The 233,317-nt window shown below is 44.3% G+C and overlaps 1 protein-coding gene and 1 long non-coding RNA gene across 6 annotated transcripts; both read left to right on the forward strand.

Moving 5' to 3' along the window:
- Positions 1-29,225: 29,225 nt before the first annotated feature.
- Positions 29,226-196,764, forward strand: LARS2 (leucyl-tRNA synthetase 2, mitochondrial). 5 transcript variants are annotated; one of them, XM_084988037.1, is made up of 21 exons: positions 29,226-29,833; positions 33,369-33,620; positions 40,053-40,181; positions 61,686-61,777; positions 64,583-64,643; positions 95,330-95,419; positions 104,906-105,049; positions 124,087-124,194; positions 125,431-125,590; positions 138,539-138,643; positions 141,450-141,565; positions 145,103-145,386; positions 149,115-149,213; positions 152,458-152,595; positions 169,335-169,435; positions 172,279-172,461; positions 173,912-174,081; positions 175,713-175,790; positions 177,792-177,903; positions 191,093-191,220; positions 195,405-196,764. In XM_084988037.1, the coding sequence occupies exons 2-21, from the start codon at positions 33,390-33,392 to the stop codon at positions 195,582-195,584; spliced, it is 2,709 nt and encodes a 902-aa protein (XP_084844163.1). In that variant the 5' UTR covers positions 29,226-29,833; positions 33,369-33,389; the 3' UTR covers positions 195,585-196,764. The 5 variants fall into 5 exon arrangements, 2 of the variants coding, with proteins under 2 accessions (XP_084844163.1, XP_020924295.1); XM_021068636.2 differs by having other exon boundaries at positions 29,226-29,328; XR_014822944.1 differs by lacking the exons at positions 172,279-172,461; positions 173,912-174,081; positions 175,713-175,790; ... (1 more) ...; positions 191,093-191,220; positions 195,405-196,764 and adding an exon at positions 171,944-172,019 and having other exon boundaries at positions 29,226-29,328; positions 169,335-170,554.
- LOC146397291 (uncharacterized) lies at positions 75,069-83,285 on the forward strand. Its single transcript, XR_014822955.1, has 3 exons — positions 75,069-75,604; positions 76,553-76,836; positions 78,296-83,285. It is a non-coding gene; the product is annotated as an uncharacterized LOC146397291 (long non-coding RNA).
- Positions 196,765-233,317: the final 36,553 nt, after the last annotated feature.

The following is a 233,317-nucleotide window of genomic DNA, read 5'->3' on the forward strand; positions in this document are numbered from 1 at the left end:
TTTGAGTGTGATTGCAGCGGTGAATATGGTCTGGGGGCTGCTTCTCTGGCTGTTTTTCCTTTGCTGAGGCCTTGTCATCTCCCTTTAGGTGCCCTTGTCTTGTGGCAGCCCCTTCCAGGTTACTCTTTCCCACCTTTAAAAATATTTGTTTATTGAAGTATAGTTGATTTACAATGTTGTGTTAATTTCTTCTGTACAGCAAAGTGACTGTTATACATACATATATTTTTCATATTCTTCGCCATTGTGGTATATCACAGGATATTGAATATAGTACCCTGTGCTATACAGTAGAACTTTGTTCATTATCCATCCTGTATGTGATAGTTTGCCTCTGCTAAGCCCAAACTCCCAGTCTAGCCCTCTTCCACCCCCTCTCCTCCTTGGCAACAACAGGTTTGTTCTCCATGTCTATAAGTCTGTTTCTGTTTTGTAGATAGAGACATGTGTGTCATATTTTAGATTCCACATATAAGTGATATCGTACGGTATTTGTCTTTCTCTTTCTGAATTATCCATCTGGTATGATAATCTCTAGGTCTATCCATGTTGCTGCAGATGGCATTATTTCATTCTTTTTTATGGATGAGTAATAGTCCATTGCATGTTTATTCATATGTATATAGGCCACACCTTCTTTACCCATTCATCTCTCAATGGCATAGAGGTATGTGTATCTTTTTGAATTATAGTTTTGCCTGGTTATGTGCCCAGGAGTGGGATTGCTGTATCATATGGTAACTATGTTTAGTTTTTTGAGGAACCGCCATCCTGTTTTCCATAGTGGCTGCACACATTTACATTCCCACCAACAGTGTAAGAGAGTTTCCTTTGCTCCACACCCTCTCCAGCATTCATTGTTTATAGACTTATTAATGATGGCCACTCTAACTGGTGTAAGATGGTACCTCATTGTAGGTTGATTTGCATTTATCTCATAATTAGTCATGATGAGCATCTTTTTGTGTGCCTGTTAGCTATCTGTTTGTCTTCTTTGGAAAAATGTCAAATAGGTCCTCTGGGAGTTCCCACTGTGGCACAGTAGAAACAAATCTGACAAGTAACCATGAGGTTTCGGGTTTGATCCCTGGCCTCGATCAGTGGGTTAAGGATCCAGCATTGCTGTGAGCTGTGGTGTAAGTCACAGATGCGGCTCAGATCCTGAGTGGCTGTGGCTGTGGCTGTGGCAGTAGTTGTAGTGTAGGCCGGCAGCTGCAGCTCCTATTCAACCCCTAGCCTTGGAACCTCCATATGCCACAGGTGCAGCCCTAAGAAGAAAGAAAAAAAAAAAAAAAAAAAAAAAGGCCTTCTGCCCATTTTTTATTGGGTTGTTGTTGTTATTGAATTGCATGAGCTGTTTGTATATTTTGAAAATTAAGCCCTTCTTGGTCACGTCATTTCAAATATTTTCTCCCAGTTTGTAAGTTGTCTTTTTTTTTAATTAGTGAAAATTGCCTTTGTATTTCCCTACATTCAAACAAGTAAACATTCGTCTGTTTGTTACATTGCAAAGCTTTATGTTTCTAAGCATGTACCAAAACTACATTTCTTTCATTAACTCATCTTCTCATTCACTCATTTGTCAAAATTTTAAAAAATAACTTATATACCTACTATGTGACAGGCACTTTTCTTGGCTTTTGGTATAATGTAATGATATTCAGGTAAAACGCCACCTCTATTCTTCAAGAAATTCCTACTCTGTCAGGCAGGTAGATATAGGCAAATGAGGAGTGATATTAAGAAGAGTTGATTTGAGGTAGTGAGGAAATCCCCTCAGAAGAGATGCAAGCACTGGTCATGATAGATGCCTAGCGTTAAGAGGCAGAGGTGGGGCTGCAGGTGTGGGTAATGAGAAACTCCTTGTAGGAAAGGAGGTCATCTTGCACAAAGGCCATGACCTTGAGGCTGGAAACTGGAGCAGTACTTGAGAGTGACAGGAAATGGCACTGGAAAGCCAGGCAGGGACTTCATTTCTTTTCAGTCTTTTTTTCTCTTTTCTGTTCTGCATCAGTAATTTCCACTAGTCTGTCCTCCACCCTGCTAATTCATTCTTCTGCTGCCTGGATTCTGCTGTTGGTTGCTTTGAATGAATTTTTTATTTCAGTTGTTGTATTTTGCATCTCTGCTTGCTTAAGTTTTAAATCTTGTATTTCTTTGCTCAGTGTTTCCTGTAAATTATCAATCGTTGCCTCCAGTTTATTTCCAATGTCTTGCATCATCTTTAGTATCATCAGTCTAAAGTCTTTTTCCTGGAGGCTGCTAATCTCTAGATCACTTGGCTGTTTTTCTGGGGTTTTTTTGGTTGTTGTTGTTCCCTTATCTGAGTTATAGTTCTCTGCCTTTTCATTTTTATAGGTTTTTGGTGTGGTGTCCTTTCTGCAGACAATAGAGTTGTAGCCTCTCTTACATCTGGCATCTGCCCCCCTTGTGGCTGAAGCTGGTACAGGGGCTTGCTTTAGGCTTCCTGATGGGAGGGACTAGTGCCTGCCCACTGGTAGGTGGAGCTGATTCCTATCCCTCTGGTGGGTGGGGCTTTGTCTCTGGGTGAGATTAGAGGTGACTGTGTGCCTGGGGGTCTTTAGGCAGCCTGTTTACTGATGGGTGGGGCTGTGATTCCACCTGGATTATTGTTTGGCCTGGGGCTTCTCAGCACTGATGGGTGGGGCAAGATTTTCCCCAAATGCCCACCTCTCAAGGGACACAAGCTGATGAATATTCCTGAGAGCTTTGCCTTCAATGTCCTTCCCACAGAATGAGCCACAGTCAGCCCCTGTTTTCCCAGAAGGCCCTCCAAGAACTGCAGTCAGGTCCGACACAGATTCCTATGGAGGCTCTGCTTTGCCCTGGACCCAGTGCACATGAAAGCCTGTGTGTGCCTTTCAAGAATGGGGTCTCCATTTCCCCCAGTCCCACAGAGCTCCTTTGCACAAGCCCCACTGGCCTGCAGTGCCAGATGCTCCGGGGGCTCTTTCTCCCAATGCCAGATCCCCATGTGTGGGGGCCTGAGGTGGGACTCAGAACTCTCACTCCTGTAGGTGAGTCTCTGTGATACAGTTACTTTCCAGTCTGTGGGCTTCCCACCCAGCAGGTATGGGGTTGCTTGTATCGCAGAATCGCCCCCCTCCCTCTTAATGTGCCCTCCTCTTTGTGTTCTGGAGTAGGATCTCTTTTTGAAAGTTTCCAGTCCATTTGGTTGAAAGTTGTTTAGCATTTGGTTGTAATTTTGTTGTTTTTATGAGAGAAGATGAACTCCAGTCCTTCTGTTCTGCCATCTTAATCCTGTCTCTCTCTCATCAGTCTCTCAATTTCACTAAGTCTTCTCCTGCTCTCAGACATCAGTGCTTCTGTTGTCAGTCCTTCAAACGCAGGATGAAATACACCACTGACTTTCCTGCTTCTCCAGCTTGCGGAAGGCAGATCACAGGACTTCTCTACCTCCATAATCGTGGGAGCCAGTTCCCTGTGTCTGGACTCACTATGGCTCAGGTTCTTTATGCTTCCAGGCATTGACTTGAAAACAGAGGGTCAGGTTTGTGAGAGCAGACTTTATTCCAAGGACACAGTTAAGAGTTTTAAGAAGAGAACCAAATTTTTAGTATATAAGATCATCCTGACAGCGAGGTGGAGAATGAATTAGATGTGGGTGATGTTACCCCCCAAACTGGGTTTGCCTCTTGGTGGGTGTTGAGCCAAAAGACACAACCAGGGGGAGTTCCCTTCGTGGCTTAGTGGTTAACCCGACTAGGATCCATGAGGATGCAGGTTCGAACCCTGGCCTCGCTCATTGGGTTAAGGATCCAGTGCTGCTGTGAGCTGTGGTGTAGGTCACAGATGCACCTCGGATCCTACATTGCTGTGGCCATGCCGTAGGACAGCAGCTGCAGGTCTGATTCCACCCCAAGCCTGGGAACCTCCGTATGCTGCCGATGTGGCCCGAAAAAGCAATAAAATAAAATAATTTTTAAAAAATTTTAAAAAGACCCAACCAAACAAAGCTTGGGAGAAAGGAGCATTTATAGCAATGAGTAAGGAGAGGGCTGCCAAGGGTCTTTGCCAAAACAGTGGCTCCCCAGCACTCTGTAAGTTGTCTTTGTTTTGTTTTCGGTTTCCTTTGTTACATAAAAGTTTATAAGTTTGATTAGGTCCCTTTTGTTTATTTTTGCTTTTATTTTTATTTCCTTGGAAGACTGACCTAAGCAAACATTGGTACAGTTTATGTCAGGGAATGTTTTGCCTGTGTTCTCTTCTAGGAGTTTTATGATGTCTTGTCATATATTTAAATCTTTAAGCCATTTTGAGGTTTTTTTGGTGTGTGTATGGGTGAAGGTGTGTTCTAACTTCATTGATTTACATGCAGCTGTCCAGCTTTCCCAGCACCACTGGTAGAAGAGACTCTCTACATTGTATATTTTTGCCTCCTTTGTCTAAGATTAATTGTCCGTAGGTGTGTGGTTTATTTCTGGGCTCTCTCTTCTGTTCCATTGATCCATATGTCTGTTTTTGTGTCAATACCATGCTGTTTTGCTGACAAAACGTCATCTGATTATCTGCAATCTGGGAGGGTTTGTTTTCCTCAGAATTGCTTTGGTAATTCTGGGCCTTTTATGTTTCCATATAAATTTTAGGATTATTTGTTCTACTTCTGAGAAAAATGTCATGGGTAACTTAATAGGGATCACATTAAATCTATAGATTGCTTGAGGTAGTATGACCATTTGAACAATATTAATTCTTCCAATTGAAGAGCATGGGATATCTTTCCATTTCTTTGAATCATCTGCAGTTTCCTTTATTAATGTTTTGTAGTTCTCAGCATATAAATCTTTGACCTCCTTGGCGATGTTTATTCCTAAGTATTACTCTTTCCCACTTTGAGAGGCAGCATTGAGGAGTGGTTAAGCCAACGGAGTCTGGAGCAAATCCTGGTTTCTTCATTTACTCATTTTGATTTCCTTTCCTTTCCCCTCCCCTCCTCTCCACTCCACACCTGCAGCATACAGAAGTTCTCCAGCTGGGGTCAAACCAGAGCTGCATCTGCTGGCCTACACTGCAGCTTGCAGCAGTGGCCCACTGATCGAGGCCAGGGATTGAATCTGCTTGCTCTCATTTACTATTTTGTAACTGTGGACAGGTTCCTTAACCTCTCTCTTCCTTAGTCCCACATTTGTTTAAAATATATATATATAATACCAGCTGAGAGACAGGATTAGATACCATCCATGTAAAGTGATAGAATAGTGACTGATACACAGTATGTGCCCAATAGATGTTGCCTGTTCTATGATGAGGATTCGACTGTTTGCAGCTCCTCCTGGCCTGTAGGCTCTGTCAGTCATTGTAGAACATTCATGAAGGAGCAGTGCTTACCGCATCCAGAGGAAGCTGGTGTGGGGGTGGGGTAGGTATCACCTCAGTCACATTGGACCTGGGGTTGTCCCCATTTTCCCTGCATCCTCTTTTTCATCTTGTCATAAGAATTGATCACCTACTGAATGTGAATTCTTTGCGGGGGTGGGAGTACATACAAAAGTGAGAAAGAGCTGGTCCCTGCCCCTGCCCTCAAGGAACTTAGAAAACCTCTTTGGGATCTTCAGTGATTTTTAAGAGTCTAAAGTGGTTCTGAGATGGAAAAGTTTGAGAACCGCTGAACTTCGAGTATAATGGAAAAACCTCTAAATATGGGAATTGGGTTTTGTCACATGTTGTGTTTCTAATCTCTCTTTTTTTAAAATGATTTTTATTTTTTCCCCCATTGTGTCTAATCTCTTGGCTTCTTCATTTCTTCCTCCGAAGAATGGGAGTGATAATGCTAATTGCTACCCTGGCCACGCCCAGGGTGCTGTGAAAGCCAGTTTGAAGAGTTTAAAGACCCAGGGGTGTTGATTCAAGCAGAAGCTGGGCCCTTTCTGAAGCTCACATTTTACCCTCCAGGGCATCTCACTGACCCCCCTGAAGTGAAGCCCAGAGGGTACCCCACATGCTATCCCAAGCCCTGTCATCTGGCTTCCTAGAATACCTGGGGCCCTTTGGGGATAATTCCCTTATCAAAGCATGAAAAGCAAAACCAGCACATCCAGGTGACTCTGGAAACATTGCTAGAAAATGCAGTAGGGAAGGGATTTGGAGCTCGAAATTTCCAGATCCTTGCCACCTTTCTTTGACTGGCATTGACAGCCTCAAGTGTGTCACTCACCAAGACCAGTCCCAAATGGAGGGCTGTTAAGACTCCAGAACAGCCAAAAGGGGATGCCTCTGCTTGCCCTGCCCTTCCTTCTGTTGTCTCTGACCTCCTCCAGGCTCCATACTTTCCTCCCCAAAGGATAGTGTCATGGTGGTTCCTATGGTTCCCACCCATAGGAACCCCTAGATTGTCTCCCACCAGAACCCCTATCTCCTACCCCATTACCCCAGGGGCCCCAGCCCTAACCTTGGCCACTGACTAGGTGGGGTGAGGAGAGCCCATAAACACTGAAGAGCTTTTCCCAAAGAAGAGCTTCAGAGCTTCCTGGAATGTTTAAATATGTCAACATTAGTAGACTTTTTTTTTTTTTTTTGGTCTTTTTTTTTTTTTTTTTTTTTGTCTTTTTTTGTTGTTGTTGTTGTTGTTGCTATTTCTTGGGCCGCTCCCGCGGCATATGGAGGTTCCCAGGCTAGGGGTTGAATCAGAGCTGTAGCCACCGGCCTACACCAGAGCCACAGCAACGAGGGATCCGAGCCGCGTCTGCAACCTACACCACAGCTCACGGCAACGCCGGATCGTTAACCCACTGAGCAAGGGCAGGGATGGAACCCGCAACCTCATGGTTCCTAGTCAGATTCGTTAACCACTGCGCCACGACGGGAACTCTGGTAGAGACTTTTTAAGTAGAAGAAAATGCCAAAATTAGAGCTGGTCAAAATGCTGAAAAACACTCCATGCCAAACTCAGCAGCCAGCAGGGGGGAGAGGACAGATTCCCCTTAGCAATGCCCTGGCCAGTTAACTCCGCTCCCTGTATTCCCCCCACTGAGCTATAAGCCTTCCCAGTGCCTCTCCCTTGCCCCTGCCCCTTAAGGAAGGCAATTGGCATCTGAGCAAAGGCCTCCAAATGATATCCTGTCAGTTTTTCTGTCCAGTTCAGTACCATTTCCAACAATGACTTTCAAAATGGAAATTTTTTTTTTTTTTGGTCATTTACTTCCAATTTTTGATATTTTAAATCTGTTTTATGGAGTTGTATGATTGTGTTCTAAAAACACTTTAATAGGCTGTTTAACATTTTAATGTAATAAAAACTTTCCCTTTTTGTTTTATTAAGTGCATCTTCTTTTTCCAAAATGGAAATGATTTTTTCAATGTTCGTTTCTTAATTATAAAAGTAAAGCTTCATATAAGAAAAAGTTCAAGAGTGCCTGCTCTGGCACAGTGGGGTCAGCAGCATCTCTGCAGCTCCAGGATGCAGGTTTGATCCCCTTCAATCCCCAGTCCAGCACAGTGGGTTAAAGGATGTGGTATTGCATAGGTTGCAACTGTGGCTAGGATCTGATCCTTGGCCCAGGACTCCATATGTCTCAGGGTGGCCAAAAAAGAAAAAAAAAAAAAAAGTTTAAAATAAGTAAAAGAAAAAAAAAAATCACTTATAATCCCCCCTCTCCAATGCTAACACAACCAGTACCATCATACTGGTGCGTTTTCTTGCAGTCTCTGTCCCTGTAATTGTGTTTTATTTGAATGCTGTGATGCTTGTCTTGGCCTGGTTCCCCAGAATGCAGAGTCTGAGACAAAGGTTTCCATGCAAGTACTTTACTGAGGAGCTTGATTCCGGGGAGCAGGAGTGAGGAATGGGGAGCAAAGCGGGCAAGAACATGTTATGGAATTGGCCACAGCTGAGTGCCCGTGGGTGCTGGCTCCAAGATCACCTGTGAAGCCATAGGAAGACCTTGCATGGGTTGGGGGGGGAAGAGAGAAGCATTTTTCCATTGGTTTCCAGCCCCCATGATCAAAGGCTTTCCCCGTGGGATAACTGCCCCACATTTCTGAGCTACCCTTGCATAGGTGCTGAGTGAATTTCCCCTGGGCCCTAGGCAATGGCATTGACAAAGAAGCCCCAGCATGAGAGGCATAAGCAGAGGACACATAATATCAGGTTGCCCCTGCAAGAATCTGCTGGCATTGACCCAAGACTGATCATCCCACTCTGGGCTGGACTAAGAAATAGGTGGGGCCAAGCAGATCTGAAGAGGTGTCCAATGCAGTCTTTGTGATGCCCATAGAATTTTATCCTTGCTTTTCCCTCTGAACTTTATATATTCTTCATATCATCAATAATTCTCATAATTTTATTGATGTATTGTTGGTTTACAATATTTCAGCAAATGATTCAGTTATATATACATAATATATAATATATACAAATTATTTTCCATGACAGGTTATTACAAGATATTGAATACAGTTCTCTGTGCTATACAGTAAGTCCTTGTTGTTTATCCATTGTATAATAGTGATGTGTATCTTTTAATCCCAAATTCCTAATTTATCTCTCTCCCCCCTTTCTCCTTTGGTAACCATAAGTTTGTACTCTATGTCTGTGAGTTGGTGTCTGTTTTGTAAATAAGTTCATTTTTATCATATTTTAGATTGCACATATAAATGATATATGGTATTTATCTTTGTGTGACTTACTCAGTATGATAATCTCTAGGTTCATCCATGTTGCTGCAAATGGCGTTATTTTGTTCTTTTTAACAGATGAATAATATTCCATTTTATGTAGGTACTGCATCTTAGTCCATTCATCTGTCGATCGACATTTACATTGTTTCCATGTTTTGGCTACAGCTTGTGAATAGTGCTGCAGTGAACATAGGGGTGCATGTGTCTTTTTCAATGAAAGTTTTGTCTGGATATATGCCCAAGAGTGGGATTGCTGGGTCATATGGTACTTCTGTATTTAGTTTTCTGAGGTACCCCCATACCGTTTTCCATAGTGGTTGTACCACTTTACCTTCTCACCAACAGTGAAGGAGGGTTCCCTTTTCTCCACACCCTCTCCAGCATTTGTTATTTGTTGACTTGTTAGTGATGGCCATTCGGACTTGTGTGTGGTGGTACCTCATTGTAGTTTTGATTTGCATTTCTCTAATAATTAGCAATGTTGAGCATCTTTTCATGTGCATGTTGGCCAACTGTATGTCTTCTTTGGAGAAATATCAAATAGGTATTCTGCCCATTTTTTGATTGAGTTGTTTATTTTTTTATATTAAGCTGTTATCAGCTGTTTGAATTTTGGAAATCAATCCTTTATTGGTCACATCATTTGAATATTTTCTCCCATTCTGTAGGTTGTCTTAGTGCTGATAATTTTTAATGGCTGCTTTCTAAGTAGACAGAAGAGTTTAAATTTTAAATATAATCAATTTCTATACATTATGTTATTAGGAAAACAGTGACAACCTAGCCCACTGAGGTGACCTGTGAAGGGTCATTTTATACCTTTGAGGCTTGGAGGGAGTACCATTCCTCAAGTCAAGTAGGTAGTGGGAAGGTGTTGATTTCCTTACTAAATACTTCTGTTTCTATTTTAAATTTGGAGCTATTTGGAATATAGTATTTAGAAAACATGGATGATTGGAAGTCAGGAGGGAAAAAACCCTTACTGAGTTCAGTATTCTCAATAAAAATCTCTTTTCTTCCTTCCTAGTAGCAATACTTTTAGGACTGCTGGGGAACTCTGGATAAAGATGGGTTTAGGATTCCATTTGTCTCTTTGCACTCATCCACTCAACAGTATTCATGGAGCACCTACCATGTGTCAGGTATGGCACCAGGCACTGGGGACCCAGAGACCAAGGAAGATCTCTGTCCTCAGGACACCAGATGATGCAGGATATAAACCTTCAAATGTCACAATGCTGCTGTGATGATAAGCATGAAACACAGGAGGAAAATAACAGGTGTGACATTCATTCATTCACTGACTGTATTTGCTATTTATTGAGGGGAACAAACTGCCCCAACATTTAGCTACCTCAAACAACAATAACTACTGTCACACAGTTTTGCTGGGTCAGGAATTTAGGAGCAGCTTAGCTGGGTGGTTTTGGCTCAAGATGCTAACCAGAGCTGCAGTCCTCTAAAGGCTTGACCAGGACTCAAGGAGATACTTCCAGAATCATTCCCTCACATGGCTTTTGGCAAGAGGTTTTAGTTTCTAGCCGTGTGAACCTGGACTGCTTAAGTGTCTATGACATGGCAGTCCCAGAGCAAGTGATCCTAGACAAGGAGGTTGAAGCCACATTGCCTTTCATGAGCTAGCCTCAGAAATCCCATACCATCACTCTGTCCCACAGGACAATGCTTTTCGGTACAGGAGGGGGACTACTTGAGTCATTATCAGCAAGGGACCACCTTGCAGACTAGCTTCCACATTGCTTTATTGATTCATTTGATTGCCATTTATTAAACACCTGCTGGGAGTCTGGCACTGTGCTCAGAACTGGGGATACCAACATGGTTGGGAATAATTGAGTTCAGGGACAAATTCTTTGTTTAATTTTGTATTCGTAGTGCCTGGAACCCAGAAAATCTCAGTAAAGGCTTATTTACTTGTCCAGAGGAAGCAAAATGTAGTGGTTCAGAGTTGGACTTGTGGAGCCAGTCCTCCTAGGTTCAAATCTGGCCTCCTCCTCTTCAACCTGATGGTTTCCCAATAAATCTGGTTTATGTTGCTTACAATCATGAATCCTCATGCAGGAGTTCCTGTAGTGGCTCAGTGGGTTAAGAATCCAACTAGTATCCATGAGGATGTGGGTTCAATCCCTGGCCTTGCTCAGTGGGTTAAAGGATCCAGTGTTGCTGAAAGCTGCAGTGTAGGTCGCAGATGTGGCTTGGATCCCGGTTGCTGTGGCTGTAGTGTAGGCTAGCAGTTGCAGCTCCAATTGGAACCCTAGTCCAGGAACTTCCATATGCCGTGGGCATGGCCCTAAAAAGACCAAAAAAGAAAAAAAGAATCCTAATGCGTATATGCCCACTAGTTTTTCCACTAATCTCCTTTTATAGTTCAGACTTCACACAGGATCCCACATTGTATTTAAGTGTCATGTCTCCTTTAATCTGAGACAATTTCTCAGTCTTGCCTTGTCTTTAATGATCTCACTACTTGTGAAGAGTACTATGCAGGCATTTTGTAGAATGTCCCTCGGTTTGGGTTTGTCTGAGGTTTTCTCATGGTTTTATTCAGGTAAATGCATTTTTGACAAGAACAGCCAGAATGAGATTGTGAATCGTATCAGGAATGCATGATATCAACATGTCTTATTACTGGTGATGCTGATTTTCAGCACTTGGTTAAGGTGACGGGTGTCTGCTTAGTTTCTGTTTTTTCCTTTGTAGTTAATAATTATCTTGTGGTAGATACTTTGAAACTGTGCGAATACTCTGTTTCTCATTCTTTTTTTTTTTTAATTTTAACTCAATTTTATTACATTTATGATTGTATCATGGTCATCACAAGCCAATTTTATAGCACTGTTTCTCATTCTTTTGTCCCCTAGTTTTAGCATCTGTTGCTGATGTTTTTGGACAACAATAATTATAGTGCTGTTTGCCTATTACTGATTTCATATTTCTATCATTCCTTCTACATTTATTAATTGGAATTATATTGTAAAGAAGAACTGTCCCTTCTTTTTTATTCAAGTATTTATTTATATGATTAGGGACTCATGGATTTTTTTCCTCCCTATGGCTTATAATCCATTACTATGGTTATTTGTTGCTCAGATTATCTCAGTTTTGGCCACTGGGAACTCTCAGAATGGTTTTATATGGTTTATACCACAAAATGGTTTATACCATAGCCACAGCAATGCCAAATCCGAGCCATGTCTGTGACTTACACAAGCTCATGGCAGCACCAGATCCTCAACCCAATGAGCAAGGCCAGGGATTGAACCTGCAACCTCATGGTTCCTAGTGGGATTCGTTTCCACTGCCCCACGATGGGAACTCCTAGAAGTATTTTTTTAACTTTTCTTTTTTATTACAAAAGTAATCTATGCCTGGGTAGAGGGTATATGAGACCTCTATTATTTTTTCAATTTCTTATAAATCTATAATTATTTCAAAGAGAAAGTTTTAAAAAGTAATGTTATGCTCTTTATAAAAAAATCAGTAAATACATAAAAATATAAAAAATTATTATCTTACCTCTTCAACTTAATCATTTTCTGTATTCTGTTATGTTTCTCTCCATTCATTCATTTTATATGGTATCATAACACAGCTGTGGCAGCTCTGAGCACTTACATGCTAGTTCTGTGATGGAGAGAATGCCAGTCAGGGAGACAGGGATTAATAAAACAATAATACTACCAGACCAATATCTGTGTGTCTGTCGTATGCCCTCAGCCTTCCTGGTGCTGGACCACATTTAATCCCTCCCCACCAGCATATGAGGTGGGGTAGGGCAGTGTGGGCAGTAGATCATATGGGGTAATGGAAGGTCTCAGTGTATCGAGTCAGGGAGAAAAGGTACCAGGGTTAGTAGCAACAGGGGAGTTAAAGCTAGTAAATTCAGGAGTTCCCATTGTGGCTCAGTGGGTTAAGAACCTGACTAGTATCCATGAGGATGCAGGTTTGATCCCTGGCCTTGCTCATTGGGTTAAGGATCCAGTGTTGCCTCAAGCTGCAGTGTAGGTTGTAGATGCAGCTTGGATCTGGTGTTACTGTGGCTGTAGGCTGTGATGCAGGCTGGCAGCTGCAGCTCCGATTCAACCCCTAGTGTGGGAGCTTCCATATATGGCAGGTGGGGCCCCCCAAAAACAAACAAATTTAAAAAGCTAGTAAATTCAGGAGAATATACACAGGTCAGGCTGATTTAAGAGAGAGGAAGCAAGGAAAAAAGAGGGGGTGGGGAGAGAGAGATTAAGATGATTAAGATGATTTGAGGGAGAGAGAAAAGAGAAAAACAGAAAATAGAATTTTTACATTCTTGCTTCCAGCAAACAGAGGGCAGCCATGAACTCAGTGGGTGTTTAACCAAACAGGCCTAAGGTCTTGGTCAAGGATGAGCTTCTCGCCTCCACTCTGGGTTGCCCTGACAACCACCTCTTTCTGGTATTGACATTATGGTGATAAAAGGAAGAACAGGCAAATGAAGAAAATAGTCATTAGAGGCAGAACCAGCTGTGGTCTGGCTTGCTTCATCTTGGGAGGGAGTTCACGGGAGGAACCTGGAGGGGCAAAGGGCTCTTAGGCTCTTGCTGCAGATAGAGGCATGAGGGGCAGAGGGAGAAAAGAGCTTCTCTGATCAGGGGTGGGCCTGAGCCCCCAGGCTAGGGACACCTGAGTCTCCTCTCAGAAATTCTGGTGAAGCCATTCCATGTAAATAAAATCGCAGGGTTTGTATATCATCTTTGCTTCCCCCGATCCTTTCACTTAGATGGAAACTCTAGAGCCCAGGTTTAGGAAATGGCAGCCTCTCACTCCTCCAGCAGGGCTCAGAGTCATCAGCCTGGGGTTTACAGCCCTCTCTCCCTTCCTATCACCCAGAAGGGTTGGGACCATCGGAGGAGGGAGAGAGAATGGAAGAGGGAGCCAGTGGGAGTCACTACCTTCTTCTCTTTGCAGATAGGGAAACTGAGGCTGAGACATTTAAGTAACTCACCTATGATCACAAAGCTAATGTGTGTCCAGGATTCAAACCCAGGTCAGATCAAGTCAAAGTATTCGCTGGGTAGTTACCTCACTCTGTGATACAGAGCAGAGGTTCCCAAACTCTAGCTTGCATCAGAATCTCCTGGAGGGCTTGTTAAAACACAGATGGCTGGGCCCCACCTCAGAGTTTCTTTTGTCTTTTGTCTTTTTCTTTTTAATTTTTGCTTTTTAGGGCTTCACATGCAGGATATGGTCCCAGGCAAGGGGTCAGATTGGAGCTACAGCTGCCAGCATACGCCACAGCCATGTCAGATTCTTAACCCATGAGCAAGGACAGGGATCGAACCTCCATCCTCATGGATTCTAGTTGGATTCATTAACCCCTGAGCCTGAAGGGAATGCCCACTTCAGAGTTTCTGAGATGTAGATCTGGGGTGTGACTTGAGAATTTACATTTCTGACAAGTCCCGAGACTTGCTGCTGGGGGTTCAGGGACCACACTTTGAGAACTACTTAAAGAAAGCAAGCCATTTAGCTTTGGGCCTCAGGTGTAGTCTTTGTAAAACAAGGAATAGAACTAGATTTGCAGTCTCAAATTGTGTTCTCAGAACCCTACACTTTTTTTTGAGGTGACTTAACCATGGGCAATGACACAATGGTTGAGAGAGTTCCAATACCCCTTCCTTACATCTAGCAAAGTTGCTCCTTGGGTCTCCTTACATGTTAGGGTTCCACATGAGATTTTATTGGAGAAGAGTTTCTGCTGTTAAACGTAATACCAAGAGTTATAAACTACTGAACTAAAAGATAGTTTGTTTCTGTTATGTATTGCTATGGCTTAAAGCAACAATGATTTTAATACATTGTTGTGGTCCATGCATGTGGGTCAGAAAAAGAATTTTCCACATTCAAAGCAAGGTGAAGAAAAGCCAAGTTTATTGAGGCAAGAGACACTGTTAACATGATGGGCTGATTTCCTGACAGTCAGGGAGAGGTGACCCCGGGGAACATGGTTGTGTCTGTTTTTATAGCACAGAGGCTAAGGAGAGAGAGGAGAAGGCTTACCATACACCTGCTGACCTACTGATTGCAGAAAGATGAGGTCTTCTGATTCACTTGCTGGTTGGTTGGGGGTATGTATTGCCTCTGTAGGGATGGAGTAAGGAGTGGGCACATACCTTTCCTAGTTGGGGGCGGGAAGGAATAGGCTAGGTTTCTGGGGTGGGGAGGTCCTCAGGAACATTGTAATAATTACAGTGAGACAGGTGGGAAGATAAGGTTCTGGTAATTCTTATTTTGCTGGAGACGTTTTGAGTTTTATCTCCTTGGAGAGGCCTTGTCCCACATACATGATTTTGCGGTTTAGGAACCTGGGCTTATCTACCCCTCATGGTGCCCACTAAGGTTACTGAATGCAACTCAGCTGGTGTCCAGCCTGGTCCAGAGGGTCCAAGATGGCTTCACTACCCTGTCTAGAGCTTTGTAGGGAGTGATGAGAAGGCTGGGCTCAGAGTGACTGTTGACTGAAACTCCTACCATGACTTCTTGAGCAGGGTGGTCTCAGGGTAACTGGATTTCACGGCAGTTCACAGAGTCCAGAGCAAGTGCTCCAAGAGACAGAGAGTAGAATGTATCAATCATTTAAGGTCAAGGCCTGGAAACTGGCACAACATTGCTTTGCCATCTGCCATTTTTCAACATGGTCAATAGAATACCCTGTCCCCAGATTCAAGGGGAGGGGACATATACCCCACTTCTCAGTGGGCACAATGTTTTGTGGCTCTCTTTGATCGCATGCTTCTTCCACACCTGAACCTGGTTTTGATGATGAGCTCCCACCCCCACCCCCAACCCTCAAGCCAGATGTGGTAAAAGGATGCAGCTTGGAGGGTGAGTGTATTTTGCATATGGGACAACAGTAAATAACTTTAGGCCTGAGGGTATGTTGTAATAAGCCTTAGAACATCTGCTCTTAACTCCAGTCATCCTGCTGGAGGAAGCCTAGGCAGCCTCACCAAGAAGTCCATATAGAGAAAAACAAGACCTCCCCTCACCTCCATTCCAACAGCCTAGCTGGGCTCCCAGCCCACAGCCAGCACTAACTTGCCAGCTCTGTGAGTGAGCCAGCTAGGAAGATCTGATCCTCCAGCTCCAGTTAAACTTAGCTGATACCATATGTAATAATATGACAACAAATAGGACACTGGATTGGTTCATGTTTTGTGTCACCTTGGCTGGGCCACAGTAGCAGACATTTGGTCAAACATTATTCTGGATGTTTCTCTGAAGGTTTTTTTTTTTTTTTTTTTTTTGGATGAAGTTAACATTTAGATCAGTGGACTTTGAATATGTTGGATTACCCTCCATAGTGTGGGTGGGCGTTGTCTAATCAGTTGAAGGTCTGAGCAGGACAAAGACTGACCTCTCCTGAGCAAGAAGGAATTCTGCAGCAGAACTTGAGTCCTCTGGACTCAAATTGTAACCCTATACTTCATGGAACACTAGGTTGGTTTGTTTGCGCATTTTTTTGGGCCCACACTGTCAACATGTGGAGGATCCCCAGGCTAGGGTAATCTGAGCTGCAGCTGCCAGCCTATGCCACAGCCATAGCAACACCAGATCCGGGGCACATCTGTGACCTACACTGCAGCTCACAGCAATGCTGGATCCTTAACCCACTGAGTGGGACCAGGGACTGAGGCTGCATCCTCATGGGTACTAGTATGGTTCGTTACCACTGAGCCACAAGGAATACCATGGAACAATAGTTTCTGATGACTGTTAATAAGTCCTCAACCATTAAAAAAAAAAAAAATGTTTCCAGAGTTCCCATCGTGGCGCAGTGGTTAACGAATCCGACTAGGAACCATGAGGTTGCGGGTTCGGTCCCTGCCCTTGCTCAGTGGGTTAACGATCCGGCGTTGCCATTAGCTGTGGTGTAGGTTGCAGACGCGGCTCGGATCCTGCATTGCTGTGGCTGTGGTGTAGACCAGTGGCTACAGCTCCGATTGGATCCCTAGCCCGGGAACCTCCATATGCCGCGGGAGCGGCCCAAAGAAATAGCAAAAAGACCAAAAAAAAAAAAAGACCAAAAAAAAAAAAAAAAAAAAAAACTGTTTCCATGGTCAGTTATGTTTGGAGAAACCCTTTGTCAAGCAATGCTTAAAAGTTTCTGTGTTGCAGAGCTTTAATTTGGCCATGAATCTCCTTCTGTATGGCACATCTGGAGCCTTGGAGAGGGCTGATCTGGGTTTATTGTGAGCTTCCTGACAGTGAATCTTTCTTTATTCTATTTTGAAAGTGGGTCACCCTGGTCAATTTGCACTCTTTTAAAGGGTCTCAGTTATAGGCAAAAAGGGGTCTTCTTCATCATTTGTAAAGGGAAAGTGAGGCATCGATTTGCTTTCTTCCCTCAGAGCAGCGCTGCGATTCCATGAGTGTAGACTTCCAGCCTGAGAACTGATGCTCCATCACAGCCTTCCCCCAGCTCCTAAGGCTTCCGCTTTCTGCGAGGGAGTTTGGACCATTCTATCAGATATTCTAGAGCAGAACCAATGAATTATTTATGTGCTTTCTGCTGGCATAGATGCTAATGAGAGGCTACTGCATGTATTAGTGTAATTCCTGGAGATTCATTTTGCTCAGGACCACTGCCTCTGCCTCCTGTGGACCATGATGGGGGCAGGGTATGATGTGGCAAGGAAGCGAAGGTACTGAAGAATTTCCAGCCAGCAATTCATGACTAGAGAAGTCAGAGGACTCCAGAAAGTGCTCTTCTGGCAGCAGACTACCCATCTTGCTAGATCCAGTTTTGGGAACTTGAAGAATGAACATCCAGAGCTGTTTTCCAAACATACAAGCAGGATAGGGCTCAAATCACCTCCTCTAGGATGCCTTTCCTAGAGGCACTACCCACTGCGCCCTTTCTTTCCTCTCTAGAATGAGAGATGTGTCCCCCCCTCAGTGTGCAGAAGTCCCTGTCATAGATGATGGCAGGGTTCTGATGTCTGTCTCTACTGCTAGACCCTGAGAACGTGCATTCAGGGTCTTTCTTCCCTTCCTCCCCAGGACCGAAGGTGCTGCTCAGTAAGAATGCTCAGATATTGATGGGTGGAATTGAATTGTTCATACATGATTAGTTCAATTCTGAAGGAAACGTGGTTATTTTGATAGGGATTAGTCTTTGCCTTTGGATCTGCTGAGCAAATTTAATACGTAAACAAGATTCAGGTGGAGAGATGTTAAGCACTCTTAAAAAAAAATCTTTTCCAAGCACTTTGGCTGCCTCCATTTGATGAACAGTTTGCTACTTTCATATGATTTAGATGCATTTATTCAAGTAAGTTCAATAGGACCAATCTCTATTTGGGACAATTCTCTTAATTCTTGCTGTCTTTTACTGTATGGCCTTAGAAGTCATTTGCTTTCATTTCATCTCCCTTTTTATTAAGGTGTCATTATTCAAGTTTCCCACTCTTTCGAATGGGACTTTGCTCCCCAAATTAAGACAGTAAATATTAGGAAGTAAATCAGTGGTCATGTATCTTACTCCTGCATTGCTTTCATATTGTGATGGACTCCGTCACCGAAGCCATGGGTTAGCTCTTTGCTGCTAACAGTGCCATCAGTGGGCTGGCAGCATTGCATCTCCTGGGAGTCTGTCACAAGTGCAGAATCTCAGGCCCACCCCAGGTTTTCTGACCCCCAGGTGATTCATATGCATATATATGTTTGGGAACAGAGGTTTAACTAACCTGGACAATGATCCTGTCCCATATCTTGGAGATGACATGGGGACTGGACCAGGAGAAGAATATTGCATACATACCTCTTTGCAGTTTGTCAGCACTATGTGGCCTACCCCTTCACAGGATCTACACACTTGGAAAGGTATCTGCCCACACCTTCTAGGAGGAGCAGCCCTACTGACCCTAAGGGAGTGCCATTAACCACTTGATGTGTGTTTGTCCCTCAGTCCTTACAACACATCTGTAAGGTTGGTACCACTCCTATCTCTTTACAGATGAGGAACCTGAAGAGAGGTGAAACAGCTTGCTCGCTGCCACTCAACCTGGCATAGTATCTGGCATGTAACAAGGGTTCTATAATGGAAGGCTCTTAGCATCCTCCTCCTCTTTCTGGGGACAGGGTAGTCCAGATTTAAATGGCTGCAGAAGTCCAACTGACTCATAAACTGCACTGGTGTTACCTGTTTACAAACCCTAAAATGGCCTTTACTAACCTGAACAGCCCGTGACAGTATCTCATTGCCTGCCCCGACCCGAGGCTCCCTATTCCCTGTACTTCTCCTCCTCAATCTCCTCCTCTTTCTCAGCCTCCTCCTCCTCCCTTCTTCCTCTCCCCTCTCCTCCTCTTTTCCTTTCTGGTCTTCCTCCTCTTTCTTCTGTTCCTTCCCCTCTTCCCCCTCTCTTTACTCTTCCTTCTTCTCTCATGGTCAAGAACTTGAACTCAGCACAGCTTCTTTTCTCCCTCCTCCTCCCTCCCTAATTTCACTCTGGGCTACAGGAGGAGAATTTAGCAGATGATGATGGGTTTGTGATTGTTAATGTTTGGCCATCCATTCAAGGCAAAAGGATTTTCAGTCCCCCCTTTTTTCCCCTCCTTTATCCTTTCATCTTCTACCCAGGTGGGAAGGAGGTCATTCAGCATAAGAGCATGGAATCCTGCTATCAAGGCAGCAGATATTAGGAAGAGAAAGGCGGATTTGTCTTAAATATTTTAAAACTCTGTGGGGGAAGGGGAGGGACATGATGGGTTAAAAAAAAAAGACTACAGGGGAGTTCCGTCGTGGCATGAGGTTGCGGTTTCGATCCCTGGCCTTGCTCAGTGGGTTAAGGATCTGGTGGTGCCATGAGCTGTGGTGTAGGTCACAGACGCAGCTCGGATCCCTAGCCTGGGAACCTCCATATGCCACAGGAGCAGCCCTAGAAAAGGCAAAAAGACAAGGAAAAAAAAAAAAAAAAAAAAAACCACAGGGAATGAGGAGGGAGAGGAAAGAGAGAAGACTAGAAAGAAGGAACTGCAGGTGTTCCTCAGACACACAGTCTGCTTGTGTGGAAAGGGGATTAGTGGGAAAAGCATAGACTGTTTGGTGCCATCCTTTCTACTTGGGGTGTTCGGTATTTGTCACCAGCCACTGGAAAGCCACCAGCCACCAGTTCCTTAGCTCCCTCCATATGCCCACACTTAAATTCTCTCCAAACACAGTACCTATACATCACACATTGGGCAGTGTAGGAAACTGAGCCCTGTGCTTTCTCTGTTTGTCTCTTGTACAGCTTGGACTGTAACACACTCAACTAGCCCTTTGAGAATGTTACACAATTTGCTGTCCTCTGTGTACAAAACTACACTGCTGATCAAGGATCAGAAGAGCATAATCATTGGCTTAATTAGTGTGCCATCTACTTGGGAAGAGAAGACATATACACATAAATTCAAGGGCTAATTACCCCTACAAGAATACAAGAGATGCCAAAATACAGTATGACTAAATGCCAAATTAATGGCAGATCTTATTAACAGGGGCTTATTTAAATTGCAGATATTACCTAGAGACGGGCAAGATACATTTCATACATTTGCAAATAAATATATGTAACCCATAGCCCACTCTTAGACTAACAATAACAAATTCTGAATATCTTCAGGTCAAATGTAACTCAATACTGTTTTATACATTCAGTATTTCTTCAAATAGGATTATCTTTCTAGAAGCAATCACAAGGCCTAAGGAGATTTGCAGCAATGGAAAGGATTTTTTTTCTCCCCTATAATGAGCAGATTAAAAGATTAATCCAAAGGTCTGCCTCTGTATCCAAGGATAATTGTGGTGTGAGTCACTCAAAGTAGATTTTTTTCATATATGCCCAAGAATTGTAAGGCGTCTGGGGGTGAAAAAAAAGTATATATACTTTGTACCCTGGAAGGGATGCCAAAACAGGTACTTTTCATATCAGGTGCCTAGGAAAGTATGTACTGATTTTACTCCAGGCCACTCAAGGCCAACACTGCTCTTCCGGAGGACATCGACTCCCATTTTCTTGGTTCCTGACCTCTCTGACACTGGTCTTTTGACCCATCAGTGCTAGATTTATCTTTCAGGCCAGAAGGAACTGTTAAAGAAAAAATTATCCATGGCACTAGTTAAAATGGTGAGGTAGGCTTTATTCAGTGAGACTTTTGCTAGAGGTATAGGGATTACTGCAGTGGGGTTTTGCAGTAGGGGAGAAAGACTGGGCTTAGATCGGAATATAATAAGGAAGAATGGGAATGTATAGCCAAGGAGCAGAGTGAAGGTCAGTGGATGGAAAATTACTAATAGGAAACATCAAGGGTAAGGGGAGAGTCTGGCTAAGCCGACCTAATAGGATTCTTACTAAAAGCAGGCCAGGGTGATCAGACATCATCTGCAGGATGGTGGAGGCTGAGGAACCTAGGGTAGGGGGAATCTGGCTAAACTAACTTAGTGAGATTCTTGCTAAGACTGGGCCATGCAAAGATAGACACTGAAGTCCAAATGTTGAGGCCTAGTTGGGAAGAGGATTCAGAGGCGACTGGCTTCAGGTAGGGCTTGATCTGGTAGGTCCTCCTGGAGCACCAGGACCCAGTTCCTCTTGGTTTGCTGCCTTTAGTCTTAGCAGGCTTGTCCATCTGGTTCTGAGAAGGCTGCTGCAGCTCCCAAAAGTTTGATTTCCACACAGCAGGAAAGAGAATCTGGCTTCTGGTTTTTCTAGCAGATGTCCTGTGCCTCCCTCTGGTTAGTTTGGCTTAGATGATGTATCTACCTCAGCAGTCTCCAAGGTTGGGAGATGGAAGGGTGGATTGGGTTAAACCAGACCTCAGACCTGGGACATGGAGGAAGGGGGGTCATCAAAGTTCACAAGGCTAAATGGCTCTGAGTTAGGACAAGGGTGGTTTTTTATTTTTATTTTTTTGCTTTTTAGGGCCACACCCACATCATATGGAAGTTTCCAGGCTAGGGGTTGAATCGGAGCTATAGCTGCCAGCCTATGCCACAGACACAGCAATGCAGGATCTGAGCCAGCCACGTCTGTGACCTACACCACAGCTCATGGCAATGCTGGATCCTTAACCCATTCAGCAAGGCCAAGGACTGAACCCGCATCCTCATGAATCCTAGTTGGTTTGTTTACCACTGAGCCAGGAAGGGAACTCCAAGGGGTGGTTTTTTAAAAGGCTGTCCAGAAGCAGTGATCAAAAAAAAAAGGGAGAGGAATAGGTAAGGGAAAAAAAAATAGATGATAAGCTGATCTACACCTTAAGTGATTTGATTATCACGGCTGGGACATTTTTATTGAAAAACAATCCATTCAGTAGCAAGAATCTTGCTCTCATCTATATACTGGAAGATTGAAAGTTGCTCCCAGCAGATCTGAATCAATGTCTGAAACATGACAGCTCAGATAAGAATTTACATGGCCGCCCCAGGATTTTGTTTTTTGAAAGGTCACAAAAGCATGGAAATAAATGTCAAGTAGGGAATTATTTATTACTCGTGCACCTCAAGGTCATTTCTAGTGCATTTGCTTTACCTGGTGAGGTAGACAGGGGAAAATTGTCTTGTTTTTACACTAAGGAAAAAAAAATGGTTAATGACATGGAGACACCTATTCCTGGAAATTTCTGACATGTATGCTTTTGCATAAATCAAAAAGAGTGCAGCACGAGGTGCGACAAGTAAGGAAAGTGAACAAAGGGTAGAGAAGTAAAGCTGCAATGATTCAAACAAAATTCAGATGTCAGTGAAGGCTGCAGAGAACTCAGGAAATTGGTCATTACAATTTTTAAAATAGTGCTTGAAAGAATTCAGAACGTCTAGGAGTTCCCGTTGTGGCCCAGCGATAACGAACACAAACACTGCTCGTATTAGATCTGGCGTGGCTGCGACTGTGGTGTAGACTGGGCCGCTGCAGCTCCAATTTGACCCCTCCCCTGGGAACCTCCATATTAAAAAAAAAAAAAATTCAGAATGTTTAAACCTTGGGGTAAGATGAGGTGGGCGGGAGGAGGTGGCATGGGAGGGGCCAGAAGCACCCATTTGAGAGAAGGGTTGAGAAGACAGATCCCGTGAGGGAGGGAGAAAGAGAGGGAGATGGGAGAAGAAGAAGAAAGGGGAGGAGGAGAAAGAGAAAGAGTCGGAAGAAGAGAGGATCACAAAGTGAAAGGCACACACATTAGGCGGGGGCGGGGACACGGGCAGAGAGGGCTAGAGAGAGACTGTGAATGTGAGCGTCTCCCTAGGGTCCAGGAACCTCTGCTCTCCATCCTTGTCCACCCATCATTTCCTGATGTGGGCCTGGCTCTTACAGTGGTTGTGGCTGTGGCTGAATGAAAACCTAGGCACAGGAGGCACCCAAGAAGGATATGGGGAAGCTGGAGGGGGAGTCCTGGGGGAGGGAATTGTGTAAGGGTTTAGGCTGAAGATCAAAAGGCTCTTAGAGGAGATGACTGCATACTGTTGGAAGGAAAGTAAAATTTGCAAGTATCTGCGCTGTCGAAGCCTCTCACAACATGGAGGGAATGGTGGTATAATCTCTGAAACCAGGTTGAGCCTGGAGTTAAAAAAAAAAAAAAAAGTGTTTTTCATTTTTCAACCACAAGAGTCATGCATGTCTGTTGTTGAAAACCTCAGAGACTGAAATATGAAAGCCTACCTCTGGGAGCTCGGCATACCCACCCACCTACCTCACCTTTTCTCTCCTCTTATTCCTTCCACATCCTGCTTTGATTTATCCTTTATCATCTCCACCCCCTTACAAACATGTTTGTGCATTTTCTATTCCTTTTCAAAAAACGCACCCAGAAGGGCTCAACCTTCTGTGACATGTCTGCCTCAGAGACAAATCCTGAATTAAATCAGGAATGACCTTCTACAAAATACCTGACTGGTTCTCTTCAGAAGTGTGAAGGTCATGAGAAACAAAGGGGAGCTATCCCACATGAAGGTGACCAATAAGAAGCAGATTTTAGTGTAGGGGGATCCTGGACTAAGTCCTAGGCCCGGTAATAGAAGGAAACTCTCCCGATGTGATAAGGAGTGCATGAGTTCTCTGCCACTGAGAAAAAAATATCCCAAAACATACCAGTGTTACCGGAAAGATGTTACCAGAATCCAGGTTCTTGTTCACGGAGCTGAAGAATGAACTTCGCCAATGCAAAGGGGGGCAAACAAGCAAAAGCCTTTATTACAGGAAAGCAAATAGCTCCCAGCACAGACACTGGGAGGGGGAGGAAGAGTCCCCCCCACTTCCTATTGTTCTTTGCAGGTTTTTATTTCTTAAGGATGGGATACCAACTTGGGGTCTTGATATCACTTCTTTTTCCCATTGGCCTTGTCCAGTCACCTATATCAGGCCTTATCTAATAGGAGTCTTAGAGATGGATATGCCCCATAAGCTTCATGGCTGCTTTGTTCTTCTTTCCCCTAGACTGGGAGTCACCATTCCTCTCATTCCTTCAAGGGGTGAGTTAGAGATTAAAGTCCACCTAAATGTAAAGCAGATGTATTTTCTATAGAAAACAAGCCCTGGGAGAATGTTACTTCCTATGAACTCCTACGTCATAGACATTAATCAACAACTATATCAAAGAATACATCAAAGCCCGTGTTCCTACACTAACTACCTAAATCATTATTCATCACTCTGCCTCACCAGCTTAAAAGTACACGCATGTACCATCTAAGGCAGCTTCTGAGAGTGGCTTAGCTGGGGTTTTTCTTCAGGGTCTCTCCTGAGGTTTCAGTAAAGCTGTTGGCTGACTGAGGCTGCAGCTCTTAGAAGACTTGTCTGGACTGGAGGAACTGTTTCCAAGCCTACTGCCCTGGCGGCTGGCAGATGATCTCAGTTCCTCACCACGTAGCTTTCTTCACAGGCTTGCTCATGACATACCCCCCACCTCATGCCTCCCACGATGGGAGCTACAGTGTCCTTTCCAACCTTGTAGAAAGTCCCATACCCTTCCTTCTGCTTATTTTCATTTGTCCTACAAACTCAGCCTGGTATAACATGGGGTGGGGGCTACACAAGTGTGTGAAGGGAGGTGGGGTTATTGGTAGTATTGGTGGTATCCCGGAGGTGGGATAACTCAAAGGATATTTACCATAAACTTAAAGCAAGCATTATACTTTAAGGTAGAATATTAGAAGCAACCCCTTTCAAGTGAGTGACCAATGGAATGAGACAAGGATGCCCACTATAATGGCTATTTGCTCTGCTGACTCAAGAGTGAAAGAAGGCTCTCCTCCTCTTTAAGGATGGTTTGTGGTCTCTGGCATGTTTGACCCTGCCCTGCTCTTCAAGTTGAGTCAGTCAAAGAGGACAAATAATGTTCAGCTTCGACTCTAGGGAATTAGGCTCCTTTGACGAGAGGGTGCCATGTAAAGAAACTTTCTGAAAATCTGTAAGTTAGAATGCTAATAACATACAGCTCCTTATAAAGCATGAAATCAAAGATATAGTGAGGGCATCAATTTCTTTATTTAATCATATTCTTAATCTTTTCCTGTATACAAAGTCATAAAAGCTGGATAGTAGGGCAAGTTACCGCACACTTGGTGGCTTAAAACAATACACATTTCTTATAGTTCTGAATGTCAGAAATCCAACAGTTTCATTGGGCCAAAATCAGGTTGTTAACAGAAATGCACTCCCTCTGGAGGTTCTAGGAGAAGATCTGTTTTCTTTCCTTTCCTTTTTAAAATTGTCGTAAAATAATCATAAAATCTACCATGTCAACTTTTTTTTTTTTTTTTTTTGGCTTTTTTTGCTTTTTAGGGCCAAGCTCGTGGCACATGGAGATTCCCAGGCTAGGGGTAGAATCGGAGCTACAGCTGCCAGCCTATGCCACAGCCACAGCAATGTGGGATCCAAGCTGTGTCTGCAACCTACACCACAGATAATGGCAATGCCAATCCCTGACCCACTGAGCAAGGCCAGGGATCGAACCTGCATCCTCCTGGATACTAGTTGGATTCCTTTCCACTGCGCTGTAGTGGAACTACATCTCAACCATTTTTAGGTGTACAGCTCAGTGGCATAACATACACCCATATTGCTATGCTTTATCACCATCATTCATCTCTGGAAATTTATCTTTTCAAACTGACACTTTGTACCCATTAAACTCTTCATTCCCCCTCCTGCAGCCCAAGAAGCCACCATTCTACTTTCTGTCTCTATGAATTTGGTGACTCTAGGTAACTCACACAAGAGGAATCAGAATCCTTGTCCCTTTAGGACTGTTTATTTCACTTAGCATAATGTCTCCAGGGTTCATCCATGTTGTAGCATGTGTCAGAATTTCCTTCCTTTTAAGGCTGAATAATATTCCACTGTATGTATGTACCATATTTTGCTTATCCATTCATCCCTTGTTGGATGCTGGTTTTGCTGCCACTTTTTGGTTATTGTGAATAATCCCTCTATGACATGAGTGTGCAAGTATCTCTTTAAGACCCTGTTCTTAATTATTTGGGGGATCTACCCAGAGATGGAGTTGCTGGGTCATATGGAAGAATCCATATTCTTGTCTTTTTCATCTTCTAGAACTGCATTCCTTGCTTTCCTTTGCTCATGTCCTTTCTTATCTTCGAAACCAGCAGGGAAGCATCTTATTCACTGGCCACTTTGCCTCTCATTCTGTCTCAAATTTCCCTCTGCCTCTCTCTGTGATTGCATTTAGGACCTACCAGGATAATCCAGGATAATCTCATTTTAAGATTTTAATTTAATCACATTGCCAAGTTTCTTTCTTTCTTTCTTTTTCCTAGGGCCACACCCGGGGCACTTGGAGGTTCCCAGGCTAGGCTAGGGGTCAAATTGGAGCTGTAGCCAACAGCCTACACCACAGCCACAGCAATGCCAGATCTTTAACTCACTGAGCAAGGCCAGGGATTAAACCTGTGTCCTCATGGATGTTAGTCAGATTCGTTTCCGCTGAGCCATGACAGTAACTCCTGCCAAGTTTCTTTTGCCATATAAAATAATACAGGTTCCAGGAATTAGGACCTAGATATCTTTGGGGACCATTACTCAGCTGACCACACAAGCTAATAGAAAAAGCAAAAAAATAACATAGAAAACGTTCCTATGCTCATGAAGAGAAAGGCCCATAGAACCCCTCTGTCATTAGAGATCATCACAGGAAATGGTTCGAGACATATTTCTTTCTAGATTTCTTTCCATGCATATACTAACACATGCATTTCATTTATTTCCTTTCCTTTAAAAAAAAAAAAAAAAAACAGGATAACTTTTTACATAGCTCCACAACTGGTCTCTTTAATAATATTTCCTAAGAGTAAAAGAAATTTACTTTCATGCTACTGTTTTCTTTGATGTAAAAATAGCAACTTTCCAGTAAAGCAAGTGAATGCTAAGAAAAATTATATTTGAAACGATCTCCTAGAAATGTCAATGTCAACTTTAATTCATAAGAGATATTTTGAATCAAAATAAAGATAGCGGCTACTTAGAATTTAGCGTTTTGGGTAAATCAGAGAAAGGGCACTCTAGGTATATACTGATACAGCCATGATATCCTTGAAGGTTAAGTAACCTTGTGTGGTATGTTAATGTGAAAGTCAGTTCTTCCATGGTGGCCACTTAAAGGAAGCGTCTGGTTTCAGGAGTAGAGAGATCAGGAGGGGATTGGAATCCTGGCTCTGCTGTCAACTAGCTATGTGACGTCAGGCACGCTATATCCAATCTCTGAGGCCACTATCCTCATCTTTGTAATGAGAGGATTGGCCTGGAAGTTGTCTCAGCGATTAATGATCTTTCACTCTACAGTGTGGGAAGGGCACTATTTTATTTTATCAGGCTAAGGACCTAGTTTTGAATACTAAACCTTTTACAATCAGCCCATTGCATCTGTGGGTTCTACATGAGTGGATTCAACCACAGACGGCAAATATCCACCCCCACCAAAATTCCAGAAAGTTCCCAAAAGCAAAACTTGAATTTCCTAGCAACTATTTACATAGCATTTACATTGTAGTTACAACGATTTGTATAGTGTTTACATTGTATTAGGTATTATAGGTCATCTAGAGATCATTTAAAGTATACAGGAGGATGTGCATATGTTATGTGCAAATATTATACCACTTTAATAAGAGATTTGAGCATCCAAGGATTTTGATATCCTCAAGGGGTCCTGGATCCAATCCCCCTGGGATGCCTAGGAACAAGTGTACTAACTTGCTATGATCTTGAACTGGACAGCTCTTTTGATCCTGAGTTTATCCATCTGTAAAATGAGCAGCTTGCCTGGACTAGAGGGTTCTCAAGATCCTTTCTAATTCTCACATTCTAAAACAGTAACTCTCAAACTTCAGTGTGCCTAAAAATCCCCTAGAGATTTGTTAAAGTGCAGAGTCCAATTCAGCAGGTCTGGGGTGGGCCCTGAGATTCTACTCTCCTAGCAAGTTCCCAAGTGAGGCTGATGCCTGTCTAGAGACCACCGGGAATAACAAAGTATTTGGATTTTAAACTGTCAGGAAAGTTTGATAAAGACTTGGAAATTGGCAAGAGATTGTATGTGGGTGGAGTGCTGGTCTGGGGATTATCTGGTGTTATGGAGTGTGCACATTTACTTGTCTTCTGTTGTTCAGATCTACAGAAATTAAGTATGATTTAGAATATAGAATAATGGGATAAATTTTGTTTGACAGAGATACAGTTGATTTCAGCCTGTAGAAAGAGATAGCTCTAAAAAATTACTTTTTCTTGTCCTACAGGATATCAACCAGTTTTGCACAATTAGCAGATTCTTTTCAGTATTCCTGATTGCCCACACACATATATACATATATTCTTCAAAATTTCCTTTAAACAAGTTTTATGTTTTAAAAAATTATACCTATCAAGTGTTTAATATGACTTATGTATAGGAATAAACACTTTCTAGGGATGGGAAAGTTCCAAGTGGAGTGGGGGGATACATAAACTCTTCTAGGAAAGTGGTTAGTCAGGCATCATGCTCTCGTGACTCCCAGCCCACATAAGGGATGAGAAAAGTACACTTAACTTTCTGTCGTGGCTAGATAATGCCTCTCCCAGAGCTAGACCACATATATGGTGGAAGATTTTTTAACAATCATGTGGCCCATTAAGGTTCAAGAGATTGACAGCCCCTGGACCAAGCACCGTAGAAGGCGGCAGCTATAACAGTCGTTGAACCCTGGCTCCGCGACTCTTCCAGTGGTTTTCACACCACGTCCTTAGGTTATTATAGGACAGTTAAACTGATAGCTTTCACAAGTCTGCTTTTCACAATTGATTGTTAAAAATTTGAGCCCCCGCCACGCCCCAGGTGTTTAGAATTTTTGCTGTCGCCAGCCTCAAACAAAGGTAGGACTGGGCCCAAGGGCGGGGCGTGGGGCCGGGGGGCGGTACCAGTGTCCGAAGAGCAAAACCCTGACTTGACCGCTGAGCAGCGGCCGGGGCCTCAAGGAATGCCGGGAGTCGGGACGGGCAGCACTCCGCCTCCTCCGGCTCCGCCCCCGCCTGTCTGTGTCCGCCGCTATCTATAAAGTTGTTGTTTTGCCAACATGGCGGCGCCCATAGTGCCAGGCCAGAGTGTGTTCACCTAAGGTGGGAACCCAGGCGTAAGGAGCCGCAGGCCAGAGCCTGTGAGCAGGTAAACCCCTCACCGGCGCTTAGTGGGACAAGAGACGAGGCCCGATCTCCTTTACCCCCGGATCGGTAGATTTCGATTTGCTGGGAGCCGAAAAGGAAAGTGCGGGCCGGGTTTGGCATTCTCTGAGCTGTGCAGTTTCCGAATTGAAAAAGTCTCTTGAGATCTAGATCTTCAGATTTTTTGAGCCGCTGATCTTGTTGATAGCTTTGGACCCTTTGCCAGAGAAACGCACGTGCACACATATTTTTGTACTCGGGTTCCTTTCTCCACGCTCCCCTTCCTCACTTCCTCCCTGGGCTGAAGGTTTGGACTCATTAAGGGCCATCCATTGGCTCCTATCGTCTCTGTGACCCACAGATCATTGTCACAGCCTGTTGGGGCTCGAAGGTCCTCAGAAGTCATCTTAGTTTACCCCTTCATCTTAAGAAACTGAAATAATTTCCCCGAGGTCACGCAGTATTTTCGGAGGCACAAAACTTGGTTCCTTTCCTGATTAATTTCCCAGGTACTTTCTCACACTCTTGGGCGCTCGTATTTTTCCCATATGTTCTTTATCTTTGCCTGGCTTTTCCTACTCTTCTCCCAAGTTTCTCTACATATGTGATGGTCATTCAGGGTCCATTTCTCTGTACATATGTGATGGTCATTCGGGGGTCCATTCGGGCTCCTCCCTTGTGGTCACATGCTGCTGCCCCACCATTTTCAAAAAAACTTAACCTTAAGCCGCAAGGTCAGGGCTGACTCTTAAGAGGAGTGGAGTAGTGGGGGTTGATACTTTGGAAGGATATGGAAGGAGAGAAAAGATCCCAAACATCTAGGCAAGGAACTGAATGTGAGAGAGCTAAGGAAGGAAAGCGCCAAGTTGATCCTAATACAAGGCATGAATTATTCCTTTCACATTCATGATATGAGCATGTTTCTCTAATAAAATTGCTGCTCCTTGTTAGGAAGAGGCAGTGCCTATCAAGGTGCTGGTGATGGAGTAGCCCAGAGCTGGGCCTGGGAAGTAAAGGAAGGGAACTGGGCTTCCCATGATTTTCCTATGTGGTAAACTATAACCCTGAGTGTGCTGTATGCTGAGCCTTTCTGAGTCTTGGGGCTCCCCCTAAACAAGGAGTGCAGACTTTTCTTAAAAGATCTTGACACATATTACCAGATTGTTCCCTGGGGAGGTGGACTTGATTTATATTCCCACCAGCAGTGTATAAAAATGCACATTTTTAAAAAATAACAGGGTTTTGCCAATCTGATGAGCAAAATATTTTGGTGTCTCAGCTTACATTTCTTTGATTAATTGTAAAGTCAGTCTTTTTCATGTATTTATTAGTCATTTGTATTTCCTTTTCTCTTTGCCAATTTTTAAAATTAATTTTTTTAAAATTTTTCTCTTCTCATATGTGAACTCTTTATAAAGAAGGATAATCTTTTGTTGCAGCTTTGGCAATTTTCTTTCAGCTTATTGTTTGCTTTCTAATTTTGTTCATGATGTTTTTGATATACAGGTATTTTACATATTTTAGGAAGATTTATTAATATTATCTTACGAATTCTTCTATTGCTTTTATACTCAGGACAGAATACCCTGTACGGAATTAGTAAATGCTCATCTATATTTTTTCTTGTTTTATGTTACTTTAAAAAATTATTTATGTGGGATTTACTCTGGTTTATGGTTTGAGATGGGGCTCTAATTTGAAAATTTCCCCATTTATTGAAAAATCTGTCACCTTCTTATCTACTTGTGCTTTTTCCTTTATGAATTTTAAGTTCTTTTAAATAGCTCAGATCTGTTTCAGGATTCTCTAGTCTATACCATTGGATTAATGTACAGGAAAGGTTATTTTGTAAACCAGGTATTATATAAACATTTTTAGAAAGTTTATTCTTATTGGGTAGACAGAAAATGTTGTTATAAGTTGTCATTTGGTGCAGAGTATAAATTAGAGAGACAGGATTATAATTTTAAGTGAAAGAATGACCTTCTTGTTGCTCATATCGGTAATCTGTCTACACTCTTTGTTATTTCATCTTTCACAATGGCTAACAAGTATTGAAACAAAATTTGGAAGACTACAGTTCAGGGCAATTTTGTATTTTTATAATTTTGTTGTTTCCCATTATTTCTATTCAAGAGGAGTATTCAAAATACTCTCCTCCTGTGTTCTTAGGGAATGCAGTCTAGGAGAGAAATGGCAGGTATCTTATCTGTGTTCCCTCTGCTAACCTTGCATTCTTTGGCTTTTGAAGATATGAAAATTAAAAAAAAAAAAAGTTTTCAGGCCCAAAACAATTGCAATGAAAAAAAAAATACTATAAGAATAAAAACAACAACAACAAAGTTATGAAAATGCTGACTTAGCAAGAGAACCGTAAAACCCATGACTTCTGTGGATAGTTTTGTTTGTTTGGTTTTTAAATTTTTTGGCCATGTTTATTAAATTCTGCATGTGGCACGCAGAATTTCCCAGGCCAGAGATCAAACCTGCACCACACAAGCGACAATTCTGGATGCTTAACCCCATGAGCCACCAGGCAACTCCCTGAATAGTTTTAATTATATAGAAATTCAACCCCTAAAAAGTAAGGCAATTGCCTTAATTGTACAAAATGTCTGTATATTAGGTTGGTCATACTGAATTGCTGGTATTCCACTGTTTTCATATAGTTTACCTTCATATCTGTGTCACATCTATACACTTTAAAACAGCCAAGCTCAAGAGATGGGAAGGTTTCATGGGTTTTTTTGTTTTGGTTTACTTCTGACTCCACCCTCAAAGAAGTAAGAAGTATTGAATATAGTGGGAATTGGTATGTCAAAAACTTGGGCAGAGCAATTTGTAAAATGCCAATGTTGTGATGCCATTTTATGTGTGTGAAACTCACTTGTATAAGCCTATACTGAACCCTCTTGGCAGCATTTGTGAACCAGAACCTTTGCTAAACCGGCCAAATCTTCCTGAATGAGGATGTTTTGAGAGGATCAAGAAAGTCAGCTTAGAGTTTCATCCTTTGTTTCTCTTTGATTTTGAAAGGTCTGTTCTTATCTGTTTCTTCACTATAGCTAATGCTGTTATGTAAGAAGGCAGAAAGTTAAGGCTATTTAGTAATAAATCTTAAATATTTAATAAACTGTCACCTCAGCCTTTTACACAATGGTAAAACATGCAACTTCTTCCATGAGGTCCCATTTCTGGAATTCATCTTTGGTGGAAACCAGTGAAACATTCAAGTTGAATTTTGAATCACAGCTGGATCTGGGTAGGCCCCAGCCTATGAGCTGTATTCCAAGAAACCACAGCACTCATCACTGTTACACGCGTTATTTATTTGTCTGTGTCTTACTTGCTTTTCTCTGTAGTAAATACATGCTATAGAAGAAGGGACTTTGTTTCTGTTCACTACTGTCTCAGCAGTGCCTAGAACAGTGTATGGACCTAGTGGCACTCAATAAATATTTGGTAAATGGATGAAGAACTAAATGAATGAGCAGTCTTCTAAATAATGGTTATTGCCTGGCTCAGCCTACTGAGTATATTTAACTTATGAAGAATGCTAATCATAGTTCAGAGTCTCTGGTCCTCCTGGGAGACCTCCATTCCGCTCTCTTCTGATATATGAGCCTAAGGCCAAGCCCAGATGTGCTTGTAGGTCTTCTGAAGTCTGGGCAATGGGGAGTGAAACCTGTTGGACAGACCCTGGGTTGGCCTACAGGGCAGGAAGGAATGGGGCTCCACTCCCTCCCACAACCAGGCAAGTTGTGAGGTTGTGGCAGGAGCCAGCCCAGGTGGTGGTCTCCATTTGTTCTCTTGCAGCTTTTGTATCTTTGCTCTTTGGGAGCATTGAACACCTTTAATATTTTCCATTAAGAAGCTTGTGTTTTGCTCAACTGCACTTCTAAAGTAGTCTTTTCGGGGAAAGAAATCATTGGAATAGGAGGAAAGCACATGGTCGGGCAGGGAGCACTTTCTGAGCTGAAGGGAAGGACGAGCTTGGGGCTGATCCAGCCGGCTCACACATATGCTCTCTGCCCTCTCTTTCAGGGCTTTCCTACCTTCTGAAGAATGGCTCCTTGGCAGAGACTGAGGTTTTATGCCTTTCTTCTGCAAAGGCAGCTAAATGGTGGGCCAGATGTCATCAACTGGGGAAGAGGAGTGATTCCAGGATGTTCCAGAGGTATTTACAGTGCTACAGGAAAGTGGACCAAAGAGTATACGTTGCAGACAAGAAAGGATGTGGAGAAATGGTGGCATCAACGAATAAAAGAACAGGCCTCCAAAATTTCAGAAGCTGATGTGAGTATTCTAAGAGCTGCTGAAAGGGTAGAGAAGAGGGGCCCAGGGCTTGGACTGGATTCACATAAGTGATTAAATATGTGACCTTGAACCATATGACTGAATCTATCTGTGCTTCAGTTTTCTTATCAAAAATGGGCAGTGTTAATAGTAGTTCCCACCTGCTTCCAAGGATGCTTTTGAGGGAAGAGACAAGGATGGTGCTTAGAGGAGGTTCAGTGTGGTGCATGTACACACAGGGTGGCTGCAGGTGGTGCCACACCAGGCATTCTGGAGTGGCATTATTGAGCAGACTCATCAAGACAGGAGCCACCACAGATGTCAGGTCCATCATGGTCCATTGCTTGGTGGGGCAGCACACAGTCAGATGGGAGACTCTAGGAGAGCCACCTGGGCCCCTCAGCTGTGGGATTTTAAGCTGCATGTTTTGAGAAATACCTGCCCCTCCCTGGCATGACATTGGCCTCCAACCTGTTCTGCTATTCACGGTTTGGAGAGGTACCAGCCTTTCCCTGGTGGGTCCAACCTTGCAGTAGCAGCTGTGTAAGTTAGTGTAGCCTTGGCTTGTGGTCTGTCTGTACCAGCTCAGCAATTTTTTTAAGTACTTGTCTATAGCCAGTTTCCATTGAGTGCTCTGCTGGAGGCCCACTGCTTCTCCAGGAGGCTAGCCTGCTAGAGGTCAGCCTTGAATGTTTTAACCCTTACCCCTCAATGCTGGTCAAAATGACAAATGGAAGATGTGATTTGTTACGTGAAATGCTGAATCTACTCAGAGCACAGCACTATAAAATAGAGTTTTATTAATTCTGACCATCCCTTCATAATAGTTACCAGTCAAATAATACAGATCCTCTCTGTCTAATTAAAAGAGACCAGGCTGAAGGCAAGCAGTTGAGTAAATATATATCTGCAGAAGTCCACACTGCTAGAATGGCCTTTTCCTAATTCTCACTCTTATCAAATTCATTCTTTTTTTTTTTTTTTCTTTGTTTTTTTTTTTAGGGCCACACCTGTGGCATATGGAGGTTCCCAGGCTAGGGGTTGAATCGGAGCTGTAGCCGATGGCCTACACCACAGCCACAACAGTGTGGGATCCAAGCTGTGTCTACAACCTATACCACAGCTCACGGCAACACCAGATCCTTAACCCACTGAGTGAGGCCAAGGATTGAACCTGCCTCCTCCTGGTTACTAGTCAGATTCATTTCCCCTGAACCTTGACGGGAATTCCAGATTCATTCTTTCTGTGAGGTTGATCATTATGAAAACTGGGGGTGGGGAGCTATTTGTGTTAAAGCAAAGGATGGTTTTTGGCATTCATTACAAAGAAGATCTAGTATTGAAAGAGATGGAGTGTGTAACATGTGAAATGATAAAAAGGAAGGCTTGAATGTAACATATAATTATACAATAAAAGCTTGACTTTTACCTCATTAGGAAGTGCAACTTCTTCATGGCAGCATGACCAGACTAATGCAATTAAATGTATTTTGGGAAGCAAACCTTAGGGAGCAGTTTAATTCTGAATGAAGGACATAAAATTAGCTTTTTGCTTTTTTGCTTTTGGTTTAGAGTGTAGGTTAGTGACTTCCGGACATTTTGAAGTTGTAGCTTATTGATCTTGTGACATCACATTCTTAAGCATATGGTTTTCTAAAAAAATTAAATGGATCAAGGGAATTCCCATCATGGCTCAGTGGTAATGAACCCAACTAGTGAACCCATTCTTGAGGATGCAGGTTTGATCCCTGGCCTTGCTCAGTGGGTTAAGGATCCAGTTTGGCCGTGAGCTGTGGTGTAGCTCGCAGATGTGGCTCAGATCCTGAGTTGCTGAGGCTGTTGTGTAGACTGGTAGCTGCAGCTCCAATTAGAGCCCTAGCTTGGGAATTTCCATATGCTGCAGGTTTGGCCCTGAAAAGAAAAAAAAATTAAATGGATCAAAATAAACTGTTTTACCAATTGGGTAAATAGCTTTAGGGACATTGTGGGTGGTCCCGTGGTGGCGTTCTATCAGGGCTTGAATTGGGGAATGGTGAAGCAGGGAGAGCACTGATTGAGGAGCCTAGAGCCTGGGCAATAATACTAGCTCTGCCTCCAAATCATTGTGATCTCAGCAGCACCATTTAACCTCTCTGATCTTCAGATTCCTTGCATTGTTTATTTCACAGAATTGTTTTGAAAATCAGATGAGAAGATATGATTGAGTACATTTTACAAACTGAAGTGTTACATAAATGAAAGATACAAGAGGATAAAAATGGGTGATGTGTCTTTGTCAGGAATGAGAACATGACTAGATGCCGGTAGATTCTCAAGCATCTCTAACCGACCTCGCTCTGATATTAGCTACATTTGAAATTTACTGGAAGGAGTTTCTAGAACTGACTATCTTAGCATCATCATCATAGTCATTGTTAGAAAAAGAACTTCGATTTAATGTGCACTTTACTGTGTCAGGTGCCACCTTTCCACGTATTACCTTTTTAACCCAGAAACAGCCTTGAAGGTGGGTATTATTATCCTCATTTTCAGGGTAAGAAAACTGAGGCTCAGGGGGGAGGTTTGGTAATTTGTCAGGATGCACAACTATCCTGTGTCAGAGCCTAGGATTCACACCCCGACACGTTTGATTCCTGAGCTCATGCTTTCACTGGGAATCTTCTTTTGCCGCACTTTTGATTTATAGATTGTAAACTCAGCCCAGAAATCCCCATAGGGATTTGTCTAAGGTCTCACAGCTAGTGGCAAAGCTCGCTCGCACCAGAATCCAGGCTACAGGCTCCTATTGGGTGGTCCTTCCTGATGGGTGGGACTGGTGCCTGCCCACTGGTAGATGGAGCTGATTCCTACCCCTCTGGTGGGTGGGGCTTTGTCTCTGGGTGAGATCAGAGGTGGTTGTGTGCCTGCGGGGGGGGGGTCGGAGGGGGGGGGTCTTTAGGCAGCCTGTTTACTGATGGGCAGTGCTCAGCAACAGCTTAAGAGCATGATCTATAAAGAGGCGGAAGTTGTCTTTCTCCCGACATCAGAAGCTGACAAAAACAATAGGACCCCCTTATAAAAGCCATCTTTTTCCATCGCTTCCAATCTTAATTTCTTTTAAAGGCTTAAATTCTTACAGTTTTATATAATTATGAAAATTTCCCTTTCAATCAGATTCTTGCTCAATTATAATATAAACTCCCATAATCCCTTATGTCTTTTCCGCCCCCAGAGGACAGAACTCATGTCATTGTCACAGAGGAAAATGACTTAATTCACACAGAAAAGCAAAAGGCAAGGGCAGTCAGTAAACTGAATATGTTTTCTGCAATAAACAAAAATATTCATGAATAGTAAATTAGACTTGTGCTAGCAGAACTTTTCTTTTTTTTTTTTTTTTTTTTTTGTCTTTTTGCCATTTCTAGGGCCGCTCCCGCAGCATATGGAGGTTCCCAGGCTAGGGGTTGAATCGGAGCTGTAGACGCTGGCCTACACCACAGCTCACAGCAACACTGGATCATTAACCCACTGAGCAAGGCCGGCAGTCAAACCCTCAACCTCATGGTTCCTAGTCGGATTCATTAACCACTGAGCCACGACAGGAACTCCTAGCAGAACTTTTCTATATATCTTCTATAAACTCAGTTTTGTAGTTCTGCTTAGCTAGTATGTAACTATCTCTTGATTTTACTGTAAATTTAATCTGTTGGACAGACATACAGAAAGGAGATGTTAATGAAGAAGCTATACGTGGAAAATGTTTGGGGCAAATTGTTAAATAAGCATAATTAAAAAAATATATGTCCCTATAAATAAGAGTTCCTGTGTGGCTCAGTGGGTTAAGAATCTGGCATTGTCACTGCAGTGGCTCAGGTCGCTGCTGTGGCCCAGTTTCAATCCCTGGCCCAGGAACTTCCCCATGCCTTGGGTGCAGCCAAAAACAAAAATAAAACCAAACCAAAAAAATATATATTTATATCTATCTATATCTGTCTACCTACCTACCTATCTATGCCCCTATAGTAAAAACAAGGTGATTATAATGAAAGCATAGATCTAATATAAAAACTTTAAAATGAAAAACTAGGAATAATTTATATCAAATATTTGATTGTTTTTTCAGATCCCAGAGAATTCTGTAACAGCTGTTTTCCCACATCCCTAAAAATTCCCAAAGGAAAGTCAGAAGGCCTAATCCACTGCAATGAGTACGGTTTGAATCGAGTGGATAGTTCACTTATTTCCGGATTCTGCACCAAGTAGCAGAACGAGGTTTTGCACCTCCTTTAAGAGACTTGTTTACAAGCTGAGGAGAGGGTTAAAGAATTTGTGAGTCCCCATTGACTCCTGCATCTCAGATCCTCTCTTAAGCTCCTGGGGTTTTCCTAAGAGTTACAGATCTGCAGTTGCTGATTAAAGTGTGTGATCAGCGTGTTGCTTTCCATCTATTTCTAGAAATCAATAGCAGCTATCACTTCACTATTTCAAATCTCCTAGTTTGCATGTTATCCAGACACCTTACTTAATCGCTTTTCCCTTCTCTTCCTTCAGACCGCTTTACTTACCACTCGGTAATTTCCAGAGTGTGAACAGCCAGAGATAAGTGCCACTCTGGCCTATTTTGCCACATGTTAGCGGTCCTGCTAAAGATTTGTTAAAATTCTTTGCTGAAAGTCATTTAGAGCAGGGCGTCAAATGAAATCTGGAAAGAATCTGATTTCTGGTTTCTGCTCCCCTGATTACAGTTGGCTGTCAGTTATCAGTCACGCAAATACTTAGCAAAAAATACCCCCCTCCCATACATACACATACACAAAAGAATGGTCATGAATATTCTGTTTTGCATTTGTTTTTTGTTTTTTTTGATCAGTTCTTTTTCTTTTTTTTTTTTTTTTCTTTTCCCACTGTACAGCAAGGGGGTCAGGTTATCCTTACATGTATACATTACAATTACAGTTTTTCCCCCACCCTTTCTTCTGTTGCAACATGAGTATCTAAACATAGTTCTCAATGTGTTTTGCATTTGTTTTCACTAATTTTGGAGAAGCCAAGCCTTAAAGAACTCTAGTAGAGCTCTTAGAAGGGAGTAAGGACAGAAAAAAAACCGAAAGCAGAAATAAATAAAACAGTGATGAAATCAGATGGTCCAGACTCAGTAACGAAATAGAAGTAGTTACCTGTTCTCCTCCTTTCTTCAGAGATGCCCCTTCTCCCCAGTGGGAAGAGGTAAGGCTGGCTAGGGGGACCGTTCCTGACACGTGGACAGGATAGGTGAAGCGTCCTGGGAAAAATGCCCTTCGGTAATAAGTGCTGTGCAGAGGCATGTTATCAGGCTTCAGATCGCAAAGGCGGACAAACGTGTATCTAACAGTTATTAAACTCCTGCTGGGGCAGTTGGGAAGGTGGGGGTGGGGTGGGGGAGATAATTAAAACACGGTCCTTGCTCTTGAACAGCAGTTCCTCAGTAAGGAATCAGTTAAATGACAGCCACATTTCCCGTGGAGCCTTCTCCCCTCGTGTGCACAAACTCGTGACAACATTCCCCATTTCACGGTGGAAGAACTAAGGTGCCAGAAGTTGGCGTTCCACGAAGGACCTCCTTCCTGCCCTGTGTTCATTCTCTTCTGATGCATATCCCATTTTTTCTGCGTTTCTCATGATGCAGCTGTGTCTTTGGAGGCCAGAGAGTTACATAATCCTGCCCTGAGGCTGCCTGCAGATCACCCCCTGGGAAACAGCAGCCTGGCGAAGATTTTCTCATTACTTTCCCATTTCAACTTTTTCAGTTCAAAGATAAGCTCACAATACAGCCGAGGAAGCCAGCCCCAGCTCGTACTGCCCAATCCAAGTCTACAGGGAATTTAGGGAGGGGCTCCATTTTTAGAGATGTCGCATCTCTGTGATTCACTATTGTTCCCTGGTATGATATAGACATGTGTCAGAGCTTCATTTGGAAAAAGATATAGTTGTTTAAGATCTAGGTAGCTATTCTAAAAGAGAAGCTTTCCCAAGAGAAAAAGATATAAAAATACACGTGTTGGAGTTCCCATTGTGCCTCGGTGGTAACGAACCTGACTAGCATCCATGAGGATGCGGGTTTGATCCCTGGCCTCACTCAGTGGGTTAAAGATCTGGCGTTGCAGTGGTTGTGGTATAGGCCTGCAGCCACAACTCCAATTCGACCCCTAGCCTGGGAACGTCCATATGCTGCAAATGCGGCCCTAAAAAGTAAACAAAATAAAACAAAAAACACATGGATAATTAGCACTTTGAGGTTGTCTGGCATTATTTTGGACATTCTTTAGGTTAAGCCAGGGCTTTAAATTTTGGTATTTGATAATATTAAATTATGCTATATTTTGGCATATAAAAAGCCAAAATATTATGTGCATAGAGAGTTCCCTCTGAATGCTTAATTAATAGTCCTTGTCATTTTTTGTCATTCTTCCCTAGAAATCGAAGCCCAAGTTTTACGTGCTTTCCATGTTCCCGTATCCCTCCGGCAAGCTGCACATGGGCCACGTGCGTGTGTACACCATCAGTGACACCATTGCACGCTTCCAGAAGATGAGAGGGATGCAGGTAAGGGAAGACACCAGCTAGAACGGCACCTTCCTGCCCTACTATGTTCAGGACAAAGGAAGGAAACCAGTCTTGGTGAAGATTAGGACAGCTTTGAAGACAAACATGAAAAGCACAGGGTTTCCTCTGAAGAGCTGGAAGACATAATAAAGCATCTGGATTAACTGGGGGGCAGCTGGGCCCTGGGTGTCAGACTGGGGATGGAGGCAGGGTGTGGTGTGGTCAAAGGAGGTGACAAGTGTGGGTAATGCATGGTGTCTCCCAGGAGGAGTGCACAGTCCGCTGGGGCTGAAACCCATAAGTAGATAAACATTGTACAGGGGAGTGAATCCAGCGGTACAAGTGAGGACCAGATGCTCTGAGTAGGAGGTGGAGCCACAAGCGTTTTCTCCTTGTATTTGATATTTTCTGTCTTCTCTAATGAGCATGTATTTGTTTTATAATGAAAAAAGTAAAAGTTTTATAACAGAAAATATATGGGGAGTAACAGCTCTGGGGGAGTTGGGAAAGTCTCCTCTAAAGAGAGAACATGTGACGTGAGTCTGGAAGGACAAGGTGAAATGTACTGGGAGAGGGAGAGAAGGCGGCATGTGGCTCAGACCCCTTTACCTGGTAGCCGGTTACTCCAGAGCCTGCACTTTACTCTTTAGCAACACGTCGTCTATCAGATGAGGTGGGAATGATCACTGTAGCTGCTTTAACAGCTTCCCTAGAGAAGTGGGGCCGAAAGGGGGCTGAGAGCATGAACCGATGAACCAGATGGCCAGCATTCAAATATCAGCTATGTGACCTTTAGCTAATGACTGAATTTACCTCTCTGAGACCTAGTTTTATCTCATCTGTAAAATGGGGATAGGATAGAGCCTGCCCATTGGCCTGGTACAAGGATTCAAAGAGGATGACTGTGAAGCACTCAGCACGTACCTGGCACATAAATACATGACCAATAAATATCAGCTTCGCCAGCAGAGAGGGGGAGCCTGCGCCTACCAGCTCCTGAGAACCCACTGTGCACATCTCTGCTCAACTTCATGATGATTATCGGTCACCCTAGCAGCGTGAAATCTGCCATGGTGGGAGCCTTTACATTATGGGAATTAGTAAACCCTACAAATCTGGGCTTTTTCTGCCAGAGAGTCAGTTGTTCAACATTTACTGGCACTCCCACTGGCAGTTGCTATTATTAACCTCTCAGGGCCTGTGTAAAGGGTATCTGTCGCCTCCCAATTCTTTGTAAGGATTTTCTTTTAGAAAGTTAAATGCTGAGTTCCCGTCTTGGCGCAGTGGTTAACGAATCCGACTAGGAACCATGAGGTTGCGGGTTCAGTCCCTGCCCTTGCTCAGTGGGTTAACGATCTGGCGTTGCTGTGAGCTGTGGTGTAGGTCGCAGACGCAGCTCGGATCCTGCGTTGCTGTGGCTCTGGCCTAGGCCGGTGGCTACAGCTCCGATTGGACCCCTAGCCTACGAACCTCCACATACCGCGGGAGCGGCCCAAGAAATAGCAAAAAGACAAAAAAAAAAAAAAAAAAGGAAAAAGAAAGTTAAATGCATCCATTGTCATAATTGGTTTGAAAATTTATGCCGAACTGATGTTGGCAGCAAGAGGTGTTCCTAAAAAGGAAGTCAAGTTACAGTGTCTCCTTGTGACTTGAAGAGTTAATCACTTTTACTGTCAGATTCAGGGATGTGCCTTCCCCAAGCGATGCCTCCCTGGGCTATGCCAGGTGTTATTTTTCCCAGACATTGCTTTCCATCACTTCTGCAGTGTTTATTAGAAAGAGGTGGTGCAGAATGAATTGGCTCTTGGCATGAAGTATAATTCTTTATCTAACTGTAGTTTTTCAATTAGATTTAGCTTTTTTTTTTTTTTTTTTTTTTTTAACTTAAGCCAACTTATTTTGGACAGTTAGTAAGTACACGCCGGTTGCTAAAGATTAAGCTTTTACAGCAAAACTACATTTCTGGTACATTAGCAGATAGGTGGTTGAGGGAGTGTAGGTAGAATTCTGATTCCCCTGGATGGATGAGATGTTACAGAGAAAGCTCAAGGTAGGACTCCAGACTCAAAGGCATTGGGACCCTTGTAGGCAGCCCAGGCCCAAAAGACAAAAGGGAGTCCCTTGCAGTAACTGAAGCCCAAGGTCACGCTGGACCCTGGGATTGGGCAACCTGGGTTTGAACACCATTATACCACTTCCTCACTGGGTGACCCTACACAAGTCATTAAATGTCCTTGAATCCCACTTTTCTCATCTTGGAAATAGGGATAATAACTATTCTTCCCTCCTGGGCCATTGTGCAGGTTAAATGAGATAGTACATGTGTCTGGCACATGTATCCCTTAGTAAGTGGTAGCCATGATTATTATTTATACCAATCTGACTTAACTGTGCAGAATCATTCAGTGCCATTTAATAAATGAATCCGTGCTCTCTTCTGCCGGGGCCTGCTGCACAGAGTTACCTTCTGAGAAGCAGCTTGACTGTAAACCATTACCTGCAATTTGTATTATCTGTCCTGTGACTTGGTTGGTGCCTGAAACCATTATTTAGTTTTGGTATCTTAGTCAGTATGACCAGCAGGCAGCTAGGATTTCCTCTGTTCCTGAGTTTCAGTTGCTTTTATGTTTTTGTTTTTTTGGTCTTTTTGCCTTTTCTAGGGCTGCTTCCTCGGCACATGGAGTTTCCCAGGCTAGGGGTCTAATTAGAGCTGTAGCTGCTGGCCTATGCCACAGCCGCAGCAACTCGGGATCCGAGCTGTGTCTGCAACCTACACCACAGCTCACGGCAACACCGGATCCTTAACCCACTGAGCAAGGCCAGGGACCGAACCTGCAACCTCATGGTTCCTAGTCATATTCGTTAACCACTGTACCACGACGGGAACTCCTCAGTTGCTTTTTTTTAAGATCATAGGCCTTCTTTGGGGTGGGGGGGGTGTCCTCCAGATATTCCTGAAATTAATTTCTTGTTAATTTTCAGGGCCCATATTTAAGTGAGATCCAACCCCAAATAACTGCCAAATACAGTGAAAACTTGTTCTGCTATTTCTGAGCAATAATGGCAAAAGTGAAACAGAAATCTCTGTAATAGTCAATAGTGTGAAAGCCTGTTGGGCTTCCTGTTGTTTTAAAACCCTTCTTTCCCAGTGTCGGGACTAGTCCCAGGGATACAGTGAGATTGGATTCGGGTCAGGTTCAGTGGTCCTTACTCTAAGGAGGGAAGGAATATTGGATCTGGAATATCAATACATCTGACATATGTATTGATTAATTCCTTCAATGCATAGTCCTTGAGCCCCAGCTTTATTCCAAACACTATTCTTTCTGCTGTATTATATAGTAATATAGGAGTCTTAGGTTCAAAATTGGTCAGTAAGCCTAAGAAAAATTTAGTATAGTTTGCCTTTTTCTATAACTTGTTACTTATTGGTTGATTTACTTAAGTCCATCTTTTGTTTCGTTTTGTTTTGCTTTGCCTTTTAGGGCCACACCTGTGGCATATGGAAGTTTCCAGGCTAGGGGTTGAACTGGAGCTGCAGCTGCTGGCCTATGCCATGGCCACTGCAACGAGGGATCCGAGCTGTGTCTGTGACCTACACCACATCTCATGGCAACACCGGATCTTCAACCCACTGAGTGAGGCCAGGGATCGAACCCGCAACCTCATGGAATCTAATCAGGTTCATTTCTGCTGAGCCACAGCGGGATCTCCGATTTGCTCAATTCTTGACTGGAGGTATAGAAATCATTCTAAGGCGCACCAAGAACAGCATATGGGAAATAAAAATGGAGTGACCCGTGTACCAAGTCTGCTCTCTTCTAGGTCACCAGTGACCTCCCTGGATGTGTCTCTGTCCTCCTCTTTCTCACCTCAGTAGCATGTCATACAGTGGACCATTTTCCCGTCCTTGGAAGACTGTTCTCTTGACATGAGACCCTACTTTCCAGGGTTTTCTCCTGTGTTTTGATTTCTTCCTCCCAGCTTACTCCGCAGGGTTTTCCTGCTCTGCTGCATCTTTGCATCTCTAACCAGGTTGGAAAGTTCCCTATTACAGTTAGGCCTTGGAGATACTGCGAGTTCTGTTCCATAGGATTGTAATAAAGCAGATAGCGCAGTAAAGCAAGTCACACGAACTTTTTTGGTTTCTCAGTGCATATATGTTTAGGAGTTCCTGTTGTGGCGCAGTGGAAATGAATCTGACTAGGAACCATGAGGTGGGTTCGCTCCCTGGCCTCGCTCAGCGGGTTAAGGATCTGGCGTTGCTGTGGCTGTGGCATAGGCTGGCGGCTACAGCTCTGATTAGACCCCCTAGCCTGGGAACCTTCATATGCTGCAGGTGTGGCCCTAAATAGCAAAAAAAAAGCAAAAAAAAAAAAAAAAGTATGTTTACATTACACTGTAGTCTCTTGTGTGCAATAGCACAACAGCGTCATCTCTAAAAAAATGTACATACCTTGGAATTCCCATCGTGGTGCAGCAGAGACAAATCCAACTAGGAACCATGAGGTTTCGGGTTCGATCCCTGGCCTTGCTCAGTGGGTTAAGAATCTGGCATTGCAGTGAGCTGTGGTGTAGGTCACAGACACAGCTCAGATCCTGCATTGCTGTGGTTGTGGTATAAGCCAGCAGTTGTAGCTCAGATTGGACCCCTAGCTTGGGAATCTCCATATGTCACAGGTGCAGCTCTAGAAAGACAAAAAAAAAAAAAAAAGGTACATACCTTAATTTAAAAATAATGCTGTTAGAAAAATGCTGCTGATATAGACTTGTTCAATGTAGGATTACCACAAACCATCAGTTTGTAAAATAAAACACCCCATCGTATCTGCCAAGTGCAATAAGGCTAAGTGCAGTAAAATGAGGTTATGCCTGTACTCCTAGTTTGCTGAGAGTTTTTATCATGAGTGGGTATTGATTTTTGTGAAATATTTTTTCTACATCTACTGAGATTATACATGGTTTTTCAACTTTAATCTGTTAATGTAATGTATTATGTTGATTGATTTAAAAAAAAAATGCTAAACCAACCTTGTGTTCCTAGAACAAATTTCATTTGGTCAGGATGTATTTTTTGAATGTCTATATATATTATGTATTCTTTTGTTAATAATTTTTTATAATGTCTTTTTGTTTAACATCAGAGTTATGCTGGCTTATAAAAAAAGTTAGGAAGTGTTCCCATCTTCCCATTTTCTGAAAGCATTATTATTGGTGTTCTTTCTTCCTTTATTGTTCAGTAGCATTCACCAGTGATGGTATCTGACCCTCGAGTTGTCTTTGTGGGAAGTTGTTCTATTTCTTTAATGGTTATAGGGCTATTGAGATCTTCTGTTTGTTTTTTTTTATTTGTTTGTTTGTTTGTTTGTTTTCTTTTCTGTGTCAGTTTTGTTTTGTGTGTTTTGAGGGATTTGTCCACTCTACGTCAGATTCAGTTCTATGCTGCTTTCTCTTTTTCTCTCTGTCCGCTTTCCCTAGGTAGTCTCTACCCCCTGAGCTTAATTAGGATACTTGAAAAAGTTAATAGCATTTCCCACATAGAAGTGCAGAGAACATTATCATAAGTACTCAGACCTGCCATCCTGATGTAATAGATATTACCGTTAATCTTATTAATCTCAGCTTTTTTTTTTTAATGTTACAGATACAGTTGTGCCTCTCCACAATCAGATTCCAATCCTCCAGTTTAAAAATAGCTGGTGTATAACCTTTGCCTTCATGATTTCATGATTTATTCTATATGTTGTTTATGGATATATACCCTTACGTAGAGTATTGTGTGTTTTCCATTTTTTATGAAAGATGTCTTAATATTCTGCATGGTTTTTTTCGCCAGTATTTTGCTTCAAGATTTACTCGTTTTTTTCTAACTGTGTCTCTAGAGTTAGTTCATCTATTAGAAGTGCTGTATCATTGTGACCGTATTTAATTATCCATTTTCACATTGATAGAGTTTTAGGTTGTTTCAGAGTTTTGCTCCAATGGATATCCTTGTCCCTGACTCCTTAGCCTGTGGGAGAAGTGGCATTTCTGGGTCACAGCTTGTGCACAACCTCAGCATGTATATATCTTGCCAAGTTGCTTTCCAAAGTCTTGGTGCCAGCAATGAATGACATTTCTTACTGCCCTGTATCCTTGACGACACTTATCAATGTTAGACTTTTTAATCTTGCTAATTCATTATGTAGGAAATGTCCTCTAATTGTGTTTTTAATTTACATTTTCCTGAGTACCGTCCTAGTGAAGCTGAGATAGTTTCAGGTATTTATTATTCATTTAAGCTTCATCTTCTCTAATTGGCTTTCTCACATTATTTGCCAAGCTCCTCTGGGGTTGTTTGTCTTTTTCATGTTGTTCTATAGGAGTTATTTATGTAGTCGAGATTATTGGATTCTTTGTTAGTTAAATGCAGTGCAAATATCTTCTCCCAGTCTGTAGTTTGTCCTTGCATTTTGTGAGTTTAGCCAGACCACAAATTTGTAATTGGGTTTGAGAGTGGGTGAGAATGATGATTTGGAAAGTTCAAGGTTACTTTTGCTTTGGTTTCCTCCTGTAGTGCAAATAAGTTGTGCATAGGAGAGAAATGAGACAAAAGTGCCAGTACGTCATTGGGGTCCCCCACGTTCTTATTGTAGTTTATAGAGATAAGCTGTGAGTAGTGGGTTAAGGGTCCGGCTCTGCCTCTGTAGTGGTAACACAGGTTCCGTCCCTGGCCTGGCGCAGTGGTTAAGGATCCAGCATTGCTGCAGCTGTGGCGTGGGTCATAAGCATCACAGTTCTCTCGGGGGAAAGCTAAAGTCACAAAGAGCTGGGCAGCCCTTGGGCACACAGGTGGATTACATGTGGACTTGACATGTGGAAGGGGTGATGAATTGGTCAGGAATCTGTGGCTTCAGTCAATGGCTGTGGCTTCCCCACCTTCCTCTTCACAGATTTGTTGCAAAGTTCATGTGAGATGATCTATGAGAAAACTCTTTAAAAACCGTAAAGCAATTTTCTTGTGTAACCCAATTATTAATAGCAATAAGAAGGTAGTCATGAGGTTTGGATATTTAAGCAGGGGCCACTTGAAGCCAGAGATAAATGATTCTCTTTCAGGAATCAGAAAAGGCCACACTGCCAATTGGTTTTTTCTTTAACTCGTACAATGTCTGATGACATATTTAAAGCTTAGTACCATATGGTGATTTTGTTGTGTTTTCATATGTTGTATGCACAGATGGTTAGAAAATAAAATTACCCACCTCCCACTTCAGCGGGTCTTCTCAGCATCTTCTGGGCCAGAAGCAGGACCATTAAAGCCTCACACTTCCAAGTCCCCCTCACCGAGCTGGACATGGACTAATTTGTCTCAGCAGGACACTGCAGGGCACTACCTAAGTAGAGTTTCCTGCTTGGGCCTTTTTGCTTTTCACTGTGGAGAGGGAAGGAAATTTAGGCTATGTGTCTGGCAGCCACATGATCATAGTGCAGTTACCCACAAATATCAGGAAGCAAGAGGAGTTCTTAGTGAGTGAGCCGTAATATACGTTTCATCGCTTTTCACTTGAGCCCCCATCAACAAGTGTTTATGAAGTGCCCAGAGAGGGCATCACATGGCATTTCGTTTTCAAAATTTCAAATCTCCGTAGCATCTGGAAGTAGAGAGTAGATTTCCAGGGCTTATCCTCTCAGATATAATTTGCAAGGGAGAATATTGCTGGTTCAGTATTTTGATTGGAAACTGGCTGATTTATCTGCCTCCGCATTCCCAGAGGAAGGCTTCTGCTTTGGGCCTAGGTCCTGTCACTTGGATTCGTTACACTGAAGTATTCGCTCGATTTTGATCCCCAACCCATAATAACGATGGGTTATTAAACTTGCTAAACAAAATTAAATGTTGTGTTTCTCATTTCTTGGAAATAAAGTGTTGAATCTACTCCAGAGAAACCACAACACTCTCTGAAAATAGCAATTTTTTGAGAAGCAGTAACCATGGTTGCTCTCAATTAGAAACTGAATTGGTTTCAAGTATACAGTTTTGTTTTCTGATGAAAGGGAGAGAAAGCTGGTCATTCCTGGGGAATTGGTACTTCTCTCTCTTTGGGAAGGCAGACAACCAGCTGCCCCGACTTCCTTCCCTTCTATCTCTAAAGTCTTAATTCTACTTGATCTTCCTTCCTCATCTTAGAGGAAGAACTGTGGTACCTTTGCCTGTTCTTTTCTTCCTTCTTAAAAAGGTGTTTTTTAATTGTACATAAAATTCCATATTCTCCTCTTTAAAAAAGGAAAATACAATACAGATAAGGCTGTAGTCCCCTTTGACCACCGTCTCCTCCCCTGGGGCCCTTCGGCACAGTGACCCCTGTCATTTTCCAGTGTCCTTCCCTCTTGAGCTTGAGCTGTATACATAGTCACACATGGCAGTCCTATCCTGTATCCCTTCTCCTAGTCTGCTTGCCATCTATCTTGCCTGCCAACTCTGAGATGCCTGCAGCTCTGCCTGAAGGGAGGCAGGAGGTCCAGTCAGGGAAGAGCCATGGTCATCCAGAGGCTGGCCTTGCCCCAGCTTCCAGGCCTTGCTTCCTGTCCTTCTGGTCCGACCTGCCAAGGCTGTCATCCCTGTGTCTGCCCCTCATCAGTAGCTGGCCCAAACTCCTCTTTGATGTCTTGAATCATAGCAGATTTTGCAGTCCTGCTAGTGTTCCTGTGCTGGTCTTTGGCTAGTTTGCTGTCAGATCCATCCTCTGCTTTGCTTTGTATGGCAGAAGGGCAGACCCCTGCAGGCCACATTTCCCAAGCTCTGGTGTCAGCTGGCCTCTGACTAATTTTGGACAAGAAGAAATTCTGGCAAGATTGTAGGGTAGGAGGAAAGAAGAAACCAGGGGGTTTCTCTCTCTGCTCCTTCATTAATCCAGTTCATTAAATCTGCCTGTTTCAGCTTCTGCAGTTGGGCTCAGCCATTGGGCTCTGGTATCTCTGCTTCATCCCTTTGTTCTTTCAGTCTAGAGATGGGGACAGTGTCCTGCTCATCCTAATTTCTGGGTTGTTATGCTGTCGCCTTGGCTTCTCACTCAATTTAAAATACTTAAGCATGTGTTAGAAGAACAGCTGGAAATGATGGTTTTTCACACCTTGGAAGTTTATTTTGAGGACTTCCAAGTTATACCTGCCAGGAATTTTTCTTGATTCCCTTGTTGCTGAAAACACTCATCCAAGAAGAGGTTAATACCTAAGGAATCAGGAGGGTTCACGTGGCCTTAGAATGTAAATCCAGATGTCAAGTTTTTTGTTTTGTTTCGTTTTTTAGAATAAATTTTCTAGTTGGCATATGTGAGCTATAGGTTGAGTTAATTGTAGAGCTTTGGAAAGCTTAATCCAAGTTATGGTGGTAGAAAAGAATAGGAAGTTTAGAACCAAAAAGGAGAGTTTAGAGTTTCTCTAGTGAATCTTTTGGGTAGAGAATCTTGTTGATGGAGAAATCACAGGCAAGAAAGTGGGCCTTTTATATCTGGAATGGGGTGTTTGATTTGATGATGTACACGAGACCAAGAGGTGAAGGAGGCTGGCAAAGGCAGCACTGACATGGTATCTTTTATATAAATGTGCTGTAACAATTTGACCAGCAATAGAAATATAGAAATAGAAATAGAATCTACTGCCTGGGGGAAGGGGACAGGCTTTGGTATTTTGTAATCTTGTTGTAGGTCTTTACTTTGTTTCCTCTGGACCTTAGTGGGTCATCTTGCAGAAGGCTGAGTTCTGCCCTTGGTTACTGGGCGTCTGGGAAACCCAAGGTATGGAAGTAACTGGATTCTTTCCCGTTTCATAGAAACTTGGCTCACAGGAATGTTGATCCCAGTGGTCCAGCCCATGGTGGAAGGAACTAGCCTGACTTCCCACATTCTGTATTCTAGGGCAGATGTTTGTTTTTTTCTTAATTTTTGATAAGCCTATGAAATATTAACCTTTATGATTTTTCTAACACTATTTTCATAGATTGGGTAACATGTAAGCTAGGAACACCTTTTCATGTTATTTTCCACTGAAAACAAAAATAGAAGTGAATAAGTATATTACATCAATCCTGACTCATTTTTTTGACTGTCTCTGTGTTGACTTTATTTAAAAATATGGTTGGTAACCAAACAGAATGTTAATAGGCAGAAACATTGAACTGGTGCCATTTTGGCAGTTCCATCAAAGAAACCAAGTGGTAATTAAGTTTTCCCCTTTCCCATGGAACATAGTTACACAACAGTTGTATTATTCTGGCAGCAGGCAGCCCTGGGAGAATTAAAGCACAGCTGGAAGCTGTACTCTGGAATTGTCTATGGAAGTATACAGAACTTTCTAGTAATCAAGCATAAATCCCCAATATGGGATTTTCTTTTCTTTTCTTTTTTTTCTTTTCTTTCTTTCTTTTCTTTCTTTCTAAATTTCTTTCAGCTTTTGAAAACTAAAGAGAGAAAAATCTGTAAAGTTTAATAGTTAATACAAGGAAATGTTTTTCATCTATGGGTTAAGCTATACTCAAGAGAAGGCTGTATCCTTAAGGATATCAGGATTCTTGGTTACCAGGGTCTGAAACCCAGCTCAGACCAGTTTAAGCAAAAAACGAGGTTTTGTGTTTTTTGTTTTTTGGTTTTTGGGTTTTTTTTTTTGTCTTTTTGCCATTTCTTGGGCCACTCCTATGGCATATGGAGTTTCCCAGGCTAGGGGTCTAATCGGAGCTGTAGCCACCACCAGCCTACGCCAGAGCCACAGCAATGTGGGATCTGAGCCATGTCTGCAACCTACACCACAGCTCACGGCAATGAAGGATCCTTAACCCACTGAGCAAGGCCAGGGACCGAACCCGAACCTCATGGTTCCTAGTCGGATTCATTAACCACTGCGCCACGACGGGAACTCCATTTTGTGTGTTTTTAACCAATCCTGATGTAACTCACGGAATCAAAGGAGATGTTATAGAACCGGGGCCCACTGGGAACTGGGCCTGGGTCCTTGAAGCACATCAGTATCCCCAGTCTTCTGTCCACCTCCCATTTCTGCTTCTGTCCACACACTAGCCATGTTTTCTCAGACACTGCCACCAGGTATGCCTCTGTGGCCAGAGGGATCGGTTTTGTGCTTAGCCGTCTCACAGCAGGACTATAGGTAGTTGGATGAGAAGCGGATTCCTGGAAGAAGGGGAGGGTGCTGTTTGGAAAGAGGAAGCACTTTGGGTCAGCCCATTTAGCCAGTGGAATAGAGACTTCAGATGCTCTGAAAGGTCTGGCTGGATGGGGTTAAGTCTCAATAGCTTCCTAAAAATGCATGAGATAGATATTCCTGGTGAACTTTAGAATGTTTTTAAAAGACAGGTATATGTGCACACACATACAGACTTACATGTTTTGCACAGATGTCCATGATATGTTACATAAAAAATAAAGAGTCATAAAATAGTGTACAACAGGTTCCATTTCCATAAAAATATACCAGCCAGCTCTACATGCATACGTGTGTCTGTATAGTTGTGTTGAGTGAGGAGAAAGGCGTGGAAGGACGTGAAGACTGGTGTTGTTGTTACATTCAGGAGTCAAGAACAGGAGTCAGGGCCGGGGAAGAGGATCAGCTTTCCTTTATATATCATGTGTTGGGTAAACTCGTATTATGCTCATAATTTGAGAAACATACAGTAAAGGGGAAAAAAAAGAGGAGCCTGTGCAGACTGACCTCAGGAGTATGGATGGGAGAACTGAGAGCTTGGGGGTCATGTAATCTTAGACTGGATGTCCAGGGTGTCACAGACCCAGATTCCCAGGACTGGGAAGCATATCAGGATGGGGTAAACCAGTCTCTCCAGGAGCAGCAGCAAACTGGGAGATCCACAGCACTCTTGTTCACCAAGCCTGTATCCCTTCCAGAAAGCAGACCTGAGTGGACCAGACCCACCACCACCCCTGATGTGGCAAAACCTACTGGGCAGTGGCCTTGCCTAGGGCAGGCAGAGTCAGGGCCCTTTCTGCCCAGTGCACAGAGGGCTGCCTTCTGCTCCAGGGCTGCTCCTGGTCCAGTCAGCTGTGGTAACAGCTGGGCTACTTTCAAAGCACCTGATATGAGCCATTAATTATACAGGGAAGAAGAACTGCTGGGACTCTTTTATGGAAAAAAAGGCCAAGTAGCTGGATGGCCCTTTGAGCCTCATGGTCTGTTCTGTTTGGTTAAGAACTTGCAGTACCTGGCACCAACCTGCTACAGAGGCTCTTGTTGTAAGATACCCTCCCCCCTGCCCCCCCGCCAGGGATGTATGTAGATGAGGACATATGTGAGGTCAGGGTGTCTCCCTGCCTGTTGTCAGAGAGTCACCATAATGAATGTGGCCAAAGAAAACATGGACTGAGATCCTGACAAGGGAACTGGTGATAGGCGATGTTGTGAGGTGCTAAAGATCAAGCAGATGACAGCAGCTGTCCCTGCAGCCAGTCCTGCCATTTACTGAGTGCCTATACTGTGCTGGGTGCACCACACAGCACAACATGTAATTCTCAGCAGTTCATGAGGCTGCCTTCCATCGCGGTTGATAGTTGAGGTTCAGCGTGAGTGATGTGCCTCAGGTCTCACGGCCCACTTCCAGTAAAGGCAGGTTAGGGTTTTGGAGCCTCCCCTTCAAACCACTCAGCCTCCTGTGGAGTGAGCCTTTGTTGGTGTTTCCCACTCATTAACCAAAGGGCTTAGAGGGGCTCTGATTTTTTAGAGAGCGGTGTTTGTTCCTGAGGTGGAATTATTCCATCAGAACTAAAACCCAATTAAAAAATCATAGGAGTTTCCATTGTGGCGCAGGGAAAATGAATCCGACTAGGAGCCATGAGGTTATAGGTTCAATCCCTGGCCTCACTCAGTGGGTTAAGTATCCTGCATTGCCGTGAGCTGTGATGTAGGCCCCTAGCCCAGAAGCCGCCATATGCCACAGGTGTGGCCCTAAAAAGCCAAAAAAAAAAAAAAAAAAAATCATAATGTGCAGAATGGAAGGATGACTTTGAGGCAAGTAGCTTCTACCACTGGAAAGGCCATGCCCATTCTCTGACTGCTGCCTACTAAGAGGGGCTCTGGAGAAAACAGATCTGGAGGCTGGGGTTAGAGCCTGAGTCCAGTTTTGGACACTTTGAATTGTAGGTGCTTATGGATGGGTGGTAATAGTTTGCATTTCAGAGAGTCCTTGGGTGAGACAGAAAGATGGGGGGAAGGGGAGAGGATAAAAAACACACATAGAGGTAATATGATCCCAATTTTTAAAAAGTGGATGTAAATTTACTGAATTTAAGACTGGTGTATATGGCTATATGGTAGAATTATGGATGTTTGATTTTCTTCTGAATATTTTTCACTATATACCAACTTATATATAGTGAACATGTATTCAATAATCAAGGGAAAAGTTGTTTCCAAAAGGAAACAAAACCTGTTTCGTTAGTGGTAAATGTCCCATTGTGATATATGTGAGTGATGAGGTGGTACCAGCAAGTGCATCTGAGGATTCATCATGATCCAAGTAGATGTGTGTGAACAGAAGCTTAGATTCAGACAAACCCAGCCCATGGCAGCTGACAGACAGACAAAGGAGCTTGCTAGGACATAAGAAGGCCAGCTGGAAAGGGGTGTTTTCTAGAAATACTGAAACCTTCTCAGGCCATCCTCACCCACAGGGAGGCTTCAGAAATCTGGCTTTGGGAGAAGCTGTGTTTCTGGCATGGTGGTTGAGGTCAATATCAGAGAAGGGTAGGGGGGCTGAGTTTTCAACACAGGTATCCTTCCTTTTTTGTTTTTTGTTTTTTTGTTTTGTTTTGTTTTGTTTTTTGTTTTTTGCTTTTTAGGGCCACACCGAGGCACATAGGAGTTCCTGGGCTAGGGGTCAAATCGGAGCAACAAGTACTGGCCTGCACCACAGCCACAGCAACACTGGATCTCTGATCCACCGAGTGAGGCCAGGGATCGAACCTGAATCCTCATGGATGCTAGTCAGATTTGTTTCCGCTGCACCACAACAGGAATTCCCAGGTGTCCTTCCTGACAGTGAATAGAGAGCCTGGCCTTCTGAGGTTGTTTCTTGATGCCACAGCATGTGTTTTAAACTAGTGTCCCCATTCCCAGCATATAAGTTAGGTTGAGAGAACTTATTATTGAAGCTGCCAGCTGAGCTCTGACTAGTCATCCATTTGCAGAAATGAATGCCTTACTGGCCTATCCTGGCTTGAAGTCAGTGCTTCTGGTGTGACCCAGCTAGGCTGCATATTCTTTCTGAGCCATGGTTGCTTAGATGGTCAAATAAAGGGCTGAGGGGAGATGGGATTAAGATGGCGGAATAGAAGGACTGGAGCTCAACTTTGCTCCTAAAGACAACAAAATTTACAACCAAAAGCTGAGCAATCTTCAACCAAATGGACCAAAAACTTTCAAAAATATATCCTACTCCAGAAGACAAAGAGAAGGCCACATCAAGAGGTAGGAGGGAGCGATTATGTGATATAAGAAACCCCATACCTCCTGGATGGGAAGCCACACAGACTGGAAAGTAACTGTTTCACAGAGACTCACCTATAGGAGTGAGAGTTCTGAGCCCTACAACAAACTCCCACATGTGGGGATCTGGCACTGGGAGAAAGTACCCCTGGAGCATCTGGCATTGAAGGCCAGTGGAGCTTGTGTGCAGGAGCTCCACAGGACTGGGGGAAACAGAGAACCCATTCTTAAAAGGTACACACAGACTTTCAAGTGCACTGGGTCCCAGGGCAAAGCAAAGTCTCCATAGGAATCTGGGTCAAACCTGACTGCAGTTCTTGGTGGATCTTCTGGGAAAATGGGTGAATGTGGCTTGTTGTGGGAGAAGGACATTGGAAGCAATATTCAGCAGCTGCCTTTCTCTGGAGGTGACCATTTGGGGAAAATATGGCCCCACCCATCAGTGCTGAGAAGCTCCAGGGCAAACAACAGTCCAGGTGGGATCAGTAAACCCCCAGGCACACAACCACCTCTAATCCCATCCAGAGACAAAGCCCCACCCACCAGAGGGATAGGAATCAGCTCCACCTACCAGTGGGCAGGCACCAGTCCCTCCCATCGGGAAGCCTAGAGCAAGTCCCTGTACCAACTTCAGCCACAAGGGGGCAGACACCAGAAATAAGAGAGGCTACAACTCTATTATCTGTAAAGGGTCACCATACCAAAAACCTATAAAAAGGAAAAGACAGAGAACTATAACTCAGATGAGGGAGAAAGAAAAAACCCCAGAAAATCAGCTAAGTGGTGAGGAGATTCTCAGCCTCCAGGAAAAAGACTTTAGACTGTTGATGCTGAAGATGATACAAGACATTAGAAATAAACTGGAGGCAAAGATGGATAACTTACAGGAAACACTGAGCAAAGACATACAAGATATAAAACTTAAACAAGAAGAGATGCAAAATACAATAACCAAAATAAAAAATTCATTTGAAGCAGCCAGCAGCAGAATCCAGGAGGCAGAAGAACAAATAAGTGAGGTGGAGGACAGATTAGTGGAATTTAGGGATGCAGAACAGAAAAGAGAATAAAGAGAAAACATTGGGACAATGTTAAATGCACCAACATCCATATTATAGGGGTGCCAGAAGGAGAAGAGAGAGAGAAGGGGACAGAAAAAATATTCCAAGAGATAATATGTGAAAATTTCCCTAACATGGGAAGGAGCCACTCACTCAAATCCAGGATGCACAACGAGCACCATATAAAATAAACCCAAGGAGGAATACCTGGAGACACATATTAATCAAACTGACCAAAATTAAAGACAAAAAATATTGAAAGCAGCTAGGGAAAAGAAACACATAACACACAAGGGCACCCCAATAAGGTTATTGGCCAATTTTTCAGCAGAAACTCTGCAGGCCAGAAGGAAGTGGCATGATATACTTAACGTGATGAAAGGAAAAAGCCTCCAACCAAGATTCCTTTACCCAACAAGGCTCTCATTCAGATTCGAAGGAGAAATCAAAAGCTTCACAGATAAGCAAAAGCTAAGAGAATTCAGCAACATTAAACCAGCTTTACAACAAATACTAAAGGAACTTCTCTAGACAGAAAAGAAAAGGCCACAACCAGAAACAAAAATACCACAAATGGCAAGGCTCACCAGTAAAGGTATATGCACAGTAAAGATATGAAATCATCCATGCACAATTATGCCACCAAAATCAGAAATCTTTAGAAGAGGAGGATATAAATGCAGGGCACTGGAGATGCATTTGCAGTTAAGAGACCAACAACTTAAATCAATCTCATGTATATATATATATATATATACACCCTTATATCAAAACTTAAGAATAACTGCACACTAAAAATCTACAATTGATACACACACAAATAAGAAAAATCAACTCAAATACAACACTAAAGATAGTCATCAAACCACAAGAAGAAAGAGAAGAAGGAAAGAAAAAAGAGCAACAAAAACAAATCCAAAGCAATTAATAAAATGGCAATAAGAACATACATATCAATAATTACCTTAAGTGTTAATGGACTAAACGCCCCAACCAAAAGACATAGACTGGCTGAATGGGTACAAAAACAAGACCCATATATATGCTGTCTTCAAGAGGCCCACTTTACTTCTAGGAACACATACAAATCAAAAGTGAGAGGATGGAATAAAATATTCCATGCAAATGAGAATCAAAAGAAAGCTGGAGTAGCAATACTCATATCAGACAAAATAGACTTTAAAATGAAGAATGTTTTAAGGGACAAGGAAGGGCACTACATAATGATCAAAGGATCAATCCAAGAAGAAGATGTAACAACTTTAAATATCTACGCACCCAACATAGCTTCACCACAATGTATAAGGCAACTGCTAACGACCTTAAAAGGACAAATCGACAATAACACAATCATAGTGGGGGACTTTAACACCCCACTTACAGCACTGGACAGATCATCCAGACAGAAAATCAGTAAGGAAACACAGGTCCCAAATGAAGCATTAGACTAGATGTACTTAATAGATATTTATAGGCCATTCCATCCAAAAGCAGCAGAATAACATTCTTCTCAAGTGCACATGGAACATTCCCTAAGATTGATCACATCCTGGACTACAAATCAAGCCTCGGTAACTTTAAGAGAATTGAAATCATATCAAGCATCTTTTCTGACCACAATGCTGTATGACTGGAAATCAACAACAAGAAAAAAACTGCAAAAAGCACAAACACGTGGAGACTCAACAACATGCTACTAAACAACCAATGGATCACTGAAGACATCAAAGAGGAAATTTAAAAAAATACCTAGAACCAAATGACAACAAAGATACAACACTCCAAAACCTATGGGATGCAGCAAAAAACTGTTCTAAGAGGAAAGTTTATAGCAATGCAAGCCCATCTCAGGAAACAAGAAAAAGCGCAAATAAACAAGCTAACTTTACATCTCAAGCAGCTCGAGAGAGAAGAACAGACAAGACCTAAAGTTAGTAGAAGGAAAGAAATCATAAAGATCAGAGCAGAAATCAATGAAATAGAAATCAAGAAAACCACAGAAAAGATCAATGAAACAAAAAGCTGGTTCTTTGAAAAGATCAACAAAACTGATAAACCCTTAGCCAGACTTACCAAGAAAAAAAGAGAGAGGACTCAATTCAATAAAATTGAAATGAAAAAGGAGAAGTAACAACGAACATCACAAAAATACAAAGGATCATAAGAGACTACTATATGCAACTATATGCCAATAAAATGGAAAACCTAGAAGAAATGGACAAATTCTGAGAAAAGTACAATCTTCCAAGACTAAACCAAGATGAAATAGAAAAGATGAACAGACCAATCACAAGTACTGAAGTTGAAACTGTATTAAAAAACTTCCAACAAACAAAAATCCAGGACCAGATGGCTTCACGGGCAAATTCTATCAACATTTAGAGAAGAGCTAACACCTATCCTTCTGAAACTATTCGAGAAAATTGCAGAGGAAGAGATACTTCCAAACTCATTCTGTGAGGCCACCATCACCCTGATACCAAAGCCAGACAAAGATACCACAAAAAAAGAAAATTACAGGCCGATTTCACTGATGAACATAGATGCAAAATCCTCAACAAAATACTAGCAAACTGCATCCAACAATACATTAAAAGGATTGTACATCATGATCAAGTGGGATTTTTCCGAGGGATGCCAGGATTCTTCAATATCCGCAAATCAATCAGTGTCTGCAATCAATCAATATCTGCAAACAATCAATCACCACATTAACAAACTGAAGAATAAAAACCATATGATCCTCTCAATAGATGCAGAAAAAGCCTTTGACAAAACCCAACACCAATTTCTGATAACAACCCTTCAGAAAGTGGGCATAGAGGGAACCTACCTCAACATAATAAAGGCGATATATGACAAACCCACAGCTAGCATCATGGTGAAAAGCTGAAAGAATTCCTGCTAAGATCAGGAACAAGACAAGGATGTCCGCTCTCATCACTACTGTTCAACACAGTTTTGGAAGTCCTAGCCATGGCAATCAGAGAAGTAAAAGAAATAAAAGAAATCCAAACTGGAAAGGAAGAAGTAAAACTATCACTATTTGCAGATGACATGATACTATACCTAGAGAATCCTAAAGACTCTACCAGAAAACTATTAGAGCTCATCCATGAATTTGGCAAAGTCGCAGGATTCAAAATGAATACACAGAAATCAAGGGCATTTCTATATACTAACAATGAAAGATCAGAAATTAGGGAAGCAATCCTGTTTACCATCACATCCAAAAGAATAAAATACTTACGAATAAACCTACCTAAAGAGACAAAAGACCTGTACTCTGAAAACTGTAAGACACTGATGAAAGAAATCAAAGATGACACAAATAGATGGAAAGACATACCATGCTCATGGATTGGAAGAGTCAATATTATTGAAATTACTATACTACCCAAGGCAATCTACAGATTCAATACAATCCCTATCAAATTACCAAGGACATTTTTACAGAACTCGAAGAAAATATTTTAAAGTTTCTTTGGAAGCACAAAACACCCAGAATAGCCAAAGACATCCTGAAAAAGAAAAATGGAGCTAGAGGAATCAGGCTCCCTGACTTAAGACTATACTACAAAGCAACAGTCATCAAAACTGTATGATACTGGCACAAAGACAGAAATGTAGATCAGTGGAACAGGATAGGAAGCCCAGAATTAAACCCATGCACCTACAGCCAACTAATCTATGAAAAAAGAGGCAAGAATATACAATGGAGAAAAGACAGTATGCTCAATAAGTGGTGCTGGAAAAACTGGACAGCCACAAGTAAAAGAATGAAATCAGAACACTCCCTAACACCATACACAAAAAGAAACTCAAAATGGATTAAAGACCTGGATATAAGACCAGATACTATAAAACTTAGAGGAAAACATAAGCCAAACACTCTCCAACATAAACGACAGCAACATCTTCTCAGATCCGTCTCTTAATGACAGTGAAAACAAAAATAAACAAATGAGACTTAAACTTAAAAGTTTCTGCACAGCAAAGGAAACCCTAAACAAAATGAAAAGACAGCCCACAGAATGGGAGAAAATCTTTGCAAATGAATCGACTGACAAGGGCTTAATCTTCAAAATTTATAAACACCTTCTGCAGCTGCATACCAAAAAAAACAAACACCCCCATCAAAAAATGAGCAGAAGGATTTCCCGTCGTGGTGCAGTGGTTAACGAATCTGACTAGGAACCATGAGGTTGCGCGTTCGATCCCTGGCCATGCTCAGTGGGTTAAGGATCCAGCATTGCCGTGAGCTGTGGTGTAGGTTGCAGATGCGGCTCGGATCCTGCGTTGCTGTTGCTCTGGTGTAGACTGGTGGCTGCAGCTCCGATTAGACCCCTAGCCTGGGAACCTCCATATGCCGCGGGAGTGGCCCAAGAAATGGCAAAAAGAAAAAAAAAAGAGCATAAGCTCTATACAGACAATTCTCCAAAGAAGACATACAGATGGCCAAAAAACACATGAAAAGATGCTCAACATCACTCATTATTAGAAAAATGCAAATCAAAACCACCTTATACCAGCCAGAACGGCCATCATCAAAACGTCTACCAACAATAAGTGCTGGAGAGGGTGTGGAGTAAAAGGAACCCCATTACACTGTTGGTGGGACTGTAAATTGGTGCAACCACTGTGGAAAACAGTATGGAGATTCCTCAGAAAACTAAAAAGAGAACTACTATTTGATCCAGCAGTCCCACTGCTGGGCATCTATCCAGAGAAAACCATGACTGGCAAAGACACATGTACTCCGATGTTCATTGCAGCACTATTTTTAATAGCCAAGACATGGAAACAACCTAAATGTCCATCGACAGAGGAGTAGATCAAGAAGATGTGGTACATATACACAATGGAATGTTACTCAGCCATTAAAAGGAACGAAATACCGGCATTTTTAGCAACATGGATGGATCTAGAAATGATCATGCTAAGTCAAGTCATACAGACAATGGACACCAACATCAAATGCTTTCACTGACATGTGGAATCTAAGAAAAGGACACAATGAACTTCTTTGCAGAACAGATACTGACTCATAGACTTTGAAAAACTTAACGGTTTCCAAAGGAGATAGTTTGGGAGGTAGGGGGATGTGCTGGGGATGTGGGATGGAAATCCTATAAAACTGGATTGTGATGATCATTGTACAACAACAAATGTAATAAATTCATTGAATAATAAATAAATAAATAAAGGGTTAAGGGCAGAGGATCTATCTCAGACTTCTTGAGCTCTAAGATCCTAGGCTGCCCTGTTCTTTGGGAAATGGAAATGTCTCATAGGAAGTGATTCAGATTGGCTTATTGTATCCTTGAAAGGTGACTAGCGTGACTGAAGAGGTCAATTTAATTTTAGAGTTCCCACTATGGCATAGTGGGTTAAGGATCCAGCATTTCCACAGCTGTGGCATAGGCTGCTGCTGCAGCTCAGATTCAGTCCTATAGGCCTGGGAACTTCCATGTGCCACAGGTGCAGCCAAAAAAAAATTTTTTTTTTGATTTAATATAATGAATTTAAGTTTAAATTTCTATAACCACAGGCGGCTAGTGGCTAGCTACCCTATAGGACACCACAGCTTCTTAACTGCAAAATACTAACATGGGGTGAGCACTCTGAATGCCTTTGTACATTTTTATATAGGCCTATTTCTGAAATTGAAAGAAACTTTTTTAAAATTTCAGAACAAAAAACAGTTCGGGTTCATTACAGACAATACAGACAAGAAGAAAGTACAAAGTAGTCACGAAAACACCTACTCAGAGATAACTGCTCTTGGCACCTTCTAAATTCTCTCCTGTGCTTACGTTGTAGGTAGCCAGCTGGCTTTCGCAAGCATAGTTTGAAATCATCCAGGAAGGGATAGAATGCGTGCTCATTGCCCAGAAGAGAAGACTGATAAACACTTTAGCAATCTGCCATGGCTGATGTTTTTTTTTCTGGGTGCCAGGTCATCAATCCCATGGGATGGGATGCCTTTGGTTTGCCTGCCGAAAATGCTGCAATTGAGAGGAATCTACATCCGGAAAGTTGGACGCAAAGGTATGTGTTCACAAACATTTGCATACAGAACCCTTAAACAATTTCTTAACCTGTGCCTGGATATAGAAAGCAAAGCGTGCAAAGCTCTGCAGTCTTCCCAGCAACAAACAGGATTGCCTGTATTGGTGTTTGCCTTTTTTATGCAGACTTTAATAACTATAGTTATTCCCTCTTTTACAGATAAATAAACTGAGGCACAGAGAGGTTGAGTAATTTATTCAAGGTGATTAGCTAACAAGAAGGAAAGGCAGGATCTGTACCTATGTGGCCCGATTCAGGGGCTGTCTTCTTCATGGCTATGCTCTAGTGAAGGAGCAGACAAATTCTTTCTGTAAAGAGCCAGATGGTTAATGTTCTCAGCTCTGTGAGCCATATGGTCTGTCACAACTACTCAATTCTGCCACTGTATCATGACAGCAACCATGAACAATATATAAACAAATGGATGTGGCTATTCCAATAAAACTTTATTTACAAAATCAGCCAGGACCAAATTTGGTCCATGGAATTTGCCAAACCCTGGCCTAGCTTACGTCAACTTTATGCCATATCTGACCCGTTTTATTTGAATTATCACTTCCTCCTTTTTCCATCAATCCCTTTCATCTGCAGTTAACCTTAATTGGAAAAGTAGAAACTAGGGATTAGGAAGAAAAAAGAGATGCGGAAGGTGCAGTAGATATTTCTTTTTACAATGTATCCTTGGGCAAGATAAAGCAAAGGGAGGTGAAAGACACTGAGGAGAGAGTAGAACTGCCTGCCCTTTATACCTCTGAGGGGTGGGTGAGGAAGGGCTTTGTGAAAGGGCTGAGTGTGAGCCCAGAACGTTTGGCTGCATTCTGGTATAAGGTCCGCAAGGCTTTATCAGGAGAGAGAGGGCAGGGCACTGCTGCTCCGAAGATACATGGAAGCCTGAGGCATAGGTGGGACTTGGGGCGGGGCGGCGGGGGGGGGGGGGGGGGGGGGGGGGTCTGTTCCCCTCGGAGAAAGCCACACCCAGAATAGACTGGCCATATGTTTCCTCGGTGAATATCTAAGTTCCTCTTGTTTTGGGATGATGAAGTTGAAAAATTAACAAAATTTGCCGAAAAAATTACAATTTAGAATTTGGATATGGCTCAAACTATGGTCAAGAAGATGAGACCTGTAGAAATTTAATAAATGTCATCCTTTCCTCCTCCTTTTTCCTTCCAATTGCAAATACTCATAAGGAAGAATTACTTTATAAATAACAAAGCATCAAAATGAACACACAAATGACTCTCCAAACCCTCTTCGTTGTTTCTTAGATAAGAATAACTAAGATTAAAGATTACTGTCTTAGTTAGCTGCTGTAACAAAAATATAGTCTGGGTGGCTTATAACCAGCAGAGTTTTATCTCTCACAGTTGTTGAGGCTGGAAAGCCCAAGATCAGGGCACCTGCAGATTTGGTGTCTGACGAGGACCCGCTTCTTCGTTCACAGACAACCGTCTCCCCTCAGTGTCTTGACTTGGTGGAAGGAGCAAGTAAAGGCACTAAGCCAATTACCCCCCCATAGGTGCCATCTCAAACTACCAGCATGGGGGAGATTAGGTTTTAACAGGGGGATTTGAGGAGGACGGATACAGTCTATAGCAAGCATTTTTCTGAACAATACTTAACAGAGGCCTGGAAGTAGAATAAGCTGTTGTTAGCTAAGCAGAGATCACCTGTCGAATTTCATGGTTTTTTCATATTTTCAGTCTGCTTGACCTGAAAGAGAACACAGTAGAAATGAATTAATCCTTTTTATCTAAATAGAAAAAAAGAGGACCTAAATATTGTCATATTAAGTGAGGTAAGTCCAAGAAAGATACATATCTTATGATATCACTGATGTGCGGAATCTAAAATATGACACAAATGAACTTATTTACAAAACAGAAACAGACTCACAGGCATAGAAAACAAATTTATGGTTACCATCGGGGATGGTGGCAGGGGAGCGGGCTGGGCCTAGGGTGGAGAAGAGATAAATTAACATAGATATGCTACTATATATAAAATAATAATAATAAAATTATATATAAATTATTATAAATAATAATGAAATAATAAATAAATAAACAATAAGGACACCCTGTATAGCCCAGGGAACTACATTCAATATCTTATAATAACCTATAGTGGGAAAGAACCTGAAAAAAAAATGTGTGTAACTGAATCACTTTGCTATACACCTGAAACTAACACAATGTTGTAAATTAGCTATATTTCAATTTTTTTAATGGTTAAAAAGTTAAAAATTTTCAAAAACTAAAAGAAAAAAATTTTTCTCATTTCATATTATATAAAAGCCAATTAATTCACTTCTCTTCCTCTTTTCCAATTGATGGAGAGTTTTAGGTTTTGATGGACAAAGCACTGTATGATTTCCTTTGGATTTCTGCAATTTGTACGTTAAGGTTTTTCTTTTCAGTTGCTTTTCAGTTTGTGAATGCTTGGCTTAAATTTGTACAGAATACAGACATGCAGATGGACTAGGAGTGCACAAATCAAACGGATTGCCTTTCTCAATGGGCAGGGAAAGTCCCAGTCCTCGGGGCCAAAGACTGTTGAAGTTTCTAGTGGATTCTGTAAGGGACCCAAGAATAGGTGTCTCCTACTATGCAGATATTTTCATTGATTCTTAGTGATTAAATTTTCTTGCCAGGGCAAAACAACACTTAAATCCCTTTGGAATAATCTAGACTTTTCCAGTCTCCCATTCACATTCTGAAAGTGTAGTTTGTTTATGGCTTTTCCTGTGTCTAAAATCCAAACTCTCTTTCCTTTGTTTTACAGTAATATCAGACACATGAGGAAGCAGCTTGATCGACTAGGTCTGTGTTTTAGCTGGGATAGGGTGAGTCACCTTTTCCCTGAAGGTTTTTGTTTTAACCAGGGTCCTGACTGATTGGCATGGAGGTCGGGTGGGAGGGGGGTGGCCTTACAACATCTGACTTCTCTTTGGGTTGGGAGGAGGACAAGGAGGGCGGCCCAAGCAGAAGGGAGATATTAGCACTCCACAAATAAAAAAGTATCCCCAGTGGATAATTTGCCTGCACACAAGTAATTTTCTGAGGGATTAAGCTAAGAGAGTTAACTTCTTATTTAACTTCACAGTTGGCTGTGATTTATGTGTAGCAAAAGCTTTGTACAAGGATTTCTCCTGTTTTCAGCAGTAGTTTATTTATTTATTTATTTATTTTGTCTTCTCCAGGGCCGCACCTGTGGCATATGGAGGTTCCCAGGCGAGGGGTCTAATCGGAGCTGTAGCCGCCGGCCTACACCACAGCCATAGCAACGCCAGATCTAAGCCACATCTGCAGCCTACACCACAGCTCACGGCAACGCCAGATCCTTAATCCACTGAGAAAGGCCAGGGATCGAACACACAACCTCATGTTCCTACTCAGATTTGTTAACCCCTGAGCCACAATGGGAACTCCATTAGTTTAAATAGACTGTTGGTATCTATGTAAAAGTGTTTAAATATCAATCCATGTGGTTCCTTTGGGTGGTTAGCTGTAGGTTGATGGATCATTTAGCTATCTTTTATTCCAAAATCAGAATCGAGGCTCATAAGAAACAGCCTTTTGGCATAAAATGCTCTCAAACTGTGTATTAAACCCCTGGAGAATTCCAGAGCTGGGAGGCGTTCAGTGAAGACCACTTGGGTTAGGAACACACTAAATATGGCTGAGCCCTTCCGAGCTCTGGCCAAAGACCACCCTTAGACACTGATGAGTAGTATTAGGTAAGGTGAAGCCCTGCTTGTTCTTTCCACCAAGGGCCCTTCCAATGTCGTGACCCCTCTTAGCATCCTATTTACTCCTCAAGATGCTTTTCATTGCTGGGCTGGTCAAGTTCAATTTCACATCCTTTTACTCATAAGGAAGCACCTGGAACAAATCCAAATGAGATCTCCTTCTCCCCCCTCCCCCACACAATTTCTTAAATGATTGAGATTTTAAGAATACAGTCAAAAAGGGCAGAAGTCAGACACAGTTCAACGGTTCCTGCTTTTTCTTCTCTTCCTTCCTTCCTTCCCTCCCCCAACTCCCCTCCCTCTCTCTCTCTCTTCCTTCCTTTCTTTCTCTTCTTTTGATAAGGTTAGGGGCTGAATCAAGTTCTTATTGCAGTATTGATGCCATTTTTACCACTACCTTGCAAGGTCACCAAGGTGTGGTTTGATGGAGGTGTGAAAAAGTCCTGGTACCTGGGTCAGGTTGTCCTGAGGTGCCTGTGGGGAGTGGCTGATAGAGAATGAAATGCATTCTAGCGAGGAGAGAATTGAGTAATGCCCCAGCTCTCCAGAGGTGCAATGGTAGAGTCCTAGAGGGCAGAGATGGGCTTGTTAACCCTCTAGGATTAGAACTAGCCTAGTCCTGCATAGGAACCATAAATAGTTCAAAAAATGAATGGTTTATTTTCTTGATTACCATAGGAGATTAGAAAATGCAGAAAAACATGAAGTCCATATGTCATTGTGGTTAATTTAATGTCCTTGGTTACAGTTCCTTGTAGTCTTTTACTCTGACATTATAAAGATGTATGTAATTTACTTTTGCAAAGTTTAATTCATAATGCACATTTTTCATCTTGCTTTTTTTAACCTGCTGTTAATGACTATTTCATTTTATTAAATACTCTTTGAAAAAGTTGCTTTTTGTAGGTGTATATGTTTTCATCTTATGAAGACATCATCATTTATGTAACTTATTCCTTACTATGATACATTTAGGTAGATTTTAGTGTTTCTCTGTTATAAAATACATGTTCTCAATCCCTCCTTAAAAAATCTGAAGTCCAGAAAGCTCTAAAAAAGGAAAGTTTTTTTCACAACTCATTTGACTGCAAATTCTGCCCTGAACTGATGTTTATCTCACTTAGAATGAATACTCATGTATTTTACTCTAAGAATAGTAATATAATTGATTACTGATTACCAAGTACCGGCCTAGATCTAGTTGGATAAATAGACTATTAACTTTTAATATCCCCATGGGCCTTAATTCCAAAGCACAATTTGACTGCCAGCATTTCAGATAATGGGTCTGAAGGGTTGTAGATTAATATCACTACTTCTGCTATTGCTAATAGTTACTGAGCAATTCCCACGGGCCAAGTACCCATAATTCCCTCTTCAGATCTCTAAAACCTCTAAAACGTGGGTACTTTTATTGACGTCATTTAATTGCTGGTCACCCGAGTGTCAGGACTGGGCTGCTCCACTGGCCAGTTTATGACTGTCGTGCTCACCCCTGCCCCCAATGCTTGGAGCAGAAATTTTAGAACACATTATATTTCCTTAATATGAATTCTCAAAAAGCCATGAACAAGTTTAGAGCTTATGGTACTTGAATTTAAAGATACTTAAAGGTACAATTTGTCTGTATTACTTTGCTATTGCCAAATTATCCTTCATAAAGGTTCTACAAATTTACACTCTCAAGTTATTATATAGTTGTTTTCATCTGTAATCCTTATTATTAGTGATCAAGTTTTTTTCATGCAGTTAATGAATGTTTGAATTGGGGATGTGTGAATATGTACGATCTGATCATGTCTTTTGCACATATTGGAAGGGGATGTTTGTCCTTTGCATAATGATTTTCATTTTGTTACAAATAGTTTCCCTTAGTGCGTTGTTTGCCTTGCATTTTGTTTGTAGTGGGATTGTTGCTAGCACACAGATATATACTTTGAGATAGATAAGTACATTTATATTTTCTCTCTAATCTTGTTTAATTTTTGCATTTAACTCAATCAGAATTATTTTAGTATATAAGATAAGGAATTCCTACTTTTTCTAAATAATCGTTTCTGTTTTTTATTTTTAGTCATTTCCTCATTGATTTAAAAAGCTACCTTTATTATAACCATCTTCTTTTATGCTGTTACACACCAAGTTCGATTTCTGTTCATTTGATACATTTCTATGTCATTACTGTACTATTTTTAATTATAATTGCTTTATAATTGGATTTAATACCTGGCAAAAGAGGTTTCCTCTTATTTTCTGGTATTAACAGTGCTATCCCTACTGTCTTGTGTTTCTATTTCCCTGATGTATTTTTATCCTTTATTTGTTGAATTCTCTCTTTTTTTTTTTTTTTTTTTGTCTTTTTGTTTTTTTGCCTTTTCTAGGGTTGCTCCCATGGCATATGGATTCCCAGGCTAGGGGTCGAATCAGAGCTGTAGCCGCCGGCCTACGCCAGAGCCACAGCAATGCAGGATCCGAGCCGCGTCTGTGGCCTACACCACAGCTCACGGCAATGTGTTGAATTCTTTAGGTGCATCATTTGTAGATACAGTTAATTTAAAAAATTAAAAGATAGACAAAGCATATGGGGGAAACCTTTTAGCTAAGCTAGAATCTTTGTCTTTAACAGCGAAGTGTAAGGTATTTGTATTTACTTTTATAACTAGTATATCAGTTCTTTTTTTATTCTGCTAAAAGGTAGCTTTAACGGTTTTTTAAAACTATGTGTTTAGTAGTAACATAAAAATAAAACAGTATGTATTTTTGCTTCCCATGTAAGATAAGGAGACTAGCTAGAAGTTATATTTTCCACTTTTTTTTTTTTTTCTTTCTCTTTTTAAGGCTGTACCTGCCTTAAAGTTCCCAGGCTAGGGTCAAATGGGAGCTGTAGCTGCCAGCCTACGCCACAGCCACATCAATGCCAAATCCAAGCTGTGTCTGCGACCTACACCGCAGCTCATGGCAACTCCAGATCCTCAACCCACTGATCAAGGCCTGGGATCAAACCCGCATCCTCATGAATACTAGTCAGGTTCATTACTGCTGGGCCACAATGGTATCATTTTCCACTTTCTAAATCTATTTTTTAGAAGTTTTTTGGGAATATTCTGAGATTTTAGGTCTAATTTCTTCTTCTTATATTTTTTCTGGTCAGATGTCATTTCTTAAACATAGATCTTTGCTTTTGGTTTTAAAGTCAATATTCACAATGGTTACCTAAACTGAGTGATCCTTAACTAGTTTCAGTGTTCAGCAGACCTCTTAGAGCTTGATTGTCCATTTTTAGAATTTAGATTTGTGAAGAAAATTTTAGATTTTTTTTTTTTTTTTTTGTCTTTTTGCCATTTCTTGGGCCGCTCCCGCAGCATACAGAGGTTCCCAGGCTAGGGGTCGAATCAGAGCTGTAGCCACTGGCCTACGCCAGAGCCACAGCAACGCGGGATCCGAGCCGCGTCTGCAACCTACACCACAGCTCACGGCAACGCCGGATCGTTAACCCACTGAGCAAGGGCAGGGACCGAACCCGCAACCTCATGGTTCCTAGTCGGATTCGTTAACCACTGTGCCACTACGGGAACTCCTAGATTTTTTTTTTTAGTCCTTGCTTTAAATCTTCTAACGTTACATGTTATTTTCATAACGCAGAATGGTTTTCGTTGCTTTCACCTATGACCAGCAATTTATTGAGGGTATTGAAGTCTTTTTTCTTTCAGATATCTTTAGTAGACCTTGATCCTTGATCTGCTATCTTAAAAAACAAACAACTACAGGAGTTCCTATCGTGGCTCCATGGTTAACAAACCTGACTAATATCCATGAGGATGAGGGTTCGATCCCTGGCCTCTCAGTGGGTTAAGGATCCGGCATTGCCGTGAGCTGTGCTGTAGGTCACAGAGGTGGCCTAGATCCCACGTTGCTGTGGCTGTGGTGTGGGCCAGCAGCTGTAGCTCCGATTCAACTCCCTAGCCTGGGAACCTCCATATGCCTCAGATGTGGCCCTAAAAATACAAAAAAAACCCAAAAACCGACAGAGTTGCAGGAAGTTGCACTATGGACCCTTCACCCACCTTCCCCCATTGATGATTACATTTCGTATAACTACAATATAACATCAAAGGTAGGAAGTTAACACTGAACATTACCATTAACTAGAGTACACATCCTACTCGGATTTCACCAGTTTTTATATGCACACACTGTGCATGTATTATATGCATATTTAATATGCATATATTATTTATATGCATACACTGTGTGTGTGTGTGTGTGTGTGTGTGTGTGTGTGTGTACCAGTAGTTAGTTCTGTGCAATTTAATCACATATGTAGATTTATGGAACCATCACCACCTGACCCACTGGCCTCTGATGGAGAAGCCTAAGGGCAGCCCAGATCATCTCTTTGTAATAGAGTGATCTTTCTACCCTCATTTTCATGCTTGTTAGCTTCCTTCTGTCAGTACCTTTGCCATTTAAAATTTTCATCGGAGTGTAGCTCAGTGTCCATCCTTTCACTTTAATTTTGCCTGGTGCTCGATGACCACTTTTGGTTGCAGCCCAGGTCTTTCCTCCTGGCACTTCTCTGGGCTCTCTTTCTCACAGATTCCCCAAGTGGGCTCTGTTCACCATCCTCCATTGTTTTCACCATCTCTCTCCTGATTTTGGTCCCTTTGTTCTTCTCTCTCTTTTGGGAGAATTTCTCGCGTTTGCTTTCCACATCACTGATTCGGTTTCTATTGAATCAGGGCTGCTTCATATGTTTTCTAATGCAGATAGTGATTTTGCTATGATGTTTTAGGTTAATTTTTGGTTTTTTTCATCTCATTCAGTTTCCATTTTCTTTTTTAAGCCTCTTGGCCAGGTGCTTTTTTTCTTTTTTTAATTATTTTGCTATCTTATCTCATTTCACAGAACATACATATTCAGAAATTTTCCTGAGAATTTAGGTCTTGAAAAATTGCTTTTGCTTCTTATAATGAATCTTTTTACAAGTTTGGAATGCATGTTCTTGTTTGTTTCAGAATCTTTTCATGGAACCTTATACATTTTTTCCCCTGTTTTTCCTGAGTGAGATAGACTAGTGTATCACTTAAGAGATCCATCAACCTGAGGGCAGCAGAGTGGAAGCTCTGTCATGGTTTCTGCCTCACTTATTTCTTTTGGGGTTTGGGGAACCTACTGCTCCTGGTGCATCTTTCTCTTTGGTCTGATCTTTACCCAGGTGTGAGGTGTGGCGTCACAGATACCCTAGACCATGACTGCCACCTGAGCCACCACAGCCAGAGGTATGGGGTTTATGGGCTTTCCACCTGCTCCATAGCCAACTGTCCTCTCTGGACTTGCCCTTTCAAATAAGGGGGTTCCAGAGCCCTGCTTCTCAAGAACCCAGTCAGTCCTTAAGAGAGGGGGGTGCTGTTTGTCTTATGGTATTTTGCTTCAACCTGGTCCCATCTGCCAAAATTCCTTGATGTTTCTGCATGTCAGTGGCACCTCTGTTGTTCCTGGTATTGGTGCAGACCCCTCAACCCCCATCTTTATATTCATTTTAATGGGAGTTACAGAAACAAGTTTATATATGTATTCTTGGGCTCTCTTGCCCATAAATCTACCAGTGCTTTTTGATAAAACCTTTATAATCTGTTAGGTCATACAGAGTGGCAAAGTGAAGAAGTAGAGGAATAGTTTATTTAATTGATGAGGAAAATCTGTGTCCTTTGCAAATAACATTACTAAAATCTCATAATAACTGGATAATTAAGCAGATGGCTAGCTGAGAATTAATAAAATATTTTAAAAATAAGATGACTCAGAAATGTTCTCTTCCTCCCCCAGATGGAGAAAGCGAACTTGAAAACCTGGGGCACGGCCTCATTCTTCCTGCCTTTACCGGGATGGGAATCCCTGTAGGAACGATCCAGCTCTGGATCGGCATTCTCATCTTTCTTACATAAAAGGCTTAATTTCTCTGAGTTTAAAAAAAAAAAAAAAAGAAGATGCATTTCTGGAATTAAAGCATTTCTGGTGAGCCAGAATGATAATCAAATGATGTCTTTTAACTCAGCACGGTGTTTCACTTTTGCAGATATTATTCCCCAAACAGCTAGTGTAATCTTGAGATGGAAAGTAAGAAAATGAAAGTGGAATTTGAATAGCTGAACATCTACTAAGGGAAGAGTAAAGAGGAGATAAAATTCCAAACTGTGCAATGAGAGAGAAAAGATGTATATTTTGTTGAGCACTTACTTTGTGGAATTAATTGGTAGCCTTTCTGGAGAGGTTGTGACCTGCATTCTATTCTCATGGGTTCAGGTTATGGCCTTGGCGATCATGCACTGGTCCTAGGGGATGGCCCTGTGAGTTCCTTGTGACAGTGACACAGCTTTGGAGTTGTGTGGAATGGTCCACTGGGGCAGGCGTGTCTCTGACTTTGACCTCTGCCCCCTCACCAGTGCTCTGGTGCCTAAGCTGGTTCTAGACCAGACCTTGGCTATGAATCTTGGTTGGAGTAGACACTGGAGCCTGGTTTATACCAAGAATCATTTGGTTAATTGTTTGGGAACAGTCCCTAGGAGTTCCATTCAAAACCAGCCAAGTGTATGAAGGAAAAAAAAGTCCAAACCAGATAGGATTCAAAGCAATGCCTGTGGAATCTGCCAAAGCAGGGCTTCATTTGTTGTTTATGGTGCATACTGAGCAGTCCCCAAACACTCATACTCCAGTGTAAACTCAAAGCAGGACAGAATGGAAATATATTCCAGGCCAGGGAAAAATGATACTTGGATTAACTTCTCTCCTTTACTAGAGTCGTCAAGAGTTGCCACTTGGTTGAATTTCTTCATTGTGGCAATCTTAGGAGTTTTTATATGCACTCATTCTCATTAGATTTTTATTTCCTGTGTTTGATTTCCTTCTCATGTTTTTACATTAGTCTTTTTTCCTTCTTTTTTTTTTTTTTTTTTTTTTTTTTGGCTGCATCTGAGACGTGCAGAGTTTCCTGGGCTAGGGATCAAACTGATGCCACAGCAGCTACCCGAGCCACTGCAGTGACAAGGCCAGGTTCCTAATGTGCTGCATCACAAGAGAACTCCCGGAGTTCCCGTCGTGGCGCAGTGGTTAACGAATCTGACTAGGAACCATGAGGTTGCGGGTTCGGTCCCTGCCCTTGCTCAGTGGGTTAACGATCCGGTGTTGCCGTGAGCTGTGGTGTAGGTTGCAGACGCGGCTCGGATCCCGCGTTGCTGTGGCTCTGGCGTAGGCCGGTGGCTGCAGCTCCGATTCAACCCCTAGCCTGGGAACCTCCATATGCCGCGGGAGCGGCCCAAGAAATAGCAACAACAACAACAACAAAAGACAAAAAGACAAAAAAAAAAAACCAAAAAAAACTCCCTACATTCATCTTCTGATGCCCAGTAATAATACTGATGACTTGCCCATCAGTCCCTGTGGGGCCAGGCAAACACAGGGAATTACTGCCCCCAAGACAGTCGTCCACCTAAACAAACTCAAAATGGCCCTGGCCTGTTCCTCGAAGGCTGTGTGGGCTAGAGGGATGGGGAGTGTGGTTATCTTAGAGCAGTGGATGAGGCACATCTGAACTGTGCTCTGTTAAAATTTTTATCTGGACAGGCTTTTGTGATGTTGAGCTTTTCCACATCTTACCCATCAATCTACATAACGTTTGGGGGCTACTGAGGTGTTTGTAGCACCTCCACCATGTACACAGATCTCTACTTCCATTTATCTCTCTTTCCCTGCATCTTTCTGCCCTCTCACTGTTCTCTTTCCATTCCCTTGTTGTCTCACATCCATTTTCCTTGATTCACCTACTTGTCTTTTCCTCTCATCTTGACTCTCCTGCCTCTTTTTTTTTTTCTTTTTCTTTTTTTCTTTTGGAAAATTTTCAATTTAAACTAGAAAATTGAGAATGGTATAGGGAACTCCCAAATACTCCTCACCCGGCTTCATCAGTTGCTATTACATGACCAACCTTACTTGCTCTATACCCCTCTGCTCTGAATTATTTTGCATCAAGCCCCGGACATCACAAAACCTCATCTGTAGAGTTCAGTATGTATGGCTAGAAGATGAAGTCTCACTCTTTCCTCCCCTACCCTTCTTGCCTGCCTGCCTTCCTGCCTTCTTCACAATTCCATTATCATACCTAAAACAATTAATGATAAAATCGTGGAATACCAGTCATTTTGTAGATTTCCCTGGTTGTCTTGTCATTGTCTCTTTATACCGTAGGTTTGTTAGCCTGTTCTTCTGCTGGTCTTTGTTAACCTTTTTGTTTGCTACTCTCATGTCATTATCATGGTTTGGAAACAGTACCCTCTTTTCATCCAAAACATGCAAGCTCTTTGGACCATACCCGCACAAGTTTCTTTTCCAAGACAGCGTGATTTGTATGATTACAAAGTGAAAATTATTGTTGCTTCAAGGCCCTTATTTCCTTGGAATTTTATTTACATAGAAGATAGGCATATGGTAGGAAGGATTAAATTCCAAGAAATGATGAGGGTGCCAGGATAATGGAAAGATTCATTTTTAACACTTTTTCTTTTAAAAGAATTTAAAGAATAGCTTAAAACAAAAAGAATTCCGGGCAAGTGAATGCCTAAAAACATGGTCAGGAAGATTTCCATTGTGAGAGCTCAGAGCTGTGGTTGCCTTGACAACATGTCCCAGGCCCTCGAAGTGTTTGACTCTCCGAGTCCTCTTTCAAGTCCTTACAGAGATGAAGCAGTTTGTCTGATAGGTCTCTGGCTCTAAATTACTTGCTTTCCTTCAGAATCAGAAAATTAACCTTTTTTTGGAGGTTTTCCCTTTAGTTGGGAGGGAGGAGGCTCTACCTTTGTTTTAGCTGAAATATATTGGCAGCTTATCTCTGGTGCTTTCATTTAAGGGAAGACTGGTGCTGGTGCATAAGGTTCAAAACTTTAGTCAGAACTTTATGATCAGAAACTATGTCTCAGGAGTTCCCGTCGTGGCGCAGTGGTTAACGAATCCGACTAGGAACCATGAGGTTGCGGGTTCGGTCCCTGCCCTTGCTCAGTGGGTTAACGATCCGGCGTTGCCGTGAGCTGTGGTGTAGGTTGCAGACACGGCTCGGATCCCGCGTTGCTGTGGCTCTGGCGTAGGCCGGTGGCTACAGCTCCGATTCAACCCCTAGCCTGGGAACCTCCATATGCCGCGGGAGCGGCCAAAAGAAATAGCAAAAAGACAAAAAAAAAAAAAGAAAGAAACTATGTCTCATAGTGAATACCTAGCACACGCACAGCTGGCCTCATTCACAGCTGTGCAAGCTCAGTATTTACCAGCCTAAAGCATAGAGGTTAGTCTTTTGTTGTCGCAGTCAGAATAATGTTCTTGGACTTTTCAGCCCCAACTAAAGGCGGAGTTCTCTTGGGACAGCTTAGTAAATGTGGCTTTTCTTTTTTTTTTCTTTTTTCTTTTTCTTTTCTTTTTTTTTTTTTTTGCTATTTCTTGGGCCGTTCCCTCGGCCTATGGAGATTCGCAGGCTAAGGGTCGAATCGGAGCTGTAGCCACCGGCCTACGCCAGAGCCACAGCAACGCTGGATCCTTAACCCACTGAGCAAGGCCAGGGACCGAACCCGCAACCTCATGGTTCCTAGTTGGATTCGTTAACCACTGTGCCACGACGGGAACTCCAAGGCTTTTCAAAGAAGTAGTTTGTTTTACCCACAGTTCTCACTGGTGGTCATGAGCCCTATCAGGGGTGCACACTCTGGCTAATGGGAATAGAATTTCCCAAATTAGTGCTTGTTAAGTGCTTCTAGAAGATGGGATCTTGGATGCTCATCCCTGAGGCTTGGATTTTGGTCATAGGTCTTGCCATTCACACGTGGTGGGCATGGTCTCGTGCCCTTCTGAGCTTCAACTTCTTATGGTTATTGAAGAGATTAGATCACTAGTCAAATACTTTAGAAAATAAGCATGCGAAACTTCTCTCCCCTGGCTGAATCAGGTCTCAGGATCAGTTCTGCACAATAGCCAGTAGAAGCTTTTTTTTTTTCTTTTGTCTTTTTAGGGGCACATCTGTGGCATATGGAAGTTCCCAGGCTAGGGGTCAAATCAGAGCTGCAGCTGTTGGCCTACACCATGGCCACAGTAATGTGGGATCCAAGCCACATCTGCATCCTACACCATAGCTCACAGCAACGCTGGATCCTTAACCCCCTGAGTGAGGCCAGGGATCAAACCTGCATCCTCATGGATATTGGTCAGGTTCATTACCACTGAGCCACAATAGGAACTCCACCAGTAGACCCTTTGACAGAGCAGGTGCCTGTGGGTGTATGACACAAGGTGCTCTGAGCATGTTGGGAAGCAATATCCAAAAGGTATTGAAGACAAAGTTGTTACTCCATGAAAATAATGAAGATTATGGATGTGTGTACCTATACCAGTGGTTCTTGAACAGTAGTGAGTATCAGAATCACCAAGAGGGCTTATTAAACACAGATTTCTGGGCCCCACCCCCAGTGTTTCTGATGCAGTGGGTCTGTGGTTTTGTTTTTCTGTTCAGAAGAAAGATCTTAAGAATGATCGTGTTCCCAAACCCTATTAGGTAGGAATCAAAATGCAGGCCTCCCATCAGTTCTTTCTGACATAAGGTAAAGCATAAGTGAATAATAAAAACAAATTTTTTAAAAATAGGCAATGTTTCTGCAAGTTCAAGATTATTTTTAAAACTTCCTTCATTGTGAAATATTAGATTATGAATAGGCTGGAGCATAAAACATGTATGGAAAGCTTAATACATTATTGGAATGTATAGCCACCACCTGGCTGAAGAAATAAAACCTTAGAGTTCCCGTCCTGGTGCAGCAGAAACAAAGCCAACTAGGAACTATGAGGTTGCGGGTTCAATCCCTGGCATCGCTCAGTGGGTTAAGGATCTAGCATTGCTGTGAGCTGTGGTGTAGGTTGCAGACATGGCTTGGATCTGGATCTGGCATTGCTGTGGCTGTGGCTTAGGCTGATAGCTGTAGCTCTGATTAGACCTTTAGCCTGGGAACCTCTATATGCTGCGTGTAGGGCCCTAAAAAGGCCAAAGAAAAAGAAAAAAAGAAATATAACCTTGTGGTGCCCAGAAGCTCTCTGTGTGCCCTTTTGTAATCACAGCTCCATCTCTCCCCATTACCGCTGCCATCAGGAACCACTCAGACTGACATTTACGATTATCACTGCCTTATTTTCAGTCCAGTTTTCCCACCTACATGTGTTTTTTATAGTTACATAAATGGACTCAGATAGTGTGTGTTCTTTTGTGCCTAACTTCTTTAACTCAACATTTGTTTCTCTAAAGTTTCATTATAACATTTTTTCCCCATCATTCAGAACAGTTGAAAAAATAGTGCAGTGAACATTCACTTGCCTTTCACCTAGATTCAACAGTTGTTTACATTTTGCCATATCTGCTTCATAGTGTGGACATGGTGGCCATTTGTCCCTAAGTAAGTTGGCATTTATGTCCGAAGGTTTAAGATGTCCTCCTGCATTACCGCAATACCATTCGACAGCTAATAAAATTAATAGTAATTCCATGTTACTTAATATCCAGTCCACATGTGAATTTCCCAGTTGTCTCATGAATGTCTTTTATAGCTGTTTTTATCCTAGTCAAGTCTCCTATATTGCTGTTCTACTGCAATCACAACGAATTACCACAAACTTAGCATCTTAAAACAACACAAATTTGTTATCTCACAGTTTCAGTAGATCAGAAATTCGGGTGAGAATAACTGGGTCCTTTGCCTGGAGTCAGTGTTTTGGCAGAGCTGTGTTGCTTACTGGATGCTTTGGGGAAAATCCGCTTCCTCCCTCATTCTAAGTGTTGGCTGCATATCATTCCTTCATGCTTGTAGGAGTCGGTCCTCATTTCTTTGCTGGCTGTCCTCCAGCGACCAGTCTTTGCTTCTTAGAGCCTGCCTGCTTTCCATGCTTTCCACATTGAGACAGTGTTAGGTCCCACAGGTTAAAGGCTTAGTGCTACAAGACTTTCCTTCTCCCCCTACTTTTTATGCCAATCATTTAAGTCTAGTTGTTACCAGTGCTTCTGATCAACTGGCTGTAAGTCAGAGGTTTCCACAGCCCCTCCTTGATTAACTTGCTAGAGGGGATTCAGGAAGTTCACATAATTCAGGAAAACAGTCTACTTTCTAGATGACTGATTTATTCTAAAGGAAATCAAAGGATACAGATCAAGAAGTACATAGGATGAGGGTCCAGAAGGGCCCTCAGTAGAACTTCCTGCATGTTACCATCCCAGAGGCTTATGAGTTTTTATAGGAATTCCTGTGGTGGCACAGTGGTAACGAACCCGACTAGTATCTATGAGGATGCGGGTTCATTCCCTGTCCTTGCTCAGTGGGTTAAAGATCCAGTGTTGCCATTAGCTGCAGTGTAGGTAGCAGATGCAGCTCAGATCCCAAGTTGCTGTAGCTGTGGCGTAGGCTGGCAGCCATAGCATCGACTGCACACCTAGGCTGGGAACTTCCATATGCCATGGTGTGGCCCTAAAAAAACAAACAAAAAATGTTTTTCCAGCAATTTGGTGGGTGTGACTGAAAGTCCTAGCCCTCTAACCACTTGATCTTTCTGATGACCAGCCCCATCCTGAGGCTGACTAGGAACCCCCACCCTAAATCAACTCATTAGCATAAGGTTGGGTTGGGTTGGGTTGCTCAAAGAAACTTCAGTCAGGAAGTTCTAATGATTTTGGAGAGCTTTGTGCCAAAAATGGGGACAAAATTCAAATATATTTCTCATATGACAGATTTTAATTCCTGAGGTTTGTTTTAGGACCCAAGATTTGATTTGTCTTGGTGTCTTAAGAATAAAATGTGTATTCTGCTGTTGTTGGGTGTAGTGTTGTATAAATGTGAGTTAGATGCTGTTGGATGATGTTGAAATCTATTTCCTATCTATACTATGAGTTGTTTCAGGAAGTTACTGAAGTCTTCAACTGTAATTATGGATTTTTCCATTCCCCTTTCATTTTTACCAGTTCTTGCTTTATGTGTTTTACAGTTCCGCTGTTTGGAACTGTAAATACATTTAGGATTGCAATGTCTTCTTGGTGATTTACCTTTTGATCATTACATAATGTCTCTCTCTGTCCCTCGTGATTTTCTTTGCTCTGATTTCTACTTTATAATGTTTTACTTTGAAGTATATGAAATATATATGAAGTACATTTTACTTTGAAGTATGCATGAAACATATGGATAATATAACCACTCCTCTTAGTCTGCTTTATCTTTATTAATATAGCCTCTCTTCCCTTTTTTTGACTTTTGCTTGGTATATCTTCTTTCATCCTTTTACTTTCAATTGACCTGTATCATTATGTTTGAAATCAATTCTGTTTAAACAGAATATATTTGGTTTATGCTGGTTTTTAAAAAATATATTCTGTCAAACTTTGGTGTATTTAGATAATTTACATTTAATGTAATTATTGGTATGTTAAGCCATAATTCTTCCACTTTATTTACTTTCTGGTTTCTTCTGTTTTTGTTCATTTGTTTCTCTGTTTTTTCTTCCTGCCTTTCTGTGAATCACTTGAACTGTTTTTAAAGTTCCGTATAGATTTATCTAGAGTATTTATCATTATATTCCTTTTTTGTTGTTGCATTAGGTATTACATTACATATATAATGTGTCACAGTCTGCTGGTAAGGTTGTTTTATCAGTTTGAAGTGTAGAAACCTTGCTTTACATGCCTTTACTCTTCGCCCCGCCTTGTAATATATTCAGAAAACTCGAGAAAAAGTCTCTTGTATTTACCCCTGTATTTGCTTTTTTTCTTTGTTCTTTCTTCATTCCTGATGTTTTGAGATTACCTCTTTTGTCATTTTCTTTCTGCCTAGAGAACTTCCATTAGCTATTCTTTTTTTTTTTTTTTTGTCTTTTCTAGGGCCGCTCCCTCAACATATGGAGGTTTCCAGGCGAGGGGTCTAATCGGAGCTGTGGCCACCAGCCTATGGCACAGCCACAGCCACAGCAACACGGGATCTGAGCCACGTCTGCAACCTACACCACAGCTCATGGCAATGCCAGATCCTTAACCCACTGAGCAAGGTGAGGGATCGAACCCGCCACCTCATGGTTCCTAGTCGGATTCGTTAACCACTGCGCCACAACAGGAACTCCTCCATTAGCTATTCTTTTAGGGCACACTTGCTCATGACAACTTCTCAGTTTTTCTTCATCTGAGAATGCCTTGATTTCCCCTTTATTCTTGAAAGATAACTGCATTGGGTATACAATTCTAGGTTGACGGCTCTTTTCTTTTAGCACTTGAAAAACCTACCTCTTCTTTCTGGCCTCTGTGGGTTTTTTTGTTTGTTTGTTTGTTTCTTTTTGTTTTTGTTTTTGCTTTGTCTTTTTTGCTATTTCTTGGGCCTCTGCCTCGGCATATGGAGGTTCCCAGGCTAGGGGTTGAATCGGAGCTGTAGCCACCCGCCTACACCAGAGCCACAGCAACTCGGGATCCGAGCCATGTCTGCAACCTACACCACAGCTCACAGCAACGCTGGATCATTAACCCACTGAGCAAGGGCAGGAACCGAACCCGCAACCTCATGGTTCGTTAACCACTGCGCCACGACGGGAACTCTGCCTCTGTGGTTTTTGATCAGAAACCTGATATTTTTGAAATTATTTTCTCACTGTAGGTAAGACATTGTTTCTCTTTGGCTGTTTTCAAGATGTTTTCTTTGTCTTTAGTTTTCAGAAGTTTGATTACAATGTGTTTTGGAGCGGATTTCTTTAGGTTTATCTTGCTTGAGGGTTTACTCAGCTTCTTGAATATGAAGGCTTACATTGCTGTTCCAAGTCTGAAAACGTGTAAGCCATTATTTCTTCAAATACTTTTCCGTTCTACTCTCTTTTCTCTTCTAGTGACATGAATGTGAACTCTTTCATTATAGTCCCACATGCCTTGAGGCTTTGTTCATTTTTTTCTATTTTCTTTTTTGTTCAAATTGGGTAAGTTCTATTGTTCTGTCTTCAGGTTCACTGAATCTTTTTCCTCCATTCCCTCCATTTCTGCTGGTGGACCCAAACATTTAATTTTTTGTTTCAATTATTGTTATTTTTTTAATGGCCACACCCAGGCCAGGGAATCCAAGCTGCAGGTTGCAGCTGCAGCAATGCCAGATCCTTTAACACACTGCCCTGGGCCAGGGATCAGAGTTGTGCCTCTGCAGCAACCTTAGCTGCTGCAGTCAAATTCTTAACCCACTGAGCCACAGCAGGGGCTTTTGTTTCAGTTATTTTGTTTTTTAGTTCTAAAATCTCCATTTCATTTTTACAACTTCTCTTTCTTCGTAGAAGACTTCCTGGTAATTTCTCACTGAAGCATTTTTATGACTGCTTTAAAACTCTTGTCAAATAATTTTAACATTCTGGTTATCATGGCGTTGGCATAAGTTGATTGTCTTTTCTCATTCATTTTGAGATTTTTCTAGTTTTTGGTATGGCTAATAATTTTCTACTGAAACCTGGAAAATTAGGGGATTTTTTTAAGACTCTGAATCTTATTTAAACCTCTTATTTTAGCAGTTCTCCTCTAATACTGGTTTAGTCGGTATAGGAGACACCTTCTTTTTATTTCCAAGTGGACATGGGAGTCTAGGATCTGCATGTAGCCCATCACTGACTCTCCAGGAAAGGAAGACCTCCTTGTTACTGCTAGGTCACCTTGATACTGCTCCTTACTGTGCCTTCAGTGATATCACTGTGACTAGAAAGAGGCACCTTATGACTGTCCATGTGGACACTTCTGACATCATGAACAAGTGTTTGTTACTGCTGAGCAGAGATGAGTTCCCTGACTTTCCATTTGAACTCCCCAGTGCTGTCCCATCAGGGAGAGAGAGAGAGAGAGAGACTCCTCCTTACTGCTTGTGGAAGTAGAAGTCCAGCCCTTTTCTGTGGTCTCCACTGACACCACCAAGGGGGTTGGTTGTTCTTTAGAGTCCAGTAGGGGTAGGAAAGTTCTGACTCTCCACTCAACCTCCTCTGACACCACTCTGATGCAGAGAGAGATTGGAGTGCTTTGTTGTTGCCTCCTGAGGTTGTTAAGTCTAGACTCTTCATTAACTTCTTGCTGGTTGGGGTAGGGCTGTCATTTTTTTTCTGTGGTGTTGACTGGAGTAGAACAGTTATTATGTAAGTTCTCTGTCATACTAGGCTATCCCTTTTCATGTCCTCTGGCTAAAGAAAGCAGTCTTTTTTTTTTTTTTTTTTCTTTTCTGTCCCTCCCTTCTTTTCTTTTCTTTTCTTTTCTTTTCTTTTCTTTTCTTTTCTTTTCTTTTCTTTTCTTTTCTTTTCTTTTTCTTTCTTTCTTTCTTTCTTTCTTTCTTTCTTTCTTTCTTTCTTTCTTTCTTTCTTTCTTTCTTTCTCTCTCTCTCTCTCTCTCTCTCTCTCTCTCTCTCTGGCTTTCTTTTCTCCTTTTCTCTCTCTCTTTTGTCTTTACTCCTTGGCATTTCTGGCTTCATTAACTCTGGTTTGGGGACTTAGGAGGCAAAAAGAAAATCCATGGAACTCGCCACTTTGTCATTCTTTGGGGGCCAAGTTTCCTAATTAGTCTGCCTTCTCTTCTCAATTTATTGAAGTCTTATATTTGTTTTATACATATAATGTTCAGGGGTTTTAGTTGTACCTAGTGGAGGGAACAGGGGAAAGCGCCATTGATTTCATCTTCCTAGAAGAAGATGGCATGTATAGTTTTAAATTCCCCCTTCTTGTGAGATTCTGGTCTGTACTTCCTCACCCCTAGTCTTTCCCTTAAGCCTCATTGGACTAAAAGATCTTCAAAATACTTTTCTATGCTTTTTTCTAAGTTTATAGTGTAATTTCTTGGCCTGTGCCTTATATGAAATCTTTCAAGCTATGATGGGTTTCTCCTACTCATTCCTCATGGAGCTTGCAGGCAGCAGAACAGCTCATTTGGGGCTATCACTGTTTGCATCCATGGAACTGATGAATTGCTATTTCCTCTTCCTGTGGACCCATGTCCGTGCCTAACAAATATTCAGGGAACCTGGAAAACTCACGTTTCAAAAATATCATTCAGGCGACTTTGCTCTATTGATCCTGAAATTTTCAAGAATGTTGCAGATAAAATTAATGTTCTTTTCCTTCCAGAAAAATGGAACAATTGTAGAGTGCTAGTTTTGCTTGGATAGTGGAAATACTGGCATCTGCCCAAGTAAACTGATAGCAAATTACAACTCAAACCCATTCATCTCATCTGTGGTTTAATGGTGAATTTTCTGTCCCCAGCTGTCTTGTTAGAAAAGCTGTCTATATTGTTGGCCTGCCTTGGTGAAATTCTTGTCAGCTGGCAAAGAACAATTACCAAGAAATTCAGCAAATTGTTGCTTCTTGTCCAATTATGGATAGTTCACAGAATCTTGCATAGTTTGTAGCAGGAGACAGCTTTTGGGTTACCATAAAAATGACAATGCTCAAAAAATAATGGTCAAGAAAATAGCAAAAAGAGGAACTTACTCATCAAGCTCAGAAAGATAGGGTGAGTTGTCTTTAAAACTGTAGAGACCGTGATTTTCCTTCCATTAAGACTCATTCTCTAAATTGGCTTCAAGAGCACGTAGAACATGAACCTTTCAAATTACTTGAAAATTTAGCTGTAGCCCTAGATTTGAAAAACAAGACCTTTAAGAATAAAATGCACGCTCTATAAAAGCAGTGTGTCTAGCATTTGTCATTTTCAATTTTCATTAAATGCTCATTTTCAGTCTAAAGTTACTCCTGAGATGAAGAAACATAATTACATAAAAATGAGTTCTTAGACAAATGTTAGGCTCATGATTAATTAATTACCCTGATATTAACACCTGTTCCCTCAGCTCTGCAAAAAAAGGAGAACAGGGAAGGTAGAGGAGGCCAGAGGCAGAAATTCAGCAAAGATGGAATTTAACAGATGGTTGAAGGAAGAGGGATGAGAAGACAGGGCCAAACGGACAGTGAGGCTGCAGTCCTGGGGAATAACAAATAGTTTAGGAAGGAGGAAGCAGGGCCATGTGGTCTGGGCTGGGCCTGTTGATGACAGAGAGATGTTGGAAAAGATGCAGATGAGATGGAATAGAGCAGAACCCAGAGAGGTGGGAAGGGTGGTTCTAGGGCCTGGATACCTCTGGGAGTTAAGGTTGGGAATGGATTGCCTCTTTTCTCTCAGACACAGATGGGAATGACTGGGGCAGGAGTGGGGAAGACAGTTCACAGAAATTGTGTAAGAGAAGAGAGACTGTCAACAGGCTTAGTGTAGGTGGATTTGACTTCATGCCACCTGATCCAGTGCTGATCAGTAAAAGTCTGGAATAACCCAGTGAGTAATGAACAAATGGAGCCCCGAGGTGGGTGGGAATTCCCTTTTTTCTGTTCTCTGTGCCTCCATTGTCTATGACTGTAGCTAGTTACCGAGTGTCCCGGCATAACGACTAAGTAATAGTAGACTCTTAGGGGATGTTTTCTCACTGGTGGATTAAATGGGGAGAAACACAGAATTCTGAACTAGTGTTATTCCAGGGAGCTGCGAAACCAATCTCCAATGTGTCTGCTTTTGAAAAGCCATCATTTGTTTTTGATGATGTAGAAGTTGCCAGTGGAGAGAAATGTGGTTCTTCATTTGCCTGTAGAGGTTTGAAGGTTCTGCATACAGGTTTCTTAGAACACTTTGTTCTGTATGAATTGGGGTGACATTTCTCATGTGAACCTACATTTGACAACATTTAATATGAATAAGCCAGACTGGTTCTGAGAACAAAGACATTCTGCTCTTTTAGAAAACCTGTTATATTTAAGAAAATTTGCAAGGACTCTGCCTCAAAGCTTTAATTTGTTTCTAAAGTGTAGTGACACTGACATCCTGAATTTTGATATTTTCTTGCTTTAATGAAGATTTATTGAGCACCTGCTGTGCATGCATACTGGGCCAGACAGTGTTGGAAAGCCTGGCTCACCATTTTCAGACCCCTTCATCCTTACATCAGTTATAGCATCCTAGTTTCCAGATGAGAAAGCGAGGCCCAAAGAGTTGAGTCAGGGTTACCAGTGAGTCCACAGCAGAGCCATGGATTTAGTCCAGGACTCAGACCCTGATCTTCAGCCCGAGTCCCTTTCGCTCCTTCCACCCACTGTCCTTCTCTTGCTCTCAGTTGCTGACAGTCTATTTAGGAAGGTGAACAAGACTCGGGGACTTAAATAATGAGCCAAAAATCTGTGTTAGGTCCTAAAAGATGGAGATGTACTTGGCATTTAAGACTCAGCCAGGGAGTTCCTTGGTGGCTCACCAGTTAAGGATCTGGTGTTGTCACTGCTGTGGCACACGTTCGATCCCTGACCTGGGAACTTGAGCATGCTGCAGGCGTGGCCAAAAAAAAAAAAAAAAAGACTTATCCAGGCAAGAGCGTGGACAGTGAGCCTCCCTATCATTCCCTTGTGTCCCAGGCGGCAGGCTAATTCCACACCCACACTGTGAGGAAGGGGCCTGGTGATTCTTAGATACCCTTGGGCCCCTGACATCACCATCCTTCTCTTATCTGTGTGCTAAGCATTTGCCAGGTACATATATCAACATTTTCTCATTTAAACTTAGTATCCATCCCAGGATTTGGTCCAATTATTGCCCCCTTTTATAAATGTATTAGTTGTCTTATTTGCTGCAAATAAATTGTCCCAAATCATAGTAGCTTAAATCAATAAGCATTTATTGTTTCACCACTTCTATGGAATAGGAATCCAGGTGTGGTATAGTTGAATCCTCTGCCACAAGGCCTTGTAAGGTTTCCATCAAGGCTGAGGCTGAGGTCTCATTTGAAGGCTTATTTTGGGTAAGATCTGTTTCCAAGGTCACTCATGTGGTTTGAAGGCTGGTACCATGCAATTGTTGGCTGAAGCCTCTCTTAGTTCCTTGCCGTATAAACCTCTTCATAGGGCAGCTTGCAGCTGGCGACTAGCTTTCTTCAGAGCAAGGAGAGAGTGACACAGAAAGAGAATGCCCAAGACAGGTCCACAGTCCCTTTTTAACCTAATCTTGGAAGTGACATCCCATTACTTACTAGAAGCAGGTGTCTAGGTCCAGCCCACACTCGAAGGAAGGGGTCAACATAAGGGTGAGAATATACCGGGAGGCAAGGATCGTGGAGGTCCACCTTAGAGGCCCCCTGCCACAACTTAGGGTGAAAATGAGGTACATGTAGGGATAAGTCACTTGCTTAGCATCACATGGCCCCTACCTGGGATCTGAGCCCTAACCTCCTGATTCCCTGTCACTGTACCCCCCCCCCCCCCAACTTGCCTGCATTACTTACAGGTCCACTTGGCCCTTTGCACTCTTTTTTTTTTTTTTTTTTTTTTCGGTTTTTGTTTTTTTGTTTTTTTAGGACTGCACCCACTGCATATGAAAAACTCCAGGCTAGGGGTTGAATTGGAGCTGCAGCTGCCGGCCTACACTACAGCCACAGCAACTCAGGATCCTTAACCCTCTGATTGAGGCTAGTGATTGAACCGGCATCCTCCTGAATATTAATGGGATTCATTTCTCCTGTGCCACGATGGGAACTCTCACCCTTTACACTCTTACAATAGCAACTCAGAAGGGGGGTAGTTCAGCCTGAGCCTCTTACCCAGGGACTGTGGACAGTCACTCCTCCTCCCTCATTGTATTCCCCTGTGGTTCTGCATTTAGCTCAGATCCTTCTCTTTGGAGCCTGGGTCATCAGAATTGGTTATGTGGATACATACTAAGGCTAGTCCGGAGGCCTTGAAGGTGGCTGTGTGCGTGCCCCTCCATGGTGACTCCAGGACATTTGTCTTTAGAGGGCCATCTCTAATCCCTTTAAACTCTCCTGGGTGGATCTTGAGGTACATATTCCAGGTACATTAGAAAGCTCCTCACCAGGTCAGGGGTCTTATCATTGTAGACTCAGCTCTTTGGTTTTCTTCTTCCTTTGAATCTAAACATTTTCAAGGACTGTAAAGCCATTGGCTAATTCCCAGAGTAATACATAGTAACTGTACAGCATCAGTGAAGCTCAGAAAACTGTTTATCATTTTATGAAAATCACCCATGATCATCAATGTCATCCTGAGGCAACCCAATATTTGTTTATATGTTGGCATTTTTTTTTTTTCTAGTAATCTGTTCTTTTTTTTTTTTTTTTTTTTTTTTTTTGTCTTTTTATGGCTGCACCTGCAGCATGTGGAAGTTCCCAGGCCAGGGATTAAATCTGAGCTGTAGCTGTGACTTACATTGCAGCTGCAGCAATGCCAGGGCAAGGGATCAAACCTGTGCCTCCACAGCGACCCAAGCTGCTACAGTCAGATTTTTTTTTTTTTTTTTTTTTTTTTTTTTTTTTTTGACTTTATAGGGCTGTACCCAGTTCCCAAGCTAGGGGTTGAATCAGAGTTGCAGCTGCCAGCCTACACCACAGCCACAGCATTGCTGGATCCCAGCCACATCTGTGACCCACACCACAGCTCACAGAAACACCGGATCCTTAACCCACTGCACCACAGTGGGAACTTTTTCTCTAGTATTCTTATCATTTTTCCATTACATAATTGAAACAATAAATGTATTCCATTTTGTATCAAATATCATGTTCCCTTATAGAAAAATTTTTATAGTATTTATGTAAGACAGAGATACAGTTTTTAAACCGTTTCATTTGTTCTAGCTTTAGTGCAAATTCTACAAATATTCAACAGAGAGAAAACTATGTAAACAGTTATAATACCAGTTTAACTGTATGTAGTATGTGTTTGGCTCATGTATCTTTCCCTGCTTGAAAAGATCCAGCCTGGAAGGCTTAAAAAGACGGGCTGACCCGTGTTTGGATCCTAATTTTGCCTCCTACTGGCCAGATGACCTTAAATAAGTTACTTTGGGTCTCAGTTCTATGAAAGGTAAAATGATTTATTCATTCAACAGCCATTTATTTTATTTTATGTTATTTTTTTGTCTTTTTAGGGCCGCACTTGGGGCATATGGAGGTTCCCAGGCTAGGGGTCTAATCGGAGCTGTAGCTGCCAGCCTACACCACAGCCACAGCCATGCAGGATGCGAGCCATGTCTGCGACCTGCACCACAGCTCACGGCAACACCAGATCCTTAACCCACTGAGCGAGGCCAGGGATCAAACCTGCAACCTCATGGTTCCTAGTCAGATTTGTTTCCATTGCACCACGACGGGAACTCCTCAACAGCCATTTATTAAACATCTGTTGTACCAGGTACTGTTCGAGGCTCTTAGAATATATCACTAGGAAGAAAAAAAGACAAAAACTTTTTCTTTCATGGAGGAACCTTGCAGTTCATTGGGGGTTGCGAGGAGGGGAGACAGGCAACAAACATAATAAATAATTAAATAATAGGCTATGTTAGGAGGTCATGAGTGCTATGGAAAGAAAAAAAGGTGGAACAGAGTAAGGGGGTCAAGAGGGCTGGGGTGAATTACAATTTTAAACAGGGAGGTCAGGTCCACATTTGATAACTAATAACTGACTGCTGGCCTCACAAGAACTGAGATGTTTCTAATCTGCCAAAACGGGCCCCCAAATTGGTTAGCACCTGGTATGTTTCTGCTATTATTATTATTACTGCTGTTGTTCCTAAAAGAATATTCCTGTGGTATTCCTTTATCTCAGAGTGTTCCAGCCCCTCCCTTCCTTCTGAGCCCCTTGGAGCGTGTGTCTGAGTCAGGCTGGGCTGAACGTCCCAAGGGGCTGTTTCACTACCTGATGCCCCCTGAGCCCAGAGATCTGGTTCCCGTCTTGCTTCCGCCACCCCAGGGCTGGGCAGCTTTTCAGGCCACCTGGGATTTGGGGCAGGAGAGGAGAAGAGAGAGAGAAGAGCACTTTGGGAGCAAGTGTGTCCTGTTAGTTGCTAGTTAAGACTCCAGGGCAGGGCTCTGCTGAGCAGCTGGCCTGAGCAGCCGGCCCCCAATCTCTACGCCCCCTCCTGCCTGAGGATCCTTTAGGAGCTTCTGACTGAGGAGTTAGCCGTCTTCCTCCCTCCTCTTCCTGTGAAGCCCCAGGGGAGGGCCAGGCCACTCTTGTTCATTTTCTGCAGCTTCCCTTCCAGAACCATGTCTCCTCTGGGAAGAAAGATGAGCTGTCAGACAGCCTGGTAGTTTCAAAGAGCTGATCACTGAGCACACGTAGTTACAATCAAGTTTCTGTATCTGTTAGATGGAGGTGGGCTCAAAATGGTTCTTTCTTATGATTTTCTTAGGTTTGTTTTGTGAAAATGGAGAGTGAGGATTGACTTTAAGTACTAGGAGAGTCTGGGTGGGGCGGTGGTTAGAAATCTCACGTGGGCTTAATTGAGCTCTTAGCTCCCCTCAGAGCCTGATTCATTCAGTTCTGTGAAGACACAGGGCAGGGCAGGACTCTGTCACTCATGCGGTTTTTGGGAGGGAGATGTATTTGGGAAGAACCTCTTTGTGGTGGTTCTCAGTCCTGCAGCATGTGAAATTTCTGGGGCTGGGGTGAGACTAGGGCATCAGTAATCTTTAAAGCTCCATTCCAAGGTGCAACCAAGTTTGAGAGCCAGTGCTAAGTTTAGAGGACTTAGTGAGGGAGGGGGGCCGCCATACATGTCCTATGCTGGCAGATTTTTCTCCAGCGCCTCCTGCTCCCTTCTTCCAACACAGCAGGTGCACAGAGCTGTGGACTGAAACCTTGAACCATCACCAACGAGGAACATCTGATGCAGCATGTATATTTATTCCTAAGCTGTACAATATGAGTCCTGAGGCTGCTTTAGCCTTTAAGCTGGGCTGTGCTTTCAGAACCCCTCCCCTTCAGAATTAGAGAACCTGGGAAGCAATAAAAGGCAAGGCCATTACAGTACATTTTCTTTTGATCTGTTGCATTAAAGAGCAAATGACAGAAATGCACAGAGTAGGTACGTGAGTACCCACCTCTCTCCTCTGTTTCCAGGATTGGTTGTGTTGGAGGCCAGAGGCTCACAGTGAGACTGAGGAGAGGGGGAGGCGATGCCTTGTCGCTGGGAACTGATGCACAGTGGCTGCTCACCTTCCTTCCTGTGTTTATTTTCTGGTATTCAGGGCCATCAAACTCGATAAACATATTGCCTCGGGTTTTGTTTGTTTCATTTTCTTAAATCCTAATAGCTAACCTAAATACTGTAAGCTTGCAATGCCAGTTACATGCACAGTGGTTTTGAGTGACATTAGAGGTTCTGTGATCTGGGACCAAACACCATCAAAAGTCCAGTGGAGCCAGGTAACAAAGACCCAACTAAATCCTGCCAGAGCAGAGGGGGGTGGGGGGTAGGAGGTGACCCGTTTGGCACTCCCTGTGGCATGTGCTGCCCCCAGAGGTGACTGGGAGCAGCCCTGTGTGGATTCTCTGTCAGGGTTCTTTGGTCTGTATCTGTTTAGTCAGAAAGCCAGTATTTGGTAAAGGATGGTGATGGCAAGCTCATCTGACCCTGTCTGTTCCTCCCCCTTTCACCCTGTCATAGCAGCCTAGTGAGAGGTGCCAGCCACTTCTGTGAGGGGTGTGGAGATGGCCCAGCCTCCTCCCAAAACACACTGAGTCAAGCCAAGGGAAGTAGCAGCATCAATCCCTCTTATGTGCCTGGCATGAGCTCTGCACACGTTGCCAAATTGGTCCTTATAGCCCCTCAGACGGACCTTGTCACCCCTCTCTTCTGGATGGGGCCTCAACACTAATGATGGTACAAGGACCTGAACGCAGGTGGCCCAAAGTAGGTTGTCTTTCCCTTGGATCACTATCTCATGCATGCTCTTTTCCTGGAGCAAGGAGTGTCAGTCAGCCTGAGGACACCTCAGTGATGTACACAGCAGGTAACCGACTGCTGTGACTCTTCCTTTGCAGAACAACACCGTTTTCTGTCAAGGACAGTCGGGGAGGCCTCTGCAGCTCAGCCTCCTTGGGCTTCGTCATTGCCGAGTCACTGTGGGCAGGCAGGTGGCAAGTCTGCTTGGTTAGCAGTCTGAGCAGTCACTGAGGTGTGGGTGACAGGCCTCAGAGGATGCTGTTTTGATCCCCACTTATGTTCTGAGGGGGTGTCACCTTCTCTGTCAGACTCTGAGTGTGGCTGTGGATGTGCAAAATATTTCTAATGCTAAAAACTCAGCATTGTTGAATATAAAATTGCAGTGTGGAGGAATGAGTCTGGTTGAGATCCCAGATGCGTAAATTTGGTCTCTTGGCAGCTAGATTGTGCTTTCTAGGGCTCAGGGGTTATAAAAGTTGACATCTTTATATAGATCTATGTGGAGTGTGGCCCAGTTGCAGTTGCTTTTGGAGCTATAACTTTGAATTACCTTTTTGTTTTAAAAACAAGGATGCATTCACTTAGGTGTCAGCTTATTTGGAAAGCAGGGCAAAGGAAGGCACAGGGAAGGAAAGGGGCTTGGGAACAGAGTGAACAGCCCTCTTTTGGCTTCCCTGGTGGTCTCGCTGAGCAGTCTTGCCAAGATGGTACCCTCCTATAACCTGGGGACAGGAATCCCCACCCCACTGACATAGGCGCCCCCTTGCAGTACAGGCAGGCCTGGGCCTAGACATTTGGGTGCTGTAGATCGGGTGCCAGTGCATGATCTTTAAACATTTCTTCGTTCAACAACTCTCTCATGGGTGAGGATTTAAACCAATGTTATATCATGAAAAACTGTATGCCTCTCTAACTTCAAAATCGGAAATTTATTACATGAATTTATGACAGGGGATTTTACAAGTCAGACAACTACTTGGAGGCATACTAAATGATTTAAAATTCAGATGGTAAAGTCAGTCACTCATTCCCAGTGAGCAGCATTATGCAGGCAGAGCAGCTTCAGACCTTGTCTGCCGCACCCAGACTTGCCAGGTCTCCCCTCTGTCGGTCTCAGAGTTAGCAGAAGGGCCGGTGGCTGCCCTGTGCAGCATCCCACTTGCACTGCTCAATGTGTTCAACGGAGATGGGGTCATGCCAGCTGGAGAAGGGAAACCTGAGGTGATTTTCTCTGTTTCTCCTTTTCCCAAGGACCTTTCATTGCTTTTTATGGAATATCTTTCAGAGAATTGCTTGGACTCATTCCCCCTCATCTGTCTGTCTGTGGTTGCAGACTCAAACTAAAAAGGTTGAAACCCTTAGCATGGGGTTTCTTCCCTTGGCATTATTGACATTTAGCAGCTGAATAATTTTTTGTTCTAGGAGCTATCTTGTGCACTGTAGGGTTTTAGCAGTATCCCTTGCCTCCACCCACTAGTGCCCATAGCACTTCCCTCCCCTTGTGCCCCCCCTCGCCCCGCCCAAGTTACTCCAAACTGAATGTCTCCAGTCATTATCCAGGGAGCAGAAGTTTCCCCATCGAGAATCCCTGCTTTAGAAAAAGGAGGGAAGGGCTCGTGACATCTTCATGGGTGCTGAAACCCCGGAAGACCTTTGTCCTCAGGGCTGGGTTTTAAATAAGTAGTTCCCAAAATGTGAAAAGGAAGTCTCAATTTCTAGCCAGTCAACTACAGTTAAAGCTTTTAGGCAATTTAATTTCAGAAAGATATCTTTGATGATTTTTATTGAGTTGAGGCATTAGAAGCCTGGAAATAGCTGTTAGGGTTTTTGAGTGTGTGTGTGTGTGTGTGTGTGTGTGTGTGTGTGTGTGTGTGTGTGTTTTAATTAGCAAATTATGGAGTTCCCGTCATGGCTCAGTAGTTAAACAAACCCAACTAGCATCCATGAGGATGCAGGTTCGATCCCTGGCCTCGCTTAGTGGGTTAAAGGATCTGGCATAGCCATGAGCTGTGGTGTAGGTTGCAGACGTGTCTCAGATCCTGTGTTGCTCTGGCTGTGGTATAGACCAGCAGCTACAGCTCTGATTGAACCCCTAGCCTGGGAACCTCCATATACTGCAGGTGCGACCCTAAAAAAAAGAAAAGGAAAAAAAAAAAAGGCAAATTGGGGAGGTTCCAGAAAGCTTCTATAACTTTTTCAGGAAATGCATTTCTGACAGGGTCCCGCCCCAGCCGTGTTCATGGCTCTCTGGAGACTGGACGCCTGCTCTGGCCTTTCTTCATCAAGCGGGCAGTACTGAGGACTAGGCTGGGCCTTGAGCACAGCAGATGGAAATGGATGGGCAGGGCCAGAAGTTCCCATCCTCAAGATACCCCCAGCCTCCTCCAGACAGGAGACTCCAACCCTTTAGCAGGGGGAGCAGTGCAAGTGAGGTAAACACGTTGCCAAGCACAGCTGTGGGGATTGGAGTGACAGTCCTGGGGCTCTGGTTTTCAAGTTGTCTTTTTTTAGCAGCTAATGTTACTTTTTCTTCAAATGACATGTGCAGAAGCACAACAGAAATAAAACAGGCCGGACCCAAGTTTGAAGGCAGGGGAATGAAGGGGGCCTGGACCCCCCACTCCTCACCTTACCTTAGAGCTGGCACTTCCAAAGCCAATGTACTTTGCATCACACATCTGACTGAAAGTAGGCTAATGCTCAGTTGGATAACTTATCTTTTTTTCCCCCTGACTAGATCTATCATCTTTTTTCTATTTTGGATAAAAGTGATTTTCAAAACCCCAAACCTAAATGAAGATTACCTTGCTGTTCCATTACTATGCAATTTTTACTCTCAATCTATGGAAACAGATTCAGGGGCTGAGAAAATATATATGTATATATACATATGTACACATTCATTAGGAGTATTTTGATATTTTGTTTTGAAAGACGTAAATATACAGCACAATAGAGAAAAGAGCCCAACCCCTAGATTTAGCAGTTGTCATTATTTTGTCATATTTGCTTCACCTTTTTCTTTAGACCTCTAAAGGATAAGAATTTTGAAAATATGTCTACACTAACAAGGTCTGGGAATATTTCCACCACATTCCTCTTATCTCTACCGCATTCCCTTCTCCATGTCATCTTGTGGACTGGTGTGATTTGAAATGAGTTTATGAAACCTCCATGAGGGATACAAATTTAAATGAACATGCAGGCATTCCTCCATCTATTTAGTTTACTGTTCATCCAGCACCAACTTGGGGTGCCTTAATGTGCCAGGACCCGAGCGTACATGATGAGCAAAATGAAATAGACCAAATAGAGCCCCTGCCCTGAGTTTTGTTAGAAATGGAAGCTCTTAAGTTGCTTGTCTGTGCCAGGGTCACGGTGGGGTGGGTGGGGGGTGGGGTGGCTGTTGAGGAAGAGATGATGGGATGAGGATGAGTTTGGAGGTTTGGGGGAGCAAGCCTTCCCACAGGGTGCTGGTCTGATTATTGTGTTGGTAAAGCGCCTTGTGTACAGTGCCCTATGGACTTGATGTCTGTGGAGCCTTGAGAGCTGGAGTAGGCTGTGTGTGTGCGTGGCTCAGAAATCCTGGCCCTGGCATTGGCAGGGGACAGCTATGGTGTGGGCAAAGCTGTTAGACTGGCTGGTTATGTGCTCCCTGCCTTGCAGGGGTGAGTGGAGCCCATGATCAGAGTTTATTTGTTTTCTAATAGCTATTACCAAACTATTTTTACAAAAGAGCATGTAAAAGGACCCAGGAACCTTACATCAGAAATATCACCCACTGGGGGCAGTAGGAATTTACCTGCTACCTTGCTCAGTTCCTGCCACACTTGCCCTCCTGTTGTGGGCTTTAAACTCTCTCCTCAGTTACTCATCTGAGGAAAGACTGAGTTTTTTGCACTTTTGACAGAAGTAGGCCCTTTGTCAATAGTCAAGTACGAACAGAACCGTTTAGAATGTCTCCTGCCCTACATCCATTTTTTCGTTTTTTGTTTTGGTTTTTTTTTTTTTTTTTTGGCCATGCCCATGGCATGCAGAAGTTCCCAGGCCGGGGATTGAATCCACGCCACAGCAGTGACCCAAGCCATAACAGTGACAATACCTGACCCTTTAACCACTAGGCCACCAAGGAACTCCTTGCTATTCATTGAACTGAAAGAAGAGCACTTGAAACAGTGTGACAGTGTAGAGGTGCATACTGACCTCATTAGCTGCAAACCTCAGTGGTTAATTAACTAATTAAATCTTATTGGCTGGATAATTAATAATCTGATTTTAAAGACTCTATAGCACATGTGTTTTCAGGACAGAAATATTGGGAACATTCAATTTAGGCTTCGAAATACAAGCCAGGTGATTTCTCACTCAGTTTAATATTTGATAATGTTTTTAATAGGCCTTCCTAAGTAGACTACAGCTTGATTCACATAATGGGATAAATGGCATATAATGAGTCTAAAAGAGGTACCAGGCCCCGGGTATATATAGAAACACAGGTTTGTTTTCAAGTGAAGATCCTACTGAAGCAGGCAAATATTCCTCTTGAATTTTGTGATTGCTTCCAGAATTTATTTACTACATTTGCAAATTGGCTTCATAGACCCCCAAATATGTCTATGCTGACAAAAATGGTAATACCCAATTTTGCACAATGTAATTCACCTGTTACTTGCATGGGTGCAACAGGGGGTGGCTGGAGCTGTGCAGAACACTCAAGTTGAGTTTCTCATCATTAAACATGATCTGGGAAAGGTGAAGGTGACATTTCAATAACAACTCTCTTCCCAGAATCAATTGCTTCTTCCCTTATTTTACGAATTGGTAAAATGATTATAGATTGATAAATATCTTTGCAGTATGATTGCTTTTCAAAGTTGAATTGCAAACCCAATGCATACTTTGGGAGGAGGAATGTTGGCAATGGTCCAGATACATGATTTCTCTCCTTCTTTGGCAGGAAATAACCACGTGTTTACCAGATTACTATAGATGGACTCAGTATCTCTTTATTAAACTCTATGAAGCTGGACTGGCCTATCAAAAGGAGGTAAGATAAAGTTAGCTATGCCTTAAAAATTCTGTAAACCTTCTCCATCTTCTTAGAAGACATCATTATAAAATAAGAAGTAAAATAAACCCACAGTAGCAGTGAAAATGGAAACAACTTCTCATTCATGCACTGAATCACAGCAGGCCCAGGGAGTGGCTAAGAGTGATAATGTCTTCCTTGCTGGGTCTTGGGAAGAGAGAGGTAAGATTTAGAGAACTATAATCACAGTGCCCATACTTAGTGTCCTCGCAAGTAATGGAATGCTTCTTATAACAGGAGCTCAGTAATAGTGGATGAGCCTTCAATGGTGGGAGAGAAAGAGTCTCATCACATAGCCTAGAACCACACTGTCCAGTATAACGATAGCCATTAGCTGCGTGTGCTTGTTGAATCTTAAGTTTAAAGTAATTAAGATTAAATAATATTAAAAATTCAGGTCCTCAGTCACACCACATTCAGGTGCTAGTAGCTAGCGTTGTACAACACACATGTAGAACGTTCCCATCGTAAGAGAATCTGCTTTCACATAAGAGAAGTACTAGTCAGGTCTAGAAGATTCTGAAGTATCGAGTAGAAAACTCGTACCTTTATGTTTGGGATGTTCTCTTTTTTTTTTGGCTGCACCCTGGCATAAGGAAATACCCAGCCCAGGGATAGAACTCACACCATAGCAGTGACCCAAGCTGCTGCAGTGTCAACAATGGATCCTTAGCCCACTGTGCCACAAGAGCACTCTGAGATGTTCTCTTTTGACCAGAGGGATTTAATGACATAGAATTGTGTTTACTACTCTGTGGATTACATCACACTGCTTCGTCTTATAAAGACGAGTACTTGTATTAATCATTGTTTTTCTAGAAAGAAAAGGGAGTTTCCACTGTGGCTCAGTGGGTTAAGAACATGACACAGTGTCTGTGAGGATGCAGGTTTGTTGCCTGACCTTGCTCAGTGGGCTAAGGATCTGGCATTGGATCTGTGCAGCATAGGTCACAGATGCGGCTTGGATCTGGCGTGGCTGTGGCTGTGATGTGGACCGGCAGCTGCAGCTCTGATTTGACCCCAGCCCAGGAACTTCCATATGCCCCAGGTTGCGACACCACAGCCACAGCAACATAGGATCTGAGCCGCATATGCGACCTACACCACAGCTGACGGCAATGCCGGATCCTTAACCCACTGAGCAAGGCCAGGCATTGAACCTGTGTCCTCATGGATGCTAGTTGGGTTTGTTGACTGCTGAGCCACAATGGGAACTCCTGAAGTAGTATAATTTTATTATTTAAAATTATAATGTTAAATATTAGAATAACTGATGGACAGAACCTCCTAAAGTGGAGGAGTATTTTAATAAACATTTCAGACAATTATGAGCATTCTCCTTTGATACTATACCAAAACTCAACAAGTGATGGGTTCTGAAAGGTCAGTTGCAAGGTTGAAGCTAAACATCAATGAACTATTTGACCTCTATTATATTAAAATGTGTTGTTTTATTTTGTATGGTGAATGGATGTTTTACCCGCACATTATTATTATAATAAAAATAGTTTTGAGCTGCAGACCCCTTGCAGGGGGTCTCAGGGACCCTAGAGGTTTATGTACCACACCATGAGAACTGTTGTACAAAGTATACCAACCCTACCCCACTCTCATCTCTTAATTAAGGATATTAAAATGTTGGTTGTTTAAAATATTATGTCGTTAATTTGGGTTTTTTTTTTGTTTTTCTGTTTTTTATTTATTTTTATTTTTTTGCTTTTTAGGGCCACACCTGCGGCATGTGGAAGTTCCCAGGCTAGGGGTCAAGTCAGCCACAGCCACAACAATGCCAGACCCGACTGTATCTGCAACCTACACCCAGCTCACGGCAATGCCAGATTCCCGACCCATTGAGCGAGGCTAGAGATCAAACCCGCATCCTTATGAATCCTAGTTGGGTTCATTAATCGAATTCCCAAGTTTGGTTTTTTTGCTTTTGTGTTTTTTGTCTTACTGTCTTTTCTAGGGCCACATCCACAGCATACGGAGGTTCCCAGGCTAGGGGTCTAATCAAAGCTGTAGCCGCTGACCTATGCCACAGCCACAGCAATGCAGGATCTGAGCTGAGTCTGCAGCCTACACTAGCTCACAGCAACGGCAGATCTTGAACCCACTGAGCAAGGCCAGGGATCGAACCCACAACCTCATGGTTCCTAGTCAGATTCGTTAACCACTGAGCCACAACAGGGACTCCCAGTTTGGGTTGTTTTTTTTAAAGAAAGTATTCAGTCCCCATTAACATTTGGGATGAATTTAGAGTGAGAACTTTATAAAACTGAATCACACTAATATTCAACAACTGTAAATCCTCCTGGGTCAATTTTCTTTCAGGACAGGAACAGCTATGGTTCAGTTTTAACAGAACCATAGCTGTTCCTGTCCTGAAAGACAGAAGTACCTGTCCAAAGTCCTAACTACAACAGACCTTTTATGTTGTTAAATTATAATTTTCAAAAGTTAAAAATATGACTCCCATACAAATACAAAATGAACATGTATAAAAGATTTTATTCAATTCATTGGTGAGAGAACCAGTTATATGTTAAGACTGGTTTGAGTGAGATTTCACAAAAAGGCAATGTATAGAGCCAAGGGTATGCTGAAATGAATTTGCTCATAGAACCAAAACTGCTTAATATACCACAAGGCATAAACTTACTTTTCCGGACCGTCTGTGAGACACAAGTGATTTGTGTTGTCATTGCATGGGAACTGTTCGCATCACTCTCAGACAAAAAGCATCTGCGTTGCTATGAGTTTCCTACAAACTCAAGAATTTCTCTCTTCTTGCACCCTGGCAAGGTTGTAAAGTAACTTAATAGTGAATAGGGAGTCAAACAAAGGTACACATCTCAAGAAAATCAGATAGTCCTTGAGGGATGTAGGTGTGCTAGCCAGTCCCAGTGTACACTAAAGGGACACCTACCAATCTCTTTTTCCCATTTCTAAGTTTTGGGTAATTTTTCTTAACAGTGTTTTTCAATATTCAGAAGCGAAAGGGTAGGAAGAGGATTGGTAGGAAAAATCATCAGGTTCCCCTCCAATCAGCAGATTGGGTGCAAATCTAGCAGCATGACAGAGACACCTTCTCAGAGGGGTGTCCCTTGCTCCAGTTGGATCATAATTACATCCAAAAGGAGTTTCCACACTGGAATCACCCATGGGTCCAGGCAGAGGGAGTGAGATACTGTGAGCTACATTATGTATTCCAAGTGACAGTAAGAAAGACAAACAAAAATCAAAGTTATAAGACATGAAAAGGCTGTGGCAAAGCAGGGAGTATCCTGCAGATCAAACATAGAAAAGAGTGAATGACTCTTTAAAGAGTCTCAGCAGTTGTACACTGCATCATTATTAGCTGATGTTGCCTATCCTCAGTTGTGTGGTTACTGTTCATATGCAGGGGATATGAAATGATGTAACATGTTAATGTAATAGTGTTGACGTTCCTTGCATGGAGCCCTTAGCTGGGCTGGGTAGTATTCCCTCATGGGACACCTGATTTTCTTGTATCTATTTATTGTACACTTAAGCTGACTTTTTTAATATATTGAGTATTTATTGTAATATTCCATCACAGGACGCTTGCTTCTCTGTCTCTGCTCTGGGTCTATTCATGCCGCTTCGGTTCTAAGCACATCAAACCAAGATAGGAAGCTTAACCTCATCACTGTTGGGTTGGATCCAAAGCCAATCAGTCACATGCAGCATCTGAGCAGCTGAACTTTTCTAAAGATGGAAGGGGTGCCAGGGGAACCCCCCCCCTCCCCCATGCTCAGGCACAGCCGTGCTGCTGGCTCCAGATGGTTCTGTTCCCAGTTGTTCCCAATCATTGTGACACTCCTCCCTCTCTCCGCCTGTGCCGTGCAGGCCCCTGGGGAATGTGGTCCACTTTTCCCTCTGAATACTTCTCTCCTGGGAACAGCCTGTATTCATTTCTTACTGCTGCTGCTGTAACAAATTACCACAAATTGGGTCGCTTAAGACAACATAAATTTATTGTCTTGCAGTTCTGGGGATCAGAGGTCCATGAAATGGGTCTCATTGGGATTAAAAATCAAGATGTTGGCCGAGCTGTCTTCTTTCTGGAGGCGCTAGAGGAAAATCTGTTTCCTTGCCTTGTCCAGCTTCTGCAGGCTGCTTCCATTTCTTGACTTTGGACCTCTCTCCATCTTCAAAGCCAGATCAAAGCCTCTTGAAATCTCTCTGACCTGTGCTTCCATCACATCTCTCTCTCTGACTCTGACTCTTTTTTAGAGCTTTTGTCATTATTTTGGGCCTATCTGGTTACCTCCCCATCTCAGAATCCTTCACTTCATGCTATGTAGGTAACATTCTCTGGTTGCCAGTAACGTGGGCATCCCGGTTTTGGGTGACATAGGACGTGGATATCTTTGGGATGCGATTGTTCTCCCCACTCCATAGGTTGTTATAAGGATTAAACAGGTGGATGATTGCGGAGAGGCTGGGTCAGTGCCTGGCACAGAGTACAGTGCTCAATAAATGCCCCCCTGATTGTGCCTGCAATTACCCAGAATCACTAGGATATTTAAATTGGAAAAATAGAAAGTTAAAAAATCCTGAGGCTTCTTGGCTAATATTAAAACAGTCTGACTATGGGAAAGTATTATAGAAAAACAATGTAGATTATTTCATGGGTTTTCACTTAGAAAGATAGTGTTTTTATTGCTAGTTGTTGACTAAAATATTTTTGGTGTGTTAATTTTAAGTCATTATTAAATGATATGATCTTAAGCAAGAATCATAAATACAGTACACATATGCACACTTGGTGCATTGTTTGAAGATCAGAGTCAGCTCTAGTGCAAGCTATTTTTTCCAGGTAAATCTCCTTTTATTGGATAGCCATTTTCAAATTAAGCTTAGAACATAAAATATATTGATATCAGTTAGGATTCTATTTCTGGGGTTTATTTCAAAATGTAAACTTTTGAAATTAACATTAGAAAGTTAATTTACTTTAGAAAGACTATATATAGCATACTTTGTAAAGCATATTTAGCCAAAATTAATCACATAGTAATACTTTTCCTCTAACAGCGTTGTCATAACTTATTTTTTTTTTAATAGAAGACAGTCTTAATCCTTAAATTCACCTGGCTATAAACTGTATAAATGGACGTTTGGGGAAAGTATCTTAGCAGAGCATTATGAAACAAAACTAGAGTGTTTGAATCTTTTGTTTGTAACAAGCACTGTCCATTAAAACATTCATTTCCGTTGCAAAAAGGAGCTATCTGTTCTTGCTCTCACAAAACAAAAATATTTCAATCCAAAAATATGAATATAGAGAGCTGTACCTTCATTTCACCTCTCTGGTTTAAAGAAAACAAAAATGATTCCGAGGATGTAGTTGGCAGAGAGAAGAGTGATGCTGTGGTCTACTTGGACATTCTGGGGAACTGTGGAGAGCCACCTAATCTACATGTTTGACTTTGCTATCTCCATGAGTTCAGTGGCAGATGCTGGTAGTGCTGATTCACCCTTCTAAGGTAGAGTTGCAGCGTGGCCTCATTTTCAGGAAACACACTTAAAGAAACATGGTGCACTAGCAGGCAGCCTCTCCCAGTCCGCCCCCTGGTGGCTTTGGGAGGTGGTGGCCTTGGGAACCTTCCACCCTCCCATTCTGGACTCAGTCCAAATTCAGGCCCATTCTGGATGGAATGGAGCAAGATCGATTTTGAGAATTAGATCCTTTAATAAGATCTGTGTGGTTTTCCTTAATTAAGTGTGCTTTTGTCAAGAAAAAAGCTAATAGACCTTGAGAAAATCAATACCCTAGAACATATATTTTACCAGCCTCCTGAAAGCTAAAGCTGCATGACAGGAGACTCAGAAAGGGTCTTCCGTCATATAAAAGCAAAGATTGAGGAGAAAGAAGCCAGGAAAATGATGGAGGACAGCCAAAGGCCTGAAGAGTGATGCTTTGGCCAGGAGACAAAAGCACGCTAATGGGAGATGTGTTCTAGAAGGGACTGGCACCCTGTGTAAAAGGTGAGGCCCAGGGAGAAAAGAGGAAGGAGGGTCTCAGGAGAGAGCAGGACCTCCAGATGAGAAAGGGTGAGGTTTGGAACAGGAGGCCTGCTGGGACAGTGGGTACCATGGCTGCTGTGGTGCAGAAAGGAGAGCTGATAAACTCAAAATTGGGGTGATTTTGCCTTGAGAATCCCCAGGGCACCCCATCATAACTCACACCTCTAAAAGCCTAACCGCCAAGAAAGGGGAAGGAGGCAAAAATATCGGGGCACCCACCGTCACTGTGCAGAATTGATCCTGTGAACATGGCAGAGTTGTGTTTAGAATTGTGTTGTGCTGTGCATTTCTAAAACACTTCCTGAGCATCTCACAAGTCACTCTTAATCCTGGTGTTTAACCCTTGATCAACTGGGGAAGTTCTCTTATTTGGAATGGCTCGTCTGTGATGTTGCTAGATAACTGGTGTGAAGGAAACGGGGCAAAACTGACTAGAGTTCAGTGTTCTTGCAAGTGTTTTAGTGATTTCAGGTTGATTTCAAAATACAGAGAGAGGCTGTATTTCACAGTTAAGATAGGGAACTCTAAGAAGCATGGAGTTGGCTTTAGGAGGTGATAAAAACATAATCAATCAGGGAAGTGACTACAGTCAGTAAAGTTGTCCAGAAACCATGCTCTACGTAGCAAGTACTGTGCTTGCTTAAAAATCAGGACGTCCATCAAAGTAGGTGTTCAGATGTGAAAATCCAGGGATGCTGGATGAGGGAAGACCGACCGTGGCTTGAAGGGAAGCTGTAGGATAGTGGCCATTATATAACAGAGGAGACCTGGAAGAGGGAGTTTGAAGCAATTCTGGGGCTTCAAGAGGCTGCACCTGCTGTACTTCCTGGACCCCATAGGCCCTGCATTTTTACCACCCTGTGGAAAGGCTGTCTGAGTCCCGTAGCTCTGTGCCTGAGGGGGGATCGCAGTCCTGGGAAGAAGCCCAAGTGGGTTCTCACAATGATGCATCTTGGATTTGAGACTTTATTTCCTTTGTGTTTTTCCTGTCCCTCCAAGACTTTCAATGGAGAAAAATTGCTTTTGTGTATCGCTTTTATTTGTCTTTCGTTCAACATCAGGGTTTTATTATAACGTGTAAACCTCTTAGGAGCACATCTCCCTATTGCATTTTGTAACCTAGAGTCTGAGAGATGCCAGGACGTGTGGGGAATGTTGATAAGAAAATAAAGCCCTATTTGTTTTTGCAGTCTGCAATGCTGGATGTTTGTTTCTCCATGTCATCTGAGGGCAGGAGGCAGGGGTGAAGGCATATAGGACTTTTCTTCTCCCTTTCATATTTTATATCCTTTTAGTTCTGCATGGGTTTTTTTGGGGGGTTGGTAGGGGGAGTGCCTCTCGAAAGAGCTGTCCTGGTTAATAAACAATACTTGGCTTTTCTTTTTATCTTTTATTTTAACTGGTACCCTTCCCCCAATACAGGCAATGAAAATAGATAAATAAGTCACTACTGGTTTATTCACCACAAGTTTTGAGGTCTAAGGTAATTTGTCCTGTATTTTGTCTCTTTATGTTTATGGATTCACGGACCTGGGGGCCCTAGAATGAGGGGCAGGGAATCATTCAATGCATGTCTTTCCCACGCCACCGCTAGGCTTCACAGGCTTAAATTTTTCAGTGGATGTACTACATTTTAGTTGTAAAACCACCCATGGATGGGTTAGATTCTACCCACTCCTGCTTTTTAATGTAACTTTTAGAGAGGTCTCTGGATCAGTCAGGGTCCCAGCAGGAAATAGAGGGCCTACCTGAAAGCAGTCATTGAAGAGAATATCATGAAAAGACTCTTTCTGTGCAGAGTTTAGGGAAACACACAAGGGACCATCAAGCACTGGGCACTGGCAACGGAAGGAGTTTTTGCCACCCAAGGTGGCAGGGGTGACACTGGGGAGCCCTTACTGGAACTGGGATAGTGGTAGCAGGAGCGATAGGCAAGGCCTGCCCAGTAGGGGCTGTGGCCCAACTGGGAAGAGGCCAGGGTGTCTCTCACTGGTTGAACCCAGCCAGAGGGCAGGGTCCTGGTTAATGTAGGCACAGGGGCAGCTTTCCAGGGTATAGAACAGGTGGGAAGAGATTTGGGAGATAAAGGACAATATTCAGCACAACCTTTTGTTAGAATTTCTTATTAAAAATTTTTAAAACAATATGTATTTTACTGCCCAAACTCATCTTTTGGTACTAAGTTGTACCTAAACATAAAGGAATAAATGTAGATCCAGAGGTCTTTATTTTAAATAAAGGTAAAAATGATTTAGAACTCTATGGAGAGGAGTTCCTGTCATAGTGCAGCAGAAACAAATCCCACTAGGAACCATGAGGTTGCAGGTTCGATCCCTGGCCTCGCTCACTAGGTTAAGGATCTGGCGTTGCCGTGAGCTGTGGTGTAGGTTGCAGACGCGGCTCAGATCTGAGTTGCTGTGACTGTGGTGTAGGCCAGCAGCTATAGCTCCGATTCAACCCCTAGCCTGGGAACCTCCATATGCAGTCCTAAAAAGCACACACACACACACACAAAAGTACTCTACAGAGAGAAACATCATCATGGTAGAGACCACAGGTTCTGTCAGCCAAATAAATCTATGGAGGTAGATCTCAGAATATTATTACCTTTACATGTTGATTGGGAGAAGGCATAACAGATTTTTCTGGGAGTGTTGGGAATGTTCTATGTTTTGTTATAAGTGATGGTAAAAATTGATTGAGCTGCGCACCTTAGATTTCTCCACATTACTCCATGTATATTGTACCTTAATTTAAACGGAAGTCTTTGAAAATTGCAAAAATGTTTACAGTTCCTAGAGACCTGAGTTCCTACCTTGTCTGTGTCACTTATTGACTGTGTGACCTTAGGCAAGTTATTTAATGTCTCTGTTCCTTAAGTCCCTCCTCTGCACGATGGGGATAATATTCTTAGTGCAAAAGATGGTTGTGAGGATTAGAAAAGCCAACCTTAGTAAAGCACTTAGCATGGCATCTAACCCATGGCAGTCACTCAGTAAGTGTTAGCTGTTTATATTAAAATAAATATACTTGTTTCCCCTACAGTAACCCAGTTCTGCTAAGTTCTAGGTACCACTATTTCTTCTTTTCCTCTGCTTACTAAAATTTCCAACCACCAATGCAAGCAGATACCAAACTTGAGTTAGGCACATGATTACAGCTTTCCTTTCCAAACCTGTTCTAAAAAGATGAAAGCCCAGAGGTAGTTCATGTTCTTTTTTACAGCTTGCTTGTGATCTCCTTGCCAAGCGATGCTCCAGGGAGAGGCCCTCAAGTCTCAGAGCAGAGATACTGCCTCTGCAGACCTTTCCTCACATGTAAGGAACTTCAATGTGATCCTATTCAGTATGCTCACCAGACTGCACCATTTTGTCTTATGAATTATAACAGGCATTGGTTAACTGGGACCCAGTGGATCAAACAGTGCTTGCCAACGAGCAGGTGGATGAACATGGCTGTTCGTGGCGTTCTGGAGCAAAGGTGGAACAGAAGTACCTCAGACAGTGGTTTATTAAGACAACTGCTTATGCAAAGGTGAGTGTCAGCCTGGACACATAATGCATACATGTCGGCAGACAACACCAAGGTCTTTCTGGGTATTGGAGAGTCTCACTGTTGGGGGTAAACTCTAGGAAGAGCTGTTAGAGCCATGGGTGCACAGACAGGAACCACGTGAGCCTCAGGGTCACTCACTTAGAGGATGTTGGGTTTGGGTCCTTTGGTTGGAAATCAAGAATAGCACCTGGCTGTCATTTAAGCCCTTGTTTGCTGATCTTTCGACACATCGTGTTTTACTGCCGTAGAGGCCAAAAGACATTCATCTTTATCTGCAATTATATCAGCATAAAGCTAGAAAGGAAATATGTATCCTTACCTATGTAGTTCTAATAAAGACCTCCAGAAAGATAGAACGATGTTTCAAAGTGTCCACTCACTAAAAGGAGTGAAGAGATGGCAGTCTCCATGAGGGAAGGCCAGGATGAAAGTGAATGAAGCCAGGAACCAAAGCTTTGGACTTTGACTTTTTTTTTTAGTCACATCTGTAGGTGTATAATGATCATCACAATCCAGTTTCACAGGATTTCCATCCCACAACCCCAGCACATCCTCCCACCCCCCAAACTGTCTCCTCTGGAGACCATAAGTTTTTCAAAGTCTGTGAGTCAGCATCTGTTCTGCAAAGAAATTCAGTCTGTCCTTTTTTCAGATTCCACATGTCAGTGAAAGCATTTGATGTTGGTGTCTCATTGTATGGCTGACTTCACTTAGCATGATCATTTCTAGATCCATCCATGTTGCTAAAAATGCCGGTATTTCGTTCCTTTTAATGGCTGAATAATATTCCATTGTGTATATGTACCACATCTTCTTGATCCACTCCTCTGTCGATGGACATTTAGGTTGTTTCCATGTCTTGGCTATTGAAAATAGTGCTGCAATGAACATCAGAGTACATATGTCTTTGTGAGTCGTGGTTTTCTCTGGGTAGATGCCCAGGAGTGGGATTGCTGGATCAAATGGTAGTTCTCTTTTTAGTTTTCTGAGGAATCTCCATACTGTTTTCCACAGTGGTTGCACCAATTTACAGTCCCACCAACAGTGTAATGGGGTTCCTTTTACTCCACACCCTCTCCAGCACTTATTGTTGGTAGACGTTTTGATGATGGCCGTTCTGACTGGTGTAAGGTGGTACCTCATAGTGGTTTTGATTTGCATTTCTCTAATAGTGAGTGATGTTGAACATCTTTTCATGTGTTTTTTGGCCATCTGTATGGACTTTGACTCTTGTTGTGTCTCTGGTTAACTGTGTAAGCTAGTGTGAGTCCCTGCACCTCCGTTTCCTTGTCAGTGAAAGGTCCCCAAGTAATCTTTAAGGTGCCTCTGCTTCTTCATGTTTTTAGGAATTCAAGATAAAACCGACCATTGAAAGGGGGATCTTGCTTATTAAGTCACCACTAGACTGAGCAAAATAACCTGTTCTGGGTATGCCAGAACCAGTCTGTACAAGATAGTCTTTGAGCTTACCAAGTTTCAGGAATTGAGCCAGAGAGAAGTGATCAGAGCAAATCAGGGACATTTCCTGTGGCATTTTGATGATCTCTGTGTTAGCCTAAGACTGGAAGGAGGCAGGATCTGAAAAGGTAAAGACACCATGAAAGTCTGCTGATGGTGTGTCATGGAAGTTGTTACTCTGTGGTCGTCACCGTAAGGAGAGTTGTACCTTCCATGATAGCCCATGGGTTTTTCCGTCAGAGATGCAGTACTCGACTGAAATGGACTTTGGGTTGGATCCCATACTGTACTTCTTATATGCAAAGAAAGCACAAAGTTATAATTAACTTCTGATCACTACAAAACTTTGCTGAGTTAGAACTGGAGTACACCAACTCAGAATACCAATGCCATATGGTTATATGACCTCTAGTTCTCTCACTCAAAAGACATGCTTTAAATGAGACGGTTTTCCCATTTCCATTTATTCAGAATGTAGCAGAGAATGGCATATGGATTTGGAAGACTACTCATTAGAACTTGTTAACATGGTACCTTGCTCCTTTTAAGCACACTGGTAGTTTTGAGAGCCCAAATGAGAAGAAAGCTGAGGACACTGTTTTCTGTAATACCCTAGGCAGCGGGAGCCCCTCCCTGCTGACAGTTAGGGTCCACTGCATTCCTGGGAGGGTTGCCAGGTCACCTCAAGGACCTGTCAGATAACTCTGTAATAGGCATTGGTGGAAAGGCCACCTAATTAGCTCTTTTGTTTTGACCTTAACCTCTAACTGGAAATGTAATAACCTAACTGAGTGGCATTATTCTTTAAACTGTCAGCTGTGAATTTTCAACTGTTCAGTAGAAATGTTTAGTTACCATGGTGACTTGCCTGGTTCTTGCCGAACTCCAATACAGAATTATTGAAAAATCTACCTTTGGAGGTCAGTGCTAGGTTTGCCCTGAAAACCAGAAGAGGGAGTGGCATGGGAGTGGTAGGGGTGGGCAGAAATCTATGTTCACTGCAGGACTTTGGCTGAGGGCCATACCTGCACAAAGTGAAGCTCCACAAGGCCTAATAGAAAGTGATTGCTATGGGATTGAGAGGAGAACAGAGATATCAGAGGGCTGCACAGTCTCTGAGACCTTGGAGTTATGGCCTAGCCAAAAGTATGTAGTTGAGACCCCAAAAAAGGCTATGTATTACAGGTGTGGATGATACCCTAGGACCAAGGACAAAATCAAAATAGACTCATCTCAATAAAAAAATTAAAGTAAGCATGACAAATTCAAAAGGAACTTTCAGAACAAAACTCAACACCTTTAAAGGCAAACAACATAATCTAGACTTGATGCAAGATTAATTTCATCTGTGATGTCCAACATATAATAAAAAATTCTTAGACATGCAAAGAATCAGGAAATTGTGAGTCATAATAAAGGAGGGGAAAAGGGGCCAGCCCAATAGAAATAGATCCTGAGATAGTCCCAGTGTTGGAATTGGGAGATAAAGACAGAGACATCTATTATATAAATGGTCCGGAACTTAAAGGAAAAGATGTTCATAATGAATGAACAGATGGGTAAACAGGGGAAATGGGAACTGTTTAAAAAAAAAAAAAACTGGAACTCTAGAACAGTAAAGTACAACATCTGAAATGGAAAATGTATTGTTTGGGCTGCAGAGGGATGAGAAAGGGTTAAGTAGGCCATAGAGCCGTAGGAGAACCTCCTCCCCCCATATAGAACATAATAAGTAGTAGCCCTAAAACAGAAATGTAAATGACAAGGTTTAGAAGCTGAAATGACATTAGAGCTGAAACTCAGACAGCCAAGAGGAGAGACTCAGGATAGGGCTGGAGGAGCTTAAGAGGTGGTTAGGGCCCAGATCAGGCAACACCATTTAAATCTTAAGAAATGTATACTTTATCATGGGGGCCACAAGAAACCATTAAAGGATTATAAGGGAGGAAATGACATGGTTACATTTGTATTTTTCTAAATTCACTGTGGAAAGGGCAAGTATGAATGTAGAGAGACCAGTTAGACAGCTATTCCAAAGGTGCAGGTATGCATAACTTGGGCTTAGGTGTTAGTGGAAAGAAATGGGTAGGTTAGAAAAATATTTAGACGATGAAATCTGTTGAACTTAGTGATATTAGATGAGAGTGTGTACAAGATAAAAAGACCCTAACTTGGACACTAAGTGAATGATCAAGGTACTTCCTGGGATAGGGAGTCCTGGAAGAGACACTGTCCTGACCCTAAAGTGGCCATGAGTCATTTGAGTAGAGATGTACAAATAATGATGCTTGGATAAATGGGTCCAAAACATCAAAGAAGATCAAGTGAGACAGTATATCTACTTTAAAACCTGGTATGGCAGTAATAGTGTTGAATTAGTGGTGAGGTCCTTTTTTATAGATAAGGATGAGATAGTGAATCAGTAATGCTTTTAGCTGCCAAGTAACTAAAAACTCAAAGTTATGGTGGCCTAACAAATGAGAGGTTACTTTTCCCACATAAGAAGTCCTAGTTGTTGGGACCAAACTGGGATAGGGCTCTGCATTGACATCTCCATGGTTCTCATGGCCTTTCCTGCCCATCTACTCATGGTTGCAAGATGGCTGCTGCAGCTCCCGACATCACATTTCCAGTCAAGACAGAAAGAAGCAGTAGAGGCAGTGTGAGTGACTGGAAAGCAAGAATTTTCCACAAACCCCCAGCAAAATTCACTGATGTTCTCTTAGCCCCAATTGTGTCCTGTGACTACCTCCAGCTTCAAGGGAGACTAGGAAAGTAGTCTCACAATTTTTGGCTTCTGCAGTCAAGGCGGTTGGAGGAAGAGGATGAGGAATGGATGCTGGGATGGCCAGTGAGCTGGGCCTGCCACAGCTATCTTTAGAGCTCTGGATTTACATTTGGTTTCGCAGCCTGTGAGCTGCCTCTGTGATGTACAGCTGGTGGTCTGCTTGGGAGCATGGCTGTGGAGGAGCCCTCCTTTCATTCACTTAGCTTCCAAATTATAAAGATGATGCCTGATGTGAAAATTACAGGGAACTCGGAAATATAAAAATCCTTTATTAAGGCCGTTCTGTGATGTATTTGATTTTTCTCCCTTTACCCCCCACCCAGTCTTCCTAGGATTGTTTGCTTTATGAAACGTTAAAAGTGATTTCAGCCACTTATTCTGTGAAAAAGAAAACTGGCAGGAGGAGTATCTGAGGAACATGAATAATCTTGGCGGAGATGTGTGGGAGGATTCTTGTGGGCAGCACTGTGGCCTGAGAGCAAGGGGAGGAGGGCAGATTGGAGACTCACACACAGAAGGCAAAAGGGATCCAGAGCCTGATGGAATGAATGCTTCGCTTCCTGTCTGCAGGGTGACAATTGGAAGGCGAGACAAATAGAGAGACAGCTTTCCACTTGAACTTTCCTAATAGATTTGAGGTTTCGATTTGTGTGTTGCCTCTTTGCAGGCCCTCAGCCACTGGGGCCCTATACATGGGCTCCGCTTTGGCGTTTAGATGATGGGGCTTAGACAGCCCTGACACAAAATTGGGGCCTGTGTTTTCTCAGCTTTCTGGAGTTACCTGGCAACTGCTGGAATATGAACCAAGTCTGTGATCACCTCCCCCTTCCTCCCTGCTTGCCCTGATCTGATCAGTTCTCAGGCTTTTACTTACACCATCTTATTGAACCTTCACGTTACTCCTTGCAGGGTAGGGCCACCTGTTATCCCCATTTTCCTGATAAGGAAACGGAGGCACACACTGGTCTTAAGTAACAGTGCTGGGATTCAAATCTGGGTGCTTGACCTCTCACCCCACTGTCCCACTTCTCAGGTAGTCTGAGTCCAGTCTTTCTCTCCCCAGATGTTATTAAGTGCCTGGCCCACGTGCTAAGACTACAGATGAGAAAAGCTGGTGTCCCTGCTCTTTGGGAGCTTGGAGGCTAGTGCAGGAGCCAGTCACAGACATGAGAGGTCACAGCCTTTGGGACCACTGTCACACTGCAGGAGGGTGAGAGGAGGCAAGGACAAGCCCCCAGCTCTGCCCAAGTGGTCTGAGGCGGTATCATGAGGAGGATCGAGATGAAAGAGGAGAGGTGCACAGTGTCTGCAAGAGAGCACTTTGTTGCCTTCTAGGCATGCAGGAGACTTCACGCTTTACAAGTACTTCCAAGTAGAATTTCTGCTGTCATGAAGCGGACAGTGAGGCCTTGTGAAATCAAGAGGGATGGCAGGTCATCAGCCCACATTTCCCTGCCCCTTGTGCTTCTCCTCTCCAGATTGCAAGTGGAGTTTGCAGGCAAAGTAAAAGTGCCTTTACCAGAATGCACTGGTCCTATTGGACCCTGCAAAGAGTGAAAATCTGGTGTTGGAGAGGCAAGGAGGTGAGGGAAGGGAGTGAGGTTCATGACAGGAGCTCTTTGGGAAAGTGAAGGAGGAGGCTGGAGCAGAAAGACAGCCCTAGAGGAACAGTAGTACAAGAGTCTAGTCTCTGGAGTTCCTGCTGTGGCTCAGTGGGTTAAGAATTCGACTGCAGGAACTTGGGTTGCTGTGGAGGTGTGAGTTTGATCCCTAACCCAGCATAGTGGGTTAAAGCATCCAGCGTTACTGCAGCTGTGGCTCGAATTCAGTCCCTGGCCCAGGAACTTTCATATGCGAAGAGTGCAGCCATTTAAAACAACAACAATACCAAAAAGAAACTAAAATAAATAAATAAGAGTCTAGTCCCCAACATGTGTCCCTGGTTGCTTACAACTCCCCTGAACTCTGGAATGGGGACCCTTGGGCGCCCTGGCTCTGATCCTGAGGCCCTGAGTTGCTTGAGAAAGCATTTGGCTGTCTCCTGGAAAGGGGGCTGTTGTACAGCACTCTGCTCCTGCCCTCAGATCCTCCCCCAGCCCCAGAGCAGCAGCCAGATCCCAGGTGATGTGGGAAACATCTCCTCACAGCAGCATCCGGTCACCCAGTGCTCTCAGAAAACTTTGCAAAAGGACTGATCAGTGAGTGAGGTTTGGTGACTTGCTCTCCCCCCCCCCCATCCAAAGACCCTTGGCCCCAATGTTGCCTCATGTATTCAGCCTGGGCCTTCGCATGGTGTGCATGTGCACAGATTAGATGCTGGCTGAGGAAGCAAAGCTTCTGAGAACCAAGAGGAACAAGTGAGAAACCTTTAACAAGCTGTCAGCTTCTCTGCAAGGCCATTGGGATAAAAAGCTGTGAGGACACAGACTAGGGCCAGATTTAACGATGCTATTGCTGAGGTTTATCTACTCTGAGGGTTTTCCCTTAAAAGCCCAGTGATTGCATTTACCCCCACCATGCTTCTCGGTGGTCAGTCCAGGCTGAGGGTGGCCTTGTTCCTCCCTCCTTGTGAAAAACAGTTTATCAGCCTCTGAGCGGTAGGGGGCAGAGCCCACATGGCCCCAGACCCTAGGACTCTCAGACCAGCTCAGACCCCCTTGGAGCCAGCTTCCTGCCATTCTCCCCCAAGCCTCACTGCCTCTTTTTTGGAAATAGCAGACTCTGCTCCCATCGCCAGGATCTGGCTTTAACTCCCTGTCTCACAAAGCTAACTAATTGTTAAATTCTGCTCCTTCTTACATAATATCTCATACTTCTTCTGTTCTCTGTTTAACCTGCTTCTCCAGGGTGGCGGGGAGTAGACAGGGGTGGGAGGGGGACAGAAGCAAAAGGAAAGTCAGTGATTTGAGGCTGAGAGTCCCCTGGCACTTTGCAGGCAAGCAGGAAGCTGCCTGTGCTGGATCAGGAGACACCTGGAGCCCCAGCCAAGGGAACAGGCTCCTTAATGTCAGCGGGGGGTGACGGTGAGACCGCTCGGGGAAGGCTTCAGGCTGCCTCTGAGCAGACCTTAGGGGCAACTTCCGCCTGGAAGAGGTCACCAGAGGTGGTACAGGGCTGGGTCTCAGCTCTGGACTTGAAAACCCATGGTATTTCTTGACAGTACAGGCAATTAGATTTCCTCTCCCCTAATTGGGGTGCCTTCCTGCCTGCCTCCAGACTGACCCCCACCGATACCTAATGACTACTGTTATGTGGCCTGTATTAGGTCCAGTCTCTAGGACTGCCTTATTTCCTTACCCCTGGGTTCTTGCCCACATCCTGTCCCTCCCATCAGGGAGCCCTACCTGCCCACCCACTCCAGCGCATGTGAGAATGAACGAGAACTTCTGAAGAAAGGGAATGCACAGTCTCCAGGTTGGCACACATGCTTTGCAAGCAGGAAGGTTTCCTTTGTTATTTTTGTTTCCAAGCTGGAAGGAATAATTGCAAGGGGGAAACGGGAGAAAAATTAATAATGTATTTTTTACGGCATGTTAACAATGAAATACATTATCAATTTGACTTGGAAAAAAACGAAGACAGAAGTAAACCTCTGTCTTGCCCTTAAACCCCAAGTAGCCTTTCTAAGCTTCTGGTCAGGTCCTCTTGGAGCGTAAAGGCCTCCTACCTTCTCAGGGTGTTAGCCTGAACTCCGTGGGTGGAAAGAGATTGTTTAGCACCTGGTTGTGGCAGTCCCTGGGTGTGTTGGGGAGGGCTGTGTCACCAGTGAACCCCTTTAGCTTAGGGAGTCATTTGAGTTTTAACACTACAAGAAACCTAGGGGAACATTGTGTAGGTTCCCCCACTTCAGGCTCCTTCCCTGTGCTTTCCAATCCCTGCCCTCACCTGAAAAAGCCAACAAAGCCCCTCACACCTGCCTTTACTGCTGCTGGAAATTATAAAATCGATGTGATGTCTGAAAACAAAAGGATAGGGTGTTGCTGTGTTGTAAGCAGCCCACATCCTCCCCTCCCCCTGCCCCCCCGAGGGGCTGGTGGCCCACTTGAGGTGCCCCTGAAACTTACTGACAGAGCCCATTCCTCATTTTATAACTGAGCCTAGAAAAGCCAGAACCCTGCTTGGGTCAGTTTACCTGCCCTTGAGCACAAGTTCCCAAAAAACCAAGCATTTCCAGCAACCACATGCAGAGGGCAGGTGGTCGGTTGGTTGGTCAGAAGGCAGGCAGTTGCAGGAAGGCAGGGAATTAGCAAGTGAGGAAATGTGATAGGTACAGGGAGAGGGTGAAAATAGCCGGGGAACAGAAAGTGCAGTGATTGGAGGTTTTCTCATTTGTTCTTGATGGAATCGGCCTGTTGGCCTCCGAGCTGGAGCAGTGTCATGTTTATGTCATTATCCTCTACTCCGATGCCCTTTGCTCACCCCAGGGCCTCCTGAACGCAGCTGCCAGGAGAACGGTGAGACTGATCCAGTGGCTGAAGGAAGCAAACAGTCATTAGCAGATACCTACGTATCCGTATTATATAGTTCCATTTTTTTTTTCAAAAGAAGTGTTTTCGTATAGAAAGGGACAGTTTTCCACAGAATCTTTCCATTTCTCTCTGTATTTTGCTTACTATTATTCCAGGGTAGCTGTTTCTAAATGTTAGATTGGCTCAAAATGAGATTTCATCCTTTCTAGAATTGTAATAAGTCGTGAACCTGTGAAATGCAAACTCTAGTGGTTTAAAAGGAGTATATTAATATGATTACCAAAGCAGAAACAATGGGGGGAGGGACAGCTTGGGAAGTTGGGATTGGCATATACACATATTGTATACAAAATTGATCAGTAACAAGGACTTGATATATAGCTCAGGGAAATCTATTCAGTGCTCTGTGATAGCCTATATGGGGAAAGACTCTGCAAAATAATGTATATGTATATGTGTGTGTGCGTATATGTGGCTGATTCACTTTGCTATACACCGGAAACTAACACCGTAAATCACCCATACTCCAATAAAATATATAAAACATATATATATATATATGTGCATATGTGTTACAGAAAAAAAGTATATTAACAGCATGATCTTAAAAACTAGTTTACAAGTACACACACTCATATTGTGTTTTATCAGTTCTTACAGATGATTGGTTTTAAATTTTATGCTCCACTAAGAATGAAAAGTGCTGTCAATCAAAGATAGCATTGATTGTAAGACATGCCCCCGTTTCAGAATTTGTGGGGAAAATGTGCAACTTAGAAGAAGGAATATAAATAGGATGGAAGGATATAGAACAAATATTAATAGTGATCTCCTTGGGTGCTTAAGTTGATTTTGGATAACTCTTATTTTTTTCTTCATCTTTTTCTCTTTTCCAGATTTTCCATAATGATTATTGTTAATTTTGATAATCGTAAGACACCAAGCCTGAGAGCAGGATTATGTCAGCATTTATTTACACATCTTCTTTAGACCTGAATGTCTTGGAAAGGGATGGTCTTATGTTCTTGCAACTTTTAAATTTATAGGCGGGCTTCCAACCTGAAGGTAATTGAGCAGAATGTCCCCTGGGACTGCTGTCCCCGTTTCTTTTTTCTTGATTAGACCAGTAAAAGCTTTTAGTCTTGCTCCCAAGACTCCTCTTTCCCAGAATAAAACCCGCTTTTCAGGCAGGGGTAGCTTGGTGCCACAGATTGGGCTGTGTGACAGGTCCTGTTTGCAGTGTAGCGATTTAACTTCTTCCCCGCCCGTGGGGCACAGTTGCAGTCTCTCTTTTGTCCTATGGAGCCAGGGGCAGTGAGGTGACATGGGTGCCCTCAGGGAATCAGAAGCTGTCTCATCAGACAGCTGGCTTTGTCACTGAGAGAGTTTGTCCTCTGTCATCTGCATTCTTAGGAGTGTGGTGGTGACATTTCAGAACCTGTAGTCACCATCTCTCGGAAGTTAGTGGAATTTAAATCATTTTGTTGCTGAAAAAGTGGGTTACTGGAGTCAGAAAGGAAAAAAAAACAACAAAGGCGGATATGTGGCCTGAGTTAATACACAAATAAGAAGAGATTAGCCAGTCTGGCTGGCACCACAGCTTCCTGGTGTCCTTCACCACATCCTTTGTCACAGGGCCGGCACACGGGGTCATCCCGCTGCTCATCCCCAGAGAGTCCTTCCTTCTTTCCAGTTCTTCAGAAGCCATTTAATAGCACTGGGCCTGCTCCTCCTTTTCACGTGGCTCTGAGATACACACTTGATATAAGCCCAGGCTGCTCGGTGCCTCCTTTTCTTTTGCACACCTTGTTGCCAAGTCATACGTCATCTGCAGGGTGCCTTACATAGAGCTGATTATTTCCTTTCTGAGTTAAAAGCACCTGTGGAATTGAGACCCTTGGATAGCACAACTGTATTGGTAAATAAATGTTTTTCATGGAGACGGCACAACAAATGGATTTTGCTAAAAATACATAGCACATTTCAGAAGAGAGGTTAAAGTAGGTCCATCAGAGCAAGTAAACAAGGTAACCACCAGGTCAGAGCCTTTTCATGTATAATCTTCATGCCAGAGTCAAAGCCGAAGAGGGAGACTAGGATATGAGAGTTTATTCCTCTAGAATATTCCGGAGGGGACATCTCGATATTTTTTAAACATTTTCTTACTGCCTTCATAATTGATCTTCCTTTATCGCAACTCAAATATATACTGTGTCTTTGGAGTAACTGCATTGAAATGATTCCAAAAACAGAAAGTATAAAGAAATCTTGACAACAGTAAGTTTTAGGAAAAATATGGACAAGTTATGATTCAAAAATAATTGCCAATCAGATCACACTGATTCAGAAGTAGGCTAAGTGTTAAGCTTTTAAAAAGTGTCCCTTTTAATTACATCTCATTAAATTCATCTTTAGCTCTCAAGGTTCTGGTTTCTCAACTGTCACCTTAGTAGCTAATAAATCCACTTGTTTTTAAAAGGTCTATATTTCTCAGTTTACATAGACTTTTTTTTTTTCTTACCAAGTCTTTAAAAATGTGATATGTTTTTAAAACCACGTCTTCTAGAATTCTGATTTATGGTACTGTTGCACCTTGTTCTTCATGCTTTTATAGCTCACGTCCTATCTTCTGTGAAGAAGTATCGATTTATTCCCGGCATTATTTTTGCTTCTTTGAAGAAAGAGTAAGGTTAGCCATGTTATATCTAATCCTCCTTTTATCCCCAGCTTTTGTAGTTTTGATCTTCGTCTTTCTTATTCCTGATTCTATTTTGTATTACTCAAGCCTTTTCAATTGGATGTCTCCGTCAGCCCATCTCCTAACGTCCATGCCCTTAAACTTGGGCTCATGCTAAGACTCATTCATGTACAATGCTGTCTCAGCTTCTGAAAGCATCTTCATTCATGCAGTGTATCTATGGAGCAATGGTGGCTGTCCTTCCTTTCTGACTTATCCTAGCAAAATGATTATAAGGCCCCTTTGTAAATCACAATGTTTTATATATGCTAAAGGGTAACTCCAGGAAAACTTTACAATTTGACTTTAGATGAGTATTAAGTACAGTAATTATTTGTACAAATTGAACGAGGAGTCCATTCACATTGTTAATTTCTAGGTTTTGCAAATGGAAGTTGTCTCTTTTTTTTTTTTTTAATTTACAGAAAGATACCTCAAAACTGACCATGTTCACCCCCAGAACAGTCAGATCTGGATAATTCAGTATTTGGGGTCTGCTGTTGTCTTGATCGAGTGAGACATTTTTTCATTAATTAAATGAGGGGTGCTGAATAAATTAATGGTTTCCAAATTGTGCCCAAGCCTTGAAAGTTGATGAAGAGGGGTTAGAAGAGAGAGCAGGGCATCTCCTAAAATAGGTCAGCTTTCAACTCTCAGATATCAGGGCCCCTCAGATTTTATTTGAAAAGGAGTTTGGTAGCACTTTAGTAAAGAGTCTCAAAACCCTGCTATTTCTGCATGTTTGGGATTCTATAAACCAGTAAGATTTCTATAAATTGAAGTTGGCCAGGGGAGGAAGAGAGGCACTGCCAACTCTTTGGCAAATTTAAGGACATGAAATGAGATAGATACCCTCCACTGTGACTGTATGTGCAACACCGCAAAACAGACGTAATCTCAGAAAACCTTCAAACAAACAAATAAAAACCCTTCTTTACATTGAACAGCTGTAGCGCTGTATGTTCTTGTTCTGGTGGAGACTCGATGGGGCCAGCCTGGGGAGAAGGGAGCTTGTTGGAGGCTGTTAGGCAGGTGCTTTCTGGAGCCCAGTTCATCAAAAATTATTCTTGAATAATGATTTTATTTTACAAGATGGACTAAAAAGGGCTTGCTATGTTGTTCTCAAGATGTTGGTTTCATTTGGTTTCTTTTTTTTTTTTCATTTCTTTTGATTTTTTAAAAATATTCATAGCTTTGTAAAGGTTTTTAAGCAGGTGGCCTTTTTTTCTGCCATAATTAGCATATCAAAACATTCACATTTCATTCTGTTTGAACCTTTTGTTCTCCCCAAGATCTGAATATTTTAAGCAGAGCACCTCCCTAAGAAGTATTCCCGCCTTGACAGTTCAATCTAGAAGAAAAACACAATGAGAGCCGGGGGCTCAGTAATGCAGGGGAAGGGAGGGGCTCTTGTGGGTCAGAAACAGAACCTGTCAACTCTGAATTTTCTGTGGCAGGAGAGGATAGAGTGGGAGATGGAGCTAATCTTCAGATCACGTGATGTAGATTGTATCTGATGGGAAAGACATCAGATCCTGTGAGACAACCTGTAGGTTTGCCTGGAAGTTAAACGGAATCTCATTGTTCCTTGGAATGGAAAGACCGTAGGTCACTCACAGAGTTCCTCATGCCCTACTTATGTGCTTGTTGGCATCTTTGACCCCTTAAATCAGACAAGCTTTCTAAATATATAATTGTATCAGAAGATTGATTAATAGTTTGTTAACATTATGTTTTATTGTTATATTACTATATAATTCATATATTGAAGATTTTACACTTTTGCTCCAATGATATCAAGACAATGCAGTTTCAGCTAATATAGATATGCATCGGGATGTTGAAGCGGTTTAAATCCATTATTAGTTAGGAAACTTGGTTGAAACAAAGTTATTCTTGGTTAACTTAAGCCAAAAGGAATTGATCCAAACAGAATCAAGTTCCTCACAGCTGGATGGGAAAGCCAGAGGTCCAGGCCTAGGTTGGAATCAGGGAGAACAAGGGCACAGCTGAGATCTTGTCCCAAGAACCGTCTGGTTAAGCCATTGCTGCCATTGGCAGCAGCATCTCCAGCCTCTCAATTCTGGTGTGGCTTTTAAACCAGTCGACCCTGGGAGTTCCCTGGTGGCTCAGTGGGTTAAGAACCCAGCTTTGTGGCTGCTGTGGCTTGGATTGCTGCTGTGGCTCAGGTTCAGTCCCTGACCCTGGAATTTCTATATTCCGTGGTCACAGCCAAACAGATAAATAAATATATAACTAAACAAACTAGTTGTCCCTGTGCCTTTGGGTCACCCCTCAGTGTTCCAAAACTGTACTCAGCCTATGACTGCTTACACTGTTTAGCTTTGATAGGGAATGAGAGTGGGGTGCGAAAAATACCCCCTTTCAAGCGTGGTAGTGGGGTCCTCCCACTCACCCATCTTGCAGGTCCCCCCCCAACCCCCACCCCTCAAGAAGTGCTGGGCAGCCTAAACCACAGAAGTTCACTTTGCCCCCGGGGAGAAAGGGAGGTGCACTGTCGTTAAATGAGAGCTGAGTAGGGAACTAAGAGACCTGAGTTTTGGCCCCCCTCCAATTAGCTAAATGATACTGAGTAGAATTGGTAAACCTCTGGGAGTAAGCCTCTGTGTCCTCAGCTGTAAAAACAGGACTTTAGTTGACAACCCCAACCCTATGACTTTTTAACCAGTCTTCTTCCAGGAAAAAAATAAAAATATAAATAGGATCATAGAAGCAGGCAGATTTCTAATAAGTGTCTCTTTTAACACAGAGAATGGTAAGCTGAAACTATCTGAAATGTGGGTGTGGGAAAGCTGGATTTAAGTACGCCTGCGGGAAAGGAGTCCTTGCATAGTAGGGTACAGGAGTGAGTAGGGACTTGGGCATCTGCTGCCCCTTGCTGCCAGTGCTCTTTCACAGTTCCACCCCCTACTTGTGGGGTGACTTAGAGGAAACTTCTGAGACCTGTTTTCTCAGCTGTGAGGTGGAAATAACACTCCTTGACGTGTGCTGTTGTGAAGGTAAAGCGAAGCAACGCACGTACAAGCACCTGGTCTGAAGGAAGCACTCCACAAAGGTTATTGCTTCCGTCCCTAGATGCTGGGAATCTGGGTCTGTGGTCTGGTCTCTGAGTCTCTTGCTTGAGTGGAGGGAATTAAATGGGAATTTAGTGAGCATTTGCCCAGTTCAAGGCACAGCCCTAGGCCCCTTGTGGGATTTAAAGAAAAGCCAGAGAGAGGGTTTGCAGTTGAATCAGCATTCACAGGCCAGCATTCCCTATGCTTCACTCTCTGGGAGCTGTGTGGGGTAGGAGTTGTGATCTGTGTAATACCAGATGTAGGAGTAAGGTTTGGTTTGTTTTTACATTTTTATTATAAAAGGAAATGCAGATAACTGTATAAAACACATGTATAGCTTATTGAATTAGTTTAAAGCAGCTACCCTTGTAGGTCAAGGTTTTGAATTTTGCCAGCACTCCAGAAGCCCTGCACGTGCCCCATCTCAGTGCATGTGCCTCCCAAGCCCCCAAAGTAGCCACTGTCCTGACCTCTGGAATGGTCACAGCCTCACATGTCTCTACATTTTATCACCCAAACATGCCTCCCTTTTAAATTTGATAATGTCTTTTAAGCATCTTAATCGACAGGTTTCCCTCTTTATCCCTGCCCTTTTCTTACACTTGATCTGTTAAAGGACCTGAGCTGTTTGGCCCAGAGTTTCCTGGGTCTTGGTGAGTGTCCATTCATGGGGCAGTTCATGTCCCTGTGTCCTCTGAACTTCCTGGCACCTTTCATTATGCCAAACACGGCATCTTCTCCCAGGGAGCTCAGGAGCCATTTTGCAACTGAAGTTAATGGGAACAAGGAAACTTCCTAATTGAGATCCTGCATGCCGTCTTCTGATGTCCAAAGCAACTGGTTTCTTTTGAAAGAATTTCTAGAGGAAAGCCTTATTTTAGATGAAGTTTACATTGCAGGTCTTAACCAGCTGACTCATTTTCATTCCCTCATGCATCTTTAGGATAGCATAGCAAAGACATTATACCAAATCTGCCGGGCTAGCTCCCTTGAACCTCTGGGTTATGCTAAAATCACTCAACTGCTTAAGTCTGTCCTATCAGTAACAGAAACTCCTTGTTTCTGATATTCATTTTGTAGCCTTCTTAAACTGTTATATGCATCCAAAGCTCTGCAAATCGATATTCCATTTATGTCAGCCGGGAAAGGAGAATATGGAGGAGCTGTTGTTTATCTGAAAGCCTTTGGGAGCAGGTCTTTCAATCAAGTAAACATTCTCCTTAGCTGGGTATGTTCGTGTCTGCCTTTATGTATGTGGTTAGTTTCCAAGGAATTGATAACCAACTAAATGCACATAAACTACATATGGAATGTATTTTAACTCTTCTTCAATGTGAAGGTCTTACTTTGCCTGACAGCCACCACTCTGACACCCCTGACACCCCAAAAGTCACTTTAAAAAAATCTGTTTCAAATAAATAAATAAGTAAATCTGTGCAACTTTTTTTTTTTTTTTTTAACTTTTCTAGCTTTCTCGTAGAGTAAAAAGCTTGCAGACTTGTGATCATGAGATTGAGTCCTCTTGAGATCCCTGCCTGAGGGAGAGAAGGAAAGGGACACCAGTGAAACTGAAAGGCCACCAGGGGGCTCTGGCCCCTATTGGCTGTTCCCTGTGAGGACAAGGCCACCTGTCCACGGTCAGTAGTGTGGCCACTGGGACAGGTTTATTGAAACCAAAGCCTTGGCTCATCCAGATTCTCAGAGGTAGGCTTCCTCTTCATTTTAAGCAGGGAAAGGAGTTGGTCTCTACCTGAATTACCTCGGCAGGCCCATTTCTCATTTATGCATTTTTTTCACTTGTTCAAAATAACCTATTATATATCAGAAACTGTAGGTGTTGAGTTTACAGTGGTGAACAGAGTTCTCAGGGGGCTTCTAATCCAGAGAAGGAGCCATCCCTAGGAGATGGGCCAAGCATTCCTAATAGAATGCAGTTTCATCAACATCATGAAGTGTAGGTCATGCTGAATTATCAAGTTTCAATAGTTACTTAAAATGTTTCTGAATCTTCGTTAACAGCTACTTGGTTTTTGTGGATCTCCTTTCCAAACGACCAGGGAGACTTTAAAATACCCACAGTTTCTAGTTGATGACATTTCCTTATAAAATGCACTTTCATCTTACTTGAGTAATGGTTCGCAAACCCTAACCCTGGGATCATTTTGTCCAGCTGGGTGGATGGGTCTCTGCTTATGAAGCTTATAAGCTTATGCTGAGTGTCACGTGACTAGCCTAAGTTCATCAGTAGTAGAAAGAAAAGGGACCTGCCTTCCCTGTGCCTTAGTGCGATGTCGTGTTGAAAGAACAGCTTGAGCTCTTCGCTGAGGCTTTCAGTGCTCTCCTTTCCCTTTTCGCACACATAGGTATGGGTTCTGTTTCTATACTAGCATAGTTCTGGTCCCTCTTTCCTTTGATGACCCTCAAAATTGACAGCCCCTTGTCACTCTAGTCGCTTCTTTTCCCTCCTTTCTTTTCTTTTTGGAGCTTTTCTTTCCTTATCCACCCACTTCCTATGACTCTCCTTCTCCTCTGTGCTCTGCCCCCACCCCTGCCCCAGCTCTTTTATATCTCTCCCTATTTTTCACTCTATTCTTTTTCTTCCCTATCTTCCCACTGTTTTTCTTTTCCCTTGATTCATCTCCACGACCCATGTCCCATCTTATTTATGCTAATAGCAGTTGGTACCGCATTTTATCAGTGACCCAACTAATAGCAGCAGGCTTAGGTGTGCTTTATTTAAACTTCATGTTAGGGACTGTGGCACATTCTGCTTTGTGTATGCCCAGAGCCTAGATGAGGTCCTGGTGTGGAGGAGTGAGGCCTAAATATATCCCTGGAGAGTAAACAAATGAGTGAACACATTGCTGGTCAACTTGATGGTGTCCATAATCCACAACAAATGCCTCAGAAGAAATTTCTGGATCTTAAAGCTTCCCCAGTAAATGAGAGTGGATGGATAGTTAGCTGACAAGTATAGAAAATGCTTGGTGGTGTTTATCACACAGTGGACAGAGAGACTGTGGGCGGAAAGAATGCGGCTTGTAAGTCTGGGTTTTAGTCCTGGCTCATCCTTTCCTACAGCCGTGTGTGAGAAAGCTATAACCTTTCTCAGCACAGCTTCATTGATCTGAAAGTGAGCTACCTTGCCCAGAGGGTGAGAAGAGATGTGTGTAAAAAGCACCTTATGAATTACAAAACACTATGCAAATAAAGCATCTTCATGTTGCCTGTATTAATCATAATATGATTAGGAATTTAAAACTCTTATTATAAATATTTGATTTACCCTTAAACTTATTTGTTGAAAGACTAGGTCTCATCATCAAATAAAGGATGGGATGTGCTTAAGGCCGTAGAGAGTGATTTATCAAAGAGCCTCCCTTTTATAGGAATTTAATTAGACAAATAAAGATGAAAATAAATGTGTGCTTCTAATAGCAAAGGTGACCCAAACCAAGGTGATGATTTCCCTTATGCTAATTTGTGTTTTTAAGGTAAATTTATAATGTCTTATATATGATACAGCTGATTTGTAGACCATACACACCCGTGAACAGTTTGTCTTAGAGATTCAAAATTCGTAAACTTGAACTTCTTTTTTTTTTAGGGTTCCAGACTGTGGGGGGAGAATGCACTAACCCCATCCATCAAAGATGTTACCCAAGGGGGAGGGGGGAGGGAGTGGGAATGACTGGGAGTTTGGGGGTAGTAGATGCAGACTGTTACATTTAGCATGGATAAGCAATGAGGTCCTGCTGTAGAGCACAAGGAACTATATCCAATCTCTTGTGAGGGAACATGATGGAATATGAGAAAAACAATGTGTGTGTGTGTGTGTGTGTGTGTGTAAGATTGGGTCACTTTGCTGGACGGCAGAAGTTGGCACAACATTATAAATCAACTATACTTAAAAAAAAAAAAAAAAGTTGGCGTTCCCGTCATGGCGCAGCAGAAACGAATCCAACGAGGAACCATGAGGTTGTGGGTTCGATCCCTGCCCTCGCTCAGTGGGTTAAGGATCCGTCATTGCTGTGACCTGTGGTGTAGGTCATAGACGCAGCTCAGATCTGGTGTTGCTGTGGCTCTGCAGCAACAGCTCTGATTAGACCCCCAGCCCAGGAATATCCATATGCCGTGGGTGCGGCCCTCAAAAGACAAAAGAGAAAAATAAATTAAAAAAAAAAAAAGTTAAAAAAAAAAAAAGATGTTAACCATGGTCTTTCCTTGCTTTTTTCCTTCCCTCTGTGAAACCTTGGCTGCCTCAGACTAGGGACATCAATGAGACCCATCTTCCTGAATTGAGTCAGGATGAGTGCAACTGTGTAACCTCTGCTGGACCCCTCCAATTGGCAAGTGAAGGAGAAAAGGGCTAAATCCTGGGCCTTCTTCAGTGTCCCCACTTCTCCCGGCTTAGCAAGCCCCAGATCCCTTGCTTTCCCTGAAGGAAGCCATGTGTCTACCTCTCCTTTCTCCTTTCTTCCCTACAGGCCATGCAGGACACGCTAGCAGACCTTCCAGAATGGTACGGAATAAAAGGCATGCAGGCACACTGGATCGGGGACTGTGTGGGCTGTCACCTGGACTTTGCGTTAAAGGTGGGCAAGCCAGAGTGTCCCCAGCAATCGGTGCTCACAAATCCCTTTCTGCATTTTTAGAACTCTTCCAAGAGACTAGCAATTTGAGACTCCATCGCAGTGCTGCCCAGTAGGAAGATACTAAGAGTCACCTACCTTTCTAGTAGCCACATTTTTTTAAGTGCAAAGAAACAGGTGGAGTTAATTTTAAGGACATATTTCATTTAACCCATTATATCCCAAAATTTTCGTTTCAAGGTGTGATCACATTGAGGGAGTTCCCTGGTGGCCTAGTGGATTCGGCATTGTCACTGCTGTGGCACGGATTCAACCCCTCACCCAGGAACTTCTGCATGCCATGGGTTCAGCCAAAAAAAAAAGAGATGTGATCACGTCTAAGGCCCTTGTTTCTGAGCACCTTGGCCCATATATGTGGAATGTCTTTTCTATATATTCTCTCCACTGCCATATATTTCATTATGAAAATGTTTCTAGTTCTACTCTCAAAGCCACCTGAGAATGAGAAATCTTAGGAGGGAACACGCTCAATCCTGCAGGTGCAGGGCCATGTGGCTGTGCCTCTGTGGCCCCCTACCTGGCCCCATAGGTTCACTAACTGCTACTCAGTCCACATGTGAACTTTAGTTCTAGGCCTGGGCACTTCCTGAATCATTGGTGTTCTGTAAACACATTAAATCTGAAGGAAGGAGCGTCTGGGCTCCCTGTGCCTGTGACATAGTCGGCATTCAGCTGGTGCCTGTGGCATGCTTCTTCCTTGAAGGGTGTTTAACCTACCCTTTTGAGGTCAGCTCAGGCTATTATTTCCTCTTCAAAACAGAATTAGCTTAAATGAATGTTTTTCTAATTAGAAAAGTGGACGCCTTTATTCATAACTATACCTTAATTCCTAGAGGAAGGTGTAGCTCCTTTCTCAGGACAGATTAACATTGACATTTATTATTGATTCGTGGACAAGGAGCCCGGGCCTGGGGGGGAGGCGTCCTTCTGCGTGCGCATGCTTTGATCACCTTTGATTTGGGGCCCCCAGGTGCTCCTGGTAGTGGGCCCTGAGGAGCCCTTCTGAAAGAGGAGCTGCAGCCCTCTGCTCTCCTGTCCTTTCTGCCCCTGCTAGGGATGTTGGGGCTGTGGTCTGAAGCTGTACTCACTATTTGGGCTTGAGGAGGGGATGTGGCTGGGGAGCACAGCAGCCCAGAGAAAGGGCTGAGAAATGCAATGACTCTGTTTCCTGCCTGCCAGGTTGATGGGCAAGTCACAGAAGAAGAGCTGAGTGCCTACACAGCCACCCCTGAGGCCATTTATGGCACCTCCCATGTGGCCATCTCACCCAGCCACAGACTCCTACACGGGTGCAGCTCCCTGAAGGAAGTCTTCCAGAAGGCTCTGGTCCCTGGCAGAGGTGAGTTGGCAAGTTGAGGTTAGGATGGGGACATTCTGCCTCATGTTTCCTGGAGTTCACCAGGCCTTTCACTTATGTTGTCTTGTGTGGTCTGTTCTTCCCCTTGGCCTGACTTTTTGTGTTTTCATTTTAAAACGTGGAGATAAAAAAGAGCTTTGAAAAATGTTAAGTTACCCCCTGATTTCACTTTGAGTACTAGTTCATCTCCTTCTTGAGTTTCTGAGTAAAAGCTCAACTCTTTCCCTTCAAAGATAAAATAGATTTAATGCCCTTTTCTGATAAGAATAGAATCTTCTGGTTAATTTATAATTTTTTTTTTTTTTTTTTTTTTTTTTTTTGTCTTTTTGTCTTTTTTGTTGTTGTTGTTGTTGCTATTTCTTGGGCCGCTCCCACGGCATATGGAGGTTCCCAGGATAGGGGTCGAATCGGAGCTGTAGCCATGGGCCTACGCCAGAGCCACAGCAACTCGGGATCCGAGCCGCGTCTGCAACCTACACCACAGCTCACGGCAACGCCGGATCGTTAACCCACTGAGCAAGGGCAGGGACCGAACCCGCAACCTCATGGTTCCTAGTCGGATTCGTTAACCACTGCGCCACGACGGGAACTCCATATAATTTTATCATCATATAAAACTATGCTTGCAGGGACAGGAAAGAAGCTAGTGAGAATTAGAGGAAATATTTTCAATAACCTAATTTTCTTATCTTGAAGAATTCACACAGTGATCTGAGCAGACAAGCAGAGTCGTGCTCAATACAGGTCTTTAAGGAGTGAGCCGAGCTGACTTGGAGTTGGCATCACAAGTGTTGGTCAGTGGGCATTGGGAAGTGCCTCTGCATTAGGCAGGATTCTGGGGTTGCAAGCGAGAGAATCCATCTTTGGGTAACCCGGAGAAAAAGGGGAACATGATGGAAGGCTGTGGGGAAGAAGCAGCCTAGAAAAGGACTTGGACCCGGCGGCCATGGGGCTTTGGCAGCAGGAACTATTAGTCGGTCTTTTGAGCGCCACTGACTGAGTGAATCTACTTTCACCGCAGCCCCAGTGCCAGGGCACTTGGTTTAAGATTCCTGTTGCAGAGAAAGGTATCCAATTGGTATCCCTGGGGACCATGGCCTTTTTTTTTTTTTTTTTTTTCTTGGCCAAGGGAAGGCCAGGCACCTCCCTTAGACCACTAAGACTGTCACTGCTGAGGAGGAGGTAGTTCTCTAAAACCAATTCAGAAGATCTTACTAGAGCAAGGGGACGGGGTCCTGGGCAGGCAGTTAGAAGTAGGTCTCCAGAGAAATGTAAGTATTTCTATAAAAATCTCAGCCCACTTTCTCATTTCATAGACTCTAAACTTCAATCCCAACACAGTCTGAATTACTGGAGGTCTCTCTAAAGTTATTTGAATGATAAAGATTTTTGAGGGTGGTATAAAAAAATACATTTTTATTGCTATTCTTAAAATAGCCAGAAGGAAAGATTTCCTGATCAGCTTGGAAAGTTAATGTCATCCCAGCGTAGCCTAAGACCTCTACTTATTTACTTACAACATTCATGTTCAGGCCAGTTCATACTCATTGAGAGCCTGCTACCCACTGAGCACTCGGGGATACAGAGATGGCCATGCCCAGTCCTGCCTCCTGGGGTCGCAGCGGAGGAGAGCTAGATGCTCTGGCACAGACATTTCCTTGCTTGTATCTCTTGTTGTTATATATTGAAATAGAGAACAGACTCTTGAGTGAAGATTTCAGTGTGAGCTCATGAAGTCCAGTATAAATTTCCCTCTTTCAGTTTTATTTTCCACTTCTTCCTAAGAAAAACTGGATTATTTTCAACTATTTAAAGGGAAAACTCATCATTTTTACTCTCACAGGCATTTTGAGGTTCCTTGAGGGCTATGGTAGATGAATAATATCTAAAATTGAAAAACTGAAAAAGGTAAACATCTAGCCCTTAGACTTCTGTCCCCCTATGATTAATTTGGGGATACAAAATGAGGTAATTTCAAGAGTTCCCATCATGGCTCAGCAGAAACGAATCTGTCTGGCATCCATGAGGCGCAGGTTCAGTCCCTGGCCTCGCTCAGTGGGCTAAGGATCCGGCATTGCCATGAGCTGTGGTGTAGGTTGCAGACGTGGCTCAGATCCTGCAGTGCTGTGCCTGTGGTGTAGGCTGTGGTGTCAGCTCCATTTCGATCCCTAGCCTGAGTACCTCCATATGCCCCTGGTGCGGCCCTAAAAAGACTGGAAAAAAAAGGTAATTTCTGTAGAGGATTAATGAGCTAATAAGTTATAAGTTATAAAAAAGTAACTCCTGGAGTTCCCGTCATGGCGCAGTGGTTAACGAATCTGACTAGGAACCATGAGGTTGCGGGTTCAATCCCTGGCCTTGCTCAGTGGGTTAACCATCCGGCGTTGCTGTGAGCTGTGGTGTTGGTCACAGATGCAGCTCAGATCCCGCATTGCTGTGGCTGTGGTGTAAGCCGGTGGCTACAGCTCCAATTCGACCCCTAGCCTGGGAACCTCCATATGCCGCGAGAGCTGCCCAAGAAAATGGAAAAAAGACAAAAAAATAAATAAATAAAATAAAATAAGAAACAAATGTAAAAAAAAAAAAAAAAAGGAACTCCTGACATGAAAAATAATATATAAATCCAAAACATTTCCATATGGAAGAAATTAAATTATTTCAGCATATGCAGAAAGCAACGTTTTCAAGATCACTTGGTTGTCAGCACCTCTAACTTGGCCTGGTCCTTTCATTTTGGTTACTGAATGGCTCATTCACTTTGTTCTCCCCTCATTTTAATCTCTGAAATAATTCCAGATGGAACGTTACACTTGCCTCTAAATTTCCCAACTCTAATTTTCAGAGTGGAAATGTTCTTTCTGCAGATGTCAGTTTATTCAAAGTCTCTAGATTAAATTGCATGTCAGGTCTCTGGATTCTGACATGTGGCATCAGTCACCTAAAGCCAGTACAGTGCTTTGAGTGTAATGCAGTTTTCCCAAAAGGTGAATTAAAATTGCAGTGTGAATATGGATTTATGCTTCCTTTGGCCTTGGAGGTCACATTTTAAGCCTGAACATTATATCGCTAGTGTCATTTACCAGAGCACACTGGCTCAAATCAGGCAGGCAGCTTGGTTTTCTCTCAAATGTCCAGTTTTGAGGGCAGTTAATATTAAAGCAGTGACCGCCAAAAGTCATGGCAGCACACACTCGTGACTGAATTTATCACTTGCAGGAGTTTAAATGCTCAAACATGAGTTCCTGCATTCGCTAGGTTGATTTCTGTATATCAGCTCCTGAGTTGGCACAGGATGGCCAAGATCCATCCTGTGACTTAAAAGAAGGTCGCTGCACCTTTGTTAGTTTTCTCAGCAGTGCAGGCAGTGGGGCTCTCAGACAGGGTGGCGTGAAGGGCCTGGTGGGCACAGAAGGAGCCCCGAGGGGCTCTGAGGAGGAGGGTGACACAGGTGGACAGGGAGATGCTTGAGTAGCAGAGTGGGGGCAGAACTGGCTTTCCCCATGGGTTAGGGTAAGAGATGGTAAAGCCCCTCCAACAGCAAGTGTCAGCATGGCTTGGAAGGCTTCTGGGACGACTCCCTGATTTCTGGCCTGGCCGAGGGGGTTGCCGATGTTACTCACAGAATGTACTGTTTCTCGCTCAGCATCCTATAATTGGCACAGATTAAGAGAGCAGAAAGTAAGGTCCTTCTCTCTAGAGTTCTTGAAATTGAGTGTATTTCCATAATCATTGACGTTGCCTCCTTTTCTCAGCTGACTGCCTCTGACTTAAGTCATGTTATGTAAGCTCTGACTTGAGAGGAACCAGAAACCATAAAAAGCATCAATCGGGAAATATTGTCAAGAGTTCTAGAAGCCTGTTCTGTCTTTTCTTGGAGTCTTTTCTTACATTTCTAATATTAAAATATTCAAACCCCAGGGCTTTGAAACCACACATTTCAGCTCTGACTCACCAATGGTCTACACAATGCATTTTTTGCCTAAAGGGTAAATGAGGTCTCCCGAATGGGTGACTTAGGTTCCCTGTTGTTATTGACACATTTCAGAGAAGAGCCTCATCTCCCTGGAAGCCCCAGAACACTGAATAATTAATTGCTCCCTATTGTCTTGCCCCTGCCTCCATAGACTCAGCATGGGGGGAGGGGGAGAAGTGGGAGGGTGGGCAGGGGGAGACAAGGAACAGAGTCCTGTGAGTAATAAGATTTGTTCTTGCACCAAACTGTTCCTCTTAGCCTCTTTTCAGCATGTGTTAATAGATGCTATGTGGAGGATGCTTCCGTGCTCAGATAAACTGATTAATAAAGCAAAAATAAATAGGTTTCTTTGCTTCTGGACTTTTTCGTACCTGCGCTGTGCCGACATGCACTGCGACTGTCTGCGAGGGGATGTCATGCAGCTCTCCTCACGCTGGACCAGGGGACCCTCTTTCCACAGAGCATCCCTGGGACCTAGCTGCAAGGAGCACTGCTTTGCTGAGCACTGACCGAAAGCCTTTGGTCTGGCTTTCCAGAGGGCGTAAAAGACCTGCCTTCTTTGCAGTGGGGGCCCTGAAAGCAGAGGGCAGCTCCTTGCCTGGAATGTTTCCTTTGTAATTACTAATCATTAAATTAGTAATCCTTTGTATTTTCTAAAGTGTTCAGCTGTGACCTAACCCCTGTGTAAACTGCTTCAGTTCCCCGGGATTTCTCCTCGGCTTCCTGCTTCACATCACTGGCACAGGACTGCCAAGAAAGGTGGAGAACACCAGGCCTGGTCAGGAACTTCTTGTAGATTTTGACCAGGTATAGCATGCAAATTGCTCCATTGCATTCATTACAAATCTCTTCATATTTAAATTCAGAGATTAGATTTATTTTTTTTCCTAATTGAAAAATGGTCGTAATGGACCTTTTATGTGGGAGAATGGAAAAAAAAATCCAACCCTTTAATGCAGTACTTTTTTGGGGGTATTTTTCTTGTAATGACTTTATCAAGATATAATGCAGATACCATAAAATTCACCCATTTAAAGTGTACAATTCACTGATGTTTAGTATATCCTCAGAGTTTACAACCATCACCACTGTCAATTTAGGACATTTTCATCATCTCCTAAAGAAACTCCCTACCCTCTAGCAGTCACCCTCATTCCTTCTATTTTCTCCAACCCCAGGGAACCACTAATCTACTTTATTTCTCTGTAGATTTGCCTCTTCTGGACACTTCATATAAATAGACTCTTATGAGATTTGTCCTTTTATGACTGGCTTCTTTCACTTAGTAAAAAGTGAAAAAGTTTTCAAGGTTCTTCCATGTTGTAGCATGTATCAGTACTTCAGTCCTTTCTATTTTAGAATAATATTCCATTGTATACACCACATTTTATTTATCCATTCATCAATTGATGGACAATTTTTTCTTTTTTTGGTCTTTTCAGGGCCACACCTGTGGCACATGGAGGTTCCCAGACTAGGGGTCTAATCGGAGCTGCATCTGCCAGCCTACGCCACAGCCACAGCAATGCCAGATCCTTAACCCCCTGAGTGAGGCCAGGGATCAAACCTGCAACCTCTTGGTTCCTAGTCGGGTTCGTTAATCACTGAGCTGCAACAGGAACTCCAATGATGGACATTTTGGTTGTGTCCGCTTTTGCTAGCTGCTATGCACTTCCGTACAGATTTCTGAGTGGATGTATGTTTTTATTTCCTTGTGTATATATCGAGGAGTAGAATTATCAGGGCATATGGTAACTGTGTTTTTAACTGGCTGAGGACCTATCAGACTGTTTTTCAAAGGAGTTGCTCTATTTTATATTCACAGCAGTGAATGAAGGCTCCAATTTCTTCACGTCTTTGCCAGCACTTGTTATTGTCTGTCTCTTAGATTATGGTTACACTGGTGGGTATGAAGCATTATTTCACTGTGGTTTGTGTTTTGTCTTTTTAACTGTACCCACAGCATGTGAAAGTTCCTGGGCCAGGGATTGAACCTGTGCCATAGCAGTGACAGTGCATCAAAGCAATGACAGTACTGGATCCTTAACCTACAGAGCCACAAGGGAACTCTTCATTGTGGTTTTGATTTGCAGTTACCTGATGGCCAGTAGTGTTGAGCATCTTTTCATGCTCTTATTGGCCATTTGTATGTCTTCTTTTGAGAACTAGCCATTCAGATCATCTGCTCATTTTTTAAAATGAGTTGTCTTTTTATTACTGAATTTTAAACATGCTTTATACTAGATACAAGCTTCTTATCAGCTACAAAAATATTCTCTAATTCTTTTCACTTTTTTTTTTCTTTTATAAATTTTTTTTTTTTTTTTTTTTTTTTTTTTTTTTTTTTGTCTTTTTGCTATTTCTTAGGCCGCTCCCACAGCATATGGAGGTTCCCAGGCTAGGGGTCTAATCGGAGCTGTAGCCACCGGCCTACGCCAGAGCCAGAGCAGCGCGGGATCCGAGCCGCGTCTGCAACCTACACCACAGCTCACAGCAACGCCGGATCCTTAACCCACTGAGCAAGGCCAGGGATCAAACCCACAACCTCATGGTTCCCAATCGGATTCGTTAACCATTGCGCCACAACGGGAACTCCAAAATAGAGTCTTTTTTTTTTTTTTTTTTTTCTTTTTGCTATTTCTTTGGGCCGCTCCTGCGGCATATGGAGGTTCCCAGGCTAGGGGTTGAATCGGGGCTGTAGCCACCGGCCTACACCAAAGCCACAGCAACGCAGGATCCGAGCCGCGTCTGCAACCTAACACCACAGCTCAAGGCAACGCCGGATCGTTAACCCACTGAGCAAGGGCAGGGACCGAACCTGCAACCTCATGGTTCCTAGTCGGATTCGTTAACCACTGCGCCATGACGGGAACTCCCTTTTCACTTTCTTGATGGTGTCCTTTGAAGCATGGAAGTTTTAAATTTTGATGAAGTCCAGTTTATTTTTTCTTTTGTTGTTTTTGCTTTCAGTGTCATATCTAAGAAACCATTGCCTACTCAAAGATCACAAAGATTTACTCCTATGTTTTCTCCTAAGACTTTGATAGTTTTAGATCTTACATTTAAGTCTTTAATCCATTTTTAACTAAATATAATTCTCATGTATGGCAAAGGTAGGGGTTCAACTTCATTCTATTGCATGTGGTCATTTGGGTTTTACACTCATGTTCCCACACACATATCTTAAAAATCAGATTGCTTCTGTCTTTATTTTTTGGTCTTTACTCCATATGATATCAGAAAATATTAACTTCCTTTTTATACAGGCTCCACACTTGTTTTTTAATCCATATGTAATATTCTGTAACTCAATGTGCCATAATATCCTAAATCTTCACTATCACATTGGACATTTGGTCTTTTTATGGAGATAGCTACTGTAAGGATTTATGTGCCCATAGCTTTGCCTCTGTAGAATTACTTATTACCTCCTTAAAAGACATCCCCAAGAGTGAGGTTTTTTTTTAGTCAAAGATTATGAATCCTTTTCCAGCTCTTTTCATATGTTGCTTTTATTGGTTCCTGAACGGTCTGTATCCATTTAGCATGCTATATCCAGTGATATGTGAATTTCAGTGCAACTTCACAAACAGAGATGGTGCCCATCTAAAAGATTTTCCTAACTTATCAAGTAATAATACCTCAAGATTACTTTTATTTCCATCTCTCTTTTAAAAAAATAATTTCTTTGGGGTTTTTTTGTTGTTGTTGTTTTGATTTGATTTGATTTTTGTCTTTTTAGGACTGCACCCACAGCACCTGGAAGTTCCCAGGCTAGGCGTTGAATCAGAGGAGCAGCTGCCAGCCCACACCACAGCATAGCAACACCAGATCCAAGCCGCGTCTGTGACCTACACCACAGCTCGTGGCAATGCCGGATCCATAACCCACTGAGCAGGGTCAGGGATCGAACCCGAATCCTCATGGATACTAATGGGTTTGTTAGTGCTAAGCTACAGGGGGAAGCTCCTTAATTAGTGTTTTTAAACTCCAAGTGATATATGTATATTACATGAAATTTCTGAGAGTACTAACAACAATAACAGTAGCCTCCTTACCCATCCACTTTTTTTTTTTTTTGACTTTTTACTTTTTTTTATTTATTTTTTTTTTATAATTTTTTTATTTTCCCACTGTACAGCAAGGGGGTCAGGTTATCCTTACATGTATACATTACAATTACATTTTTTCCCCACCCTTTGTTCTGTTGCAACATGAGTATCTAGACAAAGTTCTCAATGCTATTCAGCAGGATCTCCTTGTAAATCTATTCTAAGTTGTGTCTGATAAGCCCAAGTTCCCAATCCCTCCCGCTCCCTCCCCCTCCCATCAGGCAGCCACCAGTCTCTTCTCCAAGTCCATGATTTTCTTTTCTGAGGAGATGTTCATTTGTGCTGGATATTAGATTCCAGTTATAAGTGATATCATATGGTATTTGTCTTTGTCTTTCTGGCTCATTTCACTCAGTATGAGGTTCTCTAGTTCCATCCATGTTGCTGCAAATGGCATTATGTCATCCTTTTTATGGCTGAGTAGTATTCCATTGTGTACATATACCACATCCTCCGAATCCAATCATCTGTCGATGGACATTTGGGTTGTTTCCATGTCCTGGCTATTGTGAATAGTGCTGCAATGAACATGCGGGTGCACATGTCTCTTTTAAGTAGAGTTTTGTCCGGATAGATGCCCAAGAGTGGGATTGCAGGGTCATATGGAAGTTCTATGTATAGATTTCTAAGGTATCTCCAAACTGTTCTCCATAGTGGCTGTACCAGTTTACATTCCCACCAGCAGTGCAGGAGGGTTCCCTTTTCTCCACAGCCCCTCCAGCACTTGTTATTTGTGGACTTATTAATGATGGCCATTCTGACTGGTGTGAGGTGGTATCTCATGGTAGTTTTGATTTGCATTTCTCTTATAACCAGCGATGTTGAGCATTTTTTCATGTGTTTGCTGGCCATCTGTATATCTTCTTTGGAGAAATGTCTATTCAGGTCTTTTGCCCATTTTTCCATTGATTGATTGGCTTTTTTGCTGTTGAGTTGTATAAGTTGTTTATATATTCTAGAGATTAAGCCCTTGTCGGTTGCATCATTTGAAACTATTTTCTCCCATTCTGTAAGTTGTCTTTTTGTTTTCTTTTTGGTTTCCTTTGCTGTGCAAAAGCTTTTCAGTTTGATGAGGTCCCATGGGTTTATTTTTGCTCTAATTTCTATTGCTTTGGGAGACTGACCTGAGAAAATATTCATGATGTTGATGTCAGAGAGTGTTTTGCCTGTGTTTTCTTCTAGGAGTTTGATGGTGTCCTGTCGTATATTTAAGTCTTTCAGCCATTTGGCGTTTATTTTTGTGCATGGTGTGAGGGTGTGTTCTAGTTTCATTGCTTTGCATGCAGCTGTCCAGGTTTCCCAGCAATGCTTGCTGAATAGACTTTCTTTTTCCCATTTTATGTTCTTGCCTCCCTTGTCAAAGATTAATTGACCATAGGTGTCAGGGTTTGTTTCCGGGTTCTCTTCTGTTCCATTGGTCTGTCTGTCTGTTTTGATACCAGTACCACACTGTTTTGATGACTGTGGCTTTGTAGTATTTCTTGAAGTCTGGGAGAGTGATGCCTCCTGCTTGGTTTTTGTTTCTCAGGATTGCTTTGGCGATTCTGGGTCTTTTGTGGTTCCATATAAATGTTTGGATAGTTTGTTCTAGTTCTGTGAAAAATGTCATGGGTAATCTGATAGGGATTGCATTGAATCTGTAGATTGCTTTGGGTAGTATGGCCATTTTTACAATATTGATTTTCGCAATCCAGGAACATGGAATATCTTTCCATTTCTTTACATCTTCTTTGATTTCTTTGATTAAAGTTTTATAATTTTCGGCATATGGGTCCTTTACCTCCTTGGTCAGGTGTATTCCGAGGTATTTGATTTTGTGAGGTGCAATTTTAAAAGGTATCGTATTTTTGTATTCCTTTTCTAATATTTCATTGCTGGTATACAGAAATGCAACTGACTTCTGAATGTTAATCTTATATCCTGCTACTTTGCTGAATTTATTAATCAGTTCAAGGAGTTTTGGGGTTGAGTCCTTAGGGTTTTCTATGTATAGTATCATGTCACCTGCATACAGTGACAGTTTTGTGTCTTCTCTTCCTATATGGATGCCTTTTATTTCTTTTGTTTGTCTAATTGCTGTGGCTAGGACTTCCAAAACTATGTTGAAGAGCAGTGGTGAGAGTGGGCATCCCTGTCTTGTTCCAGATTTGAGTGAGAAGGCTTTCAGTTTTTCCCCATTGAGTATTATATTTGCTGTGGGTTTATCATAAATGGCTTTGATTATATTCAGGAATGTTCCCTCTATACCCACTTTGGCGAGGGTCTTGATCATGAATGGATGTTGAACTTTGTCAAATGCTTTTTCTGTGTCTATTGAGATGATCATATGATTTTTGACTTTTTTTTTTTTGTTAATGTGGTGTATGATGCTGATTGATTTGCGTATGTTGAACCATCCTTGTGAACCTGGGATGAACCCAACCTGGTCATGGTGTATAATTTTTTTGATATGTTGTTGGATTCGGTTGGCTAAGATTTTGTTGAGAATTTTTGCATCTATATTCATCAATGATATTGGACGATAGTTTTCTTTTTTGGTGGTATCTCTGTCTGGTTTTGGAATGAGGGTGATGGTGGCATCATAGAATGTCTTTTACCCATCCGCTTTTAGTTGTTTTGGGAACGTGTTACTTAGGTTATAAGCTTGGTGGCTGCGAAAGAGTCCTAGGAAAACAGTGACTAAAAAGACAAATTTATTTCTTGCCCATGTGAAATGCAAAGTGGGTATGTCAAGTCTGCTTTGTGAGGTGGTTAGGGTCAAGGCCCCTTCTGTCTTCTTGATCTGCCCTTTTAGGGCGCTGCCCTTATCCCTGTGTTCTAAGATGTTCTACATTTCATTTGCCTTGCAGATGAAGGGAAAGAAGGGCAGCTCCTTTGCTTTGAGAGCATGACCTAGAATTTGCTTCTCCACTTACCCCATGATCACACGCAGTGCAAAGGAGTCTGCCCTTAGCTATGCAGTCATGTGTCCAACTAAACATTCTGTTGGTCAGTCAGAAGGAGAGACAGATATGGAGTCAACTGGCAGTGTGTACCACGGGCTCTTTCTCTGGTACAGACCTCCGTGTGTCTGTCATATGCCTACACTGCTTTGTCTCTCTGTTCACTTGTTCTAGACACTGCCTAATGACTTTTATTCTTACTCCACCACACCTCACCATCATCCGTCCACCTAAGAACACACCATAATTTCAGAATTTGCAAATGTACACCTCTTCTTTGAGAAGGGACCACATGGAAGAAATATGGGTTTATTTATTTGTGGAATAAATAAATATGGGTCTCCACTTTGAGAGTGTCAACACTTGGGGAGCTCCAGCAGCAGGTGTCCACAGCCCTGGTACCAGGGTGCTGGCTGAACCTCTTCTCTGGAGATTCATTGGGTTGCATATCACTCTGTCCCCACCATACTCTGTCCTGTGCTTCCTGACACCCAAAGTGCAAGAAGATCAGAGCCGGCTTCAGAGCCTGTCTTTACTTCTTTGAAAAATAAATCTTAATTCCTAGGCTTATTTTAACTTGGGGTTTGAATATATATATATGCCTCACTTGCAGCATGAAGTTCCCAGGCCAGGGATTGAACCCACACCACAGCAGTGTCACTACCAGATCCTTAACCACCAGGCTACCAGGGAACTCCATGGAACTCCATATAGAACATATTTTAAATAGTTATTTAAGTCTTAGAACATGGCCAGTGTAAATAGTAATAGTTCATAAGTTATAACCGTTGTTAATTGCTTATGTTGCAAAAGCTCAAATGGACTCACTAATTGTTTACCACCTCTCATTCCTTCTTCCTTTGAGACTTTATTGGGGTCTCCATTGCCAATCCTACATGTATTCGGTGAAGATTCATATATGTATGGCTGCAGTAGTTGTAACAGGCTTCGTTTAAGATGACACACCACATGATTTCAAATTAAGTGTTTGATTATGCCACATAAATATTGGTCATATCTGAGCCAACTATACTATGATTACATTTGCCTTTTTATGTAACTGTTTTTCCCAAAGTTCACGATGTCCTCATTTTTTTCATTGAAATTCTTTGAATTTCTAACTAAGTCTTCCCACACTCTCCCAGAAGTTCTTTAAAACTCCTCTCAAATCTTCTCCATATTCCACCCATCAGATAATCTGTCAGTTTCCTTTTTTTTTCCTAAAATGCTTCCTGGTCCCTCTGTCCTGCTCAGATCTGACGTGGTCTCTCTCCAGGCTTCTGCTAACATCTGTCATTCTATGACTCCTCTTCTCTGCTCTGCAGATGTCCTTACCCCCTTTCCTTTGTTGGATCCTGTTTCCTGGATCCCATGTCTGTCCTTTTTTGATTCACTCAGTTTTTCTGGACCACATCCTCCACTATCTCCTTAGAAATGGTACATGGGAAGGAACCGTTTTGTCCTTGTATGTCTGGAAATTTCCTCTCTGCCCAGTCATTTTCTGCTCTCCTCTCCACTTCCATCTTTAAGTGTTATGGTTTAGAATTGCAGTTATCTCCTAGTTGCACCGTAGGTTGTTTCTCATTCTGCTCTATACTTGAGGTATTTTTCAAAAGGAAAAGGGCGTGGTGAGAATGTCTTTCCTCCACCATCTAGAAAGTAAAAATGCCATTTTCACTTTTTGGTTAGGAACAGAAATGAATACTTTCATGTGTTTGTTTAATCCTGTGTTTCTTCACTGGTGTGAATTATCTGTTAATACCTTCAAAGAAAAAATTCCATGATAATTAGCACCAAACACAGACGGCCTAAAGCTTATTTCTCTCACTTGTCTCCTCTGGGATTCAGATGGTGTCAGAGTCCCGACTGCCTGGCGTCCACAGTTGTCTGCTCTCATTTTCAGATTGCCTCACACCCGTGATGGCTGTGAACATGCTCACCCAGCAGGAGGTCCCTGTCATCATCTTGGCCAAAGCTGACTTTGAGGGCTCTCTGGATGCAAAAATAGGTAAGTAGCCATTAAAATATAATCGGGATAATGTATTTAGCAGGTTTAAGATCAAAATAGTCGCCTAGGGAGTTCCCGTCATGGCGCAGTGGTTAACGAATCCGACTAGGAACCATGAGGTTGCGGGTTCGGTCCCTGCCCTTGCTCAGTGGGTTAACGATCCGGCGTTGCCGTGAGCTGTGGTGTAGGTTGCAGACGCGGCTCGGATCCCGCGCTGCTCTGGCTCTGGCGTAGGCCGGGGGCTACAGCTCCGATTCAACCCCTAGCCTGGGAACCTCCATATGCCGCGGGAGCGGCCCAAGAAATAGCAACAACAACAACAACAACAAAAAAAGACAAAAAGACAAAAAAAAAAAAAAATAGTCGCCTAGAAGAGCTGACTGTAGATTCCATGATCTGTTTTGCCTCTTTGTAAAAATGAATGCCCCTTCACTTCATCAGCCCTTATTGAAAAACCACATTTTGAAAACTTGGCAAGTATTGACCCTTGCTGGTTGCTTCTGAGAATAATAATAAAAAAAAAAAAGTTCTGGTCCACAGATTTTGCCAGTAGAGCTAGTTGAGACTTGCACATATGATGTGGGGAACAACACAATTCAGATGAAAAGCCAATTTCAGAACTTGTAGAACCAACAGCAACTGCTGAGATGGGGGTTCAGAGTAGACATAAACCATGTGGGCCGGGTTTTGGTGAAATCTTTGTGGGGGAGGTGAACTTGAGCTGTGCAGGAAAGGGAAACACAGTAACATCAAAGACTTACTTAGAGCTGTAAATTGGATATCGTTGGCAGCCTTACTCATTCCTAAGAGTTCTGAGCTCCTGACACCAACAGGAAGTCTAGCATTGAACCAGAGAATGAGACCTAGTCACACACCCGTCCAAAACGCTGTGTCCAAGACGTGCCATTTGGGGTAGAACCAAGTGTCTCTCTTTACAATTTTCCTACTGGAGATTCCAACCAGTCTCTACAGTGCTAAAACCTGCAGAGGAAGTTATTTCCACACAGAGAAGAAATAGCATGGCTCATCAAAATCATGTTTTTTCCTCACAATTCTCAGATCCGTTTCTGACAAAGTGGTTTGCAAAACATCAACAGAGAAAACAGATATTAAGCCATTCCGGTCATTCTCTTCTGACAATTTAAACCTAAGAAGTATGTTGCCTAAAGGAAATAATTCTCTCTGTTACTTTGATGCCTTTTTTTTTGATAGGTAAAATTCATTCATACAGCCAGCCAAGATAAACAATAAAGGAAGCTCTTAGGGATATGGCTTTCTCTTTCTTTTGGCATTTTGAGTCAAAGTCCTGACACACTATTCTGAAGGGAAAGGAAAGTTTGTGATTTTCTTGGATGTGCATGGGAAATCATTTTCCTGTGGTCTTGATTTCCCACAATTCTGTAATTAACATTTCCTAAGTTCCAGGCCCTTGCCCTCCAGGAAGAGCAGAAACAGAAGTAAACGAGATCAAGTGGTGTCTTTACCGTCTCACCTGCTTGTTAGAAATAGTTCACATTCTGCTGAGTCCCACATGACCGACACAGTGGCCCAGGGCGTTCTTTATGTGGTCCCATAAATTCTGTGTTCACAGCATCTCCATTCAGAGATCGCTCAAATTACTCCAAACCACACACTTTGGGAATGTCGTAAATGGCTTTTTTCCCTTCTCGACCATGAACACGTTTCAGCCATCTGTACTGCTTACCATTTGTCCTCACCTTCCATGTCCTTCAAGACCATTCTCAAGTTTATTCTCCTCATTAGATGCTTTTCATCAATAATCTCAGCTAGAACGACACAGAACTTTCTGTCATACCATGGCACTTTCCATCTTACCCAGGAGCTTTCAAACGTGTCTCCCAAATGTTAAATCACCCTTTCAGGGGCATGTTCCAGAGAGGTTGTTGATGGAAATCTGACATAAGCATTTTGTGCATTACTCTTAGTGTTATCTCTCAGTTGCCACATGATGTGTTGTGTCCATCACCAAGTGTGACAGTCGACCTTACAGCAGAAGTTCTCAACCAGGCATGATTTGGCCACCGGGCAACATCTGGCAATTTTAGGAACATTTTTGTCTGTCACACAGGTTGGGAGGGAGGTGCGGGGAGGACTCCAGGTAGAGACCTGGGATGCTGTTCAACATCCAACAACACGCAGAATTTATCAGTGGGGCTCAGCTTGAGAAACCCTGGCTCACAGAACCAACAACCAGAAAACTCTCTTTTTATGAAAAGCTGAAGCTGAACCAGCCGGCGTTGTGCTCCAGATGAGTGATTTACTTACGTTCAACTCCATCTCCTCAAGGGTGTATGCGGGTTGAAGAATAAATGTGTATTCACTCGCCAGCTTTCCACTTCCTGACTGAATGGATTTTCCTAGGGCACTAGGAGATGCTAGAGGACTCAGCCTGTGTCTCAAGGGGATGCCACTTCCCTCTGTCACTGAGGGGATTCAAAGAGAAACTTCCCCAGATGCTTGTCATTTACTTTTTAAGCAACCGAAGCACCCCCAAACTGTATGTTTTGGAATTACAACTATTTTTTTTTTATACATAAGCTAAGCAAAGGAAAAGGACTCACAGGAAGGAATCTCCATATGACAAGCTCTTATGTTAGGGTGGTGAGTTTCTCCAAGACTGGGTCTCCATTTTCCCAGTGAATATGATGTGGTTTTATAAAATTTTTGTAACTAAAAAAGATAGAGTTTCCCATTAGAAGCTTCAGCGGGATGTCAGTACTGTCAGTTATGTTGTGACTTGGGCATTTGCCAAGGAGACTGTTTGCTTTTCTCTCCCTCTGAACAGGAATCCCCAGCACCAGCTCAGAGGATACCGTCTTAGCCCAATCCCTGGGCCTGTCCTACTCTGAAGTCATCGAGACCTCGCCAGATGGCACAGAGAGACTGAGCAACTCTGCCGAGGTCGGTGCCCATGGCCTAGGCCTAAGAACTTACTACTAAGGTCATAACCTTGACATGAGTTTCATGAGATGTTTTCCCTGGGGTGCAAGTGACAACCTGCCATTCCTTTACCACCTAATGGTCTTGCAGCCTCATTTCTTAACCTATGAAAACAAAATAATATTCTTTTTCAAGAACTATAAGCTTATCAACTCCAAGTTGAACCCAATCCTAGAATTATATGGTTATCGAAGTAATTAAACTTTATTTGGGGAATCTTCTGCTTGAGAAAAAGGACCCCTTCCAGGGAAACGGATTCCTTGTGATAGATGATCAAAACTGGCTTTCCCTTTTAAAGACCTCTGTTCTCCACAGATTACTGATTTATCCCCACACTAAAGTTTAACTCATTTTTAGAAATCAGTAGAGAAGTTTGAGTCTTGTTTTTTAGGTCAAAGTTGTTTCTTGCTAGGTGGTATTAGGCTCCATTACTGAACTAAGCCAGAAATTATGATGGGATAGGGAAGGTGATGGGAGGGGGAAATTATGATGGGAGAGGGAGGTCAAACCTGGGCACACACCAGAATCACTGGGTGAGCTTATTAAAACACAGTCTGCCTGGCCCCCTGCTGGAAGATTCTGCTTCAGGAGTCCCAGGTGGGACCCAAGAATTTGTATTTCTAACAAATCTCCAGGTGATGCCACGGCTGCTGCTCATCCCAGAACCACATTTTGAGAATCACTGATTTAGAATCTTGCTACCAGAAGTCTGGTCTCTGGACCAGTAGCATGGGCATCACCTCTAAATGTAGACTCTCAGACCCCACCCTAGTCTAAGAAGATCCCTAAGTGATGCGTATGCATGTTAAAGTTTGAGAGTTCTGGTTTAGCGCACTCTTTCTTCAACTCAGCTGCCCTTTGGAAACATCTGGAAAGTTTTTTTTAAAAAAATGCTGATGCTTGGAGTTCCCATCATGGCTCAGTGGAAACGAATCAGACTAGGAACCATGAGGTTTCTGGTTCGATCTCTGGCCTCGCTCAGTGGGTTAGGGATACGGTATTGCCGTGAGCTGTGGTGTAGGTTGCAGATGAGGCTCAGATCCCGCGTTCCTGTGGCTGAGGTGGAGGCCGGCGGCAACAGCTCCGATTTGACCCCTAGATTGGGGACCTCCATATGCCATGGGTGTGGCCCTAAAAAAGACAAAAGGCACACACACACAAAAAAATACTGATGCTTTAATATAACAATTTAATATAATGCTAATTTTTAAAGAAAAATTGAAATGTAATAGATAAAACTAGTAAAGATGAAAGCCATAAAATTGGGATAAAGTATAGAATAAATTTCCTATTTGTCTCAGCATATTTTCCATTCCACTTCTCCAGTGGGAGTCACTTAATCTGTTTCTTAAGATCCATGTTATAATAATCTGTGTGAATGTAATTGTGTGTAAATGTATGTATTTTATTCTGTAAAAAAAATAAAAATAAAAATAAATTAAGGCATCCTCAAAAAAAAAAAAAAAATACTGATGCTTGAGTCCCACCCCAGATATTCTGATTGAATGGTTGGGGGTGGGGAGGACAGAGACTAGACATCAAGAGTAGTCAGAGCTCCCCAAGGTGATGCTAACATGCAGCAAGGGCTGGGAATGCCTGGCTTAACATGGCGATTGCAGCCTGGCCACCTCTCAGACCCTGAGAGACGCTTACTGGCCCCACCCTGGCTGGACCTGATTCAGTTAGACCTGAAGATCCAGGTTTTTCAGTTTTGGGACTTCCAGGCTATAGGATATTATGTACATGAAGAATAAGGGAATGGCCAGGTTTTTTTCCTCTATCAGGAGTGGCAATATTTTCTGGCCTCATGTTTGTGCCTTTACTTCTTATAAATTATATCCCAAACTACGAGTCATGCTTTAAGATACTGAAGCTTAAAGCTTTTTTAAGATTATATTTGAGCAGGCTTCTTGCATGTGCAGCAGGGCCAAGCCATGGTGCCCATAAAAGGAGCCCCAGTTAACCCTCTGCAGGGCAAGAAAGAGGACAGCCATGGCCAAAATTAGGTTTCTGAAATGGCCAGGAAAATGCCCCCTCTCCTTAGGATAGGATTAAGCATTAATTACCTTCTCTGGCTCCTTTCAAGTAACTTCAGGTGGTCTGTTGAATCCTCTGGTGGCCCTAGACTGACAAGGAAAAAGGAATTTTTCCAATGTCTGGAAGGAGAATGGATGTTGAAAGGCTTTATGAGCTTCTGGAATGTGAAACAGTGATGCATGGAGAAGATAGCTTTTTAAGAGAGCTTGTGACCACTCACACCATAATCGTATAATAGTGGGAATGTGGGACTATGGAAGTGCCCTCCCAGAGTGTACATGGTTCCTTGGTAGAGAGCCTCGTACTTCACAAGACACTTCATACAATTAATGAAAAGGCTTTTGGAGTTCCCGTCGTGGCTCAGTAGTTAATGAATCTGACTAGGAACCATGAGGTTGCAGGTTCCATCCCTGGCCTCGCTCACTGGGTTAAGGATCTGGCATTGCCGTGAGCTGTGGTGTAGGTTGCAGACACGGCTCGGCTCGGATCCCGCGTTGCTGTGGCTGTGTGTAGGCTGGCGGCCACAGCTCTGATTGGACCCCTAGCCTGGGAACCTCCATATGCCATGGGTGCGGCCCTGGAAAAGCCACAAAAAAAAAAAGAAAGAAAGAAAGAAAAGGCCTTTGATCAACAGATCTGTACTTTCCTATTTCTTTATGCCTCATGGCTGTAAGCTCCTTGAGGACAAGGGGCAGATCAGATTTATCTTCATGCTCCCAGTGCCTAGCACAAGCCTGGGTCACAGTAGGTGTGACATCTGCATTGAACCGCTTTGAGGGTACCCACATGCCCCATTTTGCAAGCCGCACTGTCCCAGTTCTCGTTCGTCTGGTTCTCTGAAAAGCACCCAGTGACAGAGAATTTCTCTTTTTCACTGACAGCATTCGCCCTGCTGACTCTATCACAAGGGAGCATTTAAATACAAAAGATGTGATTCTGGTCCTTCAAGCTGCAGCCTCAGTTTGTTCCCCTGTCTGCACTGATTCCTTCTGCTCTAGAATAACATTGAATTTTCCTTTTCTGGATGTTTTCCCACCAACAGGGGAGTTGTCATTAAAAATACCTATCATGCAGTTGTTCCCTGGCAGCTGAATGTGGATACGTACCCACCTCTCTCTGTAGGTGCGGCAGGGCTGAGGCGATAAGAAGAGCCACAAACCAGGGCCCACAGTACTCTGTGAGGCCCCCCTGAGAAGTATTGATTTCTTTTCAAATCAGAAGAAAAAAGTGACCTCTTGGGGTCAAAAATTATATTCGGTTTTATTCAACAGTCATAAAATATGTTTTACTCCTCTTGTAAGGAAGAAAGGGCCACAAAGGCAACAGCAGCCAGGGCCCAGCAGAGAGGCATGATGTGGCCCTGCACAGACCACACGGGAACGGCAATCCAGGGTGACAACATGGGCACGGCAGCTCATTCCTGTCTAGGGAGGAATGTGACCTCTTTCCTTTCCCTGTCAGTTCACAGGTATGAACAGACTGGATGCATTTCTGGCCCTGACTCAGAAAGCCCGGAGGAAGAGAGTGGGCGGAGACGTGACAAGCGATAAACTGAAGGACTGGCTGATCTCGAGGCAGCGGTACTGGGGCACTCCCATCCCCATGGTCCACTGCCCGGCCTGCGGGCCGGTGCCTGTGCCTCTGGACGACTTGCCGGTGACCTTGCCCAGCATCACCTCTTTCACCGGAAAGGGAGGCTCCCCACTGGCCTCAGCTTCGGAGTGGGTGAACTGCTCCTGCCCTAGGTAAGGAACCACGTATCTGCCAGCTGTGGCCGTGTCTGTGGTCCCAGCACTCTACTGGAGTGTCCACTTCCTCCTCCCTCCTGCTGCTCCTCTCCTCCTGGACATCCACCAGGCTGGAAAGGAGAGCGTAGGTCTTCTGTGACCTTTGAGAGAAAGGGCCGGGTTCTGGAGCCCAGCCCCTACAATGGGCACCTTCTCCTCTCTTCTGAGCTGGTGGAAGCAACAATGTCAATTCATATCTGATCCAACTGATGAAAAAGCTACACATTTGCATCATCGCTTTGGTTTTGTTTGTTTGTTTGTTTGTTTGTTTGTTTTTAGGGCCACACCCGTGGCATTTAGAGGTTCCCAGGCTAGCGGTTGAATCAGAGCTACAGCTGCCAGCCTATGCCACAGGCACAGCAACACAGGATCCGAGCCTCATCTGTGACTTACACCACAGCTCAGGGCAACGCTGGATCCTTAACCTGCTGAGCGAGGCCAGGGATCAAACCTGCGACCTCATGGTTCCTAGTCAGATTCGTTTCCACTGCACCACCATGGGAACTCCTGAATCATTGCTTTGGAAAAGACCACTTTCCTCCATTTTATATTCCAAAGAGCTTCTCAGAGATGAGAGAAAACGCCGTAGTATTTCCCACACAGCGACTGTGATGACAGTGGAGATTTTGTCACAAGTAGCAGAGCAGTAGCTACGGCGACGAATCTGCTCAGAGTCTCATTCTTCATTGTACTGGAACATGCCATATTTTCTTTCTTCTCATTGTGCAAGAGGGATTGTGTTGGCCTGTCAATTCACTGGCATGCCTCAGATGTGATTTTTAAGATACCATGCCAGTTGATTAAACAAATAAGTAACAGATACCAAGCTATAATATTTCCCTTCTTCCTTCTATGGAAAAGCTGTTTTTCACTGTCTTATAGATCATGATGAAGCTGCATGCAGATAATTTAGTCCTCTGTGAGTACAGAGCTGAGTAACTGGATCAGTAATTAGGTAACCACGTAGTGCAAGCTCATGGCTAGGGAGTCAGACACTAGTGGCTTCAAGTCCTGGCCCTGCCGCTTCACTAGCTGTGTGGTCTTGGGAAAATCACTCAAAACTCTCTGAGCTTTGATTCCCTTATCGGGAGCTAAAATAACACCCTTGAAGGGCTGTTCAGAAGATGAGAATCACCATGTGTAACCCTGCACAGTGACACCTGGCAGACATTCTGTTAACTAAACATGACAGTGCCATCCTGCCTGGCACTGCCAACAGTCCACCAAGGTCCTCACCACGAGGCTCTGAGATTTGAGATAGGGCTTGTAGGCAGGAACATGGGAAGCTCTGGGCCATTGTAAGATAGAGGAGAAAATAGCACACCCTTGCTGTCATTAAGCAGTGACAAAGGGCGTCCCTGCCGGAGATGTTGGTGGCCTTCAGCTGGCCAGTTGCAGCAGCCCAAGGCCTTGGTGGTGGGGATAAGGTTTCTACCTTGGCCCAAGGTTCCTAGAGGGCAGAGCTCAGGCCTTGGTCTCGGTCAAGGCTCCCTGATAATTCTAATGAGCACGGAGGGCTGAGAGCCACTGAGCCTATGTGACCAAGCAGGGTAGCACAGAGGTAAGGATCCCGGGCACCAGGGTCCAACAGAGGCGAGTCCCTTACCCTGGAGCTCCAAGATCTTGGGCAGTTTCTTAACCTCTCTGAACCCTAGTAACGCGTCTGCTAAGTGGAGACATGAGTAGGATCTAATCCCCGTGGTTACTGGGGATTAAACGAGATAATGCATGTGAAGCAGCTGGCTCAGTGCCTAACCTGATGTTAGTATTATTACTCTTGGAGCTAATATTGATAATAATGTTGTCACCGTCACCATCATCTGTCCCTTTCACTTACCAAGTAGCCTCTTCTGTGTAATGCAGCTTTTAGTGTCAGCAGTAACGTCTGTTGGTTGTCTTCAAGTCCAGCATGACCACTGAAAAGAAAATCAGCGTGGCAAGTTTAGCCAGGTTAAGTCCTTTTATCATTTGCATCCTGCATTTTCCTCCTAACCTGTTCAGGTGCACGAATTTATCTTCTAATTATTTCCCAAAATAGTATGTGTTTTGGATGACTGCTCTCCAAATAAAAAGACCTAGCTTGAATTTGGAGATGCACTGTTGAGATCAGAGTCTTACAGCAGCCCTGGGTGGTAGGAAATAGGATTAGGGTTTCCTTGGGTCTCTCTGATAAGCTCCTGCCCAAGGACCACCACTGTTCCTAGTGGGAGGCCCCCTGATTGAAATGCAGGAGGCCCCTGGGAGTCGAGAGCCCCACCAGACTGAGCTCCAGTGCTCTCTGCTCAGCCACTTCCATTTAATAATCAGGAGGTGGTAGGAAGTGGCTGTTTCCTCTGGTAACATTTGGAGAGCCAGTCAGAACTGCTTCACAGATGCAACATATGAAAGCAACCCTTTTATTTTTAAATGAAAAAGAGACTCAGTGCCTTTCATGCTAAATTAGCAGAAGGTTCATCAGTTCCTCTTGGGGCTCCTTATCCCACTCAAATTCTCCAAGAACCCACTAGGACTTATGCTTGCCCAAAGGGTGGCATTTGGAAGGGTGGCTGGTCCCACTTCCGTTCCTCAGAAGGGAGAGCTTGGAGTCTGAGCTGTGTTCTCCTGCTGTGGCTTCTCGGCCACAAAGGGTCCCTGCTAATAGCTATTGATAGCTGGATCACCCCATCCACTGTTGATCCATGCCTCAAGGGGTCTTCAGGGGAGCCAAGCACCCTCCTTGGCCAGGCGTGGCTAAGGGTATCCTCTCCTGGCTTCCTAGTTGTGGCCTCTGGCTCCAATCCCACAGGCCCATCACCCTACCAGTATGTCTCAAAACTGGTTCAGCAGTTGGGCCCTTATTGAACCTTAGTCCTCCCCAGGCGTCAGCATTCCTAGGATGAGGATTGCATTTTCTTGTGAACCTTTCACACACCAAGCATCTCCCTTCATTCATTTCCTTGAACAGTAGGGCTAATTTCACTCTTCTGTAAGGAACCATCCTTTAGGTAGTGCTAGAGAGGGGCTTCTGATCAGCAGTGTTGGCCTATTTCTGGGCTATAGGTACCTCTGCCAGGAGCTCATTTCAAACTACTAACGTGGCATCACTTGTCCCGGGGTTGCAAAGAGGCCCCAGCAGTTGATTCTCACAAAGCTGGTATGAGTTGGCTCCAATACAGCTCTGCTTTTGGGCCCCCAAGGGGTGACTTATCTTCCTAAGGTGGTGGAATTCCACTTCCTCACACAAGAGTTAGAACTGGAAAAAACCCAAATTCATTTTTCAGCCCAATATCTCACTACATTTGGTTTTCAACTTCTCTTCATAAACTGATCTGCCTCATAAGCATCTTACAGCAGGCATTGGCTGAAGGCAGTCTTGACAAGCCTAAAATAGAAGTTAATGTGCAAAAGAGACCAAGATTCCTGTCTTGTCCTTTGAGGGTGTTAAATTTTCTACCACGTTAAACTCAGATAAATAGAGAAAAGGGCTTTTAATTGTTGAAGATTTACATTTTTATTCTGTGAGTTTCTTTAAAGCATCATGTACTCTACAGTACAAAAAGTCAGTTCCCTAAATTGTCTTTTTCATGATGTGGCATTGTTCTTATGACATTTTACATTCATACTAGTTCATAGCATTCTCAGAAGCTGGTGGAAAATGCATTAATATTTAAAAAGAAACCAATGGATGAACTTCATTTATTTCTTAGGTGCAAGGGAGCAGCCACAAGAGAGACAGACACGATGGATACCTTTGTTGATTCTGCTTGGTACTACTTCAGATACACCGACCCTCAGAACACTCAGAGGTAAAGAATGCCCCGCTGAATGCACGAGCATGTGTCAGTCCAGGTCTTCCATGAAGCCAACAGCGAGGTGGAATTCAATGGGCAAGAGGTTTCTTGGGGGAAGTGCCTCTTTGGAATAAAGAGATGAGGGAGCAGGCATCTTGGAAGAGCCCTTGATTGAGATGCAGGTCTGACACCTGTGAAAGGAGACAGTGAAGGCAGAAGGATTGGGTAGGAAGAGCCTCAGACCCCAGTGCAGCTTGAGAAAGGTTCACTGGAAGCTCTAAGCCCAGCTTGTCACTAGAGTGTCCCAAGTTGGGAGGCCTCTCTGCTCTGTCACCTCTGGGAGAGCGTGAGCTGTCATGAACACCCAGTGGATCCAAAGACAGAACTGCTGGAAGCTGTGGGTCAGCTGTGCTTCTTGAAATTGTCTCTTGTAGGCAGTGTATTCTGTTATTAAATTAGATTCTTCACTGCCAGGTGAATCGCAGGTATAGGAAGGGTCAAAGACAAAAAAAGGTAGGACATGCTCGTGTCATACCCTCCCTGGCCCTGTGGTGAACCACACTCACACAGCCGTAAGGACAGAATGTTATTTACTTAACTGAAAACAATGATGTAACTGTACAGGGAGGGCAGGAGGCAGAGCGCGAGAGAGGGCTGAGAAGCATGACTTCTTAGCACGTACAGTTGCTAGATAATTTCCAAATTTGATAAATGGACAAAGAGTATAAACACATTGTTTTAGTAATCGCCAGAAAAGACATCTGAAAGAATTAGAAGTGACCAAGGGCCAGGTGGGGGCCCGGGGGAAGGTTAGTACAGGAAAGGGGGCTGGAGACCACAGTTTTAAATTGCACGTCTTTTATTACCACCTGATTTTTTTTTTCAGCTATGCGCATATGCTTCTTTGACAAAACAAATAAAGGAAAGAGAGCAAGCAGTAGGTAGACAAGTAAAGAGAAAATGAGGACAAAAGAAAACTGTGCTTCAAAGATGTTGCCAGCTTGCTCTTGTCCGTGGGAGAACAATTATTCTGAAACCCCATGGTCCCTGTATAAAAATGCCTCCATTTTCTTCCTTGGCTGTAAGATAATACATTTCCAGGGAGACAGGTGCCCCTGCCCACCTGGCAGCACTGCGATTCTGTGATTTGAGTTCAGGCTGTGCAGAAATGAGTGGGATCCAGAGTAAATAGCAGGCGGCAGAGGCAGAAAGGATGTGCGAGGTACCTGCTCCTGTGGGAAGCTAGCAGGGCGGCCCCGCTAACCCACAGAGGGGCCCCTCTTCTGGGTCTTCCTTCTAGAAAGGGCTTTTGGGGGGCACATTCCATTTAGGAAGAGCAGGCTTAGAATGCAGGGGGAATCCAGCCAGCCGCCTCTCAGAACACTTCAAGGGGAAACCTTCTTACAGATGACAACTGTCTTAGTGATGGGGCCCTTGACTAGCAAGAGATCCACCCTGCAACCTTCACAGCCCTCAGTTTGGGAACACCTTATATCACAGCATTTCCCTCATAAAACACTATAAAGAGTTTCCGCACAGGCTTGCATTCTCACGAGGTGGCTTCCAGGGTAGATTATAGATCTGGATTATAGCTACTTTTTTTTTTGTCTTTTGTCTTTTTAGGGCCACACCCAAGGCATATGGAGGTTCCCAGGCTAGGGGTCTAATCGGAGCTATAGCTGCCAGCCTATAGCACAGCCGCAGCAACACCAGATCCTTCACCCAGTGAGCGAGGCCAGGGATCGAACCCTCAACCTCATGGTTCCAGACTATAGCTACATTCAACATCTTACTCCTCAGTTTCTTTCAGACTTGCTTTCAGGCCAAGTACCATCCTCGACTTCCCTTGCTTTTCTATCACCTGAATGAGCTTCTAGATTTTTCTGGGGAGCCATTTTTCATGAAGAAACGTTATTTAAAATTTTACCAGGAGTTCCCGTCGTGGCGCAGTGGTTAATGAATCCGACTAGGAACCATGAGGTTGCGGGTTCGGTCCCTGCCCTTGCTCAGTGGGTTAAGGATCCGGCGTTGCCGTGAGCTGTGGTGTAGGTTGCAGACGCGGCTCGGATCCCGCATTGCTGTGGCTCTGGCGTAGGCCGGTGGCTACAGCTCTGATTCAACCCCTAGCCTGGGAACCTCCATATGCCGTGGAAGTGGCCCAAGAAATAGCAAAAAGACAAAAAACAAAACAAAACAAAACAAATCAAAAAAATTTTACCAGGATTCTGGCATAGTGACTGGAGAAGAGAAAACGAAGCTGCATTAAGATGCAGACACATGGTGTTTGGCCAGGCCCACCTGCTGGTGCCTGACTCCTGCTTCTAGCCTGAGCTGGAGCCAGTCCCGTCCATTCTGGGGGAAAGTGTGCCTTGAGGTGTGGGGAAGACTCACAAATATGTGAAGCTATGGAGTGCAGATCCCCTGCAGGCAAAGGCTTATTACTTCATTGGATAATCTCAAGAGAGACCTTTACCTTGGGAATGAAGAAGTCGGTCCCCAGTACACACTGCTTCTGTCACCTCCCACCACATACACACACACACACACACACGCGCGCGCTCCATCGAGAAAAATGGAGTGGCATTGCTTTTCCTCCCTAGCATCCATTAGGCCTGGGGAATGATGGTTCCAGTGAAGAAGCCTTTCATTTAGGACCTGTATTGACCAAAATGTGTCTGTTAGGTGAGGGAGAGTTGCGCTGTCTTACAATAATTATTCTAAGTATGCTCACTGCATTCAGGAGGCATATACAGGCTCTATCTCTCTGCATTTTAAGGCTACTTAAAAAAATAAGATTGAATTTCTGTTCTAAAATGAACATTCGGTGTCTGCGTGAGAATCTCTGTGGTAAATGCCATATTGCCCTCTATTGGTAAGAACTCAAAAATCTCATTTGTCTCGGGGAGTAAAAATGAAGATAAATCCAGATATTCAAATATGCATTATATGGAAATACCTTTTTTGCTGATGTGTTTTTCTTTTTTCTTGTCCTCACTCTTATGTGAAAATCACATTTGCTAAAATATGTCAATAATGGCTTCTGAAACAGTTTTTATAAATTTCATAAATTAACAGTGACCTGATCTGACTTTTTTCTCCTTTTGCTATATAAACTTCCCTCTTACTATATTTGAAAAAGAAAATCACTATTTTTCTCTAACAATTTATTTCAGGGCATATGCAAATTATACTCAGTCTGTGTAATCTATGCAATGTGATGAAGCAGGTTTTTACAAGTGACCCTCTCTCTTCCCCCCAGCCCTTTCAGCACAGCGTTGGCAGATTACTGGATGCCTGTGGATTTGTATATCGGAGGGAAAGAGCATGCCGTCATGCACTTGTTCTATGCGCGATTCTTTAGTCATTTTTGCCACGATCAAAAAATGGTCAAACACAGGTGAGCATTTGCACGGCTTTGCAGAAAGAATTCAATTCCCTGAACAGCAACTAAAAGTGGGTGTTGTTTCTTCTGAAGCAGTGTGCGTATATACACAGAAGAACTGTATTTTTCAAGTACCCTTTAGAGGTCATTGTCAGCCTTAACCACTGGAGGTCCATTTCCAAGGCTTTGTCAGTTCTAGCCCAGAGTGTTTGCCTAGGATCTTCCCTTCAGCTCTTCTCTGATTAGCTGAGTTAAGTAATTGAAATTCTTGCTTCTGAGGCAGAAAGGAGCAGTTCATAATGTTCTATAGTTTTTTATAGCTTATCATGTGAGGTCATGCTTATCATCTGGCCCCTCTGTGTAAGCTCTGTTTCTAAGCTTGACTGATCCTGCCTTGATCTATCCCTGATAAAAGTATATAATAGATTAAAAGCTAGGGAATCACATTGTAAATCCATTGATAAATTCTTTTCCTGTTGGTCTACATTACCCCATTATGTTGCGGAAGATGTGTGCATGTATGCTTTTTTCCTATGAAATATATCATATATATGTCATATAAATATGCCATTGTATAATATATTTTTTAATTTATTTTTTAGGTTTTTATTTCTTCCATTATAGTTGATTTACATTGTTCTATCAATTTCTGCTGTACAGTAAAGTGACCCAGTCATACGTATATAATATATATATATATACACACATTCTTTTTCTCACATTATCCTCCATCATGTTTCATCACAAGTGACTAGATATAGTCACTGTGTATAATATATATTTAATGTATTATACAGTTTAAAAAATAAAAAGAACATCCATACACCCCCTCCTCAGATTAGGAAATAGAGTATTACAGACCCCTTGATATCTAGGGTGCCGCTCCCCGATGAAATCATCCCTCTTGCTGCACCACCACCCCTCCCCCCAGATAACCCTCTCCAGAATCTTGAATTGTTCATTTTCTTGCTTTTCTTAAACTTAATACTTCTTTATATATTTTTAAACAATATGTGTTGTTTATTTCCACTTGAACTTTATATAAGTAGAATCATATTCCTCGTGTTCTCTCTTGCTTCCCTGGCTCAGCATCTTTGGGAGTTCCTCCATGTTGCTGCATGGAGTTGCTTCCTGTCTTCCTGCATCTAGTGTTCCATTAAATGAGTGGAATTTCTAACACTGAGCTCAGTTTCTGTGTTCATACCACCATTAATGGTCCTTGGGCTACTTGGTGCAATTATGAACAAAACTGCTTTGAGCATCCTCGCACATGTTTCCTGACATACACGTGCCAGCAGTCCTTTGGGGTGCAACCTGGGGTAGGGTTGCTGAATGATAGGGTACACACAGGTTCAGCCTTGCTAAGGAATGCCAGGCTGTTTTCCAAATTGGTTATATAAACCTGCACTCGCACCAGCAGAGGTGAGGGTTCCTATCACTCTACATCTTCGTCATTACAACATACAGTACAGCCATCCCTGCAAATCCGAGGCGGGTGGGAGCCAGCACCCACCACAGATACCAAAATCTGCAGATGCTCAAGTTCTGTAGTCAGCCTTCCATATCTGTTGGTTCCATATCCATGGATTCAACCAACCGTGGATCGTAAACACAGAAGGCTGACTGTATTATCCACCATTTAAAATTTTGTCAAACTTTTTTCATTATGTAATGAATCACTTTGTGAGTTAAATTTGAATATAATGACGCTGCTTACTTAACGAAAATTAGGATATTTTCATTTTTTGTTTTTATTTTTTTGTCTTTTCTAGGGCCGCACCTGCGGCATATGGAGGTTCCCAAGCTAGGGGTCCAATCGGAGCTATAGCCGCCGGCCTACACCACGGCCACAGCAACTCGGATCTGAGCCATGTCTGCGACCTATACCACACCTTACAGCAACACCAGATCCTTAACCCACGGAGCAAGGCCAGGGATAGAACCCGCAACCTCATGGTTCCTGGTCAGATTCATTAACCACTGAACCATGATGGGAGCTCCTTAGGATGTTTTTAATATGTTTACGGACCTATGTTTCCTCTTCCATTAAATATCTATTTGTGTCCTTTGCCCTTATCTCTTCTGAATTGTCTTTTATTGATTTCAGCTATATGTATTGCAATATTTTTTACTAGTTCTTAGCTTATTTATGGTCTCTTTGATGAACAGAAACTTTAAATTTAACATAGTAAATTTTATAATCTTTTCCGTTATGGCTTTGCTTTTAGTGTCTTAGTACCTTTAATGGAATAGTCTATCTGTTTGCCTACTGATTGGTGGTGCCCTCTCTATTATAAATCAAGTTTTATGGAGTTCCCGTCGTGGCGCAGTGGTTAACGAATCCGACTAGGAGGTTGCGGGTTCGGTCCCTGCCCTTGCTCAGTGGGTTAATGATCCGGCGTTGCCGTGAGCTGTGGTGTAGGTTGCAGACGCGGCTCGGATCCCGCGTTGCTGTGGCTCTGGCGTAGGCTGGTGGCTGCAGCTCCGATTCGGCCCCTAGCCTGGGAACCTCCATATGCCGCGGAAGCGGCCCAAGAAATAGCAACAACAACAACAAAAAGACAAAAGACAAAAAGACAAAAAAATAAAAAATAAAAAAAATAAATCAAGTTTTATATATATGCAATGGTACATTTATGGTCTTTATTCCATCCATTGGTCTGTTTGCTTTTTGCTTTGCCAGTTATTTACTGTCATTATTTTCATTTTACAAGTGTTAATATCCAGTGAGAGAAGTCCTACTTTGTTCTTTGTCTTTAGGTGTATCTTGGCTATAATTGGGCCTTTGTCCTTCCATGTGCATTTAAGACTCAGCTTGTTAAATTCCACAAAACTATCTGTTGGATTTAAATGGAATTGCATTGAATCTATAGTTTTCTCGCTCTTGTTTCACCTCTGACCTTAACATCTGAAATAATTAATGCTGAGCCCTATTGTGGCTCAGCGGTAATGAACCTGACTAACATCCATGAGGATGGGGATCCAATCCCTGGCCTCGCTCAACAGGTTAAGGATCCGGCGTTGCCATGAGCTGTGGTGTAGGTCACAGACGTGGCTCGGATCCCCCGTTGCTGTGGCAGCTACAGCTCTGATTTGACCCCTACCCTGGGAACTTCCGTATGCCAAGGGTGCAGCCCTAAAATAATCATAATCATAATCATAATAAATGAAATAATTCCCCTTCTATCTGAAATATATGTTTAGAATATGTTCTCCAGTGAAGCTCTGTTAGTTCTTTTGTCTGAAAATACATTTATTTTTGCCTCATTTCTTAGAGTTTGCCGGCTCAGTGATACATTTAAAATGTTTTGGGTTTTTGTTTTTGTTTTTTTTTAATATTTATGTGTCCTTTTCTCTGGTTTTTTATCAGGTCAGCAATTCAGACTTTCTTGTCTGCCATACTGCCTGGAGCATAACTAGAATTTTTTTTCAGTTCTTGTTGTATTTTAGTTTTTTTAATACAGTGTCCTCTAGAATATTATTTAATTATAGAGAAGAAAAAGAAAAAAAGTATGTGACTATCTCCCTCTCCAGATACCTCATATTAACAAAAAAATAAAAATAATAAAAGAGTAATACATGCCTAAGATTTTAAAAATTTTGGGGGGAGTTCCCGTCATGGCTCAGCAATAACCAACTCAACTAGTATCCATGAGGACGTGGTTCAATTCCTGGCCTCGCTCAGTGGGCTAAGGATCCAGCATTGCCTCGAGCTGTGGTGTAGGTCACAGATGCGGCTCAGATCCTGTGTTGCTGTGGCTGTGATGTAGCCCAGCAACTATAGCTCCAATTCAGCCCTAGTCTGGGAACTTCCTTATGCCACGGGTGCAGCCCTAAAAAGACCAAAAAAAAAAATTTTTTTTTTTTGGCCATGCCCTAGGCTTGCAGAAGTCCCAGCCCAGGGATTGAACACATGCTGCTACAGCAGCTATTCAAGCCACACCAGTGACAACACTAGATCCTTAATGCACTGAGCCACCAAGGAGCTCCTTAACTTAAAATTTTTAAATGAATATTGAAATCTCCCTGCCTGCTCCCCACCCTTTACCCTTTTCCTTAACTCATTAAAAGTTTCTTTTAATTTCTTCCAGAAAAATATTTTACGTATCTCCATATTTCTATTGATATATTCATTTTAAAATGTTACATATATATAATGTATACGTATATATACATATGTATATATATGTATGTCTTTTGCTTTTTTTATTTAATAATATATCTGGGTGCTCCTTCCACAATCAGCATACAAATCTCCCATTCCTTTTAATTTATGCATAGTATTCCATCATATGGATACACCATCATTTATTTAAGCAGTTACCTATTTTTGCAATTGCTATTACAAAAAAAAAAAAGGGGGGCCAGCAACCCTCTATATTCTTGGCAGCTATTCAGGGTCATATCTATAAGGCTTAAATCCAGACACTGGAAAATGCTGAGTCAAAGAATGTGTGTTTTTAAAATTTTGATAAATCAAAAAAAAAAAAAATACATTGCCTAAATAAATTCTGTAATGCAGACTAAAAGCCAGTTTCTTTAAAATGAGGCACAATGAAAGCTCCCTCCCTTCACCCCACCCTCAGATCTTCTCCCTCACTCTGTGCATGCACAGCAGATAAAAAGTCTTCTGTACAGAAAACCAATTTAAGGTATAAATTAAGTGCTTAACATAATTTTCTTCTCATTGGTCCCAGGGACTTTCATGTATAAAAATAAACTGACCTGCATCAGAAGGACACTAACTATATTAATAGCAGTAGTCTTCAGGTAAATAAATTATAGCCATCCCTCAATATCCAGGGATGAATGGTTCCAGGACCCCCTGTGGGTACCAAATGGGATGGTCCAGTCCCTTGTGAAAAATGATGTCTGTGTGCATATAACCCAGACACACCTTCCCATACACTTTAAATCATCTATAGATTACTTATAATACCTAATACAATATATATGCTATGAAAATAGCTTTGAATACAATGTAAATGGTATGTAAAATAGTTGCCCATAAGTGGCAAATTCAAATTTTGCTTTTGGGAACTTTCTGAAATTTTTTTTTTTTGCTGAGTATTTTTAAAAAATATTTTATTGAGATACAGTTGATGTGCAAATATTGTGTTTCAGGTGTGCAACGTAGTGATTCACAATTTTTAAAGGTTGTACTCCATTTATAGTTATTATAAAATATTGGCTATATTCCCTGTGCCGTACAGTATATCCTCATACCTTATTTTATACCTAATAGTTCGTGCCTTTTAATCCCTCTTCCTATCTTGCCCCTTCCGCCTTCCCTTTCTCCTCTGATACTAGTTTGTTCTCTATCTCTGTGAGTCCACTTCTTCTTTGTTGTATTCATTAGTTTGTTGTATTTTCTGAATTTCGCATATGTGATGTCATATAATATTTGTCTTTGCCAGACTTATTTCACTTAGCATAATGCCCTCCATGCCCATCCATGTTGCTGCAAATGGTAAAATTTTATTCCTTTTTATGGCTGAGTAGTATTCCAGTGTGTGTGTGTGTGTGTGTGTGTGTGTGTGTGTGTGTGTATGTTCTTCAAAGGAAATGTTCTCCTTGATATAGGGAGAGATGGATAGAGGTTAAGTTCAAAGACCAAATACAACATGAGAAATATTTCCTTCCCATGCAGATGTAGAAACAAAGACCATGAATGATTTCTGACTCCTTAACAGTAGGACACATTTCTCAGTTTTGGGATAATTATTTGTCAAGGTAATGAACAAGTTATTAAATTATTCAATGGCCAACTATTTTAAGGAATAGGATGGCCCCAGCTACTTTTCTGATTTCTTTACAGTGTTTTAAAACTAGTTAAGGAGAAAAATGGTTTTGTAGGATTTTGATAAAGTTTTAAAATACAGTTTTAGATATGACTTGTTTCTATTCAAAATTAATTTCTAGGAGTTTCCATCGTGGCACTGCAGAAATGATTCTGACTAGGAACCATGAGGTTGCAGGATCGATCCCTGGCCTCACTCAGTGGGTTAAGGATCCAGCGTTGCCGTGAGCTGTGGTGTAGATCACAGACCCGGCTCAGATCTGGTGTTGCTGCGGCTGTGGTGTAGACCAGCAGCTGTAGCTCCAATTCAACCCCTGGCCTGGGAACCTCCATGTGCCATGGGTGCGGCCCTAAAAAGCAAAACAAACAACAACAAAAAAACCCAACAAAATTAATTTCTAATTTTCAAAGTCTTGAGGTACACCTGAAATTTGCCTTACCGTCAACTTTAAGGGACAGCTGTATGGTATAAATGGAAATATACCTATGTGATATATCTTTGTAATTCTTGACAAGATGGTAAGATCCTCTTCGATGCTCTTACCCTCTCTCTTCCCCAGAAAAGAGGGAAATTTATTTTAAGGACTCAGAAGTCTAACCTTTTTGAAGAAGGTGCAAAAGAAAGTCATCTTATCTCTGTTTCTCTGTACACTTGTCAGAGTTACTTCTGTTAAATCACATCCAGGTGACAAGAGCCTCTGAAAACTCTTTTCTGAGCATTATACCTCTTTATAGAAGGTGTTTTGGTAAACCAGTCAGCCTCACATGAGAGGAGAATCACCCACTTTCTGTGATGAGTAATTCAGAACTCTGATTCAAATTTTTGAAAGCCTCCAAACAATTTTATCAAGCTGGCCTAGGAGGAAATTTTGAGATCTGTCAACCACATGTGTATTTCTCTTTATTTTTTAGCTGTTTTTTCTCAAATGCGTATATTCAAGATTTCATGTCTATTTCTTTTTTCTTTTTTTGGCCACAACCATGGCATATGAAAGTTCCCAGGCCAGAGATCCAATACAATCTGCAGCTGTGGCCTACGCCATAGCCGTGGCCATGCTGTATCCTTAACCCACTGTGCCATAGTGAGCACTCCCAAAATTTCATGTCTATTGCTATATTCCTTTTTATTAGCATTGTCAGTTCTGGAGGAATTTGAGCCTACGACTGTTCCACTTTTGTTTTCATTTCTCAGTGCTTTGGCTATTGTCTCAGGTAGAACTTCTGGAATGAGAGTCCAGAGACCTCCATCCTGTGCTCACTTGGGCCTGTAATTAGCACTGTGGACAAGAGACCTGACTGACCCCTTTGGTTCTTAGTGGCCTCATGAGTTAGGGATTCAGTCACCTCTGAACACGCTTTTCACTCTATGATTCTGGTTAAATGTCTTCAAATATAAAAAGTAAAGGTTTATGTGGATCTAATAACCTTTCCTAATTCCTAAAAGAGTCCTGGCCCTTTCTTTCATCCCTTGCACATTTAGGTCTATAGTTTGGACTTTGAGAAGGTCTCTTTACCATTTACAAGCAGCTGTTCTCTAAATTGGGTGTGCCACACATGCAACAGCGGGGCCCTTTATTATGTGTCTGAAACACCAGGTTAATGATTAAGCTGGAATTGATGTCAGTGGGAAATTTGAAATAGAAGAAATATAAGTGATCAAGAAACATACTGTGAAATGTTTCTCTCACTGGCAGCAAAAGAAATACCACATGAATAGCAGTGCAGTACCATTTTCCATATCCTGATGAGAACAGCTCTCATATACTACAAGGCAACTGGGAATAACTTTTATGAAAAGCATTTTGGCAATATATATGGATAATGTTACAAAAATGTTATACTATGGACACACTAATTGCATTTCTAGAGATCTGTCTTAAGGAAGTAATCAGAAACACAAATTTATCCACCGAAGTGTTTGTGTATCATTTCAAATAGCTAAAAATTTGGGTACAACCTAAGTGCCCCCAAATGCCGAGAAAGGGCAAAGAATATGCCATCTCTATGGAGGGCTCTGGTACAACCCTTTAAAATCGTATTACAAAGAATGTTGACTAACAGAGAGAAAGACTTCTGAAGTAATGAGAAATGAACAAAGCAAGATAGAAAATTGTAGGTACAGTTTATCTCTGTCTTTATATGTTCATGCACACTGGTACACATACAGACAGCCAGAGAAAAGACTAGAAAATAATAAGTCAGCTCGTTAACACTGGTTTTCTCTGGATGATGAGCTTATTGATGATTTTATTGTTTTTTAATGCACTTCCTATTTTTACCAGACGTTTCAGAATGGTTATGTAACTTTACAACAGAAGGTAAAACGAAGTCATTACAGTTTATATTCTGAAGCAGAGAAGTGCGCTCGGCCTCGCGGTGTGATTTGAGGGTCTGGGGTCAGTCGGCACCAGCCACGGCTGGTTGTCAGCACAGGGCTAGAAGCCACAGCTGGCACACGTGGTTGGGGGGAGGTGTCTCAGCTCATCTCTGCTGCACTGAGGTCAGGAGCCTTCTCTCTTGCTTTGTGAGAGATAGCTGTAACTCAGCGTCTTGTCACTTTTTATTCTTGCTCTTTCATATAGCTCAGACACTAAATTCCCTGAATCGCCATTCTCCCTGCAGTTTGCAGTCGCAAAGAGTGGGGTGGTGTCTGAGGCTGCTGCTCCTGTGCTAACAGCCACCTGCTGAACGCTGAGAACTCCGCAGTCTCGTCCATGGTCTCTGGAGCTCTCTGCTGTTTCTCTGTGCACACCAGAAACAGCGCTGTTGGGAAAAGGCAGCGTAAGAGAAGAGAAACTTTACTTGAGTCTCGCCATATTAATAAGACTTCCTTCCGTGCCCCTGACTGGCTGCTAGAAAACAGAAATGGTGATATTTCAAAAAGAGCCAGGGCTTGATACTTAGAAACTGGCTAATTACGTGAACATGATGCTCCTAGACACAGGGCAAGGATGCAGAGCAAGGTGAACTTAGTCTGAAAAGTCCAAGTTAGAGACTGTTTCTAGAGCTGCATGGATTTTTGTTCTGTTCTTTCCAGATCTGCATAGTAGTGCCTGACCAGGCAGAAGAGTTGGGAGCAGGCTAGCCAGGGCTTCCTAAGTAGGCAACTGTTATCTGCAGGGGCTGGTTAGGGCTCTGATGAATCCTGAGATTCTTTTAGCCACATCTTGGTTAATATATTCCTGTATGCAGTGATTTTTATAAGGGTGCTTGAAAAAGCCAGTCAGTATATGTTCTGAAATTCCTTGTTTATCCTAGTAATTAGTAACCTCCTCCCTCCCTCCTGTCTTCCTATCCACCGTCCTTCCCTTCCTTCTTTGCTCCCTTCCTTCCTTGGAAAAAGAGGCCTTTCAGTGACCAGCAGGTATTAATTGTTGTAATTTCTGAATTAGCACAGTCCAAATGTTTTATCAAAGAAACACTGAAGAGTCTATGACTTTTCCTTTTTTTTAGTTTTTTTTTTTTTTTTTTGGTCTTTTTGCTATTTCTTGGGCTGCTCCCGCGGCATATGGAGATTCCCAGGCTAGGGGTCCAATCGGAGCTGTAGCCACCGGCCTACACCAGGGCCACAGCAACGCGGGATCCGAGCCGCGTCTGCAACCTACACCACAGCTCACGGCAACGCCGGATCGTTAACCCACTGAGCAAGGGCAGGGACCGAACCCGCAACCTCATGGTTCCTAGTCGGATTCGTTAACCACTGTGCCACGACGGGAACTCCTTTAGTTTTTTTTTTGACCATACCCACAGCACATGGAAGTTCCTGGACCAGGGACGGAACCCACGCCACAGCAGCAACCCCAGCCACTGTGGTGATGACCACCATCCCTGACTTTTCATCATTCCGCTTGTTTATAGCTGTGCTACAGTGCGAACAAACGTAATCCATCCCTTGGGGTGGTAATGAAGGAGTAAGAAGAAAGCTGACTCAGAAAAGAGCACACATCTGTATTCATGAACGTAAAACCACCTAGGCCTTCCTCAAGGCAGAAATCCTGCAGAACTCCTCTACCTTTACTGGTGTCATAGTCAGAAGGGGCTTGCTGGTGGTTTGGAATTGCAGATTTTTCTTATTCTTGTAGCCCTCCCTGCTATACGCAGTCATTATGAGGAATGAATAACTCAGTTGCTTGTGCACGTTTGTTCCCACGTACCAATTGTTGAGTGAATGAATGAATGATTCAACAAATGGCAAATGTACTAACTACACTGTTGTGAATCTGAATATTAACCTTGGCAACGTGGCATGATCTCTGCTGCAGCAGGACTGGGCTCCGTGTCCAGCAGGGCCCTTGCTGTCCCCTTGTGCCTCGTCCCCAGACACTGCTCATTTCCTGTCACACTTCATGGCTCCCCCTGGTGGGGTCGTGGTGATTTATGAGCACGTCTTGAGCCTCCTGTTTTATGGTGAGCTCTTTGATTAATTGCAGAGGGCTCTGTACCCAGGTGTCGCTCAATTCCAAGTGTGACTGCTCCTCATTCAGGGCTAAAATACACCTGAGAGCAGACAGAATGAGAACCAGCTCCCCGGAGTCCCAGGGAGAGTGGAGGGAGAATCACTGGGCAGTGAGCAGCTTTCTGGGAGCTGGGAAGCACCCCTCCCGCTGTAGAGTTTCTCTACCACACTCCCGAGCAAGCGCTCTCCCACTCTCATTGCCTCGCTCCTGCTGATCTTCCCAAGAGCATGAAGTAGATAGAGTTTGAAATTACTGAGTGCGCCTCTCTCTGCACAGAGGTCTCACCCCAACTAGAAGTCATGGCACCCAGTGCCCGCCTTCATCCCCCTTTCTTCCTTCCTCTCTTGTCCTCTTCACATTGACCCCCCTTCTGCCACTGGCAGGTTTATTTATCCATTCATGGAAACAGACTTGGCCTAGCTCAGGCCAGTTGGCATTAATTGAGCATCTGCTCTGAACTAGGCACTGGGAAGGGTCTAAAAGGATTTTCCTCCCCCTCCTCCTCTTCCTTCCACTCAGGAGGAAGACAGGCAGCAGAGTAACTCACCTGCATACACAGTAGCATTTAATGTCTTCCAGATGCAGTTACAGGCACCACACCAGACACACCAATAAGGAAGGAGCAGCCAATTCTGACCAGGAGGGCTCAAGACGCCTTCCCAGTGGAGGTGACATTTGAGTTGAGCCTGGAAGGAGTAGAGGGTTTTTCTTTTTTGAGGCAGTTCCTATTATCTGTCCATTTTGTTTTTGTTTTATTTTTTTATTACTCAATGAATTTATTACATTTGTAGTTGTACAATGATCATCACAGTCTAATTTTATAGAATTTCCATCCCACAAGCTGAAAGGAGTAGAGTTTTGACAAATGGGCAGTTTCGATAACACCAGGAAACAGTGTGAGTGAGGACGTAGACGTGTCTGTGGGCACCATGTAAGAAGGAACAAAGGAAGCGAAAAAGGAGGGAGAGAGGTCCTTGCTGGCCAGGCCAGGCAGTTGGACTTGATGTGGCAGGAGTTGATCCTCAGATCTGACTGAACTCTCTCTTCCTCCCCCCATCCCAGCTCTGTGAGTGGCCGGGCATTGGTTTGCTTCAAGGCTAGCAGATAGACTGGCTCCCAGAGGGCGGGGATTGCTTTGCCCACCGCAACATCCCAGTGCCTGGCTCAGTGCCGGACACATAGTACGTACTTGTAAATACCTGCTGAATAAAGAAATTTCACGTGGTAACTCTGCTTTATGAGAACATGGTGCCAGGAACTCTGAGGCAGTCTGAGTCCACCGGGAAGTGCTGCCGTGAATCAGCTATTGGAGGTGGGGTGGGGGCTATCAGGGGCCCCAGGACAGTCAGGCCAACTCTCTCCTTCCATCCCTGCAGTATTGCAGCCCTGGGAGGAGGCAGCCCAGGTGACCTTCAGCTCTTGAGTTATGTGGTTGCTAACTTTCAGAGATTAAGACTTATTCATTTAACTAGCAGGCCTTGTTTTGAGTGTCATGCTATTTCAAACGGAACATCTGCCATTCTGAGGAAGGCCCAAGCCTCCAGTGTGGATGCTTCCCCAAGGTCCCTCATTCCAAAGGAGAAGTGGCTCTGCAACAGGCCATGAGCTGATTCATGGCATTAGCAGCCAAGCTGGTGGGGCTCCTGATGGGGAGATGGTGCCTGGAAGTGGGAAGAGAGGGGCTTTAGGAGGTGGGTCACATTCTGGTCATTGACCTGGGTCCTGGTTACACAGGTATGTTTATGTTGTGGAAAGTCATCAAGTTTTACCCCTAGGATTTATATGCTTTTTCGTGTGTTTTACTTTATTTAAGAGTTGACTTTAAAAGAGAGAGAAAAAGGGAAAGACTTATAAAAGATGAGGCCTGAGGTGTGCAGCCTTAAGCAGAAAACCTGGAATTTGGGTCAAATTCCTGCAGGTTGCAATTCTGCCAATTCCCAGAAGGGGGCAGCAGTGTGCCACTTAATAAAGTGCGTGGATGGAAGCAAGATTCCATATTACTGCCCTTGCCCCTTCTGGAGGCTTTAACGCTACTGATTCTGATCATCATTCTGGTCTTTAACTTCGGGACCCAGACTATTCCCTCCCTACACCTATCCCAAAGACATCTTTTTTATTTCTCTTAAGAGTGACCAAAGATGTACTCCCAGTGAGAGAGGAGAGGAAACACCTCAAAAACTGGTGCAAGGACACTGGAGCCTAAGATGATAATAGCAAATTCATCCTCCTGGCACAAAGCACAGCAGGGACAAGGTTACAATTTGCCCCTTTTGTGTTAAGCAGCAACATGTAAAATTATTTGAGGAAGATTACTAAAAGACAAACTAGTGCTCAAAAGCATAAAGTCGAGCCCACTGATGCCCAGAGAAGGTGCCCCTGGGGGCTGGGGGAGGCATTCCTCCCATGTAGAACATTCGCTCACTTTGTTTTGTATTCAGTTTCTTCTGCCCAAAAAAAGGTGCCATGTGATTTTCCACTTCTGGGTTTGTGTGTGTGTGTGTGTGTGTGTGTGTGTGTCTTTTTAGGGCTGCACCCATGGCATATAAAGGTTCCCAGGCTAGGGCTCAAATCGGAGCTGTAGCTGCCAGCCTACACCACAGCCACAGCAGCGCCAGATCCGAGCCATGTCTGCACCCTATGTCACAGCTCACGGCAACGCCGGATCCCTAACCCACCGAGCGAGGCCAGGGATCGAACTTGCGTCCTCATGGATCCTAGTCAGATTCATATCTGCTGAGCCATGATGAGAACTCTTCCCCTTCTGTTTTAAAACTGCATTGTGAAGTTCCTGTTGTGGCAAGGTGGAAATGAATCCGAGATCTATGAGGACGTGAGTTTGATCCCTGGCCTCTGCTCAGTGGGTCCAGGATCCAGCGTTCCCGTGAGCTGTGGTGTAGGTTGCAGACGCAGCTCAGATCTGGCATTGCTGTGGTTGCAGTGTAGGCCAGCAGCTGTAGCTCTGATTCGATCCCTAGCCTGGGAACTTCCACATGCCGCAGGTGTAGCCCTAAAAGGCAAAAAAAACAAACCAAACAAAACAAAAACTGCATTGTGTTGTTTCTGTAGTGAGGTTAAAATCCAGGTGCCACCTCAAACTGGATGGAAAGCAAAGGTGGCTTCAGGAGCCGGCACCCCAAAACATTCGTGTCTTCCTCCTTCCGCCCCACCATCCGTCTGTTCATTCACATTTGTTCATCCATCTGTATGGTAAACATGTTTCAAGATCCTTTTGTCCATTGGGTACAGTGCTAAGTGCTGAGGACAGAGAGAAGGACAAGAGAATAGGATGGATGGGTATTTATGTTGTTATGTTGGATCACAACGCAGCCTGGTCATGCTCTTCACACAGGCTGTGCTGGACACAGCAGGGCTCAAAGGAGGGTCCTGAGCTGTGTGAAGGGGACTTCATGCAGGGACCAGTGACAGCCACCAAAGAAGGGAATGGCTGAGCTCTGTGGTGGAGGGGAACCCAGGCTGAGGTGGGCGTTCCTGCTGAGTCCTAGGGACCGTGGCATGTTCTGGGAACGGTGAGAGGTCCATGTGACCTCCAAGGACAAGGGCATTTAGGGGTTAGGGGAGAGGCCAGGAAGGTAGGCAGGACTGACAGTACAGAGAACTCCATGCTCCCTGTGTGGGTCCATTTCCCTGAGCTTCCTGAGGAAGAGATAGATCTGGGCCCTTGGGCATCAGCACCCCAACCTGCCCAGGACACAGCTTGTGTGGCCCAGAGACCAAGTTTCCTGGTGCTGCCTCTGCCGGTGTTCCTAAAAAATGGGATCACAGACATGCCCTGCTCAGGATGCTCCCAGGTTAAAATACAGTGTGAGATCCAAGTGAGTTGTGGTTTTAAATCATTTTTCACATCTTTCAGTCACTCACATTTTCTGGGAATCATGCTGGGACATGGCACAAAAGGATGTCATTCTGCCAGTTGTGACATTGCTGGTAGAATGTCTTGGAGGTGGAAGGAAGGCAGTTGTATGATTCAAACAAACTTATTATTAAGATCGATTTTAGAGCCAGAGCAGTGGAGTGACTGTTTTTGAACACAGGCACATGTGGAATTTCTTTCAAATTAACACAGTACCATGCTGGACAGGCCCAGTGACACTGAGTAATTTAGTGAGGTTTCAGAAATATGTTCTCTATCTCCATTTGATGTTTTTTGTTTTGTCTTATTAGGGCCACACCAGTGGTGGTGGCATATGGAGGTTTCCAGGCTAGGGGTCCAATCAGAGCTACAACTGCTGGCCTATGCCACAGCCACAACAAGGCCAGATCCAAGCTGCATCTGCGACCTACACCACAGCTCACTGCAACACCGCATACTTAACCCACTGACCGAGGCCCGGGATCAAACCTTCGTCCTCTTGGATCCTCGTCAGATTCATTTCCACTAAGCCATGACAGGAATTCCTCCATTTGATGTTAATATTTGGGTCTTTTCCATCTTGGAAAATATATCTCCACACACATACCACCAAACTCACACGTGCACACATGCACGCGCACGCACGTGTGCACGGACACACACACACACACACCGTCATAACAAGATTTTAAAACATGAAGGCCAGGCATTCCCATCGTGGCTCAGTGGTTAATGAAGCTGACTAGGAACCATGAGGTTGCAGGTTCGATCCCTGGCCTTGCTCAGTGGGTCAAGGATCCAGCGTTGCCATGAGCTGTGGTGTAGGTCCCAGACATGGCTCGGGTCCTGAGTTGCTGTGGCTGTGGTGTACGCCGGCGGCTACAGCTCCAATTCGACCCCTAGCCTGGGAACCTCCATATGCTAAGGGAGTGGCCCTGGAAAAGACAAAAAAAATATATGTATATTTTTATACATAAATATATACATATGCCAGGAATCCAAGCTGACCTTCATCTCTTCCTCCATCTATCTCTTTGTTCCACTCCACCCTCTGAATCCACTAGAAAGTTTCCTTTCAACCACTTCTGTCCACACAACCGCTGTGACAGGGCTGCACAATGCACAGGTCAAGGGCCTGTCCAAAGGCCTTGCTCTGTATCAGGATTCATCTAAATTAGCCTCGCCTGTGAAATGAGGTCCTGTGCAATTAACAAAGCCACTCCGTCCTCCTCCATCACTAGAGCTGGGTTTGTGGCCTGCTTGGCCTCCCTGAGGTTATTGGGCTTTTGAGTCTCTAAATAAAAGCGTAAGTGAGCTTGAAGCACCCAAGCATTTGTACATTGGGAGGTGCATCGTGCTGGGGTGATGTTGATGAGAACGTCAACACATCCCCAGACTCAGACGTCCCTCCCTGCCTTATAGTATGAAATACGGACACCCGCTTTCAGCCTCCGCCTCCACCTCCAATAACAATTTCAAATATGAAATAAAGTAATTTCAGTACGAGGCTCAACTGCTGCTTGTACTCTTAAGAGAAAACGTTTGTATTTCACTGCGCAGCCAGTAAGGGTGTGACTAACACTACCTTGTGAAAAAACAGGCACTATAAATAAGTTATCATCCACCCATATGTAAAACACTAGGTAGCTGTTTGAAAATGAAACAGACCTGCATCGACTAATAGTAACGGCCTTGTCAGAGGGGAATGGGCCTAGGAAGGTGGGGCATGGGTGGGGAATTTGAACAGAAAAGGTGCATTCATGTATAGTTTGTATGATTTAAACATTTTAAAGTGAATGTAAGCAGGCTCTGTATAAAATTTAAGGGAAGAGTAATCTTGAACAAAACCCCAATGTAAACCTTTCTGTGTCCTCTTGAGCCCTTCCTTACACCAGGCCCAACATCACTGACATTTGTGTGGTCGTTTAAAATTTACAAGTATTTTCAGTCATTTCATTTCATCCTCCCAGCAACATTTTGAGGTAGGTTTTCATTTTATTTTGTTTGTCTTTTTTTAGGGTTGTACCCACAGCATATGGAACTTCCCAGGCTAGGGGTCAAATTGGAGATGCAACTGCTGGCCTACACCACAGACACAGCAACATGGGATCTGAACCGCATCTGCGACCTACCCCACAGCTCACAGAAATGCCGGATCCTTACCCACTGAGCAGGGCCAGTGATTGAACCCTCATCCTCGTGGGTACTACTCAGATTTGTTTCCACTGCATCACAGTGGGAACTCCAAGGCATGTTTTTATCATCCCCATTTTACAGATGAATGGACTGATGCTCAGTGCAAGTAAGTGACTTGCCTTGGCTCATGAAAGTCATTAAGAAGCAGAATAGAGATTCAGATCCAGGCCTTCCAGACCTGAGACCTGGTATTCTTTCTACTTCGCCGCATTGGAAAGTAGTTAATCTCTGCCGATTTGGCTTAACTTTCTTATCGTTTATGTGTAAGAGGCCACTTATTCAAGTTGGGTTTATAAGTGGCATTTGTCCACCTGTCTGTTTTTATGAAGGACGGTTATCTCTACCCAGCAGCTGGTAAGGTTCGTACTGCTGTTTTCCAGATGCTTTGAATTCCTACCCCAGTTTTCTTTTCCTCTTAATCTTTCCTCAGAGAGCCTTTTCATAAGCTGCTGGCCCAAGGCCTTATCAAGGGGCAGACATTCCGCCTACCATCTGGACAGTATCTCCAGCGAGAAGAAGTGGATCTCACAGGTGAGAATGGCCCTCTCATCCCAGCCAGGTGATCACAGAGAACTGAGCAGTGGGCGCTGCCGAGCCCAGGCTGAGCTGCCAGGGAACCCAGGGGAGCGCTCCTTTAGCCTCATGGTCTCAAGGCCTCAGCTTGCTGTGGGCAGCTCCTGAGGCTCCCAGCCCCTTCTCATCTAGCTCAAGTGTCATTTCAGCTTCTGGAAGGGTAACATAGAGTCAGCACTGGGTCATCTGCTGTCCTAGCCTGCATTTGGTAGCCCATCTAGGCGGGTGTTTCAGAACCTCAGGGGACCACCACCACACTACTGCTCCCACAGTGCCCAGAGCGCCCCCTGGTGGAATACCTCCCCCTGACTCCCTGGGCTTCCCTCTTCCAGCTTTTCCTTTCACCCTGTGTTTTCACTCATCCTCAGAGAATTTCCGGTGACAGGAAGAGGGTGTATCACGTACACTTAGAATACACATAAATGACGTGTTAGAAAATTAAGAGGCAGCTGTGAGAAACTATGGCCATTAAACATAGAATCACCAGTGCGTAATGAATTTAAGTAAACCCACCAACTCCTTAAATGGTAGACAGCCTCCCAAGCCAATCACTAGAAGGAAGGGTTGGTGGGAGCAGTCAATGGAATTGCCTAATTAAAGCAGTCATTTTACCAGAGCGTGAAACGGAAGGTCCATGGGAGGAAACGGAGCTGGAGAAGCAGAATTTGGCAGTGTTTCTCCAACACAGAAAAGTGGGAAAGGAGCTAAATTCAGCGGCCATGTAACTCGCAACTGCTAGTGAAGTGCTGTCTGTCTGTCATGGGCAGGGCTGCCCTGTACAGCTGTGCAGTTTGTGCACTGCACAAAGGTAGCCAGCCAAGGGGGTGAGCAGGGCCTAAAATCCAGACACTCGCCAGACCACACACCTCAGGGCCACATCTGCCAAGAGAGGGCACCTTTTTCTAATGTCTCAGCTTCTCTGCCCAGAAAGATACCTTTTTCCTAATTTTCACAGCAGTGTTGTTAAGGTTAGTCACAGCCCAGCCTTGGGGTGTCGGCTAGAGGGGGCAGTGGTTCCCTGGGCCTCACCACAGCCGGGATAAAACATCTGGGACGTCAGTCTCCCTTGGCTCAGACGTCATGGGGCCAGGCCATGTCGTGAGCATCTTTTCCCTTCCCACGCAGACTTGCCCCTGGGGGAGGATACGTGCTTGGATCAGCAAGGGCAGGCATCCATCTGCTTGGTGGGGAGGCTCTCAGGATGTGTGGAGCTGGCTTGTAGGTGTATACGCCGGGCCTCTGGGAGTTTGGTTTCTCTTGGAGTCGGGAAATATTTAGCTGGAAAGAACAGAAATGCACCTAAAAGTGGCTTTTGCACCAGAATAAGGGACATCAGCTGTAGGAAATATGGCATGTAGGAGGCCGCCAGGCCACCCCTCTCCTCTCTCTTTCTCAAGCCTCTAGTTCCTTTTCCAGCACCTGTCAATTCTTCCGCTCTGTTCTCCTTCCTCTGCCAGGCCTGGATTCTGCTCTCCCCAATTTCAGTTTACACAGTGATCTTGGGCAGCCGCAGGGCCAAGTCTTGCCCTTTCTCTTTAGGACCTTCTGGTTCCAGTGCCGAACAGCACGGAAACAGTTTCTGCCTCTTAGTTCCAGTTCCTGAGACAGAGGCTTAGCCTCATCAAACATCCCTCCTGGTCCAACCGCTGGAGCGCAACAACACAGTCACTTCATCCGAACACGGCCATGGGGGGCCTCCATCAGCACCATCTGGACCAGGGGTGTGGGTGGGAAGGAGACGGAGAACAGGGCTCTGCAAAGGGACACCACACTTACCGTGGGCCCTGATGGTGACTTTAGCATGGACAGGAACACCTAACCTCCAGGTGAAGTGACCTCTCAGGTGCTTTGCTGCTCCGAGACCCTGATGGGTCAGCTGCCAGCTTCCAGGGGAGACCCTGAATGTGTAAAGGAAAGAGCAGTATGCCAGCCTTTCTTATTCTCTTCTACTTATCTTTTTTGTATATGAGTAATTTCCTTTTTATAAAGAGGGAAATCACTGTCTTATTTTGAAATTGAGAAGAAGATGGCACAGGCTGTCGTACATGTCATATATATTCATGAAAGATTTATGTTTTGCTGTTTTGTTTTCCTTCAGGGCCGCACACACGGCATATGGAAGTTCCCAGGCTAGGGGAAGCTGTAGCCAACGGCTTATGCCACAGCCACAACAACATCAAATCTGAGCCATCTCTGCAACCTGCACCACAGCTCACGGCAACACTGGATCCTTAACCCACTGAGCAAGGCCAGGGATCGAATTTGCATCATCATGGAGTTCCCATTGTGGCACCGTGGTTAACGAATCCAACTAGGAACCATGAGGTTGTGGGTTGGATCCCTGGCCTTGCTTAGTGGGTTAAGGATCCGGCGTTGCTGTGAGCTGTGGTGTAGGTTGCAGATGCGGCTCGGATCCCGCGTGGCTGTGGTGTAGGCCGGCGGCTACATCTCTGATTAGACCCCTAGCCTGGGAACCTCCATATGCTGCAGGAAGTGGCCCTAGAAAATGCAAAAAATAAAATTAAAAAAAACAAAAAAAAAACTGCATCATCATGGATGCTAGTCATATTCGTTTCCGCTGAGCCACGACAGGAACTCCTATTCATGAAAGATTCGTGATGGCAGGTGGGCCTCGTTTATTAAAAACAAAACATTTTTATGATCTACAGCAAGAGAACAGGCATGTTAAGTGAATTAGTGGAATTCTCCAAATGGACATTTTAAATTGTTCACACAGTATTTTCTTATTGAGTATATTGTTACAGAACCAATTCCTGCTGATGCATTGTTCCGGTGTCTAGGTTCTGTTCCTGTTCACGTGAAGACAAGGGAGAAATTAGAGGTGACGTGGGAGAAGATGAGCAAATCCAAGCACAATGGGGTGGACCCCGAAGACGTCGTGGAGCAGTATGGCATCGACACCATCCGGCTGTACCTCCTTTTTGCCGCCCCTCCTGAGAAGGACATCTTGTGGGACGTGAAGAGTAAGGCACCTTCCTCCTCTGGAATCCCCTTCAGGTGCCAGGGAGGTCGGGGCAGGAAATGTCTTTGCGAAAGACGGTAGTAGAAGGTTCTAGGAATCAGCTCCTCGAAGCAAGGAGCAGTTTGCCCAGCGTCCTGTGCCATTGCTGGACCAGTGTTCTGGGGTGCAGTGAGCCTCAGCCCACAGGGCAGCTCGCTGGGATTGCAGTTACCCAGTCCTTGCCCCCACCCTGCCGACCCAGCCCCAGGATGGGGCCCCTGAGCTCACCCTGTGCAGGTCGGTGGTGTTCTCAGGCAGCATCTACAAGGATCCCCCACTTTGAGAACGTTTCCCTGAACCAGACTGGCTCTCAGGGTACTCCTAGACACTGTGGTCCACTGTGGTCCATGTTTTACCCTGAAAGGTTTTTTCTGAAAGAGTGTCATTGCCCCTCACGAATCCAGAGACCCTCACATGTGATCTAGTCCTCGTGTTACCTGTGACCTCTTCAGTCACCCACAGCAGCCTCCAGAGTCCCCCCTCAAGGGAGATTCATTCCCTCCAAAGGTGTTTAGATCTCAGTAGCGGGAGGGAAAGTAATCTCAGATGTCTGGACCTAGACTGCGCTGTCCAGCAGCAGGTCAGTTCTCCGACCAGTCTGCCCCAGGTGCGCTATGAGAAGGTGCCTGTGTCACCATGTAGTTCAACATACCGTTTCTGGGGGGGAGTGTGGTCTGGACCAGTGGTCACAGATGCCAGCTCTGGAGGTCGAGTCCCCAGGGACACTCAGAGGTAGGTTCAGTCTCCCCACCCCTTCCTGTGGGACCAGCGCCAGGAATCTGTTTCCAACAGACCTTCCAGAAGGTCCTGCTGGGCATCCAGGCTTGAGAAGGTCTAGTCCAGTGGCTCGAATGTAAAAGACCTGACTAAGTGATCTAGCCACGTGACCCAAGGCCCCAGGCAAAGCCCTTGAGCTTCTCCAGGAGAGATGAGCAGCTGGATTTAACAAACATGTCTGAAATATGTGATACACACAGAGCTGGCAAGGACAGGGATCATGGTAAAACACCTCACACTGTGCAGCAGTGTGGCGCTGAGCATGGTCTGCGGTTCACCACTGCCACCGCATGTTACCTGTCCACGTGAGATGGGGGAGCCTGTCTGCAAGCGCACAGCAAGCTTTCCTAATTAAGGAGGCAATGACCTGAGGCACATCTGGGCCCAAGCTTCTGAGCTCCTTGTCAGCCATCCTGTGTTCTGGGTGTCCAGGGCTCTAGGAAATGATAGAGTCAGTCCTGGTCTAGGTTCTCAGACTCTGCAAACCAGGGGGACCCTTCACCCTGCCCTTGGAGAGACCCATCAGGGCACAATGAAGTGTCTTACTCACAGGTGCTTTGTCGCTTAGATGGGACCAAACCCATTATTCTCACGTGTCTCTCTTTCTCTCCCTCATTCATGGACGTGACGCTCAGCTGACGCTCTCCCCGGGGTGCTGAGGTGGCAGCAGCGTCTGTGGGCCTTGGCAACGCGATTTATCGAGGCCAGGATTTCCGAGAAGGTTCCCAGGCCTCAGCTGTTGAGTAACAAGGAGAAAGCGGAGGCCAAGAAGCTGTGGGAGTACAAGAACTCGGTCATCTCTCAGGTCAGAGACCAACCAGGGGACACTGGTTGATCTGTAAATGAGCCCTTATGATCCATGTGGTCCACGCTACCTCAGAGTGGGCACAGTGGGTCTTCCTCCTTCCCACTCACTATGATTAACTGACCTCACTGCTCTGGGAATTTCACCAAGGTGGAGCAACAGTGCAGATACAGATTCTAATGCAAAGAGATGCTCGCAGGACATGGCTCCCTCTAATGATGATCTGATTTATCCATCCCAGATCTCAGGAAGCTGCTCACTCTCCTTGTTGCAATATTTAACACATCCAGATAGAGAACCAAATTTAATATCACACTGATGACACCCTATATATGTTGTAAAAACAGACACAGAATTTTAGAGTTGAAAGGGGCATGAAAAGACTCTTCATTAGCTTCCTTATGTTATAGAAAGGGACAGAACTGAGGCACCGAGAGGTTAAGTGTCCTGTGAAAGTCACACAGCTAGTGAGGAACTGAGCAGAGAGTTCCCTGATATTCAGCTACTTTGTTACACGGTATTTGTGTGAGTTAATTTTTGCAAATAGATGAATCGTTCGTTTCACCTTCTTAGAGAATCATATATTGTTATCTAAATCATTTTGAAAGATTCTTCCTTGGTAGCATCCTTTAAAATTTTTCACCTAGAAGTCTGCCATAATACATGACATTCACCTTTTTAAGAACTACGTGGGAAAATGTCATGTCTTTGAAAGAAAATCTGAAGCTATTTTTTAATGCGTACCACATACCCCATATACTCCTTAGGCAGAATTTTCTTTTTTATAAGATGTGCTGATGCAAACTTATAGTCAGCCAAGGTCATTTCTCTGGACTCTGATAACTGATGACATTGAAGGAACAGGGCTTTTCCTCTGGCTTGTGTAGCTACAGTGGGCCTGCATGCAGCGTGGTCTCATTTGGTGACACATCTTCATCTTTATTCCTGTCCTCTGTACTCTAGTGCAGAGAAACAGAGCTCTCAGAATTGAATTTAGTGATCTGAATGATGCCTGAATAATTGTTTCCACACCGCATATTTTCTCTCTGGATTTGGCAAATTTCTCCATTCTGTCAGATAATAGAATTGGGTTATTTCCACAAGTTGGAAACTCTTGACATCTTAAGGATGTGTTGTTTTTCTATTTCCTTGCCCATGGTCGGGACTGAAAAGCCCACAAACAGGAAGAAGCTGACACATCACATTTGTGTTCTCATGTTGACTCCATATTTGAACATTAAGACTGACCTTATCCCATATCCCAGTAGTTTCACTGTGAATTAAAGTCACGTAACCACGGGAAGCAACACTCTTTACCCCATCTGTTTACTATGGTTTCGGTGTTTGCTCATCAGGGAGTCCTGCCTCCTAGTCAGGTGATTTCTTAGGCACCTACTCCAGGGACCAACACTATCCCGGATGTGGGGGAAGAGGAACAGTCTTGAGTAGTGGAAACATCGACTTGGATTTTTTAAATCTTTGTGCCAAGGAAACAGATAGTAGATATATTTATAAATGTCTTTGATTGCACACATTTTGTTCCACTTTTTTTGATAATCCAGTTTTTTTTTTTTTTTGGTGTGGAAAACTTAAAGGAAATTCAAAGTGAATAGTTCTACTCTTACCAATAGGTGACCGCCCATTTCACAGAGGACTTATCACTGAATTCTGTGATTTCTCATCTGATGGGACTCAGCAGTGCCCTCTCGGTAAGTGGCCCCTCTGTGCTCATTGGCTGGTAGCCAAGGAGGGAGGGCGAGGTGACCTGCAGGGTCCGAGTTGGGGACTGAGAACAGCAGCACGGCGTCACCTCCTCAGTGTGACTCTGTTATCTGAAAGAAGCATTTTTCCATAGTCACAACCTAGTGTTTCAGCTGAGTGTTCTTCAAGATTGTCTGGTTCACCCCACCACCCCCTTACTCCCCTATATTTTGCAGATGAGGACACTGAGGCCCAGAGAAGGGAGTTAGATGACATGTCTGGTGGATGAGTGGCAAGGCCAGGACCAGACTTGGGCCTCCCTCTGGCTGTGCTCTTTTCTTCCTTGCTCCATCTGCTTGATTTCCTGAATCACTTGGCATCCCCCCCTTGGCATCAGTAACTGCTTACTGTTGTTTCATCCAAGGGGATCAGATTTGTTCTCACCGAAAACAGAAATCAGCCTTTTCTGTATAGAATCATCTTCTCACTACCTGTGACTATCATTTTTCTTGCCACATAAAGAACCTGTCCATAAATGGAACCTAGACAAGCGATTAGCTGTTTGGACAACAAAAAGCAAAAATCATGAATTAAAACTATTAACAAAGCTTTCTCCGAACTTTCAAAGGTGTCAGTAGAAATTTAGAGTTACATAAAGCTTCGTATTTTCAGTATAGCAAAACATGCCATCTTAAAAGATAGATAGATAAAGACTGGGGAAAACGTTTTAACATGTCAGATAAAAGGTTAATAGCCTCAATATATAAAGAACTCTCACATATTAATATGAAAACACCTCACCTAAAAATGGTCAGAGGGTCTGAAAAGGTAAACATTCACAGAAGATGAGATGGAAATAGCCAGTAAGCTTAAAGGAAAAAAAAAATCTGTCTCACTGATTATTATGTTAACAAACAGAACATAAAATGAAACCAAAATTTTTGTCACAGGGTATTATGAATATGTACCGAATAGGCTGGTTGTTATCACGACGTCTCAGGAGGCCTTGAGAACCACCGGCCTCTGTGAAATCCTGTCAGTATCATTCCTCCTGCAGCCGCCTCAGCACTACCCATAGCTCCCTTCTGCCCACTCTTTGATTGCACCCCAAGCTCCCTCCCTGCAACACCCTTGATTCATTTGTCCGTTTCCTCCCCAGTTGACCATGAGCTCCTTGAGGGCAGAGACCATACCCTTCTGGATGTTTTATCCCTGAAGTTTGGGGTATGGTGGGTGCCCTGTCAGTTGAATGGAGGTGACTGGATTACCCAATTGGTCACACCTCAGGAGAACACTGAGTGTTTACAGGAACTGCCAGAGCTGCTTAAGAGAAGGGGAACCCCTCAGATCCCTGCCAGGGCCAAGAGGACCCGTGTCCTAGCGGTTCCATATTACGGAACCATTGAGCAAATGCTGTGCTTCCCCCAGTCCTGCACACACAGGAAACCTAGCAGAGTGGTTAAGAGTTTGACTCTGAGCTAGGACCGACCTGGATTCTTATCTGGACTCCATCACTTGATTAACTATGTACCCAGAGGCAGATGACTCTCCCTCTCTGTAACCCTTAGCCGTCTCACCTGTCAAACGGGGTAGCAGTACTGCCCTCAGAGGGTAGTAAGAGCTAAATGAGTTAGCATCAGACTGAGGGCAGGTCAGTTCTCAGTTAACTCTAATGTATCTGTTGTTGCTGCTCTAATTATTTTTAATGATATGATTTGGAGTTCCCTGGTGGCACAGCAGGTTAAGGATCCAGTGTTATCACTGCAGTGGCTCAGGTCATTGCTGTGCCACAGGTTCGATCCCTGGCCCGGGAACTTCCACATGCCATGGGTGCAGCCCCCCCCCCCCCAAAAAAAGTATAATTAAATGGAAAAGATTCTTTGCCCAGAGCAAAAGTTGTAGTAAAGAGGGTTTCTTCCTACCTACTTGTGTCTCTGGACCGCAGAGTGTTCACGGCCTTTCTTGTACGTCTCAGTGTTTTTACCTCACTGTTCTTTTCTCTTCTTCAGCAAGCATCTCAGAGAGTTGTTCTCCACAGCCCTGAGTTTGAGGATGCTCTGTGTGCGCTGATGGTGATGGCTGCTCCCATGGCCCCTCACATAACCTCGGAGCTCTGGGCAGGTAGGTGAGGGAGGCCTTGCTTGACCAGTTACCGCTGACCAGCGTATGCTCCAGCCTCTTGTTGCACATTATTTGGGACTCAGATGCCCTTGGCCATGGGGTCCAGCATTTGGCATCTGCACTCCGGATCTCTCTGCGGAAATGGGAGGGAAGTGAGCAGATGCCATGCAGGAGGACTTGCTGGCTGTGCGGGCTGGTTCTCCAGGCCTCGTGTTCAGAGGTCTCCTGTGACTCCTGTGGATGTTGTGGAGGGGCTTGAAGGAGACAGGCAGCCAAAGATGCTGTATTAACATCATGCTTTTATCCGGGGGCCTCTGAGAAGTAGCAGACCTCACAGCAACCTCCCCAAACATCTCAGCCAAAGGCCCTGGGGTGTCACATGGGCCACACAGTTCATGAAAAGAGTACTGTTGACCCCTAACTCTACAAAGAAGTCACCAAAGAGAGGTTCACTGTAAAGCCTTTTAAAGAGTAAAAAAAGTAAGGTGAAAAGACAGGGAGTTGCAGGAAGGAAGTGATGACATTCGTGCTGCTAAGGGTGGAGGGAGAAAAGCTGTCTTTACTGGCTCAAGTGAGGAGAAAGCACTTGTTGGATGTGTGAGTCTTTGAAGAATTCCTTGAGCCCCCAGAATGTTGGCCCACATCTCTCGTGTCTCCATTGTATCCCCCAGACCCTGGTGTATCCCAGGAAGATGGAGCATTTAGTTCCTTTTACTTTTAAGCTAAGATGAGATGGTTATTTTTCCAGTGTCCCCTTTTTACAGCACCAGCAAGTATCTCTGTCAAAACCAAAGTGTTTTTGGAGTTCTCTGGTGGCCTAGCAGTTAATAAGGATCCAGTGTTGTCACTTTGGTGGCTCAGGTCACTGCTGTGGGGCAGGTTTGATCCCTGGCCTAGGAACTTCTGCATGCTACAGCTGCAGCCCCCCACCCCCTAAAAAGGTATGTGTTTTTCATCCTTTGAGGAAGAGGAGGACCTATTCACAATGCTTCTGTTGTAAAGCCATGAGTTCAATTTGGATTTTATCCTTTCGGGTCTGAAGCCTCTTTAAAATGTTCAGCCAGGTGTTCCTACTGTGGTGCAGTGGGTTCAGAATCTGACTGTAGGAATTCCCGTTGTGACTCAGTGGAAACAAATCTAGAAGCATCCTTGAGGACGAGGTTTGATCCCTGGCCTCAACCAGTGGGTTAAGGATCCCGCGTTGCTGTGAGCTGTGGTGTAGGTTGCAAAAGCGGCTTGGATCTGGCATTGTTATGAATGTGGTGTAGGCTGGCAGCTACAGCTCCAGTTGGTTCCCTAGCCTGGGAACTTCCATATGCCATGGGTGTGGCCCTAAAACAGAGACCAAAAAAAGTAGAATCCAACTGCAGTGGCTCAGGTCATTGTGGAAACATGGATTCAATCCCTGTCCCAGTGCAGTGGGTTAAAAAATCCAGCATTACTGCAGCTGCAGCTCAGATTCAATCCCTGGCCCAGGAACTCCATGTGCCTTGGTGCAGCTATTTAAAAAAAAAAATTAAAAAAAAAAAGTTCAGCCAAATGGTGACATTTATGCAATAGTGTGATTTTCCAATCCATTTCTTTGTTTATGTACCATATCTATAGTTTCTGGCTTTAAACGTTGACCCAGAAAATGGAAAGGGCATCATCAGAAATGTTCACCTCAGGAGCTAATCCTAAAAATTGTCTAAAGGCTCTGAAGTTACCCATGGATGTGTTCTGCGTTCCTTGCAAGGTTGAATCAAGGTCCGGTTTGCTTTCTAATGGGAAAGGTCTGTGGTATGATTCCCAAAAGATCCTGCTTTAATGTATTCTGATTGAGCAAAGTGTATTTTGTGGTGTCTTCCATCACTTTCTGGGCCTTGACACTTAGCCTTTTCTTTTTTTCCTTTTTTTTTTTTTTTTTTAGTTAATTTATTTATTTATTTTTGTCTTTTTGTCTTTTTAGGGCCGCACCTGCGGCATATGGAGGTTTCCAGGCTAGGGGTCTAATCGGAGCTCCAGCTGCCAGCCTACGCCACAGCCACAGCCATGCCAGATCCTTAACCCACTGAGCAAGGCCAGGGACCAAACCCACAACCACATGGTTCCTAGTCGGATTCATTTCTGCTGTGCCACAACGGGAACTCCACTTCGCCTTTTCTAACCAAGTTTTTGCCTCTCCCAGCCCCTCCAGTGGATGGATTCATTGGTAGAGGTTGGAGAGGCCTGGGCTCTGTGCGCCCAGGATGAATCTGACTTCTTTCATGAATGCTCCTCTTTCCGTTGTGGGATGTAAGAGGTCCTTAGAACAGCATGGAGCTCTGAACGTGATCAAAGCTTTGAAACTGCCTACCAGTCAGTGTCAGGGCTCCCTTAGGAGGGACTGCAGTTTGAAGTGACAGTGAGCTAGATCAGCCGATTAGGAGAGGGAGCAGGGTGGTAATTAGAAGGACTTCAGGAAGGTTGAACAGAGTTCTGAGGGTGAAGGCATGGGAGGTAAGGAAAGATAAGACGAACCAAAACGTGACAGAAGACAGCTTTTGAAATTTCTCATGTTTACATTAGTTCCAGCTGGAGAATTTTTAGGGAGGCAGTTTTCAACTCTGAATTGTGATTAGAAGCTTCTTCATGCCAAATAAAGACAGCAGGCCATGGGGACAGTCCAAATTTTCTTTCCTTTTTGTTCTAAGGAACTCCTCAAATATGCAATTTTGTTCATATCAGAAATTCTCCAAGGGAGTTCCCGTCATGACTCAGTGGTTAACGAATCCGACTAGGAACCATGAGATTGCGGGTTCGATCCCTGGCCTCTCTTAGTGGATTAAGGATCCAGCATTGCCATGAGCTGTGGTGCAGGTTGCAGACACAGCTCGGATCCTCAGTTGCTGTGGCTTCAGCATAGGCTAGCGGCTACAGCTCCGATTCGACCCCTAGCCTGGGAACCTCCATATGCCACAGGTGTGGCCCTAGAAAAAACAAAAAGAAAAAAAAAAAAGAAAGAAAGAAATTCCCCAAAATGGCCACCATAATTCCAAATTGTACTCAGTGAAATTGATGCCAGTTAAAGAGCCATGCACAAGGGTTATTGTAGTGAGAAAATGTAAAAAAAATCAGACACTCAGCCTGAATGAGGCACAGCTTCAGGTTGAAAAGATCCTTGAGAACTGCAGCACCTCCATTCGTTTATGCTCTGTCCTTAGCATCTTGGGGCTTGTCAGAGCCCAGCCATCACTTAGCAGGGCTGGATGAAACCTCCTGATTCCAGGCAGACAAAACCAACATTAAAGCAGTTCTCAGGAGCACAGAACAAGACTGAGGAAGAAGTCCTTGTAATGGTTTGAAATGGTGACTTGAACAGAGTTTGTCCACAGGCCAGCATTCTGAGGGCAACTAACCAGCAGCTCAGCCCTGGGCCCCTGGCATCAGTGTCAGAGCCTAGTGTGGCCTTTCTGGACCAACTCAGACACTCGGTCAGAATGTAAAGCAGCAGTTCCAGCATCTTTGCTTTCCACGGAACTTAGGTTGGTTTCCCCAAAAAAATTTATCTCTGCAGATTTCTAGTTTAAAAACAAGATAGACTTGTAAACATTTTGGTTTTTTAAATTTATAAACATTTTTAATGACTACATTAATTGTCCATGTGCACAATGATGTCAGCAACCCGTCCACTCATGTGTCTCTCACTCCATAAACAGTCCACCATGGACAGATGTGTGCATAAGTCTTTGTTCCTGCCTCAAATGATTTCCTCAAAGTGGAATAGACAGGGTGTATTTAAGACTCTTGAGGAGTCCCTTGGTCGCTCAGTGGGTTAAGGATCCAGCATTGTCACTGCTATGGCTCAGGTTGCTGCTGAGGCCCAGGAACTTCAACGTGCCATGGGCACAACCAAAAAAACAAAAACGTCTTTTTTTTTTTTGGTCTTTTAAGGGCTGCACCCACAGCATATGGAGGTTCCCAGGCTAGGGATCAAATCGGAGTGGTAGCTGCTGGCCCATGTCACAGCCACAGCAGTGCAGGATCCCAGCTGTGTCTGTGACCTACACCGCAGCTCATGGCAACACCAGATCCTTAACTCACTCAGCGAGGCCAGGGATCAAACCTGCATCCTCAGAGTTCTTGTCGTGGCTCAGGGGTTAACGAATCTGACTAGTATCCATGAGGACACAGGCTCAATCCCTGACCTTGCTCATTGGATTAAGGATCCAGTGTTGCCATGAGCTGTGGTGTGGTTTGCACATGTGGCTCGGATCTGGCATTGCTTGGCTCTGGCGTAGGCTGGCGGCTACAGCTCTGATTGAACCCCTAGCCTGGGAACCTCCATGTGCCACAAGTACAGCCCTAAAAAGACAAAAAAAAACCCAAAAACTGAGTCCTCATGGATGCCAGTCAGATTCGTTTCTGCTGAGCCACAATGGAAACTCTTGACATGTAATTTTTTATATTTATTTACTTCCTTCTTCTCTACCCAGTTTCCCCACCAATCTCTTGTCCTTTGTTTAAGGGGTAGAATCCACTTGGATTTTCTAGGAGTCTGCGATCCACAAATAAAGATGAGTGTTCTCCTTCTTTCTAATAGTTATTCTTATTCCTTTGTGTTTATTTACTTCTTTAATATACTGCTCAGAAAACCGTGTGCAGTGTTAAAGAATACTGGCCACAGCCCATCTTGTCTCATTTCCAGGAACATTTCCCTGTTAGGTTTGGGTTGACTGTTGGTTTAGGATAGACATCCCCTGTCCTATTAAGGAAGTGGCCTTCTATCTCTGTTTACCAGAACGCATCTTAAGAACGAGAGCTATATTTTACTTAATATTCATTCTTCAATTGTTGAAGTGATGTATCCTTCGCTGTTCATTTTCCCCTTTGCCCTGTTGATACAACTTAAATCCAGTTAATTGATTGCCTGATGGGCTATTGTGGGATAAATTTATCTTGACCATGGAGTAGTAAGCCTTTAACATACTATTAAATTCTATTTGCTAGTTGTTTTTTTAATTTAGAATTTTGCAGTTATTCTTAGAGACCAGTTTTTTTGCCCTATGCATTGTTAGGTTTGGGAATAAGGGTTTCACTGACTTCAAATGAATTGAGTTGCTTCTGTGCTTTAGAACCCACTCTACAGGAGGAGACACTCACCCATTCTTTGCTGAGTAGACAATGCCCTGAAGGCAGGATGGTATTAGGCCCTGCCAGGCCGATTGTATTCGATTGTGCAGCCTTTCATTATCTCCTTGGACAGGAAACAGGCCTTTTTGATTTGGCATTGGTAATCACATTAAGTCTTTTAAATGGCACACTGTTAATTCTTTCCCCGTCTTCCTTATTATATAACAAAGTTTATCTCATTTGTAATAAAGGTACTCACTCTCATCCTAGAATAGGCACATCTCTCCTTTTTTTCATCCTTCACCCCACATTATCTGTCTGCCCCCTTCATTTCATTTCTCCCAGGGAAATCTCCCTCCTCATGTGCCCCTCCAGTCTGTGTGTTGGGGGGCTGGGGTTTGGGGGGTGGCAGATAGGGTCAGCTCTCTTCACAGCCCTGTCCCTGTCCAGCCGGTCTTGCCATATAAGTATACCCTGTGGCCTCACCCCCTGCCAGGCTGTCCTTCAGTTGGGTGACAAGATCTCCAGCAGGACATACACTATAGCAATATGATGGAAACTAGCCCACTTCAACCTTTGCTCTGTGATTTTTTTCCCCCACGCAGCAGGGCTGGGGCTTCTGTGAGCTGTGTTATCATACGAAGTGGGTTTCGATTGAATCTTAGTTTTGCTAGCATGTCTCATTCAGCCATTTGGTAAACATTCACCAAGCTTGTATTTTGTGCCAGGCTCTGTTCTAGGCGTTGGTGGGAAAGCTGGGGAGGGCAGTCTGAGCAGCGGGCATTGTAGTCTGTGTTCATTCACTTGAGAAGGCCATCCCTCAGGCTTTACAAATCCACAGCAACTTTTTTTTTTTTTTTAATTCAGAGAAGCAATGGGAAGCCTTTGTCTCCTGGCTCCACACGTGTGTGTGTGTGTGTGTGTGTGTGTGTGTCGCCTCTGAACAAGCAGCAGGGCCCTAATCAGGTGAGGTGTCTGACGCACGAGGCAGGTCGCTCTGGTCATTAATTCACAGGTCTTGGTCAGATGCCCTCTGGAGACACTGAGGACATGGCCTCTTCCTGCCCCTCCCAGCAGCGGGTAAGGGCCAGTGTCACAAAGTGTTGAAAGTCCTTTGCAGACAGTGCACTGCGTTGGGGGGTGTGTGATTACTGTCATCTCACAGTTCTGATTACCCTTGTTCCAAGGCTTTGGGACAGTTCTTCCACACATTTGGTTTATTCCAGAAAGCATAGCTTTCACATAGCTATGGTTTCATTCCTGTGTCTCCGAGAGATAACCTCGCAGTGACTATAACGGGAATGTGGGCAGTGAGGGCAGGCTGCTTGGACATTACCAATTCCCCGAGTTCCCAGAGAAGTAGGTTTTCATAGACGAAACCCTCCCCAAAGGGCAGCAGAAGCGAGATCTGTCTTCCAGGGGCAATCTGGGATCCAGGCTGTTGCTCTGGATAAAAGGAAACATTTAGAAAAGCTCAAAGCACTTGAAGCCTAATGTCCTTTACCAGTCACCTAAAGAGTCAAGGGAGACCTTTGGTAGGAAACAGAACCAGGGTCCTGGCAGTGTGCACATTTTAACAGGATGAGGAAATCTTTTCTTCCTTCCTGAAGCTTCGGATCTGAGAAGGTCAAGACACCACATCTGCATTTACAAAGTTATCTTTTGTTTACCATAGTAGAATATTGTCCTATCCATGAGGGTGTTAGGGAAATTTTGCATATTTGGAGTCACTGATACTGTTTCCAGACGAAGGACACAAGGTTTCCTTTGTTGGTGGACCGTGAAAAGGCAGAAAATCACTAAACAAGGAGTTCCTTGGTGGTACTCTGGTTAAAGGTCTAACTTCATCATCGTCAAAAATGACCTTTCTAAGGGGTAAGAGCTTGGGTGGATCTCAAGGGGATTATGCTGAGTGGAAAGGAAAAAAAAAAAAAAAAGAAAAGCCAGTCTCAAAAGGCTATATACTCTACGATTCCATTTATACCACATTCTTGCAAAAACAAAATTATAGAGATGGAAAACGCATTAGTGGTTGCCGGGACTTAGGGACAGGGCGGAAGGGGTGGTAGCCGTAAAAGAGGCGCACAAGGGAGCCTTGTGGTGGAACAGTTCTGTCTTCACAGTGGCAGTGGTTACAGGAAGCCGCACGTGTACACATCAGAGCTTCTAAAACCAATGAAATCTGAACTAGCTCTAGGGATCGTACCAATGTCCGCTTCCTGGTTTCGATACTCTGCTGTAGCTCTGCCAGATGTTACCGTTGGGCGAGGCTGGGGGATGGGTGCCAGGACTCTTGTGCATTTCTTTGCAACCTCCTGCGCATCTGTAATTATTTCGAAATTGTTTGTTTGTTTGAAATTACCTCTCTAATCCTCCAGGTCTAGAGTGTTCAGATTCTGGTTTAGGAATATAAGTAGATGATGAGAGAGGAAGGAAAGAAGGAATTTATTTCTAGTTATGGCAAGTTTTACTAGACACATGCTACACACACGCAACTGACCAGATGCAGTCACTCATCCCACCAGTGTGTGAGATGCCCATATCTCCTGCCTGGCTCAGCAGAGCAGCACAAAATGCCAGGAGCTCGTGGTGACAGAGTGAGTCTGTCGTCCTAAGTGCCCAAGGAGCATGACCTCGCCTCTACACAAGCCCAGCTTCCAAAGAAAAATGCGTGGAGCCAGCTACAGAAAATAACTCCACCCTCCACCCTACTTCTCTGAGCTTCTTAAAACAAAAACCTAGATTTTTCATTGAAAAATACATCTATATCCACATTGTTACCAAGGCTGTGCTCCAAATTCCCTCCCACCCTTGCCCTTATGTCAGTTTCTCTCTTCAACTACCCACTGCCAGTTTGATAGCTGATTTGACAGAATTCTATGCACTTAGGTGAAATGTTTCTCTCTCACTGTTTTTTGTTTGTTTGTTTGTTTGTTTTTTGTTTTTTGCTTTTTAGGGCCGCAGCCGAGGCATATGGAGTTTCCCAGGCTAGGGGTCAAATCGAAGCTACAGCTGCCGGCCAACACCACAGCCACGGTAACACAGGATCTGAGCCACATCTATGACATACAGTACAGCTACGCCAACGCCAGATCCTTAACCCACTGAGCGAGGCCAGGGATCGAACCTGCAACCTCATGGTCCCTAGTTGGATTTGTTTCCATTGCACCATGACGGGAACTCCCTCTCTCACCATATTGATGTGGGAGTAGTTCTAGATCAACACTCACAGGTCAACCCTGTTCTTTTTTAACAGCTAGATGGTGTCCCATCCTAGCAATGTTCCATAAGTTTTGTGGGGTTTTTTGTTTTGTTTTATTTTTTGGTCTTTTTTTGTTTTTCTTAGGGCTGCGCCTGCGGTACGTGGAGGTTCCCAGGCTAGGGGTCGAATCGGAGCTGTAGCCGCCGGCCTACACCACAGTAGTACAGGATCTGAGCCTCGTCTTTGACCTACATCACAGCTCACGGCAAGGCCGGATCCTTAACCCACTGAGCGAGGCCAGGGATCAAACCCGAGTCCTCATGGATGCTAGTCGGGTGCATTAACCACTGAGCCCTGAGAGGAACTCCATTTTTTTTCTTTTTTTTTTTTTTCGTAAGTTATTAAACAGTCATCCACTGATGGACATTTGAGTGATTTCCCCTCTTGTGCTATTTGTGTGCGTGGGTGCACATGCTGCTTTGCGATTAGCCTCTTGTCCATAATACACGTTATTTAAAATGTGTCGATGAGATCTCCATTTCTGTTTCTCTGCCCATTTTTACAGTTGAACAGGGATTTTTCTATTTGTTTTTGTCTCAGGCTTCTTCCTCTCATCTTCAAATCATCCATCAGCACTTTAATTGTGAGGAGGGTCACAGCCCAGCAACATTTTACCTTCCTTAAGTTTCTGAAGTCACTTACAGTCTTGAAGTATCAGTCTACCACCATAGATCCATTTTTCTTCGTAAAAATGGCTGTAAAATATCGTAACTATAATGTTTTGCTGTGCATGTATGCTGTCTTCATTAATTTCAACAAAACTGCAAGTCTATAAATCATCTGGAAGTGTGTGATACAAGGGACAGTAAGCCATCTGCTGATGTTCAGACGGTTTTATACACGAATGTGTACGCCCTCTCAGTGTTGTTATTTCAAAATAATGTCAGTGGAACCTTTTGGTAGGTAAAGGCTTGGGTGAAGTGCCTTGCTTCCTGTCCATTTCCTTGGAATTCCCAGGGTTAGATGAGGCATGGTGGAGATCAGACACCCCAGAGTCCCCAGGACTTCCCCTGTGTGCGTATGAAGGTGGGGTGGGGTGCGGGCCCTCCTGAAGATGGACCTCAAGAGGCCTGCCGTCCACAGATGCCACAACTACCCCAGCACTCGCTCCGGGTACCATGGTGACGTGGTGGCCTTGTCAGCTCTCTGAGCAGGAGAGGAGGCTTGTCTCAGTTATTTCACGGGAAGGTCGGCAACAACAGCTCTCCAGAGGAGGGGAAGGAAGGGGGTGGGCCATGCATGGTGGCCTTGTGTGCCAGGGCCTTGCCCCTTCCCAGCCTCTTCAGACTTTTTCCACGTGCTTCCCAAAGGCCAGCTCTCTACCTGACCTGTGTCACGTAAAAAAAAAAAAAAAAAAAAGACCATTGTATTTGCCATGCAAATGTTAGGTATTTGTACTTCCCTAAAAAGAGCAGGGAGGCCAAAACGCTACGCAGATCCTGGGGTAGTGAGTTTCTGTTCCTCCCCGCTGAGCAGGATGGCCCCACTCCCATCTATATGGAAACGCTGGCGGGGGCCCAGGCCGCTATAAATAAGCATCCTGACTGCTCCAGGAAGGCTGGGCTTCCTCATTTTTTTAAAGTGGAATTTGTAACAGCTTCTGCCCAGCACATTTGTGTCCAAGGTCCTTTCATCTCCCAGGCATCCTGTACAACTGCCATACGGAGGTTTTGGAACGGTTCCCACTGCAGCTGGGTCACAGGACAAGCCATGCTGGCCCAGCCTGCTCAAATAAAGAAATGATTATCTCCCTCCTGCGACCTCTGTCTTGTATTTAAATATGAGACTTAATAGGATCCCTTCTGAGGAATAAGCAGGAAGCTCCTTTCTGCTTCTGCCAAAAGACACATCTGTTAGGAATGGAGTAGGTTCTTCAGAAGCACAGGAATCGCAGGGCACAAGAGCCAGCAGGGCCCCAGGAATACGTCTTTTTTGCCACTCGATTCTCAGACCCCAATGGGTCTTCCCTTCCCTCAGATTGACTGGCAACACAGGGTTACAAGGGTGCCAGGTAGTGAAACAGGAAAAATTACAACAAATCTGTGATGCCTGCACAAGAACCAAGACAGAGGTCAGCAGAATAAGATGGACCAGTGCCACTCAGAGTGGTCCGCAGACCAGAGGCTGGTCTGGGAAGTTCTCTCACAATCTAGGACAAGATAAGGAGCTTATATTTAGCATGTGCATCAGCTCTGCCCCTCAGCACACGTTCGAATTGGACTGACCATGTCGCAAGACTTTCTCATTGAAGGAAGCAGTGTGTTGATTCACATTCTGGCCTCTTCCTCACCGCATTGCAGACAGGCATTTTGAGTGTCTTTGTAGTAGTGAATAGTCATGAAACCACCCCTCGTCTAAAATAGACAAGAAAAGAAAATATATTATAAAAGAAAAATCACAACCCAGTAGAGAAAAGAGGAGGTTTATTCAACAGACTGGGCTTAGAAAATTGACCATGATTTTTTTCTTTTTTTTTGGTTCTTTTTAGGGCTGCACCTGTGGCACATGGAAGTTCCCAGGCTAGGGGTTGAGTCAGAGCTGCAGCTGCCGGCCTACACCCCAGCCACAGCAACTTGGGATCTGAGCCACGTCGATGACCGACACCACAGTTCATGGCAACACCAGATCCTTAACCCACCGAGCAAGGCCAGGGATCCAACCCACAGCCTCATGGTTTCTAGTCAGATTCATAACCCACTGAGCCACAGCAGGAACTCCAACTGTATATTTTTTTAATAAGTTTTTTCACATTATACAGAAAATACATTTTGGATAGATAATATAAATTATGAATAAATAGAGAAAAAAATGAAATCTTTCAAAGAAACCAGAGCACAAATATTGAACTAATATCACATATTAGTTGATTGGCTTTATTATTAAATAGCTTTTTTATGTTACTCTTTTTTCAATTTAGTTTTTGTTTTATCTTGGAGTATAGTTGATGAACAATGTTGTGTTAGTTGCAAGTGTTCAGCAAAGTGAATCAGTTGTGCATACACACACATCCATTCTTTTTCAGATTCGTTTCCCGTATAGGTTACTACGGAATATTGCGTATAGTTCCGTGTGCTATACAGGAGGTCCTTGTTGATTACTTATTTTATATATAGTAATGTGTATACGTTAATCCCAAACTCTATTTATCCCTTCCACCTTATACATCTTTTCACATTACAAAGGTAATAAATATTTCTTGTAGAAAAACCTGTAAATTTTTTTCTAAAAGAAAGACTCCCCTAAACATGTACCTCCCAGGGATAATCACTGCTGCTTTCTGATTCATTTCTTTTCAAATTTTTATCTCTTTATATAAATATTTACTAAATCTGGGGCCATATTGTATATACTACTGTATATTGTGCTTTTAGTTTAAATATAGGAAAAAAGAGAATCCAAAACTATATCTACTGCATGATCCTGGTGGTGGTTTGGTTTGGTTTTGTGGGGTTGGTTTACACGTACAAATATTTATTAAATACATTGCATTACTATCTTTCAAAATTAAAAGTTTAAGGAGTTCCCTGGTAGCTAAGTGGGTTAAGGATCTGGTGTCATCACTGCTGTAACTCAGGTCACTGCTGTGGTACAGGTTTGATTCCCTGGCCTGGGAACTACCACATGCTGCAGGCACAGGGGGAAAAAAAATGCTATCCATGTGAACATTATTTTCTTCTTTGTATTTTGACCTTTTGCAATTTTTCTGCAGTGAACATATGTTACTTTCATCATCAAGGAAAATAAAACATTGTCATTCACAGCCCAGTGTTTGGGACTGGCATTGGTGGGATTCATTCCCTTTCTCCCAGACTCAGCCTCAGACCATCCCCTTAGCCATGGGTCCATCCCTTAAGTGCGTCTTCCAGTCTCAAGGCTAATAATAAGGGGGAGGGGTGTAAGGGCCACCCCCCCACACCAGCCCCGGAAAGGCCATTCACAGCATGTGGGCAGTGCACCTGCCATGACACTGCTCTCAGCATGGACACACATTCACTTGCCCACTGAGGGCCTGCCTCTGGGGGGATGCACACTACTAGTGCCCAAGGATCTGTTTTTCTGCTCTGTGTATTTCCTGTACATTTGGGGGCATTGCTTGTACTCCTGAGATCAACAGAGGCTTGGAAATCAAACTTGCCTTGGTAGGAAGTCCTGGTTGAAGTCCCAGAGCACTGACAATTGGCCCTGAGCAGCCCCAGGTGCCCAGCCTCCTCTGCTTTGGGGGCTGCAGTGCAAAGCACTGTGGGAAATGAGACTTGAGACGATTTGATCCACCCTGAGCCAACGACAGCTCTTTCCAATTTGGTGATGGCAGGAGCCCCTCTCGAGAGGAAGTTTAGCAGAAAAGTTGAGCTCCCTCTGAGTAGGTCTTGAAGGAGCACCGTGCTGTTCTCAGCATGTTGGCTCTGGTGATAATGAGTAAAAGGACTGGGTGGGAGGCCCTCTCAGACCACAAGTATTCCTGGGCCAGTAAGAAAGCAAATTCAGCTTGTTACTTTGGGATCTGCTCTCGGGAGCACAAAGGATTCCTTCATCTGCAGAGACCAAGTAAAATCAGCAGCCTTGCTTTTCCAGTGCACACTTTAGAACTGTGTCCATTCATCTCTCTGGCTCTGGGTATTGTTTGAAAAGAAAAAGAAAAGAAAGCTACCTGTAAACTGGGCTGATAAGCCAGGTCAAAGAAAGTGGGGGCACCTGGTAGGTGTGGACAGCCCTGGTGCAGCATCCCGGTGCCTCAGGCAGCTCTAAGCCAGGCTTTGTTGTCCAGGCAAATGCTTTGTGTCCTGCCCTCGTGAGCCTCAGGTGTGCTCGATGACTCTCTGTGCCTTGGCATTGCAGGTCTGGCGCTGGTGCCCAGGAAGCTATGTCCCCACTATGCCTGGGATGCCGACGTGCTGCTTCAGGCCTGGCCAGCCGTGGACCCGCAGTTCCTCCAGCAGCCTGACGTTGTGCAGATGGCAGTTCTGGTGAGTGTCTCCCGCAGCCCCCAGAGCCAAGGTGGACCTGCCACACATACAGCTGGGTTTGGAGGTTTCTCACCTAGCCTCTGTAGCCCACCTAGCTCTCTCGGCCTAACGGTCCAGCCTGACTTCCTTTGCCAGCACCTTCAGTTTTGAGGTCACCACATACCAAAAGCTTGTGAGCAGAAAACTTGTGGCCCTCAAAGGACGAGAGATGGGGAAAAGTCAACCTGTCCTGCCTTATTGGCTCCCTTTCCAACTACGTTTAAATCTAAGTTTCATTCAGCCACTCTTGGCTCTTGGAGGTGGGGAAGGTGATGGGAGGAGATGGGTAAGGAACTCTTCACTCTGCAAAATGGATTTCAGAAAGGCTACATCGTATTTCTTTTTTTGGTAAATTGGGACATCTTAAATACATAAACTGAGCAACTGTTTAGACCTTTAACACAGCAGATAACTCTTACAGTTTATCTGTAAGGGTTTTTTTGGTTTGGTTTGGTTTGGTTTTTTTGGGTAGGGTTTTTGTTTTGTTTTGTTTGTCTTTTGTCCTTTTAGGGCAGCATCTGCTGCCGGCCTACGCCAGAGCCACAGCAACGCAGGATCCAAGCCATGTCTGCAGCCTACACCACAGCTCATGGCAACACCGGATCCTTAACCCACTGAGCGAGGCCAGGGATCGAACCTGCAGCCTTGTGGTCCCTAGTCAGATTCGTTTCTGCTGCACCAAGATGAGAACTCCTGGTAGGGTTTTTTTTTTTTTTTTTTTTTTTTTTGCTGCACCTGCAGCATATGGAAGTTCCTGGGCATGGAGCAAGTCTGAGCTGCAGCTGCTACCTAAACCACAGCTACGGCAACACCAGATCCTTAATCCACTGAGCCGAGCCAGGGATTGAACCCATGCCTTTAGCAGCAACCAGAGCATTACAGAGACAATGCTGGATCCTTAACCTGCTCTGCCACAGCAGGAACTCCATTTGTGTGGGGGGTTTTTTAAATATATTTAATTTGTTTAATCTGAGACCCATTATGAAGAATCTCTTAAGTGTGCTATATGGCTGAAGAGGGAAAGCCAACTGGGGGCAGACCTTTTAGTCACATGGGCCGGCTAATTTACATTCCAAGCTTAGTTTAACTCCCATCACTCTTTAAAGTCCCGCACAGCTGCGCCATCTCCACGCCACCGCCCTGGCGCTTAGTTCCTCACTGTCCCCAGAGGGAGGAGGTGGGGCTATCCGGCTAAGCTTCTTCCCAAAATCCTCAAAACCAAAACCAGCCTGTGACACAGAGAGGCGATTTCTCTAACTTAAGTAATGTTTCTAAGAAAGCACTATCTCGTGTACCTGTGAGAACCCATCTTCAGCACAACTGAGAAGTGCCGACCTGAGACTGTCAAGTTTTCATCCGTGGAATGCCTCTCTGTTTTAAATTATCACTGCAGAAAAGAAACACAGTTTTGATAATTGGGAAAGTAATTTCAGATTATCAGTGAAATGAAAATCCAGGATTTAAAATGTGTGTAGGACTCCCTGGGAGTACACCCACCTGAGAACCTCCAGGTCGGGCGCCGTGTAATTCAGTTCAGCTGTACCCCGGGGGCTCTGCGCCCAGAGGCACCACCTCATCTTCATGGAGCCCAGCACCCGGGAGGGACGGTCTGGGGAGGCTCACATGTTGCCACACACACAAGGAGTTTGTGTAGCCTCGAGGTTGAGATGTAAGAGCTTGGGAGTTGGACCCACCTCAGTTTTGCAAAATACTTAATTTCTCTAAGACTCAGTTTCCTCAGCAAATGGAGGTAAATGCAGGGCCCGCCGCCCCTGGTTGTTGAAAGAATCCGATGGGATAATGCCAGAAGGTACTCCACTTGCTTCTGGACACACTAATGACACAACCCACTCACACACAGTGAGCACCAACTAAGAGATAGGCACTGTCCTTAGAACTTTCCAGACACTAATTCATTAGCCCCACACAGCAGCCCCTGAGGCAGGCCCAGCTGTTTTTCCATTTCACAGATGAGTCAGATGTGCACTTAACCCTATCTTGCAGGTGAGGAGACAGCGGCAGAACAGGGTCTAATAACTCACTTGGTAAATGGTAATTGCTGCTAGCATCACATCACTGCTTCTGGCCATTGGGGGACTGGAAAAGGCATCGTGAGGAAAAGGACTCAGACCTTGGCTTTAAAGAGGAGCAGTAGAAGCAGAGGAAGCCCTCACGGGACCATGGGCTGTGGAGGGTCTGAGCAGAGGCGGGGCAGCGCTGGGGAGAAGGCTGGCCTCCATCCCCAAGGATTGGGGGCTGCAGGGCAGAGGGTGGGTCCATGGGGTCATCCTGTCTCCACTGCTTGCTGGAGTGGGGCCTTGGGCAAGTGGCTTCACTGCCGCCCCTCAGCTTCCCGTTATGTTAAATGGGGGTGGAATGGCTGTGACCTACCTCACAGGCTTGTGGTGGGATAAACAGGTTCACTCAGGTGAATTGTGGAGTACGGCGCCTGGCAGGCGAGAGCTCAGACAACTTGAGCTTTTACTGTCACTAGCTGTTATGGGGCTTCCCTCCTGCGGAGGAGCAGCAGCACTCGTAGCCAGGGGCCTGCCAGGCAGCTGTGGGAAAAGTCCAAGAGGTCAGTGCTGAGGCCTAGTGATGAAGTGGAGGTGGCAAAGCTGGAAGGGCAGAAGCCACCAGATGTGGACTGAGACCCGTTCAAACTCAAGTCACTACTCTTTGTGGTGATGTCTGTTTGCCTCGTACCCAGTGATCTGGGCTGATGCAGCCTATAAAAATACCACTGAATTCTACATAAATCCGAAAGATGAAGTGGGTGATTAAAGGATCCTTGATAATACACTTCGGTTGAAACTTCAGAAGGGATGTCTAGAAATCTTTCATAATATGATGACTTTATTTTCCAAGTTAAAAACTGGAGCTTTAGGGAGTTCCCTCTGTGATGCAGTGGGTTAATGATCCAGCTTGTCTCTGTGGGGGCACATTTGATTCCTGGCTTGGCACAGTAGGTTAAGGATTTGGCATTGCTGCAGCCGCGGCATAGGTCACAGCTCTGGCTTAGACTTGATTCCTAACCTGGAAATTTCCATATGCAGCGGGGGTGGCCAAAAAAGGAAAAAAACAAAAACAATAGGAGCTTGGAGTTAACATCATGTCTCAGTGGTTAACAAACCCGACTAGCATCCATGAGGACACGGGTTAGTTCCCTGGCCTCACCCACTGGGTTAAGGATCTGGCGTTGCCATGAGATGTGGTGTAGATTGCAGATGTGGCTCGGATCCTGCATTGCTGTGGCTGTGATGTAGATTGGCAGCTGTAGTTCCGATTGGACCCCAGCCTGGGAACCTCCATATGCTGCGGGTGCGCCCTTAAAAGGACAAAAAAAGCCAAAAAATAAAAAATTTTTAAAAATATATTTTTAAAAAGCAACCACGGGAGCTTTTGTAAAAGAAATATAACCTTCCTTGTGGGAGCAGTGGAGTGGAGGATTTGAAGCATGGCTGTTCAGAAGCCGTCTGGTTCACCTGTCCCTTTCCTCGGTAGCAGTATCAGTTCATATTTGATGTGAGGTTTATCCTTATTGAACTAATATTTGGTGAATTCCACTGACTTCTGGAACTATACTGACCCATTTTAGGCAAGAGTTGTGTGTGATGTGGGTGATTTCCAGGCCATCACACTTGAGCGCCCCCTTCTGGAGCCAGGCGTCAGAGAAGGAGGTTGCCCGCATTCCCCAGAAGGTAGTCCACTCGAGACTTAGGTAAATCCTAGGTCTGACACCCTCTGTAGCCAGATCTAAACTTGATTTGATCCCCAGCAACAGAGTAATCCCTCTCCCCCCCACCCCCCACCCCCCCAACCCCCCGATACAGCCTGTCATGTCATGCTGAGGATTTTTGCCATAATTTCCACCACGGCTACGATGGGGCAGCGCTCAGGAAACGCAAGGTGGCGCCCACTCCCTCTCCCTCTCTGAAGTGCTTAGGTGTCAGTCCTACCCATCTAATTGTACCTGTTCTTTCAGGAAGCTGGGTGCTGCCTTTTCCTTCTCCCTTTCCGTACCGCCTCCCCACACAGGAGGCAGCAACACCTTTTGCAGGCAGTTGGTGTTGCGTACTGTTGTTGGGTTGCCTGCCACTCTCAAGACTTTCCTCATTGTTTGTCCTGGCTTTTCACTTTGTCAGATCAACAACAAAGCCTGCGGCAAAATCCCCGTGCCCCAGCAAGTCGCCCAGGACCAGGACAAAGTCTATGAACTGGTTCTCCAAAGTGAACTGGGTATCAAGCTCTTACAGGGGCGAAGCATCAAGAAGGCCTTCCTGTCCCCCAGAACTGCCCTCATCAACTTCCTGGTGCAGGAGTGACTACAGGGATGTTGCAGCTGCCACAGGACTCTGAGCTCCTCCTCCAGGTCTGGGAGGAAGAGAAGGAGCCTGGGACCCATGGGCAGAGAAAGGCCCAGTGTCTTGAATGTCTGCTTTCCTACTCTGAAAGGCTGGCATCAACAGGGTACCTCTGCAGTATGACCTGGTGCAGGGGTGAGGGTGGGTATGGGCAGGGGAGAAATAGGAGTGAGGGGGGATGGGGCAGCCTGCACCTCCCCGCACTATTGCAGGGTGGAGGAAGCCACCAGTGATGCGACTGGGTGGGAGCAGAAAGAAGAGAAGTAAGTCCGGATGAGCAAGATGCAGACTGGGAGCTTCTGGACCCTGGAAATGGCACAGCTTTAGGCTCGCAAGCCTAGAGTGAGGAAGCACCAGGGCTCAGGAGCAGCGTGGCAGGCACTGTCCAGCGGGTGGCAGAACTTTGACATCATGGTGGATGGTCTCCCACCTTCAGGCTACGTGGAAAAACTGTTTGGGTCCTGTCCAAATATCCCCATGTGGAGTGGACGCTGGGATCTTCCGAATTTGCTCAGAAGCAAAAGGCAAATGGGGCTAGCCCTGCAACCAACTCCCACACCTCAGCCCTGATATCTGGGCGAAACACGGCTTCCCACTGTGAATGTCTCCCTGGCAGCCCTTCCTAACCAATCCCTCAGGGTGTAAAATGTAGCAGAACCAAGCTGGTTCCAGTCTCAGAAGGAACCAACCTCGGTGCCTGCCACAGCCCAGCAGGGGTCTGTTCATGTGCACCCCAGATGGCAATGCCGCCGTGATGGTGGCCCCCCAGAGCCCATCATTAGGAAGAGCAAGCCCAGGCAGAGGGGTGGGACTGATGCCACCCAGGCATCGCCTTCTGTGTCCAGGCCATGGCAGTCTGGCTGCCAGGGAGACAGCTGGGACTGGACCTATGTCATGTATATTAGGGTGAACCTATGGTTTTGTGGAGTCAGCAGTCAGGTGCTCTTACCAGAACTGGCTTAAGACCGGTTACTATGAATGAGGGGAGGAGGAGGAGAATCTGGCCGTATTGTGATGCTGAAAATCTGTATTTGTTCTCTGATGCCTTCTTCTGAAGTAGCCTCAGATGTGGTCCCCTGCAGTTCAGCAGTTAACAGATGACTTTTTTTTTTTTTTAATGTAATAAAATGTTTGTCATGTATGACTTTGGGCCATGTGTGATCCTGGAATAGCCACCATATTTCAATTCCAGAGTTAATCAGGAACAGATCGAGGTATTCTGTCATCATCAGAAGCACTGGCTGTGTGTCTGACTCCACGTGTTATATCATAAAGTGGGGTGTATGGGGAACTTGCAGAACATGTTCCTGACTCAGGAACATGAGCAACAGCAACCAGTCCCTTGGCTCAAACTTAATCTCTGCCCGGTCTCCATGCCTAGAAATCCTGGTTTAATTGACCTGAGGTACACTTGGGCCTCAGGGAACCTTAAAAGCTCCCCGGTTGATTCTAATGGTAGCATAGTTGGAGAGCCCCTGGATTAATTGATACATTTGAACCATAATGTCTAACTGGACCTTTCTCTCCCTAACCTTCAGCTTAACTGGGATTACTTCCGTCTAGGACTAAAACACGATGTGGAAGAGTTGGGAAAGACTAGCACCAGAAGGGAAAGCAGGGGCCAGAACTCTTGAGCAGGTATTTAAGGCATTCGCAGGGCTGACTTGAGTGAGCACAGTCCCATTCCATGTACTGGCCAATGTGGATTAAACACAAGCACGCTGACGAGGATATTTGTACAGGGAAGGAGTGAGTGTTTTTGCTTCATTGTCTTGTTTATTCCGAAGGTAAGCTTTGTGGCCTTGAGCCTGTCCTGTCCGCAAGATGAGGGGCAAGATGAGGGCCGGGAGCCCTTTATCTGCACATAATCTCGCCAGAGCAGAGCATCAATAAAGCCTCAAGGCCACTGGATTGACCAGCATGGCTTTGAAGAACTTTTTCTCCAAGAGGATAAAACCTTCAAAACAAAAGTTCATTGGAACCACTAAGAGATAGTTGCTGTAATGGAACAATTGAACAGAAAAATGTGATCCCTGGGGTGGGGAATGATCTCAGTCCTTTATTAACTTCTTCATTAGGTCAAAAACTGGATTCAGCAAGTTCACTTGGCATGATGTCATTTAATTTCCACTAAAACCCTAGAGGGAAGGAACTATTCTGTCATAAATATGAGGAAACCCAGGTTCTGAGGTTCAATAATTTGCTCAGTTTCCACAGCTAATAAGCAGTAGAATCAGATCCGAACCCAGGTCTTCTGGGCTCCACATCCCCTTATGCCACCCACTGTGTCTTCAGTCCCTTCACCCAGTTGCCCATCTTGCGTGTTGTACCATGGTCGGGAAAATTGTGATGTTGCCCAAAGCTGGCATTTTGAGCGGCGTCCGGCCGGGGCTCCCCTTCTATGAATTCCTCACACCTGTAGAGCCAGGAAATCTCAGAAGTGCCCTACATGCAGGTGCAGGGGGTGGATAAGGCCAAGAGCTCAGTGTTGGTTCTGTAGGGCTGGGGGCGAAGATGGTGGAAGACTGGGCTCACGGGTGACTTCAGGGTTATTTCCATTGGGGAAATGAGTGAAGAGAGTTTGTGCACAGGAAAGTCATGCCCCTGAAACCCTGCAGCAAATGTCACCACAGCATGAGCCAACTGTTAAATGAAATTGACCCCAAAGACCGTAGAAGAGGAAGAGAATCAGGAAACAGCACAGCCACGCTTCATCCCAATGTAAAGACACACCTTCAGAAAACTGGTTAAGAAAACTAGGGTATAGCCAATCAATAGATGAGGCAGCTGGCAAAAGATCGTTTTTTAAAATCATGTAATGTGGAAATTTTCTCACGATAAAGCAATATACACAATGTGATCCTAGCCGTATATGTGTGTGTGTGTGTGTGTGTGTGTGTGTGTGTTTATATATGTGTTTATATTTTTATATATATATATATTTATATATATATATATATTTTTTTTTTAATTCCAACCCTTACAAAGAAAGGAGGAAATTTGCCCACAGATCTTTGGTGGTGAGTGCTACAGATTATTTTTTTCCTTCTGTTTACTTTTTTGCATTTTCTAACTTTTATTGGCTGTGCAATTTCAAAAATGGGAAAAACCCTCAAAATCTGCAATCTTGTGAAGATCTAAATGAGCTAAGGACCTGTCCCCCTTGATTTCACTTTCTTTCCCTCCTACTCAGGGTATCTAGCTGCCTATGGGAATATGCCCCAGCAGGGAGGTGCCCCTTCTGTTGTGTAAAGTGGAATCCAGAGAAGAAAAAGCATCCCTAGGAAGCTCTTGCTTGCACAGTCACTCAGGGCACGTAGGTGTAAGAGGCTCCCTCTCATCTCTCAGTCTGATCTTGCCACCTGAGGACAGAAGAACAGAAAGTAACCTTCCCTTCGTGGCACTCTGCTCTTCTTAGTGGACAAAGCAACATGGCAACCAAGAGCACGCACTCTGGAGTCTGCCAGACCTATGTTCTGTGACTCTGGGACTAAGTGGCCATGTCATTTAAAACCTCATGACATCGCAAGCCATGGAACCACTCTAAACCTTTGTTTCCTCCACTGTAAAACAGGAGTAAGAAGAATACCCTGAGGATAAAGTGAGGTCATGTGTGTAAAGCACATGACACATAATGAGCTCGCAGTAAATGGGAACTGTTTGTAATAATCAGTCTTTCCTGAGTAAGAATAGGTCATGTCAAGAATGGGATTATCTTTGATCCAAAAGAAAGGAACATTTAGGAAAAAATGATCCCAGGTGCAAATGTCAATCTTGGCCATCCTAGGCCTGTGGAGGAAAAAAGAGATTTAATGAGTAAACTTGAAGGATTTTGATCCTGTTGGCAGAAACTGCCCTATTATATGGTGTTTTCAGTTCATGCCCTGAAATCTTAGGATTATCTACTCCCCATGTTTGGATTCCATGCCTCCTCCTGGTTAGTTTCCAGGAGCCCCATCTGAGTGACAGTGATTTCTCTTTGGTGCTGAAGACCCTCTTTTCTTTAAGCGGTGGCCCGAGGTCATGAAAGCTTGACAAAGGTCCAGGAAGCTCTTCAACCTCCTTTCTACTCTTTTGGCTCATCCACATCTGCCCCAGGATACATGGGAAGGAATGGATCAAGGGATGAAAAGCCAAGAGATGCAAACTAGGTGTGTGCCCAGCTCGAGCCCTCTGTTCAAGTCCTGCTTGGCCTGGCCCCCCTGTGGTGCCTAGTGAAGGTTTCCCTGAGTAGCCTCTGCATCTGTCCCAGAGCAGCCAGTATTGGAGGAGGAGCTTGATGTTTGCTAGAGGGGCTTCTTCTTCTTTTTTTTTTTGCTTTTTTTCTTTAGGGCTGTTCCTATGGCATATGGAGGTTCCCAGGCTAGGGGTCGAGTGGGAGCTGCAGCTGCTGGTCTACACCACAGCCACAGCAACTCAGGATCCAAGCTACATCTGTGACCTACACCACAGCTCACAGCAATGCCAGATCCTTAACCCCTGAGTGAGGCCAGGGATCAAACCCACATCCTCATGGATACTAATCAGGTTCGTTACTGCTAAGCCATAGTGGGAACTCCCTAGAGGGGCTTCTTGACTGAATGCAGTGGCCATGATGCTTGTCACCTCTACTGCTTTGGGTTGGGGTTTACTGATTGATGGCCCAAGGCTGCTGGGAGCAGACGGCCCAGTGGTATGAGCTGGAGGAGGTTTGGCACCCCTTGGAAAAGTCCACCAGGGACCCTTGCAAGCCATGCATGGCCCAGGGGCATCTTGGCAGTCCAGTGCTCGGACAAGGTGGCCTCCAACCAAAAGCTGAGCATCAGAATTTGGGTTTGGTTTTTATTTCCTGGTGGTTTGATTCCTGAACTGAGCCCAAGTCGGGGTCATGAGGCCACTAGTGCACATGGACATGCAGCAGCATGCAACCAGGCTGACAGCATTTGTTCAGGGCCAGAATTGGCCATTACACAAGCCAAAGAGAGCATGGTTCCTGCACCAGCTGCCCTGACCTCCACCGCCATCTGCCCTCTCGATCTTTTTCCTCCTAGGAGGAAAGAGAGGGGGCAGGCAAGCCTACAGGGTCATTCTGGGCACCAGGCACCGTGCAAGGAGCCTTGCTGCTGCTCTTAAATCCTCACATCTAGGCTACATACAAAGTGGGAATCATGACCCACATCCTATGAAGGAAACTGAAGCCTAGGGAAGTGGAGCGAATTACCTGAGTCACGCCACTGATAACTGCTCAAGTCAAGATTCAGCCCCAGGGAGTTCCCGTCATGACACAGTGGAAGTGAACCTGACCAGTGTCCATGAGGACACAGGTTTGATACCTGGCCTCGCTCAGCGGGTTGCTCTGAGCTGTGGTGTAGGTCACAGACACAGCTCGGATCCCAACTTGCTGTGGCGGTGGTGTAGCAGATACAGCTCCCATTCAGCCCCTAGCATGGGAATCTCCATGTGCCGTGCGTGAGGCCCTAAAAAGCAAAAAAAAAGATTCAGCCTCAGGTCTGCCTTTTTGTTCACAGCTCATGCTTTCTCTGCAGCTCCAGCCTGCCTCCAGGAGGGAAGAAGTGGGGTGTTCCGGAAGGAAACAGAGCTTGTTCTCATTCTTTCGGTCCCAGGAATTCTGAACTGGGAGGCCGGCAAGTATGTGGCTTCGCAGACTGGAGCCCCATACTCATGACTCATGTCCCCACAGACCCCCCTTGAGGAAGGAGCTGGGCTTCTGTACCCTGAATCTGTCCATCACTGACTGTGGGCCAACCTGGGGTGGAGGGGGCAGTTAGTAACTTGCTGGACATCTTGGGATGAAGGGACCCCAGTGGCTCAGAGAAAGTTTCTGGAGAGGGGCACAGCCAAGCCATCAGCAACCTGCAAGTGCCGAAGCTGGGGATGGGCACTACGGCCTGTGAGGAGGACCTGGGTGGAGCCCCTGAGGCGACCCCACAAGGAGAGAAGGTAAGGGCCCAAGCCTGAAAAGCAGCAAGTCTGCGGGTGAAGAAAGGCCCTAGATGGAAGCAGAGTGCCAGGAGATGGGCACAGATGCAGGATGGAGTCGGGGCGAGCTGAGCTGCCTGGGCCTGCCTTTATGCCCCAGGGCTGGGTGGCTCAGGCAGTGCCGCTGCGTTCAAAGCAGTGGGTGAGACCAAACCGGAAGGTGTTATCCCCCTTTCGCAGATGACAGAACTGTAGCTCATGCCGGCAGTGACTATCTAGAGGCCCTACAGTAAGTAAGTGGTAAGTGTCTTGACCCCCATTCTGTGCTCATTCCCCTCAGGGGACCCTGCCCCCACCCCGAAGGAAAAGCCCAGTGCTACCGCCTGGCAAATCTGAGCTCAGGAGGTGGATGTTCTTAATTGTGGAAGGCATTGGGGTAGACAAAATGAGAAGAGTTTGCTCTCCCCTTTCGTCTTGTGAGAAGAGCAAGCAGAAAACGTCTGTTCCATGGGCTGAGTCCCTGTCTGATGCTCAGAGGGTGCAAGGCCAAAGGCACTAATCCAAGCTGATGAGTCTGGAGATCGGAATCTGGGGTGACCAACATTGAGCAGGGGGAATCCCCCAAGGTGGGTGGGTGGTGACAGTGCTGGCCAGGAGCCTCGAGCCTGGAGCGGCTGGACAAAGGCCAATCCCGTGGGCAGCAGCCTTGGATCCAAGGGTGGGGCCAAGTATCGTCCAGAATGGCTGACTTCACCCCAGGTCTCCAACTTGTCTGCCCACATGAGCGAGGGGACACAGGATAACGAGGCCCTGGGGGGAGGTGGTGGCCAGCCTGATAGAGTCATGGGCCTGGAACCCAACACTCATGACTCACTTCCCTATGCCTTAAGCCCTGAACTTGGCTTCCAGTTCTTGTCTGGCCTCTGGAAGAACGGGCCTGTCCCGGAACCCAGTATGCAGGAGCCACGGCCTGAGATGTCCCAACAGCAGCATTTACAACATTTGCCACTTACTGAGGACTGGCTGTGTGCCAGGCCCTGTTCCAAGAGCCTTACCACAAAAGGGGCCCTGCTCAGGACCACATGAGAGGATGGCAGAGCCGAGATTCCCACCCTGCTCCACCGTGTTGTTTCCCAAAGGCCTTGATGCAAACGCTGAAATGCCTGGGTTTCCTAGGAATGAGGAAAATCCATGGAAGGGGATGGGGAGACCTGGCCTGGGCCTGTGTTCACAGCAAGACCTCCCTGGGCCCGCAGCACCCCGGACAAGCGTCTTCCCCAGAATGTCCTTTCCTCCCACCGCAGACGAACCTCATCTGGGGTTAGTCACGGGTGCCTCACCCTGGTCCCACCCAGAGGGGAACTTGCCGGCCACACCTGCTGCAGCTGCACCCTCCCAGGCTGCCCTCAGAACCCAGCGGAGAACCAGGCCTGGGTAAGCATCCCCCTTCCTCAGACACTGTGAGGTGGGGGCAGTGTGGAGTGGGTGGAGTGGACACAGGGGGTCAACAGGGGAGATGAGGCCACCGAGAAGGTGACATCACTCAAAGGTGACATCACTCACTGGGCCTAGAATGTCATTCATCAGGGAAAAGGCAACTAACTCCCAGAAGAAACAGGGCCTGGGTGGCCCAGTGAGGCTTTGTGAGGGGGGCTCCCGAGGGTTCAGGGGCAGGACACAAGGCAGCCGATGCTCGGAAATAGGCTGAGAAATAGGAACCTAAGCCAGATGTCACCAAATAGCTCCATTATTGGTTGTCAGATAACATCTGAGTCTCCAGAAAATATGTTAGCTTTCTAGTAATAGTTCAGTTGACTTTTATTATGGCCTGATTGTTCATGTCTCCCTAAAATTCATATGTTAAAACCGAACTCCCCAATGTAATGGTGTCAGCACGCGGGGCTCTGGAGGTAACCAGGACCAGACGAGGCCATGAGCTGCAGCCCCCGTGGATGGGATCAGTGTCCTCGGGAGAGTCACAAGAGCTTGATTCCCTCTCTGCATTCCTCCATGTGGACACAGAAGGGGGTCCGCACCAGAACCCAACCCAGCTGGAACCGGATCTTGGACTTCAGCCTCCAGAACAGTGAGAAATAGATTTCTGTTGTTTAACAGCCTCCCGTTCTACAGTACTTTATTATAGCAGCTGGAACAAAGACAGCTACTAACATCTTTGTCATCAGAAAACATCTTCAAAAAAAAAAAAAAAAGGAGTTCCCGTCGTGTCCCAGTGGTTAACGAATCCAACTAGGAACCATGAGGTTGCGGGTTCGGTCCCTGGCCTTGCTCAGTGGGTTAAGGGTCCAGCGTTGCCGTGAGCTGTGGTGTAGGTTGCAGACGTGGCTCGGATCCTGCGTTGCTGTGGCTCTAGTGTAGTCTGGTGGCTACGCCTCCGATTAGACCCCTAGCCTGGGAACCTCCAAACACGGCGGGAGCGGCCCAAGAAATAGCAAAAAGAAAAAAAAAAAAAAAAACATCTTAAGAGCCAGTTCCCTTCTGGGCTGTGACTTACACCACAGCTCACAGCAACACCAGATCCCTGGCCCCCGGAGTGAGGCCATGGATCAAACCCACATCCTCATGGATCTTGGTCGGGGGTGTTAACTGCTGAGCCACAACAAGAACTCCCCAGAAACATTTAGAAAAGATTTTCAGAAAAATTAAGGTAATGGATAGACAGAATTTTTGCAATATGACGTTTTCTTCGATTACTTTTTCATGAATTTGGTGCCTTCTATGACACTCCTATTTATAGCGATTAAGTATACAACAGTGACAGGAATAGCTGTTTCAGCTTTTTCTTAAACATAGTTTTGTGGATGTGATTTTATACTATTAACGTAAAGTTGTCCTTTTCTTTTAGAAAAAAAAAACACTGCTAACTTGTTTGTTGGAATTAGATCCAATATTTCATGTTTTTCTGAAAAAAATGCTTAATATTCTGAGAACAGAAGCACTGTTTGCATTGATTAGCTGCTTGAACAAAGTTTAGGACTTCTCTGTTGCCATTAAGGCTAAATAATAGAAACAGGGTACTGCTTCCCCAAAGATAACTAATATGCAAAATCATCTCTAAGATAATGATATTAACACCTTTTAAAATAAAAATCAATCATGCAAGAAAAAAAAAAAAACAGTCACTTCCATTTTTCGTGAATGAGGTGGACCTCTCAGTTAATGATCTGCCAACTGATAAGGAGACTCTAACAGATAAATCCCCAAACCTCAGCAGGCTCACGTGGCAAACAATTTCTCATTCCCCTAAGCCTAAGCCTCTGGAGAAGGGAGCAGGGGAGGGACTCTGTTCCCGTCTGTGCCCGAGGTGGAGGGACCAGGCTGATGGAGGCTCCACCACTTCACCTCTTGGCTCTGAAGGTTTCCCTGGACACTGATATCCAGCCTGAAGACACGAGGAGAGAGAACTGGAATTTCATAAGGGAGGTTGTTAAGGGCCGGGTCTGGAAGGGGCATCCATCACTTCTGCCTTGGCCACTTTCTCTTGGCCTCAGGGCACTGGGAAATGTGGTCCCCGCTGGGCAGGCCCTTTCTCAGCAACAACTCTGCATAAGGGAAGGGGGACCCAACTCTTGGGTGGGCAGCTAGCTGCCTCCCCACCCTAAAAAAATCTATTGTTTGTCAACTCTTGGTTGTCAGTGTAAATCTTAGTTATCTTCTAAATATCTCAGTGGTCTGCTGATACCCAGGTTTACCGTATCTCCTGAGTGACAGACATTTTACCTTCTAAATCTGTGAAAGCTGCCAACTGTGGCTGTGAAGTAGCCTGCAGTCAGACTCCATCGCCTGCTGCAACCAGCCCTGCCCTCTGTCCTAGACGCCAGGCCTTGCGCCAAAAACATGAAATCACAGGCCTGCTTTGTGCCGCTTAATAAATGGCCAGTTTTCACTCCAAAGCTCTGTTTATTGGTCTCTGGTTCTCCCCACTCTCCTTCCTCCAGGAGATTCGCACATTGGTTGGTGGAGACAGTTCAGGGTGTTTCGCTGGTTTGGAGGGTGTGGGGCATTTTAAAAGGGAGAGAAAGGCAGGTTTCCCACATGCCCTGCAGGAAACCTGGGAAATTCTTCAGATTCCTGTTTCTGAAGGGTCGGAGCTGTTTATTCAGGGTGGAAACGTGACACAGCCCTAAATGCTTCACCAGTTTTGATCCTGGAGACTGACAGCCCACCCCACCCCCACCTCAACACACATGCACACCCCTCAAACACACCACATATGCACACACCACCTTAACACACACACACACACACACACATACCCCACCTCAATAAGCAGCCCACACACTACACACATACCAGACACACCACATACACATACATCCCCCACCTCTGCTTCCCCCTCCCCGCGTTTGTATACATACCATGCACACAGCCTACAACACACACTACACATAACACACATACACATTACACCACACACACACCCACAGCCAAAGGCCTGCTTTAGGGGAGGAAGCAAGTAATTCATTTTTGCCTAACAGAGGACAAGCCTCACAGCCAGGTGACTGGGAGTATTATGGGGAGAGCAGGTTAGGCTTGAGGATTAATCCAAGTCACAGCCATCAGTCAGGGAAGGGCCTGAGGCTGGGGCCAAGGTGGATAGCTACACAGGGAGTTCCCCATCGTCGCCTGTGCTCAGGTGACACCATCTCCCCTCCTCTGACAGTACCTCCCCATGGTGGGCGTCGTCTGCATTGTAATAACCATGAGGAGCCTACTGTGTACTGAGCAGTCACTTTGTGCAGAGACTGAGCTGGGCAGGTGGCAGGACAGAGGGAGGACCCTGGAACTCAGCGTGGCTGGAGTCCCAGCTCTGCCAGTACTGACCCTGAGCTTGGTGGGTGGCTTAACCTCCCTGAGCCTTCATTTCTTCCCCTGGGGGTGGGGTGGGGAGGATAACAGTTCCAACCTGGGCGTTGTGAGGATTTGATGAGTTCATGTACCTAAGAAGGCTGAGGACTTAGCCAGTGTTCTTAAGGTTAAAGGCTTTATCCCATTTAATCCTCAGAGAAGAGCTGGGAGGAGGTTAACGAGGAGGGCCCTGCTTACAGACCTGTTGCTGTCGGTGAACCCGAGATCACCAGCTGGTGAGTGTCCGGAGGTGGGCACCCCTGGGTTCTGTTTCACAATCTGGGTGCTGATGGCAGAGTTTATGAGAATTAATTGTGCTGTACATTTAATGCATATGTGTTTTCTGAATCTATGTTTCCTCAAATGTTAACTTAAAAAAAAAAAATCTAAGCTACAAGCCCATAGAGTACAACACAGGGAATATACCCAATATTTTGTAATAACTAGAAATGGAGTATAACCTTTAAAAAGTATGAGTCATTAGAAGTTTCCTGGTGGCCTAGCGGTTAAAGGATCTGAGGGATTGACAGGATCATCAATGCTGTGACTCAGGTGGCATGGGTTCAATCCGCACGCCGCGGGCAAAGGCAAAAAGAAGTTAGAATTCACTATATTGTTCACGTGTGACTTACATAATATTGTACCTCAACTCTACTTCAAGGAAAAAAGAGTCTACGTAGCACTGAATATTAAAAGCCAAAAAGCCAATCACGACCCACCCAGCAGGGCCCTGGGCCAGCCTCCCGCTCAGAGGCCCCGCCTCTGCGCGGCCCCACCCACTCCGCAGGGATGACGCCCACCAGGAGAGGCGGGGTCATGAGCTGGGCTCTGGGGCACAGTAAGTGCTTAGCGTGTGACAATCCCTTTCTCTTTCCCTTTTCTCCATTTTCCTGGCCTGATAGGGGCCCTGCAGGAGGGAGCAGAGGAGAGGAGGGGTCAGAGACCTGACCTTGATTTCCCCTCCTGCAGCCCTCCCTTTCCCTGCGGCCACGCACGACTGTGGTCACAGGTGGGGCAGGTGTTCCCAAAGGTGAGCTGAGGCACAGCCTGGGGGCTGGGGCAGGGGTCAGAGATCTGGGCTGGCATCTGCCTGGGATAGGGACAAACATGAGCCATGGAGGTCAGGAAGAGGCAGGGGGCAAAGAGGGCTTCACTTCCCAGATCCCATCTGGTTTTTATCAAGGTGCTGATCTTTCCCCAAGACCCAAGACCCGGGGCAGTGCAAGAGCCAGGAATGTGAGTTGGAGGCTGCTCTTCCCACCCCCACACTCTACCCGTATATCTGTATCTGTACCTGTGCCTCTCCTCCTCAGGAACAGATTCCAGGTGAGAACAGAGAACATCAGGTCACCCTGCCCCCCAACACACACACCTCTCTCCACGCTCCTCCAAGCTCAATCTACCCCTGAAACTAGCTTCTTTGCTGTCCGTCAGCCACACTGGGCACACTCCTGCCTCATGACAGACTTGTGGTCTCTGGGCCAAGAAATCTCCTCCCTATTCCCCTTTTGACTCGGCAGGTTAAGAACCCGACATAGTCTCCATGACGATGCAGGTTCAATCCCTGGCCCTGCTCAGTGGGTTAAGGGTCTGGTGTTGCCATGAGCTGTGGTGTAGGTCGCAGATGTGTCTCAGATCCAGCATTGCTATGGCTGTGGTGTAGGCCACAGCTGCAGCTCTGACTTAATCCCTAACCTGGGAACCTCCATATGCTGCGGGCATGGCCCTAAAAAGCAAAACAAACAACAACAAAAAAGAAAGCTCCTTCCCAGATGGCTCATTCTCTCACCTCGTTTTGGTCTCCACTCCCATGAGATCTTCCCTGACCATCCTGTACAAAATACCACCCCCCTCCTGGCATCCCCCCACTTCTAGCAAATAAGGACATAGTTTACAAATTTATTTTATCATTTGTCTCTCCCTCCAGAAAGTCAGAATCTTGAGGGCAGGGACTTGTGCAGCCTTATTTTATTTACTTACAGCAGTTTTACTCTCTGTAGTGTCACACACCCAGAATACCATCAGGCACACAGTAGCTGCTCAATAAATAAGTGTGCTCAGTGACCTCGAGTGACCTGTTAAACCCAGCAGAAGTTTCCGCATCCTTAATTACAAAACTGATGCAGGGATGCCAGTTGGTGGGTGAGATGCACTGGGAGGAAACACTGTTGAATATAGTCTGAGGCTACTTTGTAAACTGGAAACTGCAGAGCAGCCCTAAGGGACCATCTGGAGGTTTCTCTGCTGGGGGAACAGGACAGCAATTTGGTGGTTTCCTACTCAGACTTTCAGGTAAGACTTCAGTTCTGGCTCCTCTTACCTGGGCTGTCACAGAATCATTGTTGAGGGTACGTCATGGGATGTAATTGGAACACATCAGTCTCTTGCAAGTATAGCTTGTATGTGTTTTTTTTTTTTTTTTTTTTTTGTCTTTTGTCGTTGTTGTTGTTGTTGTTGTTGTTGCTATTTCTTGGGCCGCTCCCGTGGCATATGGAGGTTCCCAGGCTAGGGGTTGAATCGGAGCTGGAGCCGCCAGCCTACGCCAGAGCCACAGCAACGCGGGATCCGAGCCACGTCTGCAACCTACACCACAGCTCACGGCAACGCCGGATCGTTAACCCACTGAGCAAGGGCAGGGACCGAACCCGCAACCTCATGGTTCCTAGTCGGATTCGTTAACCACTGCGCCACGACGGGAACTCCTTGTATGTGTTTTAAAGCCTTGATTGTCAAGAGCTGAGCCAACCCCTAGGACTGGAAGCCCTCAGGGAGCAAAGGCCACAGGGAGACCTGAGACACCAGTGAGGAGCTGCTGGAGGGAGCATTGTGGGTTATTCTAAGGCTGGAAAGGAGAGGTGAGGGAGCAAAACGTGATGCAGTAATTGGGGCCCAGCGCTCCCAGGCCTTACCTTAGATGTTACTCCCCTGCAGGAATGAAAAGGAACTAGGGCTTCTATTTACCATAAGGCTGTGGCCAGAGCTCACGGGAATGAGGTGGGGGGGCAGGTGCGGGACAGCCAGCCCTTTAGACCATAAAGAGCCTGTTGCTGTTTTGATGGTTGGGGACCCTGGCTGTGGATCACAGTGACCATCTCTGAGCCAGAACCCAAAACCACTGGACAGTGGATAATGCAAGACTGGAAAACAGTGACCCCTGGGCCAGGTCTGGCACACCACCTGTTTTTATAAAGTTTTATTGCAACACTGCTATGCTCAATTATGGATTTTCTGTGGCTGTTTTTGTACAGAGTTCAGTAGTTGTGATGGGGATTCTATGGCTCATGAAGCCTAAGATATAATCTGGTCCCACACGGAGAGAGCTTGTTGAACCTCAGAAGGATGGGAGGAGCTTTGGACTTGGGTTTATTTCCGATGCACCTGTTTCCTATGCGCCGCCCTCAAGTAAAGCTTTAGCCTCTCCAAACCTCAGCTTTTTACCTGTGAAATTGTGGTCATGCTCATTATACCCATGTGTCATGAATATTGAATAGATGACATATTTATGACATATCCTAGTTTTATTTTTCATGGGTGTTTTAGCTATTACAACACGCAACCTTAACTGATAACAGTCTCCTTAATGTTTTTGTTGTACCACATCGCAATAGACAAATTGGACTGTTCTCAAGACAGTGTTGCCTTCTGTCCTATTGTCAAATTATTGTCAAATGATGAGCTATTGTCACATTACTTCTATGTTATAAATCTCACACAAATTGCTTATTACTTTTGCTTTTAAAATAAAACAATAGTCTTTTATATTTACCCAGATAGCATTTCTTATATTCTGCATTCTTCCTACAGCTTTGGCCTTCAATCTGGGATAACTTCCCATTGGCTGAAAGTGTTTCTTTTTGCTTTTTAGGGCCACACCTGCAGCATATATGGAAGTTCCCATGCTAGGGATTGAATCGGAGCTACAGCTGCTGGCCTGTGCCACAGTCACAGCAACACAGGATCCAAGCCAAATCTGTGACCTACCTACACCACAGCTCACAGCAATGCCAGATCCTTAACCCACTGAACGAGGCCAGGGATTGAACCCACAACCTCACGGTTACTAGTCAGATTCATTTCTGCTGTGCCACAGTGGGAACTCACTCTTTAATGTTTCTTATAGCACTTCTACTGGCAGTAAACTCTCTCAAGTTTTCTCAGCTTTTGTTTGTCTGAAAAAAAAAAATTCCTTATACTTTATAAATGTCTTGGTGATACTTGGTTCTTTCAACATTTTAGATGCAATTCCATCCATTTCTAGCTTTCATTGTTGTTGATGGAAATCAGTGATCATTCTTTTTGTTGTTCCATTGACTATGTCCTCTTCCTTTGGCTAACTTTTAAGGTTTTCTCTTTAACTCTGCATTTCAGTAGTTTGATTAGGATATCCCTAGATGTTTTCTTTGGCTTGGGGCTTCATGAGAGTCATGGATCTGTGAGTTATCTTTCAAAAAATTTGGAAAATTCTCAGCCATTAGATCTTCAAATAATTCTTCTGCCCTATTTTTTTCTTCCTCTCTTTCTGATATGTCACTTACATTTATGGCAGACCATTCATACCGTCTTGCAGCCTTCTGATTCTCTGTTCTTTTTTTCTTTTCATTCTAGTTGCATGCAGTTGTAAGAAATAATACCAACAGATCCTGTACCATATACCCAGTTTCCCCCAATAATAACATCTTGCACAACTTTAGGACAATATCACAACCAGGATAAAGAAATTAATACAACCCACCGATCCTATTCAGATTTCCTCCGTTTTACTTGTACTGATCTGGTGTATATGTGTGCATGTGTTTAGGCCAATGAAATCTGATCACAAAGGTAGGTTCTTGTGTCCCCCATCACAGTCAAGATACCAGACAGTTCCATCACTATAAGGGTTACTCATATTGCCCTTTTATAACCCCACCTCCCTACCCCATCCCCACCCCATCCCTAACCCCTGACAGCAGCTAATCTGTTCTCCATCTCTCTAATTTTGTCATTTTAGGACGGTTAATGTTACATAAATAGAATCATATGGTATGTAACCTCTGGGGGTAACTTTTTTTTTTAACTCAGCACAATTCCCTTGACATGCATCCAAGTTTTTACATTTATCAATCATTTGTTCCTTTTTATTGCTGAGATGCATTCCATGGTATACTCATACTATCTGAAGTTTTCAATTTGGGGCTATTACCAATAAAGCTGCTATGAACATTCATGTACAGGCTTTTGTGTGAACATAAGTTTTTATTTCTCTGGGACAGATGCCCAAGGGTGCAATTCCTGGGCCATATGGTAACGGTGTATTTAGTGGCATGTTTTTGAATTGACTGATTCTTTCTTGTCCTATGTCTAGTCTGCTGTAAACTTATATAATGAATTCTTCATTCAGACACTCTATACTTAATTTTTTTCCATTCTTTAATGTTTTCATTTTTCTATTGAATTAGTCCATTTTTTCCTATATTTGCCTCTCTGTTTACATAAATTCTTTTTTTTTTCCCATCTTTTGTATTTTTAGGGCTGCACCCTCAGCATATGGAAGTTCCCAGGCTAGGGGTCTAATCAGAGCTGCAGCTGCCGGCCACAGCCACAGCCACAGCAATGCCAGATCCAAGCCACGTCTGTGACCTACACCACAGCTCACGGCAACACTGCATCCTTAATGCACTGAGTGAGGCCAGGGATAGAACCCACAACCTCATGGTTCCTAGTTGGATTCATTTCTGCTAAGCCACAACAGGAACTCCTACATAAATTCTTTAACATATTTAAAGTTACTTTAAAAACCTTGTCTGCCAATCCCCTTGTCTGTAAGTCTGCTTCTGCTATTTTTCTTTTTTCTTAAAGAATCACATTTTCCTGCTTCCCCACAAGTCTTATAAATTTTTTTTAAGTGTATGCCAGACATGGATATAAAAGCACAGTAGAGGGAGTTCCCATTGTGGCTCAGGAGGTTAAGAACCCAACTAGTATATATAAGAATATGGGTTTGAACCCTGGCCTCGCTCAGTGGATTAAGGATCCAGCATTGCTGTGAGCTGTGTAGGTCACAGATGCGGCTCGGATCTGGCGCTGCTATGGCTGTGGTGTAGGCCTGCAGCTGTAGCTCCAATTTGACTCCTAGCCTGGGAACTTCCATATGCCATGGGTGCAGCCCTGAAAAGCAAAAGAAAAAAAAAGAAAAAAGCACAGTAGAGAATGAGATGGATAATATCCCCCCACCACCACCACCACCAGGAACTGATTTGTGCTCCATCAGAAAGTGAGCGGCTGATCTCTTCTCCTGCTCAGGAGTTGAACTCTCTGGGGGCTCAGTCATGACTTTGGAAGTTTCATTTCACTTAGTTTCGAGTCTTGAATGGATATCAGGCCCCTTTCTCCAGCAGAGACGGTCTCTGAACAGGGGCTAAGGAGATCTGACAACACGGAATGTCATCCCCAGGAAGACTGCTGGATTCCTAAAGAACAGTCTTCTTTACCAGGCCAACCATGGGTCACCCATACGGCTTCCTTCTAAGAAGCCGTCCCAGAACCTCTAGGCTATGTTAGAGTTCTGCCACTACCACCACCACACACCCCTTCCTTCTGGCCTTTACCACATTGATTTGGAATGACCTGGGCCTTGATTCTCTCTTGCCCCCTCTCTCTGCCCTCACCATATAGGCTCCTTAAGAACATGGATTGTGTCTCATCCCTCTCTGTTACCCATCAACAGACAGTAGTTCTGAACTGGGCCAAAAGCTAACACAATGTACACACAGATGCAGATATATATACAATCTTTTTTTTAATATTTCCACTATGTAATATCCTTTTTTAAATAATTTAGTTTTCTTATTACTCAACAAATTTATTACATTTATAATTGTACAATGATCATCACAATCCAATTTTATAGGATTTCCATCCCACAACCCCAGCACATCCCCCCACCCTCTGAACTATCTCCTTTGGAAACCATAAGTTTTTCAAATTCTGTGAGTCAGTATCTGTTCTGCAAAGAAGTTCATTGTGTCCTTTTTTCAGATTCCACATGTCAGTGAAAGCATTTGATATTGGTGCCTCATTGTCTGACTGACTTCACTTAGCATGATAATTTCTAGGTCTGTCCATGTTGCTAAAAATGCCAGTATTCCATTCCTTTTAATGGCTGAGTAATATTCCATTGTGTATATGTACCACATCTTCTTTATCCACTCCTCTGTTTTTTGTTTTGTTTTGTTTTGTTTTTGTTTTTGTCTTTTTGCTATTTCTTTGGGCCGCTCCCACAGCATATGGAGGTTCCCAGGCTAGGGGTCAAATCGGAGCTGTTGCCACTGGCCTACACCACAGCCACAGCAACGCGGGATCCGAGCCGCGTCTGCGACCTAAGCCACAGCTCACGGCAACGCCGGATCGTTAACCCACTGAGCAAGGGCAGGGACCGAACCCACAACCTCATGGTTCCTAGTCGAATTTGTTAACCACTGCGCCACGACGGGAACTCCCACTCCTCTGTTGATACACACTTCTTTTTTTTTTTTTCTTTTCTTTTCTTTTCTTTTTTTTTTCTTGCCTGTTGGGGCCGTACCTGCAGCATATGGAAACTCCCAGGCTAGAGCTATATCTGCCAGTCTACACCACAGCCACAGCAACACCAGATCCGAGCTGTGTCAGCAACCTACACCATAGCTCACGGCAATGCCAGATCCTTAACCCACTGAGCGAGGCCAGGGATCAAACCCTCATCATCAGGATACTACTCGGGTTCATTTCCACTGAGCCATGACAGGAACTCCCTAATGATTATTTTTGAATGAACGAACAAGTTTCTGGAGGACTGTATTAGTAGGGGTAGTGGGTCAGCATGGCATTTAGAACATTTTTTTAATTTATTTTATTGAAGTATAGTTGATGTACAATGTTAGGTTAATTTCTGCTGTCAAACAAAGTTACATATATTTCTTTTTCATTGTGGTTTATTATAGGATATAGAATATAGTTCCTTGTGCTAGACAGTAGGACCTTGTTGTTTTTCTATTTTATATATAGTAGTTTGCATCTGCTAATTCCAAACTCCTGATCCACCCCTCCCCCACCTCCTCTTGCCCTTGGCAATCAAAGTCTGTTCTCTATGTCTGTGAATCTGTTTTTGCTTCATAGATAAGTTCATATGTGTCACATTTTAGATTCCACTTACCAATGATATTATATGGTATTTGTCTTTATCTTTCTGGCTTACTCCACTTAGTATGATAATCTCTAGGTCTCCCCATGTTGCTGCAAATGGCATTTTTTTCATTCTTTTCTATGGCTGATTAGTATGTATCCATTCATCTGTCAATTGGCATTTTGGATGCTCCCATGTATTCCCTTTTGTGAACTGTCCTGCTATGAATATGGGGTGCATGTGTCTTTGCAAATTATGGTTTCATCTGGATATATGCCCAGAAGTGCGGTTGAAGGATCACATGGCAACTCTATGTTTTATTTTTTGAGGAGCCTCTGTACTATTTTCCATCATGGCTGCACCAATTCACATTTCCACCAACAGTGTAGGAGGGCTCCCTTTTCTCCACACCCTTTCCACCATTTGTTACTTGTATACTTTTTAATGATGCCCTTTAAATGATGGCCATTAATGAGGTGGTACCTCGTTGTAGTTTTGACTTGCATTCCTCTAATAATTAATGATATTGATCAACTTTTTTTTTTTTTTTGGCTTTTTAGGGCCGCATTAGCAGCATATGGAGGTTCCCAGGCTAGGGGTCAAATTGGAGCTGTAGCCACCATCCTATGCCAGAGCCACAGCAACGTGGGATCTGAGCCATGTCTGCAACCTACACCATAGCTCACGGCAATGCTGGATCCTTAACCCACTGAGGAAGGCCAGGGATCGAACCCACCACCTCACGGTTCCTAGTCAGATTCGTTTCCACTGCGCCATGAAGGGTACTCCTGAGTTTGTTTGTTTGTTTGTTTGTTTGTTTTTGCTTTTTATAGCTGCACCTGTGGCATATGGAAGTTCCCAGGCTAGGGGTCGAATCAGGACTACAGCTGCCAGCCACAGCCACAGCCACAGCCACAGCAACACGGGATCTGAGCTATGTCTGTGACCTACACCACAGCTCATGGCAATGCCGGATCCCCTACCCACTGAGCAAAGCCAGGGGTCAAACCTGCATCCTCATGGATACTAGTCAGATTCATTTCCACTGCGCCCCAACTCCTCTGCGCTTCGGAACTCCTCTTAAAGCCATTTGAGTTTATTTTTGTGTATGGTGTGAGGGTGTGTAGAACAGGGCTTTGCACTGGGTCTGCAACCAAGCCCAGAGCAGAGAGGGCCTTGCTCAGTACACCAGCCCTTCTGAAGGGTGCCGCTCTATTGGGCAGCTACCAAAAGGAGACAACAAAGTGATCAAAGGCAGGGAAACCAAGCCTGACCTTGGTCGGCAGGTTTTGAGGGTGGTTGCTATGGGAGGATAAGCATGTTTGGAGCATTTTACAGATATCTAGATGGAATAAGGAATTCCCTTGAGGGAGAAAAAGAGATTTAGGCACTATCTTGCCACCATGGGGGACTGGATGAGAGTAGCAGTGAACTGCAGGTGACCCAGAGATGGCCTTCCTCGCCTCTTCACTGACCAATAGCACAGCCACCCCTACTCAGTTTCACTGTGCAAACTTGTTTTCAGCAACATTCCATCAATACACATGCCAGAGTCATATGCTGAACATGATGAAAATGAGGGTGGAGGGGCCATCCATTCTGCAGGAAAAAGATGGTCCCCAGGTTTGATGATGGGTCCCAGAGAGTGGTTATGAGTCCCCTGACATAGGAGACCAAAGAAGATGCAGCAAGATGCTGTCCAAGTGAGATGCTAATAAGCTCTTGGGGGGAGGTTATGGGGACTAATGGGAGATCTCTGGATTCAGCAGGGAGTGGGAGTCTGTCAGGTGAAAACTAGAAGGTAGGGTGATGCCAGCAGAGGGGAGAGCCTGTGCAAATGCTAAGCGGCAGGAAAGTACTCAGTATGTTTGAGGAACTGAAAGCCGGGAGTGACCAGGTTGTAGTGAGGGCAAGGGACCATGAAGAGGTGGGTAGGGGTGTGCTTAGCCATGTTAAGAACTCTAGATTTATTTGAGGTTTCTGCTGTTTGCAATTCAAGAATGCTGGAGTACTGGAGTTCCCTTGTGGCACAGAGGAAATGAATCTAACTAGGAAACATGAGGTTGTGGGTTCGATCCCTGGCCTTGCTCAGTGGATTAAGGATCCAGTGTTTCCGTGAACTATGGTGTAGGTTGCAGACACGGCTTGGATCCCATGTTGCTGTGGTTGTGGCATAGGCTGGTGACTGTAACTCTGATTTGACCCCTAGCCTGGAACTTCCATATGTCACAAATGTGGCCCTAAAAAGCAAAAAAAAAAAAAATTGCTGGATTACCCTGGTGGCCTAGTGGTTAAGGATACGGCGTTGTTGCTGCTCTGGCGCAGGTTTGCAGAGTTTGATCCCTGACACAAGAAATTCTGTATGCGTATAGTCGTGGCCAAAAAAAAAAAAGAGAGAGAGAATGCTGACTGCAGTGGATATTAGTTGAAAAAAAAAAGAGTGAGTGGGTGAATTAATACATATTACCAAGGAAAAAGGTGAGAGGAACACAGACATAAAAACAAAGAGCCAAATGGGACAGTGAGACCTTCCACTGAGACCAGAGAGGCGGCAAATTCCTTTCCCAGGCAGCACCATGGGGACTGGGTTGTTCCCGGCTGCAGGGGAAGACTTCACTTCCCCAGGGTCCAGGCCTGCTTCTGCCATGTCACCTGAGCCGGGACTACCACCAACTGTGACCCACACAGGAGAGCAGCTTCTCACCCTCCCACCTTCTTCCCAGGTTCCCGCTGTCTGTACAGGGAAGAGACACCCACACACATAGAGCAGCAAGCCTCTGAGATCAAGGGCAGCCCTGAGAAGGAGAGCCATAGAATGTTCCTCTCTGAACACTGTCCCCACATAAGCGAGCTCCAGGTCTGTGGAGGTCCACATTTGCAGAGCCGCCCTCCAGACCCGAGGCTCACAAAGCCAACTTCAAGGTTAGGAAGCTTTACTGTGAAGGGCAGAAGAGTGGCTTCTCCAACCTCTGCTTTTTTTCCTTTTCCTCTCAATTTGGAATCCAGATGTGGGCCTGTTTTTTCCATACAGACTTGGTGTGAGGTCTGTATGCACACACGTGAAGGAGGGGTGGAAGGCTGCATTTGCAGCAAGGGGACCAACCCACTGCTGCCCGGGAAATGACACCACTTCATTATGGCCTTTCATCCGGGACTGCTCTCTATTCCCCGTTTTAAAATTCACTCATGAGCATGACCACCTGGGGTCAAAGTTTAACTGGGAGTGTTTCTCACTCATTTAGAATAAACCCAGAATAAGCAGTGAGGTCCTACTGTATATAGCACAGGGAACTATCCAATCTCTTAATTTTTATTTATTTATTTATTTTTGTCTTTTTGCCATTTCTTGGGCCGCTCCCACGGCATATGGAGGTTCCCAGGCTAGGGGTCCAGTTGGAGCTGTAGCCACCGGCCTACACCAGAGCCACAGCAACGCGGGATCCGAGCTGCGTCTGCAACCTAAGCCACAGCTCACGGCAACGCCGGATCGTTAACCCACTGAGCAAGGGCAGGGATCGAACCCTCAACCTCGTGGTTCCTAGTTGGATTCGTTAACCACTGTGCCACGACAGGAACTCCCCAATCTCTTAAGATAGAACATCTCTGAAGATAATATGAGAAAAAGAATGTATGTATATATGTATGACTGGATCACTTTACTGTGCAGCAGAAATTGATACAACATTGTAAACCAACTATAATAAAATTTTTTTTTAAGTAGAATAAACCCAGAACCCCAATAAGCCTAGGAGGCTGCCCCCTCTCTAAGCTGGGGCCCCTCCCCCGACTGAACTCAGGGCCACACCCTCTTTCAGTTCCTGGAAGAGCACTGCCCCGCCCACCCAGATGCCAAGCCAGCCTTGCTCGAGTTCCTCCCGTGGGTCTCCTCCTCACTTAAACATCACGGGCTCCTCACAGGGTCCTCCCTGACTATCCCCTTCCTCACCCAAGCCTTGTCCCTCCTGCTTGACTGCACTCACAGGAACGTGTTCTTTGCCTTCCCCAACACTTTTTATAATTTATAATTCTCCATCCATTTGTGTAACTGCTCCGTGTGCATCTGTCTCCTCTTAGCCAACGGGGGCCGCAAGCACACCTGCTTTATTCCTGAGGCTTACCCAATACTTAGCACAGGGCCAAGTACTGAGTAGGTACCAGTAAATGTTTGTTGAATGAATGAATGAACTGTTATTATAGTGCTTTTCCCAGTCTGCCTCACTGCAGGATTCTGAGTGTTTGTGAAGTGGAGCTGGTTGAGCAGAGATCTGAGGAACTGTCATGTGCCCCTTCCCTGCTGCCCCCCAAGTCAGTTTCCTGGGGTTGCCAGCACAGAGTACCACTAAACAACAGATGGTTGGAGTCACTGCTGTGGCACAGCGGCTTCAGAATCCAGCTTCAGTGGCTCAGGTTGCTGCGGACGTGTGAGTTTGATCCCAGCCCAACACAGGGTTGATGTTGTCACAGATGTGGCTTGGATTCAATCCCTGACCCAGGAACTTCCATATGCTAAACACACACACACACACACACACACACACACACCCCAGACACTTATTCTTTCATAGGGAACTTCCATATGCTAAACACACACACACACACACACACACACACCCCAGACACTTATTCTTTCATAGTTCTGGAGATCAGAAGTCCAAAATCAGGGTGCTGGCAGGACCGTGCTCATCCTGAAGGCTGTAGGAAAGAATCTTTTCTTGCTTCTTCCTAGCGTCTGGTGGTGGCCAGCAACCTTGACACTCCTAGGCTTGTAGCTACGTCACTGCAGTCTCTGCCTCTGTCTTCCTCTGGGTCTCTGCATCCCTCCTCTTCTTATAGGGACACCAGTCCTGTCGGATGTAGAGCCCAGCCTACTCGAGCATGACATCATCTTAACTTATGACACTTGCCATGTCCCTCTTTCCAAATAATGTCACAGATTCCGAGGTTCCAGCAAAGATGTGAGTTTAGAGAGGGGAGGGGAGGAACACCATTCACCCTGGTACACGTCTTCAGCCTCCTTTGCTGTCTGATCTGATTTCCCTAACCTCCTGCCTGGGCTCCTCTGGCTGCCATCCCCCCACCTCTGCTTGAGAAGGGGGCTGATAAACTGTCCTTGGCAAGATGTAAGCGGCAATAGGACTTTACACCCTGCTTAGAAAAGGTGGTGATTTCTTGGTAAATGATAAAATGACCCTGTTACCCCACCCTCCCTTCCTGCCCCCTCCCCCCTCTCCCTTTCCTCTTCTCTAATCTTCTGACACCCAGAATCCCTGGTTCATGTCCCAACCGCCCTTTAAATTTTTCACTGTGAAGTCACATGTCCCCTCACTTTTTTTTTTTTTTTTTTTTTGCTTTTTAGGGCTGCACCTGTGGCATATGGAAGTTCCTAAGGTAGGGACTGAATCAGAGCTGTAGCCACCGGCCCATGCCACAGCCACAGCCACAGCCACAGCCACACTAGATCCGACCCGTGTCTGCAACCTACACCACAGCTCATGGCAATACCGGATCCTTAACCCACTGAGTGAGGCCAGGGATCAAACCTGCAACCTCATGGTTCCTAGTCAGATTCATTTCCGCTGCAGCATGACAGGAACTCCTCCCCTCACTCTTGAACTTGGGCAGGGTCTGCTCATGGAAGTGCCCATCTTGGGGACACGCAGTGACTTGGGTAGATGTGGGTTAAGATGAGCCAGGGCTCAGTGTCAGCACTCTGCAGCAGGTACCACAAAGGCATGGGGATGCCATGTATACCTCTCACGAGGAGCTCTGTGTCTCTTCAGAAGGGGACAGAGGGATGACCGCAATTACAGACAGGCTTTGGCATAAGACTATGCATAAGACTGACCTTGCCCTCCAGACAATGAACACGGGCACTGTTTGCTGCACTCCCTTCAATTTCTGGAAGCTCTGGGTGTGTTAATTTGGGTACCAAGATGAGATCTGACATGTAACAGAATCCTGGAGAAAACACCTGTGCAGGAGGATAGGGAGAAAGATGCAGGAGGTTGGGGGCCCCTCAGATGGAGCTGCAGGTTGACCTCTGGGGAAGCAGAGAAGGAAGGAAGGTCTCCCTCAGGCCAGAGTCACCTATCAGAGGAGCCCCACATCTCCCAGGAACAGGCCTGCCTTGGCATCTGCCCCTACCAAGCTCAGCCAGCGGCCAGTGGGAGGTATGGGCTCAGCACACCTGGGTTCAGAGCCTAGCATCCAGGGCCCCAGGCAGTGGTGCCTCCGTGGTAGGAGATTGGAGGGCCTGCCAGTGGGGCACCAGGGCCGGCAGTCCTCCTAATGCCTTCCATCAGCTTGGCCCCTCTCAGCAGAAGAAGCCTGGGGTCTGGGGGAATCCCACCTGCGTTAGATCACAAGTGGGTGGAGGTTGCCAGAGGGAAGTAGCCATCTCCCCAGGCCTCCCCACTTGCCTTGGGTAAAAGGCACCCAGGACAAACAGCCTGCAGCAATGGGAGTTTCCATGAGGCATTCTCACATCAGTGAGGACTGAAGGTCTTCAAAGGAACTCAAACCATGAAATCATTTTCAACACAAAAGGCCCATTTATTTTGACAAGAAAGAAAATAGTGGCTCCCAGCAGCTCTCAGATGTGGCCGGTGCCCTGTAGATGCCTCCAGTCTTCTGGTCTGTCCACACTGCTCAGAGGGCGTGGAGCACAGCTTTGCCACTTTTGGGGGTTGCTTTTTTACAGGTTTAGAGGATTGTGAGCATTTTTTTTTCTCATTATTTCCCAACTTGAGTTCCTAATTTGGTTGTGCCCAATTGACATAGCTGTGGCTTCAGACCTATATTTTTAGCTCCTAAACCACTGAGGCTTAAAGAAAGGGAGGAGAGTGGGCGTGAAGGCGTCAGCAGATGTGAAATCAGGCAGACAGAAATAAACAGGGCATTCTTCCTCCCTGTCTGTGGGGCTCACGTTCTCTGAGTGGCAGGGCACTTCTCCTCCCAGGTGGCAGATGGGGCGCGGCTTCACACCAAGTCGTCAGTTCACGGTTCCTCTTACAGCTTCTAGGGTGTTCCTCAGGCTGCCCCCAGGCAGCCCTCATAGCTCATGCCCCAACCATGCTGGTTAATGAAAATGTCACAGGCACTTTTTTCTTTTTCATGTTGCTCTACAAACGTAGCACAAATGTCCCCAAGTCTTCTGGCCTTTTAGAGTCACCCCCTTCCTTATTACCCAGACGAATTACATCCAGCCCCCATTTCTGTGAGGCTCTGCACAGCAGCTGCCTGCCAGTGACCTCTGAGGGTCAAACCCACAGATAGGGATCCACCCCCCTCTTGATGTCACACACTCTTCTTCCTGGCCGCTCTGCCTCGGCCTTATTTCCCGGCTCTTCCCTCTCTTTGAAGTCTTCAGGACTTGGTCCTGGGCCTTTTGTTTTCTAGCTACACCCACTGCCCAGGTGAGCTTATGTGGGTTCATGGCTTCAAACACCAAAGACGCCAAATCTAACATCCAGCCAGACCCCTCTTCTGTCTGGCCACTTGGCTGGTATTTTTGCCTCCCCTCTTGACTTTTCCCTCCATCCCTGTTTCATGCCAAGCCTGGTTCCTTTCAACAAATGATCCATCACCCATCACCCAACCATCCACTTGCTTGAATGGGAAACTTAGGAATTCACCTTGATTCTCCCCATTTCTTCATCTCCCCCATCTCTGTCCACAGTCTCTGCCTGCTCCACCTGCCCGGTGTCTCAAGTCTGTTCACTGTTTTCTGGCTCCAGGGCCATCTCCCTGATATCAGCCCCATCTCTGGATCAGTACTGCCGCAGCCTCCTCTCCTCTTGCCCTTCTCCTGACCCCTACCTTTGTACCAACCCCACTCCCAAGTGTATCCTTTTTTTTTTTTTTTTTTTTTTTGGCTGTGCCTATGGCATGAGGAAATTCCCAGACCAAGGATCAAACCCATGCCACAGCAGTGACCTGAGCCATAGCAGTGACAATGCCAGATCCTTAACCGCTAGGCCACCAGGAAATTCCTGTCGCATATTTTAAATATTTACATTTAAATAAACAGTACATTTAACATGCTCAAACACACACAAAACTTCCACACTTATGCCTGAATACAGCATTTTTCTTCTTCTTTTTTCTTTAATGAATTCCTTGTACACAATATGGGCAACATGGCTGGTAAAGGGACAGAGGTGTGAAGCTGTGATAAACGTTTTCCAGTTTCATTCTTGTTGGTGTTACCCTGTTTGCCTCCACTTGAAGACAGTGACAAAGTGTAAACCTGGGCCCCTGTGTGAAGGGCCCCCTGGGACACCCTCATGGGAAACAAATTATCTTCTCCTTCTGTTCAGCCTGGTTTTTCTCAGGTGGACCACAGACTCAATGGTTTAATTTTTAGCTGTCTTTCTTTTATCAATACAAACTGTAACCTATTTATTCCAAAGTATTTTTTTTTTTTTTTTTGTCTCTTTAGGGCCACACCAGCAGCATATAGAGGTTCCCAGGCTAGGGGTCGAATTGGAGCTGTAGCCCCCAGCCTACACCACAGCCACAGCAACACGGTATCCTTAACCCACCGAGTGAGACCAGGGATCAAACCTGCGTCCTCATGGATGCTAGTTGGGTTTGTTAATGGCTGAGCCACGATGGGAACTCCTTATACTTTTGCTTGTTTCTAAACTTTATAAAAATAGTCTCTTGCTAGGAGTAGTTTTCTGAGACCCTAGGCTGCATCAATAATAATACAGAGAAGTGTGTTTCGTAAAATGTGTGAATGGCGTATTTTTTCCCCCACTTGACCATCAGTGGACTTTGGGACTGTTTCTGGGATTCTGCGCTTGCTAACAATACTGCTGTGAAAAGTCAGAGCTGCATCACTCTGAGCTTGGCTGCAGGAGGGGATGAGCTGGGGTGAGATTTACGTGCCTGCTCCCACATGGTCCTGCCTTTATGTCCCCAGCTGTGGAGGAGAGCCTTCCTGACTCCACCTCCTCAGTAACACTTGGTTTCATCAGGTTTTGTGACTGGTGTCCATTCAATGGGGTGTTCGGTAAGCAGCTTTTTCTTGCTAGGTGCCAGTCCCAAAGGTGGGGCTGGGTTTAATTCAGTGACGTGATTGATCTGGGACATATTTACGTCCAGGTGAGGAGGCTGGATTTGCAAAGGTATTGTTGGGCTGGGTCTTTGTGTCCACAGCCCTCAGTGGATTGGATGCTGCCTACCACATTGGGAAGGACAAGCTACTTTACTGAGTTCACTGATTCAAGGGCTAATTTCATCCAGAAATACCCCTCACAGAAATAATGTTAAATTTGGGCAGCCTGTGGTCAGTCAACACATAAAATGAATCCTTACTCTGTGTCATTCCCTTTCATACATGAAAAATGAAATCAGCAAAATGAATCTATGCTTTTGGAAGTCAGAAGAATGGTTGCCCTTGGCAAGGTGGTGACTGGGCAAGGACACGAGGGGACTTCTAGGGTGTGGGTCATGTTTTATTTCTTCATCTAGATCTATGTTACATGAGGATGTTTGATTCATGACAATGCCATCATGCTGTATTCTTTCTATATGTCCTAGTTCTATCAAAAGTTTGAAAAGGAAGGATGGGCACAAAGATAATTGTTTCAACAAATGGTGCTAGAACAGTTGGACTTCCACGTGCAAAAATAAAATGAACCTATTCACAGATGTTACACTTTTCACAAAAATTAACTTGAACTATAGACCTAAATGTAAAATGCAAAACTATGAAACTCCTAGAAGATAATACAGGAGAAAGTCCAGATGATATTGTGTGTGGTGACAGATTTTTAGATAAAATACCAAAGGTACAATCCATGAAAGAAATAACGGAGAAGTTAGGCTTCTTTATTTTTTTATTTTTTGTCTTTTTAGGGCCACACCTGTGGTATATGGAACTTCCCAGGCTAGGGGTCGAATCAGAGCTGCAACTGCCAGCCTACACCACAGCCATAGCATTGCAGGAGCTGAGCCGCATCTGCCACCTACCCTGCAGCTTACTGCAACACTGGATCCTTAATAGAATGAGCAAAGCCAGGGATCAAATCTGCGTCCTCATGGATACTAGTCAGGCTCATTACCACTGAGCCACAACAGGAACTCTGAGGCTAGACTTCTTTAAAATTAAAAACTCTTGCTCTGCAAAAGACAATGTCAAGAGAGTGAGAAGACAAGCCAGACTGGGAGAAAATATTTGCAAAAGACACATCCAATAGGCACTCCTGTTGTGGCTCAGCAGGTTAAGAACCCAACATAGTGTCCATGAGGATGTGAGTTCGATCCTTGGCCTCACTCAGTGGGTTAAGGATCCTGCATTGCCTCAAGCTGTGACATAGGTCACAGACACAACTCAAACCTGGCATTGCTGTGTCTATGGCGAAGGCTAGCAGCTGTAGCTCCAATCTGACTCCTAGCCTGGGAACTTTCATATGATGTAGGTATGGCCCCAAAAAAGGGGGGAAAAAAAGACGCATCCAATAAAGGACTGTCATCCAAAATATAAAAAGATCTTTTAAAACTCAGCAATAGGGAGTCCCCATTGTGGTTCAGCAGGTTAAGGACCAAACATGGTCTCTGTGAGAATACAGCTTCAATCCAAGGGCTCAGTTAGTGGGTTAAGGAACCAGCATTGCTGCAGGTTGTGGTGTAAGTTGCAGAATTGGCTTGGATCCAGCTTTGCTGTGGCTGTGGTATAGGCCTCAGATAGGGGCCCCAATTCAACCCCTAGCTCAGGAACTCCCATATGCCACAGGTGTGGCCATAAAAGGAGAAAAAAAAAAAAACTCAAAATAATAGGAAAAGAACAAACCAATTTAAAGATGGGCAAAAGGCCTAAACAAATACCCTACCAAGAAGTTATACAGATGGCAAGTAAACATATGATAAGATGCTCAACATCATATGTCACCAGGGAAATACAAATTAAGACAACAACAAGATACTACCACACCTATAAGAAAGGCCAAAATCCAAAACACTGACAAGATCAAATGCTGGTAGGAATGTGGAGCAGCAGGAACTCTCTTTCACTGCTGGTGGGAATGCAAAATAATCAGCTACTTTGGAAGACAGTCTGGCACTTTCTTACCAAACAAAACATACTCTTATTTCCAATCCAGCAGTCTCCCTTCTTCATATTTAATCAAAGGAATTGAAGACTTACATCCCCACAAACCTGTACACGGATGTTCATAGCAGCTTTATTCTTAATTACCAGCACTTAGCGGCAACCAAGATATCCTTCCTTCAGTGAATGACTAAATAAACTGTGGTACATCCAGACACTGGAGTATTATTCAGTGCTAACAGGAAATAAGCCATCAAGCTATCTGGGACCTTGGGAGATCAGTTGTTGTCAGGATCTAGGGGAGAGTGAGGGATGCACAGAAGCACAGAGGCTTTTTCGGACACGATGCTATAATGGTAGATACACATCATTTTATGTTTGTGCAAACCCACAGAATGTACAACATCAAGAGTGAACCCTTCGACTTCGGGTGATACTAATGTGTTAATGTAAGTCCGCAGATTGAAACACATACACCACCCTGGGGCAGGCTGTTGATGGTGGAGAAGGCTGTGTGTGTGGAGGGTCAGGGGCTATAGGGGAAATCTCTGTGTTTTCCACTTAATATTGCTACGAAACAAAAAAACATACTTTTGAGTACATAAAAGTACACTTTGCACTCAATTAAAAACTACTCTAAAAGCAGTTTATGAATTTTTTTTAAAAGTACACATGGCTAGTATCTTCAGACTGCACTCCGTGGAGGTCTATTCCTAGGTGGGAAATTCATGGGTTCACAAACTTGGGTGCAGACGGGACCTCAGATGTCACTCAGAAATCACTCAAGGCGGAGAGCAGACATCCAGGGATCAAATCCCAACTCATCTACTTACCAGCTGTGTGTCCTTGGGCAATTTCCTTAACCTCTGTGAGCCTCTGTTCCTTCATCTATAAAATGGAAGTAGTAATTGGATTAGAGTTCCTATTGTGGCACAGAGGGTTACAAACCTGACTAATATCCATGAAGTTGTGGGTTCGATCCCTGGCTGGCTCAGTGGGTAAGGACCTGGTGTTGCCACAGCTGTGGCTTAGGTTGCAGGTGCAGCCTGGATCTGGCATCACTGTCGCTGTGGTGTAGGCCAACAGCTGCAGCTCAGATTCACCCCCTAGCCTGGGAACTTCCATATGCTGCACCTGCAGCCATAAAAAAGGAAAAAAAAAAAATGGGATTGATCTCAGAGAGCTGTGGTGAGGATTAAATGAGATAATTTATGGCACACTCTTAGCTGGTGCTCCATAAATATCAGCTCTTCTTATCAGCATTATTATTCAGTATAATGTCCATTCGTTCATTGATTCAATAACACCTAATGAAGCAGCATGCAAGGTCCAGGGTGAACAAGGCGTACAGGCTAGTCCAGCCTTTCACTGGACACACAGTGGTGTTGGAAACAGAAGACACGGTTCCCATCCGGGCTGTGCAGGCAGGCAAGCACCCACTGATTCACATACCCTGGAAGCAGCTTCAGTAACCAAGAGATGACTCAGATGATTTTGTTATGAGAGGTGGTGTGACACAGAGCGGGGCTGCCTGGGTTTCGATCCCAGATGCACCACCTCCTAGCTGTGGAATTTCAGGCAGGTTCCTTATCTTCTCTGTGCCTCTGTCTCCTCATCTGTAAAAAGGAGCGGATAATAGAACCTATCTCGGGAGCTGGTGGGAGGATTCAACACTGTAACATACGTGGTGTCGAGAGTGATGCTGGGCAAGGAATGGGCTCTATGGTGTGTTAATAATCATTGTGCTTGTTAGGACTCATCAACGGTTCTAAGCCTGACCCCCAGGAGAAGGTAACCAGCAGAAGGTGAGGCAGATCTAGCTTGGTGTCAGTGGCGAAATCTGGGCAGCGTAGGGGAGTTCTCAAGAATCTGCCTGCCTTGTAGGTGTTTATCCCATGGCTCCACTTGCACAGGTGTGCTAGGGGTTAGAAGTCATCCATGGGCCCAGAACATGCAGTAGCCAAAGCCTGGAAACAGACTAGATGTCTGCGAATAGAGGACTGCTTAAGAAATCCATGACTCACCCCTAGGAAGAAATACTAGCCCTCTCAAAGAATGAGGCGGCTGCATGTGAAATGGTATGAAATTGTTTCCAAGAGTATTGTTAAATGCAAAAAGCAAGGGTCAGCACACTTTTACTTTCTGTGTCGGAAAAAAAAAAAAGAAAGAAAAAAGTTGTGCATGCCTGTGTACTTTGGTAATGTGATGGTTGGTTGTCTCTGGCTGGCTGGGGCTCACGGGCAGGAGGGACTCCTTTTCTCCCTGTGTGCTTATTTGCACTTTTTGAATTTTAAGCCCTCTGCATGTATGACTTATTAAAGAAAAAAAAGAGTAAGTGGAGGTTGGTGCCAATTCAAAAATCAGCACTCCAGTTCATTGTGTCTTGTTAAACATATTTTGCAGCTCTCTGAGCAGATGGCCCCCGGAGGGATTGGCCCAGGGCCAGGGGGCAGCCTCCCTCCGCTCTGGGGGTGTGGGGAGCCACGTGGGGCCCTGTGGCCAGGCACATGCATCCCGCTGGGTCTTCCTGTGTGGCAGAAGGCCCAGGGTGTGGGACTGGGATGGGTAAAGAGCAGGTCCTAGCAGCCTGGCAGGGGCTGCATTCACAGGGCAAGGTCATGGTCCTAAGATCTGGGTCTGGCCTGGGCAGCTTTCCAGGGCAGACAGTCATGAGACAAAGGCTCGTTAGAAGCACTAGGAAAGGGCCTTCATCGCAGCTCCTGCTCTCCGTTCACGGGACCATTCCACAGTGTGACTTGGGGCAGAGCAGCCCGAGATTCAGGAAACAGACTTGGAAGGGCCGGGGTTTCCTGGCCTGCTTGAGGCATCAGTGGGATGGAAAGAGCCCAAAGGAACCTGGGTTCTTAATTCTTCATCCATCTGCCCAGCTGAAATACAAAGCTTCTTTTCAGAGCTCTCCCCGAAGTAGCCCTCTAGCTTTGGGACACACACAGCATTGTGTGCAGGGACATTCTCCGTAGCCAAGCAAAAGTGACAGAAAGGCCCTTTCAGTGAACTGCAAAATAAGCAGGGCTCTGTCCGAAGACAGGGGCCCTTTGCCTCCCGGGCCCCCTGGTAATTCATAGGCTGTCTGAGCACACCGTTTACTGCCTACAGTCTATTGGATGAGGGTTTTTCAAATGCTATTTAGTCAACAATTCTTCATACACACTTATATAAAAAGCATATATGTATGCATGCAAACAGATATTCTTAAGTCCAATTTCCTTTATATTTTCAAACACACACACATAAAATTCTATGTAGTCATGTTCTTGACTAACTAGATATGTATATGACATACCAAGTAGATCAAATACTTGGTACAAGGTGATCAAACAAGATCTGCAGGTTTGCCATGACACACGAAGTTACAAGAGTAATAATACAGCCTCCTTTCCTTGTTTCTCCTAATCTGGGCCACCGTTAAGTCCAATTAATTTTTTCCACCTATACTCCTGATGTGACTATTTTCTGATGTGACTCATGAATTCATTTAGCAAAAGCATTTGGGGGCCCTACCATGTGCCAGGCACTGTTCTGGGTTCCTGGGGGTATAGCAATGGGCAAAATGGGCAAAGATCCATGGCCTCGTGAAAGTTTGCAAGAGACAGCCGTTCTGTTTGCTGTGGTGGCAGATAGGGCCGAGGATGGAGAGAGGGGTGTCCAGACTTCCCAGGGAAGTGACTGTTAAGTGGAGTTCTGAGGACTGCAATGAGGAAGTCTCGGAGGTATCTGGGGAGCGGGTTCTAGGCAGAAGAAATGGCAAATCCCTTGCCCACTCTGGTTGCATTGCACTCATTTGGCAAAAGCCAGCTGTTTTGAGACCCAACCCTCCACCTACTCCACACCCACATCTGTGCAGCTAGGCCTGGGCTGCAGAGAACCATGTACTGCTGGCTCGCCGCCTTGTGATTCAGGCCCAGGATCTCGGGTGGGGGTGGAGAGCTCAGGGAGGCCTCCTGCTTCCATCAGCAAGGCTTCTCCAGCCCATTCACTCTCTCATTCCCCTAAACAGTCAGTTCCCAGCAGAAGTCCCCCCGCTCCTTGCCTCCTATTCCACTGAGAAAATTAATCAGAAGAGCTGCCTCCCTCTCCAAGATGTCAACACCTCATACACTTACCCATCAGATTGTTTGCCTTATCACCATGGAAGAAAAGTGCAGTGGGGTCCAGCCCCACTCTGCTCCTCAGGCATGCCACTCCCCAAATCCTCTTCTCTTTCACCGCAGCATTTGCCCTCCCCCCAACCCTCACCTCAGCATAGAAACAGGCAGTACCATCTCCTATATATACATATATATCTTTGTGTTCCAGTCGTGGCGTGGTGGAAATGAATCCGACTAGGAACCATGAGATTGTGGGTTCGATCCCTGGCATCACTCAGTGGGTTAAGGACCCAGCGTTGCCATGAGCTGTGGTGTAGGTCGCAGACATGGCTCAGATCCAGCGTTGCTGTAGCTGTGGTGTAGGCCGGCAGCTGTAGCTCTGATTCAACCCCTAGCCTCCATATGCCACAAGTGCGGCCCTAAAAAGAAAAAAAAAAAAAAAATTCTAAAACTGTCTCTTAATGACACTTAACCCAACAAAACTCTTGGGAGGAGTTGTTCAGATGGCTGGCTGTCTCCTTTCATTCACTCTTCTTGGCTCAGGTGTCACTTTCTCGGCAAGACCTTCCCGACCATTGTACTGGAAACAGAATCCACTTCTTCTGGCCTCTTCCCCGCTTCCTTTTCCTCCATAGCTCTCAATACACTCTATAAGGCATGGATCTGTTTCATTTATTGTCCACTCTCCCACCCCCGCCCCATACTGGAACATAAATCTAAATAGGACAGGGATGTCATGTCCCCAGCACCTGGAAAAGGGCTCAGGGCATCTGAGGTGTCCAGGAATGTTTGTTCAGTGCATGAGTGAATACATGGTAAGGGCTGAGCCAGGAGCAGCGGGCAAGTCACTGTGGCCAAAGCTACGTAAGCAGCTGGGAGAGGGGGAAGTTGGGGGATCAGGGTGGCATGGCGGATCAAGGGGAGTGCTTTTCTCTAAGTTTGGAACAGATGCTGCTGGAGGGTTTGGAGGTGGGGAGGGACATGATCTGACTGACGTTTTTGAAACTCTGGGCAGGGCATGTTGAAAATTCCACATTTGACGAGTGTGTTCATGGGCAGGCAATTTTTATATCCTCGTGCTCATAAAAATAGACCTTAAGGAACATAGACGTAAAGAAAAGTTCTGTGTTGACTACAGCTTCTGATAGAAAGGCAGGGCACTGCCTCAAAATGGCTTTACTGGTAAAACAGAATGCAGGACATTTCTCACTCAGAAGGGAACATGATGCAACAAAGCATTATTCCTAAACACTTAAACAAAACCATCCACGCTCTGCCTACTTATTGATAAAAAAATATTTAGCTCTTCAGTATTTTGCTTTTTAAACAACTGGCGTGCAAGTATCAACACAGTTTTTGAGGTAGTAATCAACAGACATTTCTGAGCATATGGTACAGGCAAAACTGGGCTATTCTGAATAACCACAGCAGGGATTCTAAATGTTGAGCAAAGAATTTGAAAGCATCTCTGCCCCTTAGGTATTTAATAGCAGCGGTAAAACACCTGGTAGCCTCCTGATCGCCTCTAGCATTTCTTTTTTTTTTTTAATTTGTCAAATGATTTTTATTTTTTTCCATTATAGCTGGTTTACAGTGTTCTGTCAGTTTTCTACTGTACAGCAAGGTGACCCGGTTACCCATACATGTATACATTCTTTTTTCTCACATTATCACGCTCCATCATAAGTGACATAGTTCCCAGTGCTACACAGCAGGATCTCATTGCATCTAGCATTTCTAAGTACCTTTTCCTGGTTATGTGGTCCAATGCTCATAGGATGCCATCTTTTTTTTTTTTTAGCTTCTTAGGGCCGCACCTGCGGCATATGGAGGTTCCCAGGCTAGGGGTCAAATTGGAGCTACAGCTGCCGGCCTACGCCACAGCCACAGCAACACAGGATCCTTAACCCACTGAGTGAGGCTAGGGATCAAACCCACAACCTCATGGTTCCTAGTCGGATTCGTCTCTACTGCGCCATGACGGGAACTCCCTAGGATGCCATCTTTATAAGCTGTTTTGTGAAGGTATAAGGGACTTCACTGACTAAAAGGGGACAAGATAGTCTGGTCAGGAAATAAATGGATTTTGGGCTTAGGTATATGTATTCAGTTGGTGGAGATGGTGCAGCTGCTTCTAAAATTGCAGTGAGAGTGGGGAGTAAAGTCCACAGCTTCTGAGCACTCCAGACAACCAAAATGGGGGCGGGGACAGGAGGGAACCAAGGATTATGGGCCCAGGCAGCTGCCAAGGTAAAATGAAAAGAGAAGTCTGATTCAGAGAGGTGCTGGCTGGTGTCTGTGGCTCCTGTATCAGGGTCTCAGCTGTTATAACTCAGCACCCAGGGAGCTGGCTGTGGGCTTGCTAGACTTTGCACAGGGGAGAGATGTGTGTTGCCAGTGCTTTATCAGTGCCATCTCCAATACTGGAGGTCAGGCAAAGTGAGCCAAAGCCTTCCACCTCGATAGATGTTCTCACCCCTCTGGGTACCAACGGTCACTGCCACAATGCTTTGAGGAAGCTCAGGACTCTAGACCAGGGATTCTCAAGTGGGGTCCCTGACTCAGCAGTGTCAGTATCACCTGGGAATTTGTTAGAGATGCAGATTCTTCAGCTCCAGGCCAGAACTACTGAATCAGAAACTAGGAGTATGGAGTTCCTGTCTTGGCTCAGTGGAAGCGAATCTGACTGGCATCCATGAGGACGCAGGTTCGATCCCTGGCCTCGCTCAGTGGGTTAAGGATCTGGTGTTGCCATAAGCTGTGGTGTAGGTGGCAAACACGACTCGGATCCTGAGTTGCTGTAGCTGTGGTATAGGCTGGCAGCTACAACTCCGATTTGACCCTTAGCCTGGGAACTTCCGTATGCCATGGGTGCAGCCCTAAAATGACCCTCCCCCAGAAAAAAAAAGAAAGTAGTAGGTCCCAGCAACCAGTGTTGAATAAGCTCCCTAAGGAATTCTGATATGTGTGTTAAGTTTAAGAACCACTGATATACACCAGTTCCAGGTGCTGCTGGTGCTGCTGGTTCTAGGACCATACTTTGAGAACCATTGCTTTAGAAATCTCTCAGTAAGCAAATCACTCAGTTTAATAAGTAAAATCCAGTTATTAAATAACACATATTACTGAATATCTAAGGGCTGTTTACTAATGATTACCTCTGAACAAGGGGATTGTGGGAAATTTTTAAAAATTGATGTATCTCTGAATTGCTCAGAGTTGATTTTATAAACAGGTATTACTTTTGCAGATTAAAAAAAAAGTTAAAAGATTTTTTAAAAGTAAAAATAACTCATTTTAGTGCAGTTCTTTATAGTAGTGCTTTTCAAACTTGATTGCGAAAACCACTTAGGAATTGTGTGTGTGTGTGTGTGTGTGCTTTTTAGGGCTGCACCCACAGCATATGGAGCTTCCCAGGCTAGGGTTGAATCAGAACTACAGCTGCTGGCCTATGCCACAGCCACAGCAATGCCAGATCCAAGCTGCATCTGCGACCTACACCACAGCTCATGGCAACGCCAGATCCTTGACTCACTGAGTGAGGCCAGGGATGGAACCCGCAACCTTGTGGTTCCTAATTGGATTCATTTCCACTACACCATGA

Source organism: Sus scrofa, chromosome 13 (assembly GCF_054392235.1).
Source record: "Sus scrofa isolate SSC_HxYL_T2T_F1_AM1 chromosome 13, Sscrofa_HxYL_maternal_Yorkshire_Landrace_v2.0, whole genome shotgun sequence".
Taxonomy (NCBI): Eukaryota; Metazoa; Chordata; class Mammalia; order Artiodactyla; family Suidae; genus Sus; species Sus scrofa.

Coding starts and splice junctions, on each gene's coding strand:
- LARS2 (XM_084988037.1), top strand. CDS start 33,390: ATGGCTCCTTGGCAGAGACTGAGGTTTTATGCCTTTCTTCTGCAAAGG. Junction 61,778..64,582: donor CCGGAAAGTTGGACGCAAAG/GTATGTGTTCAC, acceptor TTTGTTTTACAG/TAATATCAGACACATGAGGA. Junction 177,904..191,092: donor AACCTCGGAGCTCTGGGCAG/GTAGGTGAGGGA, acceptor TTGGCATTGCAG/GTCTGGCGCTGGTGCCCAGG.